This window comes from Stegodyphus dumicola, chromosome 10 (assembly GCF_044657685.1).
Source record: "Stegodyphus dumicola isolate Sdum_Otavi_A_Nest chromosome 10, ASM4465768v1".
NCBI lineage: Eukaryota > Metazoa > Arthropoda > Arachnida > Araneae > Eresidae > Stegodyphus > Stegodyphus dumicola.
In genome coordinates this window covers 125,034,214-125,322,571 of record NC_140777.1, presented here as the reverse complement: position 1 = coordinate 125,322,571, position 288,358 = coordinate 125,034,214, and the positions used below count along the sequence as shown (strand labels likewise).

Sequence of the window (288,358 nt, the reverse complement as noted above, 5' to 3'; positions counted from 1 at the left end):
CTATGCCTCAACAATCAGTTTCGTTTACGGATGATCCAGTGAATGACAACTTTGATCCTACTGCATTGCTTGCAACTGATAACAATTATAGTGACAAAGTTAATTTGTTATACGATCATATTCGTGCCATTGCAACTCTCTATCGAGGAGGAAAGTATACACTTCCTTTCGAACCACGAGAAAAATTGCTCCATTCATTGGATGCGTTACGGCAATTGGCTCTTCAGGGCCCGGATTACATCCCGAAACCAGCCACAGTTGAGGCTGAGGTGAATACATCAACAGTGGTCTGCTGTGAAGTTATTCATAACCCACCTATTATTTCATCTCTGCAGCAAGTTCCTTTAGTTCCAAATCCCCCTAAATTTTTAATTAAGCAGAAGTACCTTATCAGAAAACTCTCAAAAATTATGGACATTCTCCACAGTTATGGATCTGATCTATGTCAGGTTGTCTAATGTTAATGGTTTTTTCCTGTTTTCATAATACAACTGTATTCTTGTACACTCCAGTTGCATTCTTGTCTGTTTACATAGTGTTTTCATAATACAATTGTATTTTTGTACACTCCAGTTGCATTCTTGTCTATTTACATATTATAACTATATTCTTTCTTTTTAATAGTCCCAGTATTGTTACAAATATTATTAAAAATTGTATTGTATTTTAAATGCACTATAAGATATTGCACAATAAGTATTATACTCGCAACCTCAAACTATACATATGATATTACTATCTTACTGAATTACAAGCTACATATTAAGTATTCTAATCTGGTTATATATCAAAAATATTGTATCGGGCATTGTAATAACTATTGTATCAAACTATTAGCATTGTATCATATTTCATTATAATTACAATATACAATATTTGCACTCTAAGTACTGCATTATATTCTAACTAGTCTATTAACTTAATTTACTTATTATTTTAATTCTTGCATTAATTATTGTATTAAGTTGGTAGTTAGGTAATATTATGTTGAGTTACAAGCTCTACCCTAAGAATAAGTGATGCAACATATTGAAATTATGAACATCGTATCGCTATGTATGCTTTAGTATGGAACTGTAAATTAAATTCTTTGCAATACAGAAACTGGATTATTAGCATAACGTTATAAGTAGTCTTGATTCAACTTGGCGTTAACTATTTTATTGAATTACATGCAGAATTTTAGACTTTAGATTTCAGATTTAGTTTATTGATTATATTGAATTATATGTCGTGTTTTGCATATTGCACAGAATTATTAATATTGAATTGATCATAAGTATTTTTTATACATTATATTGGTATAACTATATTGTTGCATTGTATCGCATATTGCACAGAATTAATAATATTGAATTGATCATAGGTATTTTTATACATTGCATTTGTATATATATACTGTTGCAAAATATGTCTTTTTATCCTCAGTATTGTACTGAAGTGTTGCTTTTGTGTATTGTATACAAAGTATTGCATTTAATTCACTTTAGTTATTAAGAACATTGTCTTATAGGCATCATACTATTAAGAATAAATATATTGTACTTCTTTTTATACCCTGAGATACGTATTGAATTAAATATTGTATTAATTATTTTACTGAACTAGCAATTATGTTAAAATACTGTATGAAAGTTAAAGTAGTATTTTGGTCTCTTTTTGCTTTAAATATTCCATTAAATTATAAATAGTATCATAGACGTAGCTTATCGATTTTATACTGTATCATATGTCTTGTATTGCATATTGCATAGAATTATTACCAATTACTTGACAATATGTATTTTTCTACATTGCATTTGTCTATATACTGTCACATACTCTATTTATTTACTCTTAGTATTGTATTGTACCTATTGTTGTGTCTTGTATGCTAACCCTGTAAGCATGTTAATTTACCTATTGTATCACATATCTTACGTATTTGCAGTACATTATATTATATCGTATAACCGTATTGTATAATATATATATTAAATTGTGAGTTATGTATGGATGTGTATCATCTTATATGAAATTGCAATGTTGTGAGCATCGTATACATAATAAAATTGCACTATAAGTCCCCTGCAATACAGGAAATGTGTAGTTGGTATCGTAATATAAATAATTTTGCATTAACTTTTGTAATTGAATGATATAGCATCTATTATCTTACATATTAGTTGTAAATCATATTGTACTGTATAATGTATTATATAATATATACATTAAATTGTGAGCATAGTATAGATATGTATCATCTTGTATAAAATTGAATTATAAGTTCCCTGCAATACAGTACTGTGTAATATATATTAAATTGTGAGCATCGTATAGATATGCGTCGTATAAAATTGCACTAATATAGGAAATATACAGTTGGTATAGTAATATAAATAGTGTTTTATTAACTTTGCATTAACTATTGTATTGAACAATATGGCTTATTGATCTTATATTGAATTATCTATCTTGTCTTGCATCTCGTACAGAATCATTAGTATCGTTTTACCTTGTATTAGTATATATCTGTATATGTGTATGTATGTATATATGTGTGTATGCGTGTATATATAGTTGTATAATGTATCCTCTTTACCTTGCATTGGTATTTATATAGTTGCATAATGTATTTATGTATTGTATCCTTGCTTTGTACACTAACTATTGTATTGAACTTACCATCAGTATTAAGATCATTACATCATCGATATCATGCTATCAGCATTATTATCAGCCTAGTATGTAGCAGCAGTAGCAGTTTTGTAATATTTAGCATTGTATCAGTTTGTAGTACTGTTTGTAAGTATTCTAGTAGTAGTTTTGTAGTATGTAGTAGTAGTAGTTTTGTAATGGTGTTTACTCCTTTGGTTTTCTATTGTTATCGCTATCTGTATGTGTTTTGTTCTAATTATGTCTATGTGATTCTAGTATTTATTCAAAACTGGCACTTGCACCTTTGTAATCTTATGCTTTGTCAAAACTTCAAATGTACCCTTTATTTATCTATTTATTTATTTATTTATTTATTTATTTTTTGAGCCCTTGTCTGGCCATGTATTTGTTGAACTTTGACTCAATAAATACTAGGCCCGGGCGGTTGGTGTGAACATGCTTCTGGGGGCTTCTTTGGTCTTTTGGACTGCCACCTGGATGGCCTGGTCGCTGGGTTTCGGTGTATGGTGCGAGGCGCCTGTGTGGTCCATCTGGCTCAAGATAGAGGTGGACGTGTTGCATATGCCAATTAACCATTACGGTAAAGGGATGGTGCACACGTCCCCCGTCAACTATCAACTATCAAAGACAGCATCGCAGTTCTAAAACATCGTGGTAAAAAATAAAGTATCTACAAATCATTGCATGACGATAACATCGCAGACATGCTTTTTTCAGGCTTTAATAATTGTAAATGGATATTTCCATAATGATTGAGTGCAAGATGGAAAGAAGGATAATTTTTACTTTCATATTTTTTATTGACTAATAATTTTTTGCTGATAAAGTAAGAAGACAACTTAAGCATAGGAAATTAATGCAACTTATAGCCCTTAACAGAATTTTAAACCGACATAGTTAACTAACAAAGGTCATTAATAAATTATTTTTATAAAGTTTTTACTGGTAATTTTTCATGAAAAGTATAATCTAAAAAAAGGTTAGAAAAGGAAGGTAAGTAACTGCATGACCTTATCTATAAAAAATTGCAAAGTTATTTATGAGATTACTTGCTTCACTTTTGTTAATCTAATAATCTTATAGTGAAAATTATTTCTTGTTTTGCTTCAGTTTATTCTTAGACTGTTATTAAAATTTTCATGCACAGCTTGCAGTCAGTTACTTGAATGTCGATTTGTTGGTTATGACGAAAGTTAGCTATATAATATTTCAGTAGGATTTGGATTTATTAGATTATGCCAAAGCACACTACGTCTATCTGCTTAAGGATTAGGATTCCTTTGTGGAGTACATTCTCAGGAACTGGTTCATATGCACATTATACTTAAGGAAAATCACGAAAATCTTCACGCAGTTTTTTTGTTTTTGTTTTTTGTTTCTTAGAAATAATGTATACTTTCAGTGAACCTTCTTGGTGATTATCTCCCTAAGACGAACAGTGTTTTTGAAAACAATAAACATAGGTTTTAATCATTACGTGAGTTCAGCACATCCACACAAGATTAAAAAGATATGGAACTTTGAGTGGTCGCTTTAAATTGGATTGCTTACATTTACTTTTAGATTTATGCCGCCCATGTATAAAGGTTTGGGATGCCGGGCTGCGATACCAAAGGTCCCGGGTTTGAATCTCGGAGGAGGCATGGCTGTAACTGCACTTTCCTTCATAGGAGGCAAAGTTGGCCAACCTATTTGGTGTCTCTATCCAAGCCGAAGTCGGCTGAGAGCTCGCCATTGGTAACAAAAACTTTTAGATTTAGACATTTCTTATTAAGAGCGTTTAATACCCCTTTCTCATGTCGATTTTTAATAACAGATGGCGCTACGAACGTTGAGCAATAAAGACTCAAATCTGTAAGACTACCTACAGCCTGGTTACTATGGCAACGACGCTTCCTTCCTCTGTACTTGTTTGGCGGGAAAGTGAGTAAGCCATAAAACACATCCCCTCAGTTGAACAAAAGACCTGCTGTCATTTCTTCCGTGTGTGACTCAGACTGCAGGGTATGTTTTGAACAGGAATAGAACTTTTTCACCTTTGTGTTGAATGAAAGATATCTGTGAGATACGTGCAGCAGTCGCTATTTCTTTTCGCAAAATTTGTTCATCACGCTTTTCAATGTTGCGTAATGTTTCATAATTTGCCGTTATTTTGCGGAAGAAAACAAATTTCATCGCGACATAAAAATTATATATAAATGATTTTATACTTGATGATATGTGTATACATATATAGCACGCACATAATATTCCATTTACTCATCCATCCATAATATTTCATAAATTACCATCCATAATATTCCATAAATATGTGTTAGCACTTTCCAGAGCTTTATATATATTTTTTACTTGTATTATAAAATCGTATAACACTCCTAACTATTATTTTTTTACTTCAAAAGTGGATAAATCATTATCAAATTTTTCTAGTACACGGAGAAATGGTCTATGTATCCACACACATAAACGTAGTAAAAGATACTATTGTTGATTGAATATCTTTTGGCAGCAATATCAAGATGCAACGAAAATTCGAAATCAATTAATAACATGCATTTTATTACAAAAACACTAGCAGGACGTATTATTTGCACAAAAAACTTAGTGTGGAAATAATTTGCGGCACATTATCTGAGATCCGCTTTGAATGAATACATAAAGTGTTATAATGAACAATCAGTTTTAATATTTCACTTGATACTGAAATGCATAAAATCAAATTGCGTTTCTATGTTTCAGGTTTATAAAATACAGCTGATAATTGAAGGGGTATCAGGTTTATAAAGTACAAGCTGATAATACATGATAAGGGAGAAGAAATTCCTAAATTACAAAATTGAATATTATATTTTAATAAAGTAAAATGATACATATTATAGATACATCCTAAAAAACGATAATATATATATATATATTGTATATCGTTGTATACCGTATATATATATTATGTATTTATATGTATATCTACTCTTTTCCGGATGTAACTGTAATTACGTACTGTGCTGGTTTATCATCTTCCTGTAGCGATGCATTTGGATTTGCTGTGTATGAATCTGTTTCATTGAACAGGAACAAATAGGAAACAGAATATTGAAAATTGAATTTTTTTAAAGCATTAGTAATTTATATATATTAGATTGACTAAAAAGAGTATATTCATGCATAACGTATAAATATGCGAAGTGAATACTTTTTGGCAATCACCTTTCTAGGATGATCATTTTTAAAAATAACCAGTACTGTTGATAAAATAAACACCGGTACGATCTATCTGCCTAAGGGAAAGGATGCCTTCGTGGAAGACTTTCTAAGGGAAATTGGCTCCTAGACACGTTACACAGGGTAAAACCACGAAAGCGCAACCAGTCCCTTCGCGGGATTCGAAACTCGGGCCGAAATACTGGTGTTCAGCTACTTTACCGCTTCGTGCCTCATTTCAGAGCGGATTCGCTATATATGAAACAGAGTAATGTGCTGTTACCGTATTTAGCAGCCTGCCTTTTTCCTTGACCTACCATAAAAAAATAAAATAGCAAAATTATAACAGCGTCTCTAAAAAGATGCTTTGCTATATTCTCATTAAATCTTTATCATTCTGCGCTACTAAAAACGAAGTACGATTATTTCAAATTCAAAATTTTATAACATTACTTTACAGAAAGCGATCTCATGTCTTCTAAAAATAAAACCCAACATCTGTTTCTACTCAAGCGCTTACTTTCTAGACAAAGTAATTTCAGTGTAACGTACGTTCAGTTTTATCTAACTTTGAACGGAAAAAAAAAAAAAAAAAAAACTATGTACATAACAGGCAAAGATATTAACAGCACATAAATTTAATCAATTATATTGGATTACCAGAGGAGAAAAAAATAATTCGATGAGATAATTCTCTGAGAATTCATAAACGCTAAATTAAGAATAAATTTTAAAAAATGTTTACTAATGAATACATGTATTTGCATAGTAAGTTTCCTTTTTTAAAAAATTTTTCATCTTTATCACGTTTATCGGAGTGTCGTATTTAACTTCACAATTATGCTCCGAAATTTCATTGCTGTAGATTGGATTATTACCAATATATAATTCTACTAGTAACCAGAGCCAGTATTAGAGGTTTTTGCTGCTCACTACAATATCTGTGGCTCTTACTTCTGCCACGCGCCGCCAGTGGCTGAGTGGTTAAGAATATTGATTACTGGAAGTTCGACCTGGTTTCGTTCGATCCCAGGCGAACCAGCTGGCTGCATGGTTTGTTTTCCTGTTGTGCAACATGAATACGACCCAGTTTCCTTCAGCAATTAGGCTCACCCGCGGCCGAGCGGTTAAATCGCTGAACACTGGTAGTTCCGACCTGGGTTCGAATCAAGGCGAACGGGCTGGCTACATGGGCGTTTTCATAATCTTCCCCGTGTGTAACGTGTATGGGGAGCTTTGCTATAAACTAAACTAAGCCTTTAGAAACTTCCTCCACGAAAGCATCTGCTATCTGCCACCTCGTGGCTTTGCTATATTCAAAGAGCCTAACCCAATTCTAGCACTCAGTTCCTCTCTAAATTCTAGCGGGCGAGCGCTAAAGTCGCCTATTACTGGTAGTTCAACCTCGGCACATTATCTGAGTTCAGCTTTGAATGAAAACAACATAAAGTGTTATAATGAACGATTAGTTTAAAGATTTCACTTGATACTGAAATGCATAAAATCAAATTGCGTTTCTACATATCAGATTTATAAAGTACAGCTGATAATTGTAGGAATATCAGGTTCATAAAGAACAGTTGATAAATACATGATAAGTGGGAAGGAATTCATAAATTACAGAATTTAATGGTTGTAACGAAAATTTTAAGCACGAACGTTCTTCATAAAGTTATGAAAAAAAAGCAGTCAGTACCTTTAGTGTGGATAGTAATCACTACCAAAAATCTATGCTTTTCTGCCAATTTTTTGGTAGTTTTTCAAAACCTTCGGCTCGGAAACTTGGTGGCCCGAGTCCAAACACAGGTCAACCTCATTTCGGACGTCTTGTGCAGAAGTGAAGATAGGACCAGCAAGATGTAGCTGAAAGTCCGAACGTGCGATGTCGGGGTTATATGGTGAATGTGGTGAAAGATCCCTTTCGAGTCCGTACAGAGGCTAGCCGGTGAATGCAGACACGTATGGTATTATCTTGATGGAACGTTACCTTTCTGCGCCGGAACTCAATTCGACTCTTTTCCTTGATAGCAGCGTCAACATGCACTAGCATCTCGTTGTATCCTTTACTGTCAAGGGTTTTACCTTTTTCCATATACTATTTGTGATTAATACCACGGCAATCCCACCAAATACAAAAGAATGATCTTTTTGTTAGTCAAATTACGCTTTACGATGCTGCCGACGGACTCACGGGCGCAGATCAACTAAATTTTTGGCCTATGTTGTTGAAATAAATTTATTTTTCAACACAAGTGACTATCCAGATCACCAGATCCAAAGCATGATCTTTTCGTTAGTCAAATTACGCTTTGCGACGCTGCCGACAGGCTCACCGGGCGCAGACCAGCTCCCTTTTCGACCTATATTGTTTGTGTAAACTTGTCTAACTTTGAAAGAAAAAAAAAAAAAAAACTATGTATATAACACGCAAAGATATTACAGAACATATACCACGTTTATCGGAGTGTCGCATTTGACTTTACAATTAAGCTCCGAAATTTCCTTGCTGTAGATTGGATGATTACCAATATACTTACAATCCTACTAGTAACCAGGGCCACTATTAGGAATTTTTGCTACTCAGTACATTATCTGTGGCTCCTACCACACGCCACCAGTGGCCGAGTGGTTAAAACTACTGAATACTGGAAGTTCGAACTGGTTTGGGTTCGATGCCAGACGAATCAGCTGGTTGCATTGTTTGTTTTCACCGTGTGTAACATGAATACAAGCCAGTTCCCTTCAGCAATTAGGCCCTCCCGCGGTAGAGGAATTAAATCGCTGAACACTGGTAGTTTCGACCTGGATTCGAATAAAGGCTAACGGGCCGGCTGCATGGACGTTTTCATAATTTTCTGTATGTGTAACGTGTATGGGTTGTCAATTTCTCTAAGAAAGTTCAACATGAAGGCATCCTACTGTGCTTTGCCATAATAACCTAATCTAAGCCTTCAGAAAATGACTCCACGAAGGCCTCCCATCTTAAGAAGGTAACCCTCGTGGCTTTGCTACATTCAAAGAGCCTAACGCAGTTCTAGCAAGCGAGCCGCCGAACACTGGTAGTTCATCCGGAGTTCAAGCCTCGATAACGAGTTGGATGCATGACCGATTTTGGTGTTTTCCAAATTCACCTGCTTTGGCGTAATCAAACTCTATAATTCTAAACAAACTGACGTTCGGTTCGGCTCCAACGGCTCTAGCACCACGTTCCAAATTATAACTACAGTTCAACAAATAAATGTCTGGCGTATACATTCGAATAACCTAAGTAAAAAAAAAAAGGGGGGGGGCTTTTTAATTTCTTCCACAACCAAGCATGCATGCATGCACATAAAGCGAATAAAGAAAAACTTATGGAGTGCAATAGGGTTCTAATCCATAACATATTTAGTTAGTGATCGCCATCATTGGGAGCTATAAATATGCTATATTGACGGGAAGGAGAAAATTTTACTTCCTGAGTGAGCTAATTCAGAACTAGTCATTATTTCATCTGTCATCTTAAATTTAGGATGTCAAATTACGTGACTAACAAAAACCTAGTATTTATATGAAGCTTGATAAAAATCAAAGTTTTGAAGACATCATGTTCGGTTGATTACCATTATGATCAGCAAATAACAACAGCAATTTACTGATGTCTTTCTTATCTTTATATTCAGATGTAGTTTTCAGGGCAACTAGAGAAAATTTATTAATTACTTTTATTATTTTTGATACTTTATACGTACGAAGATACATACTTGTAGGGAGAGAGATATAAATATCATATTCGAACAAATAAAAACAAATCGTAACTTGAAGACCCTAGAGATACGGCTTCTGATTGCTTTTCAAATTTTTACCATATTAGTAACGATATAATCGAATAATCTTTCAAAGATTATTGTTTACCGATTTTAGGTAACAACTAGAAAACATTTTTTCGAACTTATCCTCAAACAAGTTTGCTATTGGTAATGAATACTGCTGTATCATGAATCAGGTACGGCGCTATGCATTTTGCTGACTTTGTACGCAATAAATTCTGTTGTCAAGTGCCCTTCCCACAAAATTCTAAAATTTTATTGCTTGATGCTTCGCTGAATTTTACAATTTTGCTGTACGTAAATTCTGCCGTACCGGCAGTGATCATGATTTCAAATTCCCCCTCCCCGAGATTTACTGTGTTATCTGAAAAACAGCTCACAAGTTGCTAAAAATAGCTATAAAACTGGTTCCACAGCTTTTAGCAACGGCCTCCCGTTGTGCGTTTGGAAACTCAGCTTTTGAAAGAAAAGGAAGGGGAATAATTTCTCTCTGACTACAGTATAGATGAGGTCCGTGACTTTGTTTGAGCTACTGCAGAATGTTCTGAAGTACACTTTTTTCTGTTTCGGCAACATTCATCTTGAGAATTCAACACTTGTTCATTAGCCCTTAGTAATTGACAGAAATGCTTTTAGAAAGTAGTGGGTTCATTGATACCAACAAAATGGTTGGTATCAATAAACTGGGGATACGTTAGTTTCAGTTGTTGGGTTCAAATGAACCTTTCAAATACTAAAAAAGTCCTTTTGCATAAAGAATTTCATCTGAGAATAATTTTCTACTTAAAAATGAGTTTTGCAGTACTTTTTAAATACTACTTGTATTTTTATTTTCGAAAATTTTCATAAATATTGTAATTAATTATTTCCAATTTTAATAACTCGCAGAAAAAACACAATTTTCAAGAAATTTTTTTATTATGGTTATTCAAACTTATACTAATATACAGCATCTTTTATATTCCTTATACATTTGACACTGCATGCTTCAACCTGCATGTAAGTTTCTCTTCCTTAGTAACTCCTGACCCAGAGACGTCTCAATGAAAGCCAAATCATGCACAAAATTTTCACCTGAAAAGAAAAAAAAAAGAAAATGATAAAATATTTTTAACACCATATTCTCGACCCCCCCCCCAAAAAAAAAGAAATTGCAAGAAATACAAATTTCTAACAGAAAAATGCATTTTCAAGCAGCTGAAATTGTTTCACAAATTAATAATGCAGATAGCAAATGTAACATATGGCACTATTGCCACTCAGTGCAATCTCTGCATATCCTAAATTCTGCTGGCTGATGTCTTCGTAAGTTCTGAACATTTTTTTGCCTCTAAATTTTGCTGCTCAGTGCCCTCTGCTAAATTATAAAATTTTGACTACCACTGGTTGCACAGGCCCTGATCAAAGCAAAGAGGCAAGATGCTACCTGCTATTGATAAACTGCCTTATAAATACCACAAATCTAAATAAATATCAGTTTTATTTCCAAAACAGAATTATCTCACAGCTAAAGCATTGCCTTTGCAGAAAATCTTCTAAATGGAAATAGAATTGCATCCACATTACATGTGCAGAATCCCAATAATTCATTATAAACAGTTCCAAACCATAGTTAGGCTTAGAACTCACAACAGTATTCTTCTTGGAAGTCTTCCTAAGGAAATGGTAGTATATTCAGGGAACATGTGGGCAAAATCATGACAGTATATCACAAGCCTAATTCTTGACCATACATACTAGAAAGATCACAGAAATTCCTCACAGGAAGCTAGATTCATATAACAAAATTTCATGCAACATATGGCATATGGGAAAAAGCAAGGACATTATAATCACTAGCATAGTTTATACCCAAATGAGTTGCAGATGGTGCACTATGTGCTCACAGCTGATTATCACTAATGCAGATATATATTTACTAATATTTAGAAGATGATGAAGTATAGCAAAATATACAAAACATTAGTCCTTAAATCCAACACATTTTCTGATTTTCATACCATCTAGAATAATAGATTTGACGTTAGGTACAATATCAGAATTTTGGGTACATGAAATGTGAAATGGTTTTTTATTTTTAGTCACTGTTTCTAGTAATTTGTTCGAAAGTAACAAATAAGCTGGTTTCAGTCTGTCAATGAAATGTTAACTTGTCTGTCCTTAATTAAGACTCGGAAATATTTATCATATTTTTTCACCACAAAAAAATGGTCCCTCAATAAGCAAGTTCAAGTGCCTTTTTCACACGATCAGTTCTCACAAACACATGAGAACATGATCTCAAGTCTTTATGCATAAATATTTTATGTTTGTTAGCAGTTGATAAACTGGTGCTGATCCATAAAAGACAGTAAATTTGTTACAAATGGTTCAGGTTTAGTTTTAGTGGTAGGTAGTCGAAAAACTCACATGGTAACCTTATTTGCATAAAATATACCATTTGAGCTACAGAGTGATTAGTATCAGGACATATTGCAACTCTGAATCCTAGAAGGATTTCTGTCCATCTGATGTTGCTGTGAGCCTTTATTGCATTTTTTTAAGTTCTGAGAAACTGCTCAATTTTCCCACTGCAATGTGGGTGGTATGGAGTGGAACGTAAAACTTTAGCACCACATACTTTTGCAAGGCTCTTGAAAGGCTGCGACTCAAACTGTCTTCCTTGATCTGAGATTATGGAACTAGGCACAACAAATCTGCTAATCCAATGATTGTAAAATGCTTTGACAACCATTTCTCTTGTGATATCTGGTAAAGAAACTACTTCTCCCTAACAGGAAAAATGGTCAATAAATGTCAGATAATACGTCCTACCAGCAGATGGTGGTAATGGCCCAATCAGGTCAACTTGCACAATACTTAATCTAGCATGAGGTGCTTGGAACTCGGCTATTTTAGATTTTGTATGCCTGTTGACTTTGCTCCTTTGACAATTAACAGGACTTTAAGTCTATTCGTGAATTTCTTTCTTTATATTTGGAAAGATAAATTTTTCAGTCATCTCGTTGACAGTTGTCCTGATACCAGAGGAGCAAAATTATGAATTTGATGAAACATTTGTTGTCTAAATTGCTTTGAAATAAAAGGCCTGATACTGGTTGTTGAGCTGTCACATCTTAATGTTTTCCAAAATGCTAATGTAGATGATTTAAATTTCAGTGAAGCACTACCTGTCATTAAATGTTGCAATTCTTCATTATATTCTTGAGCATCTGCTACTGCTTCATAGCCAGTAACTGAGACTACTTCAACTGCAACTAAATTTTCTTTGGCATCAATATGCTGAATATCAGTTGAAAATTCCGATATATACTGAAGTTGGTGTTGTTGTCTGGGTTATGCCTTCCCATTCTTTTGCTTCTATGCATATGACAGTGGCTTGTGATCAGTAAGTATGATGAATTTGCATCCTTCCGATACATGTTTAAAATGCTTGACAGAAAGATATATTCCTAAGAATTCTCTGTCATAGGTACTATAAACCTTCTGTGCATTATTTAATGTTTTAGAGTAGAACACAATAGGTTTTCAGTCTTGTTCTTGTTCTTCCAATTGCTGCAATACTGATCCTATAGGAAAGTCTGATGTATCTGCACACAAAGGGTAATCCATTGGGAAACACAAAAGGGCACCATTGACTAAATCAGATTTGCACTTCTCAAACTGGTGAATTCCTTCATCTGTGCAGGCCTACCAGCGGCAGAGCGGTAAAATCGCTGAACACTGGTAGTTCGGTCCGAGGTTTGAATCCCGCGAACGTACTGGCTGCATGGGCGTTTTCGTGGTTTTTCCCATGTGTAACGTGTATATGAGCCAGTTTCCCTTAGAAAGTCCTCCACGAAGGCATCCCTTCTCTTAGGCAGATAGCCCTAGTGTGCTTTGCCATAATTAAATACACTAAACACCTTCATCTGTGCATGGAACTTTACAATGATCTTTTTTTATCACCCTTTAACATTTCGTGTATGACTCCTTGAGTTTCTGCAGCATTTTTCAAAAAGCATCGATAAAATTTTATCATGCCCATAAATGAACAAAGCTCATGTATTGTTGGTAATTTACATTGCAGATTACTTCAACCTTTTCTGGCAGCGAACAGGAACCTTCTGTAGTTATGAGGTAACCCATAACTTATGTTTAATATGTAATACATAATGTAATATCCCACCACATTACCCATTTCCAATCCTCAGATGTCCAGTGTCTTTTCTCGACACCACTGAAAATGAAGTCTTGCATGTCGGCAGAACTGAGTGATTTTCTTACAGGCACCAAAACTATGCATTCCTATCCCTCTGCAATTCGCTGCACATAGTTCTAGCTGAAATTTGTTGGGAAGAGCCTTGGTTGACGATTTGTGATAGTTGAATCCGTGTTCTGCCGTACAATTCATCGGAGATACCGCCGATCACTGTCTTTGAAAACTATGCTCGAACTGCAGTTACATTTTTTAGAGAAGGATTCGAAATCGATGCCCCCACTAAATGTGCACCAACAATAAGCCCCTTTTTCAAATGGTGAATGATCTGCCGCCTTTTTTCCCCATTTTACTTCATTCATCATGAAAAGCACTCTTACACCTTACTTATACTGGCATTTTAACCAAGTATAATCCACATCATAGAAAAAATTTGGATATTTCATCCCTAGCATGCATTCAGATGAAAATCTGAAAGGTTTCTTATTGATTGGCCAGTGTGTGTATTATTATATTATGCAACATGAGGCAGCATTAACATGTGGAGCTGGGAAGGCTTCTAATGATCACCTTTCTCTCTTGTGAGAGCAGGATGCACTGAAATTTGATGTCCTTATTTTTTAGAATGGTTATGAGTTTTGTAGACAAGTGGATCATCCACGTTCAAGATATAAGCAATCATCTTTCCACAATACTCAATTTTGTATGTCTTCTTCTCAAATATCATTGTATGGATGTCCTTCCAGCTGAATCAGGAGCAGTGACTTTGTGGAGGTTTTCCTTGGAGAAATGGACTTATATTGGAGTTACACATGATTCAAACCAAAATACTTCTTTACCGCAAGTATTTAAGTTCAGAGGTGTAACATGTTGTGCAGAAAATATTCTCAACAAGTTATCAGCTATGGATCAAAGCACACAAGAATACTTAGAAACAGAAGTGCATGAGGAAACATTCAAAAAAGAGATGACTTTAATTTTTTCCAATGTTAGTGCAGCACAGGTGATGCTATTTTAAAAAATTATTTATTGAATTATGACAGAGGTCATCAAACTTATTTTCTTTTTCACAGAAACTGTGACTTTATGGAAGTCTTCTTTGCATAAATGTAGTTTTACCAAAGTTACTGATGATTAAAACCAAAATATATGATTGCACGCATTATTTACACTGCAAAATATAACATGTGGTGCAGAAAATGTTCACAACAAGTTAGCAGCTATAAATGAAAGCACACAGGAATATTTAGAATGAGAAGTGGATGATGAAACATTCAGAAAAGAGATGCAATGGCAGTGCAGCACAGGAGATTCTAGCTTCAAGTATTGATTACAGAATTATGGCAGAATTGATCAGACGTATCTATTACTGAAAGCAGAGACTTTTTGAACATATTTTTTTTAGAGAAATGGGGTAATATTCTAATTAGGTATGGATTTAATCATAATGCTTTGTTGCAGGCATAGTTTTTATTCAGACGTAGAAAATGTTACGGTGTGCTGGCTTGGCTTGTTACTGATTACAAATCAAAAATAATTTTTGGTTTCCTGATTCTTTTCTCTCCTGCATTCTTTCTAGGAGATGAAATAATTTTATCTGCTTCTGAAATTTCAATTTCTCTTTTTTCTTGTGTTTGTTTTACAGAAGCAGTGGCCTGTTTTTGTTTCTCATTCTGTGCTCTAGCATCAACAATATACTTCGGTTCTCTAAGAGACATTTTTCTTGGTGCTCTTGGATCAACAAGCTCAGGAAGAATACAATTCACGTAAAATTTTTCGAGTTTTGGAACTAAACTGATCCAGAAAGTTTTGTCTTCGGGTATTCTTAATGTGATTGCATCTTCTCTGCACCATATATATAAATCACACCAATTCCTCTCTGTTATGGCTAACTGCCCTTGAATTTGAAAATAATATTTGTGGCTTTTCGGTAAATAAAGATTATTATCAGCATCCATCCGAAGACCAACAGAATTAGGCTTGCTGAAAAAGTCTGACAAGTCTGCTGAGAATCTGGCTGTATAAGGACATTTTATTTCAAGTAATCCATCTTCGTCTATCAATCCATCTGGCGAAGTACAAAGAAAGGGATATTTAGGATCAATAAAAAGGCCACAACGTCTGATGTTTTTTCCCATGTGCTTTTCCTTGTATTGATTTAAGGCTACTGCTTCGTTAGCCAAGCCATACTTTAATGCTTTAGTTGAAACGTTATCATTATATATGATACGTTTCACTAAAGCAGCACTGAGTGTTGTTGGACGCCTATCAGCAACATCTTTGAAAAAGGATGATGATATTCTTCTTGATCTTTCAGATGATGACTGTCCACGTGTTACGGCCTCAAGAGAATCTTTTTTTGGAACTTCAATTGATATAAAAAAATTTTTAGCTGCCAATTCATATGCTTCATCTGATAGGTCTGGTTTCTCAGGAAAATCACCATAAGAAATATCCCCACCTTGCTGAATATGTCCTGCTTTCCTCATATTTCTCTTTTTCTTCTCAGTGTCAAAAAGTCTACGTCTCTCAAGACGTTTTACATGGCGCTTATTTCTGGAAGCTAAGAATTTCAAAGTTGGAGTCCTGGGGCTACTTCCTGTTACAGCTTTTTGTGCATTTTTTTGCCACTGCTGTGCTGGATTTTGATAGGCCATGACAGCAATACTCGCACGCCTGTTCATGCCACCAGCTTTGGAAAAATCAACTCTTTTTCCACCAGATGTTTTACACAGTTGACTCATGAAGCTTTCAGCAGGATTATTTGCGGCATTCCAAATAAGAGTACTGCTACACGATATCAGTACTCTTCCCACTTCTGCTTCAATAGCTTGCAACATACCCGAGGAAAAAATTTCATTGTATGTGCTGTCCAACTCTGCACCTTTCTTTGCACAAAAAGCACTACAAGCATCATGCTTGCCAAATATATGATGTGGCCCATTTCTCAAGTCAGATACTAATGCATCAATAGCTTCTTGTGTGTGCTGATAATGGCTAGGTAAAGCATGAGCTTTTATAGCTACTCTAGCACCTCTGACTAACAGTGGCATTTTAATTTTCAGCAATTTACGGGCAGCAATTCCTTTAGCCCCTGGGAAGCGCGCAGTATTTTGCTGAAGTTTCTCAAGAGCTCTGCGATATCTTCGAACAGCATGGTTAGCACATTCTACTTTGATCACCCGTCCTCCATATGAAACGCTTTCTTTCACTTTGGCCATTGTGTTAGCATCTCCATCTCCAACAAGTCGAGTACAACGTATTTTGTGAACACACTGGAGATAATTCAGACCTTCCACAATGGCACTGCTTTCCATACCTGTAGAAGGCCCATTCCAATTTCGCCAACAAAGGTGCACTTTATTTGGCATCTTGCCATCTTCAATAGCACTGCATATAAGGCACACTTTGTTGCGAATTCCAACAAACAAAATTTTCTGGGTGACCATGCCTATAATAACAGATATGCCACTTGAAGCATTGTAACCATGCCCATAGCTTCTTTTACACCAACCTCCATCAACAATGACAGTTATACAGTGATAACCATCATTATCTTTATCATTGCGAAGTTCTGCCTGCCTTTTTTCCTCTTCTATAGCAGCACACATAGTTTCCTGTGCACATCCCTGTATTATTTTGCCAGTAGTTCGCTCACAAGAAGCAAAGGTTGAGTTGCTCATATACGGAATTTCCATGATGCTAAACTTTTCCTCCTCTTGTAAAAATCCACTGCCAGTAGATAACGCACCTAATACTGCAAGCTGATTTAGGCTGCTTTTCTCCATATCAGAACAAATTGTTGCCATTTCCCCACATAAAATTTTATCACATACATAGTTATATGTAGTGACAAGACCACGTTGAATCACTTTGTTAAAAATAAATGATCCTCCAAATTTACAATTTAGGGAATGTTGCTCTAATGTCCTAGCCTGCACTATTACAAAAGACATATTGCAAATTGTTCTGCCTGATGGTAATGGATTTGCCTTTCGTCGATCTTCCCTTTCGATAATTAAAGGTGAATCAGGACACAGAAATTCATCATTAAGGTTCTCCTGAAGAGGCTCAGACTCCAAGCTAAAATATATATATATACAATATATATACATATATATAATTAATATATATAAATATTACAAATTAGGTTTAAATTTGGCTTATTTGATGACAGCAAAGCTCTTGATCTTCCTAAGAGGAGGAATGCTTTCATGGAGGACTTTCTAAGGGAAATGGCTCATATACACGGGGAAAACCATGAAAACGCCCATGCAGGCAGCCCATTCGCAATTAGGTTTAGGAAATTTAGGCAACAGATAGCAAATAAATTAACAATAATAATACACTGGATTACCAGTATATTACTACAAGAAGATGAGTCATCTTCACAACTGCTGCTTCCATGCTCGCAGTGTCATTTGCTTGTGCAATATTAGTCACTACTTTGTGTGCCGGAGGTTTCACATGAAGGGCCTCTACACCTGAGTATAAAATGTTCGTGTTCCAGTAAACACTGAATTCAGAGGGGCAAGAATAACTCTTTCATGGTGGATAACTCAGTTACCAAATGGCTTTCTAAGGCTCTATTCAAGCCGTTGTATAAATGTCATAATTCCCAACTAACAACGCTTTGTAGTCAGACCTTGCTATGTCACAAAAACTAGTTTGGGCATTAAGCTTGAAGTTTTCAACTTTGTGCCGACTTGATATAAGAGTCGGCCAATCAGAGCATATACATAAAACCTATTGAGAGAGAAAGCTGTAGACACATACATGCATGCACAAATTTAGCTTCTCTAATTGGCTATGGCTTAGACCCTCTCTCGCAGGTGTGAATGGAACTCCCACATTTTGTGCCTTATGATTATGTGTCTATGACATTTATACCATCATGTGAACGGAGCCTTAGGATGGCATACCAAGAAGATGCACTGTCTTGTGGGGATAAGCAATTTATACTCCTAAGCCTAAAAAAAAAACTTGGAAAAAAAAGATCACGACTTAAATTTGTTGTCTAATTGCTCTAATTTGAGGCACATTATGAGAGGAAAGCAAAGGTAGTAATCAGAATTATTTAAAAAATTTTATCCTTATATTTTTCTTAAAAATTCTGTAAAATAATAAAATTTGTGGTTTTCCTCAAATAAATATATATGGAAAAAATAACAGCCACATAATCACAGATTTCATTTTGTTATATTTTATTAACAAAATTTAAATTATTAAAATCTCTTTCATGAAGGGAACATAAAACATCATGAAAACAATGAAAAAGAAGCAATATTTAAAAAAGATAGTAGGCTTATTGATGAGGCTCCCATCAAAAGAATCAAACCCCAAAATATTTTCATTTGCTTCAGTGTCCCGACTGAAAATTTCACTGATTTCAATGAATATATTTTTAAAAAAATCTTTTATTTTCAAGTTCTTTCATGCAAAATGTCCAAATTTGGTACAAATCAAATTCATCCCCCTCTTTTTGATAGCTACAATATTATATTTAACAGTTTTAATAGCTATCAGTATGTAAACAACATAATGTAACACCATAAAAGAAAAACATAAATGATGACATTTTAATTTTGGCATAGAGAAATACATATTTACCCCAAAAGAGAGCTTGTATTTCTACCTTCTACGTCAGAGTCAATAACTGAAATGTCCAGATCAGAACTGAGAAGAAAAGAACCATAATTAGTTTAATTAAGATACAATAACACACCGACCAAGTATTAATTTGAGAGTCAAGCAACAAAAATCAGCATCATATTTTGAAATATTCACTATTTGAAAATATAACGCTGATTTTGGTTGCTTGACTTCTAAATTAATACATAATTAGTTAACCATAATTAAGTAACTGTAATATCATGCACAGCTAATATCTATTTTAAAAATAAACCAACTTACCTCAGGAAAGCCTGGTTTGTCTTAGGAACATTAGCTGTAACTTCTGGCGTAGAAAAGTCAAATTTTTCACTTCCGGACCTAAGAATGAAAGAAATAAACTGCTATAACATAATTAAAAAAAAAAAAAAAAAAACATGAATAAATAAATAAATAACACATAACAAATTTAAGCATTAAGCTATGTATGACTACCACCCATCTCAGACAGTGCGACAGATATTGCTGTATACTGTTTCGCCATACCCTGTGTAGCTATTATATCATGCTGTATAACCACAGTTTAGAAAAATTACAAAATGTGTTATTTATATCTATCTAAAATGGTACATTACTACATGATTTGTAAGAATAAATTAGAGGGCTCTGCGAATGAAATTCCTTCCAATTAAAAAATGTAGGAATAAAGAAAATGCAGGAATTGCAAATGCAGAAATGAAAAAGGGGATTATATTTTTTGTACAGAATCCAGATGACATATTTTTCAACATTTTAGAAATTTCAATATTAATTTTAGGGGCATAAAATATTAGGCCCCTAAAAGCAGAATATAGTTTTTAAATGTTCAGATAATCTTCCTATGAGAAGAATTCCTTTGAGAAGTACACATCTGAACCACAATTAAAAAACATGTACAAGAACACAGCTGAGGACTTCTGTTTGCAGAAAGTCTGTCACATAACATATGAAAAGTTTCTTATTGGTAGATTTTTGATCAGACGGATATTTTAATGTTATACAGAGAAAGCATTCACTCCCTTTATACTGGAGATAATTCAATTTGGACAATGGCAAAAAGGCTAAGCAAGCCTGAGCATATTGGTCCCATTCTTGGCACTAGTTTGGTTTACGCTCAAAATACACAGCAGATATTTTCTAATTACCTGCATCCCAATATCAATTCAATTCAGCTTTTGGTGGAATTTAACATTTGTGACATATTTTTCAAAAACTACACTTCACAACATGCATACATGACAAATACACAGAACCATAAATAAACAAGCAATAATATATATTTATATATAAATTTTACTAAATGATCATAAAATGTTCCAACGCTAAAAGAAAGTTTTAACATCCAAGTAAATGACATAATAAAAAAAAGCAAGTTGAACAGCGAGCACATGAATAAATGTGCATACACCTGTTAAAATATACCATAGGTAACTGACAAAGCATTTCGTAGCAAACATATGACTATAAAATTTCCAATAATACATGTAATGATGGTGAATTCAATTTAGATCGCAAGAACATGCTCATACTTTTGAAAAGATTCAATTATTTCAGCAATTCCTTGTGAATTGGAATTTACCCTTTCAATATTTCCCAACAATTTAGTGTGAATGGAGGAATAAATTATTATAACAGAATTGAACAATTATTAGCATCCCCTCATACACACACATACAAAAAAAAAAAAAAAAAAAAACTTACTTTGTAAAAAAATCATCCGGGCAATGATTCTCCTTTGACACAGATGCAGTTGTATCAATAATTTCTGACCTTCAATAAAAAAAAATACGCATATTTTACTTCGGAATTAACTTACTACGAAATCATAAACACGGGGTAGTCGATATAAAGAATAAATTATTTCTCACCTTTCGAAAACATCCGCTTGTTCGGAATCTTCCACATCTCGGGAATTTAATTTCATATTTTTTTCTTGAGCTCGACGTTTACGCTGAATTCTGGATCTTTTATTAAAACCAGGATGTTTTTTCGGTCGTCCTTGATATTTTCGCATATTTTTTGCAAACTGACCACAGTACAAATAAATGTAAACAAAGCGAGTGCGGAATAGCAATGCAATAGGGTTGCCGTAAACGTCATTCTGCTGACAGCTGACAATGTTTAGTGAAAACTGTGTATAAAGGAATATATGAAACGCTTCTAAATATTATTTAGAAAAAAATATGATTTATAACTGATATCAAAATCAATTACTTCGTGAATTTTTGCAGAAATAAGATTACAATGTTAAATTTTAACTCGTAGCGCCATCTATTGATGGCTTTCCAAACTACACATTAAAATTACGTATTTCAAACTAATTTTTTTAAAATATAATATTTAAGTAAATTTCATTTCAAACCTGATTCTAACATTGTGATTCGAAAACTGACCTATTGCTTTATATTTCTGCCAAATTGCACGCAACATAGTTTCTTAATTAGCGATTCTGCGTGTAAAAAAATTTTTAGTATTGTAATGCTGCTGTCGTAGACCACCTTAAGCACTTAAAAGTATGTTATTTGATTTTTCATATACATTTTACTTGAAAATTTTGTATTTCTTGAACTTGCAGTGATCAACTACAATTTTAATGTTTTTCTTCTGTGTTTCTTAATTTTTCAGAATATCTTAATTTATGCCCTTCAGAAATCTGTAGCGAAATTAAAATTAATATTTCTGAGTGAGATTGTATTTTGAGGCAATTCTTTGTCCTCGGAATTCTTTACCTAACAACTTTGAAGAGACTAATATTTCTTATAAATTTTTAATTAAAGATAAAATTTTATGAAATAAAATCTTAATCAAATTTCCATTAAATTGTTTTCAAGGATAAAAACTGCACATATTTTACATTGACTTTTATTTTCAATGACTGAAACGTTTCAAGTACAATTTTTTTTGTACTTAAATGACAAATTGTTTGGAATAAAAAATGTAACTTTTTTATGTATTATTTTAAATGTTTTATAAGCATGTGATTTTGAATATCAACCATAAGTAAATTTTAAAATCCGAGTTCGCTTCGTGCATGATAATTGTTTAGTCAAAATAATCAGAAAGAATATTTTTGAAATAAAATGAAAGTATTTAGTGTTCTACGCATCTAACACATTTTAGAAAACGATATCTTTAAAGAAGGCATGTTTTCTATAGTTTACGTTTTAAATCAAATAAAAATATCTTTTTCATCTTTATATTTCATGGAGTTAGCCATTTCTTATACTTTGATATGCGTTCTCTTTAATATACATGCAAGGCTTAATTAGTATGTCGGTTGTGATTCATACTATATATTAATACTTGTATATACTCGAATCACTTTTTTTTTTTTTTTTTTTTTTAGTACTGGTTTGCTCAGACTCTCTCTTTTTTGTTCATTTGTTCATTTTATTGTTGCAACATGCTTAATTTTTATATAGTGGCGATGGTGTGGGAGTGTGAGAAGTTGTATATAGTCCTTATTTATTTTAAATATTGTCCTCATTCATTTTTGTAGTCTTTATTATATTGTACATTGTCCTTATATATATTGGTAATAACCATGGTTTCTTACTGATCCCGTGACTCAATTATTTTAATGCGTGCTATATGTTAGTGCACATTTCCCACTGAAAATATATTATAAAACACTATTAATAATTATTATAAAACTCTATACGTCTTCAAGACATTAAACGCAATTAATTCAAACAGACTCATGAATCTATGAATTTTTATGAGCAAAAATTTATAATTTTACGTGTGATATAGTGCAGAATATCAAAAACAAGGATGTACAAATTGTCAAAATATAAAATATTTATATGAAAGGAAACATACTTTTTTTTGAGGAGTTAAATGTATTTAACAAATGGTATTTAGAGAAGAAGTTTTTCTGCTTGAAATCTGAGTAACTAAATACTGAAAATTTAAAAAAACATCTTAAATTGTTTAACCCTTTCAGTCCCAGTTTATTTGTTAGTTTCAACTGATTTAATTTTTTTATGTATTCTTGGTTATTATCACAAATGAAATTAACAGAAATTCACAGTCTGTCACTAAGCCTCTATAAGAAGAGGCGCGCGACAATTTTGTAGTGGGGATGTTAGAAATGATGCCTACTACCAGTGGGACATCAACTATGTAATAAATTGATGCTTTTAATTCCATCTAGGCTTCTTTAAACATCTACTGGGACTTATATAACCTATTGGGACTGAAACGGTTAAGGGAGAGAATTAAATGCTATATTTCACCGCACTTAAAATTTTCAGAATACTGATTTACGGGTTTTTTTACAAAAGTTCATTTTTTAATAAATGATTTAGCTTTGCATTTTATATTCAGTTATTTTATTCATAAAATGAAATTTTTTCTTTCATTAATAATAGAATATATTTGTTTCGAAAGAGAAGTGAGAATCAGGTTTGGCTGGAAACTGTAGCAATGCAAGATGAGAGCAATTAGGAATTTTTCGGGAAAATAACGCTTGAAGTTCTGAGTATTGCTAATTATAGTATTGGGGAGAGTCAACTATTAGGACAGGTGTTTCGATCAAGCTTAACTCCTGGGGATCTGTCCCCTCTGGCCGCTTAAGTTTTTTTGGTTAATAAAAGACAGTTGAAAATTTCAGTCATTACTGATGATGCTCCACGTACAGAAAGAAATAGCATTTCTTATGTTATTAGTATTTGTATGTTTTACAGCTACCATGCAGTTTAAAAAGAGAACCCAGAAAAGTTTAGTTGAGTTTACCAAACATGTTTAGACCGTCCTTCCTGGTTTGTTTTTGATAAAGCCCTTTGCCTCTTTTGCATATTTATTCACATATAAAGATTTATTTAGTTAACATATAATTATATCAATAAATTAAAAATATAGATTAATTAATTTTGTTAAAAATATAGATTTAATTGAAATTTTTTCTTTTTCTTTCTTTTTTAGCCAAACTTCAGCAATACGAATAATGAATAATACAACATTTTAATCTTTTTCCAATAAAATTACATATTCATGTAGTTCGATTAAGGAGGCGAAACTTCCCGATTATACGTATGATAAAAACATCATAAATTCAAACTTTGTCGCTGAGAATGGTAAATATTTAGAATCTGAGGAACAAGAGTTTCCAAAATTAAATATATATTTTTTAACTATATAAATTTTAAGCAGTGTGTTTTCAGAACTGTGCAATATGCATTTATTTCTTTTTTTTATTGCTTTATTATTAAATACTTCTTCAGACCAATGAGAGAAATATACACATTTTCTCGAAACATGTTTTACTCTGTCAAAATAACGTTAAAAATTTGGTGTCCGGTCTTTACAAGCAAAAATTATAAAATTTGTTTTTACGATTTAATGTATTTAAGGCATGAAACTTTATGTATAAATAATGAGAATAATATAAATAAAAAGAAGTGAAAAAATATAAGTCCTTTACACGAAAATGAAATTGGTATAATGTTTTAAATGTACTGCGTTTTTTTTTTTTTTTTTTTTTCCCTCAGTTCAATCATCAAAAGACGTCAGACAAGCAATTAGTATATTTGTTATTTACAGTGGTGTACATGGATAAACTGAATTCTACATTTACCTTATAGCACACCTCTTATTGATTTCCAATTCACAATATATCTTTGTTAATTATTATGAACTGTGAAACTAAAACTACAGTTAATTGCAGATGAAAAAAACTATAAGATTTGTAAATTATTAAAACAAAAAAATATTTTTGTTTGATTTAAAAAGTAAATTAGAGAAATTAATATGCCTTCTTTCAAGATATCTTTTTCCAGTAGTTTAATGCGTAGGAGCACTAAATACTTTCATTTTACTGAAAAAATGTTCTTTCTGGTTATTTAATTAAAAAATAATCATGCAACGAAGCGAACCCGGATTTTAAAATTTAGTTATGATCGATATTCAAAATCATATGTTTCTAAAGCATTTAAAATGATACATAAAAATATTACATTTCCTTATTCCAAACAATTCGTCATTTAAATACAAAAAATCTGTACTTGAAACGTTTCAGTCAGTGAAAATAAATGTCAATGTAAAATATGTGCAGTTTTTATCATTGAAAATTAATTATATAAGGGAAATTTGATTAAGTTTTTATTTCATTAAATTTTATCTTTAATTAAAAATTTACAAGAAAAATTAGTCGCTTTAAAGTTGCTAGGCAAAGAATTCCGAGGACAAAGAATCGCCGCAAAATAGAATCTCACTCAGAAATATTAATTTTAATTTCGCTACAGATTTCTGGAGCGCATAAATTAAGATATTCTGAAAATTAAGAAACACCAAAAAAACATTAAAAATTGTCTTAAGAAGTTGGTCACTTTAAGTTTACAATAAGTAACTACGAAATTATCGAATAAAATGTATATGAAAGTTTAAGTAATACTTTTATAGTGCTAATAAGAAATGTCTAAATCTAAAAGTAAATGTAAGCAATCCAATTTAAAGCGACCACTCAAAATTCCGTATTTTTTTAATCTTGTGTGGATTGGTGAACTTGCTTAATGATTAAAACCTATGTTTATTGATCTTAAAAGCACTCTTCGTCTTAGGGAGAGATAGTCACCAAGAAGGTTCACTGAAAGTATACATTATTCTAAAAAACAAAAAAGAAAAACAAAACAAATCAAAAAACTGCGTGAAGATTTTCGTGTTTTTCCTGAAGTATAATGTGCATATGAACCTGTTCCTGACAATGTATTCCACAATGGAATCCCACCCCCCTTAAGCAGATAGCCGTAGTGTGCTTTGGCATAATCTAATAAATCCAAACCCTACTGAACTATTATGTAGCCGACTTTCGTCATAATTAACAAGTCAACATTCAAGTAACTGACTGCACGCTGTGCAAGAAAATTTTAATAACACTTTAAGAATAAACTGAAGCAAAACAAGAAATAATTTTCATTATAAGAGTATTAGATTAACAAAAGTGAAGAAAATAATCTCATAATTAAGTTAGTAATTTTTTTATACATAAGGTCATGCAGGTACTTACCTTCTTTTTTAAAATCCTTTTTCGATTATACTTTTCATGAAAAATTACCAGTAAAAACTTTATAAAAAATTATTTATTACTGACCTTTGTTAGTCAATTATGTCGATTTAAAATTCTTTTAAGTGATATAAGTTGCATTAATTTCCTATGCTTAAGTTTCCTTCTTACTTTATCGCCCACCAGCGGCCGAGTGGTAAAGTCGCTGAACACTGGTAGTTCGGTCCGAGGTTTCGAATTCCGCGAACGGGCTGGCTGCATGGTGTTTTCGTGGTTTTCCCCATGTGTAACGTGTATACGAGCCAGTTTCCCTTAGAAAGTCCTCCACGAAGACATCCCTCTCCCTTAGGCAGATAGCCCTAGTGTGCTTTGCCATAATTAAATACACACGACACCTTCTTACTTTATCAGAAAAAATTTAGTAGTCAATAAAAAATATGAAAGTAAAAATTATCCTTCTTTCCATCTTGCGCTCACAAATCGTTATGGGAATATCCATTTGCAATTATTAAAGCCTGAAAAAAGCATGCCTGCGAAGTTATCGTCATGCGATGATTTTTAGATACTTTATTTTTTACCACGATATTTTCGACGACGATATTTTGTACCACGATGTTTTAAACTGCGATGCTCTCTTTGCGATGTTTTCTCCCATGATGTTTTCTAGCACGATGTTTTCGTCTTGCGTTGTTTTCTCAGCGACGTTTTCGTCCGAGATGTTTTACCACGATATTTTCGACGACGATAATTTTAAACTGCGAAGTTTTTGATCCCCTTTATTTTGGACGACGATATTTTGTACCACAAAGTTTTAGAACTACGATGTTTTCTCTTTGCGATGTTTTCTCCCACGATGTTTTGTAGCATGACGTTTTCACCTTGCGTTGTTTTCTCCGCGACGTTTTCGCCCGCGGTGTTTTTCCGTGATGTTTACGGCTGTACGTATGTATGTATGTATTTCGCATAATTCAAAAACAAATAGCCTCAGTCGAAGTTTTGTGTATAGGACTGCTATAACATGTAGATGTGCACTTCCCATTTTGGTTGCAATCGGCCGCAACAAAAGCTTATAAATATATGTGTGTGTGTGTATATATATATATATATATTCACTCTGTTACTCGGCTCAGTAAGCTCAATTTCTTTATTTTTATATGTTTGTAAATTTTGCATTTTTTGCTTTAAAAATGATTGAATTATGTTGATATTATCTTCCGCTTTTAACCGGTTTTTATGCCTTTAGTTAACCTGCTTGTTTTAGTTGTATAATTATCAACAACTTAAAAGTTGTTTAAGTACAGCTAAGCCTAATTTTTTTATCATAACAGCCATATTTGTTTACCTTTGAAACTTAGCAGAATAGTGGATTTGTTGCCAATCTAGAGAAATTGAGCTTCGCAACAACAAAGTAACGTCGTCTTTTATTATTGCGAATTAAATTATGATTAATCCATTCTGGAATTATCATTTACGTTATTAAATTATCCCACATATTGACTCAGCATAGCGTCCACAATAAATTAAATTAGTTTCTACGCCTTCAGTGTCTTTTTGCCGAGTGAGACCAAAAGTAAACTTTCAGTTTTGTGCACCGAAAAATCTACCTTCTTGCCCGTTGGCCGAATTGCTTGTTTTGCGTAGAAACTGTAATTTTAATTGTAAAATTTTTTTAAAAAAATTGTTAGTGAACCTAGCGCTAGAGTATCGCTATGGTAAATAAATATAGTGAATTTTAAAAAGCGCTTATATTCTATTGTGGTTTATACGCTATCGCCGAAGTAGATTTAATTCAATAAGTTTCAGGAAAAAATGCGTATAATTTAATATTCTGTACAAGGAAGTTATCTGATGTACACATCAGATTTTTGCTTCAAAATGATTGAATTATGTGGTTCTTATGTTCTGGTTAAGGTTTTTATGCCTTTAGTGTTAATCTATATGCAATAGTTGTAGAATTATCAACAATTTAAAAGTTGTTTAAGTGCGGTTAAGCCTTTTTTTTAACCGTAGCAGACATATTTGTTTACATTTGAAATCTAGCAGAATAGTGAATTAAGTCTTTCTGCGCCTTCAGTGTCGTTTTTCTAAGTGCGGTCGAAACGAAACTTAGTTCTGTGCACTGAAAAATCTGCCTTCTTACCTGCTGGCCGAATTGCTTATTTTGCGTACAATTGCAAAAATTGTTTTTTTAATTCATTTAAGTGCATTTTGTGTTTTATATTTTTCAACATCTTTCAATTTTTAATGAAGATGTTTTGCATTTTTTGTGTTTTTGCCATGCCGCGAAGTAAGAACGGAGTTAATTGAATGAGAAATATATCTTTAATGAAATTCGAGACAATAAATTTAAATAAAATGCAGGGAAAAAATGCGCATAATTTAATATTTCGTCAAGAAATCATGTGGTATACACATAATATTATTTTTGTATGTACAATGCAGAGTATCCATTAAAATATCCCTGGCCTAAAAGAACTATATATGAATATATATTTGTCGATGTTATTTATTTTTTATTATTTGCTTATTGTGGTAAGTAGTAGAATGCTCTTAAAAGTAAACTATCTAAGAAATAGCGTGATGTAGCTATTTTACTATTTATTTATCTTACTATCAAGTCTGTGATATGTCCAATAGAGAGTTTCGTAACAGCATATGGATGACTTTACTCGAGGCCGATAATCACTGAGAAGTTTGAAAAGGATCGAAGTGTAACTGTGGCCTAGAAGTTCGGAATATCACATTGAATCGAGATTAGACGACAATAGTAACTATAGAAATAGTTGTTTGAAGATTATATTGTGGCCATCCAGGACCCAAGTAGCACACGACGTTGCAAACTGGTCCGGGAGGTTGCAAATTGGTCGTGGTCTTTACAACGTTGCGAAGACGCAAAATATTTGCCGTTGCATCTTGGCAATTTGTCGACGTCGCTGAAACGTCGTGATATGACCGCTTTTAGACGTGGTCGTTTTAGCATTTTTTTTTAGTTCATCAGCATTATTTTTAGAATGAAAAGAGACTAAATCTGCCTTTTCAAGAATCTGAAGTCCGCATAAGATTTACTTTGTAATGTTTCATTACTTTACTTCATCTAAATATATTAATCTAAGGTAGATTCATGTAATGAAATGTAAATTTAATATAATTAGTACTAAAAATACGTGCTAAATTATTGTTTAAAATTTTGTTAAAATAATTAATAATATATTAATTGAAATAGTGAAATAGTGTCTCTGTGGTCTATAGTGGTCTTTGGAATATATTGTTCGTGAAATAGTGTCTCTGTGGTTTGTAAAATAGTGTCTCTGTGGTTTGTAAAATAGTGTCTCTGTGGTCTATAGTGGTCTTTGGAATATATTGTTCGTGAAATAGTGTCTCTGTGGTTTGTAAAATAGTGTCTCTGTGGAAATAGTGTCCGTCTCCAATAGCTGTGGTTCCATCAGTGCAATATTTGGATAAACTTACTAGCTTTGTGCTTTAGTTATAACGTTATACTAAGCGCTATATCGCATATCATTCATATTAATCGATTATTGTGTTCATATTAAAAAGTTGGCTTTCAGAATTAATTCATATAAAACCAAAAATAACATACAACTTTAAGCCACTTTCTCTGGTTTTGCTTAAAATGCAATCAATATAGAAGCAACAACAATTCATGCTGTTATGGTATGTTCATTATTTTCAAAGTACAAAGAAATTAGTGGACTGGTACCAGTACTTAATATTACTGCTGAAGATGAATTAGATATATGTATATAAGCAATTAATTAATTATTAAAATTAACAATAATGCACATTCTATAGTATATTCTTTTTTGTACAGTATGCAGAAAAGGTTAATGATTATAACATTATAATCATTAACCGTGTATGAATACCGTGGATAAACAGTGTATGAAACGTATGATCGAAAAACTAGTGTTAAGGAAACATTAGCATTTCTATGAAATATTGTAATGTATATAATAATTATGTGATATTTAATTTTGTAATATTAAAAAACACTAAATATTTTTTATTGATTGAAAATTGCAGTTTTATTACTTTTCGTTTGGTATCTTCCAAACACTGTGTAATTCGCGTTTTTTTAAATATTGCCGTTATGTATGTTTATTACATTATCTCAATAAATGAACGTTAGAAATCGGGTTTTATTTTTTATTAAATTTAGGTATAATCTACTGTCGTTATGTATGTTTATTAGATTATCTCAATAAATGAATGTTGGAAATTAGGTTTTATTTTTTATTAAATTTAAGTATATTCTATTTTCTTCGCTACATTTGATGTGCTTGTAATAACATATAAATTCATAATAAATAGAAACAAAAACTTTCATCGTGTGCTATTTAACGAAGAGCTTACTTAACTTACTTAGTATCGTATACTATATTATTTCAATTATTTCTGTACAGTAACAAAAAGGAAAGTTATTGAATATAAAAAGTGTATGAAATAATCATTGTAATCTACCACTATTCTAAAATGTAGGAACTAAAAATAAGTAAATGCATTGACATGTGATAGAAAGAAATGGTGTTAAGGAACTACTAGTAAATACTGCAATCCATAATTATTGAACTTTTAATTGTTTTCTATTTAAGAAACGCAAATATTTTTTTATTAATTGGAATTAGTTCTGTTATCTTCCTTCTGCTATTTATACTTTCACACACTACTAGTTCATATTTTTTTTCTTAAATAGTGCTGTCATGTATGTTGTTTGTTAGGTTATTATTTCATTTTAGATATGAATATGGGAAGTTATTAGATTTAGGTATATTTTTTATCACATTTAGTATTAGCTAATTTGTACTGTGTTTCATTTGCATATCTTGGAGATATGGTTATATGGTTAATGGTTATATTGTTGTGTAGCGAATTTAATTTAAGTGATTCATAAAAATCAAAATTTTAATTTGTAATTATTCAAAATTTGAGCTACACAAGTTTGGTTATATTCTTTTTGGGCCTATTAACTCTAGTGTAATATATTTTGGCTTTCCGAGTTTACGCGAACTGCGTCTTGAATCTTGTACACGCAAACAATGGATAAGTGAATTTTTTTCACGTAATAAACTCAGTTTTTCATGTCAAAAATTAATTTGATTTCTTAGTATTTAATATCATTAGTTGCAGAAAAATTAGCTCTTTAATTTAGCATAACTTTCGTTTTTCTAACTTTAATTGCATTTCAGTTATGAGCTTTAATTAGTAGATTTTTCTTCGTTTGCTTGTGATTTAGTTAAAGGGGGATGAAATGCCTTCCTTCCGGTTGAAAAGTCACTTTTTGCGAGTTTCAGCGTTCTTTCGTTGGGACCCCTTGCAGGGTTGTTGAAATTCCTAATTTTCCCCAGTCACAGGTGGTGTTTATTTGGCGAGGGTTTGGCGACATAGATTTTCCGTTGAAATTTCAAAGTATTGGATTTGGCGAGTTTGATAACATGAGGGTATGCTGTTGTTGCAACTATTTTAACTTTCGGCGAATAGTGAGTTGCGCCAACTTGGCAGTCCGGCGCTCTCCCTTTTAACGGGTTGTTTTGTGGGACGAGGACACTTTTTGACACTTCTTTTGCCCTTTGAATTGCTTTCCGATGCTGCCGAGGCGACAGCTGACTCCGACGAAGAAAATGGAGCTTCGCCCCTATAGACCTACCGGCCTCTTGGCTAAGCGCTTTGAGCGCGGGCCGTAGGTATGGGCATCTATGTCTTCGCAAAAATCCGAAATTCTTTCATCAGTTTATTTTTGTTGTGTGTGTTTGTGTATCTCAAGATAAATATACAGAAGTAAATTTCTAGAAAAATGATGCGTGCTCCCAGCTCAACCATTTGAAAGTCGCTATACTCTGAAATGGAGCGTTAATTTACAACCGTTGCTTTTGGAACCTGTTAGAATTTGATTCGTCGTTTCCCGCTGAAGATGTCCAGGAATTGGTTTGAAAATTAGTTCCTGTTAATCTCCTCGTATCTCCAAATCCGGGACTGTATTCAATTATTTGGCCTGTTTAGATCCTCATTTGTTCATCATAATCTTCTCGTATCTCCACATCCGGAACTGTATTTCACTTATCTTGCCTTATTGGAACCTCATTTGTTCATCCTAAAATCTACTAGAACTTCTAGCGTAATGACTCCATACAATTCGACGAACACTTTTTTTTCCATTCAACAGGCTGCCAGCATTCCTCATGAGCTTCAATGGATTTTTTTTTGTTTGACCTTCCTTCTGCTCAGCGAATAGATAAGTTCTTTTCTTTTCTTTTTTTTCTTTTTTTTTTTTCTTTTTTCTTTTTTCTTTTCTTTTTTTTTTTTTTGGTTAATTCTTGGTTAGTTAAATATTATAGATTTCTGCAGTTAAAATGATTGAATTAACTTAATTTGTTGAACCTTAAAAATTTTTGTGGTTGATAACTTTATCCTAACTCTATAGAAATCATTTTTCTTTGGTGTATCAATTAACTAAAAGCATTAAATTGAATAAAGATTTATAACCTTATTAAAATTATTGTAACTTAAATTAATGGTTAAGAAAATTAAGTTCTTCAGGAAATTATTTAATTGAATTTTTTTTTTTTTTTTTGAATTACTTATGGGTGAGGATGATTTGTAATAGTGCTTGTATTAGAGCATTCTTGCTTCTCTCAGGACGAACTTGTTTGTAGAAGAGTAAATGTGTCAGTACTTATCTTTATCCGGTTAAACCATATTTAATTAATCAAAGTCAAAAAAAATTAAATAATAAAAATTATTATGTGCAATAATAGTATTTAAATGATGGTATTGAGTGCAATATTAAGCAATATTTTTTGTTGTATTGATGAATTCTGTGTGAAGTGGAAAGTGTAACTTGTTAAATTTATTTTTTTTTATTATTTTCTCCCCGGGGAGGGTAGTGTTCTTAAATTTATAGTTTATTTTGGTATGTTTTACCAGATTTGCAATATTAAATTTAATAGTAATTACAAGGATGTTAAAAAATAATTACTCAGAAATGATGGATGTGTAAAACAATAGTTCAAATTTTGTTGATTATATTTTGATTTTTTTTCAACTAATGGATATATATATAATTTGCATTAATAGTTAAATAAATAAGTTTTTCTAGATCATTCAAAGGTTAAATTTATTTTGTGTGTTCATGATTTTTACCAGTCTTTACTCAAATGAATTTTAGGGTTATTCCGAAATAAACACAACGCAATTAGAACAGGTTATTGATACTGGAATGTTATGTTAGGAAAGAGTATTCTGGTGTTATGGTAAATTAGTAGGGTACCCTTTTTGGTAACTTAGGAAAATTAGAAGGTAAAATTTAAAAAATTTAAAAATTAAAAAAAAAAGCACCATAACAATATTTTTTACTGTGAAACGCGAATAAATTTATTTATACTTGAGTTCAGGTAAAATACTAATTATGTTACCTTAAGACCCGCTTCCTAATTTATCATGACAGGGACAATTAACAATGTCTCTGAGATTTAACAGAAGTAAATGTGATATTGCTGTTATCAGAAACACTCTTTTTTTTACCCACATATATATATTTATGTTTAATTGAGTTTTATTTACTTAAAAACCTACTATTAATATTATATATTTATAATAGCCACTTTCATAATTACTCTCACTTAAGGAAAAAAAAATGATGAAATCTTAAATAATAGTAACTTAAAATTTAAGTTATTTAAAAAATATAGTTTAAAGTACTGAAAATAATTAAGGCTATTATTAATTATGCATATTTAGCCTAAAGAGAAAAAATTGTATTATCTTCTGGTTTTATGGAAATGATAAAATATTTAAACTTTAGAAAAATACAAGGAGTACAAAAATTTAAAAAAGTAGAAAAATATATTAATTATCAAGCTTATTTTTCTGTATAAATCAATATGTAACACAAGGACATAATAACGACATTTTCACAACTGTTGCAAAAAGGTGGCATTTGGCGAACATTTAGGAGTTTTTAAGACGTCGTGATACAATGCTTTCACAACCAAAATATCACCTGCGAAAGACGCAATAACGACGTCTATGCGACAAAAACCTCATCTGCAAAGACGTAATTAAGACGTCTTTGCAACGGTTGCAAAACAGTGGATGTTCGCGGACATCTAGGCGTCTTAAAGACGATATATTGCAACATTTTTGCAACGACATCCGCGACGAGTTTGCAACTTCGTTACGACGTTGCTGTGCTACTTGGGGAGCAACCATATCAACAGAGGACTGACAAAGATAGTAAGTAGACAGCAGGTGAAATAGTAAAGCGCATGCAGGGTACACGAAAGGCGACTGGTGTCGCGTTTTACTGTTAACAAGAAGTTGCACAAAGCTAGTTGTCTGCACGATGACCAGTAAGTGTATGCCATTTAACGCCTAGTCATCGGAAGCAGTACTTCCTAAGTCTAAAGTGCTTAAAGCACTAGAAATTTAAGACTTAGCAATGAAGTTTCCTTCTTAGAGGAGAGCCAATTTAGTCTCAATAGCTATTACGAACATTTAAACATCTGGAGAGAGATAATAATTAATCAATTTATTTTGTTTGCAATCGAATTTGCATAATTTAAAATTTTAATTTGCTTTATACGAATAAGAAAATAACATTGTATTTATTAAATTCATATATATATATATATCATTTATTAAATTCATATATATATATATAGATATATAATATAACATAAAAAAAATACGATGGCTTTGCTCTACGCGAGCACGCAACCTTTAATTAACTTTCTAAAATTCAGGATCTTCCCCCTAGACCAGTACCTTCCACAACATTCGCGCCTATTACATAACCGCTACTATACTATAAATACTGAGTTATCATTTCAAATATAAGCAAACCAGAAATCATTATTGCAGTATTTCAAGTTTTAAAATAATAAAAAATTACCTTATATGTAGATGATTCTGTTTTAACATGCTAAGCTTTTTCCATTCCTAGTGCCTTCGAAATGGCGAAACGTGCTGCAAGTGCGCCAAAGATAGACTTTCTCTAATAATCAATTATGAACTATAAAAATCAATCATTCATTACCTTTCTGCTCTGTCATGAAACGACATGTATTTATAGACATACAGCATTTTAAATCTGAGGTTGGCATGAATCTGCTGGTTACAAACGGTGGGGCATTGAAGGTTATATCAACTTCTTGTTTGCCATTGATCTATTGCAAGTTTATTTGAAACGCTTTAGAATGCTATTATTTTCCGCCAAGCTGAAAGAAAAATCATCTTGTTAAATTTTGTGTAATTTCGCTTTATTCACAAAATTATTTCTTCCAAATTCGTGATGTACTGAAATTTGAGTTTTCATTGTAATAGCAATATTAAGTGTAATTTTTATTTTTTCATTTATTATCCCAAAGGGCGTTAGCCCAGAAGGGCTTTAACTTCGTTTTGGCATTTTGCGTCGATTCACTTTTCAAACTGTTGCCCCCAAACTATTAAAAGGTTTCGTCAATCAGCCCACTAGAGCAAGAGATACAGAACTGTCCCTTTTTTTAGTCCGAAGGGGCTTTGTCCCTGAAGGTCTATTGTTTTCGTTTTGCGATTCTGCGTTGAATCACTATAAACGGCGAATCACTTTTCAAACTGTTGCCACCAAATATTAAGAGTCTTGTATTATATTTAAAGAAATTAAATAATGAAGCATCTACATAAATATATATATGTTTCTCGCACCGGGATAAGACAACGGTACCAAGAGCCATCAAATTTTGAATAACGTAATCACCCAGCGAATATGGGCGTCTGGATTTTATTATCTATTTTATATTTTGTCAGACATTAAAGAAATTTTATTAAGAAACTCAACAATTTCAAAGCGAGGATTGAACTTAATTTTATGGTTTAAGTGCAAAGAACATGATATTTAATAAATAAAGGTAACAGAAACGTTAAAAAACTCCCCTTTGGGCGTAATGTAAAATCTGAAAGCTTTCAGATTTTTTTTTTATGTGCATTTAGTTATTTATGTGAGAAGGCCCACCAGCGGCCGAGCGGTAAAGTCGCTGAACACTGGTAGTTCGGTCCGAGGTTCGAATACCGCGAACGGGCTGGCTGCATGGGCGTTTTCGTGGTTTTCCCCATGTATAACGTGTATGCGAGCCAGTTTCCCTTAGAAAGTCCTCCACGAAAGCATCTTTCCCCTTAGGCAGATAGCCCTCGTGTGCTTTGCCATAATTAAATACACCAACACACACCATTTATGTGAGAAGCGCGTGATAACTTAGGTTTTCGGTTCGTTCGTTCGTTCTTTCTGGACGAATATTGCCGCGATATCACGTTTACGGCTCAGGTGATTACGTCACGAGGCAAGCGAAAGCAAGCAATTAATAAAGCAATGGAGGGGCTTGACAGAGCAGAGTAAATCATAAAGTAAATTATATGAAATAGTAAAATTCAGAATACATACAAATTCAAAATACAAATATAATACACATATCAGTGCACATATGCAGGTAAACATAAATATAATACATACATCTAAAATGAAGAGGTCTTTGATGAAGCTTTTTAAAAACCTTTTATATAGCGCGCAATTGGTGCTGCCATCTAGTACCATGTTTTATAACAGCTCTCAAAAGCTCAAGGTAGAACAAACATAGTGCTGCCATCTAGTATTCAGTTTTATAATAACAATTTACAAAACAAATTTTTCATTCTTTCAGTACCTAGATGTAATAATTTTTAAAGGTTGTTTAATCTATATGTTTTGTCTAATTTTCTAGTTTGTCTATTAGGCTTCTTATTACGTTACTTAAATAAATTTGAACTCTGAAAGATACAGAATCATAGCTGTCTTAAATATAATTAAAATCCAAAAATTTTTTAACTGCCCGAAGTTCTATTTTTCACTGAGCAATTCATAAAATCAATAAATAATAGACAAAATAAGAAAAATACTAAGTAAACTGTAAACTCATTTTTAAGCATTTAAAGTACTGAAGGTATTAAAAATTAATTTTTGAAAAATTATATATATATATATATATAATATTATACTCTCTTTGAAAATCCTGGAAAACATGTTTTCAGTATTCCTTAATTAAACGAGTTTTAATGTTTTAAATTACTATCCACAGACAAGATGATTTCAAACATTAAAATTTGAATAATTAATTTGCATTTTTCATATTTTAAAGTTTTAAAAATGTTTTTATTTTCTTTTTCCGTTTTAATTTTACTAATTCAGTCTGCTTTATATTTCGTTATAAATTTTAATACTATCCGATTTTAATACTTTCATTATATTAAACTTCAAGCATTTTCCAGAACAATATTTTTTCCCTTCTAATTTTTTAAAAAGGCAGTTTTTTTTTTAATTTTTTTATTTGTATATATATATATATATATATATATATATATATATATATAAAGAAATATTTATTAGATTATCTCCTAAGATTAATTTTAGTAGAATTATCTAAAAAGAGAGAATCCATAGTTAGTAAGTTTAATTCCGAAAATTGTTTTAAAGGAACTTGAATGTAAATTGTTAAAAATGTTTAAAGGGCACTTGAATTAAATCATGAATAACAAAATTTCAATTGTAAAAAGAAATTAAATTAAGAGCAAGTAATCATTGCCATTGATCGGAAATTAGTTGACTGTTCAAGAGGAACAAACCAACTTCCGTTCAATGAACAATAATTAAGAAATTTCGTCCCTTACTCAAGTTTTTGTAAATTGAAGGGAGCAAGAACCAATGCAGAGCACCAAAGAACTCATTCTGATTAAACATTTTCGCGAATTCGATTTTGAGTGAAAAGCAGTTTATGCAGAAAAATTGATAAATTATTTGAGTAATTGTCAAATTGATAAATTATCAAATTTATAATTGTCAAATTGATAAATTGAGCAATTTATCAATTTTACTGCATAAATTGCTTTTCACTCAAAATTGAATTAGCGAAAATGCTTAATCAGAATGAGTTCTTTGGTGCTCTGCATTGGTTCTTGATCCCTTCAATTCACGGAAGTATTTGGCCTAACTTAAATTGACAGTTTGGCATCGCCTTATTACTCGAGTAAAGGGCAAAACACCTTCGTATAACTAACAGTGGCAAATTCAGTCTTCTCTGAAAGAGTCTTGAGGTGATTTCAGAAAGTAAAGGCAGCATAAGCCCATTTGTTGACTGCACTGAAATTCCACATTCCAAGTCGCGGTTTTGAAATTCTGAAGCTCTATTACCATGCCTCTACTGCCATCAGAATAAGTCAACATCAAAACTCCCACCTCTGTAATTTTATAGGATAAATTCCAAGATATTGGAATCATCTACCGTAATCGCAAAGTAAATTCTTCGTTCAAATTTTTCAAGAGGATTTTGTATTGTTCCCCTTTCAGTCTTGTTTATGTTTCCGTCTTTCTATTAGTGGCAAGGGAGGTAATGGTTTCGGTCCAAAAATTTGGTAGTGAGTTTTCAATTAATAAGCGCAAATAAGGGGTCACATAACACGTTTTGACTACTTTTACAGTATGTTTATCGGTCTATTTTTTTATTTTTTCGTGATTATTTTTTGATTATTTTTTCGTTTACGGTAACTCTTTTATCATTTCTGTATCTAATTCCATGATTTTATCTCTATTTATATGTTCAATTCTTTTTTCTTTTTTTCAGAAGCAGAATTTTTTTGTCTGAAGATGTAGTAACTAAAATAAAAAGTGAACTTAAACTAGGGGATAAACGGGGTCAACAAATTATAGAAAAGTGGTATATTTCCGTTTCTAAACATATTTCAGAGTTTTAATACAGTTTTAATACTAGGTTCAAAGATACACGCTTCATCATCAATGCTGCTCGATCAACATTATGAAATTCTTCTTCAAGAATTTCGTATTCATCATCATAAAATTGCAGATTTCACTTACAGTATTTCCTAATTTTTTTATGAAAATTGTGTTCATTCCTAATATAATTGCAAAGTTTCATATTAATAGATTCTCTGTTTAACATAAAATTTATTTATATGCTTAACAGCACGCAAATCGGTGCTGCTATTCAAGATTTTGCGTATAAAAATTGAAATTAAATCAAATTGAAATTAATTATTATATACATTAATAATTAATTTCAATTTCATTATCTCCTACGAAATAATAAGAAAATACTAATGCAATGAGACATTCCTAAAGCGAAATACTTATGAAATGGGAGATGTTTTTTAAAGTTTAAACATTTGTAAAGATTGTAAAAATTGTGGAAAACAAAAGGTGAAATATATATTAAATTTAAATTTAATGAAAAATTTAAATATTATAACAAAATATGTTACAAGAAAAATTGTTGCTTATTCCATAAGAAGATCCTACTTTTCAAGAGGAATTAAGCTCTTTCCATCTCAGTATGTCTCTCGCATTTTTGAATAAAATTCCTAAGTCAAAATGTAAAAAGCTTGACTTTTAATAATTGCGAAAAAAATTCCCCGACGCGGTGTACGACTATATGTATATATTTTCTATCGAAGTTTCGTATAGTACAAATGATTAATACTTTAAAAATGTATACAATAAAATTTAATGGTAATAAAAATGTTTGGGGAAGCCATAACATATTCCACAATAAGCCAGTTAGAAAGTTAATGCACCATAATGTTTTTATCAACAATAGAATTAATAACAATAGCATGTAAAATCTAAATACTTGGAGTAGCAAACAAATTCCCTAATAACATAGTTTTGCCGAAAGAACTGCAGTTCCTTAGCTAACGCTTTCGTAATGGTACATCGGATTGAAACAAATTTAGCGTCTAGAAATAGTTCACACGACTCTCTAGTCATCACTATGTATTAGTCTTAAGGTGTGAAAGTCATTAACATTGTTCAGACCTGCGGAACTTGCGGGTACGTAAATGTGCATCTGACTCATGTAGCATTATTTATACCATTTGCTTAAATGCGCAGCGAAACCCGTCGGCCGATTATTTCCTTCCGTACCGATGGCCCGGGCTCGAATCCCAAAGAAGGCATGGATATTTGTTAGTGTATATTATCTGTGTCATCAAATCAAAGCATTGGTCAGGCGAAAGTCCACTCGAGTGGTTTGGTGGTACAAGAAAAGAGAGATGACAGATTCTCGGAACGAGGATCTAGTCAAAATCCTCTAGTCTAGTCGAAATCCTTACACCAGATTTTGTGATATAGCAAAAGGCTGGTGGTCTAACAACGAAGCTTGCCTTATGCTGTTTTGACCGAGAAACCTCGTCTGAATGAAGCCTTGGAAGTGTTCTGAAGTGATTTAGCTATAAAAATTTTCATAGTTACGTGGCGAAAATTCCTCAACTTTATTTATAACTATGGAACAGAATTTAAATCGCAGTCGAACAAAAAGATGAATTTGCACATGCATGAATGTTAAGCTGACACAGCGAAACTGTCAAACGAATTCCAATTTCTGCTTACTTCTTTGTGATTGGTCAATTCTTATACCAGCTTGGACTAAAACGGAAAAGTTAAAGCATTTAGACAAAAATCCTTTTACTGCTTTTCGTGAAGTGCCAAGACCTGGCTAACTAGCAAAGAAAGTACGATGTATACCATTTGTGGGCAAGAAATTCTTATCCGAATGCTATCTGTTGCATGAAAGCAGCTACATGAATCAATTTGAGAGGTTTTGTGAAATGTATCACAACATCTGAGAGATATTATGAAGTTTATTGGTGAATGGTAAAGGTACTTTGTATTGGTTTTTTACAAGGATGAGGGAGGATATAGCCGGAAGTATATAAAATGCAGCCGGAAGTTCTTAAACTTTACGGCCAACAAGAATGACTTGCATAAGCTGCAGCTACTGCAAAATAAGATTCTTAGACTGATCACAAATGCTCACTATTTTGTAAGTAATGCCATGTTACATAAGGATCTGAAGTTAAGTACTATAGAGGACATCTTCATAAGCTGAATAGAAGTTTTTACCAGAAGGCCATTAACTGTGCTCATCTGTCAAATCTGAACACGCTGAATTATGTGATTTTGGAGGTGGATTGTAATATTAGACCGTTAGCGGCCCACCTCATTAAAGACTCAAATTTTTCTACTTAGGATTACTGGTGTGTAGCTACATGTATGTAGTGTATATATTGCATATAGACTTGTTATTGTAAAGTACTATTCTATTTTTCGTTTTTTTCTTTCTTTTCTCACGCAGAATTATGACGGTATACTCATCACGTTTTTTCTGTTCATGTTTGCTGGATTTTCGACCGTGCGATGTTCCTATCCCCTTCTACCTACCTCCTCATTACTTACTGGTTTAATATACTCACAGTCTAACGTGATGCGCCCATGCGGCAATAAATTAATTGAGCCGGACAAACAGCACTTCGTGCGGTATTCCAGCGATACCTAAGCAGTCAGCCAGTCTTAAACTTTTATGCTGAGATACAGAAATTTAAGCATACAGGAAATTATCAGCTCATACAGTTGCTCTTCGAAATCGGCGAAATTTGGGGAAAGTTAGAGAATGTTCTGTTACCGGTTAACCAGTTAAAACCGGTGTACAAGAAACAATTTGCAAAAGCTTGAATTCTTCCAATAAAATTTTCCAAAGCTTGAATTCTTCTGGCTCAGAAGGAGGGAATTGTCAAAGCTCTACTCCTTCATTATTTTTTCCTATTAAGAAATACTCTATTTAAGTTGAATAAACGCTACAGGATTTATTAGAAGAATTCTATATTAAAAACCTTTACAAGAGAAACTACATTTTTATAACATGAAGTTTACAGAAATGAGATCATTTTGTCCACTGAGTTTAATTTAGCAGTTCCCAAACTTTTCGTGCTGGTGGATCCCTTTTCAGACTCAACTACTCTAGCGGAGCCCTTGTGTGTCTTTTAAGTTACTGATATTTAAGAGTAGTATTATCGAAGTATGTAAAGATATAGTAGATAGTAAGGAACTGTAAAGTAATGAAATTATTTATTAAAATTTATAATTTATCGTATTATCTCAATTTATTCTCAATGTGATACTGTCAAAAGTTAGTCACACATAAAGATTCTTCCAAAGCTCAATCACTCAAACTAATTTGTTTTACAACAGATATTTTATATTATTGCTAAAAGCAATATTAATATCGTTACAATAAATTTGGCACCTGAAGGTTAATCCTTATGTTCATTTCAAATGCATATTTGCTCATTACTTGTTACATGAAACCTTTATTAATGATTATACATGACAATTACAGTAAGTATTGCTTAATGTGATCAAGTTGTTCCTCAGCTATTTTGATAACATTAAACGCTGAGAAAAAATATCCTTCAAAACAGAAATGGAAGTTAACTAATTTAATATAAATACGACTGACGCATAAATAAGTAGCACTTTTATAGAATTTTAATTAGAGAAATGCAAAAATTTTTATGAGATTTTTACAAAATCTTTAATGCAAAATTTCTTTCATAAACTGTTCATAACATTCCTGGAAATTATTTGATCCATTATTTGACTATCTGATTCTCAATCGTAACACTCGGAAGCCACTGAAAGTGAACATGCAAATGTAAAATTTAAAATTAGGAGAAAAAAAAAGCAACCTTAGTTTGGCGTAAATGCTTTCAAACGGCCGCCCAGATGGTATAGTGATTAGAGAAGCCTACTTCGATATCAAAAGGCCCTGGTTCGAATCCCGGAGATGGAATGGATATAAATTGTCTGTCTCTTCACAGAAGGTAACGGTTGCCGCCTATTAGGTGTCTCTATAGTAAAATGATCAGCTCTTTCGGCCTTTATAGTGGTGAAAGTCTGAAAAATGGCTAGTACCCTCCGTAAAAAAAATGCTTTCAAGGGATTTTTTTTATTTCCCAGGAGGAGGAGGAAAACGTTTTCAGAATTTTTTTTTCTCCTTAAGAAAAGCGTCACCCTCAAAAGTCGATAGAGGTTTTCAAAATGTTAATGTACTTTTCTGCTTATTTTAAAAAGGCAGGCTAAAATGAAAATCTAACTGTCTGGTGATTTAAGCCTTATTTGGTGTCATTTTCACTTCGGAATTTTTATAAACAGATTGATCTTATTTAAAGACTTTATCTCTTATTTGGCGATTTGACATCAGTTTAAAAAAATTCGTAATATTTTGATAATATTAACCGAATTTTTTAATAAATTAAACGCTATATTTTCCATGTTTTAGTATACAAACGGGCGGGACTCGGTTACTCAATAGCAATATCCGAATTATAACACTATAACCGTGATCACATTAAGCGGCATCAACTGTACAATTTACTTTTACTTTTATGCAATTAGAGTAGTTCCGTAGGCCTAAATTAAAATATAACCTTAAAAAAAACTTTAAAATGTTTATTGAGGCACTTTGTCTAATGTTTCCTTACATTAGTTTCAAATGATGAAAACTGCTGAAGAAGGCCTTGTTTTGCACTCAAACACATTCTGTATATTGTTTGGGGGCCTGTACAGGAGAAGATTCAGCTTTATAAGGATATATAGTTCAGAAAGACAACAGTTCTAATTTTATTTCTCAGACAAGACTTTGAATTCATCACGTATGCAGTCAAAACTCCCGTAGAAATATCCGTTCAAAGACCCCGAAGCACCTTCTCTTGAACTGTTTGGGGCCCACCAGCGGCCGAGCGGTAAAGTCGCTGAACACTGGTAGTTCGGTCCGAGGTTCGAATCCCGCGAACGGGCTGGCTGCATGGGCGCTTTCGTGGTTTTCCCCATGTGTAATGTGTATACGAGCCAGTTTCCCTTAGAAAGTCCTCCACGAAGGCATCCCTCCTCTTAGGCAGATAGCCCTCGAGGCTTTGCCATAATCACACACACACACATTGAATTGAACTGTTTGGAGAATAATATTTAAACAAGTCTTTCAACGCTTCGAAAGGCGCCTTTCTCTATTTTTCTTGAAACTTGATGTTATTTTCTTCAAAGAAAGGGAGTATTTTGTAAGACAAATGCAATAATTACATTCCTTTTCCATATATTCAAATCAATACATAAGTTTTCTCTTTAGAGAAGACACTTTGGCTATTTACATCAAAGAGTACAGCATTTTTTCTTAATAATGATAAACTCCATTCGTTTTGCTAAATTTTCGGTTTGTACGAAATTTTACACACCCATTCTTTATGATTTTAAACCATCGCTAATGCAGAATTATGGTTCATTAAAAATAGTTACTATTACCTATGCATGCAGTTTCGTCTAATATGTCAGTGCTTTTCCTCCAGACAATCACCTTACTTCAGTATGCAGCAGGACTGACTGCTCATGGTTTCTGATGTTCTTCACATGGTTTGGTTTTAAAAAGGTTGCAACTTTTAGGGTCTATTCTTCTTATTATTGTTTTCATTCATGAATACTTGCTAGCTACACACCTGAATCTCATAAAAAGTATTCAAAACTCATGGAAGAATCTCTCAGTATCACAGAAACATTCATGTGAAGTAATTCTAAATCGATTGATAAATGTATTTATATCAGGATAAGTTTGAGATAAGCTTCTAGCAAATTCTAGGAATGCTTACAGGATCGAGAAAGAGGAAGAGGATTCTCGAATATGCAATTCCATGGAGGGCCGAGCATGTCCTGCTAGAGAAAACATGAATTTGAAGTCGACAAATTTCCTCGTACACAATTTAATTTCGAATGTTTTCATTTTCATTCTACTTTTTTAAACGTAGGATTACGTTTCTTCATAACTGTCTAATGAGAAAGCAAATATTAAGACGTTTTTTGAGCTATGCGCGAATGCTCAAGTCTTCGAAACCACAAATGTTACAATCAATCTAAATACATCATTAGATAAATGAAAGAGCACATTAGCAAACACAAAAATTTTAAAAACTGAGCTTATGGGAATGTGCATAGTAACTCATCAAAAATAATTCCGTGAGCTTGCGCCACCACATGTGAGTGGCAAAGTTGTCTGGTAGACAGGTCAGTGTGTTTGAGTGGTGTTTGCGACATTTTATTTTATTTTGCCAAGCTAGTGGTGTTGGGATTTATAGAAATTTGACGAGTGTAGCAGACTGTGTACTAACAGAACTTACTGCTAAGCAGCATAAGAATATACAGGATTCATAAGCAGACGATATTTGTATGTTTGGATGTAACTGTTCATGGACGGTCAAGATTTATTCCAAGATCCGTATATATTCATCCAACTGATAATTTAATAGATTTGAAGATGTTCTTTATAGAGCATTGATGAAATACTCTGAGACTACTTTATTAATCGATGAAGAGTTTACTGTAGATGCATATGTTCCTATCATTACAATGGGAGATTGTAATGTAGACATCAAACGAAATGAAAAGGCATTTAATTTTATGAAACATCATTTTAATATCAATACGGTTCCAAGTAACTATCCAAGTATAATTGGAAATTCATTTTTAGATTTAACATTTACTAGGAATATAATCAGACATCTAAATTACGTATCTTATTTCTCATATCATCGACCAATGTTACATAGGACCATTTTGAATGACTAAATATAATAAATAAAAAACAAAACTAAATAAAATATATGTGTGTGTAAAATCTTTTCTTTGTTTTATTTTTTCTAGGACATCTTCACACTTTCGTTACCAGAAGCTCTTTAAACTAAGAGAAACAGCCTACTGTCAATTTTTTCCCTTAAATTTCATTTAGTTTTGAGCTCCCTTTAAGCTCCGCGGAGCGCAAAATGGAACCCGCGCGTTTCATCAGTTTTATCAGAAACTCCTTACTTTCAACCGAAGGCGAACTTAGGTGTAAATAAAATTTTAAGTATGTCTAACTGTATAAACTGAAATCTCAGTTTCAAAATAGAATATCACTTCTAATGCAATACCATTTTCAGAAAAACCTAACAAACGGGTTTCAGAAAAACATCTATGAAACTGTATGTCATTTTTAATTATAAAGTGTGTTTATTTGTTCAAATAATTCATTAATTAAATTAGTACTATTCAAGTTATTCGCTTCATAATAGTTTTTTTAATAAAGGTTCTGAATTGTTAAATTTACTGAATATATTTGTAAAACAATAAATGTATCCTGTTCATATCTGCTCTACTAGTGAATTGTGTTCAAGAAGCTATGAAACATCACTAATTCAAAAGGTAGAATTTTTTTTCGAATTTAATTTATCCGTGTTACATTGTATTTTGCTTACAAAGTGTAAAGTTGAGTGTATTTTACTACTTTGCGTGAACGAACGGTTCAAGAAACCGTTATCGGAATTAAGAAGCGTTAAACTTATGTTTAGGGTTGCTAACTGGCTCTTTACCTCGGTAACTTGGCGACAATTTTAAAATACTCGTTGATACTTCTCAGATAATTTAATAAAAAATAATATGTGAAATACAAGATGCACAATTGTTATTTATGTTCATCAGAAGGTTTTTCAAACAATATATGTTCCATTTTATTTAGCATTTTTTTTTTTTAATGTTTAGATCAGGCGTTGGCAATCTTTTGGCTGCGGGCTAAAATGTTATATTTTGGGTTGTGGCATTTTCATTTTAGAGCAATCTTTCTTCGTGAATAGTAAGGTAACTTTTATTGAGAAACTAATTAGAATACGCTTTAAACTTTACAGAAAAATTAAAATTATGATTATTATCAAAATAAACATTAACTGAATGAATTTTCTTTTCCTTTCCCATTTCAGTGGCTTCTCTGATGTTGATGTCAGTTTAGCTAAGTCTGGCTTATAGTTAATCGTCTTAAGACGAATTCAGGCATCTGAATTTTCCACAGTTAAGCTGCCCTTGTTCTTGCTTAAAATAAATTTCATGTGCTTCAAATTAAAAATCATTTGCTCGCACTTTTAAGTTGAACCGAATGCGGACAAAATGGAAAAAAAATCAATTTTTTGGAATTATTGACCATTGATCGGCGTTCCGAAACTTACCCATTTCTCCTCGAAATTATGCTACAGTTCTTATTTTTTAATAATAAAAATGCATGTTCGCTACTGCAATTTTGAGATCACTCAAAAATATTATTGTTATTATTTATTTTCGGTTTATTTTTTATGAGCTCCTTGAGTGCTCGTTTCAAATTTATGTTTAAAAATTTATTTTTATATATTATACTTTATTTTCTGAACTCAAGCGGGTCACTTGAAATGATGGAAATGGGTCGCTCGTGACCCGCGAGTCATAGGTTGCCGAGGCCCAGTTTAGCTGCATGTTTTATTCAGGGGGCTAAGTATAACCATTAGATATTATGTAAACAGTACATTATTAATCTAGGTACTCTTTATGAATTTCGTGAAACTATGTTCGCCCCGAATTACTCACTCAAGGAGAAGAATCCATTCCATTGTCTCTGGAAATGCAAACCATTTTCTGTTTAAAATCAATGTTAGTCTGAGTATTTTACCTTAATAATTTTTAAGTCTTCATCCTGTCGACCAACTGTTAAATTTCGAGGTCGAATTATGTACATTGTTAAAGTTAGAGGCTTAATTTTGCAAGTTATTAATATTTTCTCGCAACTTTGTATCTGTTTTTTACATACAAAGAGGAGCATTTTTAAGCAGATTTTTAATTAAATATTTCGCCAATTCGTTTGCTTGTAAAAATATTCTTCATTTAATTTTAAAGAATTATATGTATTGCTAGCACTTATACTTCAAAAACTAATAATTTACATTTTTTATAGACAGAAAATTAGATTAAAGAATAAAGAATCACAGTTGCAGGAGACTTATGAATAATAAAAGATACTGAATATAACAAGGTATTCACGTGCACAGTGACTATGAATTGATATTTTATTCTCAACAAAGCATTTATTATAAGTTTTATATAAATTAGCCAATTATTATGATTTAAACATTTACTATAACTTCTTCTTTCAGTAGTCTGAGCAGAATGCAAATTAATTGTTTGTATATTTAAGCTAAAGGTTTGAATGTTTAGATTAGAACATCTGGCAGCGGCGTTTTACTGTTACTTAGCAACTTAGCATCAACAGTTTTGCCAAATTTTATTCTGGCTTTAGTATCTTGCTTGCAAACGTTTAAATACGCGCCGTTCACTATCTTTTGCCAGTTTAAATCACTTTCATTTGACACAAGGAACTAAGTGTTTTACTTTTTACTGCAAAAATTAATCAATTTCTCTATTTTTTAAACAGAGACTTCTTTTCCAGGAAATAAGCCATTAAGTTTTAAATGGTATTACATACATCAGTCGTATCTCATTTATTTATACTATTAAAAAAAAAAAAAAAAAAAAAAAAAAAAACTAACAAATCTTAAATCTCAAACGCCTCCACATTCACAGGCGAAGTTTCCAAATACCGTCACGGTCGCGTTTAAAATGAGAACTCACGTTATGTCTTTGATCATGCATTAAATGTAGTATTTTCTGCATAAAATACGCTTGCGTTATACCTCGTTAAAAAGTCTTCTCACAAGGAATAGGCAAAGGGAAGCAAGTCAAAAATAAAGCCGATGAACACCGTAAAGGAGTTTTATGATAATCTATACTTAACCATTTGAAGAGCAATGTAGACAGCAGTTATCGGATGAGATTGAGGATTACATGAATTCGGATATGCAATTTTCTACCTCAACTGGGCGATGACAGATAGATGATAAAGAAATGATTACTTATAATAAAATGGTATCTTCAGTATTGCAGTATTTTTCTATGCCTGTCAATAATTGTGGGATTACTCAGATGTAACGATGCAATAGCTAAAATGCCAGGCAGCATTTTAGAATTTTTTTTATTCTCCGTTTCACATGTCAAGTCAAACAGATTCTCCAAAACTTTTCTTTACTAATACATACTAATACTTTACTAATACATTTCTTTACTACTAGCATAATGTAAATGTTACTCTAGAAGTAGGGTGGAGTAAATACTGCTCTTAATGCACATGAAGAGCGTCAAATAAAAATTGATAACCTTAGGATGATGTTACATTAACTATGGAGCTTATAAATTTAAACATTAATTTTCGTCAAATAATATCTCCTCTCTCATGTATTAGATACATGAAATAGAAGGCAATTACGCAAACGCAATGAATGGGTTATTAAATAAAATGCCTTTATTAACATGGTACCTCTATGAAGAAAGTTGATATCATAAAATAAGTGTCGTAAACATGAATGATTTTATGAAAATTCAAATCACGAATCAAAATCAAATTATGTTATTCTCCAGCGTATGACATCTTTTATAAATGCCGATTTAAATTTTTTCAACAGTTTTCTTAGAGATATTTCCTACAGAGTTGTAATAGGTTTCTTAATTCACTAATCATGCACGGATTTTCGTAAATATATGCTGTCCTTCTAGAAACCCACGCAAATAATAAGCACAGGAATTTAAATACAATCACAATCCCATACACTATTAAAACATTCACTATTATAAGTATAACAGTCACTATTATTGTGATATAGCCCTGTCTACAGGTGAAACTTGAATTAAACATTTACTCTGGTTTTAAGAAGAATTTATCCTTGGGATTCATTTTCATAGAAACCACATTCTACCATGACTAATATGGTGGATCCGCTTACATTATTAAAAGCTGTAGACACGACACTTGGATTGAACTGCAATACTTAATTATTTTTAGAAATTTTAAATTGTACAGTTGTTAGCAAGAATTCATCAGTCGTTCCAGTTTTTAATACGCTTATATATAAATTATTTATTTATAGTTTATTAAAGAAGCTATTTATAATAGAACAATGCTGATAAATATGTAATTATTATTAATGAGTTGTTAATAATTACATATTAACTAAACCCTATATTTCTAAAATAATGTGAGGTACTTACGTATTATCTCAACCACCTTAGTAGAAGTCGCCAAATTTTCAAAATGTGCCAAACTTTGGCAACCATGCTGAAAAATATTTTTCGGGTAACAATGCTCATAACAATTCTACAGTTAAACGAAGCCATCATTTTCATATCCGTTCTTTTTCCTGTATTCTAAGTTCCAAAGATTTTTCAGAAACAAATCGTGATATTTCTTGCTTTCAACTTAGTTCTAAAATATTGTCTGGGAATTTTGCTAGAAATGGATTAAAATGTCTGCAGTAATACGGAATTTTACCAAAAAATCGCTAAAGGGAGAAATAATGACATGCGGAGAGTCGTGAGCACTACTGATTTGGTGCAATTCTCTGATGTTTTTCTAAGCGAAAACAAATCGCTGTGTATATGAGAAGAACAACTCGAAGTTCTCGAAGTCTCTCGTTCTTTTATTTTTTTAATGTATCATATAATTCTTAATTAATAATTTAAATTTATATTTTAAATTTTCAAACACGTGTTTTCTTTTGATATGTTGATGATGATTACCATCTCAAGTTAAATATAGATCGTCTGGGAATATTCTAAACAAAATTCGCGAAAATCGCCGACTTACACCCGATAAATAATTTTAGCTTTTCATCTGTATAAATCACCAGATTCCGCCAAGATGCGTTAATACGCAAATACTACATATTAAGAATGGCCTGACATGTTGTATAATTTTCGCGTTCTCGATGAAATCAGAATATTCTGAAGTTTTTCATTTTCCTGCCTTTGGAAATAATCATTGTTGAGATGAAATACCGAAAAGAAATGACTGCACACAAACATATCGCAAATACCATTCTGAAGAAGAAAGAAAAGTATAAATTTACTACTGTAAAATGCATTGACAAAATTTGAAGCTCCTAAATCACAATCACTTGAAAATGGAATAAGACAAAAGAAACATAAGCCATGTTTACAATTGAAGAAAAAGTTTTTTTTTTCGTAATGTTGTCAAATTAACAATAATTTTCAATATTTTAACATTATATCTTAATGTCATAAAATATTAATCGCACAGGATTACGTTGATTTCAGGTATCCAATCTTCAATTTGTTTCTAGAATGAGAGATGTTTGCAACATAAAAAATATTTTCTAATGCAGATAATATCCTTGAACATCTGTTGATAAAAATAACACATTAAATATTTTAATTGAATTTTCAGTCAGCATGATGTTTGCAACTTTAAAATTAAAAAAAAAAAAAAAATGTATCTCTGCGTTTCAAAAAGAGATACAATAAATCCTTTCTAAGGTGATCATTTATGGCTTCGGGTGGTTTTGAGCGTTTATGGATGTTGTCTTCTTATAGAGACGACGTTCGATTCCCAGCAATTATTTATATTTCCATAAATGCTTTGACTTTCAGAGATGGTCGCCTTAGATAGTGGCCACGAGATGGCTGACTGCACTTGAAGATAAATGGAAATTTTGAGAGTTTTTATATTTCCAGAGAAAGAAATAGTGTGATTTCATTACTTGACCCAGTACTTCTAACTGATAACAAACGAAGAAGGTAAGATTTATGACAATGGGACGTTAGAAAGAAGCTTCTTCTTAGCTTGTTTCATGTCACACATAAAATTGTCATGCTGCTCATGGTATAAATTTGGGAATGGGAGGAAAATATTGAAAAACAATTATCGATTTAATTACCCATTACATGTGGGCTGCGTGACCCGGAAGTTCAATTTAAACTCGGTGTAAAATTACTCGTTTTCAGGATTCAATGTGACCTAGTTCATTATAAAAATAGTACAGACAAAAGTTTTCAGAGAAAATAAGTGAATTACATACATTCTGGGCTGCTAATTTCAGATATTAGTCATATTATATTTTTGAGACACAGGATTTCAGGTCATATTATATTTTTGAGACACAGGATATCTCTGTATCAAAAATGGTTAGTTTATATAGACACAATAGCCATTTTTGTACACTTCGTGATGCGCCACAGCTGTTTTAAACCATAAAGTACAGTAGACTGTTGTTTTATATTAAGTTTGCACTTTTCCTACATAAATATATCAGCTGCTTTCATGGTTTGGCGACTTACGTAAGTTTGATTAATAGGCTGACAGCACAAGCGGCTAGTTGAAAAAATTATAGAAATTAACCTATTGAATTTTTTTACCATCCTTGTTTTAAAAACAAGGAAAAAAGTTCGTTTTATGGTCAATGAAAATTTCTAAACTTTATAGTAGATATATTTTTAGATGCTGAAAATTTATCAAGACTTTAGAAGAGATATAGTTTTCGATGGTGGAATTTTAAAGTCCTAAAAAAATAATATTATGTTATGTATTCCAAAACAGCTAAGAAAATCAGCTTTTAAAATGAATTGCTGTGATAAACTTATGAAATGGAAATAAATATAAATGACACTGCAGATATCATTACGAATAATTTTAAACGCTATCCATTCCTTAAACTCTGTAGTTTTATACAATAAGTCTGAAATTATAAACGAGGTTAATAAAATAAAGGAATACTAAATACAAATACAGTGTTTAAAAAAAAATAAGAAATAACATGTTTGAAATGATAAAAAACTTCAACAATAAATATAATTTCTTCGCGAGTAATTTTTTCTAACGATGAAGGGGAATGAATATCAAAGAAATCAATAGAGAAGAGAAATATAGTGTTATATATAATAACGTTATATCCTTGAGTTGGTATTTTCAAGGAAACTCACAAGATGTCCAAGGAAAAACAAGAGCTTCTCCTTCTCTTAAAGTCGTACTGCAATATATTTAAGAAATTGTATAATTATTATCATTCTTTGTCTAAAAGATAGCAAAGAGGTGCTTTATAGTCTATGGAAATTCCAAAATTTTACTCAAATGCATTTTTGCATATTGGAATTTTAAAATGAATAATACAAATCGAGTGATTTTAGAAAAATTGCAAGAATTCAGTAAATTACACTTCAAATTCGATTTAAAAGAATGTTTTCCTCTCCATCCGAAGCACAAAAGTAAAAATTAGAGTTCTTTAGTTTCTTTATAAAAAGAAAAATGCAAAAAATCGACAAGAAAAATCCTTTTAATATTTGATAAAAAATCTAAATAGAATTTTGAAAAAAGAGGCTTCTCAAGATGCATAAAAAATCCAGATAATGTTGCTACCCAAATAATATACAAATACCCAAATAATATACAAAGACAGACAAAAAAAAAAAAAAAAAAGACTGCACCCCCCTTCGATAAAGTGGAAAAAAGTACAAATAATGTGTTTTATGTTCGGATCATATTATTAGTACGATAAAAAAATGTAGAATTGATCTCAGTCGAGTTTTAGTGGGATTAATAAATTACTTAATTACTCAGAAAAATCAAAAAGAGTGAAAAATTCACTGTTTAAAAAAACGTGGAAGAAATTAGTTTGAAGCATAAATTTCGTAGTTAATGCAAATTCTACATAACTGCAGTCATATTACATGTACTTAGATGTACATATATGCATAAGGATCACTTTAATATTTAGTAGATCCTTGACGAGCTGTGATGACAGCATTGCAGTGGTCTGGCATAAAATACAACAATTTTTTTATGCAATCCTTCCCAATTTCATGTAACCAAACCCTAATAATGCTTTCCTGTAGTTTAATCTTAGTAGTAGGCTTCTTAGCAATTTTTATACTCATTATCTGCCCTATGTTTTCAATGTCATTCAGATCAGGCCTATTCCCATGCCATTTCAAAAATTTAATACCAGATTTTGTGAGACAGGCTTGGATCTAAAGAGGGGAAACAGATGGAGAATACTTTTGTAACGTACGTTATACTATGGTGATGAAAATCTGTAAATGAGGCAAAAAATCATGCGTGAAAATAAATTAGATCGTACTTACCGATTTCGCCGGATAACAGAATATAAAGTCCTATTGAAAAATGCGATTTCCAGCACCTTTAAAATGATGCCGAATAACTGGTTTTAAACATTTCTCCAAGATAAATTTAACTTTAGTAATAAATTTCAGGTATCCAAATCCTTTGCTCCATATGCATCCCCAGACCATATGGCTCGCTGGGAATTTCACAGTAGGCATTATTCAGTCTGGAACATAAGCTTCACTTTTACATCTCCGAACATACAGCTTACCGTCTGATCTATGTAGGTTGAATCATCCGAAAAATTACTGATTAAATTATTATCAAAATGGATATTTTCGTTGAAATATGATACCGAAATTTTTCGCGATTACAATACTTTCTTTACCTTGTACAAGGAAGTAAAAAATTATATTATCATTAAACCAACCAACTGATCCGCTTACAGGAAATCATATTTAATCGAGATTAAAATCCTTTAAACTCCCAAAAATTAGACTGTGCTTTAAATCTGGTTTCGTGATTACATCCCCACTCCTGGTAGATTATTTAAAATTACTATTATTTTTTAACAATTTTTTCTTAAAACAAGCATTTGATTTACGTCTGCGACTGATGTGGTTTAACAAGTTTACAATTGTTTTTGGTGGGACAGAATCAAGTTTATCCAACTAGATGAGTTTTGTTTCTGATAGAATTAGGTTAATTATTCGTCATTTGAATAACTGAAGCAGTATTATTTAACCTTCACTATGATGGTGTTTTTGTTTTTCTTTATTAGAATATAATAATTAAAATATGAATACAATAGAATGTCTTTTAACCGGCAGCAACGGACCTCACCGATTCCGTGAGACATATTTTTCAAAATAATTGAATACATATTTCTAGAACTTACTTTTTCATGTTTTGTGATACCATCTATAGAAATTGCAGCATGCCATGTCTGTTGGCATGTTTTTCGATCTATCCGCCAAATTAAATAAATAATATCGCAAATCACAAATATTTTTAGAGTTAAAACACATACACTAGATTTTATATTTTAGAAAACAAAATGAAACAAGATTTTAAAATTACTGTATATATTATCACATGAATTTACCATATATGTTATCATATATTGCAACATATATTTCCCACATGTGTTATCGCATGACGAATTTTTTAGTGGGATGACATATAACTGCATTGTATTCAAAAAAAAAAAAAAAAAAAAAATCTGGCTGCTTACAAGCTGCGGCCGTATTTTTGAAATGTCACAGTGTACACAATGAAGCTTCCTATAGCATCATGTATTGACACAGATGAACATTTCCGGGCAAAACGTATGAAAGTCTGCTATCCTTCATCTCTTCCCTTCCACATAACTTTCTTGCTCTGCGTATCGTCTTCATCTTCCTACTTCCCCTCCTCCCCACTATCTTTTTCCTTTCACATTACATGTTCTGTAGAGACATTAGGTTATTTCGAAGCAAGAAAGATAAAAAATGAGCAATGCTCTCGTCGGGACTCGAACCATGGACCTGCAGAATACGCGTCGAGCGTGCTGACCATTACACCACAAAGACGTGCTAAAAAGAAGGGAGAAATACTTTATAGTCCCATTACATCGCAGTCATCTTGACAGAGTCCGAAGGAAACAGAACTTGTTATGTCCGCGAAGTCTTCACTAATATTAATTTTCTCCGAACGTACAACTAAATTCAAAATGTCGGGTACTGGCGCATGGACTGTTATAACCAAGGGAATCTTCGTCACTCGATTCCTCATCTATAAGCAAGATCACATGTCACAATTTACGCCAGCGATTAGTAAAGTAATGTGTTTTACATCTTTCCAAGCAAGAGAAAGAATCTGCCGTTTCTTCTAAAAATCATGGGAACTTACCTTCAAAGTTCACAGAGCGACGCATTAAAAGGGATCGGTATTTCATCTTTATATTCTAGATAATTACTTGATTCATGGTTTGGAAGATTTGTTACTTTGAGTGGCAGAAACATACAAACATTTACACATTTAGTGTTTAGACTGCTAGCACATTGCCTATTTTTACTTCCTTGTACGAAGTAAAGGCAGTATTGTAACCTTGAAAAATTCGGGGTATCATATTTGAACGAAAATATCCATTTTGACTGCTATCAAACGCAATTTAACGATGTTTTTGCATGACATCCGTACGTGAGGACCGAATAAAAGGCTCTTTTTCCCCAAATGAATTATGAAACTGATTTAAAGTGGATTCAGAAGGGACCTTTTTAGTGGCGTTCGTACATTATGTATGCATGTATTTCGTCTAACTCAAATACGAGTAGCTTTAGAACGTTGAAATTTTGTATATAGAACTGCTAGAACATGCAGTTGTGCACATTCCTTTTTGGTTGCAATCCGGCCGCACCAAACGTATATATATATAATTTTGTTTGTACTTAGCAGCTATAGCGCTAATTACCTGGTTTGTTTCTCTTTTATTATAAATTTCAAATTCTAATAGTTTTGCTTTCTTTTTAATTTATTCTAATTTTAAACTCGCTCTCTAAATAATTTAGTTTAATTATATGTTTGCACATTTTTTTTAATTATTTTAACTTTAAATTTGCTTTTTTACGTATATAAATGTTTGTTAAAATTTATATATATATATATATACCCTCTCTGTTATTTGGTTCAGTGAGCTCACTTTTTTAAATTCTTATATGTTGGCAAATTGTGCATTTCTTTGCTTTAAAAATGATTGAATTATGTTGTTTTTATCCTCCAGTTAAGGTTTAAATGTCTTTAGTTAATCTGCATGCAATAGTTGTAGAATTATAAACAATTTAAAAGCTGTTTTGCTATTATGCCTAATTTATTTTACCGCAGAAGCCATACTTGTTTACATTTGAAACTGAAAAGAATAGTGAATTAAGTGTTTCTGCACCTTCAGTGCCTTTTTGCCGAGGGGGAACAAAAGAAAACCTTTATTTTTGTGAAAAGAAAAATCTTTCTTTTTGCCTGCTGGTCGAATTGCTTGTTTTGGGGTAGAAACTGTAATTTTAATAGTAAAAATAGTTTCTTTTTTTTTTAGTTATTTTAACTGCATTTGGTATTTTATGTTTTTCTACACATTTCAATTTTTAATGAAGCTATATTGAATTTTTATGATTTTATTTGTCTTGCCACGAAGTGAGAACTGAGTTAATTAATTGAGAAATATATCTGTAATGAAATTCGAGGAAATAAGTTTAAATGAAGAAAAAATGCGTATAATTTAATATTCCGTACAAAGAAGTCATGTTGTGCACACATCAGATTTTCTGAATCTCATATGCCTCAGTTTTAATTTAGTTTTAATTTAGTTTAAGTTTTAATTTAGTTTTAAGTTAAATTTAGAGGAAAAAATTAAATTTTTAATAGATGCCGTTATTTTGAAATTGCCGTTTAACTGGGTGCCAGGTATGAAAGATTTTACTGTATTTTGAAACAAATTTGATATGACTATATATTCTATACTAAATTTTCAATAGGCTGGAGACGAAAAGACATGAAAAATATAAGTTTTTTTAAATAAAGGAGTGCTTACTGAGCAATTTTTCAGTTAAAGAAAACCCGTTTTTTCAAAAACTGAATCGAGTTAAAATATTATAAATTGAAATCTGAAAATTTCAGATTATAGTGTAACATCTCGAACAGCTTTATCTGATGTAGAAGGCAGATTCCAGGTTTGCTCCTAAAATAATTTTAAACTAAACTTGCTATTCTGAATAAAAAAGCCAAACGATAGCAAAAATTGCTATGATATTATTTCAACGAAAGTTAATGCCTCGTGGAAAAACTTGTTCGTATATCATTAAAAAAATTTGATGTGTACACCACATGACTTCCTTGTATTGGAATATTAAATTATACGCATTTTTTCTTGCATTTCATTTAAACTTATTGGATTGAATTAAATCTACTTCGCTGACAGCGCATAAACCACAATAGAATAAATGCATTCTTTAAAATTCACTCTAGTATTTGTTTACCATAGCGACACTCTGGCGCTAGATTCACTTAACAGTATTAATAATTATATAACAGTTAACTTATATAATAATTTTATAACGGAAACTAAGTTAACTGTTATATAATCCAATAATTATATAACAGTTAACGTATATATTTCGTTCATAATGCACAAAATTTATATCATTTAAAGAATAGAATTATCTAATCGTTGCCGCATGTTCTATTCAAATACTATAATAAAACTAGAATGATGCATAAAAGAAATTAAGCAAACAAAACAAAAAAGAAACAGTTTTTCACAGACGATTGAGTATTTCTCATTCAATTAATTCAGTTCTCACTTCGCGAGAAGGCAAAAATACATAAAAACTCAAAATATCGATATAAAAATTACGAAGTAAATCTCAAACACTTATTTCATCCAAAAAATTCCAGAAAGAATTAAGCATGATTTAATTGGCAATAATAAATGAATGCGTTATCTTTGTTGTTGCGAAGCTAAGTTTCTCTAGATTGGCAACAAATCCACTAGTCTCCTGTTTCAAATGTAAACATCAATGGCCGCCATTAAAAACAGGCTTAGCGACAATTACACAACTTTAAAATTGCTGATAATTAAAAAAATACTGCACACAGATTTACTAAAGGCATAAAATCCTTAACCGGAAGATAAAAACAACATAGTTCAATCATTTTTAAAGCAAAAAATGTACAATTTACAAACATATAAGAGTAAAGAGATTGAGATCACTGAGCCGGGTAACAAAGTGGATATATATATAAATATATTTATATACGTTTGGTGCTGCCGATTGCAACCAAAATACGAGGTGCACATCTACATGTTATAGCAGTCCTATATACAAAATTTCAACGTTCTGAGGCTACTCGTTTTTGAGTTATACGAGATACGTACGTACATACGTTCGTACAGACGCCACGAAAAATTCTCTTCAGAATTCATTTTAAAGCAGTTTTATAATTTTTTTGGAGGAAACGAGTCTTTTATTCTGTCCTTAAGTACAGATATCACGCAAAAACATCGTTAAATTGCATTCGATAGTGGTCAAAATGGATATTTTCGTTGAAATATGCTGCCTGAAACTTTTCGCGATTACAATACTTCCTTTTTACTTCGTACAAGGAAGTAATAAAATTCTAGAGATCTCATATATAAATTATATAAGAGAGTAACAATGACCATTAGAAATATGCATATATATAACTTGATAGTAGATATAAATAGTAATATGAAGTAGACATGGTAGCAGCAATATGACAGTAGACATAAGTAGTAGCATAACCGCCCACATGCAACATTACACTAGAAGTATACATGTATGTAACTTAACAGTAGACATGTATAGGAACAACATATATAAAAATGATAAATTCATTTCGCTTAAATTTATATCCAACAGTTTTAAGTTTAAATCCACCATTGTTAGCAGCTCCGTAATCTTGTTTTCGTTTACATGTGATAAAGAATATTATGAGAGCTAAGAGAATTATTTTCCACTTCACCCAGGGTATTTAATTTAAACCATATAATTAAAAAGTTTTATTTTATAAATTTATTTTTAAAATAATTTCTGTTGCAAATGTTGTTACTTAGCATTCTAATCACGCAAAAGGTTGTCTAAATTATAGTATGCTGGGCAGGTTGCTCATGTTAGAAGTATCTTTCGACTTATCTGTTCTCAGCTTATCACAACGTTGTCAGAATGTAACCTTATAATTAACCGAGCAGCCCCTGTATAGTAGTACGGCCATCTTGTTACATCGCTTAAAAATATCATTTTTCAAGAAAGCATCTGCGATCAACTAAAGATCCTTGAAAAAAGTACTGGATCGCATAAAATATGAGAATAATCGTCGTACGACTGATAAAATCTCTGGGGTTTTGTAGATGCAAATATATAAATCTCAAAAGAATACTTTGTTCACGGGTGTTAATAAAACACGTTATTTACGGTACATTTTTTCCTTTTACTGCGATAACTGTCACAGTCGAAAATTCCTAAACTTCTCTCGCCTCAGTTGCTATTGAATTTGAAACAGCGGACGGGTCTTACCATGAGAAATCAAACTGGAATATCATGAATATCATGTCCAAATATCATGAATAATTTCTTGTTTAAAACACTGGACGTAGTGGAATAAAAAATGTATAACTCTGGAATTGAAAGTACAGGCTTTTGAAATAGAAAAGGGATTAAAATTAATTTTTTTACACTACGTTTACATCGAAGAGAATCTTTCAGTGCATTGAAATAATCTTCTACAAATAGATTAATACAGAGAAGTGACATTCTATTATAATTTAATGCGCCTTGTAATTTATGATGTCAAAAGTTTCCCCAAGTTCCAAAAGTTTATGATGTTCCTTAAAGAGATTTTGGTTTCTATGCCGGCTCCAAAAACAGAGCAAATGTTGAAGATACGTTCACGCTTAAACTTATGAATGATTTTACGTTCCATGGAAATTAGGAAAAAATATCTGATGTGAACTCCATATGACTTCCTTGTACGGCCTATTAAATTATAAGCATTTTTTGTTGCTTTAGATCGGTTACTTTATTAAAGTTAATTTAATTTACATTTTGGTAAAAAGTGACGAGAGACAATAAAAAGGTATAACAGAACTAGCATAAAAATGATCGGTTTAAATAAAACCATATTCCGTTATTGAAGAAATAACCAAAAAGGAAAGGGATGACTCACCAGTATAATACCAAATAATAATAATGATTACAATGTTAAGAATAATAATAATAATACGTCTCTTTATATGATCAGGTTTCGTAATAAAAAAGATACTTGGGAGGCTACTTCATTTTTTAGATGTAAATTGAAAAATTCCAAGAAAGTGTTTTGAAAAATGCACTTACTATAAGGTATTTTCTCCCTTCTTTCTGCAGGCCTTCGCGGTCTAGCGGTGGCACACTCGGTGTGTATTCGGGAGTTCCAGTTTGGAGTCCGGCAAGGCATTGCTCATTTTCACGTCTTCCTGAACTAAAAGGTGGTGAACAATAATTTGTCACCACCAGGATTTGGCAATTGGGTCCCCTAATCCTCAATCGCCCCTTAAAAGGGGTAGTATATAAGGTATTTTCTCTCTCCTTTCCGCATGCCTTGGGGTGTAACGGTAGCACACACGGCTCCTATTCGAGAGGTCCAGGTTTGAGTGCCGGCGAAGGCATTGCTCATTTTTCATGTTTGTTGCTTCAAAATAACCTAATGACTCTACACACTTTACACATCATTTGTTAATAAATGCGATGTCTACAGTATCATCGGCAGAATTGAGATTCATCATGGCTACTCTGACGTATCACGATAAAAATAATGTGAGTTTTTAGGTTGGTCATGGATTTGGGAATGGTTTTCTGAATATGAATTCCTCATGTTAAAGGCTCATTCAGGAAACGTCTTTTAATGATCAATATATGCAGTTAAATCCAAGACGGAGCAGAAATTCTACTTAGTGTATCTGCTACGTTATGTATGGCTCACTTCACATAACAAGAGAATATTTGATTCAGCAATGCAGTCGTTAAATTCAGCATATCAGTCGAAATGTTGGCTGCAAAGTATTATTAAACGCCGTTGGTTATGAGAAGATGCAGATACCATATTTCATTGGAGCAGCATGTGTCTAAGTGACAATTACGACGGATGTTATAAGCATATTAGGGATGACTTGTCTTTTTAGGCGAAACCGAAGAAACCCGTGTGTTGATGAATTGAAACCTCTGTGTTCGGAAATGCATAAAAAATTTATGGCCTTTTAATAATTTTATAAAGATTCAATGGGCAAAGTATTGATTCTTTAAGGTGATATCTCTCAATCATACCAAGATCGACTAGTGGAGTAACACCATCAAAAGTAGATGGACTGACTATCTGAATTCTGTGCTTAAGTAACCAACTTACACAGAGTGGTATGCTCTGAGAAGGCGTATCACTATTATCAAATTGCTATATCTGCAAACAGCTTAAATCTGTGTCTAATGAATAATAAAATTTACTTTCCATTGAGCTGATATTAACTTTAGAAATAATACGTAACATCGTTATTAGTTCTGCATTAGTATAATAAGTACCTAAAGTCCATATGCAAGTATTTTTGCAAATTCCATTAACTTTGGAGCAAATTACTGAACATGCTAAATTTTCTGAAAAATTTTTCTCGTATAAATGTTTTTATGCCATTTTAAAAACTAATAACGTAATCACATTTCCTTCAAATATCATCCGAAGCTTTCAGTAGTATTCTTCAATACGTATTCAATAAGAAAGTGATTACGATCACTTTTCGTACTTTTTTTACTTCCTTGTACGAAGTATTGTAATCGTGAAAAATTTCAATTACCAGATTTCAACAGAAATATCGACTTTGACCGTTCTCGAATCCATTTTGACTTTTTGTTTTCCGTATGTACGTACGGAAAGAATAAGGGACTCTTTATTCCAAGATTATAGAATGGATTCAAAATGGATTCTTTTCCATGATATCTTTATCTACACACGTATGTATTTCGCATAACTCAAAAACGATTGACCTTAGAACGTTGAAATTTTGTATATGAGGTTGCTGTAACATCTAGTTGTGTACCTATATATATATACTTACCTAGTATACCCGGCTTAAAAGCCCTTACCCTGCCTTTATTTTTACCGTTGCTGGTCCTAGTCTAGTCATATACTTTCAATTGCAAAAGTGTTTTAAAAAGCAAAAATATTCATGTTTTGACATTTTGAAATTTAAAAAAAAATTATTTTGGATGAATAATGACTTTTAAGGCGGTCTTCTGGTTCCTGTACTTGTATTTGGGAACGTTTTATACTCGTTATGAAAAAAATAAAAGTATAAGGAGTTTGACTTCCGTACGACAAAAATTGGCCGGAATATTTAATTCCAAAACTTGCTGTTTCAGATGTCACTTTCAACTTGCCTTGAAGGAATTGGTTAATTAAGTTAGAGTAATTCGAGGAAAAAAGTTTAAATAAATAGCGGCAAAAATATGTATAATTTAATAAGCCGTACAAGGAAGTCATGTGCTATCCACAACCACATTTTTTATTTTATAAAAATCAGTTCTACTGGAAACAATCTGCCTCCGCACCTGCCTGTCTTCGAAGATAAAAGCTCGTTCAATATGATTTCATAAATCCGATGACACCTCATGTAGCCATTATGTTTCTTTTAACATAAATGTGAGCTCTTGCACAATTACTGATTTGAGTGCTGTAATAAGATTTGCTTACAAAGACATCCATGTTTCTTTTGCTTTTCTTTGTATTGTATACGAACGCAAGATTTAATGCCACAGACGAAAGAGGAACAGACATCTTGAAGCTAGTTTGGTTGAAGCCGATTCAATAGTGTTATTCATATCTTCATGCACTTAACTCAGTTTTAACAAAAAAGACTGCAGAAACTTATTTTTCAAATCCCGTTTTATGCGGCTGCTTAGGATTTGTAAAATTTGTTATTAATAATACTATACAGCTTAATTATTTTATTACTCTATTCAGATGCCCCAAAATATCTCCGCCTTCATTTGGATCAAAAACAACAAATTTCGCGTAAAGTATTAAAGGATCTTGCATTTTCTTGTCCCATATCTGTAAGATGAACATTGCATGAAATCCAAAAATACACCGTGAAACTCAGAACATCTAGTCATCTTATTCAAGCATTATTCACATAAGAGCTTTGTCTCTTAGGCCTATTACAAACCAAGGAGTATATTTATCCATTTAAGGAAAATGAAATTTTAAAAATGTAGATGTTATAATGCAAAATAACTTTTAATGCACTGAAAATGTTATGTGTAATATACATGCATACTAGCTAAAGCAAAATTGAAAAATTCTCATGTATATTTTATAAAACGAAACTCCGCCTCCCGGTCGCTTCCGCACAAAACTTTTTGAGTTATCTGTCTAACGCTGCTATCCGATTATAGGTACTTTCAATAGTTTCTCATCGATTAATAATTAAAATATGTCACACATTTTGCATACAACCTGTATATCCAACGATTTAATAATTTTTATTAATGTACTTACTAACTGTGAAATGAATAAAAAGAGTAGTTTTTAATGTTCTGTATTGCAGAACGGGTATTTAATTTTTTTATTATTTCAGTTGCTCTTCTTTCAAATTTTTCAGTGTTAATTTATTTTTATTTTTTATTTTATTCATTTTAGTTAATTTTTTATGCTTACTTTTGAGGCGTTAAAATATAATTTGAAATTTTTTCACTGCAGTATTTTTCTTATTACAAACTGCTAATCAGTTTTCTGTCAATGAAATGTAAACGCAGTAATGGTGGTAGAGTCGAATATGATGTCAATGATAAATTTAATGAATTATTTAATGAGAGATTTCTATTCATAGAATGAGTTGATTTTTTTAATTCACCTTTGAAAAAAGGTAAATTAAACTCTGTCAGTAATAACAGCTCCTCTAAAATAACTGAATTTGTAATAAATAACAAATTATAGGACTTTGTGAAAAGCATAGAAATATACAGCGCTAGAAACAAAAGCGTAAAAACTCTTTTTTCTATTAGAAATCTTGCGAATTCGCTTTACACCTGTAGATCATCAAACGTCAATTAGATAATAGCGGTAGTGTTGAAGCTGATGTCTACGATAATCGTAATGAGTTATTATGAATGCTTGAATTGAAATTTCCTTTCATATTTATAAGATGATTTTTTTTAATTTTATCTATGATAGAAAAAAATTAAATCCTGTCAGTGACGACAGCTCTAAAATAACTGAGTTTTTAGCGATAAAAATGGAACAATATAAAAAGCATTACAAACAAAGCATGAGAAATATAAGAACATAAAAAAAGCCCAATCACAAAACATAGTATGGATAACGGAAGTTCCTATCGAATAGTTGGGTTGAAATTAAATATATTGCTTGTTTTTAAAAGGAAAGCAAAGGAAGAAATTTGAAACATTTAACTTAAAGAAGGAAATTAATGTCAGGATAAATTGAATTGTGGAGTCACCAGGCTTTTTTGAAGCAGGAGACATGAAAAATGTGCAATGCCCTCACCGAGATTCGAATATCGGATCTCCTGATTGCTAGCCTGAAGTGCTGTTCAGTTGTTACACTAGAAATGCACCCGGTGAGGAGGGTTAAAATACCTTGTAAAATTCAAAACTAAAAAGAAGTTTGTTAAATAATCATTTTTGACTCTAAAAAAACACCAAGGTATACGGACAGAAAGAAGCATATAACGGAAATAAGATGAGGCGTTTTAAATAATTGCGTTTTAAAATAATATATGTAAATATCAATAACAAGAAAGTTTCCGAGACCAGTACTTCAGTATGTGTTATAGAATTTTACGAAAGATCTGAGGTTAATTTAGAGAAATTTTAGTATGTTTAATTTGCTTATTTAATTGGTTATAAAAAATGCGTGTAGGTAATTTGCCTTAAAAAAGATGCTTTCGGGAAGAACTTTCCGAGCGAAAATAGTTCATATAGGTAATACAGGTAATGGAAACCCACGCAGACATGAGAAGCGTTGAATCTGGACTAGCTGCCAGTGTTAAGCATTTTTTATTCTTTTTACTTCCTTGTACGAAGTAAAAAGGAAGTATTGTAATCGAGAAAAGTTTCAGGCAGCATATTTCAACGAAAATATCCATTTTGACGGCTATCGAATGCAATTTAACGATGTCTTTGCGTTATATCTGTACGTAAGGACAGAATAAAATACTCTTTTCCTTCAAAAAAATTATAAAACTGCTTTAAAATGAATTCTGAAGAGAATTTTTCGTGGCGTCTGTACGAACGTATGTACGTACGTGCTTACGTACGATCGTGCGTACGTACGTATCTCGCATAACTCAAAAACGAGTAGCCTCAGAACGTTGAAATTTTGTATATAGGACTGCTATAACATGTATATGTGCACCTCGTATTTTGTTTGCAATCGGCCGCACCAAACGTATATAAATATATTTATATATATATATCCACTCTGTTACCCGGCTCAGTGATCTCAGTTTCTTTACTCTTATATTTTGGTAAATTGTACATTTTTTGCTTTAAAAATGATTGAATTATGTTGTTTTATCTTCTGGTTAAGGATTTTATGCCTTTAGTAAATTTGTGTGCAATATTTTTGGAATTATCAGCAATTTTAAAGTTGTTTAATTGCCGCTAAGCCATTTTTAATGGCGGCCATTGATGTTTACATTTGAAACAGGAGACTAGTGGATTTTTTGCCAATCTAGAGAAACTTAGCTTCGCAACAACAAAGATAACGCATTCATTTATTATTGCCAATTAAATCATGCTTAATTCTTTCTGGAATTTTTTGGATGAAATAAGTGTTTGAGATTTACTTCGTAATTTTTAATATAGATATTTTGGGTTTTTATGTATTTTTGCCTTCTCGCGAAGTGAGAACTGAATTAATTGAATGAGAAATACTCAATCGTCTGTGAAAAACTGTTTCTTTTTTGTTTTGTTTGCTTAATTTCTTTTATGCATCATTCTAGTTTTATTATAGTATTTGAATAGAACATGTGGCAACGATTAGATAATTCTATTCTTTAAATGATATAAATTTTGTGCATTATGAGTTATAATATGAACGAAATATATAAGTGAACTGTTATATAATTATTGGATTATATAACAGTTAACTTCGTTTCCGTTATAAAATTATTATGTAAGTTAACTGTTATATAATTATTAATACTGTTAAGTGAATCTAGCGCCAGAGTGTCGCTATCGTAAACAAATACTAGAGTGAATTTTAAAGAATGCATTTATTCTATTGTGGTTTATGCGCTGTCGGCGAAGTAGATTTAATTCAATCTAATAAGTTTAAATGAAATGCAAGAAAAAATGCGTATAATTTAATATTCCAATACAAGGAAGTCATGTGGTGAACACATCAGATTTTTTTTTTTTTTTTTTTTTTTCCCTGTCAAACTGGCCCCAAAATTTTTCCGCTTGATAAATTTGATAACTTTATTTGGATACTTCCATATTCATCATAATCTACAATATGCGATGTTCAGTTTAATTACAGTTTTGTTCGGCAAAAGTGTCTAAAAACTTAAATCTTAATTTTTTAATCCTTCTATTTCTTTCCAACAGTTAGAATTATAGTTGTTGCTTTCTTTTTGCTATATTATGTAAAAGTTTATTTTGTTAATTTGAGCCAGGTGTTCTTAAGAAAACGGTGAAGTGTATATTCATTTCTTTCTTTATAAAAGGAAGGAGATGTGTGAGATTCCCTTGAAATGCATAGAATACGTCAGTGCAGAATTAACATCATTTTAAGATTGATTACTGCGTAAATTTAAACTTAAGTCAATGAGCTTCATTTCATATAACGGGTATTACTTATTCAATTTCATTATTTAATCTACAGCTATTGGATTTATAACATGAAATATGTGAAATTGAGAATGTCTGTGGTTAAAAGAAATAAATAATTTTTTACTCATTTTGCGTAGATACACATATATTATTTGTAAATAATTTTAATGGTAACATATTTCCTATTCATTAAAAATTTAATTTACTTTAGTAGTTCTTGAAAAGGAATGTTAATTTTGTTTAAAATAGCATTATCTTTGCTATGAAAATTCCGTAGAAATATAAGCTAGTTTTTCAAAAAAATATAAATAATAAACCTGTAATGACAGACAATATAATAAATGTACAGTACAAATATAAAAATGCGAGTAACGCATGTGTAATTTTCCTACCTACCAACATTTCTATGCATTTTATTCATAGAAGTACTACTACAAAACAGTAAAAGCTGTCCTAAAGTATGACTTTAGGACAGCTTTTACTGTTTTAACAATACAGCAATACAGCAACAACAATACAGCAATGAAATGTTTACAACAATACAGCAATGTTTACAACAATACAGCAATGAAATATGGATTTTTTTTTTTTTTTTTTTTTTTTTTTTTACGTGAGAAAGCGTTGGATCTGTGGAGGTATTCTTTTCCTTTCCTCTCAGTTAAGAAACTGTTCACTGCCACAACGCCAAGCTGTGCAATCCCAACACGGAAGTGAAAAACTTACCATTCTACATGCACCTCTTCATTCACGATCACCAGCATCTCGATCGAAAACAAAACAACACTAAAAACTAAAACATTCGACGAAAATGCATGACGCGTGAAAGGTAAGAAAAGAAAACGTTATGCCATGGATGCACTTGACTCGGGAGGGGGTGGAGGCCTGGAAGAAGCAGCCGGATCCGCAGGCGATGGGCCACCGGGCCATATTCGGCCACATTTTCAGGTTCGTCGACCGCGATTCACCGAGCCAGTTTTTATTCATTTCTTTTATTTCTTTTTTTGATTTTACATTGTTTTTATTTTCCCCGATACGCAAGGGTGATTTTTTCGACGATGCGGTGTTTTGAGTCGCACGCCAGCAGCATTTACCAGAGCAAGGCCAACCCCGTTTTCGTTCTCTCCTTATCCACTAGCTGACCAGTTGAGTCTCGTGAGTCTCTAGATCCGGTTCGAAATTCTGTGCGCGCTTAAGAAGAAAGGGCTTAGAAAGAAAAGAACATAACGGAACGCGCAGCAGGGACGTGCCGGAAACAAACTGAAAGTCGTTTTGGAAAATTTAATTCTGAAAGATTATTAACGCTGCAAAAGACACTGCAATGAAAACTGATTCATCGATCCCATAAAATCGAATTCGAACAATTATTAGCTCTTTTGTGTGGAAGCACAGATTTCTGAAGTATTATTAAAAAAGAGAATTCAGACGTCTAAACAAATTTCTGTAAAAGTTTTAGTATTTCTTTAACTTTATTGACGTAAATGATCATGGAGCTCATAGTATTAGCAACCAGTATGCTTCGTCTGATCTTAGTATCTGCAGTATACCTTCTTAACATAAGAGGACTTTTAAGATTGACTTGGCAACCCAGGGCGTGCATTCATGCCTTGACGACAGGTGCTGTTCTTCTTGCCGGTGTACTTTACCTCAGTAGCTGGGCACCATACATTGCATACACGTTGGCTAATGGTCACTGGTTGCTTCTAGGTGCTAGAAGGCATTGCCTCTTGCAACATTTCGTTGCTGCAGAAATTGGAGCTGTTCTGCTGGCTCTTTTAGCAGTAAGACTTATGTATAGATGTTTGGTGAGAGTTTACAAAAGACCCCCACCATCTGCCAGGGCGGCGAGTCTTGTTACCTGCTTAGCATGGTTAGGTCCTCAGCTCTTATACGATGCTGTCGCAGTGACCAGGGACGATACTACTCGGTCTCCCGACTCTTACCGTTTCTTGGACGATTTACTGGTGGTTCCTCAAGGTGCAAATGCTTCTCATGGTTACAGAGTTGGATTCATGATTTGCATGCAACTCCTCAGCGGTCCTGTACTAAGTTATTATGTGTGGCAATATCTTGTTCTTGTTCTGCCTTTGGCAGGATTAATCATCTACTGTTCAGCTAGGCTGATCCTTGCAGCTCATGTTCGGAGGAGAGACGTACCTGCTGATTCGTCGGTAGAAGCAAGAAATGGACGCTTTGGTGAGTTTATTTCATTTGCCATCAACAAACAAGTAATTAATTTTATTTAATATCTGTTCAACAATAATAGTCATTTTACCTGCCGCCATGTCAACGGGGCAGACTTTTGCTACACTTTTGTTTTGGGGAGACATGTAAATAATTCATGTTTAATAGTTATATAACTTTTTAAATGATTTGTAAATATTGCTATTAATGCCATGTTATTTTTGTGAAGCATTTATTTAAATATGAATGTCCCATATTTCACCTAAGCGTAAAAGATTACGTTAAAATAAATTCAGCTGCGCACATCTTAACAACAGTGCTAAAACTGAGGTTAAGGTAATAGAAGGAAAGAAAGGAATTTGGGTAAAAATAAAAATATTAGTTACTCCTTATAGTTCAAAGACATTACAGTTATGCAATCCGCGGAAAGAAGGAAAAATTATAATTAATGCGCATTTGCCAAACAATTCTCACGCGCTTTATGTTAAATTAATTTAATTGCAACGTTTTCAGAATTAACAACTTGCCGACATGTTTATTGTTTTAATAAAAAAAAAAAAAAAAACTTTTGATGCAGAAAGTGTTCGAAAATGTGGCTGCAAGCTTTTATTTGTTTAAATATTGATCCTGGAAATGCAATTCCATTTTCAAAGCTTTTCAATATAAGGTACAAAAGTTTATGAGAACTCTTTCAACTCTAAAGGTAGAATGGATATCAAATACCAACTCTTTCTATAGAACAAGAAATCTATTTAGTAATGCATTCATTATCCGCTAATAAATTAAACAATAAATATTCCTCAGCGCAAATTTTAATGAGAAATCAGTTTTTAAAAACTTCTAGGGAGTACATTAGAAAGTTAAATAATTGTGTTTCCCTGTAACTATTTCATTAGCAAATAAATCTGTTCTTGTTTTGGAATAGATCTCTGAGGTTTAAAAAAACTTTGCAACAGTTTTAGGGAATATTTAAATTCTGTTAAAAGTATTTATTGAAAAGTGATTTAAGTCAACAGCTTTGATTTCTAATATCTTCAAAATTTTTACATTTGAAGATGTTGAATGTTTTGTATTTATTTAAAAAAAGCGTGACCAAAATTTTACTAACTGGAAAATTTTCTGCACGTGGATCATATAAAAAGCTAAATTTTGCAGCTTCCGAGTACTGAAAACTTTCTCTTGAAACATACTTCCTTATTTTAAGAAATTTTACGTTTGGAAGTGCAGAATTTAGGGTCAATACATAATAAATTAAAGTCAGAAGGCATCTTTCTCAGATGACATTTATAGGAATAATGCAAATACCAATCATCTCTATTAGCATATTTCTTATAAAAAGCTTTTGTTTACCTTAACCTATAAGCTGATATACACTATTTCTTTGTATATTTTTTCATTCAGCTTTTTGGTGCCAGGCTCTGAAAATTTTATATAGATATTCGCGTAATTTTCCCCTTCCTCAATGGATTCAGAGAACGTGATTCCATAAACTTTAAAATGAATTCATTCAGGTAATGATCGTTTTCCTCTTATTAACAAAGACAATCCCTTGCAAACTACCTGCAAAGGTCACACCAAACCTGTTGAATTTTATGCAAACCTACTACAAGAACCTACCCATTGCGGTGAAGTAACACGAACTGACATTCAGTTTACAATTTTGTAGAATCAGCCGCATATTCACTTTCTCTAATTATTTATGAATGACTTAAAGGTCTAAGAAGTAACAGAGATAACTAACTAGTATAAGAGCGGGAGAGTTTCAACTTAAAAAGAAATAGAAATGAAGGTACCTTAGAGAAATAATATTGTGATTGTTAGCGGTACTTTATCCATGACTACATTCCTTTTGTTATATTTTTCTGAAGTTAAATGATTCACATAATTTTCCCCTCTTGATTTTAAACGATAAAATTAGTAAAAGAAGGGGAAAATACGCGAGGAAACAAGGTATATTAGATAATATTATTATGGCCCTACCCTCACCAAATCCTCAAGCATATTACTTACGGAACAGCAATAAGTATCAGATTCATCTATGTTCATTCCTGTTCTTTATGAAGCAGACAATGGCCGAGTCACTGAACACTGGTAGTTTGGTCCGCGGTTCGAATCCCAGCGAATTAGATACTGGATGGGCGTTTACGTGGTTTTCCCATGTGTAACGTGTATACGAGCTACAGTTTCCTTTAAAAAGTCCTCTAAGCAGGCCAAGCATCCCTTCCCTTAGGCAGATAGCCATCGCATCCTCCTACAAGTATCACCATAACATTATCTGACAAGCAATAATATGCGCTCACACCCAGAGCTTGCGTAACTCAAGCTCCAAATTCCAGTATCTAAAAAGTGGTAATTTTCTCATGAATTAAAATTTTATAAAATTTGTGGAGTATTTTCATAGTTGTATTCACAGGTCATATCATTCAAGCTTTAAGCAAATAACTGCTGAGAAATTTTGAATTCATCAGTACAAATTAATAACAATAACTGAAAACATAGCTCTGTATTAAACATTAGGCAAATTTAATAATTTGCACCAGAGGCTCCTAGCCTTTTCTGAGCCACCGCGCCCTATACAAAAAAAAAAAAAAAAAAAAAACCATAAAAAAAAACATAACCATAAAAAATATTAAAAAATTGTTCATTAAAATTTTAAAATATGCAAAAAAATAATAAGAAAAAAAAATGTTTTTAAATCTTAAAGACGTAATTTTAATTACGTCCAAAGGAGCGTTTATTTAACGTTTTCTGTGTTACTTTTATTTATTAAATAGCATGTTCTACGTACTCAAACTTTAAAATTCAGTTCAACAGGAATATCGCAAATTAATTTTAAAATGAGCATATCTTTAGAATTTCCGATACAGAGTCTCGCGCGCTGGAGAGAAAAATTTTTTTCGTACAGTGTTGCCATTGCTCGCTTTGAAATCGTTTAGTTTTTTAATCAAAAATTCGTTGAAAATTCGTTTCCAAATTTTTAGCAAATAATAACTCTTGATATTTTTTTTTCTTCATGGAGCAATACTTTGCTATTTAGTAGAACTGATTCATTGAGTTTAATTAAAAATTTGCAAGTCTTAAAGCAATCGCATAGTGATTATCTTCATCTATTCTTTACTCCGAGTTATTGCTCAGAGAAATATTTCTGGTGATATCTGATGGTGTGTCATAATGAAGAAAAGTTTTAATTACGTCTCTGACTGTTGGCAAGCTTAATTTCTGCTTAACTGTGTGTGGTTCTCCAGCTTTTGAGATTAAGAATGAAATATTACACGACGCTCGTAGTCCATCATTTTCTTGTTTAAGAAAACGAAGCAAAAAGATTTGATAGAGTTGGTTATTTTAAATATTTCCTTTCCAGTCCTTGAAAGTAGCATAAATCTTTGCCTTTGTTATCAACATGTATCTTATTCAAATTCTCTTGTAGTCTATAAAGTTTCATATCTGTATTTGAAACATCTTTTAGCAAATTAAACTCATAGATAATGATTGGTTTGTTGACTAGGGCCTAAATCCATACTTTAAATACTCAATATTGTACTGCCGGCATTTCTTCTCAGATTCAGACGTTCTGAAATGCGAAACTGGCCGCGGTTTAAATAAATTAACTTTTCAAAAGATTTATAGATAGTTATAAAAATAAAGGATATGATGACTTCTATTAATTTCAGTTACAAATATGGATTATTGGCCAAGCACACTAAAGTAGTAAAACATTCCTAGAGCTATCTCTGCCTTTTATAGGTTTAATTCTGTTCACGTATCAACTTATATACCTTTGTTTATTTTCGACATTGGTGCACCTGCTGTGTAAATAGTCAGTAAAAGTTCCCATATTTTTCTGGAAATATGCTTGATTGTGTAAATTACGTCTTTGCTTAACAACTTGCAAAGACTTGTCACAGATAGTACTAAACGGAATTATATATATATATATATATACATTATGCTTATTTACTCGATAACAGTGAGATAAAAAATTTTAGATAGCTAGATAAAATGTTTATTCATAAAAACAGTAGGTATTTTCGAAGTATTTTATTACATTAATTTCCTAAATGGGTAGGTACGCCACGGCCGCCTTTCTTGAATGTCTCAATGCCCCCATTTTACTCTAGACCCGCTACCTCCCTCCCATGGAACACTCCAACACCCACTAGGGGCAGTACCGTTGGAAACCTACGATTTGTAAAATTCGTTGAACAAGCCAAATAATATTCTCTAACCAAGGTACATAATATAAAGGCGAAACAAAACGCCGGGAAGGGATTTTAGAACACGGTGCATGTATAAGCGACAAAATATTAATTAAATTTCAAAGGGGAAACACACCGTGGCACTTCATAACTAGAAATGGATTTAGGTACGATGGAAAAAATAACGTTGTTTTACAGAAGAATTTTGATTTAATCTTTAATTATCGGTCAAACTGTCTTCTTACAATGTAGATCAAAAACATGCAGCACTATAAAATGCAGCACATTATACATCATTCTCACAACTCTTGGTAATGGACAGAAACCGGAGCTTAAGTTAACTTCATTCAAATTCGTTTATCCTAGAAAACATAAAAGTAAATAAATAAGTAAATTATTTCCCACATAGGAAATATCTGGCTTGCATTATGTAATTAGCTCTTCTGTAAATCCGAGCAAATTTCTCTTAGAAAATGCTCCAAAAGATACACAATTAACTAATACTCAAAGAGTACTTGTTTGCTGTCTAGAAGAAACTAGTCAGCACTATTTGAAATAATACTTCAGAATTTCCAGTAGTGCCTTACAAAGCACCAATTAATCGAGACTCAAATATTGGTAGTAAAATAATTAACAGTTTTTTTTTCTTTTTTTGAAAGTTATATTGGATGCAAAACCTTATATATATGAAGATTAAAAAAGTTATATATGAAGCAAAAAAATTTTACTTCATATCTCATTTATTTTAATTACTAGCCGCTAAGCGGCCAGCCTGCGTCTGGATTTTAAATGTACCAGAAAATGCCTAAAGGGAACAAACACCAAACATTAAATTTAAAAAGAATTTTATTCTGCAGAACAACTTTATTTTAAAAAAAGGGGGGGGGAGAAAAAAGTAAAAACAAATTTTCAATAAAAATGTATTATATATATATATATATATATATATATATATATATAAATTTTAATTAAATAAGCAATATCCTTTAATACAAATATTAATTATCCTAATAAATATATTAACCAACTTCCCGTTATAAAATTTTAAGAATTCAAATGGTATAAAGAGTATAAAGGAAATTTAAGAAATTTGTTTCCTAAAAAAAATCATGCAAAATATTTTATAACATTAAAATAATATATAATTAAAACATAATATAAAAAATTACAATGCAATAAGCAATGTTCTTAATACAAATACTACTTAACTAGTAAGTAAATTAACCAACTTCCCGTGCAAAATCTTAAAAATTCAAATGGTATAAAGGAAGTCTGTGTTCGCTAATAACTCAGTCACTACTATAGCTATCGTCACCAAATGTTCTACAAGTCTTTTCTGTGTCCTGGAAAAGGTCGACATCCACTTAAAAAAAAAGCTAAAATCAGAGATATTAATTAAAAACTCTTAAAATGCTATTTTTCGTCTTCATTTTTCCGAGTGGCAATAGCGCTGATATCAGCAGCAATGGCAACAGTGATATATCAGCAACAACGGCGATATGATGCGATTTCATCAAAAAACATAAAATAAAGGAAAAATATCATTCGAATTTGGAAAAATCGCTTCGAGGTGAACTGGCTGTTGTCTAGATGCACCCTATGTATCAAATTTCGTAGCACTGGGTTCGTGCTTACGCGCAGCACGAAAGAAAGATGCACACACAAGACAGACTCTTCTTTTTATTATATTGTTGGGTGCGTACGGGTTCGTTATGAAATGAATGCACAAGTCCGATGAAAAATGAACAAAAATTTATTATTATCACAACAAAAATGCTTAAATTTTCTCAAATTATCATGCAGTATTACAATATCTCACAGTAGTTATCTTTTAACTACTCAAATGTACAATAGAACGTAATTCAAAACAGCTAAAGAACGCTAATCCGCGAATTCGCTATAATCAACAACAGCAGTTTTCTAAACAACAGCAAAGCAACTACTACAAACTGAGATGTTTTCCTCCTTTTATAAGATTTTAAAATCACGCGCTAGAATTTTCCAGTACTTTCTCGAAATCAAAAAGAGATATTTATTTATTTAATGCACGCGCTCTTGTATTTTCAATTTTCCGGCTTAGCTTTCTTTTAATATTCGTCACGCGCTGTATTGCGCGAGAAATAAAACCATTTAATTTATAATTGAACTAACATTAGCTTTTTAAATACCAAATTCGTAACACTGCCCCCTTCCCAAGGACTGCACGTCCCGGGCAGTACAATCCCTGGACAGGAAGCTAAACTTACAACTGTGGCATAAATGCATTAATAAGCATTACATTGCAATAATAAACAACATGAACAATAAATGCAATACATAAAACAAATCAAATGCTGTCAAATACAAATCAAATACACATTTAAAAACAAAATGGACCATGGTCTTATACTATTTACAATTATTTACATTATGTACTATGGCCATAGTAATGAGCTAACCTGTCGTAATGAACGACTTTAGGTTTAGAATTCGAAGACTTACGAATCCGAACCACGACGTCATTCAGCCTGTTTAGGACTGTGTACGGCCCATCCCAAGGTGACTGTAATTTCGGACAAAGTCCTTTCCGTCGAGTCGGATTCCACAACCACACCTTGTCTCCTTCGTGGAATTGATGTTCAGTAGCTCTTGTGTCGTATCGGGTCTTCATCTTCTCCGTCGCCAAGTTGACTCGCTCTCGTGCAAAATTGTGCATCACTTCAAACCGGGCCTGGAGATCTTGAATATATTCCTCAGACGATGAAGGAGCATCCGGAGGGCGGCCAAACAATAGATCACAAGGCAGACGAAGGTCACGACCGAAGAGCATCTGTGATGGAGAATAGCCGGTAGTCTCGTGGACAGCACTGAGGTAAGCCAGTAAAAAGAGTGATAATTTCTTGTCCCAGTCCTGTTGGTTTCTGGAAACCACTAATGAGAGGTTATTAAGGATGGTTCGATTGAACCTCTCTACCATGCCGTCCGACTGGGGATGCAACGGCGTCGTTTGAGTTTTGTCAATGCCAAGTAGTTTGCATAGTTCTTTGATTACTGCCGAGGCAAAATTCCTTCCCTGATCGGAATGTAACTGAAGAGGCACTCCGAACCTGGAAATCCAGTGCTGTATCATTACCTCAGCTACTGTGACTGCCTCTTGATCAGGAATAGGATAAGCTTCAGGCCACTTGGTGAAGTAATCAATGACAACGAGTATGTATTTGTTGCCATCAGCAGTTCGTGGCAGAGGTCCCAAGATGTCAAAGGCGATACGTTCAAAGGGCGCACCTACGTTGTAACGTTGCAGTCTGCCTCGTCTGCGTTTCCTCGGTCCTTTCCGACCTGCACAGGCATCGCAAGATCGGCACCACTTTTGCACGTCATTCTTTGCATTATTCCAGTAAAAGCGCTCACGAACTCTCTGTAAGGTCTTCATAATTCCAAAGTGACCTCCTGTAGGGCTGTTATGTAGTTCTTTGAGGACATCAGGAATCCGGGATCTTGGAAGTATCAGTTGCCATCGGAACGTCTTCCCATCATCCGACTCGAATTTCCGGTATAAGACGCCGTTTCGAATGTGAAGTGAATCCCAGAGTGCCCATTATTGTTTTGTTGTAGGACTACAGATAGAAATGTCCTGCCATGTAGGTTTTCTGTTTGATGACTCTATTAAATCAAGTATGGGTTTAATGTCGCGGTCTTCCAGCTGGTCTTTCCTGACTTCATCATCACTCCACGGGTCTCGATCAGCCGATGTTGATGTTGTAATTTGTCTTGCGACCGGAGTCAGCAGCTCGTATTTCGCTTCCACCCTGGAACAATATCGGCAGCTTTCTTGGCAAGGTCTTCTAGACAGGGCGTCGGCGTTCCCGTGTGATGATCCCGTACGATGACGGATAGTGATGTCATATTCTTGGAGTCTCTGTATCCACCTGGCTATTTGACCCTCAGGATTTTTGACATTTAAAAGCCAGGCCAATGAGGCATGGTCCGTGCGGAGGAGAAATTTTCTCCCGTATAGATAATGATGAAAATGTTCTACAGCTTTGACTATGGCGAGCAACTCTTTCCTTGTGACACAGTAATTCCTCTCCGGTTTAGACAGGCACTTGCTCCAGTAAGCTACTACACGTTCTTGGCCGTCTATTTCTTGGGACAAAACAGCACCGACACTTTCATTGCTCGCGTCGGTGTCGAGAATAAATGGTCTGTCGAGCTGAGAATACGTCAGGATTGGAGCAGATGTTAAAGCTTCCTTTAAGTTGTTAAATGCATCCTCGCATTCCTTTGTCCACAAGAATCTTTGCTTGCTCTCTGTCAGCTTGTGAAGTGGTCTTGCAATGGAAGAAAAGTTCTTCACGAATCTCCTATAGTAGATGCAAAGCCCTAGGAAGCTTCTCAGCTGATGGACATTTTCAGGACGCGTCCAGGATTTAACCGCTGATACCTTTTCAGGATCCGTGCGCACACCTTCTGCAGAGATGACATGTCCCAGGTAAGTCACTTCCTTTCGAAACAATTTGCATTTAGCGGGAGTCAGCTTCAGATTGGCCTCTTTCAGTTTCTGAAGCACCTTTCTAAGATTTTCTAGATGCTCTTCAAAACTCTTTCCGACGATGATGATATCGTCCAGGTATATCAGACAGGCTTCGTAGGAAAGGCCTTTCAAAACAGTCTCCATAAGACGTTCGAATGTTGCCGGCGCATTACACAGTCCAAACGGCATAACTTTGAACTGCCAAAGTCCTTGTCCCGTAGTAAATGCCGTCTTTTCTCGGTCATCAGGATGGATTTCTACCTGCCAATACCCACTCTTTAAATCAAGTGTTGAGAACCACTTGCTTCCAGAAAGAGTGTCTAGAATGTCATCAATTCTAGGAAGAGGGTAACTGTCTTTCTTCGTAACCTCATTCAACCGGCGATAGTCAACGCAAAATCTTGTTGAGCCGTCTTTCTTTCTGACGAGAACGATGGGAGATGCCCATGGACTCGCTGAAGGCTCGATGACATCGCCTTCTTCCATATCTTTTAACAGTGTTCGCACCTCTTTCTGTTTAGCAAACGGTAGACGTCTTGGATGTTGCTTGATCGGGGGATGATCGCCAGTATTTATTCTATGTTGTGTCAAACTAGTTCGACCCACGTCAGAAGACGAGCGGGAGAAAACAACTTGAAGATCTTTAATGACGCGATCGGCAGCATTTTTCTCTTTATCGTTTAATTGTGCATTCTGCAATAACTCCGATGTAATGCTCTCTGAGGACACGGATTCTAGGATGTTACTCTTTCTTTCAACGCTGGTTACTGGAGTACATGTTGCAACCACTTCACCTTTCTTAATAACTCTCGACTTTTCAGTTACATTGGCGACTCTCACCGGGATAACCGTTCTGGATAGGTCGACGAGTGTTGAGGCTACTAGTACTCCTTTTGGGATATTACAGTTATTGGGATATTCTATGATGCCGTAGCGGAAATTTCTATTTTCGGCTATGGATCCAGGAAGTAAAATTTCTGTTCTTTACGGTATTGTGATATAGTCTTGTGCTATGATTTTATGGACAGATTTAACTTCTTCATCATTAACGAGAAATAACGCTATGTCCTCAGATGTAGAATGCAATTCGTTATTTTTAAAATCCAAGGAAAAATTGTATTTCCTTAGAAAGTCCAATCCGAGTATGCAAGAATCAGTGATCTCTGCTACATATGCCGTGTGATGGTAAGCGGCACTTCCAAACGTGATGTTAACATTTACTTTTCCGTCGATGTCGATCTTCTCACCGGACACAGTCTGGAGGGTAACGCAGGGCGGCGTCCAGATAAGTTTGTTTCCTAGTTGTTGAGCCAAATCTTTTCGGATGATGGTGACGTTGGCTCCTGTATCTATAGTCATATTGCACGGAACTCCATTAATATGTCCTATTATGAAAAGTCCATTACTGCCGCCTCTCACTGCAGAAATCTGAAGCGCTTTAAACGGTGGCTTTTCATTATCTGGCAACCTCCGCCCCGCGAGATGGCCACTAATTAGTTTCCCTGCTGCTTGTTAGAAGCGGTCTTAACATCAGTACCCTGGGGTGTTTTGCAGTTTCGTCGTATGTGTCCTTCAGCACCGCAGTTCCAGCACTTAACGGTCGGTTTCTTTTCACCAATATTCCGTCTCAAGGCGTTCAGTTGTCTAGTTAAATCGTCAAGTCGAGCGGTGACTTGATCCCCTGGCTCCTGGACTTGAGCAGCTCTGACTGGGTGGTGGTCTCGACGAGAGGCTTGCTGGGCTGCCTCAAATTTCATGGCGTACACTAGAGCACTTTTTAAATCTTTTACATCCGCCATTCGTAGAGCTTTCTGTATTTCAGTATCTCGGATGCCGTCGATAAAGTATTGCAAGGACAGGATTTCCCTTGTTTCTGTCGGGCATTCCGAAAAGGCGAGATGGGACAGCCTTTCAACATCCGCGGCGAGCTCCTGAAGTGTTTCGGTAGGCTTCTGTTGACGAGATTTTAATTGGAGCCTGCTGTAGTCTTTTAAACACTTCTCCCCAAAGCGCAACTCCAAGGCGCCGGACAGAGCTTCGAAATCTAACCTTTTGTTTTCGGGAAGAGTCTGAAGGATATCCGCTGCGTCGGCTCTTAGAGAAGCGGCGAGATGACAGGCCTTAGCTTGGGAATCCCATCCATTCGCATCCGCCACGATAGAAAATTGTGTCTTATACACCTGCCAGGAGGTCTTCCCATCATATGTGGATAGCTTCAGAGGTGGACGAGCAGGCATTGGTAAGAATTTAAAATCATCACTCCTGCTCCCTGCCGACGCTACGAATTTCTTTAAAGTATCCATTTCTTTGGCAACTGCAGAAACTCTCTCATCAATTTGTTGTTCGATTTGGTGTTGGACGGCACAAACTCTTCCTTCAATTCGTTCCTCCACAGCAGAAACTCTCCCTTCTATATGTTCTTTTACAGAAGAAACTCTTTCTTCTATTTCTTCTTTCACCGAAGAAACTCTTTCTTCAATATGATCTTTTACGGAAGAAACTTTTTCTTCAATATGTCCAACTTTATTTTCAACTGCGTCAATTCTGCCTTCCATAGCTTCAAATTTATTTTCTATTATGCAAGTAATTTCTCTTTTCATTTCTTCTTGACCAGCTTGAACGGCTTTCATTTCGTCCTTAACGGATTCCTGGCCCAATTTCATTTCTTCCTTAACGGATTCCTGGCTCAATTTCATTTCCTCTTTAATTTCTTCTTTAAATGAGGCAAAGGCTGATATTAACTGCCTTAATTGCTCTTCCATCGCTCTTGTTATTGGCATTCAAATCCCACTTCTGACACCAAAAATTGTTGGGTGCGTACGGGTTCGTTATGAAATGAATGCACAAGTCCGATGAAAAATGAACAAAAATTTATTATTATCACAACAAAAATGCTTAAATTTTCTCAAATTATCATGCAGTATTACAATATCTCACAGTAGTTATCTTTTAACTACTCAAATGTACAATAGAACGTAATTCAAAACAGCTAAAGAACGCTAATCCGCGAATTCGCTATAATCAACAACAGCAGTTTTCTAAACAACAGCAAAGCAACTACTACAAACTGAGATGTTTTCCTCCTTTTATAAGATTTTAAAATCACGCGCTAGAATTTTCCAGTACTTTCTCGAAATCAAAAAGAGATATTTATTTATTTAATGCACGCGCTCTTGTATTTTCAATTTTCCGGCTTAGCTTTCTTTTAATATTCGTCACGCGCTGTATTGCGCGAGAAATAAAACCATTTAATTTATAATTGAACTAACATTAGCTTTTTAAATACCAAATTCGTAACAATATGTAGAGATTAGTTGAATATAAGTGATTTTTAAACTAATATGTTATAGAGAAAGGTTAATGCGCCATTAATAATTATCTATTGTATTTCAATTGGACGGTTTGGGCACTTAAAAATTTACTTTTATTTTCTTCACGTTGAAAGTAGAAAATTGAATGTAATTAAGAAAATTTAAAATAATTACTTGGTAATGACTTAATACGGTTTTAGAGATTGTTTCTATCAATGTGCGATAAAATTTATTCATTAATGAAAGAGTAGAAGAGAAACACACCAGCACCACGCATGCAAAATTTCAAATGAACATGTTTGAGTTAAATTTGGATACTCCAATTGTAAAAAAATACCTTTAAAACTACATAAAGATTTTTTTCGTGCTGAAATATTATGCTTCCCTCTATTACTTTTTATGCCCATTTTTTACAGATTGGCATAGCTTTATTAATTGCCCTATCTTTACTAAACTGAGTGTGCTGATCAAGAAATGACATTAGAGATTTTCAATTGGGTCTCTTTTTGGTGGCTCACTAGTGGTCGAGCGACAAACTCACTGCACACTGGCAGTTCGATTTGAGTTCGAATTCCGATGAATGGGCTGACCGCGTGGGTGTTTTTATAATTTTTTCCATGTGTAGCATAGATACGAGCCAGTTTTCCTCAGAAAGTCTTTCACGAAGGCGTCCCTCCCCTTTGTTTTGAATTGACAGATAGTTCTCGTGTCTTTTGCCATAATCCAAGTAAACCATTCCAAACTTTCATTTGGTGTTACAGAACTAGAAGCTGAAGTTTATCTATCAGCATCAGGCTATGTGTGAAACGCTGCTAGGCACCATGCAGTATCGTAGTAACATGGCAGCATTTATAGAAATATGAGCAGTATTATCACTCGATAAGGTTAACGTAGGTAATTTTAATCATTAGCATTAATAGAGGCCCGCACAAAAGTGCAGCTAGGGGGAGCAAAGGAGGGACATCTGTTTCTGGGCTCTGCATCCAGGGGCCGCTGAATTACTGTAAAAAATTTTAGAAGGAAATATTTTCCATTCTTGGCAAACAAGAGGCGAACGCGAAATCGTCACTAGTTCCCGGACTCTGAAAACCCTAGCTACGACTCTGGACCCGCATACCCTCCCGTGCGGAGAACTGCAGTTATCTAAAACTCAAAGATCGTCACTGAAACATAGAAAGTTTGCAAGAAAATAATAAAAATGTTACCCTTTGCGAAGAAACGTAGTCTATCTTAATTGTGATAATGATTTTAATTGAACTAAAAGAAAAATTTTGTGGGTTAAATTGTGAGTAAAAAATTTGTCCACTTTTATCAGCGGAGCTGAAAATGCCGGACCTCGTGGTATGAAGGTTACAGCAAGTGTAAAGAAACTTTGACTGATATGCGGCATCAAAATAAAAACATTAAAACGTTCAAGAACATTTCACCTCATGTGTCATCATAGCAACAAAACGGAAAGAAGGTTTATTGCGTAACATGAACATTAGTGATTGTAGCCATACAATTCCGCAACACTCCACTGCATCATTCTTTATAATTTGGGAACGCATTCAGTCAGTCTTCATGCACCTGAGTATTTGTAAGCTCCTGTTCGAAGTACCTTGTGTTGCTTGATATTTTTGTGTTGTGAGTGTGGTTGCTGCGTTGTATGCATGTTAAAATTTTTATTTCGAGGTTCTGATAAAACTCACACCATGGACGTGTGTAAACAAGCAATAGAGATTTTCTACACATACGAGGAAATTTAATTTTGAATCTAGAAAATGCGCTGTGCTGAAGCAATAAAAGTTAACTCCTCGTACTTTGCATGCAAAACTGAAGATCAGAACGGAATCTTGGCTCCTCATGGAAGCTGCACCAATTGTTTATCTACCTCCGTGAATAGTATATAGACTTCAACTATTTTTCTGACGACCATATAGTATTCCTCGGAAAAATGAACGTGACCTTTATTCACACACCTTTCTCAACTCTTTATTTTATCTCATGGTGGTGCGAGGGAAACTGGTTTCATTCCTGGAAAAAAGTGGAACGTGGTAATCCCTCGCTCAAAGTTCCCACTCGTCTAATTGTACGTGTATTGTTATGCATCGACTGTCCGTCGCTGGCCACCCCCTAGATGGTAATGGATCACGTTCCAAGTCACAACCTGAGAATTTTCAACAAATTTTCCCAGGTCTTCGACATTATACCTGTAAACAATCAATTCACATTATACCAGTAAAACCAGATTTCAACATTATACCTGTAAACAATCGAGAGACGCTCTGAAAATTTCGGGCAAATAAGAATCCAGGGAGTCTTTTCGATACGCTCAAAACTTTGGAACAAAACACGATGAGAACAGCTCCAGAGTTATTTCGTAAAAGAGAGAGTTTGCTTTTTTTTTTGTGGTTTCAGTTTTGTCAGAAAAAGCATATTCCGCTCGCTCTGTCGACAGCATCTTCTGCTTACGGTACCCGGCTGTCCACTGCCGACCTATGAGAACCTATACCTATATGAAATAGACTGTATGGGTTCTTATGTTTTTATACTTTTTTATATTTTCCTTTCTTCTATGAATCTTTCGATTTCTATGAATTTTTTTTCATGGTTGCTCGTAACGGGCAACCATGGTTAGAAGGAATGTGAAGACTGTCTCACTCAAAAATTTATTTTCATTTTCTTCGAAAAAGAAACGTGTTTACAAACTTTCTCCCAACATTAACAAACTTCGAACAACTTCAGAGATACTGAACATTCTTTTCTTTATTCCTACTTAGTCTAAAATTTTAAATAAAGTGAAAATGCAACCCCTGACGGTTTATGCATCGCGACAATACGTACATGGAAAAGTTTGCTGTATGATGTTTGGAGTGCCTATGCTATGGCGAGAACCTATTCGTCATACAGCAGACTGCTATTTCTGTTTAACCCCATCTGTTTGCAAAGCATGCCAGAAAGAAAAAGAACACGTTGATGCACCCGGATCTACTTTCAGAAAGATACCTTCTTTTATACCACTGCCATCCAATCAATCCAAAGCCCCGAGTGTGTTTCAGCCTGAACACACGATAAAGTTAAGTACACAGGATAGAAAGTAGCATTCGACATCTCAAGGTCTGTTCTTTTTCCCGTCAATGAATCACATAAAATAACACAAGCTCCATTAAACTAAGCAGAGACTTAAAACTTCCAAAACTTAAAGCTGCAATGCTGACCTGACAGCTACAATAACTGGGTCACCTAGCAAATCATCTGAAAATGAAATTGTAATTTCTAAATAAGAGCATTCGGATTCAGGAGGAAAAAATAAGTGAAAAAAGTATTTAATTTTTCTTAAATTTCCTTTATGTCAAATCTTCAAAAGACGAGCAAAACTTTGTTGATAGGTGTTAAAATGTAATATAAATTTTGCTGAAACTTCTAAACAAGAGCCAGTCTTGGATGATAAAGTGCATATTTACGATCAAAAAGTGAAATTAAGTAAACGAAAACTTGTTTAATTTCTTTGTTTCAGTTATTGTGGCGGTATTTAGTACGAGTATCTCATTTACGTCCTGATAAAAGGTGATAAAAAGTAGAAAGAAAAGTAAAATTTAAAACATAAGATAATAACTTAATTGAATTTAAAAACCTTACAAATCTACTTCACGCTTTTTAAGAACATTACGTCCAAAAATACAGATGGAATTATTCGTGCTTTTTGGTAGTAAAAGTGACTTTTTATTTTAAATATTAGAGTTAAAAATTCAATTTTATAAAGCCTTTAGTTTACATCACAGTCTTTTTAGGAAAGCAATATGTATAAACATATTTTGAAACAATTTTGCTCTGTCCTTAATAATTGGAAATAAAGGCAAAAATTTTCTCGCCTTCGGTGCATTATCCTTTATGTTAAGATGTGTGTGTGTGTATTTAATTATGGCAAAGCACACTAGGGCTATCTGCCTAAGGGGAGGGATGCCTTCGTGGAGGACTTTCTAAGGGAAACTGGCTCGTATACACGTTACACATGGGGAAATCCACGAAAACACCCATGCACCCAGTCCGTTCGCGGAGTTCGAACCTCGGACCGAACTACCAGTGTTCAGCGACTTTACCGCTCGGCCGCTGCTGGGCCTATGTTAAGATGAGTGGAGAAGTTATTCAGAAAAAAGTATTAAGAAAAGGCAAATTATAATAATAAATATATTTGTAGTTCGGAGGTTAGTAAGTTGGAATTCTTCTACATATTTCATTAATTTGTTTAAAAACGTATTATAATTCTTAGAACTTTAAAACAAAATTGAGAGGGAATGTTTTCACTTTTGTATGTTATTGTTTAACAAAGATTATATCTGTTATATTCGAAAAACAAATGTTTTAGATGTAAAGGAACAAAATATTTGTCATCAACAGCCTCCTTCCCAGTTTCTGAATAATGCCATTTGCTTACATCACCTGATAATATGAAAGTGATTCCTATGAAATGTGAGCTATAAATTTCGTTAAATAGAACTTTAAATTACAATAAACGTTTTCATTTCAATACAGGAGCTACAGAAAAACAGTGTTCCCTTCAGTATCATCAATTTTCGCTGGAAGGGAACAGAACACTGAAAAATTTTTAAATCTTCTTACAAGATTTTGGTTATAAAAACCATACCTGGAATAAAAATTACTATTTTCCTTAGCTTGCAAATGTACTGTACAAAATATCGCTCTTCCTTTACTGATGGAATAAATAACGGTATTTAGTTTGAGTATCACTAACCCCAGAAAAGTCATCAAAAACGCACTTATGAGTAAAGGAGAATTATATCTTGCTCATTAAGTTAGGATTCAAGGAGGAACTTTGATTAGATAGGACATAAAAGTAATAAAATTTACATGTCTGAGAAATATATTTTTCTAACGTAAATGAAGGTATTGTTGTGGAACCAGAAATTGCATATATCGGGATCAAAAATTCTATCAAACGTTTAAACCATCGAAAATGCTGCCCTGTGTCTTTCAAGAATCTTTATAAAAGATTCATGGAAGAAAAGAAAATATAAAAAAGTTCAAAAACATAAGAACCCATACAGTGCTATTTCATATAGATATAGGTCGAACAATCTTGGAGGAGTGCAGGATGAGATGGTGGGAGTTTTCATATGGAATTTCTTATATCAAGAAAAGGTATGAAAGCCACTGAAATCTTACCGGCTTATTGACTAATACTGAGCACTTAAATATTTTGCAGGCCAAGCCAAGCTGAAAACCGTATACCTCAACCATTTAGATTATTTCCTTTTTGATGGACATATACATTTATGTTGTTGCTCCAAATGACCGGAAACTTGAAATTAATGCATTCTTCTGGAATAGTCAAAACCCAGGGAACATCGGAGGTGGCGACCAGATTAGATCGGGAGGAAAGGAAAGCTCTGTATCAATTTTGATGCAAAAATACCTCGGTAGACAGATCCGATGATCTCACCCCTCTTCTTCTATAACCGAACCTTTCGATTTCGGCCTACAGCTACTATACGCTAACAAACATCCAAGACTTCTCCAAGATTCGAATCCGGGCCCGACGAAGAACGACAGCTAGCACCGTTAACACTATACAGATTAGAACGGCTACGGATATATTTATATCAGTCATATAAATTTTAACAGTGCATAAAACAAAATTTTGCTTAACTAAAAATGTGTGATTTGAAGTTAATTACAGAAATAATGTGAGTGTCTCCAAATTCCATTGATTTACATATATCACATATACATATACATGTTATACATACGTATACATATATCACATATACACATACGTGTTATATAATATTCACATATACGTGACATGATAAATAAAAATTTACATTTCAACGTATCCTGCCCCTATCTAAAAAATCTGTATCTTTATAAAACAGCATCATCAAAAAACAATGGAAAACAAGCACGCAGATTACTTCTTAATAGCTTAAAATGCTAAATCTCCTTGGACGCAGCCAACTCTATAAAGAAAAGCAAACTGTATTTTGAATGTGTTCACTACGTGATCCGTTACTTGAGCATTTACCATTGTGTATTCATGCGCACATCACGCTTCGTAAACTTAACCTGTCCATTGAGTACAAAAGGATTAAGAGCTTCCTGTAAGACTTTAAAAACAATTTAAGTAGAACGTGCCATCTATTTTCCTTTCAAAGGAACCCTGTTCATCACAAAGCCAGAGGGTACTTGCACCACATTTGTCATGAAACGAATCCTAGAAGATCAACAAATGCATGCTCTCTAAGAATAGTGGAAGAACATAAATTACACCGAATCTTGTCCACTAATGGGTATAAAAAGTCAAAATAAAAAGCATTAAGTGAATAAAATCCGACTTCAGTTACAATAGAAGGGTGGTTAAAAGTGAGAATAAAAGGAGAGATATCACGTTCCATTTCCTTGACCTGTGGTAGCCCTTTGCGCAATGACTGGAACGTCCTGTTGGGTATTTGAGCGTAGTCGTGTCTGCTCAACTCATATTGTTTATTTTTGCAAAAAGCGGGCACAGACGCCCACCAAGGCTTTTCAATACAATGGTCTCGATGGAAAATGAGGTTATGAAGTTATAGAGTGCCTGCATCCACTTATAGTTACTCGCTGCAAGAAGCCAGCTAAAGAAAAAGTTAACAATAGATAAATCTGAATCGATATTTCACAGAAGTAAAGAGAAAATAAGCAGTTCGATTGTAGGGCGACTAAGAGCTTAGATTCCCTCCTAACGAAACCAAAAGTTGCAAAATAAAATCGTGGATAAGGAGTGGTAGAAACAGCTAAATCTTGACGACTCCAGTTTAGCAGAAGACATGGATGAAAAACATTTACGAAAATTTTTATTTGAGAAGAAATATTTGTAATAAAACAAAAAAGAATGCAACGATAAAGAATATACAAACATAACAAAAGAAAGGGAGCTCTTGCAAGCTCAGCCATTGGTATTTTCTTGGTCCTAAATTCAGATGATAATAAAAGAACATTTAAAAAATAGTCTTATAATCCCTATTGTAAAATCCTTATATTAGACAAAAATTTCTTCGACATTTTTGAGAAAGCCGAAATTTTACCTTTCAGTATGAAACCAATCTCATCTGCTTAATTGAAATTACAGAAAATACATAATTAACCCAGGAAACACTGTATACTAGATGAATGAACCGTTACAATATATCTGCAATCTAACATCATAAAAGTTTTCTAGAAGTTTAACACATTTAAATTTGATTTTTAAATCAAATAATAATCAATTTTCAATAAGTAAGTTGATGGAAAGTAATAATTAAAGCCAATATAAGTGTTTTTCTACTGCTTTTTCCCAAAAGCAACACTGGAAAAAATATTTCCCTTGAATATTCAAGGGAAAATTTTAAATTTCCAATTTTTGAAATTATTTTTATGAGGAAATAATGCGATTATACATCCCGTATCTATATTTTATTTTAAAATATTTTTAAATTTAGTATTATTAAGCCAGGATAAACAAGACGTTTCTTCATCCCTTTCATATTATAAAATTATCGAGATAAAAATTTATGAAGCTGCTACCAATGAAATACCAATGAAAATTATGAGCACGCTTCATTGGAGTGTGCTTATGCTCTCTTGTAACAATGCTATACCCCTGAAATTCCAGCGGAATACTGATTTTACATTACTTGTGATTATTACAGGTACAACGAACAGACATGTGAAACTGATTATAGATTAAGTTGAATGCAGAAAATTTAATTTCTCGATGAGATATTCTTATATTGCTATAGAACTTGTATGTCTTCGCTTAATCTCATTTTAGTATGGTAGATCTGTATTATTATTAACGCGCAATTTTAATTTGACCTGTCATTTAAAGAATTATTGTTATTGTTGTTTATTGAGAATATCTGCGTTTTTGCTACACGAGTATTTAGCTACATTCTCGAGAAGATATATATGTATCTTATTGAGCCCTGCGGTAATGACATCTTTTCAAATCTCAACATTTATTAAAATGTGACTTGCATATTTAAAATCTCTCTTATTTGCAAGTGGTATTTTTAAATCCTTTGTGAAAAAAAAAGTCATCTACTTCATAGTTTGGGGGCATTATCCCGTTTGGAATTATAAAATCTAAATGCGCGCCTAAGGAAAAAAAGAGAGAGATAAATTAGGTTACATCTCTCCAGAGCTATTTAATTTATGTGTTTATTTGGTGGGAAAATAAAGATGATGCACTCCAAATTGTTAACTATCTTCGGTTCGTCGATCATCATGCGAGATTTAAATCAGTAGCAGGTTAGTGACCGTCCCAATTGTCTCTAATTTTTTAACTATTTCGTTTGCCTCAGTTTGCCACTTTAAAATGACTACATGGAAAAAACAAAGCTGTTAATTAACTCGACAAAATTAATTTTTCAAATTTCAGTTAATTACCTTTTCATTTGAATTCGTTCGGGTTTTTAAAGGTGACAGTCTGAAAACAAATAAACAGAACAAAAGTCTTGCTATAAGACATCATCCATTCTTTTTTGCATTAATATTATTTACATTTTTAATGCGATTCTTTTCAAAAGGTTTCTCGAAGCCATTTGTAATCTTTTATAGTATATTTTCACAAAAAAAACTGATTTTCAGTCGTTGATGCGCCACTTAACAATGCGCTAACAGATCAGTTTTTAGGGATAATTTTATACTCGTGAAATTGTAGAGATACATGAATCTTTTGTTTACCTTATGGTTAATTATAAACTTTTATTCAGTTCACTGACAGTGTTTCGCTATGGGTGGAATTTTGTGATCGTTTTTTTAACCCACTTCCTGATAAGCTATTGAGTTCAAATTTTATACACCCACTATTGGTAAATGAAAATGCAATGGAGCGAAGTGATTTTTTTTTTTTCAAAATTCGATTTAACTTTTTTTTATATAATTTAATGTTTAAACCCATTTTTTGCACATGTCTACTACCAAACTGAACAACTTTTTAATGAAACTTGTGTGAAAACTGTAAATTAATTTTGGAAGTTTTAGTGAAATTTTGAAAATTTCTAGAAAATTTTGGATTATTTGACGTTTATGATTTTAAAATTTCAACATCTAAAAACGTATTGGCTATAAAGTTCTAAAATTTTCATAGATTACAAAGCAGACTTTTCGCCCTCTCTTAAAGCAAAAACGATAAAAAAATTTTTATCTAGAGATTTTCCATATTTTTTTTAAATGTGCTGCAGTCGGGAGTAGATGATAGAAGTATTTTGAGTTTGACATTTTGATGCACTTAATGATGAAGTTTACCATCTTAGCACACTTAATGGTAAATTGGCAGTAATCGTTTTTTTCATTTTAGCTTCAACTAAAATGTTCGCTACGTAATATTCTTATCACATCCACTTTCCGGTCTTGAATATACAAAGCGACTTCTTCTTTCTTTGAATGACGTTCACTTATTTTCCTCTATTTCATAATTTTCTCTTAATGTATTGCTTGTGTTCTAATAATAACGAAAAATGTCATCAATGATAACGTGTAACTAAGATTTAAAAACAGAAAATAAAATTCGGTTTTAAAAAAATTATAGAATAAGCTTTTATTTAAAGTGGCTATGATAAATAATGCACTAAAAGCAGAAAAGCAGAAAAATAATTTATTGTTTAATTTAATGGGAATAATACATTAAATGATTCTATTTAAGAAATCATCTAAAATTTTATATCTCGAATAAGAAAAGAGTGGAGCACCTGAATAACAAAATCTCTTAATTTAATTTTATTGTCAAATGTATCAGCTGTCATCTTTTTTAATTTGCTTATTAACTGAATTGTATTCTCAAATGTAAAGCCGTTATCCTTCTTAACTCATCATGGACACCCACATTTCTATTATTCGCCATATAAAATTGTAAATGAATTCTGCAAATTCAATTATTTTATCTATTATTCCGCCTAAACTGTATGGTAAATTATTTTTCTCATTCTAGTGTATTAATGTTTTCACTTATTTTAAATAAAAGCTTATTGTATTAAAAACTTCTTAAAACTTTATTTTTTTGGTTGATACATGTACAGTTGCAAAATTTTATTTATTATCTTCCACATCATCATAATATAGTATGAAAAGCATCAATTTTCGTTGGGCAATATAATATGGAAATCATTAATTTTTATTTAATGTAAAGCATTTTATAGTGCATTAATTTTCGCATTTATTTCAAATAAAATCTTATTGTATAAAAAACTTTTTTTGTTGATAAATGCTAAGTTGCAAAATTTTATTTATTGTCTTTTGCATCATCCCAATGTAGTAAGGGAAGTATGCAGTTTTTTAATTTTCTCTGTCCCAGTATTACTTTCAAAAACTTTATCTATGCGCTTTCATTATACTCCAAATAAGGTTTCTTTATTTTTTGTAAAAATTCCTTCAAAAATTTGAAAATGAAAATGCACTTAACACAATTCTTAAGTGGATTCTTTTAAGCAATTTAGATTTAAGATAATTTAGGAAAAAAATCCAGTTTTTCTGTTATGAGGACATAATTATATATAATTCTGAAAAAACATCTGATTTTAAGCAAGCATTTTTAGAATTTTCATTTATAACAGAACAGGCTTGAGCTTAAATTTTCCGAAGTGGTTTTGGGTTTCGAAATCCAGCACTATAATCCATGTTTTGAAAATTATATTAGCAGTTTCCTCAGATACAAAAAAACACGTTTACTCTTATTTCTTTTTTAAAAATCACTAAAAATTATTTCTTTTATTCAGCAAAATCTTTCTTTAGCCTACTAGTTTACGAATATTCAGAAAAGCAAATTTTAATGAATGACAAGATCGAAAATGCAGGAAAATAGCTTAGTACATACTAGAAAGTATTTATGGAAACTTTACATAAAACCTGCATCATTCAGAATGATTGGACGTAAAATTAATAATGAATGAGTTATTTTACAAAAGGTAATTTATTTTTATTCTTATATAAAAATATTTAAAGGAAGATAAATGAACCTGACGTTTAATTTAAGATTTTGATATATATTTAATGGGTTTTCAAGTTTGGATCCTCCAAAATTCTGGTTTTTCACATATTTTAATTTTTTTCCCCCACGTCTTCTTTGTACCAAATTTCTTTCCTACCATCTGAAAGCAGAATTTGGTATATTTCTACTTAAACCCAATGCATTAGACTTTTTTTTAATTTCAGAAACTTTGTGAAATGTAAGTACTTCAGCTACAAATTTATTTATTTATTTATTTGAATTTGGGCAACATTTTTTGAAACCCCTGTAGAGACATTAGGTTATTTCGTAGCTGGAGACATGAAAAATGAGCAATGCCCTCGCCGGGACTCGAACCACGGACCTCTTGAATACACGTCGAGTGTGCTGACCGCTACACCACGAAGGCATGGCAAGAAGGGAGCAGAAATACCTTACACCCCTGATGTAAAAAATCTGAAATCAGAGTTTTTTTATACATATGAAGAGCAAATTTTAACAAACATGTATACTTAAAAAGTTAAAATAATTTAAAAAATTTAAAGTTAATATAATTAAAAAAGTGCAAACATATAAAAGATTTAATTTTCTAACTAATCTACAATATCATTTAAATTCAGATAGCATAAGTAAATCAATTGCAAAACTAATATCAACCCAATATCAATCGATTGCAAAAATATCTACGACACTCTAAGGTCGCTTAATTTAAAATTTTACACTGACATGTTCTCATCCAATGAGAGATGCCTTCCGAATTAAGATACAGTATCGGTCAAATAATTTCCAAAAACGTTATGGGCAGTTCATAAACAAACTTTTACATTTTCCTGATTAAAATTCTATGAAAATAACTATTTATATGTTTCCAGTTATAGTTATGTTAAATTCGTTAAGCTTCATTGCTATCCTGACGGATATTTGTTCTCGCCGTTTAATGTTATCATCCGGTCAACCTTATCAAAATAGCCGTGGATATATGGGATCACAATTAAGTACTGTGTACCTATTTTACTTTAACATCAGGAAACGAGTTGAATTTCTACTTAGGTGTAATAAATTCAAATGAGTTTGATAATTATTTTTTTCTTGCTAAATTCTTATTTTCTTTAATGATGCGCACCAAGCCTATGACCTTCTAAGACTAGGTTTGAAATTGCAAAACATAAAACTTCTTTTTACGTATTTATGAGAGACATTATTGATGACTTGGGAAACTTACCATCAGTGCATCAAATTGTCTTTAACAAAAAGAACAAGTGCTATTCAAATGGCAATTACCTCTTTAATGATTACTAATGACTGTGATTAAGAGCATGACTTGAAACGGATCGTTAGTCAGCATGAATGTTCTTTCAGCAATTTAAGCAATTTTAATTTTCAGCAAATTGCATACGCATAGGTACGTTCTCTTCAGGGGACCCTTCCCTTACGTTACTGAAAATTTTGTTTAATAGGAGTTGTATTTCATTTCATTAACGAATTAAAAGAAAAAAACAGCATATTCTGACAGCATCTAAATTCAGTTATTGCTTATTTGTGCTCTGCAATCAATCATGCATTGCGCTCTGCTTCTTAGAATGCTTGAATGTTTTATCTTAGAATGATTAACTCTTTCATTCAATTTTTAATAAAACTAAATAAGACAGTTGAAAATGTGTAGCTTTATAGAATTGTATAAAGCAATAACGTATTATAAAGTCATAAATGACATATGCAATTACACACAAGAAAAATATCTTGATGGAAAATACTAGTAAAATTGGAAGGAAGAATAAAAGCCATGCGATTCTTTGCGAGGACGTGATATATGTTATTAGAAATATATTTTATGTATTGCAATCATAGTGCAAATGTTCACAAAATGATTAATTGGATATATTAGATGTTGAAGGTACTGTATTCTATCAAACAGATAAATTGAAGGAAAATAAAATAATGATTGAAACTCTGTTATGAATGCAAGCATTGCTTTTAAAATGTCCAGTGTTCTTTCGAGCAACGCAATTATAATTTGAAGGATAAATAAAAGAACTTATGTCACGTCGAATGACCGTATTCTAGCAACTATTAGAAGGCTGCATAAGGTCCCAACACTTGTATTTCCTGCGACTTATAAATAGTAATGGAAAGTGACGTAGATTAATGGATAACACATTTTGGAAATACTGTGTTGCAGACATTTCTAATTTTAATAAACCAATGGTTTCATATCACTCAAGTTACGGCTAATCGATTATCCAAACTGACCAACATTAATCATTTTTCACATATATATAATTACAAAACAATTTTTAAAAAATAATATAATTATTCCTAATAGTTTCGCGCATTAAGCAGCTGAAAAATTATCAGTAAAGACCTAAAGTAAGAAATTTAGAAACAATTTTTCACAAAGACGAAAAATTAAAATTCATAAGCAATAAATTAAAAAAAACCCTATAAATGCAAAAAAGAATTTACTAAATGTTTAAACCGAAACACTTCAAATAAGCATTTCCTGACGAAGAGGCATTGAAGTCCTCTTCTATTACGTTCTTTTTTCTCTAAATTTCATTGATTTTTTTAATTGGGGTATTGCTTGTTTGAAATGTTTTGGTTTTAACATTTATTAAATTCCTTTTCGCATTTTTTGAAAATTATTACTTATGAATTTCAATTTTTGGTCTTCGTGAAAAATTGGTTCTAAATTTGTTCTGTATTTATATATGTATGTATATATAACTTTATTTAATATATATATATATATATATATATATATATATATATATAACTTATATATATATATATAAAAAGTAAGAAATTTAGAACTCATGTTTACATTTTGGTTTTAAAAAAATTCTGTAATTATATATGTATAAACTTAAAGAATCTTAAGTTAATATTAAATTGGAATCGAAGCAAGGCAAAGCCTATTATTATGTTTCCTTTTACATGCTTTATATTTAAATATGTGTATTACATGAAGCATTTATTTCAAAACATTGCATTAATTATTTCAACTAAATATAAATTTATTTTCAAACGAATTCGTTTCAACATTAAATATTCATTCTTAGCTAAAAGAATGAGGCGTAGTACCTGTAACAAAAGCACTTAATTATTCAACTTACCACTTTATAATACACGGCTAACGTACTTGCTATTTCATTTTTTAAACGAATGATTTGTAACATATTAACTAAAGCGCTCTCCAAAAGTTAAGGAACAGCATGTTTTTTGTATCTAATTTGAGAATGAAAAAACACAGAAACCAGAAATTTAGATGACAAGTTCACTAAACAGTTCTTTAATGAATGCGACATAGAATGTTTCTAAAGTTCAATACAAACTTGAATTACAATGAAAAATTGCACTCTTTGCAGAGAAATTCAATCTTGGAGAAACAGTTTATTGAGGAAACATGCGTTTTTTTTTTTTTTTTTTTTTTTTTTTTGAGGAAACGCGGGGTGGTAACATTACTAAAATAGGTTTTAATAAGGAATGTGCCCATCTCTAACTGCAATACATTGGCGGCAGCGACGTTCCGTGCTGTCAATTAAGTTGTCGGTCAGTGAAATGGAAAGCAACGACCAGACACAGAATAATCCTTGTTCAAGTTCATCTAAAGACCTTGGAGGAGGATTGAAAGCAGCAACCTGTCTCCCAAGGTAGTCCCAAAGATGCGCCAAAGATTCAGGTCTGTCAATTGAACTGGCCACGCTATCCGCTCCATACCGTGACCCTCAAGATGTTTTTCAGCAACCCGAGCTCGGTGCGGTAGCGTTTGTCGTCCATCAGAAAAACTCCAGGACCAATAAGCAGCGGCTTATGGGCGGACACATTGATCAAGGAGCTCTTCTCGATATCTCACACCCCTCAGAGTTCTTCCAGGGAACATATGCAGGTGAGTGTGACCACCGAGAGAGATTCTAGCCCAAACCATTATTCAACCACCTCTGTAACTGTGTTTTTCCCCACAATGTGGGATTGTTTGTATCTGGTGCATTGTTCCCTCTAGATCAGCTGACGACCTGAATTACTCTCCAATGTGAACTTAGACTCGTATGTGAAGAGAATAGACGCCCATTGTTGACTGGTCCAGGAGACTTGTTCTCTTGCCCAACATAAACGGACACCTTTCTGTCCTCGGGTCCAGGGGACGCAAAGAACTGGTCGTCTTGCATACAGACTTGTACTGTGCAGGCGTCTGCGCCCTGCTGTAGCTGAGATTCTTGTTCCTGTTGCCATTAAATTATCTGCCATGAGATGAGGCACATTAATATTACTCCTCCTTCGGGTCAAAAGAGCTAAATAACGGTTTCCCGCAGGTGTTGTAACTCTAGATCTGCTTAGAACATGTCTTCTAGACAAAGAATCCTCGGATTCAAACTGATTCCACAATCGGTGGACCACACTACGAGAAACACTGAGACGTCTAGCAGCAGCATGTGACATCCCCACTTTCTTCCGATCGCTCGCCGCCTCAATGAATCGGGCAAACGACTTCTCCTGGACAATAATAGACTCCTGGATATTGTCAACGAAATGCTAATAACAATTGAAGATTAACAAAAACTTACAGTTTTTGCATTTTTTTCTCCAACTTCTATATAAAGTATTCATTTCTATAAAATAAAGGTGGCAGCTGTTGTTTTTGCATAGATTTTCTTTAACTTCGTTTCTATCATGCATATAAACTGTGAATTTAAATGCTACTGACATTTTTGTAATGGTGAGCTCTGGAAAACATGCTGTTCCTTAACTTTTAGAGGATAGTGTATTTCAGTACTTTTGAGCTTAGATGGATTACGAATAATGAATCTGCAAAGAAGAGGTGTTTTGTTTAATATAAATTGGTGTTAAAGGATTACAGTTTATTTTAATTACAAAAATTAAGGATTATCGAAGTCTTAAGGTAGGAAATAAATTATCGAATTCTAGATAAATAACTTCACGCGTATATTATTTCTAGACATCTGAGATATTTCTTGGCTTATGTTTAAATAAATATAAATATTTCGTAATAAATGTTTAAATAATAAAAAGAAAAATTGTCTGAAAAATGAGTCAGATAAATTATCATTCGGATGATCGATGCTTGGTTATCCAAGGTAGTATGGCATTTGATTTTTGAGCTTTAATTGAATCTTTCGTCTGTATTATTTGTTTCTGCTATCATTTTATATGAGAAAAGAAGGCATGGCGTACGATAATGTTTCACCTAAATTTTGTTTTGAATTATAATTTCTGATTCGAAATTTAAACACTCTACTGAAACGAACGCAAACATTTATTACACTTATAAAGCTACAAATTTAAACACTTATTCAGAGTTTCGAGGCTGATATTTAAATTCCTACACATCAATAGTTCTATGTGACATATAAAAAGAAAAAGTGAAGCCCCTGTTCTAAAAAAGAAACAGGGCATTTTCATCTATTATTCTAATTCGAATGAATAGAACTGTGCTGTTGCCAGTCGGCAAAGGAAAACCTTTAAATTCACGACATCTCCCACGTTTTTAGTTTACATTGGTAAGGAGGGAAAATCAAAATTCAGATGAAATGTTTTATATTCACGAGAACTTATTTGGTCAAACTAAAATTATATGAGCAAAGAACTACATTTTGCTTGTAGACCTGTTGTGTGGACTTATAAATTACTCGTATTTACGTAATTCCTTTGTATTTGACTTCTTTTCATTACTTTGCGCGGTCCATAATACTAAGATTCAGTTCATCGAACAAACTTTTATGCAGTATTTATGAGCAATTTTTAAATAGTGAAGTTATGATTTGATCAAGGTAACACTTAAAACTTCTGCCCTGTTAACCTCATTTTGATTCTTAAAATCTTAATTCAGCAAATATTGATTGGAATCCCAGAAAAAATCAATCACCACACCATACAGCTGAAGCAACCAAGCTGAGATATTTTCTAGGTGATTCATCAGAAATTTGCAACCACGGAAAATTACCGTTGATTCTTTAGAGCAGCGTTTCTAAAACTTTTTTTTACGTTTATAAATTATAAAAATATGCAATTCACAAATAATTTAAATAAAGTTATACTTATTATTTATATAAATAAAAAATAAAAAAATATTTTTCGATTTTATAAATTATAAATTAAACTTTTATAAATTAGAATGCTCTGCGGACCATCTTCTTGTGCCTTTCAAAAGCAATTTTAGCACGTATTAATGGGCACAATGATAAAACTATTTAAAGCAATGTATGCAAGTCATCCTAAATTAAAATATCAGATATACATCTCTCTTATTTATATATCTTTTCTGAACGGAACATTGAAATGCGTGTTAACAGTGCTTTACTGTATTTTCTGTTTTAATATATGCAGTTTTCAAACGCATCGTAGTCTGGGTCACAAAGTATTTTTCCAATTCAAATAAATAAAATCGACTTCTGGAAAATTTATAGTTATAAATATATTTAAAATGCGCAGTTCGAATGAATGAATAGAAAAATTTTTAAGCAATTATCTGAAAAGACAATGCAACACAAATAATTAAAATAAAAGTATAAAAATTTTAAAATTACCTAAAATAATGACTAAAAATTATAGTATAAAGAACACTATTTGAGAAAAAATAAAAGATGCACCTTTTATTTAAGCTACGCAGTTCGAATGAGTAAACAGAAATTTTTGAAACAGTTATTTGAAAGAAACCATGCAACTTAAACAATTAAAACGAAATTCGAAAAAGAAAAAAAAAAAATTAAACAATTGTAATTAAAATATAATATGAAGAACATTATTTGAAAGAAGGAACGAGTGATTTTTTCCACTCACGCACAATGTAAAAAGGGAAGGGAAAATAATTTCCCGTATATTAAGAAGTTCGCCAAGTGAGTTATTCTTGGCGCAAACTTAAAAAAAAAGCACCAAGATAAATTTTTCAATTTCTTTGTTATTTTCGCAGCAAATTTTACAAAATTTAATATTTAGGTATAATTTGAGTCTCAGAATCGAAATATGTAAAAAACATTGGTATGTTATTTCAGAAAAAGTCCGATTTCGTGTCATAATTCCTAGTTAAAATAGTGCTATATATAAATCTTATATATATATCCTAAGTCGTGCTTTCGAGATATGAAAACGCAATTTGAATTTCGTCAATCGGTCCAGTAGAACGGAAGATATAGAACTGTCCTTCCCCCCCTTTTTTTTTGCAGTGTACGTCTAACTTTGAATCAGGTATAAAACTACCAAATCATGCTCTATTGAAGGATCTTTATCTTTCGAGACACTGAGAAGATGAGAGATTACCACTAAGATCCTTTTCTTTTCGATTAGCTGTATCAGGATGATCTCAGTTTCCTAAATCTTCTTCTTTGATCATGACGTCACAAAATAATCCGATCAGTAGCGTTTCATATATTGGAAGGAGATACGACACAGTAAAAAGAATGATTTTGACCTTGGCAATGAAACCATGAAAGGCAACACAAATTAGGCCTACTTTCTCACGTTCTATAATCGGTGAGGAACTCGAAGAGTTTAGTAAGCAGCTTCAAAGATGTGGTTATGACATCAAAATGGGAAGTAGAGCAGATAGTATTAAAAAGGAAGACCAGAACAGATGTAGGCGACACAAAAATTGCGAAACACAATTGGTATTTTGAAGGATTTTATTTGAACTGTTGAACTAGTTCAGGATATTGAGTTGGTTGTAATTCTGTTGTTTTATTTAGAAATTTATTTATTTTCATGATGCACAGGAAGTATATTGGTTCCACGAAGGATAATATACTCTACGTGCACAAAAATTCAAAGATATTGAAATATATTCTATTCCAGTCATTTAGATATTTTTCTACAATTTTAATAAGATTTTTTTGTTTACGTTTTACTCTTCAGAATGTTTTGCAGAATAAATGTAGTACTCTGAGGAAAACAGGATATTTATCTTCTCATTAGAAATATCATCTCTACACAAACTCTTCGTAATTATGTAGTATGCGATCTATCGCTTTAGTTAATTGTGTTTTAGATAGCGGTACTGAAATTGGCTGTTTTGATAATTTTTTTTTCGTCATTTTGTCCCAAGTTCAAATTTAAAAACAGCGTTTTTAAGTGGCGCCATGTAAGAAATTAATAACTAACTAAAAATGGTAGATTGCATATTAATTACTTCATTGCGAACTAGTCTAGTAAAATTATTTCCTGGCATCTTTTCTCCAATGTAAAAGGGTCCACTAGTTGCAGCCAGTAAAGTCGTTGAACCCTTGTAGTTGGACCCGGGTTCTCATCCTGGCGAACGCGCTAGCTTCATGAGAGTTTTTGTGATTTGCTGTATGTATGTAATGCGGGTACAAACCAGTTTCGTTTAAAATGTACTTCACGCGTGTGTGCGTGTGTGATTATGGCAAAGCTAGGCTATCTGCCTAAAGGGAGGGATGCCTTCGTGGAGGACTTTCTAAGGAAAACTGGCTCGTATACACGTTACACATGGAGAAATATGCAGCCAGCCCGTTCGCGGGATTCGAACCTCGGACCGAACTACCAGTGTTCAGCGACTTTACCGCTCTGCCGCTGGTGGGGCCCCGTACTTCACGAAATCATCTCTTTTGGCAGACAGTCAACTCTCGTGTTGTTTTGCATGAGTCAGTTCATCTTTTCTGATGCAAAAACATGAAGAATTCCCACTTGCGTGCAATCAAAAGCTTTAATGAGTAATTAATGAGCATTTTAAAAGTTAGAAAAGTTTGAAATTAGCATTTGAAAAGCTTACAGTCAGCAAAACTAAATTTCCATTTAAATATTTCCCTCAAGTACTGAAACTGTTGCAGACTTAAATATCTAAAACAGAAAACGGTAGTAGTATTTTTGAAATTACCAGTAGTTTTCAGTCATCTTTATTAAATGTACCACCTGTTTATACACAAAAATGTTTGTTTTCTGATTAATAAACTCAATACTATTTTTATCTAAAATTTGTATTTATTTAACAAAAACTTCTATTTATATATCCATATCATATGGTGTGGTGGTGTATGGTGTATTTAATTATGGCAAAGCACACCAGGGCTATCTGCCTAAGGGGAGGGATGCCTTCGTGGAGGACTTTCTAAGGGAAACCGGCTCGTATACACGTTACGCATGGGGAAAACCACGAAAACACCCATGCAGCCAGCCCGTTCGCGGGACTCGAACCTCGGACCGAACTACCAGCGTTCAGCGACTTTACCGCTCGGCCGTTGGTGGGCTATCGCTATCATAAGAATTTTGCAATAGCAGTTAATAATTTGGAACCTCTGAATTGTATTTTGATAAATTTAGTAATGCTTGTTTCTTATATGATTCGCTCTGGCTCTTACACGCTCATCTTATTTGATTATCCTTGTTGATATTTGAGTTATAATATAAACTTTTAAATTTTTTAAAGACATTTTTATTCCCGTAAAGGAATTTCTTCTAGAAATAAATTTCCTTATTTTTAAATTAGAAACTTCTTCCAGTAGATATAGTAGAGCCTCGATTATTGAAGATCCAATTATCTAATATTCAGTTTTATTCCATGAATGACAAAAACTTATATTATTATTACTGTAAAATTATTATTATTATTATTATTATTATTATATTACCATGTGTCTCCCATTATATCATAAGTGGAACAGCAAATCGAGGCTACTAACACTGAAATCTTGTTGCCTTCGGTATTGATGTGATCTAACTGCAACTACGGGAACTCAATGTTGGAAACCAAACTACGAGAAATAGAATAATCCTGCAAATTAATTTTTTGCATTATGCGTAGAGCATTTTACCGCATCCATGCATGTCAATGATCATGCATTTCGCTTCCGATTTAGAATTTTTATATAGATCATTATTAAGAATTTAATTTCATTTTACAATAAAATGTCTTGTAGGCTATTATAGGTGTTAAAAAGTAAAATTACATATTACTTTCAAAGAGCAAAGATTATGTTTTTTATTGCGCTCTTTTTCATCAAAATCTTTCTTTTTTCAGCAGATACAGTTTTTAAACCTATCTGCGTTAGTTCTGTAATACATGACCGCCATTAAATCACATTTATTTCAAATAATTAAGGCTGTGCTGCATTCCCCATTTATTTAACAAAACACCTTTTCTTGCAGAAGGAATTTTCTTGAAATTTGGCAGTTTTTTAATGAAACATTTCTCGTGATACTATAATTTTCTCTTTGTAATATGCATTACCTGCATCCTTCTTCCGCCTGTACTTCAGATGAGTAGAATTTCCATATCTCAAATTAACAAAAGCAATCCTATAGAGATATTTTAAATGAGTGAGGATTTCATCTCGAATACCAGTTGATAGGAGGTGGAAGTGCAACTTCTGTATCCCATTTTTTAAGGTTTCCACATTCAAACATTACGTTCACACGGAGTCATAAAAAAGTTCATGAAATGGTTCTAAACAGTACATTAAGAGGCTTTGAATGGAAAGGGATTGGTAACTGCTGACTGAAGAAAAAGGAAAGCATTACTCATGCTTGTAAGCATGAAACGGCAAGCACTAAACAGACAAAAGGCATCTTTAAAAGTATTTTTAAAATTTTTTATGGGCTTAACTTGTAGCACGTCAAAATGCCAATAGAAAAGACTGTCACGTGTTGTCTCAGTCGAGATTGGAGTCAACATTCCATACATCATGTGTTAATGCAAGTATGATGTCTGGTTTTACATCTGCTTAATTAGATTAGAAAAATATACTAGCTGAGCACATATGCCAAAATAACAAAGATAAACAGCATATATAAGTCATTCAACACAATCAACCAAGAATCATAGTGGTAGCAAATATGTAATTCGAAAGTTAGCCAGTATCATGCGGCATGAGCGAGGACACTTCGATGCTTCACCGATGGTAGCCAGCGAGGGATTGCCCAGTCCACTCACAAATTTATTTCTACCAGACGGAAGAGGGAGAAGCTAGTAGCGCCATCCTTTTGCAACTTTCTGCAGTCTAAGAATTCTCCACAAGATTTAAGCCATAAATTCTACCATTTATGCCTTAATTTTATTTTAGAGTATTTTTGAGTAAATTTTAGTGTATTATAATAGCTTTTAAATATCATTACACAAAAGATATTCAGTAAATGATGAAGCAGAACTGAATTTTGTGAAAATGTAAGCACTTCGAAAAGAGATAAGTAAGTTGTTATATCTGCTACAAGTTACGCATGTTATAGTCAGTACAGCGAGTTTATTATCTCTTAAAATCATTTAAAAACTATTTTCGAACGTGTGGCTTTTATGTTGCTTCAGAAAAATTACAAACTATAGTTAATGCTTTAGATATCATTGAGCGAAGTTATGAGGATTCATTTTTAGAATATATGTCAAGTCACAATAATATTGAGAAAACGTATATAAAAACTGAAAGTGTTGAAAAAAACTGCAGAAGCTGACAGCAGAAGTGATGCCGAAAAACGTGATGACATGCTATCATCAAACAAATCTAGAAAAGTACCGCAGATTCTCGGAAAATTTTTTAAAATGAAAGGTGCTGATAAAAAAAGCTATCAACAGTTTTACGACATTGAGAATACAATTGAAAAACTGTTTTTGAATAAATTGAAATAAACATATATAGAATACTTACTTGTAAGAGATAAAATTTCATTAAAAACGTAATTATAAAAATATTTTTATAAAAAATTTTAATGTGCATAGTAAAATTGCTTAAATAGTTTAATTTTAGTTATTAATTTTAAACTATTATTTTAGGATTAATTAATGAATGGATCGTTAGTTATTATTTTACTTGAAAATTTCAAACTGATATCACGGTTTGCAACACATAAATCGCCGTTTATGAAACTCAGCCGCTTAATTAACTATGTTTGGAACGAAAGTGATTTTATTAAAACTATATATCTCCTTGAGAATAGATACTTTGATGATGAAACTGCATCGCTTAGAATATGAAAACAAAAGGTTCTAAATTTTTGCTGCAGTGAATATAATGAAATATTACCTTTCTAACCCTGCTCCTACTTTTAAAAATTCAGATCTTTAGGAAAAATGTGGTTAATTTCTAATTACTATTCATGAATATATTAAACCATGAATTCATTAATGAAAGTGTGATTCATTAGTGAGAGTGTGTTAAACGAACGAAACATCGTAGCAATAAATTATGTACGCAGCAATCTTAAGTACCATTTATTTTTATCCCTTAGCTATAGAAAAGCTTTACAATGAAGTCTAATAAAATTACATAATGATCATTAAGTTGGGCCCATCACATCTGCAAAAACTGTGAAAATTCCAAAATGAATATTATGGCAAATTGTTTCAAAAGTTGACAAACTGTTGGAAGTAATATATCACTCGAAATTAATGATATTAACTTTTAAAGCTGTTTGTTTGGTGCAAGATGCAGATGAATTTTCTCCAAGTAGAACCAATTTTTATGATTGAGCATTACTTCGTAATGCATAAAGTCACTTTTTCTTCGTGATTGCAACATTTTATTCCTGACTGTATCCCTTTTATCCGATGAGACGAACGAGAACTTCATTTTATATGGTAAACGCTTCCAGTTTCTCGAAATCAGGTTACCATGCGGAAAATCATTGTCTTGTTAAGTTCAAGAACATTTGGAAACGTCTATTTAAGCCCGTCAATAGCTTTTCCATAAGAATGTATTGCGAAGTCATGCTCATCATAAAAATTCCTTCTGCTTAGCGGCCCCGTATCTCCATTCGTATCAAATAAATGTTTTTAGTAGCGCAACTGAACCTGAAAATACTGAAACTGAATTTCAGTTGCATGTTCAAGTGATATAAAATTATGTGAGTATAGGGCTGTTCTCCATTGGAATAATTTTCCATTAATATCCATTTTAAATTCCCACTATTTTTGAAAGCTTAATTGTGCGTTATTATATCTTCGATCTCTTTGATCACCCTACATAACACATGACGGTTAACTACAGGAATGCATCCTGAGAGTCTGGAAATAACACTGCAAAATACTTTTATCCTTCAGATAGTGTTATATAGGAGTTTGCTCTGCTGTTTATATGAGCATAAAAACAAATTTGATAATGATCCTGTAGTGAAACCTAGCAATAAGATTCTGAGATTTTTATAGTTATTAAATAATTAAATTATAAGCACTAGGACTCACTCAGTAAACAAATTTGAATAATATAGAAATATATATCACTTATTCAAAAACAAAATGACATTTTTATGTCAAAAATCATGCAGAATGTTTAATACTTTAATGTCAAAATTAATGTGAAATAAAACAACTACGATTACTTTAATTTAATGCGGTCGAAACATGGTGATATTTGTTGTTGTAGGCATGGTAATATTTAAAAGATAGGAATGTTAATCACAGTTATGTTCATCTTTCAGTTTTTTTCAATTATTTTTTCTAAAAATCAACTAGCTTTTCCACATTTCTTTAAATTTTGTCTTCAAAGCACTCTTACAAATTAAATCACACTTCTTACGACACAAGTCAGCCATTTCCCCCCCCTTATTACAGCAATTCATTATCTCATCTATTTTTTATTATTAATTTAAGTCCTCAGCTGTTCTATATTACTGTCCAAAGATTCTCTATTAAAATCTTGGAATGCAGTCTCTGAGACAAACCGCTTCTTTATTTTATTCGATACGTAACAAAATATTCAACAGTATTAAAAAAATTTTTTTTAAATTTTTACTCCCTAGTCTCTTCCGCCAGGAAAAAAAAAAAAAAAAAAAAAAAAAAAAAAAAAAAACCTTCCTAAAATGGGATATATTGAAAGATGTTAATTGTTAAGGAACATTAAAGCTATTACAGAAGAAAAATATTTCCTTAATATATAACACACTTTTTAATAATTCTAACTGGCCTCTGTCGTGTGTTTGATGAAGTTCGACATATGTTCCCTCTCATTTCTTATTTTATAAGAAAGGTTAGGTTTATAATTTATATTTAATTTTTATAAGAAAGGTTAGGTTTATATTTCTTCTTCTCAGTTTTCCCACTTGAGAAAGGGTCCCAGCAGTGACCAAGCAGATATGAACATTCAGCATCGAATGTTCTACTCGGGTCCGAATCGTTGAGAACGGGATAACTGTATGATTATTTTCGAAGTATGCGAATATGAAAAGTCTCCTTTAAAAAGTCCACGAAGGAGTTTCTTCCATTAAAAAAGTAACCTCAGTGTGCATTACCTAATCAAATAATAGAATTTATTTCTTTTTGAGAAAAGGACTCTTTTCTGACACTCAGTATTCTTTCTTTTTTTCTTTTTTTTTTTTTTTTTTTTTTTTCTTTTTTTTTTTTAATTCAGCTTTAACTTTATGATGGCATGTACAATGAACTACTTTATCTACTTATGTCCATTATGCCCAGCTAGGAATATCCTGTGAATTATTGTAAACAATAATCGCATTCTACCTTTTATGTAAATAATTAATATATCCAGCTACGTTGCCTTACAACAGGCACTTCAAGGTCGTAGCTACCCTCTCCTCGCATACAAGCGTAACGTGTGTCGCCATCATAGCACGGAAAAAAGGAGGAAGGAATCGGAGGAAATTAGGAGATAAAGCATTCGAATAATAATAATACATAAAGAATACATAAAGAATTCGACTTTCTTTCTGCAGCACTCGTTGCCATGGCTAAGTGTCATCGTTTGGAGGGCGGGCAGAAACGACTTTGAAATACCTATTCTAAAGTAACAGACTTTAAAAGATTACCTTTTTAGCTTTCGTCCAAATAATCACAAAATAAATATAATATGAAAACATTAAATATATGTGGTCGAAATAAAACTGGTCAGAATGATTTCTTTGTTTAGAGTCCGTTTTTATGAAACTCCAAAAACATTTTTCCGGGCTAGTTTCACTTTGCCCACTTTGTATATCACTATCGATTCAGATCTCCTTAAAATACCTTCTTTGAAATCTAATGTTCTGAAATTTAGGGAACCTATATCAATCTTAACTAATTGATATTGATCACTAGAATCTTTAAAATAAATTATGCTTAATGCCCTGCTTTTTAATTGATAAATATAATCTTTATTTGCTTGCAGTAATAAGCTATGTTTATAGTAATAAACAACGTTTATATATTTACGTAACGCTGCTCAACATATTAAGCCCAACGCCCATGCAGCCAGCCGCGAACGGGCTGGCTGCATGGGCGTTTTCGTGGTTTTCCCCATGTGTAACGTGTATACGAGCCAGTTCCCCTTAGAAAGTCCTTCACGAAGGCATCCTTCCCTTAGTTAGATAGCCCTAGTGTGCTTTGCCATAATTAAATAAACTAAACTAAAACCAATATTAATTTTTTAATATGTAAACTTTATTTCTTTTAATTCGCAAAAGAGCGTTGAATATGTTACGATCTATTAAAAGTCCGAAACTTTATTATAAGGTTAAAACTTCTTGAGTTTTCTATTAGACCAAATCGTTTGCAATCTTTAACCCGTGAACCTGTCTTCTTTCGAACAGCTCATGCAAGGAAGAAGGTAATCTCTGTTCTGCTTCATCGATTCCTCCATGTTCCGTTATTCATATTCATTAATCTCAATCAGCGTTAAATTTGGTACGAGGAGGATTAATTTTATGTAGTCGCCGGTTTGTTGCCTGGTTGCATACTTATTTTCATCGGCTAGCTAACTTAATATAAATGCTCTTCTGGCATTCTATAACATGCATACTTTATCTGATTATTAATTATTTGTCGCAGAATGTTGCAAGTTATAATTAAGTAGCAAATCTCTCTGTCTCTCTCTCTCTCTCTTTCTCTCTCTATATATACTGGGTGAATCTGAGCATGTGGCCAAAACTTTAGAGGATAATAGAGGGCAGCTACACGAGCAATATTATTCAGAGAACGTATGGGTCGGAACGCAAACGACGAGCCGCTAGGTGGCATTGTGAATGGTATAAAAAGAGTCGGTCATCGCACCCAACGACATTTTCTACCGTGAATTGCCGAGACGATGGCTGGTTGTATGAACCACAAAATTTCCAGGGCGATGGACTAGTTGAGGGGATCCCATAGCTTGGCCACCAAGATCAGCGGATCTTTCAAGTTTGTATTTTTTCCTTTGGGGCCATATGAAAACTCTAATCTACGAATGCCTCGTTGAAACGAGCATGGATCTAATCGTCAGGTTTGCCGTTGTTGCCGGTAATACTTGGGAAATGCTTGGTGTCTTCGCAGATGCACGTCAGTCCCTATTTCGCAGGCGTAAAGCCTGCATTACAGCTGGCCGAAGGTCTTTCGAGCAATTTCTTTGAGCATATACAGCAATTACATTCCTGTTAATAAAATGCTTTCAGAAGTATCTCCTCTCATTATTGTGTTGATTCTTTAAATGCGACAGTGGGAAACTACCTTTTCACTTCTCACCCCTTGCGTTCCCACCATACATTCTATGACGAATATTGCTCGTATCCGTCAACCCCTAAGGTTATGCCCAATTATTCAGATTCCCCCTGTTTATTTATATATATATAGAGAGATTAATAGTATATTTAGTTATAAATACTATTAATGTTTAACAAAAGGCCGTGAAATTAATACATAAAAGAAAAAATAGAATGTATGGAATACATATATGCTAAAAATCAAGCTACAAATATAAAGAAATCACAGACATAGAACTTTTTTTGTTTTGTTTTCTGCTTTTTTTTTTTTTTTTTTTTTTTTTTTTCCCATATTAGCTAATTTGATACATTGGTAGATATGTTTCTTCTTACCTCACCGATATCAAAATTGTGAATGTTCTGGAACAGCAGCGATTGTTGTGTTAAATTATTTGTGGTCGCAAATGTCAACTAAAATAAAAATGAATATTTAAATCGGCGTGACTGAAACTTTCTTCTTCCGTTATGCATCTACAACACACATCATCTATGTAAAGCAAATCATCATAACTTCCAAGTATTTCTATAGTATGCTTCAAAATCTGTCTCCAACGATATTTCAGATTACTACCCACACATTCTGCCAATATGTGTATCTATCAGTCTAGTTATATATATATATATATATGTAATTATAGCAAGGAAAAGACGGAGCAGTGCTGATGCGTGCATAGATCCATATTGAAGAGGAAGAATTCTGATTGCGTAGTATGCTAATATGTTGACTTCGTAATATCTAGTCGAGGGCAGTTTTATTTCCATTTTTATTTGCAATTGACATCTATGACCACAATCACTTGGCACTCTAATCGTGCCTATTCACAGAACATTTACATTTTTGATATTATTGCGATAGCAAGAAAGACAGCGAAATTACATCCTAACAGGGCAGACAGCGAAGCTGAAGTGCGTAGTTATGCAATATAGAAGCACAAGAAGAGAAAAGTTTTGGTTTGAGTTAAAAGGTTCAATTCCCATATTACGTCATCAGCGCTGCGCAGGCCATGCGAAATGGAATGATCTAGAAATGACGCAATATATAGTTTTGTTTTGAATTTTATTTAAATATTTCCTGTTGAAAAGATGACCCTTTTCATGATTTAATTATTTTCTCTCGTCTACATCATCTCTTTCTCTCTCTCTCTCTCTCTCTATATATATATATATGTGCGTATGCATGTCCATATATATATGCAGTCTTTATAGTAATGGAATACTCTGTTTATTTAAAAACTGAACAAAAGCTTTTGGTAAATGAAAATGACATCCTATAACTTTCAGCTTTAATATCTCCATAACGAAACTATATGCCAAAAATTGTAACCGGTTTTCGTATCACAGTAACGTCACGGTCATCCCTCTAACATCGTAACACTTTAAAAAAGGTAGATTAATTCATTAACAAGCGCACCCACTTCAAGAGCTTCTTCGGTTCCTTCCTGCCTTTGTAATTGCTGTTACTAATCTATTATTAAGATTAAGATAGTCTAGATTAAGATACTAGATTTTGCTGCTAATAACTGGGAAATTTATTTAAGTTTTGATACGGTGTTTTATTATTTTAGTAAGCCATGGAAATGATTGTGGCCCCTTGCAAATGCTATTTTATTTGTGAGACTACCACTAGTTGAGCTCAATGAACTTTTCTGTAAAGTGTTATTTCGCTGAACAAGAATAAATTAATGACAATGTCATTAATTTCTAAGTGTATATAATATTGATTTAACACATACATTTCTTAATATATAAATATTGTTTTCTTTGAGCGGAAGAATTAGAGTTGGTTCACTGTCCAAATCAGCAAGGGCAGAAAATTCCAGACTGGTAAGTTACATGAGAATCCAAAAGCAGAAATTTGAACTTCAGAAGGTCTGTTGCCTAGGTCAACTCAACAGTCGAACCGGCTTCGGTTCTTTTTTATATTTAATAAAATAAATAAATCGCTAGACCAACGTAAATTCAGGTTCTGTTTGCAAACCCAGCTAGTTTCTTACCGGCTTGCAGAACAGCAATGAAACCGGATGATGAAATAAAATGAATTGCTTCAGTGCATTTCAAACTTAAATCGTGTAGATCAGTCCAAGAACACAAGGTTACGTTTCCTTTTTAATTAAGGGTACTTATAAATGTGGAATTACCTAATAATAAAACAATGGTCGTTCAAAATATGTTTACCTTCTTAGCAGAAAATTAAATACGAGTACAAATTAAATACAAAAAAAAATTAAATACAAATTCCAAAAAAAAAAAAAAAAATGAAATACAAACCGCAGTTAACATGTAGATGAACTTGCGGCTTTTAGTGATTTTTATTAATCATGCTACATTGAAAAAGGTTCGCACCTTTCACTCGCTGTCATATGATTTCCTCGAGTAAAGTACCTTGCTCTGATTGTTCACGGTTTTAACTCTCTTTGTCTTTTACAATAACCTCCCTTCATTCATTGTTTATTTGCTACTTCCACTGGAAGGAATTTATTTTCGGATATAAATAAAATGAAAAGGAAATTTAAAATGAAACCTAAAACAAACCCATGCAAAGCGCTAAATCCTTAACAATATCCGTTCCAAATACTTATTTATATATAAAAAGTTTTTTTTTTTTTTTTTTTTTTTTTTCCTAAATATTTTTTGGTTCACATTGAATGTGTTTCCACCCAGGAAATTCCTGCTGTCTAGAATAAAGGGCAGCTCTTTTTATGCATTCGTGGCAACACACAAATAATAACGTCGTTATCTCTCACATAATAGGTTTGGCCATGTTGATTCTCACGATGCAGTGCAAGTTTGGAGAACAAAAAAAAAAAAAAAAAAAAAAAAAAAAAAAATTGAATATCCGCGTTGCTTCCGAATTCGTACATTGGCACCAAATTCTGACGAGTTATGATAGATAAAAATGAACAAACACATAAAAAAATACTTTTCGTGATTATTAAAATAAAAGTAAAATAGAATGAATCATCACCATCGTCGCCTGTTTCCCTGCTAGCCACTACAAATTTGAAAGATAGTGAGAACTGTAAATGTATGTTTCGATTTTTGCTGCAAAAATATATGATACGTCTTTATACCGATTATATACGAAATGAATGACAATATTTTTGAAATTAATATACTAATATAAGTAATTGTTTTTCATAGTTAATTCCCACCTGTTTTTCTTTACAAATTTTTATTTCTTTAATAAATACATAGAAGAAAAACTGAAAAGAAATTAAAGATATGAATCACGTGATATTTGCAAAAATATATCGTATTTTTTCCTCTTACTTTTTTAAGCCAGGTTCTAAAAATTTTAAAAACATTCCCTTAATTTTCCCCTCTCTCAATGCTTTCAGAGAACAAGCTCTAATAAATTTTAAAATAGATTTGTCCTCGCAGAGATCGTTTCCATCTTACTAACAAAAACAAATCCTCGCAAGCTACCTCCGAAGGTCATGCTAAAGCTTTCCCTTCTAACTACTGAAATTAATGCCAGCTTAATACGAAAACCACCTATCACAACGAAGCAAACACGAACTGGCATTCAGTTTTCCATTTAGCAGAGTCAATTGTATGTACATATATCTTCTCTAATAATTTAGGGATGATTTGAATATCAGGGACAAGAATAAGAGAACCGCCCAACCTGGATAGTGGTTAGTGACTCTACGTATATAAAGGCCGGGTTAGAATTCCGGAGAAGGCATGGATGTTTGTAAATGTATAGTATTTGTGCGGCATGGGGCCCTCAAAATATGTGGCGCCCGAAAGTCCTCTTGAGAGGTTGTGGTAGGTGAAAAGGGGTGGCAAGATCCATCCCTCGGGGTGCTCATTATCAAAATTGGAGACGGAACAGCAAATCGTACTATCACTTGTGTGGTGTCCAAAACTCTTGCCAACGCCAGGCGCAATCTTGCTTCCTTGTCACGATGGATTTCGTGGGCCTTTTTCCGATGTCAGACAAGCGAGATTAGTCACAACAACACAGTAAGAAAGAGCAAGATCCGAGTTACAGGGAAATATAAATGAAGATATTATTAGATATTGTAATGTTAGTATTATTCTGCATCCTTATTAGAATGTAAGTTTCTTTCAAAGAAATAATATTGTGATAGTTACTTGTAGTTTATACATGAATATTTTTAATTTGTTACGTTCTTACTGTAACCGTGTCCTTTGGAAATTAAATTATTCGTATTATTCTCCTCTTTCTTTTTGGACGATAAAAATAGTAAAAAAAAGGTCCGAAATACGCGAGGAAATAAGATATATTCAATATTTCATTGTTGCAATGCAGCTCAATCCATCGCGATTTCGAATATCATGCTGATAGTGCTTAAAACTAATCGCAAATTTTCAGACATGATTCTTAGCAACAAAACAAGTTAAATTTCCTTCTAGAAAAATTTTTCATTCTAACGAAATTGGGAGGAATGCTGAAAAGAGTTGAGGTTAAAGTACAGGGAAAAACGGCACCTTCAAACCGAAAAAGAGTTGGAAGCTGTGATTATGTTGATGCATAGGCTTAAAGCCCAAATTATGGATATTTTTAAATAACAATTATCTGCGATGAATTTTAACTTTACAGAAAATTCGAAACGCCTAATGATTGCTGAGTCTTCAAAGAAATGCTTTTAAGAATAATTTATAAAACGGGCATATTATGAAGTAATTTTGATTTCCTGCCTGATTATATATTTGCTTTTAAATCGATATCTTTCTTAAGTAACATAAAATATGAGCGCAAAATTTGAAAACTTAAATTTACTTATCTTTTATTTTCTGCAAGATATAAATTATTCTTTCAAATGGAAGCTAATTATTACCTTATATTTTAAATTTATCTTCCCTTATAGTAGTCTTAAAAATTAAGAAATACAGAAAAGTTGAAATTTGTAAAATAATTCGTATCCTGCAATCTCACCAGTGGCAGGGTGGTTATGACCGCTGAAAACTAGAAAGGAATCGAACAGGGATCGGTCCAGGTGAACAGGTTGGTTGCATGTTGGTTTTTGTGAATTTTCCCATGTATAACATTTACATTACATTGTATAATTTCAAAGATAAAATTTACAAACCATCACAGAAGTTACGTAAAATAATATTTAAATTCTATATGCTGTGCAATTTATACCACAAGCTTCTATACATTATTCTCTTTTCTCATATGAGTTGATTTTCTACGAGGCTCTAAGTTCGTTCGATGATTTTTTTCAACGTTTTACGTAGCGTTTAGGATTAAATCATCTTACAAGTTTTCCATTTTAGGTAATGTTCATTAAATCTGAAAATTGTTGCACAGTGAAAGATCTTTTTGTGAAAATATTATTCATCGAACTTAAAGTTTGAGCTAACCTAAACGAAGGCAGACGAGAGCCTACATCTTAGAAAGAGGAAAACTAAATTGTAGGACCGTTAGATTTTTTTGATGCTGAAGACGTGAAAAATGTGGCACGCGAAATAAAGGGAGAAAATACCTTTTAAACTAACACAAGTCAAAAAAAATTATTATGATCTGTTAGACTGTGTTTTCCTTAACTAAATAAACAATAAGTACAAAGAGCTGACAAGTTAGAAACAAAAAAACAAGAAAGGACGCCTTCCAGAGTTCACCACTGATTATCTCCACAAATGCTTTATTTCTCACCTATGCTTGAATTTTAACCTTGTGAGCAGGAAGATTTAACAGGTACGAAATGAGACATCCGTATTCTTTGGCTCAGATTTATCTCCAAACCACCGTTTCTGAAAGCTTAAATACAAATATTTGCTTTATTTCATTGCTTTTTTTTTTATTTATTTAGTGTATTTTTACCTCCAATCTGAACATTCATGGTCAGACTGAAGTGTTCCGCTTCTTACTTCGCAATCTTCATTAGCTTAATGTATAGTCCACTTCTTTTAAGGCTCAGTAAATGATTGTAAGAGTTTAAATAAATCCATAATTTCTGAAAACTATCTTTGTAAAAAAACTCAAAAACTGATTCTTTACGGTAACGTTAATTTAGATCAGCTAGATTATTTAAAAGCAAATGCCTAAATAGCGAAAAGATAAAGCCCGTTGCGCAAAACTTTTCTTGATCATCCAAATCTTGCTGATCCCTCCCACCAATCTTTCATAAAATATTCAAACACAAAATGCACAACTATTTCAGAATAATAATGGGCTGATATACGAATTAACTACCAAACATGTAAGATTTTATAAATATTATAGTTTAAAAAATAAATCATTAAAATGTTTGCAGGGCACAGTTGTAACTGGAAGCTAAAGTCTGGCAGACCCTACTAGAATAACAGCAAATTATTGCTATATCTTAAACAATGCACAAAATACTAAAGAAAGTTAAAAAAAAACCCTTTTATTTAGTTAACAGTTGAATAGAATAGCCACAACTTGCGCTACAGACGGAACTTCCATTACTTGTAGTTATTTAAATTAACATAGTTGGTAGTTGATATCAGACTAGGACACCAATGATTTACCGTGATGTCAACAGGTGCTGTCATTCGACTGCAACTATAGTTAAATTAAATGCTTTTACAAGGTAGAGTATTTTTTCAGCATTAATGATTGAACAGTTTTGTGATAATGAGTTCCTACTAATGAACAACTGTTATACTTATGACGGTGCAATGCTTTCTATGATGAGTGCTTGCATGGAAAGTAACTTATAAGAGATCTTGTAATTGGAAGCTAATCACTTAATGCACCTTTATGAATGCAAAAGCTGGGAAGGGGGTAACTGATGACGTAATGGAGTTTTTCTTCAGATGGATAAACTCTTCATCAGGAATAACATGAATCTGTGCCTATATTTGCTACTATGCACATTATCTTGATGCTTCTTCAGTTTTCTTTCCTTTTTACAAGGAAAGCTATATATTTTGGATTTATTTGCGATGGATGATGAATGTGGAAATCTTTTGTTAATGGGCATATGAATAAATAATGTGGACCGTCTCCTAATTCGACGCAGATGCAGGTACCTGTTGATGAAATGCCTCTGGAGTAAAAGTAGATAGGGAATGGACCCTGAGTTAATAGAATCCAATTTAACTGTGGAATAGCTGTAAGTCTGTTAGTATCACAATTTGAAAATACATTGAAAGTCACCGTTTTCCTTTTGTATGATATTCCATTCATGTTTGCTATTTGTTATAGCAAAACATGAAGGCTATTTGTTGCCGATGGGAAATGAGATGATTTCGTGGCCAGAGTAAGCATGGAATGTCTCAGTTTATTGTTGCTCTATCTTATGAGCTTCTTTGAAAAGTCTGTCGGCTTGTTCATTTCCATCATTTCTTTCGTGTCTTTTGATCCATGAAATAATAATGCGCTGTTGTCAGCTCTTCTTAATAACTATTGAATTTTGTTCACTATCCAGTAACTGTGTTGTGTGCTTCGTATAGCATATAACGCTGACTGGCAATCAGATTGGCAGTTTGTTGATGTTGGTTCTTCTTGTATATTCTAGTACCTTCTGTACTGCAGTTAATTCTTCCAATATTACAATTAACTTTCTTGTGTTAGTAAATTAGCATAACATAATTAACTGCAATATTAACACACTAACATAATTAACAATTAAATACAAACCCTGAAACGTAGTCTAAGATTATGCATAGGATAGACTAAATTAAGCAGGCTCAGCATTTTATCGGCGCATATTTAAAACATCGGCTAGCAAGATGCCAAAACTCTAATATCACGTTTAAATAGAGCTAGCAAAACACTAACAGCAGACGCGAGTGCCAAAAGCTCTCTCTTTTTAAGATTCAGAACTTTCAGCTTCAGAACACACAAACCTAATGTGCATTCTGAAGAGGAATAGGGAATGAATAAGTTATACTAAAGGCTGAAACTGTAAATAATCGCTTAGTTAGCATAAGATACCTTACAAGTTACACTATCGTTTTCGCGAACTATATTTCTGCAACGACAGGAAACGTATACCCAACTATAAAGAATAATTATCGAAACACGACTTCGATTTTGTCTAACTCCACAAAAGCCTAGATTTAAAAAAAAATTTCCAAACGTATTTCTTGGCTGTAATCTTCACATAAAAAATAAACAAAATGAATAAACAATTTTCGATAATTCAATTTTCGGAAACAGTCGGTATGACTTTTTCAAAAACTAACATTTTTCCTTAAGAGAATATTTTTATAAATGTTAATAATGCAAATATTCTTATTTTTCTTTGCGTTTTATAGCTACAAACATTGTATTACTATTAAGCGTACAAAGGAATGAGCTTAAATGTTTAAGTAGTTACTACAAAGCACACGAACGCAATCTATCTAAGGGAAGGAAAATCTTTGTCAGGCTCTTTCTAAAGGAAAGTTTATAAGGCGTGAACTCAAGGACATACTAATATCCGACGCAACAAATTACTATTATCATGTAAAAAAGTTTGGTTTATTTGATTATGGCAAAGCACATAATGGCTATTTTCCTAAGGAAATGATGGAGAGATTCTTATATCCACGTTACACATGCAGGAAGCCACGAAAATGACCATGCAACCAGCCTATCGATCTGGAATCGAACCCAGATCAAACTATCAGTGTTCAGCAAATTTACAGCTCAGCCGCTGATACGGGCTTCTCATGTAAATACGAACAGATACTTCAGTAGGTACAGGTACAGGTGGAAAAGTAGGCGAGATATCAGAATTTTCATTACTGGTCCTATAGGTATGGTTTCACCGTACTGACTGTGCATCTCCACCCTAATTTTGATGTAAAACAACTGCAGGGCACAAATATGAGTACCTCAAGCCCTTCCTGTACAACCGAACCACTCGACAGATCTTTTCCTTTTCCAGTATTTTCAGTTCATCCATGTCGCACAGAACACTACAAACTTATAAACACCCACGCCTTCTCCTGAATCCGAACTGGGCCCAACGATACGGCAGTTATCATCGCTAACCGTTATACCGATGTGGGCGGAGATATTTCATTTACCGGTTTTAGAAGAATATTAATCTTCTTTTGTAGAAAAATAAGATCAGATATTTGGAAATTTAAAAAAAAATGAGTCATCTGGGCATCGCTGTTTATTATATCAGTATTTCTTAGATTAATCTGATACAGGGTTTAGCAATATTAATCGATGGCCTAGCCCTTAATGAAAAAATTCATGGAATTTCAATAATAAATATATAAATAAATAAATAAAGATAAAAAGATAAAAATAAAGTAACTATGTGATGATGATGACAGTAATAATAATAATAATGAACAGTCCACCTTTGACTTACCAAAGAGCTATTGAAATAGATCTTGAACTACTAAATTAGTTTTGTTGTTTTCAAATTTTAGTGTTTAAAATTTCGCGTTTCTTTCTCTATAAAGACATTATTCTCTATTCTTTGAAAATTCTATAACATATTGATATCATAATAAATAAATATATTTATTATAATATAAATATGGCATTATATTACAAGTAAAGAACTTCAAAATTTGTTTGAGGAGGGGACAAAATATAAATAAGTTTATACCTCTCAAAAATTGACTAAGTTTCAGTTTAAAAATTCTTCAGTTTAAATTTCTTTTGACTAAGAATAAAATTTAGGTATTAGAATATTTTAATTCAATTAACAAAGTAGCAGATACTCGGCCTTCACTTCAAAAAGCAAGTATCAGTGAAGCTTTTTTAAACTTCAAAATTTTAGAGTTTTCTGAGGAACATCGATATGGTCGGTACATCGTCGGATAGAGTCGGTACATCGATATGGAAAAAAATTGGGCCCATCCCTTTTCTTAACTGAAATTTCAAATTCATGTTTTAAGAACGCAAACTTTCAAAGTACTTATTTGCTTCGTGTATTATTTTTTATTTTTTTTTCCGCACTGTTCTTTATCTATCAAAAAAATATTCTCATGTGGCCAGCACATGACCTTAAGCCAATTTTCCGCTTTAAATGGCAACGAACTTATTTCTCCCGGTTGATCGTCTGTATTCCCCTTACAAATCTAATTTATTTTTCTAATGAATAGAAAGGTTTGTAATACGAAATTTTTTATTATATTTTATTAGGCATAATTGACCATGTATAAAAATGTTTCTTTTTTAATTTATACCGACATAATCAAATGTTTGCAGCTTTATTTTATTTTGTTTTATTTATTTATTTTTTCCCATAGAATTTGACAAACCTCTTTGCTGAACTCTTTTTATAGTGATTCAACATTTTTACAAAAAAAAATCTGTTAAGAGTTTTAAATAAATTCCCACTTATGAGTTATTTATTACACATAGTCAAAACCTAATTGCTAATATCAATAATGTAAGAGTTTTAAGTTTCAAGTTTCGTATTATATCATAATACATTTTGCCAGGAAAAATCTGGCTTATCAATTTTCGCCAAAATCTATCTAATATATTGTTTTAAATGATATAAAAATCTTAAATAATAAAATTGAAAAATTTTTCTTTATAGCCATATTTTAATGTAATTTTTCATTAAAATTTGCAAAGGGCTTCAAGTAAATTACCACTTCCGTTTGTCTATTTTTATCCAAAACCTAATCAACTCTTTGTATAAATGCATAAAGCTTAAATACGGAACAGAAATTTTTGGAAGTTTTATATAAGTGTTATCGTGATGAAAAAATCGCCACGCACATACATACAATCAGACAGACATTATTGTGAAAATAAAAAAAACATATTCTGAGGATTCTATTTCACGCTTATTCACTGCGCTCTCGAGTTCTTGAAGCAAAGATATTACTCCTTTAATATTGGGTCATATAAAAAGTCTCTGCGCTTTTTTTGTACATTTTTGAACAAAAATTTTCTTTATTGAAAATCAATTTTAATCAACTACATATTGACGATTATTGTCTATGATATTTTGCCATTTTTCGGGAAGCTTCATAACTTCATCGGTGTAGAACTTCTGTGGTTTATCGTCGAAAAATTTGGGCGAGTGATTTTAGAATACAACACCCTTTCTTTTGACCAATTCTGGTCGCTGTTTCTGTATTGCTTCGTTCAAACGGTCGAGCTGTGCACAGTAGAGGGCCGAATTGATGGTTTCGCCAGGTTGCACCTTTGATATCGAAATTTCCGGAGCGGAATCGAGCAAACCACTCTTAAGCCCTTCGTTCACTCACAGCATTCTCACCATATACTTCACAAATTTTTCAGCATGTTTTGCAACCTTTTTACCTTTTCTATAGTAAAAAAACATCACATAACGTGTTTCTTCAGATATTTCACCCTTTTTCAAATTAGTATAACTTTTTACACAAGCAACGAATTAGAAAAGTATTTTCACGAACAATGGAAACAGAATGTCACCTTTTAAGCACATGTTCGTTTGAGACAATCGTATTGAGTGTTGCCGGATACATAGCCATCAACACCATCTAGTGGCAAAAAAACGCGGGGACTTTTTAACCCAATATATGGATTGGCTGTAATTAAAAAGAACTGTTGTATTTTTCTACATTCGCATTTGTTTTATCGAATAAAAAACAAAGCTGTAAAAGATAAACCCACATCAAATTCAGCCAGTATCCGCATTTAATAAGTTTAGAATCTGATATAAATTGTTAGAGATTTATATAACGTTAGAGTTTCATATTTGGGCAGATTATAACTCCTTTTAAAATCTTTCTTTGGGTTCTTGCAGGTCAATCTCAGCAACTAGCTTATTAAATATCTTTGTCTGCTGAAAACATGTAATAAATTACAGGAAGAGATAACATATGAGTGAGAATGGCACGAATTCTCTTGCATATTCAGAAAAATAAGTTTCAAATGTCACGACAGACAAACTATGCATTGTTGTTTGATCGGCACGCATACAGACTTTTTAAGCTGGGTACTTCTTTCACAGTTCGACACATCAAGTTTTACAAAGTACCCTCATCTACAATAAGTGGAGATTATTTGTTTCAAAATGGAATTCGAGCAAAACGTTTCTTTTGTTTAAAATGGAGTATATCCGAAACAAAACACTTAATCCTACTTCCGCATGAGATTAACCTTGATTTGGATTTGTGGGGCAAATAGTGCAGGCAAACCGGTTGAAGAACTAATAAAATTTCGAGCAACGTTTCACCTCTTTACAAATGTGGAGTCATAACCTGCAGACGGTAAAATTACCGAACCGCAGCAAAAATCAGCTACTAATGCTATCTGGTTCGAAATTAAAAAACGAAATCAATGAAGTTGAAAGCATGAATAAGCCTAAAAAATATCTAACGTATTCTTTGAGGAAACGAAATATATCAATAAATAAACTGCAATTTAAAATTCTTCAAATTAGGTCTTAACACCGCGCAGAATTTGCAATTAAATTTGTATTTTTTTAAATATTACGTTAATATTAAAAATGTATTAATATAATTATATAAATATGTTAATATAAAAATTAATTTTAATATAGATTAAAAAATATATTAATATAATTATATATTGGGTTCCCTCGGGTATTTTTCTCCGCCCCCTTTCTTTTACTAATTTTATCATCCAAAAGTCGAGAAGGGAAACTGTGAGAATCATTTCATTCCCGAAGGGTGTGGTTACAATGGTGGTGGTGTGGTGTGGTGTATTTAATTATGGCAAAGCACACTAGGGTTATCTGCCTACGGAGAGGGATGCCTTCGTGGAGGACTTTCTAAGGGAACTGGCTCGTATACAAGTTACACATGGGGAAAATCACGAAAACGCCCATGCAGCCAGCCCGTTCGCGGGATTCGAACCTCGGACCGAACTACCAGTGTTCAGCAACTTTACCGCTCGGCCGCTGGTGAGCCCTGTGGTTACAATGGAAACATAGCAAATGAAATGTAGTCATGGATAAACTACAGGTAACTATCACGGTATTATATCTTTAAAAGAAATCTGCCTTCCATTAAGAATGCATATTAATATTGCAACATGTAATAAAATATATTTATATCTGTTTCCTTATAACTTGAATCTTGTCCGTTCTTATGTTGTTTCTACTTCTCTTTAGGCCTTAAATCCTTCATAAATAGTTTGAGAAGGCTAACGTGCAGCCGACTGAGCAAAATCGTAGCCCAAATGTCAGTTTGTGTTTGTTCCGCTGCGGTGAGTCGTTTCTTGTATTAGGCTAGCATAACGTTCAACAATTAAAAGGCAAATGGTCGGTTTCCCTTCGCAAGTCGTTTGCAAAGATTTGTCTTTGTTAATATACCGAAAACAATGACTACGTAAACGAATTCATTTTAAAGTTTAGGAGAGCCCATTCTCTGAATGAACTGAGAAAGAGAAAATTCTTTTTTTTTTTTAAATTTTCAGAACCTGGCGCTGAAAAGCTACGGGGAGAGGTAATTCGCGAAGAAATACTGTATATAAAAATATCATGCCATTAAAAAGAAACTGAAAACTGATATGAAAGTTATAATTTAACAACTGAAACAATTTTAAGTGAGTTTTCTCATTTCTAACGATTATACGAACTAGTTTTTCTTAAAATGTCATCTACGAAGATCTCCCTCCCCATAGACAAATAGCATTAATTGCGTAACTGACACAGTTTTAAGCTAAACAACTACGAAAGGTCTATGAATTTATAAATTATTCTTTCAGAAATATAAGATATAAAACATATGCAAAGGTCTTCAAGAATAACTGATTGAATATTATTAAGTCTCTCTGTAATGTACAACATTTTGTGAAATGGATTGAAAGAACATTTATTTAACACCATCAAATCTATGTACTAGTTGTAGGTACGTAATACATAGAGATGCACTCGTGCATTCTGCCAGAGATTGCAAATACAAATTGATAAATAAATATGTACCATACTATATATAGTAAAACATTTTGCCAAGCCAATAGAATTATAGCCTATCACTAACATTCTAAAAATAAAACAGCATAGGCCGGCTAAAAGATCCCTTCCCGCAGAGTCGTAGCTAGGGTTATCAGCGCCCAGGGACAACTGAAGATTTCGCGCCCCCTACTGCTTGCCAAGGATGGAAAACATTTAATTCTAAAATGTCGTAACATCAGTTTGGCTCCCCTTCGATTCTGCGCCCGGGGGCATATTTCACAAGTGCACATCTGTGTAGCCACCGAAGGTGTGGTTTCTAGGATGGACCAATGGGCATCCAGTAATATTCCTGTCATGTCACATGACCTTTCGCGTGCTTTAAGATTTAAGCAAGATGGCTGAAAATATTCTGCCACGTAATTTTATCTGTATAAAATAATTAAAGCATTGCCGATTTCTTTTAAAATTTTTTATTGCGAAATTAGATCAAACATAAGGATTTGTGAAGATTTCATTACCTGGTTGAAAGAATTTGAAATAAATACAAACAAATGTTGGATACTCCGCAAAAATATCCATGTGATATATTACTTAATAAACGGTAAATAAGATGAAGAAAGAAATATGTGATAAACATCTGAGCCCAAAATGTTATCTTTACATAAAACTATGAATATGAGAAAAATATTTATACCAACTGCATAAAATATTTATACCAGTTTTAAATAGAATTCAGGACTTTTTATTGCCGTCTATATGAAAAGATGTTCTAATAACCAATGCAGAATTTTATCCAAAGTGAACTTTACTAATTTGGATTCGTATACATTTGAGAGTGTTAACTTTTACATTTAATAACTGCTTACTCTTACTTGTACTGCCTACACAAGAAATACTCATCAAACTGAATGAATTTATCTTATTCACAACGAATATATTAAATTTATTCTCTTATTAACTTTTACTATTAATAATGGATATAATCAGATCATACACAATATGTATTCTGAATCTTACACTTTAAAATTCAAAAGAATACAAGCACTGAAATAAGAAAACACTAGATTCATTGTAACACTTCCGGTCCAAAAAATTATACACTTGAATTCTCTTAATCCACAGGTGTTAGTAAATGCATAATATTTGAGGCTAATTGTAGCTTGAGTTATTTTCTCGAGGTAAAGAGCGATAATAAGCTGTGAACATCAATCCAAATATTAATGCATGATAAAAATCGCGAAGAAATGTCAGCGATTAATTAAACTCATAAAACGAAAACACTACGAGATATTCTATTATTACGCCATACATTTATAACTGCGAGACAAATACAAAACATAAACAACATAAGCTCACAGGCTTGAAGATTTAGCGTCAAAAGAGCAATAGAAGCTCATTGGTCAGTTTTCGAAATCCCTCCCTCAGTGGCTACGCTGATGTGCACTTGTGAAATATGCCGCCCGGGGACAGATGCCCCCCTTGCCACCCTCTAGCTACGCCCCTGCCTCCCCGTAATATTTAGAAAACGATGCAAAATCACTTTAAGTTTATTAGTGCAGATGTACGTCGGATTGTCTGGCTTCATTCAATCCAATTCTGTTAAGGCTTAATTCCTAAAATTAAAAGTGTCAAAGGGGCATGAAAGCACATCAGGAAAGATAAACAGAGATAAGTTAATAATACAACCATAAACAAACGAATACGTAAAAATTTCACAAAAATTTAAATGCAATGAGATAATTGGATCGATCGCTTCATTACAGCAAAACATACTATGATTATTTACTCCCGTTCAACATTACCTGTTCTACTGGGCCGATTGACGAAATTCAGCTTGCGTTTTTCATGTCTCGAAAGCCCGACTTAGGATATGTATTAGATTTATATATAGCATTGTTTTAATATAGGTATTTTGACATAAAATTGGACTTTTTCTGAAATGACATTTCAGTTTTTTTTTTTTTTTTTCCATATTTCGATTCTACGACTCAAATTATGCCAACTGCCAAATTTTGTAAAAATCGCAGTAATGTAAAATGTAAATGAGTAGTTTTTTAAAAATTAGCTCTCAAAGTCTTAGTTTCTCAATGCTAAATGAATTTAATATATATTTATTAATATCTCTTTTTTTATTACTTTCTTGTACGAAGTAAAAAGGAAGTATTGTAATCGCGAACAATTTCGGGTATCATATTTCAACGAAAATATCCATTTTCACTGCTATCGAATGCAATTTAAAGATGTTTTTGGGTGACATCCGTACGTAAGGACAGAATAAAAGACTCTTTTCCGCAAAAAAATATTATGAAACTGATTTAAAATGAGTTATGAGTCTGATTTAAAAGAGATTTTTTCTTGGCGTCCGTACGTACATAGCGTATCTCGCATAACTCAAAAATGAGTGGCCTCAGAACGTTGAAATTTTGGACGTTGACTTTTTGGACGATTTTGAACGTTGGACTGCTATAGCATGTAGATATGCACCTCCCATTTTTGTTGCAATCGGTCGCACCCAAAGTATATAAATGTATGTAAAGTGGCTCCCAAAAGTGTTCGTACACTTGTGATTTTCATTGAAATAGGGCTCTATCCATTAATTAAAAGTAAACTTTCTGAATGAGATTTTAATACTAAGATCTATAATCTCTTCGCAACAAAATTACATGAAATATTTTTAAAATATAGCGAAACTTTATTTTTAAGAAATTCAGAAAGTTTACTTTTAATTAATGGATACAGCCCTATTTCAATGAAAATCATAAGTGTACGAACACTTTTGGAAGCCACTGCATATATATACATTCTGTTATTCGGCTCAGTGAGCTCAGTTTCTTTATTCTTATATGTTTGTAAATTGTGCACTTTTTGCTTTAAAAATGATTGAATTATGTTGTTCTCATCTTCCGGTTAAGGTTTTTATGCCTTTATTTAACCTGCATGCAATAATTGTAGAATTATCAACAATTTAAATGTTTTTTAAGTGTGGCTAAGCCTAAATTCTGTTTAACATGGCAGCCATATCTGTTTACATTTGAAACTTAAGCAGAATAGTGGATTTATTGCCAATCTAGAGAAATTAAGCTTCGCAACAACAAAGTAATATCTTCTTTTATTATTGCGAATTAAATTACGCTTAATTCATTCTGGAGTTATCATTTAACGTATTAGCTCGTTTTTGCGTAGAAACTGTAATTCTAATTGTAAAAATTGTTTTTTTTTAATTGTTTTAACTGTACTTGGTGTTTTACGTTTTTCTCTATCTTTCCATTGTTAATGAAAATATTTTGATTTTTCATGTACTTTTGCCTTGCCGCGACATGAGAACTGAATTAGTTTGTAGCGCATGCGCATTAGGTAAGCGGCGCTGAATCGTCTGTGAAAAAAAGTTTCTCTTTTATTTATTTAATTTCTTTTATACATCTTCTTAGATTTATTATTTATGTATTTGAATATGTGGTAATTCTTCAGATGATATAATTTTTGTGCAGTCTGAGTTATAAAATGATTGAGATGTAACGCTGTTAAGTGAACCTAGCCCCGAAGTGCCGCTGTGGTAAATAAATACAGTGAACTTTAAACAGTGCATTTATTCTATTGTGGTTTAGGCGCTATATCGCAGAAATAGATTTAATTCAAAATTCGTTAACTGTTTAATATGTTTAAATAAAATGCAGGAAAACTGTGTGTAATTTAATATCCCGTACAAGAAAGTGATGAGGTCGGATTTTTAAACTTACTTGATTCCTTCTTCCAGAATTAGAAATTTAGATTTAATCCAAATATAATTCGTACATTTTTTTATTATTTATTTAAAAAATTTGCATTTTTAAATATTTCAAATAAATTTTTTGCAAAATATTTTGAATTATAACCTATAAAATTTTTAACATCATCTTAAAGAAGACGTACTTCTAAGCATATTTGCAAAAGTTACAGTTTTTTATTCAAATTTTCCTAAGATACATTTCAATTTACATTTTGGCGCGTTTTGAAATTAGGCGTATTTGATATAAGTGATAATAACGAAAATGTGGTTTACGCATTTTAAGCTACAAAAACCAACCATGCACAGAGCCCGCTCTCCTGAGTTTGAGCCCAGGCCTCCCAGCTCGAACTAATTGTATTTAGTGGTTTTAACCCACACGCCCACTGATGAGGGAAGGGAACTCCATGACAGAGTAAATTTGGTACATCAGAAATATTTTAATACTTTTTCTTTTCCTTTTAGGTTTCCTGACATGGTCCAAGCGAGCAGTCTGCAAGTACGGTTGTAAAACTAACACCTTTGTTGACATGGCTCTCTACTACAACTTCATTTGGCTTGTTATATTGCGACCATTAGCCATACTACATGCACTCTATATGCAAACTGGAGAATGGGGAAACGCCTTCTACATGGACTTTGGTAGTCATCTTGTCCTAGCTTTCTCTGCAGTTTTCAGCCCATTTTCCGTCGGCAAACCGTCTGCACCTACAGAAGAAGATAGAATCACAGAGACTATAAATCCAGTCATTCTCAAGAAGAAAAATAAAGAATCGGAAATGGTTCTTTCCGTGCCAGACGTGTGTCCATCAAGCAATCGATATTATGGCGGAACAGACTTCCTATCCGCAAATGTCAATAGAGTGGAAAGCTATGAAAATATAAATGAGGTGAAAGAAGCAGCTGGTGCTGATTGTTCGGTAGCTTTGAAGAACAAAGAGAAACCAGGAGAAGAAAGCGTCTGTTGATCGAGGGTATAATTAAATAACAATAAAAAAAATAGCACATAGGACACAACTATTTTTTTAAATAATCTTTTAGAATTACAATAATAATAATAATAATAATAAAAAACAGCATAATTCCGCGCTTGTATGGGGAATTGCATCTCTAAGGTCGCTCATAGTTATAAATGATTATGTATTAGTTAACTTATGTCAGATTTTTGAGAATCCAAAATTATAACCATTCAATAATTGTACTTCACATTATAAGGGTAAACAACTATTTAATTATTACATTTTTTTCTAATACAGATTTCATCAAATTTTGCGTATTCTTACACACAGTATTAATAATGTCTGAAATGTATAAGGTTCTAAAGAGAATTAGAGCACGTTCTATAACAAACGCTTCTATATGGCTCCATTTTAATAAGTAGAAATAGGGAAAATTCATAGTGATATTAATATAGAAAAATGTCGCTATACAGTCAAATGTTTTCTTATTAGATTGCTGGTAAAAAAGACACTAAAAAAATCACGTCTGTCTCAAAGACCTCTGCGTACTTTTAATAATAGTGAGAAAGTGTTAATTCACATACTTGCCAACTGTATTTGAGGTAACTTCGTTTTTATATCAGCGTAATATTCCATCGCTCTAGTAGTTTCCTAACAGGATGTCTTAAATTTCCTGTATTCAAGACGTCGGAAAAAGAACTGATATTTAGATAAGGTTAAAAAAACTCACTAACTTTCTCAGCTGATAGAAACAAGCATCATAGTATTTCAAATAAGATGGATGCTTGATGGTGTTGTCTATATAGCTGACCTGCATTGTCATCCAGGGAAAACAAAGTGTGTTTGTATAAGCATTCTATGCATTCCATGCGTCTGTTCATAACTTGTAAATGGCGTTCATGATTTACAAGTTCATCTGTCTCCAGAATTTTTCATTAGTAAATTCTGTTGTGATCCATGGGTAGTATCAAGATAAATTTGAGTCCGAACCTTTCGGTCATCATATTGGTGGCCCTTTCCTCATCTTGTCATTGTTTTGCATGATGGTGGTCTATCTATGCTTTATTTATTATTACTGTAGGCTCCAAGAGGCTTATCTGCAGTTTTGCTGTGCAATAATCTATGCGCTCAGTCATTTAATCATTTAATCCTGCGTTCATTTTATAAGGAAATGGTTTGCATTCTTCTTGCCTATTTTCATTTTCCCTTGTGATATCGTGGCGCGTGAACTTTTGTATTAACCAACAGAAATATCATAGAACATTCAATAGATCGAATAGTTAAGAGCTACTTTTATTCCTTTAATTTTATTTCCAGTGTCCGTTCTAGATTTTGACATGCAAGAAATGAAAAGTTGATTATTTCTTCTTGGGAGTAGACGTAAATTAAATTTTTTACTTCTAAATTCGTTTGAGCAGCTGTATCACAAATAATAATTGTGAACACCTAATAATATTGGCTAGAAAACATCTGTTTAGAGCGTATTGCCCCCTCTTCCAGCTGACGGAAGTATAAGAACGTTATCATTTATTTTTCCTAATGAATAACTTATAAATAATATATCTTGATATCTCTGATGCTTTCGAATATAAAGATTAAATTATCCGCCAGTTATCTTAATTTCAAAACATAATCAAAGAACAATGATAATGTAATCGTATTTTGATATTAATAGTTTGATGATAACTTCATTAACCAGAACTTCTTCAGACAAATTTCAGAAATCTATCAGTTTGCAATGAGGAAATCAAGATTAAACATCGTAAAAGGAACTTAATCACCATGATCTTTAGTTGATGTCGTATTTCTTTTTATACGCTCTGATAGTCAGGTAACATTTATTTAACTGTATCTCTAGAAGTTATCAAGAAAGTTCAAAAAGGGGGGAGAACAACCAGCTTTTGTCTTGAGCTTAATCGCTTTGAAACATCATTTTAAAGCAAAACATATGTCATTAGCTTAAGTGACACAAACGCAATACGATATTTTTACCTAGGAATAAAAATAGATAGAGTATGGCATTTTGCCAGATTTGACTAAAGAGAACCAAGTTCTGATTTTTAAAGTTATCCGCCAGTTTTTGACAATAAACATCATCCACAATTAAATCAAGATATAGTTTCCCAAGATTCTTTATAAATCAACATAAATTAATTGTAATAAAACGGTCCTCTCAAAGCAAATCTTTCAAAAATTAGATCTTCGCAAACTGAATCAAACATTTGGACCTAAAAGTGAATTGAAATGTTCTATTCGACAGTAAATTTTCTGTTATTCCATCCTTTCGCCTTCAAAAAATATAAGCACAGTACATGGAACGTAAGGTAATCAAAAACCAAGCGGATATAGTAGTTACTATATTTTCTATTTACACTGAATACATTTTTTCTCAAACTCCCTAAACATGATATGGACTTCTTTTCTTAAAATCACCTCTGGCAATAATATTGTTCTTCAGTTCTTTCAGTTTTAAAACTACCTGATCATGAAAGTTACAGTAAACATTTCATACAGTTATTTATATAATCACTGTAATCCTGAAGTTAACAAAATTCTGCCAGTACAGATTATTTCAGTCTCAACTAGTCATCAGTGGAAAGAAGAAAATCTGTCTGCTGCTTCATTCCATTTAGTCTTAATATTGTTCTATAAAACAGATTTATGTCTGCAGAAAGATAAGTTATGTGTGCTTTAATGATCTATGCAATATATAATAAAACATAATTTTCAATAAAAATAATTTATGTGACATCTTTTTAGATCCGTGTTTTCTGAGTTGCAAGTCGTATGATCACTAGGATACAATATTGCGTGGGATCAGGTAAACGGAATAGTATGCATGGGACTGAAAGGTATTTTAATGGGTTTTACAAATTTTATTTCAAGATTTTCATAATCAATATAATCTTTAGGTTATGCTCCTTTCAAGAGTAATATTATTCAATTCTACGAAATAGTGTCCTTATGCAATTACGTAACGAGTAGCTGTTATTTCAACGCAAAATTTGAAATCGTGTAGTATGCGATCTACCGCTTTTGCTTTATTATTTATTTTTGAGATGGCTGCATTAAAACTGATTGTCGTGTTAATTAGTAATTTTTCACGCAAGTCGACATTTAAAAATAAGCGTTTTAGTAGCGCTATCTAAGAAATTAATAATTAACTAAAAGCGGTAAATCGCATACTACCAAATATTTATTTCTATATTCCACTCTTGAAAATTATGTAATGATTGCGAATAGTCAAGAAGACTATAGGGAGTTAGAAATAACAATCAACGGTGTTAAGGGGTGCCCCCCTTGGTACCTTTTTTACTGTTGATATTTTTAGTTGGTGTTTAATTTTAAAAATTTATGACTCCTAAAGACTTCTAGAAAAAATTCTTGCTCCGAAATCGAGTCTATATCTCTTTCATCGGCAGTAAATTAATCACTGCATCAATTGTAGCAACATATAACATCGAAAAATAAATCACCATCGGTCGCAAATTGAGATAACTTAGTTATAAAATAATAGGCCATTGTGATTTCATCAAATACGTTTACTATTCTTTTCATCAAATTATATAGATGATTTCAACTTTTTTTAAGTGACTTCTGCAAATTCATCACTTTTATTATCCTTGAGTACAGTTGATAATAGGTTAACAATATCGTTTTTCTTCGTTAAAAGAGAGCTATTGTGTTCTTTCATTAGAAGATAGTTATTGTGTCTTTTCGGAAATGTAAAACAGATGGTAGAGTGGTTAGAGGAGCGCAGAGAGGGCAGTCTGCCCCGAGTGGCATATTTTTAGGTGCGAAATTTTTTGCGTGAAGCATTATTTTGTAGACTTTAGTCAGGTGGATCGTCGAGACGGATGAGAAATGATCACATTCTAAACAGCCATGCGGAATTAAATTGGATAGAAAGAGAATTTTTATTTTAAATAAAGCATTCTCAAAGATCGCCACATGATTTCAACAGCTACATACTTGTGTTATACTTTGTTTATTCTGTCGAAGCTTTTGAATGCAAATTAAGAATATGAATTAAATAATGATCACGATGACATTACTCGTTAAGAAAAAAGAATTTCAGAGTTTTGTTTCCATCACTGCAAGGAAAATCTAAACAGGAACGTTGAAGGGCAGTCCTTTTAAATTTTTGCTGTTTATTATAAAATACAATCTTCAGAACAAATTTTCAAATAAATATTTTTAATTCAGAAATTTTTCTATACTGTTTACATAACAGCAAGAACAGCAATGTAGCAGACCACTACAAAGATATCGATGGAAAACAAGATAAAATAAGAGTATAATTTCAGATAACTGTAATTAAAGTTTTTCTTCAAAAACAAACGTAGAATTTAAATTTATTCCCCTGCATCAAGAGGGGCGGCAAATTTAGAGACCGCTCCAGTCCTTAAAATCAAAGACCCCCCTACGGGGCAAAATTTCTAGCTACACAACTATAAACAGAATAGTATATTTCTCTGTTCTTTATTTTATCAATTCGAGTATTTATTTATTTCTTTTTTCAAATTTTTCCGCGATGTTTCATTTTTAAAAGCCCATGGTTTAGTTAAAATTTTATATGACTAATATCAACGGTTGAATGAGTCCAGAATTATGCAGTGGGTTATCAAATGCTTTACATAACTATAACTACTACAACTTGGCAATGCATTCCAATGTAAATACAGCGACATCTAGTGGCAATAAATTCAAATTAATCCGAACTTACGCAAATGCAAACCTACCGCAATAATGTGCACGGTAATCAGTTTGTGAGTATGTTATTTTCAACGCTATAACGCATACAGATTGCAGTAGCGGAAACGAGGCTTTAAGCTAACGGTTGTTCATTTGCTGAAGGGGCTGAAATTTAAATGGTAGTAACCATAGTACTTCTACTGATTTAGAAGTATTATTGGTACTGTCATTTTAAGACGTTCCCATTTGCCTTCTTTGATTTTTCTGCTTTAAACGGACAGATAGACTTTGGCGCATACGGAGATAACATCGGGGAACAATCACCCCTCAAACGTATGTGGAAAAATGAAAACTGGCGGAGGCAACGTTATGCGATTCTCTCAGTTATTATCGATGAAAATATGAATCGCATCTCAAGTATGCATCGATCCATGGCTACACCCCATGTATAGATGACAATATAGATCGTATCAAGTATGCACTGACCGATTTCCTGGGCATAATGCTTTGCATAACTATAACTACTACAACTTGGCAATACAATTATTAAATTGTTGTACATCTTTCGACATGAAAATGCAACACACAGTTAAAAACGAACATAAATAGCTGAAAGAGCACTAAAGAAACTTTACCATAATTCTCTCTTCCCGCAAAAAAATCTGTTAGACCACTTTAATCAGGTTGTTCGCTCTATGGTCTCTACGCCACATATCCTCCAGCAGCTGTCAACTGCATTACAGTCAGCAAAGTTCCATATCCCTAAACATTTTCCATTAGCCTACTGATTTCCTCCAACGCCTTCTAGCTGTGTTTACACTGCACATGGTGTTCGTATCCATACTGACTATTAACAGATGGTTATATTAATGTAACTCAATTGTGTAGCTTGTAAAAGTAAATTTTTTACTAACGAACGTGTCAATCCGTTTCAAACTTACTCGAGATTTAAAAAACATTTTGGAAGTAAGTTTCTCTTTCAGTCTAGCAGGTATGATTATTGCAAGCCTTTTAAAGGCCGGGAGAGATTTGAAAATGAACCACATTTTCGTTGTCAAGAACTTAGAGAGACGAAAATAAGCTGATTGGCATTGATGCATTAATTTTAATTGATCGGAGAAATACTATCAGATAATCCGAAGATCTTAAAATAAATGTTGATAACGTGGAAACCTTAATTAAATATTGTCTTAAATTTAGAAAAGTGAGCGCCATGTGACTTTTGATCCTGTCTTCTTTTCTTCCAACACAAAGAAACAAGATTGGTATCAATCACACGACGTCTGCAGCATTGTGAAAAGGATGGCGAGAAGTTTTTAGTCTACAGTAACCTCTGATAAAACATGGACGCACTACTTCATTTCACAGTCAAAACCAACAACACAATCAGTTTCAAAGAAATTTAAGTCTGTGAGTAGTTTATTGAATTTGTGCGAGAATGCACTGAAAAGGCTTCTATTCCTCTTCTAAAAGAAAGTTGCTAGGCATCGAAATGGTGCATTGTAGTAGCAGATAAGTACATAGAAAAGCAATATGAAATCCTTTAACTGTATTCAATAAATAACGTGTAGCTGAGAAATTCCTTCTGAATTTGAACATCTCTCGTAGCTAGCATTTTTAAAGTATGATTTAGGAATTTTTAACTTATCTCCTGAATCCACGAAATGAATTTCTGCACAAAATGTATAATTAGTGGAATTTCTCAAACTACTACTCTTCATGGACACATTTTGTGGCCATTTATTCAACCTAATTCTCGCCTAAGCATTCTCCATTCCATCGAGATAATGAACAGAATGCAGCAGACACGAATTACTAAGAATACTATCACTAAACACTAAATCTCAGGAGGTGTTGGTACAGACAGAAGAATGTAGCTTCATATTTAAAAGGAGTTTATAATTTTCTTCTGCACAGGGTAAAGAAACGGTTCAGTTTCATCCCCCATTACCTTTCTTCTTGCGGTTCATATTCAGAGCTGAACTAACTATTAAACGAAATAAGAACATGCTTAAGGCATTAAGAAAGGTGTCCGCCGATAACATCGCGGCAAAAACATCGCGGACGAAAACGTCGCGGAGAAAACAACGCAAGACGAAAACGTCGTGCTACAAAACATCGTGGGAGAAAACATCGCAGTTCTAAAACATCGCGGTACAAAATATCGTCGTCGAAAATAAAGCGGTTCAAAAACTTTGCAGTTTAAAAACATCGTCGTCGAAAATATCGTGGTAAAAAATAAAGTATCTACAAATCATCGCATGACGATAACATCGCAGACATGCTTTTTTCAGGTTTTAATAATTGTAAATGGATATTCCCATAATAATTTGTGAGCGCAAGATGTAAAGAAGGATAATTTTTACTTTCACATTTTTTTATTAACTAATAAATGTTTTGCTGAAAACGTAAGAAGGAAACTTAAGCATAGAAAATTAAATGCAACTTATAGATTATACCTTTCATGAAAATTACCAGTAAAAACTTTATAAAAAATGGGCCTTTGTTAGTTAACTATGTCGTTTTAGAATTCTATTAAGTGCTATAAGTTGCATTAATTTTCTATGCTTAAGTTTCCTTTTTGTTTTCTCAGCAAAAATTTATTGATTAACAAAAAATATGAAAGTAAAAATTATCCTTCTTTCCATCTTGCACTCACAAATCATTACGGGAATATCCATTTATAGTTATTAAAGCTGAAAAAAGCATGTGTGCGATGTTATCGTCATGTGATGATTTGTAGATACTTTATTTTTTACCGCGATATTTTCGACGACGATGTTTTTAAACTGCGAAGTTTTTGAACCGCTTTATTTTCGACGACGATATTTTGTACCGCGATGTTTTAGAACTGCGATGTTTTCTCTTTGCGATGTTTTCTCCCACGATGTTTTGTAGCACGACGTTTTCGTCTTGCGTTGTTTTCTCCGCGACGTTTTCGTCTGCGATGTTTTTGCCACGATGTTTTCGGCTGTAACCTTAAGAAAAGGGGCCACCATAAAAAGAAACTCAGGGAGACGAGAGAAAAATTTCTCACTGCTAGTTTTATCATGGAATGCATGGTGCAGCAAACCAAAACCGAGAGAGGGAATGGGGAATAAACTGGCTTAAAAGTATGTGAGGGCATTAAAATCTTTTAAGTGCTTAGGGCTTCTGAAAGTCTTCAACCAGCCCTGTTCACATTACACCAAATACCATACGCACTGAAGATAACTCTACAGTTTTCTCCTTCCTTAGATACTTCTAAAATTTATCAATATAGGCTTTTAATTGTAGCATAAATCTTCAGATTTAAATTGCGTAGTTTATCAAGTAGTTTTGTTTTTGTCCATAATTAAAGGAAAGGCAGCATTATGCAATGCGAAACGGATAATAAATAAATAAATCTGAAAAATTAATTAATAGTAATAGTACTATAGTTGATTTCCTACGCAAGTTTTAAACACGCAATTTCCTTTTTTATCCCTTGTCTCCGAAATGGATTCCCCCCCCATCTTGATTTTCAATATTAAAATTACCAAAAAGAAAAGAAAACAGGAGAAATTATGTAAATAAATACAACATTCCTCACATGCTTTCACATAAAAGTGAAGGGAAGAAATGAAATAACAATTTGGATAATAATAATACCATAAGTTGGCAAAGTAGATCTAATATAAAAATTAAAGATTTACATTGTAAGGAGGAAAAACACTAGAATTGTTCCATTTAAAAAAATTTAACTATTTAATGAAAAGCTATAGAAAGAGCATGAATTTTTATAGTTGGTAGAATGCAATCACATATTTTATAACACAGCATGCTCAACATGAGAAATATTGAATTTGACCGTTTTGCATGCCTCCACAATTTTAAACTATGTGGAGTACAGAATGGGCAGACAATTTAAGATCTCATTTGTAAATAACAATTTTCCAGGTACATAATGTCGAAACTTTCTTTACCTATTCAGCTGTAACAGTATTGATGCTAATTTCAGTCTGCTTAAGACAATTGTGTTATTCATTAAGACAGTTGTGTTGTTCATTTGCAATAGCAGGAATATCAAGCATTGTTAAAGCTTCAAATTTGAGAATAAATTCTTTCTCGAAAATTTCTTTCTGTAATTTATTTGCACATTCTGAAGCTTTTTAGCTGATAAGAAATAGTTCTGAACTAAAAATATCAAAACTTTTCTGTCAAACCTGATAGGCATCATTGTTTCAACTTCAAACTCTGAAAGAGAATGAAAATTCAACTGACTCTCAAGCAAACTTCAAGGGACGTCTTCATAACGGTACTCTGGCATAATGGTTCCGCATTCTTATAAAAATCGGCCGCTTTTCGAAAAGAAAAGATTAATATGTAATTTTCGATATGCATTAAAGTCGAATATTAGTTTATATGTTAATTATAAACTCCTATAAATATAAAATAAAAATAGAGAAGAATCCACCACAAAAGAATTTTGTTAGGATATATTTTCAAATGTTTTCCTTAACAAGATTTATAAAATGTAATATTTTATAATTAATACTTAATTTACTGACTCTTGAATTTTTCTAATTACAAATTTGTACACACTCAGCACCAGTAGATATCTACTTATTGCAAGATACTGCAACTATCAAAATAGTACAACTAAATATACATCAATAAATAATGTTCAGTAACTGTAGCTACAAGTTTATTTACTCAAATATCAATGCTAGACGTAGACTTCTTGTTCAAAGTTTCTCGAAAAAGCATCTGGAGGGTAACAATTTTGAAAATATATCTAACATTTTATAGGGATCCCATAGATTAAAATTCCGGTTGGTAAAAAGTGTTCACTGCGCTTTAATATGTTACCGAATTTTTCATATTTTTTAGTACAAAATTTCCAGATATTACAGAATGCATTTACTGATGCAGATAATTTTTCAGTAAGTCTTAGTAAGAGATTTTAAGCAAGTTTTAGTTCAATTTAGGAAATATTTGCAAAAACTCTTACGGTGATTAATGGTTTTCCAATGAATAAAACAAAACTTGTAATTAAATCGTTAATTAGTGCTAAAAAACTATTGCAGTTTTTTTAATGTGAATATATGGAACTTTTCATATTTATTCTTTTCTTACACAAATCTTTCATTTCATATCTATTTATACTTCATTTAACTTATTATACAATAATGAATATTTCACAAACTCGAATTTTTCACTATATAGAACATACAAAAAAGTTAAATTTTGTATTTAAGTAACCCTTCCACTCACACGGCTAAAACTATTTTAAACTCTTTGCTTTATTCTGAGACATTTTATAAAAGGAAGGATATATATGATCAATATTCAGGAAAATAAAAAGCATAGCCAACTTTCTCAAGCCCCCTTACAAAAGAAATTTTTTAACATGTAAGGCTGGCATCGCACATCAATTTATTTTAGACGAATAACTGTTTCAAATAGTTTTTCTACCTGCTTTACCCACTGAAAGAAAGACACGATTTTTTTTTCTTTCTTTCGCAAGAAAAAAAAAAAAAAAAAACACCAATACAACGATGTTAAACATTTTATTACTATCATTCAACATAAATTGCTTATGAACCATAGAAAGACTATCTAATACCCTTTCATTATACAATGGGATAGGCCCAAGACCAGGTGTTCAAAAGAAATAAACAAACTTTTTCAGGCGGGAAAACATTTTATATGCGTGATACGACCTTAAAAGGTAAATAAAATTTTATTTTTCTCATATATTACCCTCCCCAAAAGTATGCGAAATGTTCAGCAAAAACTTAATGAAATGTTTCAGATACTTTCAGGAGCAGAAAACATTCTCATAAACAAACATTGCCTGAGAACAGCTAGTCTTCCCTTCCCCCCCAAAAAAAAAGAACCTTTCCGAAATAATCCAAATGACCACCTGCAACAATACATTTTAATCTGGATAAAAGAAATGTCAAGGTTATCTATTTTTGCAACAATTCTTACATTTCACTGTTTTTTTTTTTTTTAATATAAAAAGATCTTAAAAAGCCTTTGGAGAAACAGGTTCAGAATTATACGCATTAATTATATTTGACAGACTTGATGAATGCGGAAGGCATTCAAAAAATCTAATGCATCAAATGATAATTTTAAGATAATTTCACCAAAATCATTGTGTTCAAAATATTTTGATAAAGTGATCAGTGGGCATAGTACTAAATTCTACAGAACAGAGTTCCAATTTCGAAAACTTAAGCTTGTTTCCTCAACAAGTTGAAACTAAAATAAGTTTGCAAAAACTGTAGAATCAAATTATGAATCTACAGTTTTTGCAAACTTTCCGCTAGTGTCATCTATTAAATCTTCGCTGGTGTTTTAGTTCTGATCATATTTCAATTGACAAAGTCAGCATGCTGCTTGTAGAGAAGCTCCAATGGACAATTCGTAATACATAGATTAAATCTGTTTCACTCAGAACTTTAGTGCGTTTGAAAATAAATTCATGTTGGCAAAAACTCATAACAGAAAAGAGTTCAGTAATCATGTAATATATTGTGTAAAATTTCTTAGCTTTAAAATTTATCAGTGCTATAGAACATTTTTTGCATTTCTTATGCAAAATATGAGTGTCATATATCTCTCCGCGGACAGTCAGCCAATCAGATACCCCCTTACCGCAGCGAAGAATCAGCAGGGGAGACAGACCAGCAGTGGAATAATTGCCACGGAAGAGCGAAGTGCTCTCTAACTGAATATTGTAGGAGCCATGTTTTATTATCTGCTTTAACGTTATTTCAGTAACGTTCAGTATTATGTTTCATTTTGTCACACAGTGCCTTTTTAACTACAAAGCCACTGCAACATGCTCTATTACGAGAAAGAGCCACAACTCAAGAGTAGTGAAAACTGAAATGAATATGCCTCACATCTCAAAGAAGTTCGCATTTCTGAATCGGAACAAGAAGCATAAGAATTATTTAATTCTGAAGTTTGAAAAGTTTAAAAAAGAGAAGAAAATGTTCAAAAACATCAAAAAAGAGGATTTGATAACTGTTTTATTGGAAATAGACGATGAAGCAACTACAGACTTAAAATTCGCAGAGATGAAGAATAAACGTCCGAATAGCAAGGAATACATCAAAATGCTGACTTTGCGAAAGAAAGAAATGTAAAATGAGAGTAGAAAAAAAGAAAAATATAAATCAAAAGAATACAGATGGGAAAAGAGAGATCGGAAATAAAGAGGACACGAAATTGAATTGGTGAAGATTTAAGGAACTTAAAATGGAGAAGTGTAAGTCCGACACCTTAAATCCAAAACAACTACTGACAAACCAAAATTTCCCTCGAACAAGCTCATCAAAGGAATACAAACACCGACTATATTAGTACCGAAGACAGCGGAAGCATGGAATATATTTTTCGATTTTATCAAAATAGGATTTATGCACAAGAAAGTTCCAGAATTCAAAGCGGAAATACTGTTGAAACAAATTTGAGAAAATGCTTCAAATGCCCTCGTCTACATAAAGAAAGAAGATCTACCGAAAGGTGAAAACTCTTATTCTAAAGGAATATCACACCCCTCCAAAACTCTGCTTTTTAAAAAATTTTAGAAGATGCTGAACATTATTCTGGCGAATCTCATATCTAATTTGCTTCACGACTAACAGCGGCATGGGACTAGTACTGTAAATCAAGAGAAGTAAAAGATTTTTTAAACTCTCGAGGAACTAATTATTTCTGATAATTTCAAGCTTTAGATGGAGAAACAGCAGTGCACGTGGCAATACGTCAAGGAAATAAATGGTTGAAGCCACAAGAATTAGTTAAAGAATGTAACATCTTTTCGCAGCAAAATGACAATCTTTTGACGAAGTCCAAAACGAAACTAAACGATCACCAAGATTCAGGAATACAACATGTATAAAAGATAAATATATCCTCCTCCACACATGAGAAAAGAATACTTGAAACAAGAATTTTATGTGAGAAGAAAAGAATGTTCTATTTGTGGAAGCTCTCAACACATCGCAAGAAATTGCCCAGACAAAAAAAGAAAGAAGTTGCAGTAAAGAAGAAGGAAATGGCTGATCCCAGAACTTCTAGAAATTCAAATAGAACAGAGAAAAAGCTTAGTAGCTAAAGTTGACTCGTCCCATCTACGACCCAAATTCGAAGAAAGTATCATCCAACTGACGAAATCGAAGTTATCGTAGACTCCGGAATGCAGATAACAATCACTCATTCCATATTTAGAAGACAAGGGAAGGTAGCAAAATCATACTAACCACTGCTTTCTGACAGCCGACTGAAGTAAAAGTTTTCCATGTACCTATTATTTATTATAAGAATTTTGCAAAGAGTTTATTTAATTTTGTGGATACATTAATTGCAGTGACTGATAAGCTAAGTGCGCCTTAATTAATAACTTCAGAAATACATGAACTGTTGATTAATCATGCAGGAGAAAAATCAAACCCTGAGATTTTAGAAAAAAATCATTTCGAAGAAGAAAATCTGCTGAGTGTGTTCGCCGAAATGCAAACAAAGGAGAACGTAGAATCCCCCACCTCGACAATGCTTTTGGAGGAGAAAACCGAAGAGGAGGAGGAGGTAAACGCAGATGTAATCACAGCCTTTTCCGTAGCCAAAAACCTACGCAGATAGCAATGCCGAGAGAAGCAAGGAAGTTAGCTGAAGGAAAAAAAGGAACTATTTATTTATTGATCATTTTTTATATTATCAACAAAAAAAACTGCAGCAGATTATTTCCCAGGTGGTACTTCCTACTAGCAAAACACAGAACAGAGTATATGATGAGGAGCGCAAGATATCGAAACTCATTGCAAAACATGCAAAAATTCTCTGTTCGAGAGTGGAAAAACGATCAAGCAAGATTCCCATCCCATCGGTCAGAAGACCAGAATTATCTTTTGAAATATCTGTTGTTAATTTTAAAAGCCAAGAATCATAGTTTGTTGCCTTCTGTTTTAATTTCAAGATTAAATAAAAAGGTTATTTAAATTTCCTCAGGTCTTTGTAATAATATTTCAAATGTAGCGACTGCTTGCTAACTTGTCTATTAGGGTCTGCAAGAAGGGGAAAAAAAAAAAAACTAAACTAAACTCAGTAGTACAACAGCCCCTAGTGGGCCCCAGCCTGCAGTGTCCTGAAATCTTTCTTGACATTGGGCCCTAAAGTGCATCAGCATATGACCTGGGCAAGTGGTCAGTTTGTTCCAGAACCCCCGGTATTTAGTCCCCAAGTGAACTTGGTACTCATTTTATCGACCCACTCAAGGAATGAAAGGCTGAGTCAACTTTTCCCAGCCCAGGGATCGAACCCCGGACCTGTGGTGCAGCTATGTGACATGCTAGCTATTTTGATAATAACCCTACAAATTACAAAAATCACACATATATACACTAATTAAATATACTCTTTATTCATAAAAAAAGATAAAAACATGAGCATTATATACATAAATATATGTATTAATTACAAAATGTCAAAAATTTGTATATTTACAAATTTTAAAATGAGTATAATTAAATAGCATGAATTCATTTCATTATAATGAATTAAATAAAACTTTTTACACATTTCAATTAAATACGAATATCACATTTATGTACATTTTTCTTCTTTTTACTTCCTTGTATGAAGTAAAAAGGAAGTATTGTAATCGTGAAAAGTTTCAGGCAGCATATTTCAACGAAAATATCCATTTTGACCGCTATCGAATGCAATTTAACGATGTTTTTGCGTGATATCTGGACATAAGGACAGAATAAAAGACTCGTTTCCTCCAAAATAATTATAAAACTGCTTTAAAATTAATTCTGAAGAGAATTTTTCGTGGCGTCTGTACCAACGTATGTACGTCGTACGTATCTCGCATAACTCAAAAACGAGTAGCCTCAGAACGTTGAAATTTTGTATGTAGGACTGTTATAACATGTAGATGTGCACCTCGTATTTTGGTTGCAATCGGCCGCGCCAAACGTATATAAACATATTTATATATATATATATCCACTCTGTTACCCGGCTCAATGATCTCAGTTTCTTTACTATTATATGTTTGTAAATTGTACATTTTTTGCTTTAAAAATGATTGAATTATGTTGTTTTTAATCTTCCGGTTAAGGTTTTTATGCCTTTAGTAAATTTGTATGCAATATTTTTAGAATTATCAACAAGTTGTTTAAGTGCCACTAAGCCTTTTTTTTTATGGCGGCCATTGATTGTTTACATTTGAAACAGCAGACTAGTGGATTTGCTGCCAATCTAGAGAAACTTAGCTTTGCAATAACAAAGATAACGCCTTCATTTATTATTGTCAATTAAATCATGCTTAATCCTTTCTGGAATTTTTTCGAGGAAATAAGTGTTTAAGATTTACTTCGTAATTTTTAATATATATATTTTGAGTTTTTATGTATTTTTGCCTTCTCGCGAAGTGAGAACTGAATTAATTGAATGAGAAATACTCAATCGTCTGTGAAAAACTGTTTCTTTTTTGTTTTATTTGCTTAATTTCTTTTATACATCATTCTAGCTTTATTATAGTATTTGAATAGAACATGTAGCAACGATTAGATAATTCTATTCTTTAAATGATATAAATTTTATGCATTATGAGTTATAATATGAACGAAATATTATACTGTTAAGTGAATCTAGCACCAGAGTGTCGCTATGGTAAAGAAATACTATAGTGAGTTTTAAAGAATGCATTTATTGTATTGTGGTTTATGTGTTGTCGGCGAAGTAGATTTAATTCAATCCAATAAGTTTAAATTAAATGCAAGAAAAAATGCGTATAATTTAATATTCCGTACAAGGAAGTCATGTGGTGTACACATCAGATTTTTTATTACTATTATCATGTACAAAGATTGTGATGAAGCATACTGCACATACATAGAAACCTTGATCTACGTTTTTCATATGTACTGTTCCCCCATCTTCGGCTACAAATACAGTATTATATAAATAACATTAATTACTCTCATATCCAACATTTCCTGAATTATTGTTTTACCACATTAATCACTTGTAAATCCAGTACTCAGGCAACATTTCCCACATAATTGTTTGCAAGAAATATTTTAAGCAAAATAAATGCATGCTTATTATTTGCACCTCAGTCCACATAATTAGCAATTAGTTTTTAATACTATTCTCGAGTTAGCTGCTGCAAATTTATTTCTGCTACTTACCCTGGATTCCAGGATTAGTTTTCAGTTTAGGTCTGCATGGTGTATGGAGGGAGATGAAAATGAACATGAGATGATGCCATGCTTCACTACAATTTATGAACCTTCTAAAACATAGTTTTATATACAAGGTGGATATGACAGGAACCATGAAAACATTAAATCTTTAAAAGCTTTATTTTTAACTGAAGGAAAATTTAGTTTGGAAGCAAAGGATGATGTTTGATTTTCTGGTGAGAAGAATTTAATGTATTCCTGTTGAAAGTGATTAGACTGTTGAATAGTGGTAGCTCAATCCAGGTTTGAACCTAAGCAAAAGAGTTGGATACATGCTTGGTTTTCAAAGTAGATGCTCCAAGAGTAATGTGAGTATAAATCAGTTTCCCTTAGAAAGCCTTCCACGACGGCATATTTAATCTAACTTACTTATTTACTGCTATCATCTTCCTGGTTAATCATTTTCATTCATTCATCTCCTTCCCCATTTTTGTTTATCCCAATGATGAACAACAGATCAAGGTTCCATTGTAGTTTTCAAACAAACATTTAGAATTTTAAAGCCATACAAAGGCCAAAATATATTAATATGCATTATTTTCAGATAGAAAATAATATATAATTTAAAAAGAAAGGCTGCCTGCTTAATTAGCTTAATTTCCTGCCATAATTTAGTTTTCACCTAAATTATGGCAGGAAATTAAGCTAATTTTCACACCATTACAGTGAATACACAACAATACTGATGCAAAAAAGCAATTATGTAATAAAATCAATAAAAACAATTTTTCTTCCTTTTAATTACAATGTGATTATTTCCTGCTGAGAGCAGAGGAACAATAAATATTTTATATACAGTATAAAATTAATTAGTACTTGTAAAATAAATTTTACAAAATTACAAATATTGGTAAAATCACTAATACATATGATCAGATCTTGATTATTTATTTCTGACTTCCTCTGGATATTTTATGTATGTTATGGTCTATAAAATAATGTTTTTCCATTTCTGATGTTTTAATAAACTTTTCACAATATCTACAACGCCTCTTTCTTTCAGGAAGCTTTCGTTTTCTCCTCGGAGCTATATAAAAAACACAAAACAGATGACAAGAATACAATTCTTTGATTGAAGTTTTAAAATGAAATGTAATATATGTAAATACAGAATAAAATAGTGCATTCTTGTTGCTCTGTTAAATTAGTATACACTGACTACCAATCAGTATTTGGACACCTGTGATAGGAAAGAAAAACTAACTTTATTCAAAATCAATAGTTGGTAGAACCTCCACGAGAAGTAATTACAGTGTGGACCCTCTGGGACATACTTTCCTCAAGTCTTTGTATGACAACTAGTGGTATTTTCTTCCACTCAGCTTGGAGAAGACATAGAAGTTCCTTCGCTGATTTTGCACGGGTAGTGCACCCCTGAATTCGGCGATGCAACTCGTCCCAGAGGTTCTCGATAAGGTTCAGATCTGGACGCAGACTAGTCCATTCGATGAACTCCACCATAGCAAGCCTTGGTTAACGTCGAAACATGATAACTGGCACTGTCGTCCTGAAAGTAACAGGGATCCAACCCGTAAAACTGCCACAATGTAGGAAGCACATTGTCATCCAAAATAGTGCAGTAGGCATCGGAGTTGAGCTTACCATGAATGGGGACCAAGGGTCCCAGCCCATACCAGGAGAAACACCCCCAGACCATAAATCCACCTCCGCAAACTTGACTGTTGGCAAAATGCATTCTGGCAGGAGATGTTCTCCAGGTAGACGCCAGACCCAGACCCTAGCATCCGAACGGTAAAGCAGGGTTCATAGCCACATTTTAGTTAAAAAAATAAGCACCTATAAGCACTTTTCAAGCACATTTTAAGAAAAAAAAAAGTAAGCACCTGTCTAATTACATTATACACAACTGCATAACCTTAAAAGAAAAATTAGACTTGCAATTTAAAATATGAGCAATGCAATATTTATCAAGAGAATGAGCATTACCTCAACCATGGAAAACAACTTTTTTTTTAAATTTTAAATGACAGTTCAATTTACAGAATTAGTTTACAGTGAGAGAGAAAAAAAACTATGCAGAACTAAACTATATTACAAGATTTAATGATGAAATTTCAGTTCAAAATATAGAAAATAAATAATAATAAGCCATATTAATTGTATTCGCTTGGCACCTAATAATACAATTTATTTTTCCAATCATATTAATATTTAAATAATTTAAATCAAAATTATGAACTATTTCTAAATTTTCATTGCATAACAGTTTTCCCTTAACATATATTCCAAGCAAAGTAATTTAAGTGAAAAAGAGAAACATTTCTGAAATCAGGAGAAGGGAAATTGCTTCATGCAGTCATCCTTAAACAGTAAAAGCTTAACTAACCCGCATACTCGGAAATTGCCGAATATTTCGTATAGTCGAGCGTAACTGGAAAAAGAGGAGGGAGAGATTGTAGCCGTTCTTTAGATTTCTCGGCTAAATAAATGATTTTGACATTTCGATATGTGCATCATATAAATATAGACCAACGGAACTGAGAAGTATTCTGCACAGTAAAACTCTTTTAAGTGTTCATAAATAAATCTCAGACTGAACATCAAAATTAATTATCTCTGCAAAATATCGCATACATTATTGCGCAATACGTGCGGCGTAATTCTTCCATATGTGATATTATGCAATCGGAATCAACAGCAGCCGGTATTCGGAGAATAAAGAACTAAATAAAGGAAAAGAAAGAGACTTACTAATCTGGGGTGTTTTTGATTCTAATTTTGAACAGACTGCGTTAAATTTCCGGAATAGAATCATTCTTCGCTTGGGTTGGGTAGACCGCAAAACTTTTAGTCCTATTCAATCCAGATTGGACAGTGACAAAAAAAAAAAAAAAAAAAGTCTGCTGCTTCAATATTAGAGATTTTGCGGAGAAAGGGGAGAACCTCCCAACCTCCGTACAGTATAATGTATTGGGAGAAAAAAATTATTCTGACTATTCGATTACTTTCCTTATTTAAGCCATTTCGAATATTATTCCTTAGAAAGCTAATCTGTGTAAAAATACACCAATTTTTGGAAGTTTATCTACACTTCAGCAGCTACTGCAACTATATTATTATAAATATTCATATATATGCTCATAATATAAGCATAACAATCATAATAAACACGAATATGAACTGACCAGGCGGAACTAGAATGCAAATTATTAAAATCTTGATAGAAATTCAAACATGTGTAGTATTTGGGTGGCCGGAAAAGAATACCGAATGTACCGGAATTTTCTATGGTTTTCGCAATTCTTTGACTAAAAGAACGATGTGCAACTGTCTATACTCTCGCGCACAATATATAAGTTACGTTAATGCAGAGAAAGGGAAAAAACTATTTCCGGGAGTATGATTCACCGTCTGACGTTCCATATAAGGAAGAAAAGTTGTTTATTTAGTTTCGGCTTTGGTACGGGAGGAAAAATGCGAATTCATTAAAAAAACCACTAAAAGCAAAAAATAAGCACAAAAAAAAAAAAAAAAAAAAAAAAAAAAAAAGGCTTTAAAGAAAAAGTAAGCACCTATAAGGGCCTTTATATTTTATTTTCAAATATAAGGACTTATAAGCACTTGTAAGGACGGCTACGAACCCTGTAAAGGGTGAACCTTGATTCGTCACCCCAAAGAACCCGTTTCCACTGATCTACGGTAAAATTTCGATATGCTTTGCACCACATTAACCGAGCAGCGCGGTTGGAATTTGTGATCAAAGGCTTATGGGCAGCATCACAACCATGAAAACCAAGCAGATGTGCTTCCTTACGGATGGTATTCATTGAAACAATACTCCCGGATGCCTGTTGAAACTCCTCGCGGATGAGGGCCATCAGTTGGGTGCGGTTCCTCCGAATTTCTCTGGACAGCACTCGTCGGTCTCTATCCCCCAGTTTTGTTGGTCTGCCGACTCGGAGCACATTCCGACAATCACCGCTCACCTTCCACTTCTTAATCATATAGGCCACTGTAGATTTTGGATACTTCAGATCGCTAGATATGTCCCTTAAGGATCGGCCACATTTGTGATACCCGATAATATACCTTTCTCGAAATCAGAGAGCTCTGAACTGCGAGGCATCTTGCATGCGACTAAAGCAGATGCTGTTTCCTACATGATATATACCGGCGGAGTCCGTGACGTACCTTAGGACCGCAGATATCGTCATTTGCATAGGTGTCCAAATACTTATTGGTAGTCAATGTAATAGCATTCATAAACATAGAATGTAACAAATAAGTTTAATCTTTTTTAATAATGAAATATATTTATTAATATTATTCTGAAATCATATGTAAATACAGAATTTAATAATACACATAATACATAGTCTTGTTGCTTTGTTAAATTAGTATAATATACATAAATATAGAACATAATAAACAAGTTTAATCTTTTTAATAGTGAAACAGATTTATTAATATCATTCTGAAATCGAAACAGTAAAAAGAATTTTGAAGAAACAGAGTTTTCAACTACATAAAGAAATACATTCTTAAATATTACAAATATATTCGTTTCTTAAATATAAATAATTATTAATAAATCCAACTATATCAGTTTTTTCAAACATACGGTAAATTTTAATATTATTTATATTCCTTCAAACTTTATATAGTCCTAAATAAACATCAACCAATGTAGCTGTTATTCTCTGCATGTTAAGAAAGTAAGAGAATTTTCAGCACCACAAACTCCAATAAATCTACACACAGTACCTGCTGATTATTAAAATCATTTCTGCTTCAAACTTATTTCAGTTTAAGCGGCTAAGTTTAATAGACGACGATTTTTGTATCACAGACTATGGTATCAGTTTTAAACTTTCAAGTAAAATAACAGCTAATTCATTAACTAAACCTAAAATAATAATAAAATCTTATTCTAAAATTAAAATATTTATGCAATTTGGAAATTCTTTTTTTTTTTTTTTTTTTTTAATTTTGCAAAAGAATTTTTATAATTATGGTTCTTGATGAAATTTTATCTCTAATCTGTGCTTGTTTCACAGTGTTCAACATTTTTCAATAGTATGCTCAGTTTTGAAAAACTGCTCGTAGTTTTTTAGCTCAGCACCTTTCACAACAATTTTTCTTAGAATTTGCAGTGCTTTTTTAAATTTGATTGGTGATGACATCACCTTAGCTGTCAGTTTCTGCAGCCATTTAAAAAATTTCATAGTAAATTTTTACACATGCTGTCCCAGTATTTTTGTGAATTGAAACATATTATAAAAACAAATTTTCAAAGCTTCCCTCACTGATGTCTCAAATGTTAGTTATAGCCTGCAGTTCCTTTGAGGCTTCTACTGCATGAAAGACACATTTTCAAAATCAGTTTTAACAGATTTTTTAAGAGATTAAAACCTTGCATTGATTATAATACACACGACTCACTCTCTCAAAATTCAGTTCTGTTCATCATTTTTCAAATATATATATTTTTTTGTAATGATATTTGGAAGCTTTTATAATACCTTAGAATTAAAGACTGAATCTTAGAAAGTGTACCTATGAGAAGAAACACAAATGTTTTTCAGAAAGAGATTTAAAGTATATGTGCTGCACAGTTATTTAGTTAGTAAAACTATTTGTAGTTTGCTGTTCGATTTCAAAAGAAAATCAATAAAAACACTATTTGTTCCCCATAAGTCCTTGTTGCTATGTTAAATTAGAAGTAAACTGTTATCACCTTTCAAACACCAAGGTTTTCCATTTTTGTCAATTAGTAACACAGTAACTTATTACTTCAATTTCTTAAACCAACTGCTGTTTTATTTTTAAATAATTTTAAGTTTTGTAATGCTCTGTAATGCAATTTACTTTCATTTGTATTATAAATTTTGAATGGCTTGTATTAATTTAGCAGGCCACGTAAAACATCTTTTATCCAGTTACCAGCTGCCTGACAATCTAAATCTTCCTGTTCCTCATGCAATTACTGGTGAAAATTGTTGCATTTTTCTTTCTCCAATTTGTGAGCCATTTGATAGCCAGATGATATAAAATTCTCTCCCAGAATTTAGTGAAGCTCAAGTAAAGAAACATTTTTTAGTTTTAAGCTTAAAGCCTAAGTAGAATATTCCGACACCGAAGAATCAGCCTTTTGCCCATCTAAGTTTAATAAAGGTAATTTTTCTATTGGTTAGTATTTATTCACTTTGGTTCCTGGAAATTTGAATCTAATAAGCGGCTGAGTTTGTTAACAGTTAGTTTAATAAGCAGCGAGTACTGTATATTCAAAAAGTTCCAAGAACTGATTTAATAGTCCTGAAACAGGTATGTCAGGACATATGCCTATGTTCTCCAGGAAGTAGTAGACAATTTCTAATGAGTTAGCAGCCACAAGTTGCTGTATCATATTTCTCAGAAATAGAACACATAAATTATTAAAATGATAGTATACACTCGTGCCCTATTGCAATGGAATAATAGACAATCAATCCTTTTTTTGTTTCTTTGGGGCTCAGTAAAATATACATACTGTATATTAAAAGAAGTTCAAGAGGATGCAAGACTACTTAAAGGAATCTAATAAGGAAAATTCTATATCAATCTCACGCCAATTATTTAGAAAGAAACTAACAAAAACTGTAAATACATTATTATCCAAATGCTTCCAGTTGCAGTGCTAAAACACTTTCAACACAGATTGCATTATTTAAATTTTTATTCGCTAAATACAAAAGTTTTGCACAATGGTATGTGAAAAGAGTAGTCAACAGAACTTTCAATAAAAAAATTTTAAAAAAAGTAAGGAGTTTACAATTTAATCTAAATCCTTTACAGAATTATGCTTTTCAAATTCCGCAATTAAGTTTAAAGTTTGATGCCTTTCTGCTTTATGTTGTCTAATATGTTCCAACCTACAGTTCAATCATTTCGACCATATTCAGCAAACATGGTTTATTTATATCCATACGTGCACATTTTTCTTTTTCTTTATTCACATATGTTATGCTGAAATGTTTCATGCTTTATTATTTTTAGCCTCCTAAAAATAGGAGATAATCAAGTAATGATCAAGTAAATCAAACAAGTCATGAATCAGAAAGCACATTTAAATTCATATTACATCCCATGTTATATTTGGTTTGTGAATGCACAAAGTATTCCTTAAATACTGATATTCTCACAGTTGCAGAGTTTCCTATTACAAGGTATATGTTATGAATGCAATTTCAATATTATGGATGGTTCTGTAAAAATAAAATTTAACTTTTTACATGGCCTCTATAAAATGTCCACTTACAAAATATTCATATACTTTACAGAGTTAAAAACAAAAGATTTCACAATTCTATGAACACATTTAAAGATATTGAAGAACAAATTTACCAACATAACTGTCATAATCTGAGTCAAAGTAACAGCTACTTTACTTTGTTGGCCAAAATAGAAGTTGTCATTAATTATATATGGCCCCTTGAAAGTACTTATTAATCCCATTTCAGTAAATTCTGCACATTTAGTTATGAAACATTTTATTTTTTAGTATTTGAAACATAATTAATATTTTACTAACTGGAAGCTTTATTCTATTGAAACTGTATAAAAAGTTTGATTTTATTTTGAAGTGGAAGAACATAGAATGAATATCAAAGCAAGAAGCAGTAAGCATTTTTAATACTTTATGTGTACGTAACCATTTATCAAAGCAGTAAGCATTTTTAATACTTTATATGTACGTAACCATTGATAGCACATCACCACAAAGGATGCATTCAGTTACCTTGAAAATTTCACAGAGTAAACTATGGAAAACAAGTAAATTATTAACAATATAGCACATATGCAGATCATGCAACAATACCTCCTTAAAATGGTATATGAAGTGACACAATTTACTCACTGATAGCTCATATTTACAGAAGGATTTAGACTCATCAAAAAGCATGACAATGATATATGATTAAGTTTAAAGAAAGTTTATAAAAAAGCACTTCCTACGGAAACTCTTATACTCATATCAGACTGAATCTGGCTATAGTGATGAGAATATAGGTTCAATATGTGAAGGAGAAATTAATCCACTGATATGAAGGATTGCAAAATAACTCCTACAGACAAGTATAAGGGAGAAATCTGATGTGAGTGATCATGAGTATTTAAATAGCCATACCAAATACCTTAATTCAATAATTACAATCAATTCTACAATAACTAGTACACAGTTCTGTCCATCTATGAAAACAACAAGATATCTTATACCGTAACTTAGCACCTCTGCTGAATGGTTACTGCTTCCATTACTACTGATTTTTAAACAGAAATGTCCATACTTCTAGTAAGGCCAAAAACATCATACATGGATTTATTCTTATCAAATAGCCAGTCTTGCAAATGTAGATGTAATAATCATTATACACATCTTATATTCATTGCACAAGATATACAACTGACCAGTAACTGATAAACATAGAGTTCAGTCCCAGTTCACCAAAATAAAAAGTATAGTAAATGCAATGTGACTGTGGTTAATACAGTACAAAGTCCGAGATCCAGACGTCCAATATCCGGAATGATCTAAAATCCAGACCTCAAAGCCATCAACAGTCTTGTTTTTTTTTCCTTTTACAATTTTCTTTTTGTATGTTTTATGCATGCACATTTGATTTTTGCCCCATAATAAAGCATGCGGAGAGTCCCAAATCTTAAGTTCACTTCGGCATTAAATAAAATACCTCGTTATTTAAGAAAATCATTTTAGCATACATTTGTGTAATCAATAATTTAACTCTATAGCTGCATATCTGATTGGCATGCATGCCAAACCGAAACATTCTACATAGAAACATTGTTGATTGTACATGAACTAATACTTATACTCCAGATGCCAACCAGGTGAATCATTATTTATGATATTTTCCTTTCATCACCACATGTATATCAGCACATGAAAACTTGAGTAATGACATATGCAGCGATGCCTAAAAAATTTTTTTTCTATATTAGTATAACAAAGAGTATGGTAACCTTTTATGTTGACATTGCACTTGGCGATGATTACAGATTTAAATTAAAAGTGTTAAAAAAGGTTGACAAGAAAATATTTTAACAAAAATTTATTTCCATATGTTAAAAATAAATTTTGTTAATGATACTCATATGCTAAAAGATTAGTAGTATCTGAATTAAGAATAATTGATCTGTTACTCACATAAACTCAGAACTGCCAGCAGAGCTGGGCAGCAGAATTTAGACAATTTTTTTGGAATTTAGTGAAGCACCGAGGAACAAATTTAAGGATGACAAAAATTTTAGAATTCGGTGAAAGCACTTGAACCCAGAATTTAGGGGCAGCAAAATTTAAGAATTAGAGAGGTGCATAGTAGCAGAATTTAGGACCAGCAGAGAGACTGCATATAAGATATCTAACGCCGGCCTTCGATATGCCTTAAGTGTATGTGGGAATTTATTTATTCAGAACTCATGTAAGCCTTAAGCATGTGCAAGAAATAGATGCAAGTATAATAAATAACTAAAATAATATAATTAAAGCTCAATTGTCTCAGCGTGCGATAGGAGCAAGATAAAATTTAACAGATCAACATGTCTTCTGTCACCAATCTCATGATCAGGGCTGTGGAGTCAGAGTCATGGAGTCAGAATCGGACAGATTTGGTAGTAAAAGGAGCCGGAGCTGGAGTCGCTAAAAACAGGTCGACTCTAGCTCTAGTTTTTGTTGGACAAGTTGAATTTGAAATGAAATTTAAATGAATTAAAAAAAAAAAAAAAAAAAATTACAAGCTGAGTTATTATTTTTTATGAACTATATACATTAATAAATAGTTATTTTCTAGTTTATTGACATATTAATACATAAATATAAGGCAGGAGGATGGATGTGATGTTTGCCATTAGTGATTAAACTGATTTAGTTACAAATCTCACTGGTAAATTTAGGTAAGCAGCAATAGCAGCAAGAACTCCCAAATTGATGCCATTCTTAGGAAGCGAGCAGGAAAAGGAGCAATTACTGATCAAGCAACGTGACAAGGAAGTACATATTTGATGATAAAGAGGTTTTTAGAATTAAGAACTTTTTTAGAAGATGTAGCTAACCCTAATGTTTCACTAACAGAAAGATTGTGGAATGATCTTGCAGATTGGAAACTCTTCTTTCTACACCGCATGTAGCCACAAAAAAGCTGCAATCTGAAGAACTGATAGGAGGCAAGAATGGAAGAATGAGATGTTTGTTCTTTCTGAAAGAGGGTTTATTGCAGAAGGAATCATTTTTTCAATGAAGAAAAGAGAAACTAGTTTGCAGACAATGAGATCTTGCTGGGTTCAATATGTAGATCCAAAACACCGAATTTTCTTGGATGACGAACAAATTATAAAGGCAAAGAAAGCCACCTATGAGCTTTCTTTAAGAATGAAATTATTCTCAGAACAATTGGAGAATTCGAATCAGGACAGTGAAACTGCAGACATTGCAATCCAGTCTCTATCATCCTCTTCCAGTGATGAATTAGATTTTGAGAAATATTTTTGGATAATATTGAAAAGGCTAAGGCAAAGCGAATGAAAATAAAGAGCCAAGAGCCTTTAGATAGAAAAATGAAAAAATACAAACAAGATTTTTACATGGCCTTTGAAGAAATACGATTGTGCATGCAAGACACCTCTCCTAGAACTTATAAAAATCCATCCTGAAAAGTTAAAAGAAGTACCTGTAACAGTAACAGCTACCAATTAACCATAACGGTAAAGGGATGAAGCCCACGTCCTCCGTCACTAAACTAAACTAAACAGTAACAGCTCTTCCTCCTACTCAAGTTAGTGTGGGAAGACTCTTTTCAGCTCTGAATTTTATCAAATCGGATCTATGGCCCTCCAACAAAGAAGATCTCCCTGAACCTATACTGTTTCTCAGAAATAACTAATGCCAGTTTTTCCATGTCATAATAAATGCTAATTAATATAAATAATTTGTTATGCCATCAATTTCTTTCTTGTAGCATCTATTACTTCTTTTATATTAAAAAAATAAGCTGTAACCCTTGTGTATATGTTTACATACATATATATATATATATATATGTACGAGTCGGAGTCAGAGTCGGTCATTTTCCCCAATGACTCCACAGCCCTGCTCATGATAGCTGATACTGAAACTGCTGAACTATTTGCAGATAAATTTATTGAACTCACTAATAGTGAAAAGCTCTCTCCAGAACAAATTAACACACTGATAATGTTGGTATGCAAATAGTGATGGACTGTCGCCAATAGCACGATAAACTGTATGAACTGGAAACCCTGCAAAAGAGCTAATTGTGTAACACATTCTTTATACTTACTTTTCTCACTCCTTCATGAAAGGACAGTGATATGACACTCTCTATAATGTAACTCCTCCTTTTTCAATATGTATTTGGAATACTAATGAATTTTTATCTATTTTTCACGTATTAATAAAGAATGTGTTTTGTGATCTTACAATTTCTGTCTACACCTATTTTGGATTACAAGTTAATTAGGTATGATCTCGCTTGATGCTGCGCTGGATACAAGGTAAGAAGAATCATTTTGCTCTCTATTTTTATTAATTTGTTGTGAAATTTTGAGGCTATAAAATGTTTTACAACAAAAGATTATGAGTACTGATGAAAAGATCATAGCTTAATTAAAAAATAATTAAAAAAACTGTAAAAGCTAAATTGTAGTTTCACATTAAAATCCAAAATAACATTTTTCGACGATACAAAAATGTTGAATTCAAGTCAAATGCAAATTGCAAAACTGAATTCCAGCAATTACTCAACATGGAAATTCCAAATGCAAATGCTACTAATAAAGGAGGATCTTTACGATGTAATCGAAGGTGTTCCTCCAAACCCCATTACAGAACAATGGAGTTAACGGGATCGGCAATGTCACACGATGATAAATTTATTTATCGAAGACAGCCAAAAATTTCACATTAAACATGAAACTACTGCTAAAGCCACCTGGGAAAAACTCAGGCAGGTACATGAAAGGTCTAATCTTTAAGGTAAACTATTTCTTTTGCGAAAGCTTTACAGTTTGAAGCTTGAAGAAGATGGAAATATGCAAACACATATAAGTACATTACTGGAGTTAGTGGATAAACTCAAATCAATAGGTGAGAACATAAAAGACGAACACGTTTCGGCACTTTTGCTTTGTTCAATGCCTAGTTCTTACGATACGCTTATTACGGCTCTTGAAGCCAGAGTAGAATCGGAACTGAATCCAGAATTCTTAAAAGGGAAATTAATTGACGAATTTAACAAGAGAGTTGAAAATAATTCATCAGATTCAAAGGCATTTAAAGCCTCATTTCAAAACAAGACAAAGAGAGAAAAGTTTTGCTCATATTGTCATAAAAATAACCATTTTAGATTAGAGCGTTATCATCTAAAATCGAAACGAAGAAATGAACCGCGCCAAAACTCAAAGAAAACATACGTGGATTCTAAAACATGCCAAGCAAAGAATGTCGGTAACCTCGAGATGAATCAACAACAAACAAAAATTAAAACACCGGAAATTGAATCCAGATGTGACAGCGTCGCTCTGTCTATTAACTACACCGTACACCAATCATCCGAGAGTTTTATTTTCGACAGCGGAGCAAGTTATCACCTCGTAAATAATAACAAATATTTCACGGAATGTAAAACCATAAATCCTTCAGATATTATAACTGCAAATGCGCAATGTATTAAATCAACGGTGATAGGAACTGTCTGTTTTAAAACATTAAATGCTAAACAAAAAATAACTGAAGTTCTCTTATCAGAAGTTTTATACGCTCCTGAATTAGAAACGAATTTAATCTCAATTAAGAAAATAATAGAAAAGAGACTTTCGGTTCCGTTTGAAGGAAATAAATGTATAATCACGAAAGGAGATCAGATTATTCTAGAATATCATGCAACTAATAATCTTTACCAAATTAAACCAATAGACAGGAATAATGAACCATCAGCTCATGTAGCATTTCAGTGCAAAAATGAGAACTGTGTTCAACTTTGGCATAGATGCCTTGGTCACAGAAACGATGACGCAATCAAGAAACTTGTAAACAAAGAACTCGCTGAAGGAATTAAACGAGATAATTGTAAACATGATATCAAATGCATTCAGTGCATAAAATGTAAACTAACTGATTTCCCGTATCCCAAAGAATCGAAATTCAGAGCATCTAAACCACTCAAACTCGTTCACACTGTTGTTTTAGGACCAGTACAAACACCGCCTGTTAGTGGATACCTATACTTCAAAACTTTTATTGATGATTACAGCAGGTTCACAATGATTTACCTAATGAAAAAGAAAAATGAAGTAATTTCTAAACTAAAACAATTCATTGCTCTTACAAACAATAAATTCGGGAGAAAGGTAAAAATGCCAAGAAGTGATAATGGTGGTGAGTACACAAGCAAGGAACTTGAAGAATATCTTATAAAACATGGTATAAATCACCAGCTTACTGTACTGTATTGTCCTGCACAAAATGGAGTCAGTGAACGCACAAATAGGTCTTTGATGGAGATGACAAGATGTCTTTTAGCTGACTCAAGTCAACCTCACAGATACTGGGCCGAATCAGTGCTGACTGCAAATTATTTACAGAATCGTATGCCTACAAAACCAAATGCAAAACCTCCATATGAATTATGGAATAACAAGAAACCCAACCTCTCTCATCTGAGGACTTTTGGGTGCAAGGCTTTTGCTTACATGCATAAATTTAAAAGAGGTAAATTGGATGATACTGCTGTAGAAGGAATACTCGTCGGCTACGACAGCAGAAGTAAAGGCTACAGAATTTTAATTCCTGGAGACAAAATTGTAATAAGTCGATCTGTGCGATTTATTGAAGATAATGAAACTAACGAGCAGCATCTCTTTAAACCAGGATGAAGAAAATTCTAAGGAAGAAAGCTCAGAATGGGAAGAAATAAAAATAGAAGAACCCGAAGAGGAAGAAATATCAGAACACGAAGAAGAACCTTTGGAAGTCAGAAGATCGAGCAGACTTACAAAAGGTAAACCTCCTGATCACTACGGATTTCATGCCAAATATCCAATCTCCTCCGAACCCAAAACTTGGAAGGAAATTCAAAGTTTGGAAGAAAATTGCTAACAGCTGTTCAAAAAGAAATTAATTCACTAGAAGAAAACAACACTTGGGAATTAGTTGATTTACCAAAAGGAAGAAAACCAATAGGATGCAAATGGTCTTTCAAGACAAAGCTCAATGCAGAAGGAAAAATTGAAAGATACAAAGCCAGATTAGTCGCAAAAGGATTTAGTCAGAAGTTTGGATCTGACTATGATGAAACCTTTGCTCCTGTAGTAAAATACACAACGCTACGAGCCTTCCTGTGTGCAGCTTCGTATAAAAACATGTCTGTCAAACATATCGATGTGAAAACAGCTTTCCTTCATGGAGAACTAGAAGAAGAAATTTATACGACTCAATCCGAAGGATACTCAAAAGTTAATAATTATTTTAAGTGAAAATAAAGTTTGCAAGCTGAAGAAATCTATGTATGGTTTAAAACAAGCCGCTAGAGCTTGGAATCTGAAAATTGGAAAATACTTCTAAACATGTCATTTAAACAAAGTAAAGCCGACCCATGCTTGTTTTACAAAAACATCAATGGAAAATTCACGTATATAATATTATATGTAGATGATATGCTTGTAGGAAGTGAAAGAGAAGAAGATGTAATGGAAACAATCCAACAATTGAATGCTAAATTCGAAATCAAAAACCTAGGAGAAGTCACCTACTATCTCGGCATAAACATTGAAAGATTTAAGGATGGAACTTTTGCCATAAACCAAAAGAATAAAATCGAAGAAATAGTTCAACAGTTAGGACTTCAGAACGAAAAACCATGTAACATAAGCATTAATGAACAATTGGTTTGAAAATCATTTCATACCCGAGTATCGACAACATTTGAATTCGTTTGGTTTACCTGATGATGCAAAAATTGACCTGATTGTATTCAACTGTATGGCTCATACTTCACTTATAGGTTTAATCAAAGGCTAATTAATGTATTCGTAGTTTCTTTCCTCCAAATTTTACATCCATCATTCAGCCTATAGCTATCGGAATAGTGCACACACTGAAATGCAAATATAAAGTAGCATTTTTAAAGTCTATGTTTAATTTCTCGAATAATGGTAAGACTATTCAAGAATTTCTGAAGTATTTGAGGATAACAGCTGCTGTGTGGAGCATTGCAAAATCGTCGGAGGATGTGTCTTCAGATAAGTTTAAAAATGCTTGGCATAATATATGCCCAGCTACCATGTTTCATGGTGAGGATGATGAAAATGATAGCCACGAATTTGGAGATTCTAGGATATCGGAGATCAAACGTAAAATTTTCCAATTAATGGATTTTGTAGAGAAATGTGGAGAAGTTGCAATAAATGAAGATGATATAATAGAAGTTTTTCATAACGATGACAATACCCCAATCATCAATCAATTAACGAAAGGCGCAATCTGTAGTATAGTTTTGGATCCCGAATATACACTGCTACCAATAGTGAAGAAAGTGATAGAGAAGTTATTGAAAACGAAAAAATTTTGATTCATAAGTTTGTTGGAATTCTCGACACAGCAATTGCAGGACTTGAACAATGGAACTTTGTAACTGAAAAAGAAATTATATCTGTCTACAGAAGAAAAAGAGAAAGTGTTAGCACAAAAAAAAGAAGCAACTTAATCAACTTACATTGAAAGAAATGTTTAATAAAGTAAACAAATAAATATTAAGATTTTTTCGTAACTTTTGATACCGTTTTGATCATAAATGCTTCATTATTTCATAGATCATGAAATCATACTTTTAATTTTATAATTCCTACATGCCATTTTACTAGATTTAAACTGATATAATATCCAGAAAAATCCGGGATCGCTGAAGTCCCGTATCTCGGATTTTTTACTTTATTACCATTTGGATACTGTTACTGAATTGCCAAAGTCCCACCTGCCTGTACACGAAAATATGAAAAAATACTTTGCTTATTGTGATCTACAATTCAGTTAATATAATACAAATGTTAGACAGTAATTTTTTAAACTGAAGTTAAGTCACCAAACAAAAGATAATGTCACAAATATGGTAAATGCAGGTCATAAGAAATGCCAATTAACTTCCTTGGAAACATTACTAAATGTTTTCAAGGAAGGTATTTTGTTGCCAAACAGCTTGGCTTTGATTTGACTCAACCATTTAAAATAACGTAAAAAAAAAAAAGTCTCAATTTGATGTTAGGTTCTGATGTAGATGTATTCAGTTTTGAAGGTGATCAGATACAGGTTCTTCTTCTTCAGGAGCAAAAGATACTTTTTTTCTTTTTCTGAAAAAAAGATTCTCTAAAAACATCTGTGCCAAACTAAGGTTGTTTTTTCGGCCCATTTTAAAATCTTGCACTGGCATGTTTTCTTCTAGTGAGAGATACACACTGAATCTTAAAATTAGAGTACAATATTTATACATGAACATTTGCATTGAAGACATTACTAAAGGGTTCATATGCAAACTTTTCCACTTTCCTAATTAAAATGGTGTGAAAGTACCTACTTATATTTATATTATGGTGATTAAATTTCTTTGCTATTTGATGCATAGATTTTTCTCATCATTTAATGTTATCAAAACACTGGAAGACAAACATTACCATATTAAAGAGAGCTTACTGTACGTTGAAATTGACCATTTCAAAACAGAAATCTAGGACTACACTACATTATCTGTGAAATATTTTTTTATTGACACAGTAAACAAAATCTAAAAACTTTAAAAAATTCGAGCACTTATAAATCCACTGACTAGACAGAACTTGCTTCAAATATTGGCATTTTTTACTTCATTTGCTAATTAATCATTTTTTACTACTACAGCAACCTATAATGTTCTTTTATTTACCATAAAACTAAAAAATCTAACAGCAAATAAGTAATTATATTAAATATTAGAATAGTTAAAAACAATTCTAAGTAACAGAGTTAACAATTAGTACAATTTGTTTTGTCCAAACAAAATTTTAAAACAGATTTATTTGTGTATTTTATTACAAAAGTGTATGTAACTTACGTTTTTCTGTTCTAAAGACACAATCTTGATTAACCTCATTAGTTTCACTGAAAAAGGAAAAAATATTGTAAACAAGTAATAAGCATTGTCTTAAATTTCCTCAACAAGTAATAGATACTCAGAAAAAAAATTAAGAATTCTTTGAAGTGCAGATGTCATTATGGTATTCAGCCAGCAAAACTGGGGGGAAACCACAACAAGAAGGAATAATAAGACTTATGTACAGTTTCAGAGACTTGCACTAAACATAAAAATATTACAAATTGTGTAAATGATTTTAAAGTTCATCAAGATTTCCAAATTCAAATATTGCTTTGATAGTCTGGCAAGTGATCTGCAATGTCTTCTTACAGGTTTTGACAAGTGACAGACAGTGATAGCTATAAAATTATTTATTTATTGCAGCACATTCCCCCAAAAACAGTAGTACTCATAGAATGTCATATATAATATATTTGTTCAATGTACCAGCTCAAACTGACAAAGGCCAGGCAGATCAAAGTCTGTTATAAAAAAAGACTCTTCTGTAAATTTTGTTAACTGATATATTTGCTACTGTATAACATAGACAGCATACAGGCAAAAGGCTCTTGAATATATAGTTCTCCGAGTCACTACTCAGGCCATCATTGAGTAACAAGAAGAAAAGAAACATCTTTAGAATATCTAGCCAGAAAACAGAAGACTGGAAGAGAATCCTATTTCTGCCTTTGGTAAAACCTTCTAATGCTTATAATATCAAGACAACTGGTCTGATCATATAGAATACTATTACCGTCCTCATCATTAGAACTGATACATGAGAAAGGATCTTTTAATAGTTTAATGATTGTTCAGTGGTCTGATGGCAAAAGAATTAACACCTCATTTAAGAACAAAAGATTTTCTTTCAATAGAATATTGCATTTCTACACAAGGGAGATTTCGTACTGATCAAGTTATCTTAATATCTAAATATTACTGTCTGTTAAGGAGCTTATTTGCTATAAAAGAAATGATTATACAACAAATGGAATGCCTTTAAAATGGAATACAGAATTTAGTACAAGTGTTTCCTCATAATATCTGAACTCATAACTACAAAAAATATATATATAATTCTGCAGTAGCTTCTGTATTATGCCCATCCTGGCACTGATGAATGAGAGGCAGCAACAATATATTCAGCTTATCAATAAATCTCTTCAAAAAATTCCAAAAATTAACCATTTTTACTTCCTTGTACAAAGTATTGTAGTCCCGAAAAATTTTAATTATCGTGTATTTCAAAATAAATATTCATTTTGCCCATTCCCAAATACACAAATCCATCTGTACACTTTTCTTTCCTTTCTTCTTTTTGCGCAACATCTGTACATACAGACAGAATAAAGGACTGCTTTTTCCAAAAGATATTGATGGATTCAAAAGAGTCTTTACATGATGTCTATAACTGCGAAAATAATAATAATAATAATAATAATAATATTGCGTTTTTAATGTCTCGAAAGCACAATTTAGGATGCATATTAAATTTATATATAACATTGTTCTAACATAGGTATTTAGACATAAAAATGAGTCTTTTTCTGAAGTAACAGTTTTTTTCCATATTTCGATTCTTTGATTGAAATTATGCCTAAATATTGAATTTTGTAAACTTTGGTGCGAAATTTATGGAGAAATTGAAAAATTTAGCTTCGCAGATTTTCGGTGGAACTTCTTAATATATGGCAACCTATTTTCCTTTCCCTTCCATTGTGCAGGAGTGGGGAAAAAGTGACATCATTCCTAACATTTTCCATTATACATGAGCAGAAAAAGTCCCATCGTTCCTACTTTCAAATAATTTTAACAAAGTACGTAAACCATATTTGATGCTATTATCGCTTTCAACAAATATGCCAAATTTCAAAATGCAACAAAATATAAAATCATGTATATCGTCAAGAATTTTGAATAAAAATTCTAATTTTTTCTAGGTATGCTTAGAAATACATCTACTTTAAGATGATAGTAAAAATTTTATAGGTTATAATTCAAAACTTTTTTCAGAAAATTTATAAAAATTATTTTAAAATAGAAATTTATAAAATGGATGAATTTTATTTGGAAAGAACCTAAATTTTGAACTGCGAAATTAGGAATCATAAGTGTAATAAAAAAAGATATATTAAACCAAATTGAATTAACATTGAGGAGCTAAAATTTTGACAGTTAATTTTTTAAAAACTACTCGTGCGATTTTTACGAAACTTGGCAGTTTGGCATAATTTGAGTTGTAGAATCGAAATGTGGAAAAAAATTTTCATATCATTTCAGAAAAAGTCCGATTATGTGTCAAAATTCCTATATCAGAACAATGCTATATATAAATCTATAGCATTGTTCTGATCCTAAGTCGCGCTTTTGAGGCATGAAAAACGCAATTTGAATTTCGTCAATCAGCTCAATAGAACGAGAGATTGTCCTTCCCCACCCTGCAGTGTACATATGTATATATCTTGCATAACTCAAAAACAATTAGCCGTACAGAGTTGAAATTTTATATTTGGGACTGCTATAGAGTATAATTATACACCTCCCTTTTTTACTGCAATCAGCAGAACTAAAGGTACATATATACATATATTTTTGCATACTCACCTCCCTTATCTGGCTTAAAAGTCTTTCCCTGGCCTTTATTTTCGTAATTGTTGGTCACAGTCACATACTTATTACAGATGTGTTTGAAATGATGAAAATGTTCACATTTTTTTTTAAAAAATTAATTTTTGACAAATAACTAAATCTGATTTTTAATGAGATCGACATGGTTCCTATACTTATATTTGGGAATGTTTTACACTCATTATGCAAAAAATTAAATTAGAATAATTTTGCTTCCTGTACAATAAAAACTGACTGAGATATTTAATTTCAAAATTTGTAGTTTTTGATTTCATTTTGAATTTGCCTTGAGAGATCAGTTCTTTAAGTTAGCATAATTTGAGGAAATAAGTTCAAATGAATGAAGTGCAGCAAAAAAATGTGCATTATTTAATAGGCTGCACAAAAAAGTCATGTGGTTTCCACATATGATTTTTATGATTAATAATCATATCTGCATATAGCTTCTATGACAAAATTTCAAACAATATTAAACATTACATGTGTGCTAAACATTTATTTCCAATAGACATTACAGAAGATTTAATCTTTTTTTCAAATGATTTTATGACTATCAGGTCTTGATTGCACTGAAAACTAGAAATATATTCTAAATATGATATATAAGAGCATTGACTGATAAATGTAGGATACTCACTCTACACAGAAATACAAAATTTGAAGGAAAAAAAAAATTTAAAAACAATTTCCTGAATAACCCTGTCCATTAAAACATCAAAATGACATTAGCATCTTCTTCCAGCTATATCAAATTTTGTTTTAATAAAAAAATGAAACTGACTGTGTATATCTGCCACTCAGCAAGAAATTTATAAACTAGTACTTTAAATATTTTTCAGATACTTGTATTTTTAATTGTGAGTGCTCAATGGTAAGCATATGAGGTATGTCTAAAATGTAACCAACCTGAATTTTTCCAAGCATATTCATGATGCAAGGGTGGCGCCACTGAGCACAGTGGAAGGACAGTGTGCTTAATGTGCATATGCTTGAATATTTTCTCCAGTTGTTGCCTACTTAATAACTAAATGAGTTGAGCACAGATACTGCATCAAATTTTGTTGAAATTCTGAAAGTGAAACAATTCATAAAATTCAGCAGGTATTTGCAGATGATGCTAAATTAAGAAGCACAAATTAAGAAGTAGTTCAACTGATTTAACTGTTTGACTGCTACGCAGCGAAAAAGCGCTGCGTTCATTTGTCTCGAAAACCCAGACGCAATTAGTTCTTTTAGAATGCACTTGTGTTACAAAGTACGCGTAAGGTCAGACTACGTACATTTACACCAACGTAGCAACAAAGTAATAAAAATTTGTAAATTTTTTCAAATTCCTTTCATTCTTCCTTTTTTTAAAAAAAATATTTGTAAGAATACATTTTTACCTTTGCCGTGTTATCGTCTGCTACTTCACTTTAACTTTAAATTGAATTGTCTAAAACTGAGAAAGTTTGTTTCATGTTTATTTTCAAATGTTTCTAAGCAAACAGGACGTTGACAGTTTGAGTAACATTCCAGCTTTAAGAATATATATATATATATATATATACATAAATTTTTACATTAATCCTCTTAGAGAATGTTTTAAGCAGTAATTTTCTCTCATGTTGTAGAATATACATTAAAAACATGTTCTTTTAATTCAAATATTTTTCCTTTGGACTTTGCTTTAAACTTCATTTATAGTTAAAATGTCTAGAAAATGAAAAGCTGTCTTCAGCTGAAATGCATTTAATGCAACTGATATTGTAAAAAAATTGACAAGAATGCAAAATTTATGGAAGTGTAGCAATCGAAAAAACTTAATTTTCTAGTGTCATCACTGAAAACAAATATAGAAGGAAATAAGGATATTGGGGAGGGGGGGAAGGAAACATTTGAAGGAGAATCTACTTCAAGGAAGTTGGGTGTTCAAAGAGAAAACACTTGGACGTTTACACCAGCAAATAGCAGCAATTGAGTTTGTGCTAACGGAAAAGACAAAAAAGATATAATTGCAGATTAAAATGAAGAGCGTCTGGTTTTCGACTATATGGTTGTATAAATTTAAATTACGTCATAGAACATTATATCGTAGCATAAACGGAGCATCCCATGATTTCTCAGTCGAATTATTTGAAGATTTAGGAATTTATCCAGTGACATATATGGATATCATCTAAAGACGTTTTCCCTCTTGATGAAAACAGTCTTTCCTTTCATCTCATGCCTAGCCTTTAAAGACTGATAAAGGCTCTAACCAAATACAGTCAAAAGTCGTTAATCCGGACTCATCGGGACTTCAATTCCGGATTATCGATTTTTCCGGATTATAGATCATCAGTTTAAATCTGGTAAAATGGCATGCAGAAATTATAAAATTAAAAATATGAAACCGTAATTTACGAAATAAAGAACAATTATGATCTAAAGGGTATCAAAATTTACAAAAAGAAAGCTTAATATTTATTTGTTTACTTTATTAAGCATTTCTTTCAATGTAAGTTTTTTAAGTTGCTTCATTTTTTATGTGATAATACATTCTCTTTAATTCTATAAACAGACATAATTTCTTGTTCAGTTACAATGTTCCGCTGTTCAAGTCCTATAATTGCTGTGTCGAGAATACCGACTAATTTGTCAATCGAAATTTTTTGTTTTCAATAACCTCTGTCACTTTCTTCGCTAGGAGTACATCGAGATGAAATACTACATTGAGTAAGCAATTATAAGCCAAATAAAATAAAAACATCTGCCCTTAAGATAAGGATAGTGCTGACAGATCAACTTCCAATTCATTGCACGCCGCCGCTGCGTTAAAGATAAACAAAGTTTAGATAAACAAAGGATATGGTTTTATCCATTTTTTGCAGCAATTCCACTTTTTGTTTAATGGACTCCAAAAGATACTTTCGCTTTGTATATCCTTTACATATTAGTAAATATATATCGGAAATTCTATTTGACATAATCGAAAGTTCAAGCTTACTTTCATAAAATTGCTCTAACAGTCTGCAAAAAATAATAATTCGGATCCAATTCGAAGATTAAGGAACAACACAATCTACAACATTAACTGAAATAGATAATTAGATAATTTTAGCTTAGCTTATCCCGTCCGTTATACATTAAACGCGCTTTCATAAACGTATTTTGCGCATGCGCACACGCAAATTCGCAGCGGTAAAGGTCTTACGCGCATCCGACAACGCGACGCATGCGCACACGCAAATTCGCAGCGGTAAAGGTCTTACGCGCATGCGACAACGCGACGCATGCGCAGAAAGTTTGTAGCTTTGAGGTCCGGATTATAGATCATTCCGTATTATAGGTGTCTGAATTAACGACTTTTGACTATACTGCTGAAATAGATTGAATTGGATTACTACGTTACTGCAAAGCAGGGCTATCTGCCCAAAAGGAGGGATGCCTTTTAGGCAGATCCAATTCAATCTATTAATTTAATGATATTTGATTCTTGTGATTTCAAAAATAAAATATTTGACTAAAATATGAATAATATTTTCAGAAACTAAATGTAGGATGATAAAATTGTGTAAAGCAATGAGCACAATGATAAAACTGTTTAACCCTAAACTTCCCACTGTAGTATTTCTGCAACATATGATTTATTTTAATTTAACAGACTCAATATTTTTTTTAATTACCTACAAATCACTTATCTAAGAAAAAAGATTACTGCAACGAAATACATGCTAATTTTGTCACTAGAGAGCAGCACATTTTTTCAAGAAATCACAACAATTATAAAAATCTCTGTTGCCTCAAGAACTGTGTTTTTGCTATAAAAAGAATCCATGATATTTTATGCTTCCTCTTGTTTATTGACGAAAACAATTACCAGGTAAGAAATTTAAACATTTTATGTTTATTTAAAAGTAATTTTGATTTTCTAATGGAAAAAGTTTGAAAGAAATTTGATTTTAATTATATGTTGCAGGTCTGCAACATTGGTCTTTGGTTACCATTTTGACATGGCCAAAATGCGTATGCTAACTAAAAATGAAATTGCTAGATATATGAATAATTTGGACAAATTAAGTGATTTAAGTGAGGATGGTCTTGAATATTCTGCTGATGATGTTCATTTTTTACCTGATTGTGTGTCATCTAATGATGATTTGGATAGCGACTGTGCAAATAGTGTTGTTTCACAAAATACAACTCAGAATATAAAAAAATCCGATGATGATGATAATAAATTTGATAGAAATATTTCAGTCAGTGTGTGTGTGTGATTATGGCAAAGCCTCGAGAGCTATCTGCCTATGGAGAGGGATGCCTTCGTGGAGGATTTTCTAAGGGGAACTGGCTTGTATACAAGTTACACATGGAAAAAACGACCATGCAGCCAGCCTCGTTTGCGGGATTCAAACCTCGGACCGAACTACCAGTGTTCAGCGACTTTACCGCTCGGCCGCTGGTATATTTCAGTCAGAGAACCTTTTTCAAATTTAACTGTTAAGAATAATAAAACATTGTCAAAGAATATTTTATGGAAAAATCAAAACATTTCATTGATTGAAGAAGTAATAAAATTCCATAGAGATGACACGCTCCCAAGGAAATTACGGATTTGGGCACTACGTACCAATTTTTTAAATATTTATGGACGGAAGAGATCATAAGTAACATTTATGAAGACAGCAAACAATATGCTATTCAAAAGAATCTAACTAAGCCTTTGACTATATCAGGGAATGAAATAAATCAATATTTGGGTATTTGCATTTATGCATCTCTGTTCACTTGCTAAACTATAGAACATACTGGTTAGAAGAGCTAGGATTTGATCGAATTAAAGAAACAATGAAAAAATCTGAAAATTTTAAAAAATCTAATGAATTTAAAAAAATTCAAATCTGAAGTTGCATCATGCTTATGCAAAATGGGGTACGATCGAAATGCTAAAAGAGGAAGACCTACTCATGTCCAAAATTATGTTTACATGCATAAATTCACGGATTTCTCAGAGACTATGACTTATAATTTAATGAATTTTCGTGGAATCATACATAACACGATGACACATAAATGCAAAAGAAAAAATTGAAGATCACCTCATATGATATAAAATTGTAGCATGAAACAATAAAAATGGTAATAAAGTGTGACAAAGAGAGTTAAGAAAAAAAGAATGATTCAGAAAAAGAATTAAGTCTTACAAATTTAATATGGAATATGATCTCCCCTGACTTGTACACACATATCACAACGTGTTTTAAGGCTGGAAATAATGTTGTTAACCACAGTTTGGGGAATTAATCTCCACTCTTCCAGCAATGCCGTCTTCAGAGCATTTACATCTCTAGGAGGAGGATGTATACATGCAATTGCTCTTCCAGGGTAGTCCCATAAGTTCTCTATCGGGTTAAGGTCAGAAGAGTTTGGTGGCCAAGGTATTCGCTTAATGTCTTCACTTTCAAGGAATTCATCAACGAGGTTTGCTCAATGTGGACGGGCATTATCATCCATAAATAAAAAGTCAGGTCCATATGCACCCCTGAAAAGTCTTACATAAGGATCTAAGATTTCATCTCGATATATCTGGCCTGTCACAGATCCGCTGCTGAACACGTGTAGGGGCGTACGTCCATCGATCATTATTCCACCCCATACCATCACACCTCCTCTACCGAAACGGTCATGTTCCACAATGTTCGAGGGATCATTTCGTGTTCCTGACTCCCTCCCGATGTAAACACGTTTAGAATCACCAGTTAAACTAAACCGCGACTCATCAGTAAAGAGAACATGGGACCATTGATGTTCAGTCCAGTTTTGATGTTCTTTACACCAATTAAAGCGATCCCTCTTTTTCTGTGAAGACAGTAAAACACATACCCTTGGCTTTCTGGCATAAAGGCCTTTTTCATTAAGCCTTCTGTATATTGTTTGCCGTGATGCAACAGTTCCAGTGGCGGCTGCGAGCTCTGAACTTAACTGGCGAGCAGTAGCCTTTCTGTTACGACGGGCAGTTAATGCCAGATACCGATCTTCAGAAGCAGTTGTCATTCGTTTCCGACCTTGTCCAGGCCTCCTTACAACACTTCCATCATTTTGAAACTGTTTCCATAGCTTAGAGACTGTCGGTCTTGAAATATTCAGACATGTGGCTGTTTCCATGATTGACTGCCCTGCTTCTAAACGGCCGATATTTCGCCACTTTACAGATTCTTCCAAATGATACTTCGAAGCCATAACAAACCGCTTTGAGTCCCTACACACTGAAATCAAACGCTATGTTGCAGAAATTCATTCAAATATTCAGTTTGTGCAAAGCGCTTGATTCACCCTTGGATGACGTAACGCCTAGATTTGCATATCACAAACCGTTTGATTACTTTTGATTGGATAATGCTAATTAGGCTTGGTTTTCACACGTTCCCTGCAAATACGGATCACATTGATTCGATATTTCATTGAATATCATCATTTTTGGGTATGTAAAGATAATTTTGGACATGAGTGTAGTAATACTTCAATAGAACAAATGTCTCAGACTAAAAGATGCAAAAGGACTCCCCAATCCGTTTCATGTAAGGACATTCGTAGAGATGGTATAAATCATTGGCCAATACGATCAGAAAAGAATACGGTGCAAGTTTCCAAACTGCAAGAGCTACACTCAAACTGAGTGCGAAAAGTGTAAAATAGGGGACTTTTTACAACAGTCAATAACTGCTTTAAAATTTTTCATTGTATGTAATACTAAAGCAATTTATAACAATGAATAATAAAATCCTCATATAAAAAAAAGTTTCGTAATTTTACAGCACTACTGCGCAATGTTGCACTTCTGCAACAAACAAAAAAATGACTGAAATTCAATTTAAAACTGCTTAATTTTTTTAAAAATATTTCTCCCTTTTATTATTACTTAAGAAGTAGCTAATATAATTTTTTGATAGAAATTTAAAAAATTGGGAAGTTAAGGGTTAAAGCAATGTATGCAAGTCATCCTAAGTTAAAATGCCAGATATACATCTCTCTTATTTATACAGTCAAAAGTCTTTAATCCGGACTCGTCGGGACTTTGGTGATTCCGGATTATAGATCATCAGTTTAAATCTGGTAAGATGGCATGAAGAAATTATAAAATTAAAAATATGAAACCGTAATTTATGAAATAAAGAGCAATTATGATTTAAAGGGCATCAAAATTTACACACACACAAAAAAAAAAAAAAAAAAAAAAAACTTAATATTTATTTGTTTACTTTATTAAACATTTCTTTCAACTCGCGCATGCATAAAGCATACATTACACATAGTCTAAATTAGAAAATTGCAACCAGAAAACTATTTGATGTGTATTCGTGCTATTTATAATGACGAGGAATTTTATTTAAATCATGTTAAAGACGGAGTACATCGAGATGAAATACTACATTTAGTAAGGAATTATAAGCCGAATAAAATAAAAACATTTGCCCTGAAGATAAGGATAGTGCTGACAGATCAACTTCCAGTTCATTGTGAGATGGAGAGATGGAGTAAATTAAAATCAATTCCTTCAATGTCTTGGGTTACAAAATCCTTTCTTGTTCTTTAGCTTAAATATATCAAAATTAAATTTAAAATAATTGAAATAATTTACAATTTTTAAAAACCTAAAGAGGTTAAATTAACGATTGACTGGATTGTACTGGAAGTACACATCTTTAGTTCTCTCACCAGATGTAGTGCTTTAAAATTACAGTACCATATATAACATGTATTATGTTTCTATATAGTAAATAGTTGGTTTGGTTCATTTAATTATGGCAAAGGTGTTTAAATATGGCAAGGAATATCTGCCTAAGGGGAGGGATACCTTCATGGAGGACTTTCCAAAGGATATTGGCTTGCATATATGTCACACAAAGGGAAAACCCCAAAAAACACCCCTGGAGCCATTCTTTTTGCCTGGAATTGAACTCAGGTCGGAACTACTGGAGTTCAGCAACTTTATCACTAAACCACTTGTCAGCGCTTGAGCAATAAATGAAGTATAATTTTGCAGTAATTAGTAGTCATATTTTTTTTTCTATTACAAATCACTCAGTTTCCTCAGGATATTTCAAATGAGTACAGATACCTTAAATGAATGATCAGATGTTAAATTTCGAACTTGGAAATTTCAAAGATATTAAGATTAGTGAAAGTAAATGTATTTAAAATTGCATTTATTTTAATAGAGTAGCACAAAGCAAGAAAAAAAAAAAAAAAAAAAAAAAAAAATTGTTAAAGAAATAAGCTCTTTTGAAGCATTACTTGCTTATCAATGCCAGGTAATTTAGAATTATCTAGAGCTCCCCCCCAAAAAGTTTCATACATAAGGTGTTCAAAAAGATGTCTACATTATTTACATTCTTGCCTTCATGGAGGACTTTCTAAGAGAAACTGGCTCGCATACACATTACATATGGGGAAAACCATGAAAACGCCTATGCAGCTAGCCCGTTCGAGGTATTCGAGCAACGGACCGAACTACCAGTGTTCAGCGTCTTTACCGCTCGGCCGCTGGTGGGCTTTCTCTATGGAAAGATTTCAAATCAATATTCACCAGTGTTTAAAAAAATGAGAAAAAGTGCAACCTTGGGTTAGCATAAATTTTAAATAAAACTATCAGTTCTGAAGCCATTCAGACATAGGTTCCTGTTTTTCAGACGCAAATAAATAAAGAAATAAATTGCATTGTTGGTAGAAATAATAACCATTTTAGATGAAAAACAATCAGCAGAATAAAATGAAAATGAACACACCACAATTGGTTAAGGAAAATAGTAATGAAACATGAAAACGTTAAGACGCTAGAATTTTAAAAGTGCTAAAAAGAATAGAATTGGAATAAATGTCATCAGAAGGACTGCAATGGAGCTTTCAAAATTCTAATATCTAAACTTTTTCACATTTTATTACTATTTTCCTGATGGAACAGATGTTTGTTTTTGCTTTGCTCTACCCATTGTTACCAAACTACAGCTGCTTTTTTGACAAATTTTATATTTTAATTTGGTGTTTTTTCTTTCAATGCAGTATTTTTACCAAATTTAGGGAGAAGTTACTCAATTTGATTACAAATGGCTTTATATTAGGTGAAACAGTACTTATGTTTATACTGTATCTGGCACAGTGACAGATTAACTATTAGTATCTTCAAGACAACTAGCTTGTAATGATATGGAATGTTTCACATTGGTACGAAACTTCTGTACTTAATTCTTTGGAGCACATCGAATATCTAAACATCTAGAACTCTCTGCTCTATGGGGAAAAATTGCATTTTGTATTTACAAACCCCTTCTCTCTCCCAAGTGCTAAAATTGCTTTCATGTGAAGAACTCTTAAAGTCCATATCTAGGATGAATATCTAAGATTATAAAGCATGCAATTACCTTTGGGAACATCCTATATTCAGTAAAATCCTTCATAACTGACATCCAATTAACCTTCAAGATAAAAAATAATGGCTCTTTTGAAGGTCTAAATTTAAATCTAAGATTTGGCCTATGAGATCAAAAAAGGGCTAACAATCTACAACCTTAAATATGAGAAATATTTGTGTTATATTTTTGCTACTAATGAATGCCTTATCCAACAAAGTAATTATCTAGACCAGTGGTTGGCAAACCATGGCTCTTTGAGTGTGGCTCTCTCACAATACAGCACATGCATGTAAAAGAAAGAAAATCTTGAAAATACGACACAAAGGCCATCAAATTTTACATAAGCATGGAAACAACTTAAAATATATCTGCCAATGTAACTCCTATGAATTTTTTTAGTACCAATTTCGGTTTTTTGATTGTACTAATCATACACCAAACTGTGCTGTCGTAGTAACTGCCATATGCCAAATTTTAACTAATGAAAAGCTTTGGCTTAATATACCATTCAATGGCAATTTTAACTTGAATGGGAAACCAAACAACATATAAACAAAATTTAGTTTCAAAACATCAGGATTTTTAGCTTCTAGACCTTTAAATTTGAAGTTTTTTGCAGTGTCCAAAACAAAAATTTTCCTAGCAACTGAATTTAGGCTACATAAAATACATACATAATGTTTGGGTTGCATACAATATGAAAAACATTCAAACTGGGAATGTCTAAAAAGCCAGATATTTTGACACAAAATATCATTTTTATGTTATTTGGTGTATCAAGTTAAAATTGCCATTGGGCTGATTCTAGTTAGTATTTACTGTTGTACTGATAAATAGGCCTTTGTACTGATTTCAGTACAATTGTACCAACAAGAACAACACAGATACCAGTGTTTGATTCTGTCCCTGGCTCAATGTGAGGCACTCATTCTATTACCAAGGTTCTTCCACTTCCGGTGATGCATGTGAAATTCATCCATGAGTTGACTGAGTGTTATTACTTTTGTGAGCTAGTCGGTCAAGAGGCTAATTGTGGAGTGGTTAATGCAAAAGGTTCTCCCTGTTTTATTTAAAAACCATTTAAAGGGGGGATGAATTCATGGTTGTAAATGATTATTTCTTTTTTCCTTGTGTTCGGGGATAGCATTGTTTTCTTGCCTAACTGCTATTAACTGGTCCTCAAAAATTTCATTATTTCTCACCTTATTCATTCCTTCTCGTAACAACATGGCTAAAAAGAAGAAGCAAAGAAAAAACAGAAGATGAAATCTACCATGATTTTCAAGTTGAATGGTTTGAGAATTTTGTGTTTATTTGAAACTCAAATGGCCTTCCCACCTGTCTTATTTGTCAGGAAAACCTGGCTAATAACAAGAAATCAAATATAGAGAGACACTTCTATCATTTAGTACTAAATTTCTTGTTGGTGATGAGAGGAGGAAAGACTTCAGGAACTTCAGAAGAGTCAACAAAAATCAAGTTCTATATTTACTTACTGGATGCAATCTTCCAATAATGCCAATATTGCAAGTTTTATGATTAATCAAGAGACTTGAAAGAAGGAAACCATATGCAGAGGGCAAATGCGTAAAAAATTGTTTTATAAATGCATCCAAAGAGCTACTTCAAGATTTTAAGAACAAAGTGGATATTCTAAAAAAAAATTAAAGAGTTACCATTATCAGCTAAAACAGTGAAAGAGAACAGTCAAAATGTCTTCAAATATAACCAACCAGCAAGTCAAAGATCTTAAATTTGTTTCAGCTTTAGCAATAGGAGTTAATGAGTCTTAAGACATAAATAATATAGAGCAAGTTTTACTTTTTGGACGATTTATTTAATCTACATGTTCCAAAGAAGAACTTTTAGGATTAATGTCACTCAAATGTCAAACACATGGAGAAGATATAGCAAATGCTGTTATTGGATGCATTGAAAAACACCACATTCCACTCAATAAAATTGTCCCAATTGCAACAAACAGGGTGAAAAGTTTGGTGTAAAAAACGGGTTTGCTGCTATTTTGAAAGAAAAAAATCAATCACAAGATACTTACTTACCATTGTATCATAAGTAAGTTATCAAGAGGAAACATTTTGAAATGTTTTGGATCCTTATTAATAGAAATTAAAGCATTTCACCTTGAAAAGGGTTTATTATCCAGAACTAATGAACAATCAGAGGACCCAAAAATTTTATTTCATGGTAGATGTTACATCTCATCTAAATCAGCTTAATCAAAAAACTACAGAGGAAAGTAAAAACGATTTTTCTGATGTCAGAAGTTATTTCATTTGAAAACAAATTACCTCTTTTTGCTCAAGATTTTAAAAGAGGAACTTTGATTCACTTTCCAAGGCTGTTGAAACATAGCCAAGAAAATAATCCTGAAAGTCACATTTGCTATTTCAAAACAACAATTTTAAATATGACAGAAGATTTCCCAGCAAGTTTCAGGAAATCAGAAACAACAAAGTGATGTTAGCCTTTGTTAAGAAACCTCTTAATACTACTGTAACAAAATTAAAAATTTTCTCCCTTAAATATTGACATTGTCAACTTTGAAATCCAACTGCTGGATTTAAAAAACAAAGAATTATTGAGCTCGAAATTTGAATATCTTAGTGCTGATATAGAAACATAAGGAGGAAAACAAATGTGAGCTTAGCACAAGCGGTCTGCTTTGAAAGACCTGCAGAAAGATGAAATGTTGATTTTTAACACATGGAATAGTATTCCTGACTCATACAATGAGCTGAAAAAAAATAGCGTTTGCTGTTCTTCCCTTATTCGGGTCTACATATTCATGCAAACAATAATTTTCAAGCATAAGCCTAATCAAGAGTAAATTGGGAAGTCGTCTTAATGATGAGAATTTGGTATCATGCTTAAAATTAAAAATAACATAATACACACCTGAGTTACACAAACTTTCCAAAGAGATGCAAGGCTATTGTTCCCATTACTGTTTGTTCATCATTATCATGATTTAAGTTTTTTGAATACCTTAAAATTTTATTTTATCAATAAATAGTATTGTTCTTAAGGGTAATATCAAGTTTTACATGACATACCTATATAGTTTAACTATGACTTAACAATTGAAGCATTAAGTTAATTTTAGAGTGTTGTGGAGCGAAAAAAGATGTAGTGTTGAGAATTGAGAAATGTATGCAGGGTTGCCACTCAAACAGGAGAATGAAATTCCCTGACTTTTCCAGGTTTTCCAGGTGTGTTTCAAGAAAATTCCAGTCTATCTGCGTAATGTACGTTGGCTGTGCTAAGAGGTAAATTAATTATGGTATTACTTGTATTGTGTAGCAAATTCACTTAATTATTCAATAAATCCCAGAGGACATTTATTCTTAATTATTCTTGGTATACTTTGTTTGATAATTTTGTTTAGTTTTCCACTTAATAAAATTTAAGATATATACATTGGATAACAAATGTATGTTTTATTTAATTATTACTCATGATCATCACCAGTTCAACACGAGGCTAATCTGGTCCTTATAAATCACAACGCAATGCTAAATAGTTAGGTTAGATTTTAGGTAAATTTAATTTGCGTGAGGTATGTTCTTAAAAGGCACCTTAACACTTGAAAACACAAATATAATTATAATAGTTGTTGTTTTCTCCACTGAAGATTGAGATTAGAATCTTCCCAATCTGGAACAAAAAAAGTTTTTTTTTTTTTTTTTTTTTTTTTTTGCAGACATTCTGCAGCTAAACGGAAGAAAGAAATCTATTTTAATAAATTGAGGTATTTTATATTTATTTCGCAGCATACATAAGGAAAAAATATGTGCATTAAATTTAGAGATGGTATGTCATCAGACTGCTATAATTAATTTCAGGATTATGCCGGAGAAAATTTCCTGAAATTTGGAAATATTATTTACTAATAATAAATAAATTTAGAGGGAAGAAGCAACATTAAATTATATGAATAACATAAAAATAATTACTTAAAAATTGAATTAGAATAATCAACGATATTTTAGCGAATATAGTTATATTACATGGCTAGCCTAGATGACTGATTACTATTTTTTTTTATTTTACTGCAAAATGGCAAGGTATTTATTAAAAAGAAAAAAAAAGGGTTAAAAAAGATTTTGCGGTAAAATTCTAGTATACGGTAAGGCTTTGGCACGATTTTGAAAATTCTCGCCAAGACCAAAATGACCCGTTTACTGCGCATCATGATGTCGCCAAATCTCATTATTATTCTAACCAAAGAACGTCTTTGTAAAGAAGAAAAGGTTCCATACAAGTAAAATGCTATTACGCCGTTAGAATGCGGAGGAAAAATTTGCCAAGGGATTTGGCGACGGAACCTGGCGGCCAGAATTTCCCTCTCCGCGATGTGTACAGGAAATTGAGAAACACGTGTTAAGAAGAAACGTTCTTTGACAAAAAGAAAACTACGAAAATCCGTTTTTAAAATTATTGCGAAAAATCCACGCAATAATTTTAAAAACGGATTTTCGTAGTTTTTTTTTTTTCCCCTGAAAATAACTAATCCATGAATTAATTTACTTGCGCCAAAAAATATTTTCTTTTCCTTTAGAGTTTAACCACTTGCGCTAAGACTAAACTTCACGGTTGCGGTGCCGTGCGCTACAATATAACAAGCGGTAAAGTGTCTCATTTACGCCGCTCCGCATCTGCGAGTGCAATCCAGAGCTGTAACTCGAGAAATAAACAATCTCGTTGTTAGGCGACGTGTGCACCACGTTATTTTCATTTTTGCGATAAATGCTTATCGACGTGGTGTTCACGTGGCTCACGGTTTGAGACAAAAGTATCTCGACGTGCGTGGCACGTCTTTTTAGCGCAAGTCGTTAAAGAAATTTTAAACGATATTCATTTTATGAACTCTTGATAACGTGACCTTCGAACTTCGACACCGGTTTCGAGCTTTGGCAACAGATATATCAGACATGCACAGCTGTTTCCCTCTATGATGGAACGGAGCCACGTCTGTTGCAGAGAGGTTTTCCTTCTTTACAATACATATTCTTTGATTCTAACCTCCATGGTACCGTATACTAGGATTAAACCCATTTTGTTTTATACGAGAACAGGTACTTTCTTTAGTTCATGCACTGCACATGCGATTCTCGAGAATACTGGAAACCAAAAGTTGCTTTGCCTTTCTAAAAGACAGTCAAATTGGAGCTGCGAAAATTGGCTCTATGCCAGCTACCCGAATGACACTCACGTGATACATAATTCGCCAAAAAAGTTATCTCTTCCGACGTCGGCGCAAAAATCGCTTTTTTTGGCGGGATCGTTGTATGAACTTCCCTGACTTTTCCAGATTTTGACAAAAATACTTAAATTCCCTGACTTTTCCCTGAATATTTTGGTCAATTTTCGAATTCCCTGACTTTTCCAGGTAGCGTGGCAACCCTGTGTATGTTAAGGTGGTTTGAAGATATAGAGAAGATGAACAAAAGAAGATATATGAAATGAGTTTACGAGACAAGTGTGGTTAGCAAAGTTGGATGAGGGTCAACCTCAGCAAATGTACGTTGATCAGGTACGTTGGGGACGTTCTTAGTAAAAATCAGCATAAGAATATCCTAATTAGGTGAATAACAACATACCTACCCATATAATTTAAGTTTAAAATGTGCAGCTCTCAAAAGAGATTTCAATCATTGAACTGTGGACAATTTTCTGTATAATAGTTTTTTTTTAATTTTGAAATAAATTATTGACTCATCACCAGTTGTTTAAGGAACTAAATTTTTAAAATTACATAAAAAAGCAACCTTACACATATATCTCATTTGCCAATCAGTGTCAGCCAAAAAGGCATTTACACATATCATCTTGTGAATTGTGCCAAAGCCACACTGTTATAAGGAAGATAATGCACAGAGTACCAAAAGTTACATTTGTAGTCACTGAAAAATAAACACACTCATGGAAAAAAAAAAAAAAAAAAAAAGGTGTCACAGTAGGTAAAAACATAGTGAATTCAAACAGTCACTAAAGAAGAGAAAAAGCAAGGTCCAAATCAACAATATATATGGCATCTGTTAAGTTGCTTTCGCTTCAATTACCTTATCAAGGACTGTTTAGGAAGGTTTAAGGACCATTCCAAGGTGACTGTAGTTTAGGAGAGAATCTTTTATGTCGAATTGGATTACATAACCAAACCGTCACCTTTGTTGAATCAATGTCCTGTAGCTCTCGTATTGTATCAGGTCTTTATCTATTCCATCACCAAAATGACTTGCTCTTGAGCATTGTAAATCACTTCAAATCATGCCTGGAGATCTTTAATATACTCTTCAGATGATGAGGGTGCATCTGGAAGGCGACCAAACAAGAGATCACAACGCAGACGAAGGTTACAACCAAACAGCATCCGGTAACCGATAATCTCATGGACATCACTGCGATAGGCCAGTAAGAACATTGGTAACATATGGTCCCAGCCCTGTTAATTTCTGAAAACCATCAGCAAGAGGTTATTAAGGATGGTTTCATTAAACCTCTCTACCATACCATCTGAGTGGGGATGTAAAGGTGTCATATAGGCCTTGTCGATGACAAATAGCTTGAAGAGTTCCTTAAAATTTGTAATGTAATTTGTAATGCCAATGTAAAATTTCTTCCTTGATTGGAGTGTAACTGAAGAGGTATTCCTAATCTGGAAATCCAATGCTATAGTGTTACCTCCACTACCGTGACAGCCTCTTGATCAGAAACAGGATATGCTTCAGGCCACTTGGTGAAATAATCAATGATAACCAGGATGTATTTTTTGTTATCAGCAGTTCATAACAGAGGTCCCAGGATGCCAAAGGTGATGTGTTCAAAAGGCACTTCTACATTATAACACCACAACGTCTCTTGGCCGCATTTCCCTAGTCCTTTCTGACCTGCACTAGCATCATATGATTGGCACCACTTTTGCACATCAGCCCTTACATTACTCCAGTAGAAGTGCTTTTAAACTCTATGTAAAGTCTTCATTATTCCTGTTGGACTGCTAGTGTGGCCTCATGTTGGACTGCTATGGAATTCATTAAGGATCTCTGGGATCTAGGATCTTGGAAGTATAAGCAGCCATCGAAACACCTTTCCATTATTCAATTTGTACTTCCGGTAAAAGATGGCATTTCGAGTGAGTCCCAGACAGCCCAATATTGCTTTGTCACAGGATTATAGACCAAAATGTCCTACCAAGTAGGTTCCCCATTTGTAGATTCCATGAAGTCAGTTATGGGTTAAGTGTCGGCATCTCTTAACTGGCCTTTCCTAATTTCTTTGTCACTCCATGGGTTATGATCAGCCGATGTTGAAGTTGCAACTTGTCGTCCAACCAGATTAAGCAGCTTGTACTTTGCTTCGACCCTGGAAAAATATTAGCAGCTTTCTGGGCATTGAATACATGTTGTTTCCACGTAATGATCTTTTCCAATAATGGATATTTATGTCATTTTTCTGAAGTCTTTGTATCCATTTGGTTATTTGGTCTTTGGGATTCTTGAAATTGAATAGCCAGGCCAATGACGAATGATCTGTACGGAGCTGAAATTTTCTCCCATACAGGCAATGGTGAAAATGTTCTATGGCTTTAACTATGTTGAGCAACTCTTTTCTGGTGACACAGTAATTTCTCTCCAGTTTAGATAGATCAGTTTGCTATAACACATTCTTGACCGTTTATTTCTCAAGACAAAACAGCACCGATACTCTCAATGCTTGCATCCATGCCAAGAATAAATAGTTTGTTGAGCTGAGGATACATCAGTATTGAAGCAGATGTTAAAGCCTGGTTCAGTTTGTTAAATGCATCCTCACATTCTTTTGCCTACAAAAACTCCGGATACCATGAATAAAATCAACATAGATGGAAAACTAAACATAAACATCATGTTTGGAAGTGACGCCTACCATCACACGGCACACAAATATTACAGATCTTGCAGACTCAGCTTAGACGTTCTACAGAAATATACTTTTCCCCTAGACTTTAAAAATAATGAACTGCATTCTGCCTCTGTGTGCACAATCCTATTCGGAATTATCGATGAAGGACTTAAGTCCATCCAGCAAATCTATTGCCCAAGACAATATCACAGTGCCAGCAAGAACATAATTTTTATTTCCTGTATCCTTAGCCAAAAACAGAAATTTCTGGTACGTCATAATGGAACATTCATGTTACAGTAACACTCCACGAGGACTACTAGTAGACTTGGCACTTATCAACTTTCCAATCCTCCAGGTCAGAAAGAAAGTTCAACTAGATTCTATGTTGACTATCGCCGGTTGAACGATGTTGTAAAGAAAAACAGCTATGCTCTTCCTAGAACTGAAGAGATTCTGGACAATCTTTCTGGAAGCAAGTGGGTTGCGACGCCTCATTTAAAGAGTGGATACTGGCAGGTAGAGATACATCCTGATGACCAAGAAAAGACAGCTTTTACTACCAGACAAGGACTGGTAGTTCCAGATGCCGTTTGAATTATGTAGCGTACCAGCAACATTCAAACGCCTAACTAAGACTGTGTTGAGAGGTTTTTCCTATGAAGCCTATGTGATACACCTGGATGACATCATCATCAGCAGGAAGAGTTTTGATGAACATCTAGAAAATTTTAGAAAGGTGCTTCAGACACTGAAAAAAGCCAAGTTAGAGTCCTGCTAAATGTAAACTATTAACACAGAAATTGGCTTACCTTGAACATGTCATCTCTGCCGAGCGTTTCAGAAAAAGTGTCAGCGGTTACAGAATGGACACTCTCTGAAAGTATTCATCACCTAATACGTTTCCTGGAACTTTTCACCTACTATAGGAGGTCTGTGAAAAACTTTTCTTCCATCACAATATTGCTTCACAAACTGACAGAGAACAAACAAATGCTCTTGTAGACAAAAGAACGTTAGGATGCATTTAACAAACTGAAATAGAACACTTGTTCTAATCCTGACGGACAGTATATTGTCCCCCCCCCCCAAGAAATAAATTTTTGAGAATGTGTCGTGGCTTACAGGAGCAAGTGTTTTTCTAAACCAGAGAGGAATTAAGGTGTCACCAGAAAAGAGTTGCTCACCATAGTTAAAGCTGCAAAACATTTCCACTATTATCTCTATGGGAGAAAATTCCAGCTCTGCACAGATCATGCATCTTTGGCCTGGCTATTCAGTTTCAACACATGGGACCATCCAGATGAGTTTACCTTCCAAATGTTGAGCCAAATCTTTCTGGATGATAGTAACATTAGCTCCTATATCGATGGTCATATTGCAGGGCACTCCATTGATATGTTGCATGATGAGAAGTCCATTACTGTCGGCATCCACAGCAGAAATCTGAAGTGTTTTTAAAATGGGGCTTCTCATTATCTGGCAGCCTCTGCTACATTCGATGGTCACTAATTTCTTCCTCACATTCTTGCTGGGGAGTGGTATTATTTTCTGTGGGGTGTATTGCAGTTCCTTCTATGTGGCTTTAGCACTGCATTTCCAGCATTTTAGGATCAGTTTCTTGTCACTCCTATTCTGTCTCAAGGCACTGACTTGACTGGTTAAGTCGTCTAGATCAGCAATCACTTGATTCTATGGCTCCTGAACTTCAGCAGCTCTGAGTAAGTGGCGGTCTCTACAAGTTGCTTGCTGGGCTGCCTCGAATTCCATAGCCTAAAGTGAATTTTAAATCTTTAATATCCACCAGTCTCAGGGCCTTAGATATCTCAGGATACCGGATGCCATCAATGAAGTACTGCAGGGGCAGTATTTTCCTTGTTTCTGTTGAGCAGACAAAAAAAAAAAAAAAAAAAAAAAAAAAACACCAGATGAAACAGCCTTGCAACATCTAAGGAGTGCTCCTGCAAAGTCTCCGTATGCTTCTCTTGGCAAGATTTTAACTGAAGCCTGCTACAGTCTTTTAAGCATTTCTTGGCAAAGTGCAGCTCCAACATGTTAGATAGAGTTTTGAAGTCCAGCCTCTGGTTTTGGGACAGAGTTTGAAGAAAATCCACAGCATCTGCTCTAAGAGAAGTGGAGAGATGACAGGCCTTAGTTTGAGAATTCCACCATTTGCATCTGCCACTATAGAAAATTGTGTCTTATAAACTTAGCAGGAGGTCAACCATCATATGTGGATAGCTTTAAAAAGTGAAGAGAAAGCATGGGTAAAGCTTTAAAACCATCAGAATTGCTTCCTGCCATCGTTATGAATGTCTTTAAGGTATGGACTTCTTTGGTGACCGCAGAAAGCCTGTCATCAATTTGTTGTTTGATAGAAGGAACTCCTTCTTTGATTTGTTGTTCCACTACAGAAACTCTTTCTTGAATGTCTCAAACTTTGTCTTCAAACATGTTTACTCTGCCTGTCTATTAGCCTTGAATTTATTTTTGGTTATGCAGGTAATTCCTCTTTCATTTCCTCTTGATCTGCTTCAACCTTTTCTTGAAGAGCTTTCATCTTTTCATTAATAGATTTCTTCTCTTCTTTGAATGCAGCAAAGGCTACCACCAACTGCCTTAATTGCTTCTCCATAGCTCTTGTCACTGACATTCAATTCCACTTCTGACACCAAAAACTGCTGAGTGTGTGTGAGTTTGTAATACATTAATACATACAGGTCTGATGATAAGTAGATAAAATTTATTTTATCAAAAGTAACACTTCAGAGTTCTGGAACTTTCTAAAAAAATACTCAAACAGCTGTTCATAGTATGACAGAGTACAATGAGTAGTTACACTTCAAACTACTAAAAACATTAAAGACAATGCAATGCAAAGTGCATCTAAAGAGGAAGCTAACCCAGAGATATCTCAGTACTCAAAACTCTTGCTGCACTAACAATTCCCAACAACAACTGACAGCAGACGCTCTCTCCTGCTTACTAAAGGGTGTCCCGAAATTAACGCAAGATTTGAATTTGGCACCATTTTTGCATTAAGCTGTTGCCAACCCTGTAAAAAGAACAGTTTGAAAGCTGAGAGTTTAGGGTTAGTAAAAATGGAGCGTTATACAGTACAACAACTGTTTTCATTATTGAACAATATTTTTTAAATAATGAAAGTTTGGCGGCCGTAGTTCAAAAATTTTATAAAAAATATGGTAAAAATAGTGTTTTAACCTCGTCAACTGTGAAAAGATTAAGTAAAAAATTCTGACTGGATCAATTGGAGACGCTAAACACACCAGTCGTCCAAAAAAAAAGCCGTTTAAATGTCAATATTGAAGCAGTGCGTGAGAGTGTTGGTGAAAACCCAGGAACATCAATTTGGCGTCATGGACAAGAATTGCAAATTTCAAGAAGCTCTCTACAGCGCATACTCACAAACAAACTGTGTCTTCATGCTTACAAAATTGAATTAACACAAGTGAAGCCTATTGACCATGAACAGCGAAGTGAGTTCATGGAATGGATTATTAATCATCAAAAAGTGGATGCTGGTTTTTCGAGCAAAATAATCCTAAGCGATAAAGCACATTTTCACCTCGATGGCTTTCTTAATCGCCAAAATTGCCGTGTTTGGGGTTCGAAGAACCCATGTGTGATTAGTGAAAAACAAATGCACCCACAATGTGTCACTGCTTGGTGCGGATTTGGGACAGGAGGGCATCATCGGACCATATTTTTTTGAGAATCAGGGTGGTCAAGCAGCGACATGATAACACAGTTCTTTCTGCCAAAATTGGATGATACTGATGTGGCCAATATGTGGTTTCAACAAGACGGTGCCACATGCCATACAGCCAATGAAACAATTCAATTACAACAGAAGACATTTCCTGATCGTATAATCTCTCGTTTCGGCGATCAGAATTGGCTCCCTAGATCATGTGATTTAACACCATTAGATTTTTTCTTATGGAAATATTTGAAGTCAAAGGTTCATTCTAACAATCCCACAAGCCCACATGCATTACAAGAGGAAATTAAACACTGCATCAACGAAATTCAGCCGCAATTATGCAGAAAGGTTACGAAAAATTTCGACAAAAGGGTGTGTATGTGCCAACAAAGCCGTGGATGACTTTTGCCCGATGTGTTATTCCATAAATAACTCTATCCTATGTACTTTATGATTCACTTAAAAAATAAACATCTAAAGATTAAAAACTCTCTTTTATATTGAATTCAAATCCTGTGTTATTTTTGGGACACCCTTTAGTTTTCATCGGCTGATGAGAAATTTCTAGTAGTTCCTGAATTTATTGGAAGGCATATGAGACTGGGTACAGCTACAGTTGCATCTCAAATCAATTACAGTTAATCAATTACAATACCTATTATGGTGATACAGGAACCAGACCAAAATGTCGCCAAATTTGGCAATTTCTTGCCGAATTAGCGAGATAGCTATTTACTCAATGTTAAATAGACTTGCCCCTATATTCTTATTTTTCCGGCACAGCACCTTTTCTCTAGATTTTCATCTTACATTATACAGAAAAATACAACAATTGCATATATAATTTCTTTAAAATTATCTGTATGCACGCAAAATTCATAACAATATCAACACCATTCCTTGTGAGACTTGAACTGACAATCTTTGGCAGCAGAGGGCAGCACTTTACCCATTAGGCAAGACGATGCTGTAAAAACAATCTTAAATTGGGATCGATTTTAAGTAAAATTCAAAATCCAGGATTTTATCACTATTTTCTCACAACAGTCTACTATTTTATATTATTATCAACCATATCTCATTTATGGTTCATACTTATGATTAATTACTCTTTATAAATTTGAGAATTTTCTTTTAAATAGTATATTTAATTATTGTATTAATGTACATTTTTAATTAACATCTGATATTTTTATTAAGATTATTCCACTTGATTTCATATTTTGCTAAGAAGAATTTTAAAAGCATACTCATTTAAAAAATGTAGTAAAAGCCAGACATTTTTTAAGAGATATCTGAAACTGACAAGGCAAGCAGCAAAATATGAAGCTGAGTAAACTTGTATATCTCCGGTCATCCAGAGAATACTGCCTCTGAACTCATTACTAATCGGTTACAGCTTTATGCACTAATGCATCATCGTATTGTTGTGAATTGTCCTTTAGTGACAAAAACAGCACAAAACAAACTGTATAGCAAAGAATAATTCTTGTGTTCATTAATAAGGATAGTGTCAGAATTATACACATTTTTTGCGTCTGCTTTATTTTGGCCACCATGTACAAAATAATACATTTAGCTTTTATGCAGTACTGTTTAAGGAAGAGGTTTTCATCCTTTTTCACCCTATGCACCATTTTCCCCATCGACAGTTTATCCCCCTCTTTTTCAAAACTTGAAAGTTAAGTAAACACGTTTATTTAGAGTTAGATGATTCTTTAATGTTTTTAAAAATTAAAAAAAAAAAAAAATCTGAAATGTTTCAGATTTTAAATTACGTCCAAAGGAGTACCGTTGTTTTATCACAATACGAGAAATATACATACATTTATGCAGATTTTTCATTATTTAATTTCTTCAAATATAATGCAGGACTCTGACATTTTGTGGCAACAGTTTGAAAAGTGAACCGACATTTATGAGTCCGACGCAAAATGCCAAAACGAAACTAATAGTCCTTTGGGATTCAAATCCCTTTGGACTAAAAAAAAGCATAGAAAATATTGATAATACCAAAGCTTGAATAAAAGTAGTTTTTTTAATGTAAAACTAAAATTAAGAACTTAATAACTAAAAAAAATTGAGTACATTCTTCACTAAAACTATGAAATTCCCTCCAGGAGACAATTCTCCCTGGTTGAGAATTCCTGGTGCAAAGGATTAAATCTGTTATCATTTGAAAAAAATAAAATATTGCCAAATTTTCAGCATCAAAATTTTATACACCAAAATTTGAAAACTTCGTAAAATATTAATTAGAATACATTTGTTTTTAATCAATTACAGTGCTCATAACAATTCTTATTAAACAAATATATATAAATATGGCATTCTAAGATTTTATCAAAATACTGCATTAGCAATATTAAAGTCTTACCTTGCTAAAGAATTAAAAAATGAAGGAATTAAACTGTTAGGAATAGTACTTTTCTTATTGACTTGTTTACTACCTAGCTGATAAGATATAGCTACTGGATGCTTAGATGGTTGATAAAGTTTTCTCTTTTTAACTGGCCTTTGTCTAGTTTCACAAATTTGAACAACAAGTTTAGGCTGAGTAGCAGTTTTGATTCTAGTAGCAACAGCATGGGTAGTATTTTTGTTTTCAGAATTATCTGTACAGTTAGCATCTTCATTTTCAGAATTGACTGCATGTTTAGTGTTTTCATTTTCAGAAGTATCTTCATTTTCTGGAATACCTTTATCTTGAAAAACGGGTTTATTCTGTGGAATGCGTTTATCTCGAACAGCAGGTTTACTTGGTGGAACACGTTTATTCCGAGTTGAAAGTTTATTCAGATGGCGACTATGTTCCTTCCAACTAGGATCTGTTGGTTGGCTATCCACAAAAGTAGTTATAATAGAAGATCCATTAGATTCGCTATCTGATAGGTACACAAATTTTGTCTGTGGCTGTTTAGGAGCATCCTGCACATGAAAGAAAAAATACATAAGAAATAGCAAAAATTAAAACACACTTTTTAAGTTTAGGAATTTAAAAAAAAAAAAAAAAAAAACTTAATTTACAGAAATATGACACAATGCTGTGCTTTCAAATACCATGCAAGTTATATCAACTGATACATTGAATTGCGATATGAATTCAAATAAAACAATCACTTGCGTGTAAAAAATTAATGGCACTCACAACATTTAATCACAACCACTTTAGCAGAAGTCACCAAACTCTGGCAACCATGCGCATTTCAGGTAAACATACTTATAACAATCTTTCAACAGTTGTTCCAAATTTCAACAGGTTTTATACACAAATCATGATATTTTTTGCTGTAAATTAATATTAAAATATACACTTGTGGAATTTACCAGGAAAAAAAAAAAATGTTAGAAACTGCAGTAAAATTTCTGCACTAATACAGAATTTTGCAGCAGAATCTCTAAATGGAACAAGAAGATATGTTTCATAGATACTAGAGCTGACAATATTTGCGCAATGCGAAGTTTCTGAAATTTTATGATGTTTTTTAAAGCAAAAATAAATCATGGTGTACTTGAGTAAAACAGCGCCAAAAAAAAAAAAAAAAAAAAAAAAAAAAGAAGAAGATTTGGTAACAAATGCAAGTGTTCTACTTCTTTTAATGTATCTTACAATCCTTATTTAATACTTGAAATTTATATTTTAAATTGCTAAAGTAAGTTTTCTTTTTATATGTAGATAATGACTTCCACCTTGAGACAAATATCGATGTTTGGGGAATCTTTCTAAAAACATTTCACGAAAACCACCAACTTGCACCCAATAAGTAACTTTTACTTTTTTTATTTGAAAAAATTGTCAAATGGTGGCAAGGTGATTACGTTCATACATAAGTACCAAAATCATGAATAATGAGTTAAACTGATACAATTACAGAGCCTACAAGCATTTATTTCCAAGATAAACATTTCTCGTTCAATATTTTGAATTAGAATTTTTTTAATAGTCTTAAAATGTTTAGTTTTTAAATATTTTTTACTTAGCTATCCCAAGAAAAAACGTATTCTTCAATTGCAGTACTGTGTCAATGTCCTCTGAAACATACTTAACTCTTCCATAAAGCGAGCATAAGTCAGATATTGAATCGCACCTAATTTTAAATCTAAATATACCTCAAATTATTTAAAGACACATCTTGAAAACGCTTCCTTTTGTAATTAACAGCATTTCGAATAATAATTTTATAATTACAAGTTTTTCAAATTTTAAAATAGTATTTTTACAAAATTTATATATTAACTTATTTTTATTTTCTTTTTTTTTTCTACATTTATCTAAATACGTATCAATTGCCTACAATTAATTCAGAAGAATATATATGTATAAGAAGCTGACATACACTGACGAAAAAAAAGGGGGGACAGTTATATATCTCCTGTTCCACTGGGCCAATTGACAAAATTCAAATTGCGTTTTTCATGTCTGGAAAGCGTGACTTAGGATATATATTAGATTTATATATAGCACCATTCTAATGTAGGTATTTTGACACACAAATTGGACTTTACCTGAAATGGCAAGCCAATTTTTTTTCCATATTTCAATTCTACAACTCAAAATATTAAATTTTGTAAAATTTGGCACAAAATTTATGGAGAAATTCAAAATCTTGGTGTATTTTTTTTCAGCTTTCACCAAGAATAATTTACTTGGCAAACTTCTTAATTTATAGCAAAATACTTAAATTTTCCTATTTTCATCATAGACGAACAGAAAAAGGTCATCATTCATACTTTCAAATAATTTTAACAAAGTGAATAAATCACATTTGACGTTATTATCGCTCATAAAAAACAAAGATGCTAAATTTCAAAATGCTTCAATATGTAAATTCATGTATATCTTTGAATATTTTGAATAAAAAACTCTAATTTTTTTTGCAGATGTGCCTAGAAATACATCTACTTTAAGACGATGTGAAACATTTTATAGGTTATAACACAAACAGTTTTTTGAAAAATTTATAAAAAATACAAATTTTAAAAATAAGTCAAAAATAAGTGAATTGTATTTGGATTAAGCCTAAATTTCGAATTCTGGAAGAAGGAATCAACTAAGTTTTGAAAAAAAAAAAAAAAAAAAAAAAGAGAGAGAGAGAGAGAGAATAATAAATATATATCAAATTCAATTAACACTGAAGAGTTACAATTTTGAGAGCTTTCTTTTTAAAAATTTACTTGTGCAATTTTACAAAATTTGGCAATTTGGTATAATTTGAGTCATAGAATCGAAATATGGAAAAAAAAATGGCATGTCATTTCAGACAAAGTCCGATTTTGTGTCAAAATACCTATATTAGGTATATTGACACAATCTATGTATGTATTAGATCAAATCTATGATATGTATTAAATTTATGTACAGCTATATTGTTACGCTATACATAAATCTAATACATATCCTAAGTCGCGCTTTTGAGACATGGGAAATGCAAGTTGAGTATCATCAATCAGCCCACCAGAACAAGAGATACAGAACTGTTTCTTTTTTTAGTTCGAAGGGGCTTTGTCCCTGTTGTTTCCATTTTGCATTGAATCACTATAAATGTTTGTAACAAACTTGCGTGTGCAGTATACAAGGTGGTAAAAAACTATCAAACAAAAATAGAAAGGCAGGTAGAAGTGACCAAAATAAGTAGATTTTATAACAGAATGTGTCTGCAGGAATGTTGCACTGAGGTGGTACATGGCACTATTGAAGCAACAGATAAAAATATTCTGCTGGTGTAAAGTGTTGTTTCCTGAGCCAGTTTTGAGCAATATACATTACTACACGAATGCAGATATCATCGACATGCATTTTATACATAGAGCTACAGAAGAAAGCAGAGCAGCAGCTAAGAGGACATATTTGAGAATTGTTCTTTGAACTTCCTATCAATAACTGCTCCATTTTAACCAAACTGCCATAGATAAAATGCATGTCAGCAAGTTTCACCTTCATGTAGCTATATATGACACTCAAAATTTGTATGGGAATTGACGATTTACATTATTAGAACATCTTTGACTGCAGATAAAACAGCACCCAGTAACATCTCAACATCCCATTTACACACAAATATTTTATTACAAAATCTCTTTATTTAGATCTCTTCAACCTGTCTTTACTTTTTGCCAGATATTTTTAAACACCCCATAAAAGTCTGAATAAGTAGACGTGAAAATAACTAGGATTAATACACTAATGTAAAGACTAAAAATAAACAGTTAAGAAAGACAGAAATAAAAAATCCCTTGTTTTAGTATAAGCAAGTAATTCTACATATTCAATGATATAAAAATAGATTTCTATACATAAAGTTGACAAAAAAAAAAAAAAAAAAAAAAAAAAAAACAACACACATATATACAAGTGTAGATTGAAAAAATGCATATGAAATAAAAAATTATTCTAGTTAACCACTGCACAGGAAATCTACATGCATAATTCCTACAATAAAAATTTTCAAAAGTAATTACTGATTGATTTATTCGATTATGCCAATTATGCGAAGGTTACTTGCTAAGTGGAGGAATACCTTCATGAAGGACGCTTTAAGGAAAATTGACTCATATACACATTACACATGGGAAAAGCAAAAATATGCCTACAGAGCCAGTTCATTCACCAGGTATCAAACCAAAGTTGAACTACCAGTGTTTAGCAACTTTAACACATGGCCACTGGTGGGCCTTCCAAAGGTAAATTAATCTAAAAATTTTTAATTTCTAAAATTGGAAGTGCAAGAGCTCTAAAGGCCATCAGGAAGAAGGGTAAAAAAAGTCATAATAATAAAAAATATTATGACTAATGATTAAAATAAATTAAAATCCAATGAGATATATTATATCTTTATATCTCATTGGATTTTAATTTTATTTATAATAAATAAAATTTAATAAATTATTAAATTCACAATAAATAGTTAAATAAAAAAATAAAATATTGGGTCTCATCTTATTTGGAGCTCCCCCTGGACTTAAATTTCATTCAGAAAACTAAGAAATAAATAGCTTAGGTGTCCTCCAGCTGAATTCAAGACCTGAATAAGCAGTTTAACGTACTGTTTCAAGGGTTGAGAAAAACAAAAGCCATTCTTTTCCCAGCATACCAATGGAAAAAAATTAAAATTTTTAAAATGGAGAACAAACAGAATGATAGAAACAATATGGGAGTATGGAAAGAAACTTAATGGAGAAATGTAGCTTCGGAAACAAAGAGAGAATAGTCCCAAGCTTTCTGACCGCAATGCCCTGCCCATATAATTTCACCTTAATTAAGGGCAGTAGTCAAGCACAAGAGAGTAGCGAAAAGCAACAAAACAAAACTCGAGAACAAGGAAGTATCCAAAGTAAAGAATTTCAAAATGGTGAAGAAACAGTGAATGATGGTTCAGTTTGGAAAATAGGAAATATTTCGACAAGTGTTACAGGAAGACATCCTCAGCAGAATGATAAGTTCTTAGAAGCAACCAAGAACTACTAGTAATAAGTCCAGATCGCAATGTTTTGCAATGTCGTTTCAAGAATTTTCGAGAAAGCACAGAGCACAGATTACTTAAGCGAGAAATTTGGTAGATTTCACTGAAAGCACCGCGCTCAGTGCCACCACAGGGTACATTTAGTGATTAAAATTTCAACAATTACATTAATTTTCTAATGGATCAATAACATTAACCTTTCCAAAACTCTAAGTGAAAACCTTTGGTGATTCCTTCTTTTACGATATGAAATATTCGAATATTAATAATAAAAGACACCAAATCTCGAGTTTTGGAATTCAAATCTTTTTTTAAGATTTGCATCTGCAGATTTGAAAGTCATCCTTAGAGAGAATCGAACGTAACTGTTAATACAGTTCACATATAAAAAAATTAAATCAGTTATTTGAGGCTATAGGTTTTGATCTCGATATGTTGGTATTCATATTAATTGTATGGGAAAAACTAAATTATTATTTTTATATAGAATCCTGAAAGACTTAATAGTTTATTTTAAAGTAATATTCCTTTCTTAAGGAGCGTAGGTAGATAGGCAGGTAAAATGCAGTCCACCCTTCTGGCAAGCCCTAGCTCGCCTTATGGCTTTTTCAAACCGGCCATGAAGGAAAAACACATAGGATAACACAACATAAATAAACAGTCTACAGCAGCAGCTATATTGTTACTGTTCTATTCCAACTGCATCTGGTTTTTATTAATTTTTTCCATGAGCTCTTTTGCTATGTTTTTTGCTTCATTTCCAGTATAAAGCAGGTCTTTAAAGTCCTTCTTGCTACTCTTAAGGTCTTTTGTTAATTCACATTCTTCCACATATAGTACCTGTTATTTGCTAGCTTTCCGCATAATAAACAGTTTGCGATTTCTTGAATTTTAAATCTGTTTAGATACACTGGGAATCTACAGTGACCTGAAAGGATCTGACAAAGGTCTTTATCAGTTATAGTTTTAATTTTTTTCGAGTCTGAATTTCTCCATTTTTTATTCCATTCATTGAATTAAATTGATATTTAGTTTTTTAAAGATGCATCTTGTTATAAAGTAAATTTTGTAGATTATAAAATCTTTCTTGCTAGTCTTTAATATTTTTTTTTTTCAAAAATGAATTTATAGGATAAGGAAAAAGGGAGAACGCCCAGCAATACACATAACACCTCTGTGGAGGTAGTTATAAATGCTCAGGTAATGCACAACAGTCAACCTCTCTGTATTGTGTTTAGGTGTTGTAGCTCCGATGCTCTGGTTCCCCATGCTTCAATACCAGTTGTGATCATTGGAATTATTATGTTTTTATAGATTTTTGTGTATTATACAGTACAAAGTCCATAATCCGGACTCATCGGGACTTCGCCGATTCCGGATTAAGGGTTTATCCGGATTATAGATCATCAATTTAAATGTGGTAAGATGGCATGCAGAAATTATACAATTAAAAATATGAAACTGTAATTTATGAAATAAAGAGCAATTATGATCTAAAGGGTATCAAAATTTACAAAAGGTTAATATTTTTTTGTTTACTTTATTAAACATTTCTTTCGATGCAAGGTGTTTAAGTTGCTTCGTTTTTTGTGCTATACGTGCATGCGTAAGCATTAAATGCGTATGCATAAACGCACTACACGCATGCATAAAGCATACAAAAAAAAGTTTGTGGCTTTGAGGTTCGTATTATAGATCATTCTGGATAATGGACATCCGGATTACAGACTTTGTACTGTATTACTTTTTCTTGCTTAAATGATCCATATTTTGATAATGATAATGATCCATATATATTGCTAGTCTTTAATAATTTTTTTTTTCAAAAATGAATTTATAGGATAAGGAAAAAGGGAGAACGCCCAGCAATACACATAACACCTCTGTGGAGGTAGTTATAAATGCTCAGGTAATGCACAACAGTCAACCTCTCTGTATTGTGTTTAGGTGTTGTAGCTCCGATGCTCTGGTTCCCCATGCTTCAATACCAGTTGTGATCATTGGAATTATTATGTTTTTATAGATTTTTGTGTATTATACAGTACAAAGTCCATAATCCGGACTCATCGGGACTTCGCCGATTCCGGATTAAGGGTTTATCCGGATTATAGATCATCAATTTAAATGTGGTAAGATGGCATGCAGAAATTATACAATTAAAAATATGAAACTGTAATTTATGAAATAAAGAGCAATTATGATCTAAAGGGTATCAAAATTTACAAAAGGTTAATATTTTTTTGTTTACTTTATTAAACATTTCTTTCGATGCAAGGTGTTTAAGTTGCTTCGTTTTTTGTGCTATACGTGCATGCGTAAGCATTAAATGCGTATGCATAAACGCACTACACGCATGCATAAAGCATACAAAAAAAAGTTTGTGGCTTTGAGGTTCGTATTATAGATCATTCTGGATAATGGACATCCGGATTACAGACTTTGTACTGTATTACTTTTTCTTGCTTAAATGATCCATATTTTGATAATGATAATGATCCATATATATTGCTAGTCTTTAATAATTTTTTTTTTTCAAAAATGAATTTATAGGATAAGGAAAAAGGGAGAACGCCCAGCAATACACATAACACCTCTGTGGAGGTAGTTATAAATGCTCAGGTAATGCACAACAGTCAACCTCTCTGTATTGTGTTTAGGTGTTGTAGCTCCGATGCTCTGGTTCCCCATGCTTCAATACCACTTGTGATCATTGGAATTATTATGTTTTTATAGATTTTTGTGTATTATACAGTACAAAGTCCATAATCCGGACTCGTCGGGCCTTCACCGTTTCCGGATTGAGGGTTTTTCCGGATTATAGATCATCAATTTAAATGTGGTAAGATGGCATGCAGAAATTATACAATTAAAAATATGAAACTGTAATTTATGAAATAAAGAGCAATTATGATCTAAAGGGTATCAAAATTTACAAAAGGTTAATATTTTTTGTTTACTTTATTAAACATTTCTTTCGATGCAAGGTGTTTAAGTTGCTTCGTTTTTTGTGCTAAACGTGCATGCGTAAACATGAAACGCGCATGCATAAAGCGTACAAAAAAAAGTTTGTGGCTTTGAGGTTCGGATTATAGATCATTCTGGATAATGGACATCCGGATTACAGACTTTGTATTGTATTACTTTTCTTGCTTAAATGATCCATATTAAATTATGATTATAGAAATTCAAAATTACCTCACTTTTCCTATGAACGCAGTTGAAATGTTAATTTGTTGTCTATGATTTCTCCCAGATATTTCATGCTCATTACGAATTTTAATTTTATTCTATTATAAAAGAATCTCAGATTTCTTATGCGAGTTCCTCCTCTGGGATATAAAATTGCCAAAGTCTTGTCGAGATTAAATTTCAGGTTTTCTTCTCTCTTCCAATGATCCATCAATGTAACTATTTCCTGAAATCTCTTTTATAGTTTTTCAAGGAAGACTTCTTTTATATGTAGCATGAGATCACCAGCAAAACATATCATTTCTACGTCTTCTGGTAGGTCTTTTGAGACAATTTATTCATGATCAGGTTCCAGAGTGGCGAGCTACATGACCGCTGTAGACATTTTCTGTACAGATCAAATTACACTGCATTACAGTCCATACAAATTATAATTTTTTTAAAACTAAAATAGCTTTTTAATAGTTTATAAAGGTTGCCCGGAGAGTGTAATTTTTGCAGAGTATCTAAAATATATAGCCAACTAACAGTGCTGAATGCTCTTTTTATGTCAAAGGAAATTGCAGTGATATGATACTCTTTTTTGTTGCTAGTCAGGTGATACAGTTGCGACCACAAACTGATACAGTGCGTCTTCAGTTGATCTCCCAAAGAGGAATCCATCGTTGGTTTGATATCAGTCCATTTTTGGTGACAAAATGACTATCTATTTATAAACAATTTATCCAGGACTTTGCTAAAGCAGTTCAGTAAACAGATAGGTCTACAGGAGCCTTCTACCTTTCGAATAAGGATCAAACCAGAGATTTTCCACACTTTTGGAAACACACTCAAATGTATGCAACAACTTTTAAAAAAATCCGGGTAAAAGTAAAATAGTTTTTTAACTATCACTGGGCTAATTTTGTCAATTCTAGGGGCCCTTTTATTCCTTAAACTTCAAATTGCCGACACTAGCTCATTTGTGCTGAAATCCCCTTCCGGGGCACCACATCCATTGCCACTCGCATTCTCCAAATCAAGTCATTCCCTTATTGAACCTTCCAAGTCCAGGGTCCTAGAGATGATCTCTTCAAGGATTTCTTCTCCCCTCCATTCCTTCTGGGCATGTGTAGATTACCTTTTTTAATCTTTTTCCAGCAGCAGTTTTATATGACCGATCATGATAATCTGTACTATCTAATGAAAACTTGTAACCGTAGTTCTACACAGCCAGTTTTTTATATTTTGTTTTTACTTGGAATTTAAAACTGTCTCTTATAATTTCCACAGAACACATTACGAGGTCGTTGAATCCAATCTCGACTGGGGAAACAAAAGTTGGTTTTGAAACCATCTAATTGAATAAAAATAAATTGTTTGATAAAATAAAGTCATGTGTTAAAATTCACCTACTATCTATAATTGATGTCTCCCCAAGTTAAAAACCTCCAAAAATTAAAAACTTTTCATAGTTTGCAAAAATTCTTTCTAATTTCGCAAGCTGCATCTAGAGTTCCTCAGATAGTGGATAATCTGGAGTTCCTCAGCAAACTACACTTAAAGTCAACTGCAGTTGCTGCTATTGTTTCATCGATAATGTCAATTACAAAGATTATATTTTCATTAACTACATTATTGCTGCCTCTCCATCTTTTTTGTGAATCACTCTACAAGCGCTTTTCGTCCAAGCTAAGTTTCCAGCTATACAGTAGGGTTCTTGTATGCATATTATGTTGGGGATCACAGCAATAATTTTTCAACACCTGAGAGCTGGAATGTTGCCACTGAGCAATAGTTTGAATTGATACTTAGAATTTTCATTGCTGCCAATAGGAGACACCCAAATATAAAGAAATACATAAATGTTAAAATGAACGTATACATAAATATAAGGATAAGTAATCAAGCTTCAACTGCAAAGCAGTCTAAAATATAATTTAAAATCTATACTTGTTAAAATTTAGTAATGTCATACTAAAAACCATAAATATACTACAATACATAAATTCCAAGTCCATATGTATTTCGCTTCTCTTTTATAGATGTTGTATTATTTAAAGAATGCATTGTGTCCAGTATCGTATATGGTGCCTAATTTTTCATTGGATTCTCTGCAGTTAATATAGCAGAGCTCTTCAGCTCCACAATGACTAGAGGTATGATGATTGGAATATTTTATATAAGTTACTGAATTTCTCCAATTCTTTTCAGTGTCCAAAGCAGAGGCCGTAAATTACAATGCCTTAGTTGGACAAATAAGCATACTGAGTAAGATTTCCAACCAATGCATAATCTGTCTCCCTTTATATAGTCGCTTTGACATACAGCATTAACTCTGAATACCCTATGTGAGGTATTGTTTTATCTCTACTGGTGTAGCAAAGGAATCTGATGCAGTTGCCCATATATTCACAGTTCCTCTTATTAATTATATTGTTGTTTTTCAGATAATCTGAAATATTATAAATAATTAGCTTCGATGATATGTATCTCTTCATTTTTACTCAAATCCATTTGTTCCTATTGTTTCAGAGTTCGTACAGGTTTCTGCACATGGAAATTAAGTACTTTTAAGGACCATTAAAAAAAAAATAAGGACCTATGAGAAAATGGGAACTAAATAAATTAAATTTAAAATATTATATCCATGTCTGAACTTCACTTTTTAATACCATTCTAAAAATAAAACAGATCTGTCAGTAGGATGCATTATTATTAAACATAACTTAATTACCATCATTATTAATAAGTTTGAGAATAAAATTAATATTATGAAATTTATCAAGTAGCATTAAATATTTTACACTTATAATAATTGGACATATTTGAAAGGTGATATTTTAGTTATGTTTTATTAACAGTTAGCTTTTTTTTTTTTTAATGGTCTCATTTTGTCACATACTTGCTCAGTAGTCTAAGGGTTTGGTAAATAGATTTTATGTCAAGGTTTATAGGTTAAAATGAGCAGTAAAATAATAATCAGCATGATTCATAACAAAAGACTGACAGCTGTCACCGCTCCTAACTTGCCTAGAGAGAGACCTGCCGATCGGAACAAACCTGAAAGGCCTAATGTAGGCACAATTGGCAAGTTTTGAAAGTTAGCTGAGCTCTGTATAGCGCAGTTAGTGTTGTAGCTCTGTGTAGAGTTTCAGGGGTTGTAACTCAACATATATACTTTAAGGTTCTATTAAACCACTAGAGGTGATAAGTTGTTTTGCATTTTTTTAAGTCTCACTAGAGGCGAAGAATAAGTTTTACATGAATTTTTATATTTTTGTGTTTTATCTTGTGACCTTAGTCAGGGTAAATGAAAGGCGCTTTAACATGCAGATAAAATTTTTAAGGGTAAGCACTTAGTTACATGAGTAATTAAATTAGGTATTAGATAACTTTAGTCATTATGGATTTACATGGCCACTATTAAATTAAATTTATTTATTAACAATATTTGTTAAGAAATCTTATTAATGTCACAATCTAATAAAATTTTACAGTTTAAAATACATCCAATTTATGACACTAATTTTTAAACAATATTAGTATGATTACACATTAAAAGCTACAAAACATAAATTTTTTATAGCTTTCAATGTCACAAAACTCAACAAAATAATTATCCGTCTTTTTAATTTGAAGAAATGCCCAGATATTTTGGATAATTTATGTCGATTTCCTTCTCCTTAAGCATCTTTACTAACAATTAGAAATTTGTCTCAATATGCAAAACAATGTTCTCATTAGTTTCTGCATGCTTTATCTCCAAACCTGTCAACCTTTCTACAATGTACTGGGTTTATTCGATCTGGTAAAAATTAAACAGGCCAACACCCTTCCCCCACAGATGTGAAACAAATTATCGCTATATCTGAAAGTAACTACAGATCAGAGGTTTAAATAAGTTCTTATTTAAAAAGAGCTTAGAACATGAAGGCATGTTCTTATGCTAACAAAATCAATTACAGCTCGTGGTGGTGTAATTAAACAAGAAGAGTCAAATTCAAGATAAAAATATGGACTAATGGTCAAAGCCTATACAATTTAATCTGGTTCAGTAACTCTGTCGTCATAATAAACTCAAATGTTTGCAGCAGTAACAGAAAGACTAATAATTACAAATTATCAGAGCTGACAGGAAATAATACGTAGCAAGTGAAGGTCAGAAACTCCAAAAATCACAGTTTAAAAACTGTTTCTGGTGAGGAAAGAGAAATGGAAAAATTATAGTAAATGCTGAAATTGTAAACTCGGTAATTTACATAATAATAACTGTACATATCTTTGAAAAATATTTTTTTTTACATATTTAGTTTCTTTCTTCAACACGTTTCCTTTTCACTTTAAAATGTTTGGATTTAATTAAAGATTTCTGTTATTCTAAAAAACTAAATGCATTTAGAATGTGTGGAAAAAGCTGCTAATTTTATTTCTTTAGTAATATGAACATTCAGAAGAAATATGAAATGTATATGGTGAGGTCCAGTCACAGAGCTGGTATGGCATAATTTTTAGAATTTAGTGACACATCGAGAAACAAAATCTAGAAATCACAAAACTTTTAGAATTCAGAACATACATTGGAAGCAGAATTTAGGATCCACAGAGACTGCACCAGATGGCAAAATGCCTAGCGCCGGCCCTGTGTATGATGCATTAAGACATATTAGATGTCTCTTTTGAATTGGCAGTTTCAAATTTCTTTATTAATAAAAAAAATTTCTTTCTATAATGTCTGTCCATATGATAAGATTAGAAGCATTTTTTATATTTTCCATGTTTGTGTCTAGTGAAAATTAGAGAAAATAAAGGGAAGATAGGCATGTTAAGAAAAAGATTCTAGTATTCAGACGTAAAATATTCAACTATTATGTTTTCATTGTTCTTCCAGATGTTCTCCAAAAAGTAAGAACTTGCGCTTTACTACCATTCAGACATTTTTCATTTTGTCACATATTTCTGGAATCTTTTAGAATCGTGGGTCTATAAATCTTGCTTTCAAATCTCTCTAAACTTTCCAGGCTGCAATGTCTAAAATCCTAAAGAAAAATTACCCCTACCAATTCCGTAACAGCAAAAAGCAATAAATATTTTGAAAAAAAAAAAAAAAAAAAAAAAAAAATCAGAGGGGGGAAGTGTGAAATTAATTTTATAGAAAAAACTGATGCACATTCTGAGAAATGGGAAAAACTCTTATGATGAAAAATTAAAAAGACATTTAATTAATTACATAGGTATTCTGCTTTTGCTAAGAACTGTTTTATAAATTGTGCTTTATAGCATTATACCTTGTTTATTTTTCAGATTCAAAACATTATATAATATGTGGCCAAAATGAAACTTTATAATATTACAGTGAAAAATAAAAATGCTTTATTTAAATGTTATTTCTTAAACATAATTCCGTATATTACCATTATTTTAATGAAATTTATCAATTTTACAATGCTCTAAAAAAAATCTTCAAAAAATTTCCGTATCTTGGAATTAAAAATTTTCGATAGAAACCGACCTTAAAAATCACCAAAACATTGATAAGTCACCAAATTTAGAACTGTTTAATAAAGAATTCACATCCCTAAAAGCAAAACATTGTTTGAGAGCTCTTCATTAGAAAAAACTAAAATAACTTCAAAATGCTTATGTTTCACTTTTTCAAAACTCGAGTATCCCACCATTTATATTAAAATAGGAACAAATGCTAACCCATGAACCCATTCATCCATTCAAAAAATAACCACATTTGTCAGTGAATTGCGAAAAATATTCCTGCAAAATGCTAATTCACACTTAAAATGGCAGCCGTAAAAATATTTCAGATGATTAAAATTAAGGACCTTCTGCAGATTTTGGGCAAAATTAAGGATTTTTAAGGACCAAAAATCGATTCAAAAAAATTAAGGACTTTTAAGGACTCTTAAGGACACTACGAACCTTTTCTTTTCTTCTTCTGGAACCACAGATTTTATAATTAACTCATTTTCATCATTTTGCTTTGGTTGTTTCTTTGTCCTTTTTTTTTTTTTTTTTTAATGCTTATATTGTAAGAATAAGTCACTCAACTATTAATATTTTGTGTTTTTGTTCCCAATAGCTGATTCTTCATTTTCTATATATCTTCCTTAATTTCCTTGAAATTTACCAGATTAGACATAGCCATGTTCAAAACTAAAACTCTTAAGTTCTGTGATATTGCTATTTGAAGTACCTTATCCAGTCCTTTAGTAAGCTTATCACAGGCACCTATTATTCCTCTAGCTTTCTCGCTGCACAAAATTTATCTACTACCTTATGCAATTGTTGTACTAGAGCAAAAATTCTAAATGCTGATGTAAGATCATTTTCCACAGTTAATTCTGTACTTCTAATATCTGAATTATTTATTATCTTTGCTATTCTTAGCATCCTCCAATTCCAGAAGTTTAACTGCATTCTCAATCTTCTCATCAAATCTCTGTATCGAGATCTCTTCTCCACTCATCTCCTTTTCTATATCGCTCAATGAAATTCTAGTTTAGAAATGTATAATTACAAAAAATCGATTTATATTTACAAGCTAAAATTACAGTCAGTAATATTACTATTCCCCTATCAATAATAAATCATTTGATTGTTCATGCTCACTTAGCGACAGGGAATATAATTCCTCAAAACTTCACGATTAATTCATTATAAATACAATACATCAAACTCTCGAAACAAATTCTTAAAATCACAAAATTGTTTAAGATAATTTAAAACCATTAAGTAAAGCGTTCCTGCACACTTCAAAGCTCGTATAATAGTTAATTTGAGATTAAGAATCAATTAAAATTTTCCTCAATTGGCAGAAAGTCTAAATAAATGATGAGAGCTCCAGATATATAAACACAGTACAATCCGAACTTCAGGCATGAAAACACTTAAAATCTTGATACACACATATTTCAATTAAAAATTCATACAAATAAACTTCATGAACAAAAATGAGGAGGGAATTATCCATTAATCAAAGCAGAGCAACAGAAATTATAACACAATATAAGTAGCTTCAATCCAAGTATTAATTTGAGAGTTCAAAGTATGTGCAAATTTGTATAACTTCAATGCAAGTGAGTATAACACTGAAATTTATCGGAACATTAAAAAATAAGAAAAAGTATTTACAGGTAAATGCATGATAATGCGAGGCAACCAAAAAAGTTCCTGCCATTTTGAGCAGTCAGACAGAAAAAGTCATAAAATAAATAATAATCACTGCTAATCCTCAAAGTAATCACCATCGGCATCCAGTGCCTTTTGCCAACGAGAGGCTAGCTATACGATGCATCACGGTAAAACTCAGGAGTCTTGGACAAAAAAAAAAAATCCCTGAGGGCTTTCCCGGGGCCTGGCCAGTTGCTGAAGGATTTCCCACAAAGATTGTTGTCCAGGGAATGCCAATGGTGGCAGTCTGTTGACGTGAGATCTGGAGAATATGATGGATGGGGTAGTGTCTCCCAGCCCAGTCGCTGGATGGTGTCCCTAGCCTTCGAAGCCACATACGACCTCACATTTTCATGGAGAAGGAGTAAACCCTTACGATTGACTAATGCTAACTGTTTATGCATCAGTGCTTGATGCACATGTTCCAACTGCTGTGAGTACAGGCCTCCCGTGATGGTTTAGCCCACTGGCAGGAGCTCATAGTGCATCATTTGATGCCTAGTCCACCAGATACAAAGCATGATTTTGCGTGGCGGAGAGCAGGTCTTGCAGTGTGAGGCACAGGGTCCCCTGGTAACAAACAATGTCTGGAACGCCTGGGTGTGTCATACTGGATCCACTTTTCATCATTGGTGAGTACTCGAACAAATATGGATGCATCACGGTGGCGAGTAAGCAATGAAAAATAGGCAATGACACACTGTTGCTTGTTTGCATCGGATGGTGGGAGGGGTAGCCACTTGCTTAGCTTCTATGCCTTTCTTATCCAGTGCAAAGGGTGTGTATTGAGAATATGGCAAAGCACACTAGGGATATCTGCCTAAGGGGAGTGATGCCTTCGTGGAGGACTTTCTAAGGGAAACTAGCTCATATACACGTTACACATGGGGGAAACCACAAAAACACCCATGCAGCCAGCCCGTTCACAGGATTCGAACTTCAGACCGAATACCAGTGTTCAGTGATTTTACCGCTCGGCCCACACTGGTGCAAATGGAGTCTGATCGTTTCATCAGATACTTGGAAGTGTGCAGCAAGCTCACCACATGTTTGGCTACAATCGCTCTCTATGGCTGCTCTCAGGCCTCATCGTCCAGCACTTGTGGCTGACCACTGCGTTGTGTATCACATACAAAAGGCATATCCCTTGACCTGAACATACAAAAGACATATCCCTTGACCTGAACTTCTGGAACCATGGCCTAGCTGTTCATTCATTAACAGGATCATCCCCAAAAGCCTGGCAAATTTGGCAACTTGATTCTGCTGCTGACAAGGGCCACTTTAAAATCATACAGCAATCAGCTCCTAACGAGTGCCTTTGATGCATGCATTTCAATCAGTCACCATCTAAGTTATATTTGAAGTACAGGGTGTTTATAAAGTCCCGGACCTATTTTGATGTTTAATAACTCATAATGAAGATATAAACAAACTTATGGCATTTATTGATGGAATAACTTATATATTTTCCTTTTCAGGTTTGAATATCTTTACGTTTGTAAATATTGTCTGCGCGTGTGGTTAATTTCAGATAATTTCATTTTCCAGTCTAAATATCTGTATGTTTCTAAATATCGCCTGCTTATTAACCCCTTAACTGCCGTGGGCGTATATATACGTCTTGCTCAGCCGATGCGTTAACTGCCCCAGGCGTATATATACGTCCTTCCAAACTGCTATCATTTGCTTTGCGCTGCTACACCTAAAATTATTCGCAAAGTTAACGCATCGGCTGCGCATCTGGGGCAGTTAACGCATCGGCTGAGCAAGGCGTATATATACGCCCGCGGCAGTTAAGGGGTTAATTGCATTTTTCTCTCTTTTGTTTTTGGCAACTATTGCAATGTTATGTTTACTTTTGATGTGTTTGTTCTAGTACTTTTGTATGTGATGTTTTATTCGACCGATATTAAGGAGAATGCATACACCACAAGAGCAAGCACAGATTTTATGGTGGTTCATAGAAACAAAATCCATAATGCAAATACAGAGAAATTGCAGAAGAATTTACCAAAAAGATCCTCCATCCAAAAGCAGCATCTTGCGGTGGAAAAAGAATTTTCTAGAAACTGGAAGTATGGCAGATAAGAAACGTTCCGGATATCCCTGCACAAGTGATTTTGATGTTGAGCGTGTCAGAGAGACATTTTTACACAATCCTAGAAGATCTGTGAGATCAGCGGCAAGAGAATTGGATATGCCAATTTCTATGGTGTACAAGGTTATTAAGAAAAAATTAAGACTGCATGCATACAAAGTTCAAACTGTTCAAGTTTTGGAACCAGACGATAGGCCTAGGAGGATGACCTTTGCAACAGGTATGCTAAAGAGGATAGAAGATGATGCTGAATTTCTGAAGCGCATAATATTCTCTGACGAAGCATCCTTTCATCTTTCTGGCATTGTTAATCGCAATAATGTGCACATATGGGGATCTGAAAACCCCCATGAATACCGTGGGGCACAAGGGGATTGCCCAAAAGTTAATGTGTGGTGTGGACTAATGCACGACCGAGTCACTAGGGCCTTTCTTTTTTACAGAAAAGATGGTCTCATCAGTCGTATACTTAGACATGTTGGAAAACTTCGTATTTCCACAACTAGAAGAGTTTCAGCCACATGTCTTTTTGCAACAAGATGGTGCACCGCCTCATTGGGGTACCATCGTTCATAGCTCTTTGAATGACCATTTTACAGGAAGATGAATTGGGTGAGGAGTCCAATTCCTTGGTCACTCAAATCACCTGATATAACGCCGCTGGACTTTTTTCTTTGGGGTTTTGAAAAGGACAACGTTTACAGGAGGAGAATGTCGAACATTGGTGACCTAAAAACTAGAATTACAACCGCAATAGCCTCTGTAAATGCCAACATACTTGCTGGTACCTGGCGTGAAATTTAATATTGGCTTCATATTCTCCGTGCGACAAAGGGGGCACACATGGTAGTTACATTGACAAGGGTCATGAAACTTTTTGAGTATATCTAACCATTTATGTTATTAATTTTAATCTATCTTTATTATTTTATGAGTTATTAAACATCAAAATGGCTCTGGGACTTTATAAACACCCTGTATTGATGCAACGTGCTTTTATAGTCTTTTATGCTCAACATGCTTTTATACTCCCATCCTAACCACTTGATCTCCAGGTTTCCCGACTATTTTTATGCTGGGGTTATATTAGAAACGGCAAGAACCTTTTTGGTTATCTTGTATAAATGATCAGTCATACAAGATTTCCAAAGTAAACAAACTCTCTCACAGATAGTGGTGCACGGAACGAAAAGCACTCATAAGTAGAAAAAAGCATCATTCAATTCAAATTTTGTAGACAATCCAATGCAATAGCTGTTGAAGTTCCTAAATTATGCACTATAACCACAAAATACAGTAAATTCACCAAAATACAATAAAAAATTTCTAGAGCTCACACAAAACCAACAGAAATTGCACTGACAAAAATTTTGTGGGACCCCATAAGTATTGCACAAATCCGACACACGCATGAGTGAAACTGTCAATTTTTTAACTTGTACTGTAATATACAATTGCAGTTTTAGGTCATTAACCTTAATTTCTAATTTCAAGACATAGAACAATGTGAAAAGTTTAAATAAGTAACAGACGAAATGACAGCGTCACGTGCAAAGCAAGGAAAATGAAAGTTTATATTATAAAAAGAATGTGTTGAAACGCTTTCGTTTTTTTCTTTGTCTATATTGTCTTATCTTTATCTATTTTCAGATACATAGTGTAAAAATATTTGGTAATTGCAAAATTATTATAATAATTTAAAGAAATACAAAAACTGTTAAAATTTTTTGACCCCTTGCTACAGGTCCCGCGACCCACAGTTTAAGAAACCCTGGCATAAGGTATCTATCTACCTCTTCACCAAGGAAATTATTTTCAAGCATATCATACCAAAAAATATTACTAAGAATTATTAAGGGTATTTATTAATGTTTTTCAAAAAATACTGTACTTTAAAATTTTTTAATATATTGATTTAAAAAAATGTGTGGGAATAAGGACCATATTCTTTTTACAGTATGCCATCAAATATGTTAATAAAAACATCAAGTATAATATTCTCAACCATACCTTTTTAAACATTGTAGGGGTTAAGAACCGAAAATCAGCATTTTTATCACAGTCACTTGTATCTTCACTGTCTGAGTCCCTAATTTGCAAGATTTTTGCGTTTTTAGAAGCCACACTTTTGTTTTGAAGTAAATGTGCAAAGTCCTCCTCAAGATCTGATTCTGACGACAGCTCTGGTTGCAAAGGTCTGTTCACATGAACTGGATTTTTTGAGGGAATAAAATCATCTGAATTAGCATCCTTTGCTGGATATACAGATACTTTAGAATGAGAAGATTCTGGAGGTTTCTCTAACTGAAAATGTTCAGAAACAGAACTGTTATGCAACGGCTTTTCCAACTGAAAATGTTCAGGAGAATGCTTTAAAAACTTCTCCAACTGAGATTGTTTAAGATAGGGTTTGTTTGGTGAAGATTTTGGAGACTGCAATTGTCTATAAGTCTGTGAAGGCTTCAATTGCAAAGATTTCTCACTTGAAACTTGTTCAGGAGATTGTACAAGTTGTTCTAAATGCGATATTTCACTATTGACTGACTGAGAAAAATGAGGAAATTGTAGTGAATCGTATGTTGTCTGTAAAACAAAAAGCAAGACAGAATGAACTTAATATCATCTTACATACATTCAAATAAACGGACAATAATTAATATAAAGAAATCACCTGAAAAAAAATTGCATAAAAAAGAATACCTTTTTTTTGTCAAATATGCTAAACAGCAGAATATTTAATATATATGCTCTCCTACTCATTACATATACAAAGACAATGAAATTTTAAATATATTCAAACACGCACTAATTAATTAATATATTAATTTTTGCACACTAAATAATATAGTTACAGGAAACAAAAACTAGAATAGTAGAACTTTTATAATACAAGCAATCAACAGGATGCATTAATATGCAGAGATTTTTCAGCAAATTTCAAGTATTTTACTCAATTTTAGAAATGCAAGTTATGATTTACTTACAAACACTAATAACTCATTAACAACACAATAAAATTAACTGAAATAATATCCTGATATTTCTCTTGATCTTTAATACTAAAAATAACAACATGAAAAATTCTCAATTTCTCTCAATAAAAATTCAGAAAAGAATGACTTTTTCAGAAGAACAGTGGCTATGAAAAGAGAAAATACTAAACCAATTTAATACTACATTCAATTACCAAAAAAAAAAAAAAAAAAAAAAAAAAAAAAAAAAAAAAAAAAAACCAGAAAACCTTTAAAACAGAGGTTCTAAGCCTTCGTTGTCCCATGCACCCTTTTCACCATTGCTAAATCACTACCCCCTCTTCCTTTCCAAAACTTGAAAAATGTATATACATTTATTTAAATTTAGATTATTTTTTGATGTGTTTAATGAATCAGACAAGAAAAACAATAGAAAATGCTGATAAATACCAAAACTTGAACAAAGTAGTTTTTTATATTCATAAATTAAAACTTACTCAAAGGGCAAATAAAAGACTGATCTCATTCCTCCTGAAACTATGAAATTCCCTCTCAAGAAGAATTCCCCTCTGTTAAGAACACAATAAATTTTAGAAAATTCTTTAGAAAAAGAATTCCCATGCAACAGCTCTTCCACGGTTGTCCCATAAGATATTTAAGTAATTCAAACTAGGAGAATTGGCAGTTTATTCACTCAGTGCCATCAGCCATACTACAGCTTTGATATTTTTTGTGTGCTAATAGTAGTAATTTGTGCTCCTTACATATAGCAAGATGGATTACACATTAATAAGGTAAGAATTTTCATTCTGTTTTATTTCTCTGCTTGTCACAAATAACCAGCATTTAGATGGTAAACAAATAAACCGTGCAAACCTTCTACATTTGGTTATGAGACCGATGGCATGTTTCTTCAACCAAATGTATAAACACATTGAGATTAGCTATAAGAATAAAAATATAAACAGAAAAGATACTCTACCATAAATTACCACTGGATAATCCAAAAAAGAAAAGCCAAGCCTGTTCTCAAAAAATGAAACAGAAGTAACATAGTTGTATACTGCATATTTGAAAAACATAAGCAGACATGGTTACTAGCTGTGAAAATAAATATTCAATTATGATATTAAACAGTAATAACTATCAACTACGGAAATACAAACTTAAATGATTCTGAAAAAAAGAAAAGTTATGGGATTTAATCGTAACTGATACACCAAAACAAATCAATGCTGAGTAGATAAAACAAGATGAACAAGAACAAGCACAAGCCACCATAAGTTTACTTGTAGAAGACAATCAAATCGTAAACAAAAGGAATAAAACAACAGGCTAAAGAGATATGGAATAAATCAAAGATAATTCATGAAAGAAAAAAAAGTCTTTCCAGTAAATTTCAACATCTGAATGTTAAAAGCAGAAACAAGCTCGAAGAACACATCAATAAAACGCTCGAGATCATGGATGAACTGCGAGGAATTGGTGAAGAAATAAAAGACAGTAGTAACATTGCAGCATTCTTACTAGTCTGCAATGTGACTGTCTTTTATTAGGTGGCTTAGCAAAAAGCTACAAAATTCTGATTACAGCTTTAGAAGCTTGCCCAGAAGAAGTAACATAACATACGTAAATATGAAACTCATCGACGAATGCTTAATAAGAAAAGAAAGCAATCAAACAGAAGAAACAGCTGCTTTCAAAACAAATTTTAATACAAAATTCAAGCATTTCAATCAATGAAGATGCAATTATTGCAAAAAATTAGGACACTTAAAAAAAGAATGCAGATTCTTAAATAACCAGAAAGAAAATACAAAACAAAAATAATTCTTTTTTCAAAAATGAAATAAAGCGAATAAAGAAAATTATGGAAATAAACAAAAACGAAGTTGCTATAAACGAGGATACACACGAAGATGAAAACAAAAATAAGAAACTTAAGAAGACTGAGAATTACACATTCAAAGTCACCAGAGAAAGGAAATTTTAAAACTCAAACTTGTCAGTTGATTCAGGAACCACATGTCATTAGACCAACAACATAAACTTTTTCATTAAATTACAATAAAAGCAGAAATGAACAAATAACAATTGCTAACGATACTTAGATGAAGTCCGAACGCATAGGAGAAGGATACTTATACTCAGAGCCAGATTTAGACTTGATACAGCCCTAAATTACTTGAGATATAGGGCTATTTATAAGTCTGTTATAATATATTTTAATACTATTTATACTATATTTTAATTTTTTCAGGGGCCCTAAGCTATAGCCTATGTACGTTATACATAAATCCAACCCTGCTTATACTGTACAGATGACGAAGATAACGAAAAATAAGATTCAATCTATCTGTTCTTGACCTAGGAGGATTAATATTCGTACAAAAAATTACAAACAATGGGTTTACAGTAGAATTTGAAGAAGATATTTGCAGAATAAAGAAGAAAAATAAAAAGAATAAAACCATAGAAATTGCTAAAGCAGAAGGAAATTTATATACCATAATTAAATTGCAAAAATAAAAAGTTAAAAACACAAAAATTGGAACTACAGAAGGAAGTGAAAATAGCACAGATCTTTAGTATAGAAGAGTAGGACACAGAAATTATGAAGCACTCAAGAGGCTAAAGAAAGATGACCTTGCAACCAGAATAAGGATCAATCGAGAAATTAAAAAGAAAAAAGAATATATGCTATATCAGAAGCAAAATGTCTGAATTGTCGTATCTCAAGCTAAACAAGTATAGAGAAAAATCACTTCTAGAGTTGATGTATTGAGACATTTGTGGAGTGACTGGTACAACCACACTAGGAGGAAAGAAATACTTCATTCAGTGACATCATTCAAGATACACAAGACGAATCTATCTACAAGTTCAAGCAATTTGCAACCATGACTAAGAACAAATTTGGATAGAAGACAAAAGTCTTAAGAACACACAATGCAAGAGAATACACAAACAAAGAGATTGAAGAATATTTAAAGGAAGAGGGAATTGAACATCAAACCCCCGTAGCATATTCATCGCAACAGAATTGTAGAGCAGAAAGAAGAAATTGAAACTTAATGGAAATGACAAGGTGCCTACTACTTGAATCTGGACTCAAAATAGGAAAAACGTAATGACAGCTACCTATCTACAAAACAGGCTACCATCAAGGTCAATAAAAAAAAAAACACTGTACAAGCTCTGTAATAATAATAATAATAATAATAATAATAATAATAATAATAAAAAAAACTAGAAATTTGGGATGAAAAACATAATGACAGTTACCTATCTACAAAACAGACTACCCATCAAGGTCAATCGAAAAAACACCGTACGAGCTCTGGAATAATAAAAAACCTAACTCAAACCACATCAGAGTTTCTCGCACCACAGACTACTCGCACTCATTGCCTTGTTCCAAAGCAGGAAAAGAAATTCTCATTGAATACAGTGACCATACTACAGTATACAGAATTTAGATGCCCCACACAAACAGCGTTGTGATCAGAAGAAGCATAATATTCGATGAAAACAAAACAAAAACGAAGAAATACCTCGGCAATTAAACAATCAAAATGAGGAAATAGAATGACCTCTTAAAGAAAATAAATCGAGAGAATAATTTCCAGATGCTACAACAGAGAAAGGAATTGAAACAGAAAAAACTCCCCTATTACTGAGAAGATTCCACAGAACGATTAAGGGAATCCCACCAAACAGACTCTCATCAGGGTTTGTAGCCCCATTTTAGATAAAAAAATAAACACCTATAAGCACTTTTCAAGTACATTTTAAGGGAAAAAAAATAAGCACCTGTCTAATTACATTATGCACAACTGCATAACCTTAAAAGAAAAATTAGACTTGTAATTTAAAATATGAGAAATTCAGTATTTATTAAGAGAGAATGAGCATTACTCAACCATGGAAAGCAATTACACCTTTTTTTTTATTATTATTATTTTAAATAGCAGTTTAATTTACAGAACTAGTTTACAATGGAGAGGTTAAAAAACTATGCAGAACTAAATTACAAGATTTAATGACGAAGTTTCAGTTCAAAATAGAGAAAATAAATAATAATAAGCCATATTTATTATATTCGCTTGGCACCTAAAAATAAATACAATTTATTTTTCTACTCATATTAATATTTAAATAATTTAAATCAAAATTCTGAACATTTTCTAAATTTTCATTGTACAGTCAAAAGTCGTTAATCCGGACTCGTCGGGACTTCGGCGATTCCGGATTATAGATCATCAGTTTAAATCTGGTAAGATGGCATGCAAAAATTACAAAATTAAAAATATGAAACCGTAATTTATGAAATAAAGAACAATTATGATCTAAAGGGTATCAAAATTTACAAAAAGAAAAAACTTAATATTTATTTGTTTACTTTATTAAACATTTCCTTCAATGTAAGTTGCTTCGTTTCATGTGATAATACTTTCTCTTTAATTCTATTAAACAAACATAATTTCTTGTTTAGTTACAAAGTTCCGCTGTTCAAGTCCTATAATTGCTGTGTTGAGAATACCGACTAATTTGTCAATCGAAATGTTTTCGTTTTCAATAACTCTGGGTCACTTTCTTCACTATCGGAAGCGAATTATAATGACGAGGAACTTGATTTAAATCATATCAAAGACGGAGTACATCGAGATGAAATACTAAACTTAGTACGGAATTATAATCCAAATAAAATAAAAACATCTGCTCTGAAGATAAGGATAGTGTTGACAGATCAACTTCCAATCCGTGGCGTGAAATTGATAAACAGATTTCGGATTTCAAAACATACTTTCGCTTTGTAGATACAAATTACATATTAGTAAATATATACTGGAAATTCTATTTGACATAATCTTTCTAATCTATCATAATCTAATAATGACGTTTCTGCCCCCCCCCCTCTGCCGCAGAGCAGCGTGAAATTGATAAACTGATTTCGGATTTCAAAACATACTTTCGCTTTGTAGTAAATATATATCGGAAATTCTATTTGACATAATCGAAAGTTCAAGCTTACTTTTATAAAATTGCTCTAACAGTCTGCAAAAAATAATAAGCCGGATCCAATTCGAAGATTAAGGAACAACGCAATCTGCAACATTAACTGAATTAGATAACTTTAGCTTAGCGTATAACTTCGTTATACATTAAACGTGCATGCGCACAAACATATTCGCAGCAGTAAGGGTCTTACGCGCTCTCGTAAACGCCTGTGCGCATGCGTGAACGCGACGCATGCGCAGAAAGTTTGTAGCTTTGAGGTCCGGATTATAGATCATTCCGGATTATCGGTGTCCGAATTAACGACTTTTGACTGTATAACAGTTTTCCCTTAACAGATATTGCAAGCAGAGTAATTTAAGTAAAAAAAAAGGAACTCTAAAATCAGAAGATGGGAAATTGCTTCGTGCAGTCATCCTTTAACAGTAAAAGCTTAACTAAACGACGTACTCGGAAATTGCCGAATATCTGAAAATTCCGGATAGTCTAGCATAACTCGTAAAAGAGGAAGGGGTGTAGATTGTAGCCGTTCTTTAGATTTTTCAGCTAAATAATGCTTTTGACATTTCGATATGCGCATCATATAAAAAATAGCCCAATGGAACTGAAAAATAATCTGCTTAGCAAGCACAGTAAAACTTCTTTATCTCTGCGAAATATCGCAAAGGTTATTGCACAATACGAGCGCCTTAATTCTTCCATACGTGATATTATGCAATTGGAATCAACAGCTGGCAGAATCTAATATAGGGAAATGCCCCTTCGCTTCATCCGGTTTTCGCCTTCAAGCGCCCATGTGGCATACTTATCATTGAGGAGGACACGTCGCACTCTGCGCGATATCCCTGCCATACTCATACTGATTTATAAAGAGATTTATCAATCTGGGGTATTTTTCATTCTAATTTTGAACAGACTAGTTAAATTTACGGAATAGAATCATTCTTCATTTGGACTGGTAGGCCGCAGAACTTGTAGTCCTATTCAATCCAGGTTGGAAAGTGACCAAAAAAAAAAGTTTGTTGCTTGCTTTGGTGCGAACTGTAACATTTTCAATATTCGAGATTTTGAGGAGAAAGGGGAGAATCCCCAACTTCCGTACTGTACTTCCGCATTGGCCAAAAAAAAAAAAGAAAGAAAGAAATTATTTTGACTATTCGATTATTTCCACTTTATTTATACCATTCCGAATATTATTCCTTAGAAAACTAAGCTGTGTTAAAATACACTTGCCCATTTTTGAGTACAGTCAAAAGTCGTTAATCCAGACTCGTCGGGAGTTCGGCGATTCCGGATTATCGATTTTTCCGGATTATAGATCATCAGTTTAAATCTGGTAAGATGGCATGCAGAAATTCTAAAATTAAAAATATGAAACCGTAATTTATGAAATAAAGAACAATTATGATCTAAAGGGTATCAAAATTTACAAAAAAGAAAGCTTAATATTTATTTGTTTACTTTATTAAACATTTCTTTCAATGTAAGTTGCTTCGTTTTATGTGATAATACTTTCTCTTTAATTCTATAAAGACATAATTTCTTCTTCAGTTACAAAGTTCTGCTGTTCAAGTCCTATAATTACTGTGTCGAGAATACTGACTAATTTGTCAATCGAAATTTTTTCGTTTTCAATAACCTCTGTGTCACTTTCTTCACTATCAGAAGCGAATTATAATGACAAGGAATTTGATTTAAATCATATCAAAGACGGATTACATCGAGATGAAATACTACATTTAGTAAGGAATTATAAGCCAAATAAAATAAAAACATCTGCTCTGAAGGTAAGGGTAGTGCTGACAGATCAACTTCCAATTCATGCATTCTTCTTGCCATTTTCGGTAAAATAGACATAAAGGCAACAAGACGCCTAGCCACCATAACATTATGTTACAACAGATTCAGCTATCAATTCCAGAAATTTCAAACACAACATTATAATTGACATGCAACTGGAAAATGCATGTAAAGACCAGAGAAACTGCATGTTGATTAAGTAACAGTCTTTAGTCAAATATGACAAGTAATATTAAAATCATCAACGAAGTACAACATTTCAAAGAAAATTAGTTTCAAAATCAGCATTTCAATATTTCCAATTAAAAGGCTCTTGTAACCTAAGACATAATTGGTATGGCCTTTTTCTCCAGGAAAAAATTATTCCAGAGAATAATACTTCTGCAACACGTAGCTACTTGAACGTAATATCTCATAGCTGTTATGTCTTCAAAAAACAAAATTCTGATTTTCTGAGAAAAATATTGTATTATTCGTGTAAACAGCATATATTGCATATTATTACAACAAATAAAATTTGCATATGGACTTCAAAAGGAAAGTCATTGCAGTGCATATCTGATCACACCCTAGTCAAAATTTACTATCGAGTTAACAGATATGTTGTATCTCAATAGGTTAATTTATTTACTAAATTTACAATAGCTATGTCTTTTACCCATCAATTATTTGAAAAACACAAATTTTTATCATAACTACGATGTAAAATGCGATCGTAAAATGGAAAGATGTCGTTCATGAGCCATTCACTCCCATTCATTCAGGTTTCATCCCAGAGTAGTGCTTATTCCCAGTTCTAGAGATAATATAGCAGATCTTCTTTCCTCAAGTAGGCTGATCTTTCATAAGTTATGAATAAACATGCATAATGTTTAAATCAGAATTTGAAAAATTTGGATGACAAAGGTTAAAAATTTGTAAAAATTACTAAAAAATACAAATTTAAAAAATATCTGGAATTTTATTTCGAATAAATCTAAATTTTGAACTGAGAAAGAATGAATCAAGTAAGTTTAATAAATATATAACAAATTCAATTAACATTGAGGAGTTAAAATTTTGAGAGAGAACTTTTTATCTGAATAATCAAAATTATCTTTTTTTAAATATTAGTCATGTGTTAAGTTTCAATTTCTTTAAAATGTCTCTTGATCATTGCCTGTAGGAACACATGTATTTCCTTTGTTCACATGGGCATTTCCATACCACCATCTTATGGATCAGGTTTCCTGGTCATCATGAAGTAGGCTTTATTTTTCATAAAATTTAATAGAAAATAAATATTAAAGCATCTGAATTTCATGCTAAATCAGAATTTCCAATTTAAACAGTAAAACGTTATACGTATTACAAAAGTACCTCCTTTTTTCAAGCCAGAGTATAGAAGATTCTGCAGTGAGCATACATTATTTTCTAATAAATAATAATAGTCCAACTAAAACTTTACCTCTGTGTCAGATTCCAAAATAATTTTTTCAAGTTCTTTATCTTCAAACAGTGCAACCGCAATAATTTTTTCTTCTGTGGGAGTAATGAGTCTAAAAAATCCAATGAAAAATATCATACAACAACATTAAAAAATTATTCATTAAAAAAGTAAAATTCAATCATGTGAAGCATTTGAATACATGAAAACTTATGTAAGCTATTAACAGGTCATTTGTGAAAAATTATAGATACTATAGTGCCTCTAGACACAAGATTTTCAGGATGTGAGCCAACAAATTTTTGTAAACGGATCTGAATAAAAATCAGGGTATGAGCCCAAGTGACAGGTTTACTGCACCAGACTACTTTGAGCTGTAAACAAAGTGAAAAGTGCTCACTCATTCTGTTCCCACAGTTACCTTGTGAAGGAAGTATCTCATATAATATATTGTACTCAATTTATTGCATTTTTCATGTGTTTGTGCAGCTATTTTGGCATTAAGGTAAGTTAATAAATATAATTTATAATTAACATATATTTGTAACAAAGAGTTATAAGAAAGTGATTAATGTGAAGATACAGATTTAATTCTAGAATTAAAGCATGAAACAACTGACAAAAAATTAGCAAGGTGTAGATGAAAGCCAAACAGCATAAGCATAATACTTCTAAAATATAGCCAATACTCTTTCTGCTTCTAAAATAAAGCAGAAAGAGGCAAAAGGGTATTACAATCTGATTTTCAATAAGAAAAGTGAGACTGCTTTTTCATAGGAAAAATTGCAACAATGCATTTGGGAGAAGCAAGTTATGATGCAATCAAAGGAATACAGTCAAAAGTCGTTAATTCGGACCTCAAAGCTACAAACTTTCTGCTCATGCATCCCGTTGACGCATGCGCGTAAGACCTTTACGGCAGCGAATATGCTTGGGCGCACGCGCATAATACGTTTACGCATGTGCGTTTAATTTATAACGGACAGTATAAGCTAAGCTAAAATTATCTAATTCAGTTAATGTTGCAGATTGCGTTGTTTCTTAATCTTTGAATTTGATCCGGTTTATTATTTTTTGCAGACTGTTAGAGCAATTTTATAAAAGTAAGCTTGAACTTTCGATTATGTCAAATAGAATTTCCGATATATATTTACTAATATGTAAAGGATATACAAAGCGAAAGTATCTTTTGGAGTCCATTAAACAAAAAGTGGAATTGCTGCAAAAAATGGATAAAACCATATCCTTTGTTTATCTAAACTTTGTTTATCTTTAACGCAGCGGCGGCGTGCAATGAATTGGAAGTTGATCTGTCAGCACTATCCTTATCTTAAGGGCAGATGTTTTTATTTTATTTGGCTTATAATTCCTTACTAAATGTAGTATTTCATCTCAATGTAATCCGTCTTTGATATGATTTAAATCAAATTCCTTGTCATTATAATTCGCTTCTGATAGTGAAGAAAGTGACACATAGGTTATTGAAAACGAAAAAATTTCCACTGACAAATTAGTCGGTATTCTCGACACAGCAATTATAGGACTTGAACAGCGGAACTTTGTAACTGAAGAAGAAATTATGTCTGTTTATAGAATTAGAGAAAGTATTATCACATAAAACGAAGCAACTTAAACAACTTACATTGAAAGAAATGTTTAATAAAGTAAACAAATAAATATTAAGCTTTTTTTTTTTGTAAATTTTGATACTCTTTAGATTATAATTGTTCTTTATTTCATAAATTACGGTTTCATATTTTTAATTTTATAATTTCTGCATGCCATCTTACCAGATTTAAACTGATGATCTATAATCCGGAAAAATAGATAATCCGGAATCGCCGAAGTCCCGACGAGTCCGGATTAACGACTTTTGACTGTATTTCACATTCATAGAATTCAAAGTGCAGTTATGTTTGTTCAAGTTCTCAATAGGGGAAAGTAAATAGTCTTAGCAAGTTGTAAGACAATCCAAGATGGGAACCAATGGGAAAAAAATGGTGATGAGATGACTGGACCACATGCCAAGGCAGGGATCTCACAATGTGAATAGAGTGGAAATTTCTGTCATTCTTATTCCTTGCTAGGAATGGGGAGAAAAAAAAAAAGTGTAGTTCTGTACTTGTGAATTATTTTGACACATGTTATACAGAGGAAGACATTAACACTAAAACAAAAAGCTGATGCAATTCATGTAGCAGAAACCGAAAAGCTTAGTTTGACGGATTCAGGGAAGAAACTTGAAATAAGTAAAAACCATGCAAGTCAAGTTCTAAAGGACAGAGAAGAAATAAAAATATGTACAAGGTGTGGCTATTAATTTCCAGGACTGCTCTAATAACAGCAGAATAGATGATGTGAAAAACGTAACATTTTAATATTTTTCGAAGTAATCCCCATCTGCCATAAAACACTTCTGTGCTCGGCTGTATAATTTGTGGAAACAATTTTTGAAGTCCTCTTTCAGAAGGCTCTTCAATGTCGATGTCATATTCTTCTTGATGTCCCGCCCCCACATTGCATTGCCAGTGAAGAGGTTTTTGGCCAAGCATGAGGTTTTAGAGCTGCATCATCCACCATACTCTCCTGACTTGGCCCCTGCAGACTTCTTTTTGTTTTCCACACTCAAAATTGTGATCGAAGTATCACACTTTGTGGATGTTGAAGACATCAAGAACATGACATTGACATTGAAGAGCCTTTCGAAAGATGACTTTAAAAGTTGTTTCCACAACATATGCAGTCGAGCACAGAAGTGTATTATGACAGATGGGGATTACTTCGAAAAATATTAAAAGTACATTTTACATAGGTTACATTTTTCACATCATTTGTTCTGGTGTTATTAGAGCAGTCCTGAAAATTAATAGCCACACCTTGTATTATGAATCCAAAATGAACATTCCAAGACTCTGAAATTTAGAAAAACTGAAGCATGTAAAATTGACACAGTAGTGTTTAACTGATCTTGTTCTATAAAAGCAAATAATATTGCTGCAAGTGGAGTCTATTGCAAGAAAAGGCAAAAGAAATTTTGGAAAATCTGGGACTACAGAACTTCAAAGCATCTAATGGTTGTTTAGAAAAATTTAATCGACAAACCATGGCTTTTAAAACTATTTGTGGTGAAGAAAAATCAGTAGATTTACAACATCTAAAAGACTGGATAAAAAAGCTAAATGTTATCTGTGCTAAAAATACCTACAATGCATATGAAACTGGATTATTTCATCTAATTTTGCCTAATAAAACTCTAGGCTTCAAAGGGGGAAAAATGCTCTGGTGGTAAAAACTCCAAGGAACATCTCACTGCACTACTTTGTTGTAACATGGAAAGAGAGTTTAGCAATATCACTTGTAGTTTTAAAGCCATAAAACAAAGATACTTTAAACACATCAATCCAAAAGCTCTATTGGTCCACTAGCATCACAGTAAAAAAACCATGGATGGTGCAAAGCATAACGTCAGAATGGTTGATTGCTCTTGATGTAACAACGTCTAGAAAAAATAGGAAGATTCTGCTATTTTTTGACAATTTGCCAGCCCACCCATCAAATGTAAAACTGAAATCACAGAAATTAGTGTTTTCCCCACCAAATGCTATACCACATAATACAGTCAAAAATCTTTAATCTGGACGTCCATAATCCGGATTGATCTATAATCCGGACCTCAAAGCTACAAAATTTCAGCATATGTATAAACGCATATGCGTTTACGACCTTTATGCATGCGCATAATACATTTACGCATGCGCATTTAATGTATAATGGACAGTATAAGCTAATCTAAAATTATCTAATTATCTATTTGCGTCGTTCCTTAATCTTCTAATTGGATCCGGCTTATTATTTTTTGCAGACAGTTAGAGCAATTTTATAAAAGTAAGCTTGAACTTGCGATTATGTCAAAAAGAATTTCCAATTCTGGAGCTGCCAAAAGATTTACAAAGTGAAAGCATGTTTCGATGTCCATCAAACAAAAAGTGGAATTGCTGCAAAATATGGATAAAGGCATATCATTTGTTTCTCTAATCATTCCAAAATCTGTTTATCAATTTCACGCTGCTCTGCAGGGAAGGAGGGTCACGGCGTGCAATGAACTGGAAGTTGATCTGTCAGCACTATCCTTATCTTCAGAGCAGATGTTTTTATTTTATTCGGCTTATAATTCCTTACTAAATGTAGTATTTCATCTTGATGTGCTCCGTCTTTGATATGATTTAAATCAAATTCCTCGTCATTATAAATAGCACGAATACACATCAAATAGTTTTCTGGTTGCAATTTTCTAATTTCGACTATGCGTAATGTATGCTTTACGCATGTGCGCGTTGAAAGAAATGTTTAATAAAGTAAACAAATAAATATTAATCTTTTTTTTTGTAAACTTTGATACCCTTTAGATCATAATTGCTCTTTATTTCATAAATTTTGGTTTCATATTTTTAATTTTATAATTTCTGCATGCCATCTTACCACATTTAAACTGATGATCTATAATCCAGAAAAACTGATAATCTGGAATCGGTGAAGTCCCTACGAGTCCGGACTAAAGACTTTTGACTGTATAGGGTTGGACCATGGCATAAGTAGAAGCTTCAAGGTTTGTTACAGAAAACTGTTTTTATTGCATGTTCTTTGCCAAGCAGAAACAGCAATCAGTTTGCAGAATATGTCAATATATTGAATGCTGTTCAGTGGATAACAAGGCTATTAAATTTGTATTACACAGTTGTGCTCAGCATTGTTTTAAGAAAACAGACTTTGAAATTACAGTTTCAAGAGCTCTCAGTGAAAACACTGCTGATGTAAATGAATTGTTTGAACTTGTCAAAATCAGGAGCAATGCTCAAATGCTAGAATATTTAGAAATCAATGAAAACTTCTGCATTGATGCCACAAATAACAAACATAAAAATATTTTATTTCAATTGAATTGATGATGTGAGCTTTAGCAAAACTAACTGAAAAAACAGTAAGGAACATGAAGAGCAAGAAGAAAAGTGTAATTAAAAAAAAAAAAAAAAACTTTACAGTCACCTTAAAATACACCTCTCAATCAAAAAACATCATGATGTTGGTCACAGTGACAGACTTTTATTATCAAGGACTTTAAAATCTACGTGGAAAAAACATTTTTGCAATGAACAGACTTTTAAACAAACCCATGTAATGGATTATTTTCAATATATTTCTGTAAGTAAAAAAAACTCTTGTTCCTTTCATACATTTTTGGAATAACTAAACGTTTTTAATTAAGAATTTTCATTAACTTCAAACTCACCTGTGACTGTTACTTCAAACAAACCTGTGACTATGTTACACATTTATATATCATTTATTTAAAGCTTGGTAACAATTTGAATATCTAAGTAGAATTGTTTAGTATGTACCCTCTGAAGAAGGGACACCTATATTTAACGAACAAAATATCTGGTCCACTGGATGTCCTTTACTAAAGGTACTACTGCAAAAAAAAAAAAAAAAAAAAAAAAAACCTCCAGGTATGTGAAAGGTAAACCTGAGGGTATGGGTTCTTTATATAGTGGATAAGGCTGGTCTTTGGTTCTGCTATTAAAAGTATCTGGAGGAAAATAACAACTACAAGCCTTTTTCACACTCAAAAACATTCCTGCGCATCCACTGAGCCTCAAAGATTACATCCTAGAAGAGTTCAAGGTGCATCAGGGTCTCTATGTTCGATCCAACATCATTCCTATCCTACAGCCCACAGACCAGGAGACCAGGAATTTCAAATTTAAAAAAATTCTTGATCAAACACCTGTTTCACCACTGTTTTGATACAATGGACCGACTTCAGCTTTCATAAGTTTTAGAAGGACCATTATAATATTGAAATAAGCCTAAGAATTCTCAATATAGGCATGGCTGGGTGTTTCAAGGAGGACCTTGAACTCCTTGGAAGAAGTTGAAGCCTGAAGCTGTATCTGAAAGTGATTTTGAAAGATTCAAACCTGAACCTATAGAGAAATTTTTTAAAGAGATTGTGTTATATGGAAAAATCATGGATCTTGAGATGGATGAGGAAGACATAAACAAACTCATTGAGGAACAACTGGAGTAGCTTACAACCTAGGAATTCAATAGTTTTTTATTAGTTTTCTATACAGTACAATGTATTTTTACTTATTTAAAAACATTAAAAAAAAATTGAGGTGATTGCTTGGGGTCCCAAGATAGATTAATATCACTATGTAATGTATTGTTTGAGGAAAATTGTTTCAGGATATAAGTAGATCCATTTACAAAGCCAATCATGGAGCGAATTAAACTCACATGCTGAAGTACCACTGTACTCTGATGCTCAGCACAGAACTATCAAATGAAAATTAAAAGACAACAGCAAATAGAATATGAATTAAATAAATTTAGCAGCAGTTATGTTTTAAACTAATACATAGTTAACTTCATATGACAAGAATAATCAGTTGATGCACACAGAGCAGAATTTTAGCAATGATGGATTATTAAATATGCTACATTAATGGATTATATCTGTAATAATAAGGATAAAAAAATTTTGCAAATGTTGTTTAAAGTACTGTAAGAGGTTTATTATTTTATTTAAAGTTCAGTATATTTTAAAAAAATTTTAACTAAATTACATAGGTGTTAATTTTGTGTACATGCATAATTGTAATTTAATTCAACGTTAGGGACAGACATGTCAGATTGTATGCTGTACGGATATTAATTATTTTTGAACTACAGTAAAACAGCTAATCTGCATTACAGAATGCTTACCTAAAGTTTAATTATATCATTAATGTTTCTGCACTGAAAATTTCCATATCACAATTACACACAATAAAACTGTTACTTTAATTACATGTAAGAAGTTCAAATTTAAAATTAAATGGCTAGTTTAAAAAGTTCACATAATTAATTATATGAATTTTAATCAAAAGAAACTAGAAATCCATGTATTTAAATAAACACAATTTCATCAGATAGAAAACTTTATTATATATATGCATGCAAATTGCATTTTCATCCTCAGTATTTACATAAAATAAATAAATCAAGAAATTAAAAAATCTGATGTGAACACCACATAACTTCCTCGTATGGCCTATTAAATTACACACATTTTATGCTGCACTTTATTTAAACTTATTTTTTTTTGAATTATTCTAACTTGAGTAACTTATCCTCAAGACAAGTTGAAAATGACATCAAAAACTACAAATTTTGAAATTAAAAGACTTGGTCAATTTTCGTCATACCTAAGTCCAACTTTTTTAAACTTCATTTTTTCATAATAAGCATAAAATTTTCCCAAATATCAGTATAGGAACAGCAAGACCGCATTAAAAGTTAAATTTCGTTATTTGTCAATTTTTTTTTAATTTGACATTGATAAAATGTGATTATTTTCATCATTCAAAACACTTCTATAATTGAAAGTTATGACTTTAAACAATGATTGCAAAAATAAAAGCCAAGTAAGGCAGTAGATATATATATAGGAACTGTAACTCTAACTAAGATTATGTTATAGCACCATCTAAATGAATGTGCGGTCAGACTAGAGCTGAAAGATATTGAGGACAGATGTGTCCAAAATGTTTTGATGATTATTCTTTTTCTTCTCATTCTAATGTAATCCTAGTTTAACAATAACTTGATGAATTGTAGTGATGCTTCTCTATATTTTGATGTCCAAAGCGCTTTGTTTCGATTTTGTACCCATAGCTGGATTGTGCCACTCATTTTTGAAAGGATTACAAGGTGAGCACTTTACATTTATCAATTTCACTTTGACTGTATAATTGTTTAAAGTAATAAACATTTCTTCTGAAGAAATTTTGAAAAATTAAAATGAAAACGTAGCAATGAAAGAAGCAGTACTAATAAACTAATTTCAAGAACTGATACTGCTTTAGCAGATGAAAATGTTACATGTGATATCTTGGACGAATTTCTAGAAGTTTTAATAGAAAAAATGAAAAAAATAAAATCGTTAGATAGTTAAATTGAACATTTCATTGATGTAAACTTAATTGAGGAAGAAGTAAACACTAGTACTGATTACCAAGAAAAATATATCAGGTATACTAACAAGCTTAAACATTTATTGAAACAGAAACTTTTACTAACTCATCAACATCTGAAAAACTGTTAAGTACTCATAATGATAGCTTAAATTTCCTCTCTTCAGTTAAACTTCCCAAGTTAATAATCAAACCGTATTCGGGAGACTCAAGATTGTGGAATGAATTCCTGAAGTCGTTTGAAACTACTATTGATTGAAATGATTTACTTTCAAAAATTGAAAAGTTTGCCTATTTAAAAAGATACTTGACTGGAGGAGCATTAAGTGTATAAATCTGGTTTAAATTAACTGATAACAATTATGACAACAACAAAAGTTACTTAAAGATCGTTTTGGTCAAAAAGAATAAATCCTAGTTAAGAAAAAAGATCCAAAAGATATCATTGATTCTTTTATGATTAAACTTTTAAACTTAAAGTGTAAATAATTCTTCAAATGTTCAAGCTTTCAAGCAAATGTTTAAAGTGTAAATAATTCTTCAAATGTTCAAGCTTTGCAAGCTTATATGATGAGCTCAATATCGCTATACAAAATTTAGATTCACTGCAACAGGATTCAAAATTCTATGGCCCACTTTTGATTTCAATTGGTCTAAATTTGTTGCCAGAAAATCTTGTTTTAGATTTTAAGCGAAACACATATTCAAAATGTGATGTAACAATTTCTGATCTTTCTTTTTTAAAGTGTGAAATTCAACTTTGTGAATCTACATTTTTAGTTTCACGTGACAGAAAAGGTTTCTCAGAAAATTCCAGTAATTACCAGACATCAAAATGTTATAATTTCATGCATTGAACAACCTACTCCATAAAGTATTCAAAATTAATGATGTACCACTAACTGTCATCATTGATATCCGAAGCAAAGCAAGCTTGGGTTCTACCTAATGACATTTATAAACAAATACGAAATACTTCTTTAAGCATGTTTTATACCGCTTCGGTAATGGCAAAATTAAACACCGGTTATTTTACAGCCGAGATTTTAATAGATACAGAATTATTTATGACTAATATTTATGTTGTAGACAGCAATGTAATGCCATTTGACACTATAACTGGCATGAATATTCTTAAACAAGGTGAAGTTAATATAAACAAAGATGATGTTCATATTTCTAAACCAGGGTTCGTACACATTTCTGCACATGGAAATTAAGGACTTTTAAGGACCATTAATGAAAAAAATTAAGGACCTATGAGCAAATAGCAAATTAATAAATTCAATTAAAATTATTATCTATGCCTTAAATTCACTTTTTTAATACCATCCAAAAAGTAAAATAGATCTGTAAGTAGGATGCATTATTATTAAGCATAACTTAATTAACATAATTATTAATAAGTTTGAGCATAAAATATACTTTATGAAACTAATCAAACAGCATTAAATATTTTACACTTACAATAGTTCCGACATATTTGAAAGAAGATAAGTGACATTTTATTTGCGTTTTACTAATAGTTTCTTTTTCTTTTTTTTCTTTTTTTTTTTTTCTTTCTTTATGTCTCATTACTTGCTCAATCTAGAGGTTTAGTAAATAGCAGGTAGATTTTTATGTCAAGCATCATGTGTTAAAATAAGAAGTAAAATCATAATTAGAATTATTTATAACAAAAGACTGGCTGTTGTCACCGTTGCTCCTTGCCTACACAGAGACCTGCTGATCAGAACACAATTGAAAGACCTGATGTGGGCACCGTTAGCTAGGCTCTGTCTGTTGCAGTAAGTGTCATAGCTCCGTGTAGAGTTTAAGGGATTGTAACCCAGTTAATACAGTACAAAGTCCATAATTCGGACTCGTCGGGACTTCGGCGATTCCGGATTAGGGGTTTTTCAAGGTTATAGATCATCAATTTAAATCTGGTAAGATGGCATGCAGAAATGATACAATTAAAAATATGAAATCGTAATTTATGAGATAAAGAACAATTATGATCTAAAGGGTATCAAAATTTACAAAAAAAAAAAAAAAAAAAAAGCTTACTATTTATTTGTTTACTTCATTAAACATTTCTTTCAATGCAAGTTGTTTAAGATGCTTCCATAAAAAATTTAAAAAGTTCCTTTTTCTTGTGTCATATATAGTGGACTTTCCAATGCCATACTTCTCACATAATTTTGAGATGGATAGGTCTTTATCCATTTTTTGCAGTAATTCCACTTTTTGTTTAATGCACATCGAAACATGCTTTCACTTTGTAGATCCTTTGGCAGATCCAGAATTGGAAACTCTTTTTAACATAATCGAAAGTTCAAGCTTACTTTTTATAAAAAAATTGTTCTGACAGTCTGCAAAAGATAATAAGCCGGATTCAATTAGAAGATTAAGGAACAGCGCAATCTGCAACATTAACTGAAATGCCTTAGATAATTTTAGGCTAGATTATACCACTTGTTATATATTAAACACACATGCGTAAACGCATAACGCATGCTCATAAAGTTTGTAGCTTTGAGGTACGGATTATAGATCATTCCGGATTATGGACGTCCGGATTACAGACTTTGTACTGTATACCTTAAAGTTCCAATAAGCCACTGAAGCACCTAAGTTGCTTTGTGTTATTTTACGTCTCACTAGATACGAAGAATAAGTTTATATGAATTTTTACATTTTTGTGTTTTACTTTGTACCAGGCTAAGGAATAATGAAAGGCAATAACTCACTTTAATATGCAGAGATAATTTTTAAGGGTAAGCAGTTAGTTATAAATTAAATTAGTTAGTTAGATAACTTTAGTCATTATGGATTTACATGGCCACTATTACAATTTTACTTATTTTTTAACAATATTGTTAAAAGTCCCCATTAAAATCACAATCTAATAAAATTTCACACTTTAAAATACATACAATTTATGTCATTGATTCTTAAACGATATTAGGATAATTATACATTAAAAGCTACAAAAGATTTATGTTTTGTAGTTACTACAAAACTACTGTGTTGTTACTACAAAACATTTATGTTTTGTAGTAACAACACTCAACAAAATATTTATGCATCTTTTTAATTTAAACCATGGCCAGACATTTTGTCTAATTTATATCGATTTTCTTCTCTTTAAGCATAAAACTAAGAATTAGAAATTTTTTCAACATGCAAACCAATGTTCTCACTAGTTTCTGCATGCTTTATCTCCTAACTTGTTAACCTCTTCACAATGTACCTATGAGAGTTTACTTGATCTAGTAAAAGTTAAATAGTCCAAAAACTCCCAACAGATGTGAAGCAAGTTATTGCTATGTCTCAAAGTAACTACAAAGTCAGACAAAGGTTTAAATAAGCCTCTTGTTTAAAATGAACTTAAATGCATGTTCTTATGCTAACCAATTCAATTGTAGTTTGTGGTGATGTAATTAAACAAGAACAATTAAATTCAAACAAAAAAATGTGGACTAGTGGTCAAAGACTACATAATTTAATTTAAATTTAAGCCGGATCAGTAACTCTATCGTCACAACAAATTCAAATGTCAGAAACCATAATGTAAAGACAAAAAGTTACAAATTATCAGAGCTGGCAGGAACTAATGCAGCAAGCAAGTGGAGATTAAAAACACATTCTGGCTTACACAGCAAAAACTTCAGTTTTAAAACTGCCTAAATGATTTGCATTCTGGGGAGGAAATAGAAATGGGAAATTATAGTAAAGGCTGAAATTATAAACTGGGTAATTTACATAATAATACCTGTATATATATTTGAAGAATAATTTTCTTTCTCTGTATGTATTCGGTTTCTTTCTTCAACACGCTTCCTTTTCATTTTGGAATTTTTGGATTTAATTAAAGATTTTTGTTATTCTAAAAAAACTACATGCATTTAGAATGTATAGAAAAAGCTGCTAATTTTATTTCTTTAGTAATATGAACATTCAGAAGAAACAGGAAATATATATGGTAAGGGCCAAGAGCTGGTGTGGCAGAATTTTTAGAATTTAGTGACACACCGAGCAACAAAATGCAGAAATGGCAAACTTTTAGAATTTACAACAGGCACTGGAAACAGAATTTAGAAAGGCATTAGTCGACAAAATTTAGGATCTACAGAGATAAGTTGAATATTCCACGCGACTGCACCAGGTGGGAAAATGCCTAGCGTCAGACCTGTGTATGATGCATTAAGACATATTAGATGAATCTTTTAAATTGCCAGTTTTCAATTTCTTTATTAATCAAAAAATTCCTTTCTATAATGCCTGTCCATGTGATAAGATTAGAAGCATTTTTAATATTTTCAATACTTGTGTCTAGTGAAAAGTAGAGAAAATAAAGGGAAGATAAGCATGTTAAGAAAAAGATTCTAGTATCAGAAGTAAAACATTCAAATATTATGTTTTCATTGTTCTTCCAGATGTTCTTTAAAAAGTAAGAAATTCATTGCAAATTTTCTGTAAAATACATTCATTACGTGTTGATACCATAGAGACATTTTCCATTTTGTCACACTTTTCTAAAATCTTCTGGAATCAAAACTTGAAGAAGGATGCAACTTTCCAAGTTGCATCCTTCTTCAAGTTGCAATGTCTAATGTCCCGAAGAAAAATTACCTGTTTAACTGTTTGGTGTGGGTTCACAGCGGAATTTATCGTAGGTCCATTCTTCTATGAGAACATTACCCCGACAGGACCGGAAACTCTATTTAAACTCTATTTATAACACTCTATTTTCTATTACGCAGTGCCAAATATTCCCCTAGCGGCGACTTTTGGAACTTTTTTTTTCGGAATCCTTCGTCCCCCCCCGTCTTGTTTAATCTTCCTACAAAATGTGGCGTCATTCTCGCAAATAGATTGCACTACAGAACACTGTGAGCACTGTCAGTTTAATTATGGCCACCCGTTGCATGTCAGTTATAGATTTACCATTTAAAAGATGGTAATGATCACTGCAAACAAGGCAGGAAATGATTTTAAATGCAATGACCATAAATCGTTGGGAAGAGATTTATACGCAAGTACATATATGCATGCTGTCAACTGTAGTGAACATACTGTAGCAATTATTTAAAATGAAATTTGAATAAAATTAATTTTTTTTTATTATTACTAAGGTTATTTTAAGTAGAAAAAATACAAACATTTTCGTTTAACTTCTCTGGATTATTTGTATGCAACAAAGGGTTAAGGATCTTCTGCCGATTTTGGCCAAAATTAATGACTTTTAAGGACCAAAAATCGATTCCAAAAAACTTAAGGACTCTTAAGGATCGTACGAACCCTGCTAAACATATTGTTAAAAAAATTTATCCATAAGATGTGTCCATGAATAATATTTCCCTTAAACAAACATTTGAATTAGAAACAGGTCTTACTGCTACAAAAGAACAAGTTAGGATTATTGCAAATCTTGTTTCTGATTACAGACCTCTCAAAACTATGAAAATTAAGATGACCATTCAAGTAAAAGATAAAACACCTATTTTTCACAGACCTTGATTACCTTTTGTTGAAAGAGACATTGTAGACAAACAAGTTCAAATTTGGTTGAACGAATGCATAATTATACCTTGTTCTTCTGAATATTCTAGTCAAGTTGTAGTAGTAAGCAAGAAAAATGGCAACCCTAGAGTTTGTATAGACTATTACAAATTAAACAAGAAAATAGTTAAAAATCGGTATCCCTTACCTTTAATAAAAGATTTACTGGATAAGCTACAAGGTGCTAATACATTCACAACAATCAATTTAAAAAATCCTTTCTTTCATGTAACTGTCAACAAAAATAGCCGACATTACACTTCATTTGTCACACATAATGAACAATATCAGTTTCTATATGTACCTTTTAGTCTCTGTACTCTGCCTTCTGTGCTTCAAAGATTTGTAAATTCCATTTTCAAAGATTTAATCTTGCATGGTCATGTTATGCTGTATCTACTTGAAGTTCTAGGAATATTCTCTCATTATTTCACCAACTCACACGCTGCATTTGTAGTTAAAAAAATGCCACAAAACAGTATTATAACCAACACGCAGCATGTGAAATAAAATCCCGTTTTTTAAGGGGAAAGTTAACGCAGGAATTTAGGACTAAGAAATAAAGAGTGATATGGGATACCATTAAAGCAACGGTAAATAGATATGAGTAAACGAATTAAGCTTACTTCAAATCTTTTTAGAAATAAACAATTTTATTCATTTAAATTTATAATATGATTAACTTGCATTACAATCTAATTGCAAACTAAGTTCTCTTTTTTGTTTTTTAATATGCTTACATTAAGCTGTTTTCACGCATTTTATTTTACAGTTAATATTAGAAAGTAAGAAATTAGAAAGAAAATATTTCTTCCTTTTTTTATTTACTTTTTCTATGATAATTATTTCTTTCAGGAAAAGAACTAAAATTCATTCGCTATTATAGTATAGCCGATTGCTGCTGCATTCAGCTATCACACACGCATCAAAATGTTTCATTTTAAATAATTTTTTTTCTATAATTAACATGAGAGAAAATATTTTTTCAATATAAAATATATACCAAAATTATACTAATCTATCCTGTATGTGTGATTAATTCGTATTGTAATTTTTGTCACACAACTACTAATCCTTTTTTTTAATATTACATTGCTGTTATTTTAATTTAATATATATATAAAAACTGCTTATTTAAAATATTCTTCCTTCTCAAAAGATTTTATTCTGTGAAAATAATTAAAAGATAATAATATTATTTTCACAATGCAAGTATTAAAGTAAAAATAATCAGTGTACGATGTATATAGGAAATTGAGGAACACGGGTTAAGATGAATCGTTCTTTGACAAAAGCGTTTCTTTGACTTTTCGGGATAATTTAAACTCTGATTTTCGTGCTTTTTTTTTGCTCAAAATAAATAATCCATTAATTAATTTAGCACGAAAAAATATTTTCTTTACCTTTACACAAAACGATATTCCCGTTAATAATATTGTAACTAAATGCACTTAGATAATTTCATATAAGAAAATCTTTTATAGTAATTCAGATTATTTTATAAATTTATCAGTATTTTTTAAATATACTGAAGGTGATTTTTTTTTCACGATTTGCACTGTTTCTTTAAATAATTTTCTGCAGTTGAAGTCCTTGTCAAACCAGCGTTTCCACACATTAAATAGAAAACTAATAATAATCAATATCTCTTTTACAATATAAAAATGAGAACTCTACTATGAATAGTATTTTTTTTTTTTTTTTTTTTTTTAAAGTTTGCAAAGAAACAATGATTTTTTAATACTAATGGATTACAAAAGTACTACTCCATAACTTAAAAGAGGAAGAAATATTTTCATCTCTAGTGCGCGAAACTATGTATCGGAAATTCTAAAGGTATGTCTCAGTCTTATGGCATTGTTACTTTATAGCATAATACAATAATAATACAGTATAATTCTGCTAATAAGCCCACCAGGGGCCGAGCGGTAGAGTCGCTGAACGCAAGTAGTTTGGTCTGAGGTTCAAATCCCACAAACGAGCTGCCCGTATTGCCGTTTTCATGGCTTTCCCCATATGTAATGTGTATACAAGACAGTTTCCCTCAGAAAGTCCTCCCTTAGAAACCAATTTTAAAACATAATAAAATTACACACACACACATACACACAACAAAAAAAAAAAAATCTGAAAGTTTTCAGATTTTATATTACTCCCAAAAGGCCGTTTTTTTTTTTAATTTTTTGTGTGTTACCTTTATTTATTAAATATCATTTTCTTTGCATTTAAACCATAAAATTCAATTTCAACAGCAAAATCATATAATTTAAAAATAGCATATCTTTAGAATTTTCAATACATAGTTTCGCGCGGTAGAGATGAAAATGTTTCTTTCCTCTTTTATTTTCCGTACAATGTTGCCATTGCTCGCTTTGAAATCATTCAGTTTCTTAATCAAACACTCATAAATGCTTTACAAAATATGAAATATATAATAAAACAAATTCCCAGTTCCAAATTTTGGCTTCCGAGATGCCTATATTAGGATGGAGGATTACGTTATTCAAAATTTCATGGCTCTAGGCACCGTTGTTTTATCACAGTGCGAGAAACATTCATATATTTATGCAGATTCCTCATTATTTAATTTCTTTAAATATATAGTGCGATGATATTTAGTGGCAACGTTTTGAAAAGTGAAACGCTACAAAATGGCAAAACAAAGTTAATAGCCCTTCTGGGCTAAAACTTATTTTTAAAACTATCTCACTAGTAGTAGTACTGCTACTGTAAAAATATTATAAAGCTATTTTATAGTTTTATAATTTTCTTTTATTTTTATTTTACAGTAGTGTGAATTTCGCATAATAATGAACGACATTCCTTTTTATGTACAGTATTGTTCGTAAGATATTCAACTGTTAGATTTTAAAATAAACGTAATTCTTTATGTACATAAATCGAGTAGAAGCTTATTGAATGTCTATAAGTGCTTGATAAACTTCTACATTTTTAAAGCATATAATTACAATATACATCTATAATTTAAGGAATAGTATAAATAATAACCTTTCTTTCAGTAGAAACTGCGTTCTTGTTTTCTGAATGTGGCTCCAAATACTCTCTCAGTACATCGCAAATTAAAATAACTATAAATTTTGGCTATCTGAAATACTCAATGAAAACATCTTCTGCTAGAGCAAAAGCATCAACATATTTTCTATAAATTCGCCACCAATTCAGAGATCTACGACCGTATTCTTCGTGTAAATATGAAAAAAATCAGCGGCGAATATATATATAAAGCCATTGTCTACTTAGTACATCAACTGCACAACCCTGATTGACGATGCGGCAACACTTTTTTGCGCGCTCTCTACAACTTACTTAGGTACTCAGAGAATGTAGGATGTCGGGCAGACCTGTTTTTCACTAGCAGCGACATCTACCTATATAGCTATCTGGCGGCCCATAACTTGCTATCGACTCTCATAGCGTAGAATAACTGTCCTGATACGGAAAAGAAATTTACCAGTTTTGAACTTGAGGTATTAGCTGTAATTCAAGCTTTGAAAAAATTTAAACTTTATCTTTTAGGAAAACACTTCAAAATTATTAGTGACTGTAATGCATTCAACATGACAACGAACAAGAAAGACTTAAATACATGAATAGCACGTTGATCATCGATGTTAGAAGAATTCGACTACAAAATAGAAAACAAAACGGGAGCATGAATAACACATATTGATGTACTGAGCAGATCCCCTCTTATGATCATTACCCAAGATAGCCTCATTTTAAAAATATGATATGCTCGTGAGCAAGATATGAGCTATCAAAGAAGTCTTAAAAATTAAACCTTGTGATGCATTTCAGTTGATATACTTTATAAATCTGTAGACAGTAACGAATTACTTGTTGTCCCAGAATCAATGCAAACTGACATAATTAAGGACGCACATCTTCATGGACATTTCGATTCTCAACGAACTGAAGACCTTATTAAAGAAGAATGTTATATACCAAAGCTTAAAGATAAAATTGATATCTATTTTGCAAATTGTGTTCCTTGCATACTAATTAATCGTAAATGTGGCAAACAAGAAGGTATGTTGCATTCTATACCCAAACAAGATGTACCACCTTATACATATCACATTGATCATTTAGGACTATTCCAAAGTACTCATAAAAATTACAAGTATATATTTGCTGTTATTGACTCTTTTACAAAGTTTGTATGGCTTTACCCAACAAAATCTATTGATAGTGTTGAAGTACTATCTAAATTGGAAAATCAAAAATTTGTTTTTGGAAATCCTTCTCGTATAATTTCAGATAGGGGTTCAGCATTTACTTCAAAAGATTTTCAAGATTATTGTTCAACCAACAACATCCAGCACATTCAAATTACTACAGGATTGCTTCGTGCCAATGGAAAATTGACAGATTGAATTCTGTCATAATTTCCATTCTCTCCAAATTATAGATTCAAAATCTGTCAAAATGGTATACACATGTCGGTGAAGTTCAGCACGTGACTAATTCAACACACCAAAGCAGTATCAATACAACTCCATTTGAACTCAAATTTAGAAATAAAATGAAATCTGCTAATCATGAAAAATAACAGAGCTGTTAAATGCAGAGAGATCCAGTCAGATTTCATCAACGCTCATGATGATTTTCGCAAGGAAGCTAAACAACAAATTTTGAATGTGCAGGCTAAAAATCGAAAAATTACAACCTATGGCATAAACCATCTCATAAAGTTCCAGCTTTATGATGTAGTAGTAATCAAGCATACACAATTTGGACCTGATCTTAAACTAAAATCCAAATTTCTTGGAAATCGTGAAAACTACATGCATGTACATACATGCATGAATACATATATACATTTTTAGACCTGGCCCTGATAACAGAATGGTACCTATCTTATAATAATATTAAGAACAATTATGATAAAAATAAATTTATAAGCCTAAATGCATTTGCACCTTAAAATCAAGACATGCATAAAAATAATATTAAATAATATAGCAAAATATAAGTTAAATTATACAAATTGTTATTACTTAAATGCATAAAAAACTTTAATTTACTCATAACAAAGAAACTGAAAAAGCAAACCAATATTCCCTTTTACTTTGTCAGAAACTGAAATAATAAAAATTGAGGATTCAAAACTTAGCTTTAGAAACTTTTTAGTAGTGTATCACATTTACTTGCTATCAATAAAATCATGTTTAACACCATATTTTGTATCGATATTATGGATGTTCTTGACTGACCTATATTTCATACAGATATAAAAAAACAGAATTTGAAAATTTGAGCTGAAACTAAACAATGAATATCATATGAAAATCTACATAGATATCTTACATCCTTGAATTTAAATATTTTTATAATTTGTGGTGCTAAAAATAATTTTTTGCATTCATGTATTACATAAAAATCAGAACTTTTAAATGAAAACATTTTAGTGTGCTAGATATTAATGTGGTATTTAAAAAAAATTCCTTTTCAATATATAGTAACACACAATAACAATAGCATGAAATGTCCACTCTTACTCCACACTAAGACAATTTAAAACCCTCTGTAATAATGAAATATTATGAAAACATTTTAGTGTGCTAGATATTAATGTGGTATTTAAAAAAATTCCTTTTCAATATATAGTAACACATAATAACAATAGCATGAAATGTTCACTCTTACTCCACACTAAGACAATTTAAAACCCTCTGTAATAATGAAATATTATGAAAACATTTTAGTGTGCTAGATATTAATGTGGTATTTAAAAAAATTCCTTTTCAATATATAGTAACACATAATAACAATAGCATGAAATGTTCACTCTTACTCCACACTAAGACAATTTAAAACCCTCTGTAATAATGAAATATTTTGGGAGCTTTTTGAATCTTCAGATGAAGGCTGACTTTTAATGTCCACAGTATGTTGCTGTACCCAGAAGTCAACAACCTACATGGGAAAAAAATATAATAAGGCAGTTAAAAAAATAACACATAAAAACCTTTTAATACTTTTAATACTGTTTAGTTGATATGAATATATATATGAAAATATACATGAAAATTATTATTTCTAAAAATAATAAAGAGATAAATTAAAATATTTAACTTTATCATTTACATGAAAAATGCATGATTGAAATTACACACACATTTCTTATATAATTTTGTGCAGATATGCTTAAATATTTGAACAACTGTTGTTGCTTATTTAATGCATTGCTTGGCTATTTTATAAGAATTTTTGTTGCACTTTTGGAATAAAAATTATAATTCAGGGAAATAAGTAAACTACACTACCGGTATTAAATTTGGCATTGGCAAAATTTTGGTAGCCTCTTTGCAGAAATTTTCAATTGCATCTTCAATTCTTAGTTCAATAAGTTCTCCCTTCTCATAATCACTACTTCCATCAATCAAATTCACGAAAGTCTAGAAATAAAGAAACATTTATAAGATTAACAAACTTTAAACATTCATTGAGAGATCTATGAATTTATCAGAAACCAAGCCACTTAAAAAACTAGCACATTCAGAAAACTATGACTATTTAAACCAGTAATTCTAATGCTTTTTGTGAGTGTGTGTGCATGTGTGTTGTGGCATATTATTGACATTTTCTCATTTTTCCATTAGTTTTCCTTCTGTCAAAACACACTTCTGAAAAACCACTGATCTAACCTTGCATTTTTATTTAAATCTAAATTACTGCCCAAGTTTTAGTAAAAAACTAACTTTTCAAAGTTTCAGTTTTTATTCAATTAATTTTTGCAAATTTTCTTAACAAGATTTTATGGCAAAAATGCTCAGAAAAATATTTAATAACATTTAAGAAAGTTCTAGAAGAATACATAGTCATATTTTTGCATGAATATTAATAAAAAATTAATTATTTCCTCATATTTATAAAGTACCTGGCCATTACAACTGTAATACCATGAAGGACAAAAACAGAAACCATATTTATTTTATAAATGTCTTAAACTATAAAGATAAAATAGTTAAAGTTTCAAGTAGTTTGGACTTGTAATGATCACGATTGCATGCATCCATAACAGGCAGCAACACAGCTGGACTACTATTTCTACATGGCTTAACATACTACACAGCTGAACATATGCAAAACAGACTGTGGATGGTAACTTGGCATACTGCCATCTACACACTTAAATTTTCTCTCTCTTATAGCCATTGATGGTTTGGCCATGCCAGTCTTTGTGCAATCAAGCACCAGACGTCTTCAAATGGTAAAAGCTCTAATGAAAATGCCTGCCAAGGCAAAACTGAAACATACTATCTATCAAGGAAAGGTCAGATACTGCATGTGATATGTAATTGAATAATATTTTGCTGGTAAGACATTTTAAAGAAACTCTGAAAACATGGGACTACACCTCTGCAATGTAAAGCTGGCTGGTCAAAGTCCTGGATATGCCTACTAATTTTAAGAAACGCTCATATTCAATGGCATCCCATACCATATTTCAGGTATTAGGCCAATGTGGGGATGAATAACACAAGATTCCAATAATTAGCCCGCCCCCATGATGGCAACATAGGCAGACATGCCTATTACAGTGCTACAAGCAAAAGTGAAATTCAGTTAAAAGTAGCTGAAGCAATAACTGCCTTAATGATCTCTGAAACTGCAAATGATACCATGTTGTAATATACATGCAGATACATTCTGTTGTGCAAAGCATCCTCATTCCTAACCTAAAAACATGTTATGGCTGTATGATCCATAAGGGCAGCACACACAAGAAATCTGTCATTTTGGGCATTGCTGTGTCAGGAACATTGTGAATTTGTAGTATAACATGTACTTGCATAGTAAAACTCTGCACACAGATAATAGAGTCATTGTGTTCAAAGTCTGTGGTAGTTGTATGACCCCCCAACTTTTTTTTTTAATTCATGCATAGGGAATAAGCAAACAATATTAAGATTCCCTTGTTTATATGTATGAAATTTAAAGTATATTCTCATTCTATGCATCACAAAAATTCTGTCCTTGAATCCAACTCAGATAAAAAGAATCTCTCTCTCTCTCTTTTTTTTTTTTTTTTTTTTTTTTTTTTTTTTACTATATCATATTTAACTTAATAGTATTAGGGTCTTTTGGAGACTCCATGAGACTTTTTGTGCATGGATCTTCCCAAACCAAACATTCCCTCCAATTTTAAATATTTTAAAATTTGAAATTTTACCAAGATACACCAAAGAAAAGCTTCACTAATCTGAATTCAGAACACAGAAAATGATCCAAATAAAAAAACAAGTCTTTAACCAAAAATTTCCAATGGCCAGAATCAGCTATGAAAAACAATGACTCCATCGCTAAATTCTCATGACTGGGAAATGCACTCAAAGGAATAATATTGAATTCAGAATGAGAAGTTTGAGAGATTAGAACTATCTCTGATTCAATGATTCAAAGAAAGTTTCTAATTTACCCATTAACAGTGAGTTAATGAAAGAAGAAGCTCATTTGAGCATCTAAACAAGAAATATAAAATTTACTTTCTTGTAGAAGGGCGGAGAAAGATAAAAAAAAAAATCATTTTCTAGGAAAGAGATTCCCAATCTTTTTTTATATCTTTTTAAAAATTAATTTTTTTCATAGAGCCACTTAAAATTTTCTTTATAATATACACATATAACATAATCACAATACAAACAACTGCACATAAATCAAATTAAAGATAACATTTAAACTACAAATTTTAATTTTATAAATAAGTTTTCAGAAACAATAACACATTCTAATTACACAAAAGTTCAATTTTAATTAACATCATGTTTATGCTTAATGTGCAAATGCAATTTTTTTAACATTTGGCACAACATTGTTTAACTTAATTTTTAAAACACCTTGCTAAAAAATATTCAACCTGTTTCTAGTTTTCTGTAGTAAATTATTGACTTAAGCCTCCTTCTATTAAATTTAATTTCTTCCTCAAGTAAGAAGAGTTAAAATATATTATTCAAGTAAGATGAGCTAAAAAATATTCAACCTGTTTCTGGTTTTCTGTAGTAAATTATTGACTTAAGCCTCCTTCTATTAAATTTAATTTCTTCCTCAAGTAAGAAGAGTGAATAGTCAACGTTTGGTAACAACTTTTATTTTGGAAATATTTCTCTCATACAACTTTTAAATTCCAAAACTTAAAATACCCTTTTGTTTTGATTTTGACTTATGTTAAAATATTCTCCTTCAAAGCAATCAACTCTTCTTGCATCATAATACCAAGATCAAATATGTTGCAATTCAGCAATTATGTGAGCCATGTGGCAAAATCCAGTTTTCAATGTCTTGCAAGTGAACATTAAATTGTTTTAAATTTTGCAAGTAGCTTATATACAACAAAACATTTTCTCAGAAAGTTACAATTTTTCCACATTCCCCCCCCCCAGGCTGTGTTTTCATGTGTTTCCAAATTTTCCTTCTTTTATATTATGTTTATATGTTATAAAATACTTTTTTATGTTTTTATATTATATTTTCCTTTTTTATGTTTTATATTACATTTTCCTTTTTTACGTTTTTACATTATACTTTCCTTTTTTCATATTTTTATTTTGTTTATTATATTATTTTATATAAATTTTATTTTTATTATATTTTTAACATTTATCGCATAAAAAATATAAATATTTAAAAAGAAAATCTGAGTGATTTTTAAAATATATTAAATATTTTTGTACATTTTCCTTTATATTTATTTTCTATGTTTTCTTCCTAACTACAGGCTGGGTAATATTCTGTTAGAACGGTGTCAGTTAAATATGAAGAAAAAAACAACAACACATCCAATATCATTGCTTGAGAATTTACAGTTTGAAATAATGAGTGTCAAAATTTTTAGTTCTCGTCTGAAATATCGTCACTCATTATTTTTTGCCACATTTTAATACAATGGATAACACAATTTTGCAATTACCTAATGACAATGTGGCTGCCATAAGATTCTTTCAGGGCAAAGGAATAATTCATAGCAAGACTTTGTTCTCAAAATTATATGACGAAGTTAACTTTCAACTCAAACAAAGCTCTTATATGGTGCTGTTACATATGTTCTCGCTGTGAAAAAAAAAAAAAAAGGATTGAGAACCAAACATGGTTTGAAGATTGTGTTTTTCTTCCCTCACTTGTGTTCATTTTATCTATTTGTGGTGTCAAGAATTGATATCGATTGAATTTTGCCAACTTCAGTTAGAAATCAGCCATGGTACGACAATAGATTGAAATAACCACTTTAAAGTCTTTTTGCAAAAAGAAAAAAAAAAAAAAATGTTAGATGTGTTCTTGTGGAACAATGGGTATTCCGGTACTTCATCTGGAAAGCAAAGAATGTTTTCTGGTTACCGTTCTCAATCGTTGTGCTACAGCATTGATGAGTATATTCAGGAAAACATTATGGATGGCAGCATTATATTTTCAGACTGCTAGAAAGGATATAAGAAAGAGGAATTTAAAAATGCTGCGTATGAACATTTCACTGCGAATCATAGTTATAATTTTGTAGATCCCGAAACTGGATGCCATACCCAAACTGCGGAGCAATTGCTGGGCAGTGCTAAATGGAGAAATTAACATCAGTGCCACCATTTAGTCATATTTGATAGAATTTATATGGCACTGATTATATTCAAAGACGGAAATTTTTTCTGCAATATTGAATGATATTATCTTTAATTTTATGCGACTGATAAGACTGAATTTCATTTTCTTTTGTTATTTTTTATTTATGTGTAGAATATTCCAGATTTCAGACTTCATGTCCCGAGGTCCTTTGCTTGTCCCGGCGGAAAGCCTGTTTATCCTGCTTTTCTCAAAAGAGACTCTTAAGGTCAATTAACTCAAATTGGGCGCCACGGCAAATTGGTGATGCCTCACTGATGCTTACTTCCGATAAAACTATGATGTTATCACTCAGAAATGCAGTCCCCACCCGCGTTGGTGGTGCAAAGAAACAGCATGTGCGAAATATTTGTTGCCAAAGCTCCAAGCCGGCGTCGAAGTTCGAAGGTCACGTTTATTGAGTCCATAAAACGAATATCATTTTAAATTTCTTTAAACTTTCCATGAAAAGAAAATATTTTTTCGTGCAAGTAAATTAATTAATGGATTAGTTATTTTACGAAAAAAAAAAGTGCGAAAATCCGAGTTTGTGCATGTAAATTAATTAATGGATTAGTTATTTTACGAAAAAAAAAGTGCGAAAATCCGAGTTTAAATTATCACGGAAAGTCAAAGAAACATTTTGTCAAAGAACATTTTTTCTTAACACCGTGTTCCTCAATTTCCTGTAAACATCGCGAAGGGGGAAATTCTCGCCGCTAGGTTCCGTCGCCAAATCTCTTGCCGAATTTTCCCTCCGCTTTCCAGCGACGTAATAGCAAACTGGTTTACATTACGTTCTATGGAACCTTTCCTTCTTTACATAGATGTTCTTTGGCTAAGGTGGTTTGTGCATGAGATTGTCGTGTCTTGGTGGTTATTTATTTTTTCCTTATGTGAGTGACATTTCCCGGGTCTCCAATGAGCATCAGTCATGCCAAAACAAAAGTCAAAATTCAATGAGGAATTACAAGGCGAGTTTCCATTCATAAAGAAGGTTAGAAGCAACACCGATAGTGACGTGAGGTGCGAGAAATGTGGATTACATTGCTTCGTCGCTCACAGCTGGCGTGGAGATATAATGAAGCATTTAAATACGGATCGTCACAAAAACGCCCTGAAATTGTCGGCATTGCCAGGTACAATTATGAACTATTATTTTTCAAGATCTGAGTTAGGTGAAAAGGAAACTCGGTTGGCTGCTATAGAAGGTACCTTTGCGTACCACACGATTTATCACAATCATAGCTTTAGGCTAATGGATTGTACTTCCAAATTAATGCAAAAGTATTTTAATCCAAAATTCACTTTCGCACGAGCAAAATGTGAAGCCATTGTCTTGAATGTACTTTATCCATAATGTAATAAAGCAAGTTAAGGCAGAATTAAATGTCGCGAATTTTGTGGCAGTGTCTACAAACGTGTCGAACCATAAGGATGTCAAGCTATTTACTCTGATAAGTGAGATAATTTGTGCCACTGTCATGTGTGAAAGTTAAAATCCTGGCCATGCAATCTCTTTCTGGAGAAACAGCACAGAGGATTTGCAATTTTCTTGTAAATGCATTACAACAGCATGATCTGACAAAAAAAAGGTTGTTGGCTTCTGCGCAGACAATGCTAACACGAATTTCGGAGGATTAAAAAGAAGAGGTAGAAACAATGTTTTTGCAATACAGTACAAAGTCTTTAATCCAGACATCCATAATCCGGAATGATCTATAATCCGGACCTCAAAGCTACAAACTTTCTGCATAAGCGTATAATATCTTTATGCATGCATGTTTAATGTATAACGGACGGTATAAGCTACGCTAAAATTATCTCATTATCAAGTTAATGTTGCAGATTGCATTGTTCCTTAATCTTCTAAGTGGATCTGGCTTATTATTTTTTGCAGACTGTTAGAGCAACTTTATAAAAAGTAAGCTTGAACTTTCGATTATGTCAAAAAGAGTTTTCGATTCTGGAGCTGCCAAAGGGTCTACAAAGCGAAAGCATGTTTCAATGTTCATCAAACAAAAAGTGGAATTGCTACAAAAAATGGATAAAGGCATGAAGAAGTGACAGAGAGGTTAGTGAAAATGAAAAAATTTCGATTGACAAATTAGTCGATATTCTTGACACAGCAATTACAGGACTTGAACAGCGGAACTTTCTAACTGAACAAGAAATTATGTCTGTTTATAGAATTAAAGAGAAAGTACTAGCACATAAAACAAAACAACTTACATTGAAAGAAATGTTTAATAAAGTAAACAAATAAATATTGAGCTTTTTTTTTTTTTGTAAATTTTGATACCCTTTAGATTATAATTGCTCTTTATTTCATAAATTACGGTTTCATATTTTTAATTTTATAATTTCCGCATGCCATCTTACCAGATTTAAATTGATGATCTATAATCCGGAAAAACTCCTAATCCGGAATCGCCGAAGTCCCGACGAGTCCGAATTATGACTTTGTACTGTATTAAAAGATGCCCTCGGGAGGAAACTGCTAGGCACTGGTTGTGCTGCTCATATCGTCCACAACGCAATCCAAACAACAGGAGATTGCTTGCAAATTGATATGGAAGCAGTTATTATGAAAATTTATTATTATTTCTATATCTAAACTGTTTGTGTTGAGTCATTCAAAGATTTTTGCAACTTTGCCTGTGTAGAGTACCAGCGCATTTTAGGATATGGGTAAACTAGATGGTTATCACTGATGCCTGCAGTAGAGAGAGTTTTAAAATTGTTTACTGCACTGAAATCTTATTTCTTGTTAGAAGGGAAGTGCCCCACCCTAATCGCAACTTTTTTTAGAATCCCTGTGCTGAATTGTGGCTCTATTTCATACATAATATCGCTGTGGTGTTTCTAGCGGCAATTCTGCACATAGAAGTACAGACTGTAACAGCATTGGAAGTATCTTCTGAACTGGATGATTTAATACATAACGTACTGAGAGAAGCGCAAAAAACTTTTTGCCAAATGAAGCATGTATGCAGATTACCCAATTAGAAGAGGAAGGTTTAGCAAGAAAAAATGACATTATAAGAACAATTGTAAATTTTTACTGCAACTGTGCTGGATATCTGAAAGAGAGGGATGAGCAATTCAAAGATCTAAATGCATTTAGTTGGGTTGCGTTAAAGGAGCCACCGTCGTGGAAAAAAGTACAAGAGAGGGTGCAACTTTTTGGGTGGAAGATTCCGAAGGTTGACATCGATGATAACGAGTTATTTGAAAAAGCAAGCTACATTAGGCGATTTACTTCACCACAAAAGATTGCAGATTGAAATTGTCAGAAAACTAGTCTTGACTGTTGATGGGCTGAAATTTTTTGTCATTTCAAAGATAAAAACGTACCATATGTGCAAATCCAGAAAATTATGAAGTTTTTGTTGTGTCTTCCAGGGACAAACGCTGCCAGTGAAAGTTTTCTCGTCTATGAATATCATATGGACAACTGAAAAGACAAAGTTAAAACTGGAAACACTACAAGCAATGATAATGGCGAAGTGCAATTTTGAGTTTGACAGTTCTTGTAGTTCCTGTGATGAAGTCTATCAAAGACTTGTACAAGAGCCAAAACTTCTTAGAAGCATTCATTCGTCAATGAAATACGTCTACAGAGCACCTACACAGGATGATCTATCTAGATCAGCGGCTGATCAGGAAGGCCCATCATCCACGTCAAATTAATACATTTGCAGCGTCATGTGCTGGATGGACACATTCAAGCAGTACAAAATTTTATTTTCCGACTTCTTTTTTTAATTCTTTGTTCGCTTTTATTGAAAGCGTCTGAGTTGTCTCAGTCAGGATACCAAAGTCCGTGATTGTTGATTTAATAATTAATTCAATCTGAGATGTGGATAATATTTTTTCTTTCAATAATAGAGTCTGTTTAACACACACGCTAATTCGCAAATGAAAGCAAAAGCGCCTTAGAGGACAATCACTAAAAAATTTTCACTCCGTATTTTCACCTCCAGAGGGGGCTTCTGCCCTCTCTTCCCCTCCCCACTACCACCACCCAAATTTGGATCCCTGCGCCCCGCTTTGCCCTCCCGAAAATTAGGTCACCTTAATATTGTAAATTATTATTTTTTTAAAATTTACTTCCTTTAAGAATTAAGAAATTTTTAAAAGAATTATTTTTTATGATTTCCATAAAAAAAATTCTTTTAAAAAATTTTTTTAGTCTTTTCATCTCTATTAATGTTTCATGATTTTATACTTGGCCACAACTGGTAGCAAAAAAAAGCGGCACATTTTTAACTGACACCATTCTAACAGAATAGTACCACATGATGTAACTTTACATTAATAAAAAACTAATTATCAGTTTTATCCTTACTATTTTGGAAATCAAAGGATTTTGATTACATTGATCAAATGCCAGTGCATCAACCCCTTGTTCGTCATTCACCCCTTTAAAATTTCATCAACTTCATTAGCAGCCCATCACTAAATTCTAGTGATAGCCTAGGTGATAATAACCTATAATGATAGGTCTAAGAGAAAAAGACCTATAATGATTCACCTAGAACTATATAATTCACCTAGACCTATAATGATAGGTCTAGTTGAAAAAGTCCAATAATCAAATGCAAATCGGCGACTGATTGACTAATGGAGTGTAATCAGTGGATTACACAGACCTACCCAACGTATTAATTACATAAAAGACATCTTTAACTACAATGAAACAGGCTTACTTTACTGATAATTGGCAAATGAAATACCGGATTTCAGAAGAGAAATCTGCAAAAATAGCAAACACAGCAAATGAAAGCATACCGTCTTAAACAATAATGCGAATGAAAACAAAAAATGTTCTTCTCTAAATACTGACAAAATCCTTAAAATATTGCTGCTTCAGAAGCATACAGAAATTGACATATTCTCATGCAAATGGTGAAAAGACTGGCAGCAATCAGCATTTTAATGAACTTCTTGAAAGAAATTGACTAAATAGTGGCCAAAAAAAAAAGGCTAGAAAAGTCTTGTTGCTAAGGGATTAATGGCCTGTATTCATATAATGTCCTAAAACAGACACATATCCAGGGCTTTTTTCTGCCAACAAACACATTGCAGCCATTGAATTTTAAGATTATATGATCAGCAAAAGCACATTATAAGAAAGGTTAGTTGTTGCTCCCAAACAGAAAAATAATACAGTCCATGTAGAAAGTCTGAGATCCAGACTCGTCGAGACTTTGGCGATTACGGATTTTTCCGGATATTAGATCGTCAGTTCAAATCTAGTCAGATGACATGCAAAAATTAAAAAATTAAAAATATGAAATCATGATTTATGAAGGAATAAAGCATTTATGATCTAAAGGTGTCAAAATTTACAAAAAAAAAATGGCTAAATATTTGTTTGTTTACTTTATGAAACATTTCTTTAAATGTAAATTTTTTAAGTTGCTTTGATTTTTGTTCTAATAGTTTTTCTTTAATTCTATAGAAGATATTTCTTGTTACAAAGTTCCATTTTGCTTAAGTCTTGTAATTGCTGTGTCGAGAATTCCGACTAACTTATCAATTGAAACTTTTTCATTTTCAATAACCTCTCTGTCAGTTTCTTTGCTATTAGTAGTGGTATTTTCTGGATCTAGAACCATACTACCAATTTCACCATCCATTAATTGATTGATGATTGGGGCATTGTCATCGCAATGAAAAACTTATACACTGCTCCGACATTGAAAATACAACACTAAGAAGGAGTGGTCAGAAAGTGATGAAATTTGGAAAAAAGACAGAGACAGCAAGCAGCAATAAAATATTTCAAAATAATAGTCAGAATACAGAGCGAGAACAGCATCGTCTCAGTAGGATGTAGGACCACCGCGGACAGCGATGCATGAAGAAACACGTCTAGGCATACAGTCAATAAGAGTGCGGATGGTGTCCTGAGGGATGGCTCTCCATTCCCTTTCAACCATTTGCTACAGTTCGTCTTCTGAACAAGGCAGAGGCAGAGTCTGCAAACGGCGTCCAATCACATCCCACACGTTTCATTGGTGACAGGTTAGGAGAGTACGATGGCCAGGGAAGCACTGTATACCTTGCAGAGCATGCTGGCAGATGCAAGCACTGTACAACTGGCAGATGCAAGACTGTGTGGTCGGGCATTATCCTGCAGAAAAAATTGCATTAGGCAGCTTCTGAAGATAGGGGATTGCCACCGGCCGCAGTACATTATCCAAGTATCGTTGGGTCATCATAGTGCCCTGAATACGAACTAGAAGTGACCTGGAATCGTAGGCAATAGCGCCCCAAACCATTATGCCATGTTGTTGCGTGGTGGGGTGTTTCACAGTTACTGCAAGATTAAATCTGTCTCCACGTCGACTCTCACTGGATAAACAGAAGCGTGACTCATCTGAGAAGACAAAATTTCGCCATTCTGTCATCCACATCGCTCCAGTCCGGCACCATTCTAAATGTTTGCGTCTATGCTGTGGGGTCAACGCCGTGAGTGCAGGCCACGTTCAACCAATCGACGGGAAATGGTTCTGGTCGACACGGGAGCATCCAGGGTATCTTGCACATGCTGCAGAATCGCGGTACAAGTGACTTGCAGGACCGCCACAGCTTGTCAGCGGATACATCGATCCACGCGTGCTAACGTCACTCTGGCTGCACCTGCACCCCTCCTTCTTCCCACATTTCCTTGTTCCCACTATATTCGGCATAGCCGATGCTCCGTGCTCGCATCTATGTGGGGGTCAGCTGTGATTTGCTGTAAGGAACAACCTCCCCTTCTCAGTCCGATCACCATACCCCTCATAAAATCGTCTATCTGTTGGAAGTGCCTCCATTGACGGCGACCTGGTATTCTCTCCTATTACACGTATCCTCCGGGACAAAAACCAACTTTCTTCGATAATTCGTCTGGCAGAAATAACGACACAGATATTGCCCATTCTGCACATTCCTTCCCTTATATCTTACTTCACATGCGTCAGAGAGCTGCGCATTTCACATCATTCGCATAACTCGGTGACGTGCGTCTACTCTAAAATTTGCATAAATTTCTGACAACTCCTTCTTGGTGTTGCATTTTCAATGTTGAGCAGTGTATTATATTGTCTTCATTTCTTAATGCTTCTCCATAGTTCTTTACAAAATCCATTAATTGGAAAATTTCACCTTTTGTTTGCGAAATCCGAAAACTTTCAAATTTGTGGCTATCATTTTTATCATCCTCACCATGAAATACGATACCAGGCCAAAAATTATGCCAAGCATTTTTTAAAATATCTGGAGAGACATCTTCCCATGATCTTGCGATGTGCCTCACAGTACATTTTATGCTAAAATATTTCAAAAATTCTTGAACAGTCTTGCCATTTTTCAAGAAATTTAACATGGATTTTAAAAATGCTACTTTATATTGGCATTTCAGCATGTACACTATTACAATATCCATAGGCTGAATGATGGATGTACAATTTGAAGGAAAGACCAATATGGATACATTATCTTTCACTAAAACTTTAAGTGAAGTATGAGCTGAACTTGTGTCTACAATCAGGACAATTTTTTGCGTCATCAGGTAAATGAACCGAATTCAAATGTTGCCGAGCCTTGGGTAGGAAACGATTTTAAACCAATCATTCATTAACGCTTATGTCATCCATGCTCTTTTTATTTTCTCGATATATAACGAGGAAATTCTTTGCTCTTTTAAATGCTCAAGCTCGTGTATTTTTTCTGATTATGAAAAGTTTATACTTGTGCATTTCTGCAGAACTCGCGCAAGCTAAAATTGTTAGTTTCGCTTTAGAATCTTTGACACTTTTCTGTTGAGTTTGCCAATGCATTTCACAGTACATATTGTCAGAAAAGACCAGTTTCATCAGCACTGTAAAGTTGTTCTGGATATAACTTTTCACTATTAATGAATTCAATGAATTCAGCTGCTAGTAGTTCAGCAACTTCAGAATAAGCTGAAGCTTTCTCACCTGAAATTTTTAATTGCCTTATACCATGGCGATTTTTAAATTTGGTTAACCAACAAATCGAATATGTGCACTTGGTTTTTAATCTCATTTCTTCATGAAATATTTTGCTTTAGCCATTAGCACTGTATCCGTCAATGGCACGCCCTCACTGCGACACTGCCTAAACCATTCAATCATTATTTTGTCATGATCGTCACTTCTAGAATAACAAATAATTTTTCTATTATTCATTGTGAGTGGGGTGTCGGAATCACAAAAAATTCCTTTTTCTCTTTTCTTATGTCATATGCAGTTGACTTTCCAATGCCATACCACTCGCTTAATTTTGAAACAGATATACCTTTACCCATTTATTGCAGCAATTTCATTTTTTGTTTAATGGACATCAAATCCTGCTTTTGCTTTGTTCCATAATTAAAAACTCTTTTTGATATAATCGAAAGTTCAAACTTTAATTTTCATAAAATTCCTGTAATAAGAACAGCCAGCAAAAAAATAACTTGGATCAAATCAGAAAGTTACGGAACAGGGCAATCTGCTACATTAACTGAAATTCCTTGGAATCAGTGAAGTATAATTTTAGCCTAGCTTAATAAGGTCCGCTTTACATTACTGGCTATGTATCATGAGATTAGTGATGAAAAATAAGTTCTTCCACTAAATTTTGTCTTGCTTCTATAGTGCACTTAAGCAATTAAGCCTGAATTATATCAATTTAGTTATTATACTTGTGTCTATTTTTTGCACACGCTTAAGGCTTATTTAAGTCCTGAATAAATAAATTCGCACATATATTTAAGGCGTATTGAGGGCCAGTGCTAGATATCTTACCACCTGATATAATCTCTGGGGGTCCAAAATTCTGCTACCAAGCACTTCCTTAAGTTCTGAATTTTTGCCACCCCTAAATTTTAGATCCCCATGCTTTCCCTAAATTCTAAAAATTTTGTCATCCCTTAATTTTGCTGTTTCATGCTTCTCTAAATTCAAAAAATTTTCGTCTTTTCAAAACTCTTGCGCACGATGCGGCCATACGAGCTTTGCCACTGGTCCCGGGTTTATAAGAATAACAAATCAGTTATTCTTAATTCAAACAGCACTAAATGTAATCTTTTGGTCCATGAGTATCATTAACAAAATCTGTTTTTAGCTTATGGAAAAAAATGTTTGTTGAATTTTTCCTCGTCAACATTTCTTAGCGCATTTAACTTAAATCTATAATCATCGCCAAGCCAGCGTTAAAGGTTACCATACTTTTTGCTATTCAATTACTAATATTAAAAAAAAAAAATTATTTAGGCATTATTCAAGTTATCATGTGTTGATAAACATATGCTGATCTACACATTAAAACTGATATTCATACTTTCCCCATGATTAACAAATGCTGAAAGTTTTAGAAATGCACTCTGGATAAAAGCTGATAATTTTTTCAGAAGATATAATTGGCATCATGCAACAAAACACATATATTAATTTACTGCAGCATAGCATATGTTTTGTGTGTAAAATATATTAAAATCAAATAAAAAATTATTAATCAAAATTCTCATGATGTATGAGGATAAAATATATTCCAGAATTATAAATACCTCTCATTTATACATCATTCACATGCATATGCCTTTTTCCATTTCTTAAAAATCATGTAAAAGAGAGGTATTTTAGGAGAATTTAATTACCAGTGTTATCGCCAGAATGCAATACTAGCATAAAAAGAGGGCTATTTGTACTTAATTACTTTCTCTAGTTTTATCTTGGTCTACAGATTTAATATATTCAATTCGTATAGATTCAGCATATTACACAGATCATCATAAATTACACAATTTTGAGCCTTTTGGAATAAAATAATAATATATGCCTTGTCAATAAAATTCTTTACCTGACCTTTATTTTTGCAACCATTTGTAGTATATTCATACTGTTCATTAAAAAATGTTTTAAATGATGGAAATATCTGTTTACATATTTTCAATTTTTTTTTTTTTTTTTTTTTTTTTTTTTTTTTAAATTACAAAAATGTAACTTCTTATGTGGTCCCCTGGCCATCTATACTCATAGTTAGAAAAATTTTGCTCTTAAAAAAAAATTACTTCCAAAAATTACTCCCATTATATGACTAAAACTGTCCACCATTTTTTTATAACAGAATTTAGAATATTTTATATTTTATTTTGCACTTGCCTTTATGAGTTAATTAATTACATAAATAACTTTGTCTTTAAATTGAATTAATTTTTCTCCAGAGAGAAACATTCTTTTTAATGTATTACCACTGGGCTGCAGCCAAAACAAAATTTATAAGTTCTATGTACACTTGAAAAGAAAATACATAAAAACATTTCAAAATGAATAAATTCAGTTCATTTTTTCCAAGCAACAACCAATTCATAAATAATTTTTTGTTGCCAAACCAGAAAACAAGAACTTTTGACATTTTAGGTTAATACATATGACATGATTTAAATTTAATGTAATATAACAACTTTTTCTCAATATCAATAAAAGAAATAGCATGGTAATAATATAGCTATTTATTTAAAATGCTGACATTAATGACAAATTTTCAACATACAATAATGTTACATGAAATTGTGTGCTTTCTTCAATGACAAAATATGACCTTGTGTAATAATACAATGTTTAATATCTGACAACGTTATTTTTATTTCCTATTTTGTAAAAGTTACAAGATTTTTATTAACAAACTCTACAATTTGAAAGCGAGCAGTGGCAACACTTTTCGAAATAAAGCAGGTTTTTACCTTCACTGTGTGAGACTGTGTCCATTCAGAAAAATTCTGAGAAATTCAATTTAGTTCCAATCCAGAATTCAAAGATCTTTGTAGAATCCAAGTTCTAAGTTTCAGTCACTTGACAGCTCAACGAATTTCTTTTTGACTTTATACAGTAGGCAATTAATCTCATGAATGTAAATCAAAAATGGTGTTTGAATCTAAGGTAACTTTTTGAAGACAAAATTTTATATTAAAGCATTAGCAAAACTGTGTTTCTATGTTTTTTCAGCATACTACAATAATTTTTCCAATAAGTGCTATAATTTTTTTTTTTTTTTTTTTTTCCAGTTATAAAACTTTCGATACTAAAACTATTTTGATTGAATAATTTTCCATCTTATGCTCCCAAATAATCATTCCTGGGGGGGGGGGAGCCAAAAAACATATGCTAATTATTCCTTGAAGAGACATGACATATATTTATTAAATTTCTAAAAAATATCTAAGAAATAATATAGCTTTGATACTGTAAGTCATTTTGTAAAACAGCAGCAAGATCAGATTTAAAAAATATAATTATAATAACTTTGCTTTTTAACCCTCTTAGAGTTACGGCCGGAAAATTCCGTATAGAAGGCTGCCTTCTATATTCATTATACATGAAAATTTCTCCTAGCTTTTGGGGTATCTGATTTTGGTTTGGATGTATATTGGAAGACAAGGAATCAAGGTACAAAATGAGAGTCATTTTCTAATTAAAATCAAGAAAATACCACTTACTCATGACATTTTGAGGAACCTTGAAATTTCAGGGTTAAACCTGTAACGCTCAAAGGATTAATATCTTTTTAAACTTCGCCCTCTTGATACTCCCCTTACCTTTGCGCACAATAATAATTTTAACATTCAGATTCCTTTGCAGAGATTTGAAAATAAATGGTTGTTAAGGCAAAGCTTTTAATAAAGTTTATAATTTTGACAGCATCCTGAAGCACATCCTTTAGTTTCATTGCTAATAATTTTGCTGCAAGAGCTTCTCAATGAATAGGCAGCATGTAAAAGTTACATGTTCATTACTAGAAACTTTGACAAATGCTTTAAAACAAATATTTTTGTCCCCTTCAACTTTAATGCTTATGTCTTCTTTTCTTATACATTCTGTCAAAGGTCGACAAAATAATAATTCTTCATCAATGTTTTCTTTAGTAAATGTATCCGACATATACTAATAGCTGAGTAATTTCTGAAATATTAGCTGTTTCATCCAACTAAATTGCAAATTTCAGCTCTCTTAAGTTTAATAATAAATAACTCAAATCATTCTTTGGTAATTTCAAAAACGTTATGTACAGTTTGACAGAGAAATTCTCGAAATTTCATTGCTATATTTATCATATTGATAGCAGCAGATATTACAAGATCCACTTCAATTGTATATGTCTCTTTATATTTAGCAACAGATACTGAACTTCGTATGATGCAAGCAGACATTTTTTGTGGTATTCTGTTATTAAGACCATATTCAGATATGTATGAGGGCTGTAAATTAAGTAATAGCAACATAGGTATAAATCAATTTTTAATGAACTTACAAGACCAATTGCATTACATTCCTTCTATGTAATCACCAGCAAAGCTTATAACCTTTTGCCAAATGTCAGGAAGCAATTGTAGACCAGTGGCAAGGTGTTGATTGTTGATGTGAGCGACCGAGCGCCCTACTGCCTGGGGTACAGATGAAACATCATGAAATCAGTGACCTTGAACTTCGGAAACAGATCGAAGTCACAAGGAATAGCGTCATTGAAGTCATTTCAGGTGAGTAGGGAGGGTGTTCTAGGATTTCCCACTGCTACCGTCGCAAAAGGAGAGTGACATTGTTTGGGACATGGCAACGAGCACTGTCATGCAATACGATAAGGAGATTGTTGTGCAATAAATGTGGACGTTTGTGCCGCAAAGCTGGACGCAGATGGTGATGTAGAAATCGGCAATAGTAATCTGCACTGACAGTTTGTCCTTCAGGTACAGCATGTGTAAGAATCACACCATCCCAGTCATATGCCATAATCAGCATGACCTTCACCTGACTGGGTTCCTGTTGAAATTTCTGTGGATGTGGCGAACCTTGGTGATGCTATTCATTTGATTGACGCTTTAATTCAGGCGCATAGGCTCATGCCCATGTCTCATCAATGGCGACAATCCGCTGCAGAAATGAGTTTCCTCCATTGAGGTATCTCTCCAAGTGGGTACCAGCCAGTCCATACCGGTGCCATTTCTGTACTTTGGTTAGTCGATGTGCAACCCAGCGGAAAGCAATGCTCCTCATGTTGAGAGATTTCTTCATTATGTGCCACACCGTTTGATGACTCGGACCAACCTCTAAGGATAATTCTCGGACAGTCCATCGGCGGTCTATGGTAAGAAAACTGCTTAGGATATCAATCCACTCTTGAGGAATGGAGGGCCAATCTGTGCGTTGCAAATCCATAGTCTCAATCCGACCCAAACGAAATGCTTGAACCCATCGTACTGCTGTCCTATATGGTAAAGCATTTGTGCCACAGCCTTCCACTAATCCTCAATAGCATTCTGTTGCATTTTTGCCACGGGCAACCTCGATTTTAAGCCACAACCGCTGATCACATTTTGAAAACATGCTTTAGAGTAATGGAAACGAAACTCCTCACTTTAACGCCACACAATAACTACCCTTCTAAGCAGATCGACTGTTTTTTGCATTCTACACATCAACACATCGACAACAGCGCCACCTCATCGCTCCCATATCCTATTTGGGCATGCCCGCCCTTCAGCGAGTTTCATGGTTAAGTTGCCACTATTTAATTTAAAACCCCCGTATATATGCATGCACATGTGTATGTATGTCAGTATCGGTCTGTGTACACACACACATGCATATGTGTACACTCCTCAAAAAAAGAGGGAATAGTTCTACATCTTCCATTCTACTCGACCGACTGACGAAATTTAACTAGGGTTTTTCATATCTCGAAAGCACGACTTAGTATATGTAGTAGATTTATATATATCATTTTTTTATATTGATATTTTGACACAAAATCAGACATTTTCTGAAATAACATTATTTTTTTTTTTCCATATTTCGATTCTACTACTCAAATTATGCCAAACTGCCAAGTTTTGTAAAATTCGCACGAGTAGTTTTTAAAAAATTAGCTTTCAAAATTTTAGCTCCTCAATGTTAATTGAATTGAATATATATTTATTATTATCTCTTTTTTTATTAACCTCACTTGATTAATTCTTCAAGAATTTAAAATTTAGTTTTAATCCAAATATAATTCAGACATCTTTTATGATTTATTTTTAAAATTTGTATTTTTAAGTATTTTTTATAAATTTTTCAAAACGATTTTTGTATTATAATCTATAAAGTTTTTAACATCATCTTAAAGTAGACATATTTCTAGCCACATCTGCAAAAAATCAAGAGTTTTTTATTCAAAATTTCCTAAGATGTGCGTGAATTTACATATTTACTTTGTTACATTACACTTTGTTAAAATTATATGAAAGTAATGAATGTGACCTTTTTCCCTCTTGTGTACAATGAAAAAAAAATCTGATGTGTACACCACATGACTTCCTTGTACGGAATTTTAAATTATATGCATTTTTTCTTGAATTTCATTTAAACTTATTGGATTGAATTAAATCTACTTCGCCGACAGCGAATAAACCACAATAGAATAAATGCATTCTTTAAAATTCACTCTAGTATTTGTTTACCATAGCGACACTCTGGCACTAGATTCACTTAACAGTATTATATTTCGTTCATATTATAACTCATATTGCACAAAATTTATAGCATTTAAAGAATAGAATTATCTAATCATTGCCACATGTTCTATTCAAATACTATAATAAATAATAAAGCTACAATGATGTATAAAAGAAATTAAGCAAATAAAACAAAAAAAGAAACAGTTTTTCACATACGATTGAGTATTTCTCATTCAATTAATTCAATTCTCACTTCGCGAGAAGGCAAAAATACATAAAAACTCAAAATATCTATATTAAAAATTACGAAGTAAATCTCAAACACTTATTTCCTCGAATAAATTCCAGAAAGGATTAAGCATGATTAAATTGGCAATAATAAATGAAGGCATTATCTTTGTTGTTGCGAAGCTAAGTTACTCTAGATTGGCAATAAATCCACTAGTCTGCTGTTTCAAATGTAAACAATCAATGGCCGCCATAAAAAAGGCTTAGCGGCACTTGAACAACTTTAAAATTGTTGATAATTCTAAAAATATTGCATACTGATTTAGTAAAGGCATAAAAACCTTAACCGGAAGATAAAAACAACATATTTCAATCATTTTTAAAGCAAAAAATGTACAATTTACAAACATATAAAGAAACTGAGATCACTGAGCTGGGTAACAGAGTGGATATATATATAAATATATTTATATACGTTTGGTGCGGCCGATTGCAACCAAAATACGAGGTGCACATCTACATGTTATAGCAGTCCTATAGACAAAATTCCAACGTTCTGAGGCTACTCGTTTTTGAGTTATGCGAGATATGTACGTACATACATTCATACAGATGCCATGAAAAATTCTCTTCAGAATTAATTTTAAAGCAGTTTTATATATATATATATTTTTTTTTTTTTTTTAGGAAACAAGTCTTTTATTCTAAACAAAAGAATAACGTACGTAAAGAATAACGTACTTACATACAGATGTCACGCAAAAACATAGTTAAATTGCATTCGATAGCGGTCAAAATGGATATTTTCGTTGAAATATGCTGCCTGAAACTTTTCGCAATTACAATACTTCCTTTTTACTTCGTACAAGGAAGTAAAAAAAAAAGAAAGGAAAATAGGTTGCTATAAATTAAGAAGTTCGCCAAGTGAATTAATTATTCTTAGCAAAAACTGAAAAAAATTCACCAGGATAAATTTTTAAATTTCTCCTTAAATTTTGCACCAAATTTTACAAAATTTAATATTTAGGTGTAATTTGAGTCGTAGAATCAAAATATAGAAAAACATTGCCATGTAATATCAGAAAAAGTATGATTTTTTTGTTAAAATACTTATATTAAAACAGTGCTATATATAAATCTAATATTTATCCTAAGTACACTTTCGAGACATGAAAAACACAATTTGGATTTTATCAATCGGCCCAGTAGAACGGGAGATATATAACTGACCCCCATTTTTTTGTGCAGTGTACATATATATATGCATACATGAACACATGAATCCACCCATACAGGCATACATACATTTCTGAATCCGGTCCCAATAACAGAAGAGTACTTTTTTGCCACTGCCAAAAAATTTCTAAAACCACTGTTTTTTTTATTTGAAGATTTTAACAGTCATTGGACATATCTTTTGGTTAACTGGCATACAGAAGAAGGCTGGATTCAAGATGCTTTTCTAGATTTGATGGTTTCAAACTCTCCATTGAAAGCATTACTGCAAATTAAACAAACAGATTGTTCATTGCCATTACATTTGCTGAAAGTAAAGCCAAACTGGAAGTGTATCTCATCAAATTATCTTTTGGAGATACAAGTTGCCTTTTTCTGGTCACTAGATCCTTCATGTAGAGACTTTGTAGCAATGCCAGCTGCATAATTACCTTTGTTACTCATGCTCAATCATTTATCCATTGGTAAAAAAATATTTTTTTTCACAAAATATAAATGGAATATCATTTCTCATTTTCAACTAACAAATTTAGTCAAGTAAAACAGTAAATTACAATTATGCATTGTTCTTGCAATTGTTGCAATGAAAGAGAAACAACAGACTATACTGGAAAAGCTTTCTTGTTACACTAGTCGTAGTAGTATCCGGCCTTATTCTCAGCAAGCTTATCTGGTACAAGACATTATGAACTGTCTTTTATGGACTGAATAGTTAGCTGCATATCTTGATTCGGAAATAACTTATATGACAAAACTGCAATGCAACACTTCATGATACACTTAGTGGGATTTTTCAATACGTAACTATTATTTACAGCCCAACTTAGCATTATGATTTAACAGTTGCCCTGCATAGAAAATGTAATATGTCAGACTGGAGATAATGATGGGATTACAATTAATGTTACTTAAAATTCAGGTATCTAAATTAAATTTTTGCGATCCCAGTATTTCACTTATCAACTACATTTGTGGTTATGACCCACAGTTTAAGAAACACTGTTTTAGCATCATAATATAATAATGATACAAAAATTCATTATACTACAAATCTTCTTAATTTATGATATAACGTTCTGAATTGGCTTATACTGTAATATTGAATTCTGTAAGATTTTGTGAAATTTGCACATAAGTGTTCATCACTTAATCTAATATTGAATTCTGTAAGATTTTGTGAAATTTGCACATAAGTGTTCATCACTTAATCTATTAACACCAAAAACCACTTTTAAACAGATATTTTATATTTAGTTATGTACAATAGCAAACAGTTTTCTTTCCAATTTGTGTATGGTCCCTACATATGATCTCCAAAGAAAGTGCATAAAAAAGGTTTTGTAATTTTTTACAAAATTGATATTTTTAAATTTAAAAATGCCAAACATGAATATTTACTTCATTTAAAACATTTCTGTGACTGGAAGCGTTTGTCTACAAACAATGGTTGCAAAAATTAAGCCCAGGTAAGGATTTTTGTGGACAGTATATAAAACAATTTTTAAAGTACTTCTTTGAAAAGGCATTTAATATACTTAAGACACTTCAGACAACAGACTTAATATACAAAAATATAACATTAGAATACATACTTCTAAATGATGCAGCAATTTAACTACTGATGGTTTTAATTCAGGGCATATCTTCATAACAGTTTCTGATAAGTCACTTACACAAGACAGCCTTGAAATTGTCCGTATTGCTTTGATTTCCATAACAAACTTTGCAATTATTTCATGTTTTGTGATATCTAGTACTGACTTATCCGTTTTTTCTACAATCATATCTATATGGAAGAAATATCACTCAGAATAAAAAAGCATAACAAAATTTAAATACATACTATATACTGTTGCACGTGTATGGGTTCATAACATATTGAATGCACATGTTTAATAAAAGGTTAATAAAATGTATTCTAATCAAAAGAAATATAAGAGAACGCTGGATCTTTCCTCAGAGATATTCGTACAATCTCACAATATCATGCAATATAATAAGTAGCTATACTTTAAACTACTAAAACATTAAATATAACGCAATCCACAGCACAGAGAAAGCTAATCCGATCAAAAATACTAACAGCAGTTAACTAAACAACCGAACTGCGATGTTCTCTCTCTCTCTGGCCTTTTATAGCTTTTTAAATCGGCCACATGAGATAGTCCTAGCAACTTCTGGAAAGCAAAAAGAGTAGATGGGTTACAGCTAGCGTTGCCACCTCTTGGTTGACAAAATCTGGAAAAAGAAAAAAAAAGTTTTTTTTCAGTCGGAACTGAAAAAACTCAATCTCGTTTAAAAGTATTTTTCGAGCTGCAGGAGCAAGCACACTCTCGCAAATACTTGTACATTTTGCTCTACCACAAGAAATCGTTTTTGGCGAAGATGAATCTGGAAATAGAGTGCTACAGTCAAAAGTCGTTAATTCGGACACCCATAATCCGGACCTCAAAGCTACAACCTTTCTGCGCATGCGTCGAGTTGACGCATGCGCGTAAGACCTTTACCGCTGCGAATTTGCGCGTGCGCAAAATACGTTTAGGAATGCGCGTTTAATGTATAACGGATGGGATAAGCTAAGCTAAAATTATCTAATTATCTATTTCAGTTAATGTTGCAGATTGCGTTGTTCCTTAATCTTCGAATTGGATCCGGATTATTATTTTTTGCAGACTTTTAGAGCAATTTTATAAAAGTAAGCTTGAACTTTGGATTATGTCAAATAGAATTTTCGATATATATTTACTAATATGTAAAGGATATACAAAGCGAAAGTATCTTTTGGAGTCCATTACACAAAAAGTGGAATTGCTGCAAAAAATGGATAAAGGCATATATTTTGTTTATCTAAACTTTAACGCTTGTTTATCTAAACTTTAACGTTTGTTTATCTAAACTTTGTTTATCTTTAACGCGGCGTGCAATGAATTCACTATCCTTATCTTTAAGGACAGATGTTTTTATTTTATTTGGCTTATAATTGCTTACTCTATGTAGTATTTCATCTCGATGTACTCCATCTTTGATATGATTTAAATCAAATGCCTCGTCATTATAATTCGCTTCCGATAGCGAAGAAAATGACAGAGGTTATTGAAAACAAACAAATTTCGATTGACAAATTAGTCGGTATTCTCGACACAGCAATTATGGTACGTGAACAGCGGAACTTTGTAACTGAACAAGAAATTATGTCTGTTTATAGAATTAAAGAGAATGTATTATCACATAAAAAACGAATCAACTTAAACAACTTACATTGAAAGAAATGTTTAATAAAGTAAACAAATAAATATTAAGCTTTTTTTTTTTTTTTTTGTAAATTGTGATACCCTTTAGACCATAATTGTTCTTTATTTCGTAAATTACGGTTTTATATTTTTAATTTTATAATTTCTGCATGCCATTTTACCAGATTTAAACTGATGATCTATAATCCGGAAAAATCGATAATCCGGAATCGCCGAAGTCCCGACGAGTCCGGATTAACGACTTTTGACTGTATACAATTTGTGCAAACCTGGCTATTAAAAGTGTGATGGTACTTAATCCTATGATAGACTGAAATAATTTCAGTTGGTGATATACTGTCCTGTTCTTCTGAAGATTACTTCATGAAAAAGTTTGAAACTGATTGCGAAGAATCCCTATTCAATATTAACGACTGGTGTTTCTTGCTTTAGGAATGTACAGTTAAATCCAGCACATCCTCGTATTTAATATTAACTGTATTTAATACTTTACATTCTTTACTTTACAAAGTTGTCTCTCTTTATAAGCTAATCAAATTCAGATAACCACCTGTCTTGAAAAGACATCGAATATTTTGTCTTTTTTTTTTTTTTTTTTTTTTTTTTTTTGTGGTATTTGTTCACTTGCAGAATCAGAATTGTTTTCTTCACTACACATATGAAAGCATTTAAATAATTTCAAAATACGCACTTGTTTGTGAATAGTTAGCTAACTGCAGACTAAATAAAAGAATGGAGTGAAAATGAGAGGGTGAGGGGAGATGAGGTTGCGTGCACGTAACTCACCGGCATGAAACCACGAGTCGTCCCATAAGACGCTTACTTACCGCAGATCGCTGCTGTAAAGAATATGTATTGATATAGACATTCTTTAGCTGCTGTGCGCGGTCGTGTGATTTTCGTTGCTCTCAACCATTTCGTTCGTGCACATTGTGTCGTTATTTCCGATAAACTTGATATTCCTGGAGAGTAATATTTATTTTAAATTCCTTCCAGGAGCTGAGAGATTTTAATTTTCAGGACTCATTTCCGGGAGGATCCCGGAATTCCAGGTGAGGTGAGAACCATAGTTATAGCTAATATAGTAGTCAATTACATTTATTCAAATTAAATATAAATGACCAAGATAAAATTTTATTCAATGTTAAATTCGCGTGCTCCTGTATTTTTGCTTTTCCTGAGTAGCTTTCTCTTAAAATGTGCTGCATTGCACAGGGAAATAAAACAATTTTAATTACAATTCTACTAAGAAGATCTAACTAAATACAAAATTCGTAACACTGTTCCCTTTCCAAGGACAGCATGTCCTGGGCAGTACAATCCCTGGACAGGAAAGCATATTTACAACTAAAGCATCAATGTACCATAATTTCCGGAAGAAAGGCCACATCAGCGTAAACGCCGCACGAGAAAAATGGCGGGAAAAAAATTAAAATTACACAGAAACGCCGCATCAGCGTAAACGTCGCAATAGATTAAATTGCGCGTGACATCGTTGTGGGCCGTATAGATGCAAAAACTCAACCCAAGTCCTGATATATGACATACCAGTTAAGAAAAATGCATGAAATAAAACCATAACTCAAAAATAAAGAATATAAGAATAAGGTAAGAAATGTATAGCTTCTGTGCCGTTTAGAGACATTTTCAAAAATTTTCCGCTCCCTTCTTACTTAAAAACTATCCAACAAGTACTTGTACCCAAACTGATGGGATCTGTATTTGGCAGAATGCCAAGAAAAATCCATTCATGCTGAAGAGGAAATACGTCAGAGTTCGTTATTGCGAGGCAGGTGGAGTCGTGTCCGCCTTTGAAAAAAATTGCAGAAAAGGCAGGGGTGGGGAGAGGATGGGTCCTGGAAGATTCATCGAATGGCAGAGGAGAGAGACTATTCAAACTGATGAGAATGTTGATTTGAAAGGGGGAAGAATGTTATTGTTCTGAGATCTCGTTTAAGGTCAATAAGGCATGTAGGTCCGTTCAAGGTAAAGAATGTAAACAAAATAATGTTCGCAAAAAGCAACTGAGTGGTCTTTTGTGTGGGAACAGCACCAGTCTATGCACAATGAAAAGGCCATCCAAACTATGTACAATGACCATCATAGGAAATATTTTATTTTTAGTGCACCTAAACGCCGCACCCGCTGAAAATTTAAGTTTTAAACACGTAAACGCCGCACCGTTTCTTCCGGAAATTACGGTAATGATAAGCATTACAATATAATAACAAACAATATAAACAGTAATTGCATTAAGTAATTTAAAACAAATCAAATACTCAATCAATAAATGTGTGCACAAGTTTACAAATTTAGAAACAAACAGGACCATGGTCTTATACTATTTACATTATACACACTACATACTATAGCCATAGTAAGAAGCTAGCCTGTCGCAATGAAGGACTTGCAGAATTACAGACTTACGGAGGCTTAGAGCTCGATGACTTCCAAATCTGAACTACAACATCGTTCAGCCTGTTTAGGACTGTGTAAGGACCATCATAAGCTGACTGTAGTTTAGGACAGAAACCATTCCACAACCACACCTTGCCTTTTTCGTTGAATCGATGTCCAGTAGCTCTCATGTCGTATCGGGTTTTCATCTTCTCCGTTGCAAAGTTGACTCACTCTCGTGCAAAACTGTGCATCACTTCAAATGGTGCCTGGAGATCTTGGATGTACTTTTCAGGCGAAGAAGGCGCATCCGGAGGGCGACCAAACAAGAGATCACAAGGCATATAAAGGCCACGATCGAAGAGCATCTGGGATGGGGAATAGCCAGTAATCAGTAGACAGTACTGAAATAAGCCACTAAAAACAGTCCCAGTCCTGTTGGTTCCTGGAAACCACCAATGAGAGGTTATAAATGATGGTTCGATTAACCATGCCATTTGACTGACTGTACCATGCCGTCTGACTGAGGATGTAAAGGTGTCATTTGGGTTTTCTCAATTCCGAGTAGCTTGAAGAGTTCTTTGATTACAGCCGAGGTAAAATTCCTTCCTTGATTGGAATGTAACTTGCGGGGCCCTCCGAACCTGGAAATCCAGTGCATTACCTCTGCTAATGTAACAGCCTCTTGATCAGGAATAGGATATGCTTCTGGCTACTTGGTGAAGTATTCAATGACAACGAGGATGTATTTGTTGCCATCAGCAGTTCGTAGCAGAGTTCCAAAGATGTCAAAGGCGATAGATTCAAAAGGCACTCCTACGTTGTAATGTTGCAGCTAGCCTCGGCTGTGTTTCTTCGGACCTTTCCGACCCGCACAGACATCGCAAGATTGGCACCAATTTTGTCTGTCGTCTTTCGCATTACTCGAATAGTAGCGCTCTTGAACATTTTGAAAATCCTTCATTATTCTGAAGTGGCCTCCTCTAGGGCTGCTATGTAAGTCGTTTGGGATCTTGGAAGTATCACCTGCCATCGGAAAGACGCCGGTACAAAACGGTACAAGACAAATGTGGTTTCAAATGTGGAGTGAATCCCAGAGAGCTCAATACTGTTTTGTCGTCGGATTATAGATCGAAATGTCCTGCCAGGTAGGTTTTCTGTTTGATGAATCCATTAAATCAATTATGGGTTTACTGTCGACGTCTCCCAGCTAGTCTTACCCGACTTCTTTGTCACTTCATGGGTCTCAAACAACCGATATTGATGTTGTAATTTGCCATATGACCTAAATAAGCAGTTCGTATTTCACTTCGACCCTGGAACAATATCAGCAACTTTCTGGGAAAGTCTTCTAGACAGGCATTGGGATTTCTGTACGATAATCCCTTCCGGTGACGGATAGTGATGTCATATTCCTGGAGTCTCTGTATCCACCTGGCTATTTGATCCTCATGATTCTTGAAACTTAGAAGCCAGGTCAACAATGCAGGTCCATGCGGAGCAGGAATTTTCTACCGTAAACATAATGATGGAAATGTTTAACAGCTTTAACTATGGCAAGTAACTTTTTCCTAGTAACACAGTAGTTCCTCTCTAGTTTAGATAGGCACTTGCTCCAGTAAGCCACAACACGTTCTTAGCCAATAATAACAATCTTTGTTCTTGGGACAAAACAGCACCAATGCTTTCATTGCTCACATCCATTCAAGAATAAATGGTCTATCAAGCTGAGGATACGTCAGGACTAGAGCAGATGTTAAAGCTTCCTTCAGATTCTTAAATGCATCCTCGCATTCTTTTGCCCACAAGAACTTTTGCTTGCTCTCTGTCAGCTTGTGAAGGGGTTTTGCGATGGACGAAAAGACCTTCACAAATCTCCTATAGTAAATGCAAAGCCCTACAAAACTTCTCAGCTGATGGACATTTTTGGGACATTTCCAGCCTTTAACTCCTGACACTTTGACACTTTTTCAGGATCTGTGCACACACCTTCAGTAGAGATGGCATGTCAAAGTAAATCCCTTTCTGTCTGAATAATTTGCATGTAGTGGGACTCAATTTTAGATTGGTTTCCTTTAGTTTTTGAAGCACCTTTCTACGATTATCTAGATGTCCTTCAAAACTCTTCCTGATGATGATAATGATGATGTCATCCAGGTATATCAGACAGGCTTCATAGGAAAGATGTTTCAAAACCATCTCCATTAGGCATTTGCCAGCACAGTATCCAAATGGCATCATTTTGATCTGCCAAAGTCCTTGTAAAAAGCCTTGCTGTGTAGTAAATGCTGTCTTCTCTTGGCCATCAAGATGTATCACTACTTGCCAATATCCTTTCTTTAGATCTAGCCTCGAAAACCACTTTCAGAAAGAGTGTCCAGAATGTCGTCATTTCTAGGAAAAGGGTACCTGTCATTCTTTGTAACCTCGTTCATTCGGCGATAGTCAACGCAAAATCTAATTGAATCGTCTTTCTTTCTGATGAGGACAATGGGAGATGCCCATGGACTAGCTGAAGGCTTGACATCTGTTTCTTAAATGTCCTTTACAAGTTTTCCTACCTCTGCCTGTTTAGCAATCGGCAGACGTCTTAGATGTTGCTTAATTGGTGGATGAAACCCAGTATCAATTCTGTGCTGTGTCAAACTGGTTCGGCCCATGTCAGAAGATGAGCAGGAGAAAACATCTTGAAAATCTTGAATGACATGTTCGACAGCATTCCTCTCTTCATCATTCAATTGTGCATTTTGCAATAACTTAAATGCAATCTTCTCCGAAGACACAGATTCTGAAAGATTTTTGTTTTGTTTAACGCTGGTCAATGGAGTACATTCTGCAACCACTTCATCTTTCTTAATAACTCTCGCCTTCTCAGTTACACTGGCAGCTCTCACCGGGATAACGGACCTAGATAAGTCAATGAGTGCGGAACCTACTAGTACTCCCTTTGGACTGTTACAGTTCTTTGGATATTCTATCATGCTGTAGTGGAAATTTCTGTTTTCAACTATGGATCCAGGAAGTAAAAATTCTGTTCTTGCAGGTATTGTAATATCGTCTTGAGATATGATTTTGTGGATAAATTTCACTCCTTCATCATTAATTCCGAATAGGGCTATGTCTTCAGGGGCAGAATGCAGTTATGTTTAAAGTCCAAGGAAAAATTGTATTTCCTTAAAAAGTCCAATCCAAGTATGCAAATATCTGTAATCTCTGCCACATATGCCATGTGATGGTAGGCGGCACTTCCAATCGTGATGTTAGCATTGAATTTTCCATCAATGCGATTTTATCACCGGACACAGTCTGGAGGGTAATGCAGGGCATTGTCCAGATGAGATTACCTTTCAGTTGTTGAGTCAAATTTTTTCGAATGATGGTAACATTGGCTATTATGTCGATAGTCGTACTGCAAGGAACTCCACTGATATGTCCCATTACGAAAAGACTCTTACTGCCGCAACTCACTGCAGAAATCTGTGTGCTTTAAACTGGGGCTTTTCATTATCTGGCAACCTCCACCCAGCAAGTTGGCCACTAATTAGTTTCCCTCCTTCTTGCTAGGAGCGGTCTTCACATTCGTGCCTTGGGGTATTCTGCAGTTCCTTCATATGTGCCCTTCAACACCGCAGTTCCAACTTTAAAGGGTCAGTTTCTAATCACCAATATTCCATCTCAAAGCATTCAGTTGTCTGTTTAAATTATCCAGATCCTCTGGCTTTGGAACTACAGTAATTCTGATTTTGTGGCAGTCTCTAGGAGTTGTTTGCTGGGCTACCTTAAATTTCATGGCATACACTAGAGCACTTTTTAAGTCCTTGACATCTGCAAATCGCAGAGCTTTCTGTATTTCAGGATCTCGGATGCCGTCGATGAAGTCCTGCAGGGACAGAATTTTCCTTGTTTCTGTTGTGTACTCTGGAAAGGTGAGATGAGACAGCCGTTCAACATCCATAGCAAATTCCTAGAGAGTTTCCATGGGCTTCTGCTGACATGATTTTAATTGAAGCCTGCCTTTTCCCCCAAAGTGCAGCTTCAACACGCCAGACAGAGTTTCAAAATCTAGCCTTTTGTTTTCAGAAAGAGTCTGAAGGATATTCGCTGTGTCTGCTCTCAGGGAAGTGGCGAGATGATAGGCGTTAGCTTGGGGATCTCATCCACTCGCTTCTGCCACTATAGAAAATTGCGTCTTATACAGTTGTCAAGAAGTCTTCCCATCATATGTGGATAACTTCAGAAAGGGATGAGCAGACATTGGTAAAAATTTAAAACCATCAGAATTTTTCCCTGCTGTTGCTACGAATTTCTTTAAAGTATCACCTTTTTTGGCTATTGCAGAAACCCTGTCATCAATTTGTTGTTCCACCGCAGAAACTCTCTCTTCTATTTGTTCTTTGACAGAAGAAACGTTTTCTTCAATTGGTCCAACTTTATTTTCAACCACGTCTATTCTGTTTTCCATAACCTCAAAATTTGTTTTCTATTATGGAGGTAATTTCTCTTTTCATTTCTTCTTGACCTGCTTCAATCTTTCTCGAACGGCTTTCATCTCTTTTTTAAGCTTTGATCTCTTCTTTAACTGATTTTTGACTAGTTGCTATCTTTTCTTTAATGGCTTTTATATCTTCTTTAGCTGATTCTTGACTGGTTTCACTTCTGCTTTAACAGAATCTTTCATTTCTTCTTTAAATGCAGCAAAGGCTGCCCTCAGCTGTCTTGCTGCTCTTCCATCGCTACTGTTATTGGCATTCAAACCCACTCCTGACACCAAAAAGTGTTATGTGTGTATGGGTTCATAACAGATTGAATGCACAAATCAGATTAAGGGTTAATAAAATTTATTCTTATCAAAAGAAATATAACAGAATGCTGGATTTTTCCTCAGAGATATTCGTACAATATCACAATATCATGCTATATTTAAACTACCAAAACACTAAATAGAACGCAATCGACAGCGCAGAGAAAGCTAATCCGATCAACAATAATAACAGCAGCTAACTAAATACCTGAATTGAGATGTTCTCTCTCTCTGGCCTTTTTAAGTTTTTTAAATCGGCCACGTGAGATAGTTCTAGCAACTTCTGGAAAGCAAAAAGAGTAGAATTACGGTTAGAGCTAACATTACATTTATTCAAATTAAATATACATTACCGAGATAAACTTTTATTCAATGTTAAATGCACGTCCTCCTGTATTTTTACTTTTCTGGAGTAGCTTTCTCTTAAGATGTCTCGTGCTGCATCGCCCAGAGAAATAAAACAATTTTAATTATAATTCTACTAAAAATATTGAACTAAATACGAAATTCGTAATAATATTAATCTAATCACCCTATGAAGAAAAATATACCATAAGAGAATAATTATTAACAATAACCAACGTAATATAGTTTTACAAAATTTTATTGATGATTTACATTATAGCCTTGGAACAGTGTTAACAATGAAATGCTAGAAGCTGCCTTCTGCTATGCAAATATGCTAAAGTAAAATACTGGCATTTTGACAGAAATAGATAAAAAATTTTAAGATGTGGTCAAATTCTAGTATTCTGAATATGCTAGGTGCTGGACTAAAAAATTATTAGATGTCAAAAAGAAATTATATTCTACATTTTATATTGCTAAATATAATGGAAATTATAAAGATAAAGTAGAAAATGCAAGCATACATGCATACATAAAACTCTTGCAACATAAAAATTCATCAAATAATAAGCTCAAGTTTTATGTTATCTAAATGAGTTTGAAGGCTGTTTACAACTAGACTCCAATAACCGAACTCTTAATACACATTCTACTATGTTGTTACTAATCCCCTTGGCGCAGGAGGCCAAGAGACCATTCCGCATAACTGAATTGCCGACATCATCCTACTTAGCTGAGAGCTGTCTCAAGAAGACACCTAAACAATTCAGAAGGCGAGCAGGAGAGGCAGGGAGGAAACAGGCACACAAGGGAAAGGTCCTCCCCCACTGTTAAATTTCAGGCATTGAAGATGCCCGCTTCTGAATCTGGCCATGGCCGTTTGCAGAGATCTCATTTTACTCTGTAGTGACAAGCCTGCTTGTCAGTGATATACCTATGGTGAGCTGGAGAGATTTCCTTTGCTATGTTCATTTTATTTTTGTAATGGGAATGTATTTCAGATGGGCTTAAGTCAGTGGAAGTGGGAGTAGGGAGATCAAAAACTTTTCTAGCAGGATCGTCAGCTATTTCGTTACCATATATCACAACAACGGGCACGTATCCACAGGAGATATATTGATTTATACTATCAAAGTTCAAAAAGTTTAGATATGATATTCTGACCGGTCTTATCCATAATCTTAGTCTTATCCATAATCTAAAACACCTATGCACATGCGTGATCACAGTTTTCGTTGACGCATGCGCAGAAAGTTTGTAGCTTTGAGGTCCAGATTATAGATCATTCCGGATTAATGACTTTTGACTGTATATCACAAAGGCCTGGACAGGATTATCATTTATGTTTTCAAGAGCCATTTGCCTGAGGAACTCTGGTTGATGGTTGCCCTTAATTAGTCGACATTTCCTCACGGATGTTAATATGATTCAATGAAGTATCAAGAGCATGAAGGCTAAAAGGAACAGTCAAAAGTCTTTAATCCGGAATGATCTATAATCCAGACCTCAGAGCTACAAACCTTCTGCGCACGCATAAATGCATAATGCATTTACGCATGCACATTTAATGTATAACGGATGGTATAAGCTAAGCTAAAATTATCTAATTATCTATTTCAGTTAATGTTGCAGATTGCGTTGTTCTTTAATCTTCTAATTGGATCCGGCTTATTATTTTTTGCAGACTGTTAGAGCAATTTTATAAAAGTAAGCTTGAACTTTCGATTATGTCAAAAAGAATTTCCGATTCTGGAGCTGCCAAAGGATCTACAAAGCGAAAGCATGTTTCGATGTCCATCAAACAAAAAGGGGAATTGCTGGAAAAAATGCATAAAGGCATATCTTTTGTTTTTTTAACCATTTTGAAATCTGTTTAACAATTTCACGCTGCTCTGAGGGGGGGGACGCGGCGCGCAATGAACTGGAGGTTGATCTGTCAGCACTATCCTTATCTTCAAGACAGATGTTTTTATTTTATTTGGCTTATCATTCCTTACTAAATGTAGTATTTGATCTCGATGTACTCCGTCTTTGATTTGATTTAAATCAAATTCCTCGCCATTATAAATATCACGAATACACATCAAATAGTTTTCTGGTTGCAATTTTCTAATTTTGACTATGTGTAATGTATGCTTTACGCATGTGAGCGTTGAAAGAAATGTTTAATAAAGTAAACAAATAAATATTAAGCTTTTTTTTTTGTAGAATTTGATACCCTTTAGATCATTATTGCTCTTTATTTCACAAATTACGGTTTCATATTTTTAATTTTATAATTTCTGCATGCCATCTTATGAGATTTAAATTGATGATCTATAATCCGGAAAAAACGATAATCCGGAATCGCCGAAGTCCCGACGAGTCCAGATTAAAGACTTTTGACTGTATAGATGTTTCAACATTAAAATTGATAAAATCTGAATTCCACACATAACTAAGTGGGCTGTCTTGCTTTAGGTGTTTAATTGCCTGTCCAATTAAAATAAAGGCTGAGGTCCGATTATAAGGATCGAAACTCTTGAGCTTGTTAAAGTACTTGTAAGAATTCACCTTAAAACACATTGCCATACTTTGGATGTCTGCCTCATAGTGAACCACGTCGTTCGGGCAACTATTTCTAAGCCCAGTGTAATTTTTGTCACACTCAGCTGTACTCTTTCCAATTTCCTAAGTTGGTAGCTGAGGTCAATTGATAGATTTGGTAACCATATTCAAGGACAGGGCAGACTAGGATGATGTAGGTTATTCTGAGGGTAGAGGCGTCAGAACGCACATTCTAAATACTGCAACTATTTGGTTAATAATCCACAAATTTATAAAATTTGTAATTTTCTGAACTGCGTTGACATGGGGCTTATATAACAGGACTCTGATCCTTCAACTTTTATGCTCTGCCATGGATTTTCACTGATTCTGTATTACTCGTTCTAGTTCATCCTGGTTCACTCATTTGTGATTCACCCTATAAAACAGTTATCAAAAACCACAATATTGGACAAGGCACGATAAATAAAGCTGAATAATCGAAACTGATCTAAAATGTTACAAAGACAAAATAGCATGCCTACACAAAAGAACTTAAATTGATTCTTTATGTCATTAACCTAGAATTTACTGCCAACACTCATAAAATCCTTATAAATATAAATGACATTATTTCACATACAAGAAGAAGATTGGTTCATTCTACATGGAAAAGAAAATTCACTATTCATGAAAATGAAAACATTTTACAGATACAATGAAATAACCTATACAAAACATTAGAGATCTCAATTTTGTAAAGTAGCACAGATTAAGTACAGAAACTTAGAAAAACAAAATAACTATTTGTCAGAGATATGAACCTGAGAATTTGCTTATAAAATATTGCAAACTGACAGTAAAAACACTTGTTAAGATAGCTGCTTGTTTTAGGGCTGGTAAATAGCTGCCAATAATTTTTTAATTCAGTGTGAAATCAGTTTAGTGGAAGGTGTCAGCAAGACTCTACTCAGATACATAAAAGACTGGATGGATTAAAAAGAACATTAGAATTGCTGGAAAGAACATCTAAAAATAGACTGTCATTGCTACAAATAACCTAACATTTCAAAAGTTTTGTTTTGAAAATGATATTCTGAGTTTCCTTTGGCTGTTGAACAAACAGCCTTATAGAAATGAACTGGACTTTATCTTATTTTCTGCAAAATTATGCGTCATACAAGCATTGATGCAGAAAGCCTCTCTTGTAGATAAAAGCTTGGAATGGTTATGTGTCTTCTGTTTGGAAAAGAGAAAACCCTCTAAGAAAAATAATACCGCTTATAAGTACTGCTATTGCCTAATTTCTTTCACAACATGCCTTTCAAATGCCACTGAAAGAATATGCTATATTTCATTACTTTAAAATATCCACTAAAAGGTTCACATTAACTTTCCCTTCATTTGCAATCATAGAATATACAGTCAATAACGGCAAACAAAGGAATTTAGCAAATTAGAGAACTGAAACACCTTATGCAATAATCATGGTTATGAGAAATAATGACTTTGAAGAGTTAAAATAAACTTACTAAACTAACAGACTATAAAATGTTTTCTTGAGAACAAAAACCTGTTACATCACTAATCACTGTTAATGATATGGGAAAACTATTACTCATTATAAGCAAACTCAAATGGGATTTTCTTAAGCAGACTGTAGTTCAATTGTTTAATGTTTATGATATGCTAATCATTACCATACTAAATCATGAAATTACTGCTCATGTGTGTAATGACAGCCTCATTTTATGGACTTCTGTGCAATAAGGAAAACATAAAACAAATACAAAGCAGAGTTTATATACTGCTCTGAAAAAAACACAATATTGCTCTGGAAAAAATTAAAGACTCGAAGTTAAGAAAAAGGTTTACAAATATAATTACGCATTTATAATTTTTTTTAATCAATACAAATAAAGTTGCAATGATTTGGTTTTATAAAGCAAACATTTTTCTTGCTGAAATGCTGCATTTGCAACTCCACCCCCATTCCATTTATCTAACAAGCATCTATAGTGTTAGATCAGCCTCTAATTTTGGCTACTTTCAGATGCGTATATGGCACTGTGAAAACTGTATTTTAGTAAAAGTGACCTGTTTTTCATCTTAATTTCGTGATCATTTTTCATTATTCTAATTAGCTTATTTTTCTAATGTATATTGCTAAACAAAATTACGAGTTTGTAAAAGAATTTCAATATTCAACAAATGCCATCTGAGCTGTCAAGCCCGGCCCTTGGTCTGGGGTTGCTAAGTAGTGGATTACCACAGAAGGACAACTTTAGCCAAAGAATATGAAGGGGAGAAGGCGGCAAGCTCTCGTACACATAATGTAAACCAGTCTGACTAGCCTCAGGTGACTTTCGAATCAAAGCGAGCATGCGATGAAGCAAACGCACAGGGTGCCGGCGAAATTCCTTCTATTTCAAATGTTAATGAGGTACAAAGCATAAAGTTGATATTGCTGCTATTTATACTTAAAATCTTTATTCTGGAATATACTTTATGTATGATCTTTTTTATTTTACAGGAAAAGTTTTCAATTTACAATTAATCATTTTCACACGTAAATATTTAATAAATGGTTAATATTATATTTCGAATGTAATACTACACAGAATTCCAATCATCCAAATCAATAGGGAACAGATCCCATTCGGATGCTGACCAGACAAAAGCCCACTGGATGAAAGCGCACAAAAGAAAGCCCACTATGATAATTGCCCACGCGACAAATACCCACAGCGATGAAAGTGCACATTGATAAACACCCACATAAATATAAGCCCACGCTGATAAAAGCCCGAACTGATAAAAGTGCACATAATCAAAAGGGACTCGTGCTTTTTTAATTATTTTTATATATTTATAATTTTAATTATAATAAATGGAGTATTCAGATCTGAATTCTAATGTCTCAAATATGTCTGTCTATTATTTTATCACTTACTTTGTTTGTTTAATTTATTAGGTTGAAAGCAAACTTTCTGCTTTCTGATTAAGTGATTAGCTATATGAATTAAGTGATTAGTTTCGATGATAAATCTGAAATTGCATTTTATTATTTATTTACTTATTTAACTTTGGTATGTGTATGTGAAAATGAAAAATATCATTGTGGAGTTTCTCACATGCTATTTTTAAGGTAATATGGCTGAGATTAAGTATAATTATGTTTCATTATTAAAACTATTAACTTTTTAATTAAAAACATTTGAATTTTATTTTATTTCTTTTTAGTTTTTCCTTTAGTTCCTTTTTAGTTTAGGAATATTAAAAGAGAATTAAAATTACCGTAATTTTGCGCGTATAGTCCGCAGACTATCTGTGTTTAAAATGCGAATTTTTTAAGCTGCGGACTATCCACCAGTGCGGATAATACGCTGGTTGTTCACGGTTAAAATCGTTGAAAAAAACACGCTGTCGTGAACTGCCGATGATCAAATATAAAAAAAGCGCGAGATTCCAAGAAAACATTCGTATGTATCATATCGATAGTAAAACATAGAGCATAGTGCAGAACGAATGAGTAGTAGCAAGTAGAGCTCCTAAAATCCAGGCTGGCGCATCAAGCGATGCCGGGATATAAGCCAAAGAAAGTCTTGTATGAGCACTCACTTAGCGCAACCAGAGTCTTGTATCCCAGTATCCTTCGCACTGCTTTAGCGCAACTGCCAGGAGGGGGAAAAGTAATTGATGCGTCAGCTCGGTTTTTAGGAGCCATAGTAGCAAGTACCTGGAGTACAAAAAAAAAAAACAAAAAAAAAGCGTGATTCGTTTACTCGGTGGTTTGGCAAACCATCAGTAAAAACGGGCAGGTCATTTTAAAAAAAAATATATAGTTTAACATAGTATATACTACATATATAGTATATATACTATGTATATACACACATAGTATATAGTGCATAGTATATATATAGACGTTCTTTGGATCATTTTTGGTGTTGGCGATAATTTTCAAAGTCGCGCCAAGGCTGCACCGTATACTAGGATTTTACCCCATTATTTTGAAGTGGACGAGAAAGCGGTGAGAAATTGGCGCAAACAAAGGATGTGTTTAAAAAGCATGGGAATATTGCCGTATTAAAAAAACGTAATTTCGGACGTATAGTCCGCGGACTATCCGGTGGTGCAGACTATCTGACGATTTTTGAAATTTTTTTTATATAAAATCTTGCGTGCGGACTATACGTGCGAAATTACGGTACTATTAAAGAATATAAAAGCACAATGAAAACTTTGATAAGGGATATTTTAATCTTTAGACTGAGTTTATTATCAAAGTTTCAATATATTTCTCATTGAAAGTTGTTTTGAATGTAACAATTATAATTTGGCAATTTTCTATAGATATTTTTTTTGCAGATTTCTGAATAAATTAAAACTGTCAGCTGACACCCTGTCAGAAAATGAATTCCAAATGTAACCTTTTAATCTTTCAACTACGACAATTTGGAAGTGTTTTTAATTTTCATTTTATTTATTTATTTTGGGGGGGGGAATGGAACAATTCTTAGAAGTCAACATATCTACAAATTTAAGTACAATCACCTCAAACTATAGTAATAAATATGTAGCATTTTATTAGAGATTGTGAAGATGGCAGAGAACAATGCATATAATAACATCTAATAAAATTTTGTAACTACATAAATATATATTTATAGTTATCAGGTCCAAAGTTCATCGTTTTTAGATTCTAAGTATACATATTATATAAATTCATCATTCATTAATAGCATTATGTATAGTAATAGAAAATTAGTATTAATGTTTCAAATTGTAATTTTTTAATAATTTGTCTTGCATTTGCTGTATATTTGTTCAAGACATATGGATATCAGTTATATAACATGGAAAATACACAGAAAGCAGCAGATCTTATATAACAGCTGACTGTGAAAGAAAAATTACAGTGCTTTTAATTACAGTAATAGTGCTTTAAGTCTCCCTATTGTAAATAGCAGTTTTTTACTCGACATTAGATTAAATTAATTCCATTATCCATTAGAAAATAATTATAGTAAATTATATCTATTGAGGACATTTCTAAGAGGTTGCCTTTTGAAAGAAACCTGCATTTTTTGTAAACATAAACGAAAATTGCCAGCGAATATCACATTTCTAAGACCACCATATCTACAACCAAAATCCTTTAAAACCGTGAACCGAATAATTGTTACATTCAAAGCAGCTTTCAATGAGAAATATGTTAAAACTTTGATAATAAGCTCAGTCTAAAGTAAAGAATAAAATATCTCTTAGCCAAGTTTTCATTGCACTTAACTGTTTTAATATGCCTAAACTAAACTAAAGGAAAAACTTAAAAAAAATAAATAAATAAAATTAAAGTGTTTTTAATTAAAAAGTTAATAGTTTTAATAATGAAACATAATTATACTTAATCTCAGCCATATTACCTTAAAAATAGCATGTGAGAAACTCCATAATGATATTTTTCATTTTCACATACACATACCAAAGTTAAATAAGTAAATAAATAATAAAATGCAATTTCAGATTTATCATCGTAATGTTATAGCTAATCACTTAATCAGAGAGGAGTACTTTATTTGTTTAATTTATTAGGTTGTTGCTTTCAACCTAATAAATTAAACAAATAAAGTAGTGATAAAATATACAAACAGACATATTTGAGACATTAAAATTCAGATCTGAATACTCCATTTATTATAATTAAAATTATAAATATATAAAAAGAATTAGAAAAGCATAAATCTCTTTTGATTATGTGCGCTTTTATCAGTGTGGGCTTTTATCAGTATGGGCTTATATCTATGTGAGCTTTTATCAACGTGGGCTTTTATCAGTATGGGCTTTCAACAATGTGCGCTTTCATCGCTGTGGGTATTTGTCGCGTGGGCGATTATCATAGTGGCCTTTCTTTTGTGAGCTTTTGTCGCATGCGCTTTCGTCCAGTGGGCTTTTGTCTGGGAACCCATTCGGATAACTGGTTGAAGAAAGGGTCTACGCACACTTTAATTACTGTAGGTACTGTATGTTAAAAATGGGAGAAAAAAAAATATTTTTAAAGAAAAAGGTTTTAATTAAAATGAAAAGGCAGCACTTTTATGTATGTGTTATATAGCATACTGTACAGTATTTACAAGTGCTGAAAGTAATTGTTTGCCAAATATGTCGGTCAAAGTAAGCTGTTTAAAGGACACTGTGCCTGCACCTTTCTTAACCAGCCCTTACTTGCTTTAAAAGGATGAACAACCAAGCTTCTGAGCCAAAATCTTAGCTTTTTCAGAAAGGATTGGAACCAAGATTGGATTTCCCATAGCACGTTGCTGCAAAAACTACATCTTTCGAATTTTTGTTTGTTGCTGCCTTAATCGATTTTCTTGAAGAACTTCCATCTTCATTTTCAAGCAGTAACATGAAGTTTAAAAGTGTAGGTTTGCTCCTTTTAATGTCTGAAATTGTTGATTGTCTAACACTACGTTTCCGTCTTAATTTTTTTCTTAAATTCTGAAAGTGATTTGGATAGTCGGAGTTCGGATAATTGAAGTTGTACTGTATGTTGTACTATGCTTTCATTTTAAATGTCTATGGCAATATACTTCCATAAGTAAAGCCATAGATGTAACATTTATTATTTTTAAAATAATTTAAAAACAACGTAGTGCTTAAGTAACCCTTTGCAGTAGTCACCCTCCCAAATACTGACCGAGTCTTTTACTCCTTGGTTTTATAGATGAAGGGGACTGAATCTTAGCTCTCAGCTGACGGCATATAAGCAAGTATAGGAAGTGCAAAATTTATAAACATTTGCAAGTCTCCTTTTGCCAACGTTTACCACAGTGATATATATATATATTTTTTTTTGAAAAGCATCTATTTTACCTTGTACTGTAAACACGTCTGTAAGTTGTCCTTGCAAGGATATGTTTGACCATTTAAATGAGAAAAAACATCTGCCAGATATGCAAGCTTGGCTACCCACTCATCCTCGGACAAGAGTTCAAGAAATTCCGGATTATTTTGCTGCTGAAAATATAATTTGATTTTTTCAACTCTAATTTTAGAAATTAAGCCCTGACTATAATATAGGAAACCTTCATAAAACAAGAGCTGCCTTTGGACGTCTTGATCAGTGTGCTGGTTCCACAAATAGATTAAAATCATGTAAACTTGAAATATAAGTAGAAGATGCAGGCACAATTTAATATAGATATTTTTTATTGCTTGATATGATTTTATATACTGCAGTTAAAAAAATCATATGAATAGCGTATTAGTAAAATAGTGGCTTTTCAATTTATTTCAATCAAACAGCAGAGTCAAGTCTCAAAATGCCAATAGACAAGAGAAAAAAAATAAAAGCTCCTCACCTGCCAAAACATGTATTAGAATATATAAAATAGTTACCTGTACTTGTAAGACTGTAATATGTTCAAGTGAATATCTGAATCTAATAATAAATGTGAATTGACGAACTTTCGGAACGCAGATAATTTTACTTCTTTTCGTTACAATTTTCCCGAAATTTTCATTTAATCATATTTAACAAGTCTTGTGAATTGTTTCAATTGGATATTCTCAATTTTTCTTTTGAGACAGAAAATAAACTTACACGTAAAATTATATCACGTATAAATACCAACAGTATTCATAACAAGATCACTGAAATTTATGGTTGATCTTTACATTATGGTAACTTGGCTATTTTTTGGCGAAAATTTGGCAACCAACTCTCCTACAGCAACCCTCTATTTTTTTTCCCCGCCGCCATTTTGTCTTCACGAAGTAAAGACATGTTTCTTTTCTTTTTATCTACTGAACACTTCTTCCAACAATCTACTAGCCGAATTACACTTATGCTAGAAATTTTATCAAACAAAACTGCTTAATCATGACAAATATTCACTGCAAAATTGGGAAAAAGTGCACAATACCATACTCCTTACGCGTTTTTCAAAATAACACATACACATAAACCATGTACACGCCAACTTATTTTTACTTAAAAAAACATCCCAGAATTGCACAAAAATGGCATTGCGCACACTCTTCACTATATCCATGTACACTGCTTTTTTCTCATAAATTAGAAAAATTTCACGAAAATACATGACAATTTTCTCAATCTTTAAACCCGGTAAAAAGAACATATATGAAATTACCTGATTGCGAAAAAGTATTTACCCTTTACAAATATGAACATATTTTCTCAATCTTTAAACCCGGTAAAAAGAACATATATGAAATTACCTGATTGCGAAAAAGTATTTACCCTTTACAAATATGAACATTTCCACACATAAAATAAATAAAATATCCAAAAACTTTTACCTCTAAATCATCTATTACATTATACACGTCACCAACGAATTCATACCGCAAGCATTACGAATACTTAGTATCAAATATTTAAATTATTTCCATGCACGTTTACTTCAACTTAAACATATACCAAATTCCTACAAACATAAAATTCACAAAATAACTATCATTTCATTAAAATATAATTAAATTCAGAAACACTACTTAAAATATAAATGAGCACATACATTAAATTAATAAAAATTACCTTACAATCCTAATTACTTTAAACTAAATCATTGTTAATAACAATTTTCCCAATAATACCAAATTCCTTTCCACCTTACATTTAGAACAATGCATAAAAATAATATCCTCAAATAATTAAAAATACTAACTTACCTAATCTTCTTCAGATTCTTGATTACGTGGCGGATACACTTTTCTAATTCATTCAATAAAATTATTGAAAGATTTTTTCTGCGAATTTTTCCTCCATACTTCCTCCGCTAAATAAAAAGCAAACTTCTCTTTATCACAATGCCTAAATACCCATTTCAAATTCACTTTAGTTAGGGCCATGGGACCCAAAAATTAACCAACACTGTTTCACACAACACAGAATAAAGCTAAATACAAAATTCCTAGATTTTTTCCCGATTTCCCCCCTTTTCCGGTTAAAGAACCGTAATTCGTCCATTAATATCACATGACATATCCCATGATCTCTCATTTCCCTCACGCAAAATAATGCGTAATCGGAACTGAGTACTGCTCACATTATTACCAAAGTCCCAGGTAGTAACCTTTATCGCCTCCAAAATGTCGCCAAACTACCAGTTACCATATTGTAAAGATCAACCAAATTTATAAGCTTGAATAACTGATTTTGCTAATACAGTCAAAAGTTGTTAATTCGGACACCCATAATCCGGAATGATCTATAATCTGGACCTCAAAGGTACAAACTTTCTGCGCATAGGCGTTTAGGCATGCGCGTAAGATCTTTACGGCTGCGCATATGCGCATGCACATAATACGTTTACGCATGTGCGTTTAATGTATAACAGTCGGTATAAGCTAAAATTATCTAATTATCTATTTCAGTTAATGTTGCAGATTGCGTTGTTCCTTGATCTTCGAATTGGATCTGGCTTATTATTTTTTGCAGACTGTTAGAGCAATTTTATAAAAATAAGCTTGAACTTTCGATTATGTCAAATAGAATTTCCAATGCTGGAGCTCCCAAAGGATCTACAAAGCGAAAGTATGTTTCGATGTCCATCAAACAAAAAGTGGAATTGCTGCAAAAAAAAATGGATAAAAGCATATCCTTTGTTTCTCTAACCACACCGAAATCTGTTTATCAATATCCTGCTGCTCTGCGGCAAGGGGGGGAATACACGGCGCGCAATGAATTGGGAATTGATCTGTCAGCACTATCCTTATCTTCAGGGCAGATGTTTTTATTTTATTTGGCTTATAATTCCTTACTAAATGTAGTATTTCATCTCCATGTACTCCGTCTTTGATATGATTTAAATCAAATTCCTCGTCATTATAATACGCTTCCGATAGTGAAGAAAGTGACACAGAGGTTATTGAAAACGAAAAAATTTCGATTGACAAATTAGTTGGTATTCTCGACACAGCAATTATAGGACTTGAACAGCGGAATGTTGTAACTGAACAAGAAATTATGTCTGTTTATAGAATTAAAGAGAAAGTATTATCAGATAAAACGAAGCAACTTAAACAACTTACATTGAAAGAATGTTTAATAAAGTAAAAAAATAAATATTAAGCCTTTTTTTTTTTTGTAAATTTTGATACCCTTTAGATCATAATTGTTCTTTATTTCATAAATTACCGTTTCATATTTTTAATTTTATAATTTCTGCATGCCATCTTACCAGATTTAAACTGATGATCTATAATCCGGAAAAATCGATAATCCGGAATCGCCGAAGTCCCGACAAGTCCGGATTAACGACTTTTGACTGTATTAATAATAATAATTTTAACCCGTTTGGGATGAACGCCGCAAATATGCGTCAGCGATAGATGTCCTTCAGAGCCTAACGCCGCATCCTTGCATTACAGCACAGGACAATCGCCGCACAGTTGCATCATGCTTTAGAAGCGAAATATTTACTATCAGATGGCGTTACTAGTCTATATTCCATTCAAAAGATTACTCTCCTACATTAGTATTTCTCTCTCTGAGGTTCTATTCTCTGAGGTCAGAATGGGGTCGTCAAGTGCCTGTGATTTATTGGATTTACGCGAATGTAAACATAAACACGTGCTAGCAGGTGAAAAGGGAAACCCTTGGTAAAGAGCCTTTTAGTTCATTCTGAAGTGGTTGTTTATAGTTTTAATTCTATTTTAGGATGGGATTTTATGGGAGATATTCTAGCATGGGTTTTACTTTTAGATTCATTTGTGTAGCCATGACTAAAAGTCCACATTATCTTTCTGAAGAAGAAATATCTAAATTTATTAATGATCCATCTATGGATTTTTCCAACGATGACAGTGAAACAACTATAAATTATTAGAGTTCTTCATATAGTAGTTCTGAATCTTCAGATTCTGAATTAGAAGATAATAATTGCTAAAAGTAGTAGCTAAAATTCTAAAAAACGTACAATGCATATTCCATAATAGATTTGTTACTCATCATTTTTTAAACTGAATCTTCGTAAAAATATAAATAATGAGCCAATTTTTCTGCGGACCACCAGTTGGCGACCGGTGGTTTAGACGGTAAAATGGCTGAATGTGGTAAGATTCATTTGAAGTTTCTATATGATTTGGAAAGAAAGGGGAAAAGAGCATTACTTGACTGATGTGTAAATGAAGGTTTACTTAGTAGCCATTATTAGGTGTCCTGTTTGTAGGAAGGAAATGCGTATGGTTTGACGTCGGAAATGTGTACAGTCGAATGTCGCTACAGAAGATATTTTTTACTCTTATTTTGTGAATTTATGTGGCGATGCCAGTATACAGATTCTAGTATTCAACTCGCCAATAATCTAACAGGACCCCTAAATATAGGATAACTTGGATTGTTTACAGGCAGCAATAAAAACGAAAATTTAAAGAATCCGTTTGCTGCATAAATAAAAGATGAAATTAGCTACTATGTAATGACAAAATGTATAAATAAATATTAAAACTGAAGTTTAACAACTATTTCAACAAATTAAAAATATTTTAGGAATCGCTACTGAGAAACCAGTGAGAACCAGCTACATCTCAAGTTTGACAGAAGGTGATGTTTTCCAAATTTTCTTTGTACATTGATTTAAAACTTTGTATAAATAATATCATACACCTTCTGTATCTAGATGGAAAATCAGTGGATGTTATACACTTCTTTCTTCCCCAACTCTTACTAAATAGATCTTAAACATATAATATTGGGAAATAACAGATTTTTCAATCATCCAGCAGCTTTCTTAGTTGTACAATTTAATTTATCTTATACTTGTTTTATAACCATTTTAGCTATTTTATACGTATCGTATAATCCTTAACTTACTTATAACTGATCAGGGTTAATCTTTGGATTATGGTAACTTGGCAATTTTTTGCCGACCAACCCTGCTACAGCAACCTGGTAGTTTTTCTTTTTTCTTTTTTTTTTTTTTTTTTTTAAGCCATTTTATTTTTACGAAGTAAAGCCATTTTTTTTTTAACTCAACATTTTTTTTTCAACAATCTGCTAGGCGAATTACGCTTATGCTAGAACTTTCATGGAATAAAAGTGTTTAATCATGACGAAGATTAGGTGTGACATTGGGAGAAAATGCAGAATCGCCCACTGCTTGCCGAGTTTTTAAGAATTGCACATACACAGTATCATCCATGTACACGTCGACCTATTTTCACTTAAAAAAACATCCCAGAATTGCACAAAAATGGCATTGCGCACACTCTTGACTTTATCCATGTATACTGCTAAAGTCCTAGCTAGTAACCTTTATCGCCTTACCAAAATGTCGCCGAACTACCCGTTACCATGTTCCAAAGATTAGCTCTGATCAGAGATAGTGTGTAATGCTGAGTTTAGGTAATTACCAAATTCAAACAAGAAGAGACTGTTACCTACATGAAGAGAAAACTGGTAATTATGATATAATCGGAATTTTGTCGTAATATGTATAATGTTTAATATATGCAATGCTCAGGTTGTGCACAATTCTGAATTTTGGACAAAATCCTAGTATAGGGTACAGCCGTGACATGATTTTGAAAATAGTCGCCAATACCAAAATGACTCTTTTACTGCTCATCATAATGTCGCCCAATCCCGTATATACCACAAACTATGATTAAACCGAATTTTGCAATTTTCTGATTTTTGGTGCTTATGTATTATCCCGTCGACTGCTGGCAGACATTTCGGCAACTGCTGTCAGCTGCCAATCATTACTGCAAAATTCTAAAGGGCACAATCATCCATAATTAACTATAAATCACACTACTTTGACAGTCAACTGGATAGTATATAAGTATCTGAATTTTTTTTTTTTTTTTAAAGTGAAAACAGATTACTAAGTAGATGGGGAGAATAACAGTAATGTATTATACTGGATGTATAGTGTACTGGATAGAGTAGACTTTAAGGTATCCCTTGTATTATGGTGAAGTTGTTTGATTTATCGCCAAGTTGTTGTTTCATTTATGGTAACCCGAGTAGTTGAATGTTATGGAAACCCTATTGTGACATAATCAGGTGCATGATTCTGGGAAATTTTGAATCATGGGATGTTTTGTAAGCATTTTTGTGGTGTGTGTTGGTTTGATTCTTTAGATGGTAGAATGGCCGGATGTAGTAAGATTAATTTAAAGTTTCTGTACGGTTTGGAGCGAAAGGGGATAAGAGCTTTAATTGATTGAAGGTTTACTTAGTAGCCATTATAAGTGTCCTGTATGTAGGATGGATATGAGTCTAGTCGAACGTAAAAACCGTTTAGATGGATTTGAATAGGAAGAAAGGTTCAGATGGTCACTATGTGAAGCGTTCAATCAGAAAGAGTACCTGGTTTGAAAAACGTCATTTAAGTATGATTGATATTTTGATTTTTACGTGGCTCTGGGTGTATGAAGCAAACTCGAAAGTCATAGTAAGTGAATATTTACTTTTGGTAGTGCTTAAATGTATAACATGTTTTTCCTTTTTTATGTTATTTTATTGTTTGGTTTAAAATGTATTTTATCAAGATTATGTATTTTTTGTTTGCCTATATTGTAGAATTTGGTGCTCCTTTGACTTTTTAAGTGAAAATATATCGATGTGTACATGGACAAAGTAAAGGGAATGCGCAATGCAAGTTTGTGCAATTCGGGGATTTTTTTTAAGTGAAAATAGGTTGACATGTACATGGATAAAGTTAAAGAAGTGCGCAATGCCATTTTTGTACAATTCGGGAATTTTTTTTTAAGTGAAAATAAATCGATATGTACATGGATACCGAGTTTGTGCAATTGTTTCTCTTGTTATTTTGGCTTTGTGTAGCGGCGATTTTTGCCGAAATAACGAGTCAAAGAACTGCACAAAATAGGTATCCATGTACGGCCAAAAATCGCCAAGGGGTACCCTAAACTATACTTTTACCTAGTGTACCATATAATCTTTATTTAAAAATAAAATCTGTACATTAAATTTCTGAAATAATGTTTCTTTTTGATAATTTCATAGTGTTTGTTAACTTAAAGATGTAAAACTATCACTTACAGTAGTTTAGCTATCTTTTTGAAAAAAATGATTACGAGATATTACGAGATCCCTCCCATAACTAACTTTCACAGATTTTTCTTACACTTGGTTAGATATCTATTTTTTAAATTAGAGAATTACCTTGAATAAGGAAAAAGATTCGTGCTATAAGATTGTTCTCGTTTAATTCGTTTCAACACGACATAAAATTACAAATACGCCGGATACGTCAAAAGTTTGCTTTACCGATCAAACGCAAGCGCCAACCGTACATGATAGAAACTTCTAGGAAAAAATTATATTCTAAGGCTGTGTATTATGATGAACATATATTTATACCACAACGTACACAAAATAATAATTTATACATATATAGCTATATATTCATTTTCACTAATCAATTGTTATACGACTGATAAATGTAAATCTCACTTCGTAAGTATGTCAAAACATCTACTTCAGACCCTTGATTTTCATTTTGTTCACTTATGTACCGACAAAATTCCCAGCTCACAAATTGCGATACTAGCTGCCATGATAAGCGAACAGTGCTTTCATTATCACACATTTTTGTAAATATTCTTTTCAAGAATATGGAAACATTTTCAAATTTAATCAACTGAATGGCGCCATTATTTACTCGAGCTGAGTTGTAACTTGACTTACACACTTCAAAATTAGTTTTACACAAAATAGATAAAGGAGATGATGAGAAGCTAGACCCCGCGCCGTACCCTTCTGATGTTGGCCAATTATGTTTGACTTGGAAATGACGTATTTATAGGCGGACATGGACCTTATAAGAGATAGACAAACCCAGTAGGCGGAGCTCGCGTCACCGACCTGTCGGCAAGAAAGAGTAGGGACGATCTGGTTTACTTTAACACTGAAACCTACGGCGTTTGTATCACATAACTCTTTTTAATTATTAAATGTGATACGTTATATAGTGATGAGATTATGAAAGCCACAGTTTTTTCCAAATAGGATTTAATATATCTCATTAAAGCACATTTTAATGCATTTCGCGCATTTTTTTCACGCGTAATTCTTGTACAAACATCTTTACTTTGGTAGAACGGTAAAAACTCTAAGCACAAAATTTATGAACTTAATTTTGCGTAATTAAGTAAAATTAAATAAGATTGATAGTACGCAATGCTTTGAAATATATAAGGTAAAAATTAAACAAGATCTGATATTTTTTTTTTAAATTTAATGAACATTTTCAGACAGTGATTTTCCAAACTATAATAACATTACAAACATATTATCATTAAATTATTAATATTAAAGTTAATTAGTTATATTAATAATTCATAAAATTCGGATCATAAAATTTTCTGAGCGTAATGAAGGAAGAAAAAAAGATAAAATAAAATCTAGAAGCACTCTTTTTTTAAAGTTTTCTGTGTTACCTATATTTATTGAATATCATGTTCTTCGCCCGTAAACACATACATTTGAAAACAGCATATCTTTAGAATTTCCGCACTGGAGATAAAACTGTTATTTTCCGTATAGTGCTCGCTTTGAACTCGTTGAGTTTGTTAATCAAAAATTCGTTAAAGTTTCACAAAATATGAAATAGATTAAAACAAATTCGAAATTCGGCCGTCCAGATGCCTATGTTCGGGTGGAGGATTACATTATTCAAAATTTGATGGCTCTAGATACTGTCGTTTTTGTCATAGTGCAAGAAACGTACATGTATTCATGCAGATTGTCCATTATTTAATTTCTTTACATATAATACACGGCGATAATATTTGGTAACAACAATTTGAAAGGAGACACGGATATTTATAGTAAAACAGCGCAAAATGCCGCTTCGAAACTAACAGCCTTTCTAGGCTACCGCTCCTTTGGGCTAATAAATTAAATTAACAGTAAATAAAAAAAATCTTATGCAGAACTAAAAATAAATTTTAAAAAATAATCACTATAAAATACAAGCATAATTAATTATTACGGTTAAATACAATTTTAATATTAGAATTAAACGTATAAAAATTTTTAAGGATTGAAAAATGTTTATCACTATGATGTATTATGAAATATAATTGAAATACAATTCCTTTATAGAAATTGTGCTGTAATACTCATCTATAATTTAAAAAAAGCAGCACAATTTAGAATTTTAAACAAAACTTTCAAAAATTCGTTTTTAAATATTTTAGTATTTTTTACTTTAAATAAGTAAAATACACCAATAAAGCATAAAAGTTGCAAGAGAAAATTGCTTGTTTGAAATTTTCTATTAGTTCAGATTTAAAATATTATTTTCTAAAAGAAGTAGTTACAAATTTTCTTACAGCATAGGAAAAGCTAAAAAAAATATCCAGTCCTGAAAGCATGCAATAGCTTTATAATTATTTGGAACGTTAATTATACTTGATAAATGTGCTAAATTTTTAAAAATCAATCTCAATTTTAAAAATAAAAATATGTAGAAATTCTAATTTGTGAAATGAGGCGCTACAACCAGCTTTTTCTTGAAAATTATACACGCTGCAATAGGCAACCAATGTTAAATTTCTGCAAGTCGTCCCTACTCCTCCAGATGTGATAAAGATGACAGCCGGCAACGCCTCAGACGAGGAAGAAAACCCGTTTGGGTTAGTCTATTTCTTATAAGGTCCATGTAGGCGGAGTAATCGCGAATGGCTGATGGATGGAAACACGCAAGTGTTCACGAAGTTTTTAGAGATATGATATAGTTTTGTAGTCTAATTTTATTTTCTTTTACAATCTCAAGTTACTATATTAGATTATTATGCCTTCTGAAAATATCCTCTGGTGCTGCTTGTTTTTACATTTTGGCGGTTGCTGATTCATTGATTATTTAATTCGAGCTTCAAAAAAATAATATTTTTGAATGTCCATTTGTTATATTAACATACATGAAATAATTTATAGGACATCACACTGTTAAGCATCTGTGTCATTTTAAAAAATATCTGTACAGTTAGTTATTATTCTTTATGTAATAGCTGTATCAGTTTATGAATGCAATTTATACAGAATCAAAAAAAAAAATTAGATTAATTCTGAACTGCAGTTCAGTGCTATATGAAGCTGCTGTTTTCATTCTTGAGATAAAATAAGGAACTAATTTTAAAGCTATAAGAAAATATGCATTGTTTGTAATAGGGATGACGTTTTTGGAGCATTGTATGAATGAACAGTTTCGTTAATAAAAAAAAAAAGGAAGTAGATGACTGTGAATGCATTTTCAAGTATTCAACATTCCAGATAAAATTCTTATATGAAATTAATAAATAGTTGGATGCACATTAATAAATGCTAAGTTTTTTTTTTTTTCTTTTCTCAGAAATCTGCATAAAGAATTCAAGTTTTGGGATGAAGCATTCGAAATTACCTACAACATTAAGCGCATGCAAAAAATTTTCATTATGCATTTTTATTATCTATAAAATATTCAACAAATAATATTTACAGCTATTTTCATTGCACGATTTTTTAATTTCATTTCTTAGTAATTAAAAAAAATTATGATTAGTTGATTTCTCAGATGTGAAGTGTATGTATGGTTTTTAAGAATTTTGCACTCCTTCTTTTCAGAAGTTAATGATTGCTCCAGAATATCCTGTTTCACTTCTGTTGTGCATTACTGCTGAATGAATGTGTTTGCACAAATTATTTTGAATACTAAAGTCAATACATTCACAAGTATATGGTTGCACGCTAATATTACACTGTGTACACATTTTCAAACAGTGTTCATTACAATCATGCTCTGAATTTTTTTTTTTTTTTAATATAATAGATTCTGCTTGATGAGCTGCTTTTGAATTTAAATACTCTGCCATCAATCTTCTCAGACTGTAAGCATTTTGCATCTTTGTATGGCCTTAAAAGCATTTGAGATTTTTGTTGTAATTTTGTCCTTGTGCTTTTTTTGTGCCAAGGCTGCAGATTGACCCACTAGGCAATGAAAAACTGTTGAATATTGTGATTATATTGAAACTTAGCAGCAGGTATCCTTGAAAGGGAGGGAAGACAACAGGGTGCAAAATTTTAAGATGTAGTGATTGCTGTTGAGGGTGCCTGTAATGTAGAATATTAGGCATGAGTAACAGTGCTAATGGTACCCTAAACTATAACCCCAGATGATAGACTGATAGAACCAGCGCCGGCGCAAGGTTATCCGGCGCCCGCCTGCAAAATAGCTGAAGTCACGTCCCCCTTTTTAAAATTTTTGTATAGGAGAAGGAAGTTTTGAAGAAAGCATTTACTGATTATTTTAACAGTTTTTCGAAAATAATTTATTTTTCTGCATTTCCTATTTACAAATTTTTCTATAATTTCTTTTGCGTCTATCTCTTAACAGATTTCATTTTCAGTTGCAATCACAGTTAGATTTATGAGTCTGTCCTGCGATATACTTGACCGTAAATATGTCTTGATCAATTATGATTTGGACAATGATCTTTCGCTACTAGCAACACTAACAAGAATGCTAAGTTGTATTCTTAATATGATCTGCAAGTTCAGGAAGCATAAATTGTTTGACAGAATTAAGTTCAGAGTATCGAATGGGTCATTCATACCGACTGTAAAAATGTCCTTCGAAGCTTCTATTTCTTCATAAAGGTCTTATGCGTTAATATCTTTATTGTTATCCCCACTGTAACAATTTTTCTAATTTACTGCATTTTATTTTGAAATTTATATTATCGATTTCTGATAAATTACTCAGCAAACTAAAATTATCGCAGTGATTTTTTTTTAATTGCATGAAATCTTTCATTTAATGATGTCCAAGCAATATCCAAAATTCTAAAAAAGATATTTATCCTAAACTTCTCTTCTGGAGATTGAGAGAATTTGTTACCATGTTTGAAGTGACATTTCTTTTTCTTTCGTTGGACTTTTTTCAATAGTTTTAAACTGTGGATCGCCACCCGCTTCTTCCCTAAGTTCTTTGGATTTCTCAAGAATACTTTGTAGAGACATTAGGTATTTTTTGGAAGCAGACAAGAGGAAAAATTAGCAAACGCCTTCGCCGAGAATCGAACCACGGACCTCTGGAGTACCGGTCCAGTGTGAAAACCACTACACCACAAAGACTCGCCAAGAAAGTGGGAGAAATGCCTTATATACTACTCCTTTTAAAGGGCGACTCAGGTTTTTAGGGGACCCCATCACCAAATCCTGGTTAAGGAGAATCATAATCCAATACCCTTTTAGTTCAGACGCCACTGTAGAGACATTAGGCATTTTTTGGAAGCAGGCAAGATGAAAAATTAGCAAACGCCTTCGCCGGGAATCGAATCATGGACGTCTGGAATACCGGCCCAGTGTGCTAACCACTACACCACGAAGGCTCGCCAAGAAGGTGGGAGAAATACTTTATAACTTTGTAACTGGACGTTTCTACGCTATACTAACTACTTCTATATTCTTCAGTGAATGCTTTTAAGTTAATTATTGTTATATTATAAGTCTAGTGTAACACTCAACCCTTTTTCTTGCAGTT

At 32.7% G+C, this 288,358-nt stretch overlaps 2 protein-coding genes and 1 long non-coding RNA gene across 5 annotated transcripts; 1 reads left to right on the top strand and 2 right to left on the bottom strand.

Annotated features, from left to right (window-relative positions):
- Positions 1–10,564: 10,564 nt before the first annotated feature.
- Positions 10,565–24,311, bottom strand: LOC146995091 (uncharacterized). The gene is made up of 5 exons (XR_015043679.1): positions 24,250–24,311; positions 21,214–21,282; positions 19,777–19,854; positions 19,474–19,539; positions 10,565–10,739 (listed from the first exon to the last, which is right to left on the bottom strand). It is a non-coding gene; the product is annotated as an uncharacterized LOC146995091 (long non-coding RNA).
- A 44,106-nt stretch (positions 24,312–68,417) lies between these two features.
- On the top strand, positions 68,418–130,317 carry LOC118191087 (uncharacterized). The gene is made up of 2 exons (XM_035361884.2): positions 68,418–69,719; positions 127,065–130,317. The coding sequence occupies exons 1-2, from the start codon at positions 69,005–69,007 to the stop codon at positions 127,565–127,567; spliced, it is 1,218 nt and encodes a 405-aa protein (XP_035217775.1). The 5' UTR covers positions 68,418–69,004; the 3' UTR covers positions 127,568–130,317.
- Positions 130,318–144,209: 13,892 nt separating this feature from the next.
- LOC118198549 (uncharacterized) lies at positions 144,210–283,590 on the bottom strand. Of its 3 annotated transcripts, none has more exons than XM_085825512.1 (10): positions 283,288–283,428; positions 277,530–277,636; positions 257,102–257,295; positions 235,234–235,365; positions 234,762–234,883; positions 215,400–215,490; positions 206,172–206,744; positions 186,625–187,175; positions 160,602–160,648; positions 144,210–144,514 (listed from the first exon to the last, which is right to left on the bottom strand). In XM_085825512.1, exons 3-10 carry the CDS (start codon positions 257,291–257,293, stop codon positions 144,375–144,377), a joined length of 1,848 nt encoding a protein of 615 aa, XP_085681638.1. In that variant the 5' UTR covers positions 257,294–257,295; positions 277,530–277,636; positions 283,288–283,428; the 3' UTR covers positions 144,210–144,374. The 3 variants fall into 3 exon arrangements, 2 of the variants coding, with proteins under 2 accessions (XP_085681638.1, XP_085681637.1); XR_015043536.1 differs by lacking the exon at positions 277,530–277,636 and adding an exon at positions 164,157–164,319 and having other exon boundaries at positions 144,452–144,514; positions 283,288–283,590; XM_085825511.1 differs by lacking the exon at positions 277,530–277,636 and having other exon boundaries at positions 283,288–283,590.
- Between the last annotated feature and the right edge of the window lie 4,768 nt (positions 283,591–288,358).

What these genes read in the sequence shown, in the direction of transcription:
- LOC118198549 (XM_085825511.1), bottom strand. Translation starts at nt 283,423, where the DNA reads ATGTGTGATAATGAAAGCACTGTTCGCTTATCATGGCAGCTAGTATCG. An exon ending in AATTGCTGCATCATTTAGAA is followed by an intron (nt 235,366 to 257,101) that starts GTATGTATTCTA and finishes CTTTATTTCTAG; the next exon opens with ACTTTCGTGAATTTGATTGA. An exon ending in TTTTGGAATCTGACACAGAG is followed by an intron (nt 206,745 to 215,399) that starts GTAAAGTTTTAG and finishes TTTGTTTTACAG; the next exon opens with ACAACATACGATTCACTACA.
- LOC118191087 (XM_035361884.2), top strand. Translation starts at nt 69,005, where the DNA reads ATGATCATGGAGCTCATAGTATTAGCAACCAGTATGCTTCGTCTGATC. An exon ending in AGCAAGAAATGGACGCTTTG is followed by an intron (nt 69,720 to 127,064) that starts GTGAGTTTATTT and finishes TTTTCCTTTTAG; the next exon opens with GTTTCCTGACATGGTCCAAG.